The sequence below is a fragment of the Dama dama genome, chromosome 3, assembly GCF_033118175.1.
Source record: "Dama dama isolate Ldn47 chromosome 3, ASM3311817v1, whole genome shotgun sequence".
NCBI classification, from domain to species: domain Eukaryota; kingdom Metazoa; phylum Chordata; class Mammalia; order Artiodactyla; family Cervidae; genus Dama; species Dama dama.
In genome coordinates this window covers 58,511,184-58,799,541 of record NC_083683.1, presented here as the reverse complement: position 1 = coordinate 58,799,541, position 288,358 = coordinate 58,511,184, and the positions used below count along the sequence as shown (strand labels likewise).

The 288,358-nt window shown below is 37.3% G+C and overlaps 1 protein-coding gene and 1 long non-coding RNA gene across 11 annotated transcripts; both read left to right on the top strand.

The window, feature by feature from the left end:
* Positions 1 to 27,002: 27,002 nt before the first annotated feature.
* Positions 27,003 to 49,116, top strand: LOC133047111 (uncharacterized). 3 transcript variants are annotated; one of them, XR_009690661.1, is made up of 5 exons: positions 27,003 to 27,059; positions 43,215 to 43,308; positions 46,114 to 46,337; positions 46,446 to 46,702; positions 47,081 to 49,116. It is a non-coding gene; the product is annotated as an uncharacterized LOC133047111 (long non-coding RNA). The 3 variants fall into 3 exon arrangements; XR_009690658.1 differs by having other exon boundaries at positions 46,186 to 46,337; positions 46,446 to 49,116; XR_009690657.1 differs by having other exon boundaries at positions 46,446 to 49,116.
* Positions 49,117 to 165,836: 116,720 nt separating this feature from the next.
* Positions 165,837 to 286,001, top strand: CNOT2 (CCR4-NOT transcription complex subunit 2). Of its 8 annotated transcripts, none has more exons than XM_061129984.1 (16): positions 165,839 to 165,980; positions 207,531 to 207,603; positions 244,776 to 244,898; positions 255,741 to 255,807; positions 264,838 to 264,985; positions 265,731 to 265,913; positions 268,157 to 268,236; positions 270,815 to 270,940; positions 272,729 to 272,853; positions 273,812 to 273,932; positions 274,029 to 274,185; positions 275,047 to 275,108; positions 275,198 to 275,247; positions 277,041 to 277,141; positions 278,844 to 278,988; positions 284,842 to 286,001. In XM_061129984.1, the coding sequence occupies exons 2-16, from the start codon at positions 207,556 to 207,558 to the stop codon at positions 284,926 to 284,928; spliced, it is 1,623 nt and encodes a 540-aa protein (XP_060985967.1). In that variant the 5' UTR covers positions 165,839 to 165,980; positions 207,531 to 207,555; the 3' UTR covers positions 284,929 to 286,001. The 8 variants fall into 8 exon arrangements, with proteins under 8 accessions (XP_060985995.1, XP_060985967.1, XP_060985959.1 ...); XM_061129976.1 differs by having other exon boundaries at positions 165,856 to 165,980; positions 207,461 to 207,603; XM_061129973.1 differs by lacking the exon at positions 165,839 to 165,980 and adding an exon at positions 166,116 to 166,253 and having other exon boundaries at positions 207,461 to 207,603.
* The last annotated feature ends 2,357 nt before the right edge of the window (positions 286,002 to 288,358 follow it).

Here is a 288,358-nt window from a genome sequence, read left to right as displayed (position 1 = left end):
CCACCCCAGTGGCTCCCAGGAGTTGGCTTCCTGCGCTGATGGAGACCGACAAAGGCTGCTTGTACTCAGAATGTCACCCTTCAGAAAGGTGGGAGGCTGGGAACCCGGGTGGAGGAAGAGGACCGAGGGCTGGGAAAGCCTTGTTTTCTGACCTGCCTCTGCCACGCAGGCGGCTGCAGTGTTGACAGGACTGGAAATGTGTGGGAGGAAGGGAAGGGGCTGGCCCATCTCTCCTCCCTCCTCCGGAGGTTGCAAAGGTGCCTGAGGGAAGTCATGTTTCATTTCTGACAAAATTTGGTCAAGGGCCACAACAGTAATTCATTTTTGGTGGGGTCTTTCTGGAAGGGAAAAATACAAAATGTTCTAACTCATCTGCTTTAAAATTAAAAGCAGGAGCCCTGTGAGCCTTCAGTAAAAACAAGTAATTAAAGATGCACGTATAGCCGTTCCCTATCTATTAAACTCTGAACAGGAGTGATGTGTCCAAAGGAAAAAAAAAATCCACAATTTAAATGTTTCATAACATTTTTATTTTAACTTTTAGAGACATTATATGTTTTGCTGTCTGCTGAACCAGGGTATACGGAGTACAATCTAATTAGCATCATCCTTATAGACATCAATTATAGTAAATATCTCCAGACTTTTACTTTTCCTACTTTTCTCTTTCTCATCTCTGTTGGGGTATTACTTATGGCTGCTATGAATGTTCTCCTCTAGAAGCAGACTACAAAACCTCTTTTTTCTGTTCCATTTTTTGATTCTTACTGAAGGCCTGAAACTAGAATCGCTTATTAGAATTCTGTATAAAACAAGAAGCAAGTGAGCAAGGTGATCACTGGAGTCATCAGACCCTGACTTTTAGATATAGATGCAGAGACACACATAAATGCACTTGGACATGCTTTTTTAAAAAAAAACAAAAAACAGAAATTTAGATTAATTCACTAACTACTTACAGACCTTCATCTGAATGCCAGGAACTGGGTTAGACAACAGGTCAAAAGAAATAAGTCGATCTTTCCTTGGGACACACATAGTTTATAGGGGAGAGAGACGCCCATGATGGGCCCTGACAATAATCAAATGTTTTAAGTAAGTGCCAGAGAAATGCTGCTGGACTACCAACAAGCAGCCTTAGCCCAGTCTGACCTCCTGGAGAAGTCCTCCTCAGGGTGAATCTCAAAAGATTATATTTATAGGACCTGACTGAAACTTCTCTCCCTTACCACGGGCATTTAATTGGCAGTTTTGTAATGGAATTTTCTCTCTTTTACCCCAAAACTAGTCGAAGGCTGTAGGCTTTAAATTAAAAGCATACTAATGCATTTTTAGTATAATGACAGTTTGAACTCAGGCACAAGTATCATATTTGAAGTCTAAGAGTGTAATTGGCACTTAATGAGGTAGAATGTAGTCACAGCCCCGCTAGAGAACAGTTCATGATTAAAGAGCCAGGGGCCTCATACCAAAGAAACCCACCAAATCCTTAAAAATGACATTATCAAATACTAGTTCTTTTTTCCTCCAGCCTTGTTGTTCCAATTCATTCCTTGATTCTGTGATCCACTCAATATGCAGGCAGTAAATTTCATTTAAAAATTAAATAAAAACAAAACTGAAATTAATCTAGTCATATCATATCCTCATTTTTAATTTGGCCAAAGATAACAATAGGATATTCATAGAAGAACTACAAGTAATCTATAGGTATGTTAGAAGTAAGTGATCGGTCTTATGAATAATGAAAGAAATGTTTCTCCTAAGAACAGACATGTTTCCCTTCAAAGTCATAATGACTAAGACCAAATTCAGAAAATTTAATGTTGATTTAATAATTACATTGCCAACAAAGGTCCACCTAGTCAAGGCTATGGTTTTTCCAGTGGTTATGTATGGATGTGAGAGTTGGACTGTGAAGAAAGCTGAGCACCGAAGAATTGATGCTTTTGAACTGTGGTGTTGGAGAAGACTCTTGAGAGTCCCTTGGACTGCAAGGAGATCCAACCAGTCCATCCTAAAGAAGATCAGTCCTGGGTGTTCATTGGAAGGACTGATGCTGAAGCTGAAACTCCAATCCTTTGGCCACCTCATGCGAACAGTTGACTCATTGGAAAAGACCCTGATACTGGGAGGGATTGGGGGCAGGAGGAGAAGGGGACAACAGAGGATGAGATGGCTGGATGTCATCACCGACTCGATGGACATGAGTTTGAGTAAACTCTGGGAGTTGGTGATGAACAGGGAGGCCTAGCGTGCTGCGATTCATGGGGTCGCAAAGAATCAGACGCGACTGAACTGAGCTGAACTGAATAGTCAAAGCTATGGTTTTTCCAGTAGTCATGTACAGATGTGGGAGTTGGACCATAAAGAAGGTTGAGCACTGAAGAACTGATACTTTCAAATTGTGGTGATGGAGAAGATTCTTGAGAGTCCTTTGGACAGCAAAGATATCAAACCAATTAACCTTAGAGTAAATCAACCCTGAATATTCACTGTAAGGACTGATGCTCAAGCTGAAGCTCCAATACTTCGGCCACCTGACATGAAGAGCCGACTCATTGGAAAAGACCCTGATGTTGGGAAAGGTTGAGGGCCGCAAGTGAAAGGGATGACACAGAATGAGATGGTTCAATGGCATCACCATCTCAGTGGACGTGAGTTTGAGCAAACTCCAGGAGATAGTGAAGGAAAGGGAAGCCTGGCGTGCTGCAGGTCATGGGGTTGCAAAAAGTTGGACACAACTTAGTGACTGAACAACAACAATACTATCATCTGAAATGTAATCTGCTTAATTTTGCCAGTAACCCCAGTAATAATTTTGTAAAACATTCCCCCCTGCTAGTGTAACACATTGCATTAAGATGTCATGTCTCTTTAGTGTCCTTTTATCTGGAAAGTTTCCTTAGTTTTTGTCTTTCATGACATCGATATTTTTGAGGAGTGTATTTCATTTGTTTTGAAGGATGTCCCTCAATTTGGTTTGTTTTTTCTAAATGAGATTCAAGTTACCATTTTTGGCAGAAATTAGTTTTGTGTGTTTTCTTGAGGGTGCCATCTCTCTTCGTGTAACACTGTGGGCCCTGGAGGCCCCTGAGATTTGGTCTGAAGTCCTGCCTCTGCCATGTCTTGGCTCCATCATCTTGGCTAGGGTACTTACTTCAGCCCAGCATCTGTAGCCTCAGAATATAAACCTGAGTTGGCCAAAAAGTTGGGTTGGCCAAATAGTTTGCTTTGGGTAAGATGGTATAGAAAAGCCAGAACAACCTTTTGGCCAACTCAATACTATGTCTCTCGAAAGGCTGTAGTAAAGATTAAGAGATTTAATGAATTAAAGGAACCTAAAACAACTCCTGGGCTTCCCAGGTGGCTCAGTGGTAAAGATATTTTCTATATTGCTATCTTTATTATTCAAAATGTTTCATAATAAAATAGAAAACTAATGGAAAAGACCCACCATTCTATTTGAATGTAAGACTGTTCTTCTAATACCAGAGACCTGTCCATATATTTCACTCAGCTTAATTGCTGTTGTGATGTGAGAAACACTGTTACTTGTACGTGTTTGGCTTGGCAGTGGGTTTATTTATGCCTGGACCATCTCTTCTCTCCCATTGGATATAAACTCTCATGAATCAGGAAGAAGAACTGTTCTACACACAGTGGACTCCTTTAGAGCATTTCTTTCTTTTTTTCTTTTTTTTTTTTTGTCCCCAGAATTAGCAGCTTCTTGCCCACAGTTGGAGTTCAAAACTTCTTTGGATAAGTGAGCTCAAGCTGACTTTCACTGAGCTCTTCAACAGGGGGTTCACGGTGAGGGCTGCCCTCAGGGAGCTCACAGACTAGAGTAGGGATTGTCAGAGGCACCTAACTGGGCTGGACAAGAGGATGACCTAGAACAGAAGATGCACAGCCCAGGTGATTAATTCTGACCAGAATGGTGGGGCAGAGGGGGCAGGGCAATCCCATGGTTAAATTCCCCATGTATTGGTGTTCCTCTTTGGGCTTAAGAGATCGCTTGCCCTAGAGACTTGATTAAAATATGCATCTCTTACCTGGAGGGAGTTACTCATCAAGCCATCATCTTCCATCATCACACTGGAAAGCTGACTTTGCCAGACTGGCTCCAAGATTCAGCTAGACCGAGACAAGTCATACTGGGAGTGTCAAAAATTGGCTGCTGAGACAAAGGAAAAGTCTGGATGTTCAAATAGAAGCTGAAAGGTACAATTACCAAGAAGAGTTTGGGAGGTCCTGACTACTGAAAGGCATGGGGGTGGCCACTAGTAGGTGCCATGAGGGAAAGGAATAAGGAATGAGGTAGCTAAGAAAGTGGGACAAGGTCACAGGTTTAGTGTGCAGGGTGAGGAAGATAAGCATTAGCTATTTATCCATCAGAGCTTATGCAACCTCATCCTGTGATCTTTGTATAAAGACTCAATAGTTTATAACACAGTAAACACTCAGTAAATGCCCCCACACTGCCTGGAAAACACGCCGGTGATAGTTACGATAACGTTGCCCCAAGGAAGCCTCTTGGTTTCTGCATTACTCCTGGTGATGGAGACAGCTGTCTCCAAGTTGGCCCTGGAACCTGCCTGTGCCGCCTGAGGCTATTTGGGCTCAGATTGAATGCTCTGATGTGCTGCTACTTGTTAACAGTTCTCTCTGATGTGGTCTGCTTTGGCTGTCTTGTTCACCCAGTGGGGAAAAACAGCTTTGCTGAGGATGAGCTAGAGGGGAATTATAATGCTGCTTGTACTTCATAGAACGTCAAGCGTACTCTGAACCCTTCCTTCTCTTGTTTTCTCTTACTCTTCAAGACTTGGAGAGTGGTGTCACCTTTTCAAGGAAGTTTTTGCTTTACCTCTTTTGTTCTTACTGGGTGGGTGAGCAGGAGCTCCCCACAAACCTTCTTCGTATTCTTATCCTCCCACTTACAACACTGTATAGTGTTTATCTGTTTGTCTGGTTCATTGACAGTCTTCCTGGTGGCTCAGTGGTAAATAATCTGCTTGCCAGTGCAGGAGATGTGGTTCGGTCACTGGGTCGGGAAGATAGCCTGGAGAAGGAAATGGCAACCCACTCCAGTATTCTAAACACACACATCAGTATTCTTGCCTGGAGAATTCCATGGACAGAAGAGACTGACAGGCTACAGTCCATGGTGTGACAAAAGAGTTGGACACGACTCAGTGACTAAAGAACAGTACATGGCACAGTGCTCATAGAATTTGTTCAATGGAATCAAGCTGATAATGAGCTAGAGGCTCCTGTTCTCTATTTGCTATACTCAGGCCCACTGGTTTTATCTTTTTTGTTTGTTTTGCTTTGCTGTGTTGAATATATAATAATGTTTTAGGAATTCCTTGTCAATGTGTGTTAGTCACTCAGTCATGTCTGACTCTTTGCGATCCTATGGGTTTTCTAGTAGTCATGTATGGATGCAAGAGTTTGACCATAAAGAAGGCTGAGCACTGGAAAATTGATGCATTTGAACCGTGGTGTTGGAGAAGACTCTTGAGATTCCCTTGGGCTGAAAGGAGATCCAACCAGTCAATCCTAAAGGAAATCAGTCCTGAATATCCATTGTAAAGACTGATGCTGAAGCTGCAGCTCCAGTACTTTGGCCACCTGATTCGAAGAGCTGACTCATTAGACAAGACCCTGATGCTGGGAAGGATTGAAGGAAAGAGGAGAAAGGGACGACAAGGGACAAGATGGTTGGATGGCATCACCGTGTCAATGGGCGTGAGTTTGAGCAAGTTCCAGGCGATGGTGAAGGACAGAGAAGCCTGGTGTGCGGCAGTCCAGGGGGTCACAAAGACTTGGACACGACTGAGTAACTGAACAACGTGGACTGTAGCCCACCAGGCTCCTCTGTCCGTGGGATTCTCCAACAAGAATTCTGGAGTGGGTTGCCATTTCCTCCTCTAGTGGATCTTCCCAACCCATGAATCAAACCCATGTCTCTTACGTCTCCTGCATGGGCAGGCACGTTCTTTACCACTACCACCACCTGGGAAGCTATGTCAGTGTGTATAAGCTATCAAATTCTTTTTACTTGCTACAAAGCAATCCAAAGATTGTGGGTAAAGGACTCGGCTTGGCTTAAATAAGAAAGGAACATGTGAAAGGATATTGGCCAGTTCACAACATTTGTGGGAGGCCAGCAGGCTAGAGCCTGAAGCCACGCAACCAGGAATGCCCACTCACACTATATGTGAGACTTTGGAGGGGGAGATCCTATAGTGGAGACCCTACTGCCTCCATTTCCCAGGCAAATGGTGCTCAGGGCTGCACGCTCAGAGCTCCTCCAATGCTGAGCTTTAGGACCCAGATACCTCCACCCCACACTTGATGCAAAATTGCTTTCCCCACAACGTTCGCCTCCTCTATCACCATCACAGTCAATTTTCCATCCTCAAGGGACAGAGCAATAGAGTGATCTTTAAGAGACAATCAAATTTTGGGTTGCCAAAATGAGCCATGAAAGTGTAATGGTATATGTTAACATTCATCATTAAATAGAAAAATAGATCTCATACACAGTAGCAACAAAAGCTGTGAAATACATAGGAACAAACCACGAGATTTAATTAGATCTTGGCTCTGGTATCCAGGTCCCCTGTGGAGGCAGGGGGCATAGAGTCATTGACTGCAGATTTCGTCCTCCTTCGTTATTGTGCCAGGAAAGGTGAAGTGTAATTTCACTTTAGCACCTCTCATAGGCACTAAAATTTATTGACAGAATCATAATTAAAGTGACAGGTGTGCTCTTGAATTAATTAAGTGCTCACTTTTATGAAGGGTATACTGCAACATGGAGCTTATTTGACTGTCTTTCATGCTAAGCTACCCTCCACTAACCTCTACCCCATTTAAACATACATATGGAAGGTAAGGAGGAGAGAGAACTGGCCTGTGGCTCTTCCAGTGTGACAGCATGAATAAAATCTGTTTTAAGAAGCATTTTTGATGATTTCCTATCATCATGTTACATTTACATTGGTTGTATTTTCTGAACCATAACTCATATGCATACTTTGAACAGAAAAATTTGCAGAATTTTCTCTTGGTTTCATGGGTCCCCCCTCCCATGGTCCTGAGTTCAGCAATATGCTAAGGATTATTTGTAATAAATGTATTTTGCTGTGATATACATAGCTTTGAGTCATGTTCACTTAAAAAAAAAGTCTGCCCCAGATTGGGTGTGGAACTTGGGCAAGTCATTTGGAATCTTCTAGTCTCTTGGAAACCAAGAAAATTACACATACCTGGCAAAAAATGAGAGTTAAGTGAGGTAACATGTATGAGAACATTTTAGGGAAGAATGAACTAGGCTGTCAAAATGCTAATGATCTCTCCTTGGGTTGAGCTCCTAGGGGTCTGGAGAATGATCTTGTTATTACTGTATTTGGAAGTCTCCCCACTGCCTGGCCCAGTGCCCGGTATAGAGACATAGCTGAATAGTTGCCGCCACAGAAGCAGCAGCAGACATTTATCAAACACTTATTTTCGTATGTGACACGGGACTTGATATAGGCACTCTGACTTTAGACCTCAAAAATTCTGTTGTGTATTATTATAATCTGCATTTTATAGACAGAAAAATGGTGATTTAGTTATTAAATCAGAATTCTAAACACCCATAGGATCTCTCCCTGCAATCTTCTCCAAAGAGTGTTTTTCTTCCTACTGATGCCTAAAGCAATATAATTAGAAATTGCTTTGTTCGACATGAAGTTTGTGGCCTCTTAGGGGCTTCCCTGGTGGCTCAGATGGTAAAGAATCTGCCTGTAATGCAGGAGACCCTGGTTCGATTCTCAGGCTGGGAAGATTTCCTAGAAAAGGGAATGGCTACCCACTCCAATATTCTTGTCTGAAGAATCCCAGGGACAGAGGACCCTGGTGGGCCACAGTCCATGGCGTCATTGCAAAGAGTCTGACAAGGACTGAGCAACTAACATTTTCACTCGGTTGCCTCTAAAAATGCAGACACTTTGGGACTGCGCCTCCCCAAGAGAAGTCAGCTTCTCAGGTCTTCTGGGACCAGGTTTGATAAGCAGGATGGAGATAATGAGAGGAATTGGTGGGAGGTTGATGGGTAAAGACATGGATTGTCCTCAGAGCTCCTTAATCAAATATCCAGGCCCACTAACAGTAACAAGATGGGGGAGCAGGAGGATGGCTAGAAAGCAGACCGAGAGACTTCCCTGGTGGTCCAGGGGCTGAGACTCCATGCTCTCAATGAAGGGACCTGGGTTCCATCCTGGGTGAGGGAATTGGATCCCCATGCAGCAACACACAGTTCACATGACGAGACTGAAGATCCTACCTGTAGTAACTAAGACCCAGCGCAGCCGAATAAATAAATCAAAATATTTTTAAAATTGTAAATGGCTTCTTTTTTAAAAAAAGAAGAAAAAAAAAAAAAAGCAGACTGAGCTGGGCAGAGGCCAGACTTGAGATGCCATGTGGAACAGAGATAAGAAGCTAAAGGCACCAGGCTAGAGAAACACAGACAGCTGCAGCGCTAGCATATAAACGTAACGCATGCGCACAGCCGCACACCTGTCTGGGAGGCACGGGCCCGGGAGAGCAGCCCATCCATCAGTCTACAGTCCAGGACCTCATTCTTTCAATTTGTTAGGGACCTACACCCTTTTTTCCTCCTCCCAGCAAAGTACTTTCCTCTCCTCCCATTCCTACTGCCCCTCTATCACCCGTCATGTAGTCAGCCTGAAAACAGGTTTGAGGTGGTAGGCCAAGTCCTCCATATTATTATTGTTTTATTTACTCATGCACTCGACCACCTACAGGCCGCTGATCTGCCTAATGAGGGAAGCACAGTTAAAACAAGTTCCTGCATGAATAACAGTGAAGAGCAGGTTCACCTTGCTCAATACATTGCTCACCAGACCAGTTAGATAGGAGGAGGCCCTCTCTGGCACAATGTTCCCATGTAAAAGGCCTCCATTTCCTTTCAAGTTTACACATTCAAATCCAAAGACACCACTATCTGCAAGAAGGGAACACTTGTCATACACTTTAAAATGAGAAACTACATCCTGGATATGAATAAAATAAGAAAAATTGAAATTAGGAAAACAAGGAGATGGTCCATTTGTTTCCTCTTTCTTTATTTGACTGCCCCGGGCCTTCCTTGCTGCATGCAGGCTTTCTCTAGCTGTGGTGAGTGGGGGCTACTCTTCAGTTGCAGTGTGTGAGTTTCTCATTGTTGTGGCTTCTCTTGTTGTGTAGCACAGGCTCTAGGGCACTCGGGCTTCGGTAGTAGTGGCACACAGGCTTAGTTGCTCTATAGCATGTGGGATCTTCCCGGACTGGGTATCGAACCCGTGTCCCCTGCATTGCCAGGCAGGTTCTTAAGCACTGGACCACCAAGGAAGACCTGGATACTATTTCTATCACTGGATTTTTAGCATCTCTTCTGTTTTGCAAGTTCTGCAATTGTTTTACTATTTTTCTTTTCCTACCTATGCTGTCAGGTCATTTTCACACCCCACCTGGTCTAGCTAGGTCCAATTGTTGATTAGAATATACGTATTTTACTAACTTTTTAATACTCCCTGAATGGTTCTGAGATGTGGAGTTTTCCAGGGGCCTTTGGGCTCTCACTCCAGGGACAATCTGGAGTCTCTCTGAGTCTCCCTTCCCACCCTCTCTTCCTGTAGCCCTACTGGTCTTCCTCCTCCAGAGTCCAGAGCCTAAGTGTGGGTGAGAAAGTGATTTAATTTTGATTTTAGTGCTTACTTTGCCCATTGAATAATTTCACAATGCTCAAAAGCAGAAGTTCTGTCCAACATTTAGAAGCCATTACATCACTCTTCTAGGGCTTCCCTTGTGGCTCATCTGGTAAAGAATCCACCTGCAATGCAGGAGACCTGGGTTCAACCCCTGGGTTGGGAAGATCCCCTGGAGAAGGGAACGGCCACTACTCCAGTGTTCTGGCCTGGAGAATTCCATGGGCTGTAGAGTCCATGCGGTCGCAAAGAGTCGGACACGACTGAGCAACTTTCACTTTCACACCAGTCTTCCAGAAGAAATAATCTGAATAAGTTAATTAGCAACAGTTGTTGCTAAACTGAGTGTGGGTACAAATATGCTCTCTGGAAGGCAGTTCAGGTGCCCTAGAGAAGGAAGGATAGTGGGGCTACGGGAAAGAAATGACTGGGAAAGGACGTCAGGATCCCAGGCTGTCTATGAGAGTTAAGAGTGAGACAGCCTGACAACCCTGCAAAATTTCATATCTCAGAAAGATCTGAGGAGTATTAAATACTCAGCACCAAAGAATTTATCCTTTCGAACCTTGGTGCTGGAGAAGACTCCTGAGAGTCCCTTGGACAGCAAGGAGATCAAACTCAATCCTGAAGGAAATCAACCCTGAATATTCATTGGAAGGATTGAGGCTGAAGCTGAAGCTCCAATACTTTGGTCACCTGATGTGAAGCGCCGACACATTGGAAAAGGCCCTGATGCTGGGAAAGATTAAGGGCAAGAGGAAAAGGGGGCGGCAGAAGACAAAGTGGTTACATAGCATCGCCAACTCAATCGACATGAATTTGAGCAAACTCCAGGAGAAAGAGAAGCACAGGGAAGCCTGGCGTGCTGCAGTCCATGGGGTCGCAAAGAGTCAGACACAACTTAATGACTGAATAACAAAAATAGCAAGCTAAATACCTGTATTCTGATTCGCTGCTGAGAACATGGCTGGAAAAGGTGGGACAGATGGAAATGGCCTGGGGCCCTCTGTGAGAGAAGATAAATAATAAAATATTCTTTTAAAAATGAATATTTATGGACTTTAAAAGTAAGAGATGTTAAAAGTTAAATAACAGCAGTAAGAAACAAAATGTAATTATAAATTGGACAGTGAATTTAGCCAAAGTATGTGAGGTTTCTCAGAGAGGCTCTTTGTATGAAAAAGTGAAATGCCAAGACAGCATTTCAACAAGTGTAGTGTATTGTAACTGTCCACATTTAACAAATGCAAACCTACACAGGATGAATAGCTGCACAAAAGAAGGTAAAGAGGAAACAGAGTAATCTCCAGGATACAAATGAAATCACTTCTCCTACAGAAAACCAGGAGAATCTCAACTTGAATTAGAAAGAGGAGTCAACAAATGTCAACAATGGGATGACACAGACTTTGGAGTTACCTCACAGGATTTGTAAACAGCCGTCACAGAAATACTTTAACAAGCAATTGTGAATATACCTGAAATAATTTTTTAAAAATCTTTTGGCCTCGCCACATGGTATATGGGGAATCTTATATCCTAGACCAGGAATAAAACTCACTGCTTCTATTGTGAAAATTGTTCAGTCATGGCCGACTCTTTGCGACCCCATGGACTATACAGTTCATGGAATTCTCCAGTCCAGAATACTGGAGTAGGTAGCCATTCCCTTCTCCAGGGGATCTTCCCAACCCAGGGACTGAGTCCAGGTCTCCCACATTTCAGGCAGATTCTTTACCAGCTGAGCCACCAGGGAAGTCCAAGAATACTGGAGTGGGTAGCCTATCCCTTCTTCAGCGGATCTTCCCTACCCAGGAATTGAACCTGGGTCTCCTGCATTGTAGGTGGATTCTTTACCAGCTGAACTACCAGGGAAGCCCAAGCTATTAAAGAATTCCTATTAGGGCTGGAGCAACCAAAGGGTGGCCACAATCAAATTTATGTATCATTATTGTTCTGAAAGTGCCAGCCAAGGCATAAAGAACAACAACAACAAAAAAAAATAGGAGATACAAATTTTCCAGTACAAATACAGGAAAAGAAGAAAAGGAAATTGGCAAAATAGTCCATATTTTATACAAATAAACTTACAATATTTACTTGTATAACAAAAAAACCAAAATTTATTCAATTGAAATTATTACAGAAAAATTTATTATACTTTCAATATGTATACATGATAATAGAATATATATTAAAAGAAAGTAAACTGCAGTCAGTAACAATGAAAATATTGAGGAAAAAACCTAAAGTATACTTAAGAAGGGGCTTTCCTGATGGCTCAGTGGGTAAAGAATTTGTCTGCAATGCAGGAGACAGGAGACACAGGAGACATGGGTTTGATCCCTGGGCTGGGAAGATCCTCTGGAGGAGGAAATGAATACCCACTCCAGTATCCTTGCCTGGAAAATTTCATGGACAGAGGAGGCTGGCGGGCTACATTCCATGGGGTCTCAAAGAGTCAGACACGACTGAGCACAAGCCACAATGTAATAAAAGTATGCTTAAGAAGGGGATAGTTGCCCTTTGGTCAAAATTAATTGATATGAAAATTTAATTGTGAAATTGCTAAGCTCAGGAAGATATAGCAATTTGTTTTTTTTGAAACCATTTTAGGGTCCTCTGGTCAAAGAAAATCTACAGAGGCGCTGTAGAAGACATTCTCAAATCCCTGGTTCTCTCAGTTAAGGGGTGGAAAGAAATTGGTTGATGGTAAGTTTCAGTAAAACACACCCTTCCACCTTTTGGTTGCCAGGTAGTTCAGATTCTGGATTTTGTGTTTCCAATACCAACCTTCTTGGTATGTTTATAAATACTAACCAGTAAAAAAGTAAAAAGTAAAGAAAAAAGAAATGGCAGTAAACACATAATATTTAGAAGTGAAGAGGTAAAGTATCAAGTTAAGCAGCTGAAAGAGTTCATTGTGATTTCTTTGAAAATGAAGCAGCTGGGAAAAAAAATATAGTTAATAAGAACACTATAGAGGTCAAACAAAACACATTTAACAGAAGCAAAAGACCTTAAGAGAAAGGTCTATTATTTGTGACTTTGCCATCTTGAGACCTTCACACGAGGACTTCTACCGAGACCTGTAGGTGCTGTTCTACGCGAGTGAGCAGGAGATGCAGAACTCTGAGCTCCCAGACTCCGGGCCCTATCCCTACGTCAACCAGAGCAACAACCTTTTCATCTAGTTTACCTTGTGGACTGCCATGTAAGATGATATTTGAAGAGTCTTATACTACCATAACAAATTAATGTTTGAAAATTACTAGCCCAGAAATGTGGCACTGGAGAACACTTCCAAAGCAAATATACAAGCCCATAAACCACCCAGCTTTTATTGCTGCTTTCTGGAGGGCAGCTTTAGGTTGACTGGGGATATCAGTGAGGAGAAAACACGGTTAGCTTCAGCAGATGGGCAGGAATAGTCACAGAATGTGGGGCTCTGGTGAAACAATATACTGGCCCTCAGAATGATCACCTAACATGTTTGGAACTCCAGCTTCAGCAATAAAGGAGTGTGATCGTTTCGGTCCTGGAATGAACATTTGAAAAATGAAGGATGTATAGACAAAAAAAGATCAAGTATCCACTGCATCCAGGTGGAAAAACTCATAAATGTAAGGGAAATTGTGGGGAAAAAGGATGATCTTTGAAATCCCAAATCCAAGGGCACTGAGATATATCTCTGTCCAAGGTATAAAATTTTTTTAATATGGTCAAAAGTATAAAAGGTCAATATATACATGGAAATTAAACCAGGGATGAATGGAAAGAGCACATTTCAAACTTTAGTGAGGGGATTGGAAGTTTCCTGAGATAGTCCCAATTTCAGGCAGTTTACTCTTTTTTAATATGATTTGATTTTTATGAAACTTTTTAATATAAATAAACACAACTTTAGGGGGAAATACTTTTATCAGGCTAAAGGTTTGGGATTTGGGGAAAATGTGGTTCTTTGATTTGCTTCTTCTAAGGACCATAGTAGTCAGAACCCAAATTAACAGGAAAGCCATTAAAATGTTATGTTATAAATGTTGATCCTTTTACTACTAATGAGATGGGTAGGCTGACACTAGCAGTTTGAGTTGGAAAGTAAAGTGAAACAGCAAGCAAAACTGCTAAGAAGAAACGGTCAATACAAAAGAAAGGTTTATGTGAAGGTGGTCAAAATGTACAAACTTCCAGTTTTATAAGACATATATGTATATGTATATATATAATATAAGTTCTGGGGGTATAATATACAGCATGGTGACTATAGTTAACAATAGTCTGTAGTATATTTGAAAAGTTGCTCAGAGAGTAGATCTTAAAAGTTCTCATCACAAGAAAACCTTATAATCATGTGAGGTGAATTATGTTAACCAAACTCATTGTGGTAACCACTTTGTAATAAATATAAATATCAAATCATTATGTTATACACTTGAAACATACAATGTTATACATCAATTATATCTCAATAGAACTGAATTTTTTCAAAAGATAAAACACATACTCATCATTCATTAAATATACATATACGTTGCTGCTATACAATTTTTGAAAGGATTTTCAAAAATTATTTTAGTTTGAATTATTTGCAGAATAAAATATTGGGAGAAAGATATATGAAATATTTGGGATAAAGAATAAACTCTATAGTCAGTTCTGTTGTAGAAATGCAGAAAGTCCAAGTGCTTGCCTCTAAAAATCTCCTCTTTGAGATAAATGTTGTGGTAACTTCAGATTCTTTACATGAACTGTGAACCTGCACCAGAACTCTGAAATTTCAAGAAGCATCACATATTAGGCCAGTTCAAAGATCCTGTTATTGTGAGAACTGATTATTACTTTTTAAGGAAGTATATAGAATCACGTTTCTGTGATAAGTGTATTTTTTAAAAATTTTAGTCCTGAAATGCTATTTGGATTCCTAATGCGTAAAGAACATAATTTTTCAATAGTAAAAACTATAGTGCTATAAACTCTCTTAAGATTTTTAAACTCTATTAAATGGTTAAAGAAGAAATAACATGATTATTTCAATAAATAATTTAACCAAATCTTACAAATATTCTAAATCAAAACCTTAATGATAGGATTTTGTATATCTAATCTTCCTTAACATATTTAAGAAATCTCTGTGTCAAACCAACAACTGACATCATGATTAATGGTGAAACTCTATAAGCATTCCTAATTGTGCAAAAGTGATTTACCATAATTACTATTACTTTATTGTATTCTATAACTAAGAACAGTTAGACATGAGAAATAATGGGAAAGATCAAAATATACCAAGAACCTACTATGTGTCAAGTATTCCATTAAGATGTTTTTATGATTATTCATTTAATCTTCACAATTTTATAAGATGCTATTGCAACACCAAATTGCTGTTGAAAAAGGAAACTGAGGCTAAGAAAATTTAATTCAGAGATGTAGTAACATATCCAAGAATGGCAAATTGAAATTATAATGGAGTAATCACAGTTCAGACACACAAAAATGGAGTAGGGTGGATACTGAGGATCTGGTCTGAGGCGTGTCCCTGCACCGCTGAGAACTTGAACTTTCTTTGAACTGTACCAGACCCAAGGACACCACCAGGCAGATTCAGAACAACACCTGCCGGATGCAACTTTATGGTCTCAAGGTCTCCCCTTGTAACTATGCAACCACTGCAAACCCCAGCCAGTCCTTGCTGTCCAGGCACCGTCACTGCTTGCCAGCTCCAATTATAATTCTTGACAAACAACTTACGTAACTGACTGGCCTTGCAGCTTTTTGCCTTTATAAGTTTCCTCCATTTTGGAGGCTGGCAGAACACAATTCAAGTGCTTATTGAATCTGTGACTCCCAAGCTGCAGTCCTAACAAACCCCAAATAGACACTTTCCTCTTTTAATCAGGTCTCCATTTATGAAATTTCGATTAACACCAATAATAGTAGAGCCGGGATTCAAACCCAGGCACTCTGACTCCAACTAGAAATTATTGCACTCTTAATTTTTAATTGACAAAAGTGTATTGGATGTCTATCACATATCAGACTTATGGGCACTAAAGATATAGCAGCACATAAAAGACAAAAACCCTTGCCCTCGTGGAACTTACAATATAGAAATAAAACCAGTAAAGACTGATTTTGGAAAGAAAGGCAAAATTATGATTCAATGTGAATAACCGTATACACAGAAAATCACAAATTTCAAATGCAAATTATGAGAAACAAGAACTCTCAGCCATTGAATAATTTCTAATTAATATACAAATCAAATTTTTTATATTCAAGCAATAATAAACTGGAAAATTATAGAATACTAATTTTTATTTAGGATAGCAAGAATGATCAAATATTCATGTAAAAATTTCCAAGAAGATGCAGAGGGCTTGCTTACATACTTAAAACACTTTAAACCAATGAGGCTTATAAAAGAATGAAAATTTTCTCTATATTTCATGTTAATTTTTTCTAAATTTAGATTGAATTATAATTTAGTACCAATAAAAATACTAATGGTGAACTTTGTGTTACATGTCAAGAGTATATAAAACCTCACCTGAAAATGCACAAATTGCAGAGGCATTCTGAAAAATAAGAAAGATGAGAGGATGTTAGCTCCACTACATTGCACATATATCATAAAGCTATATAGTAAACCACTGCAGAACTGGTAAAGGAATAATAAAGAGAAGATCATTGCAGCATAATCAAAAGTTGAGAAAAAACCTACAAAAGAAAATTTAATGTTGATAAAGGTGACAATCACATGAATAGGAAAAAATAGATTCATCAAAAATCTTGTTGGGACAACTAAAAATTTGCTACATAATGGATTACCCTAAAACTCATGGCTAAAACAAGACTACTGGTTATATCTTGTGATTTGGGGGGGCAGGAATTTGGGTAGGATCTGGCTAGGTGATTATTTTGCTCTAACATGGTGTTGACTATGTCACTTAGTGACATTCAGCTATAGCTGAGTCAGTCTAGAATGTCTGAGAGAGCATCACTCATATGCCTGGAACTTTGGCAGAAACAGCTAGAAGACTGGGTTCTGCTTGGTTCCCCACTCTCTTCCCAGCTAGCCCAGAGCCCCTCCATACAACCTCTCCCACAGGCGTGGCGCTATCCTCTGACATGGCAACTTAGAGCTCCAAGAGACTAAGGTGGAAGCTATCACTGCTGTCCAATATTAAGCCCAGAACTGGCAAGCATTACCTCTGCTGTTCTCAACTGGCCATGCCAGTCACTAAGACAGATCAGATTCATGGACAGGGGAAGTAGAATCCACCTCTCATTGGGAATGTGGTCCACAAATTTATGAATTTATCAATGTCTTTAGTCTTCTACTCTAGATAGCTGAAAGCAACAACAACAACAAAAATCTGTATCGGGGATGACAGAATATGAGATGGTTGGATGGGCATTACCAAACTCGATGGAGTTTGAGCAAGCTCTGGGAGTTGGTGATGGACAGGGAAGACTGGCGTGCTGCAGTCCATCAGATCACAAAGAGTTGGACACAACTGAGTGACTGAACTGAACTGACTGAACCTTCACGCCTTACATCAAAATAAATTCAGAGAAATCAAAGATTTAACTGTAAAAAAGTAAACCAATTATTAAAAGAAAATTGATTAAAATTTAATAGTAATTTATTGGAAAGGGTCTTTTATAGCACTAAATGATACCAAAATGTTTGCTAAATTTGACTTTTTATGCAGTTCTTAAATTTCTGGACAACAAAGAAAGAAAACCACCAGAAAATTCAAAAGACAAAAGATGGATTTTTGCTTCTGTCTGTGAAGGAGCAGATGGTACTTCACTATCACTACTAAAATAAACAATTGTCTTCAGACACTGGACAATAGGCAGTTTAGAACTGGAATTCCTGGGAGAAGGAAAGCAAATTAAATGAGCCCTACAATTTTCCCAGCTTCCTACTTGGCACCCTTTCAGGATTGTGGAAAAGAGTGAGGTCGCTCAGATAGAGCTAGGTCTTTATTGTTGAAGAGTCAGAGACTGGAATTTAAGGAATTGGTAGGACAGAGTACTATAGATGAAAAATTATCTATAGAGCTAGATCTCCATAAATCTTCAGAGATGTCCCTTGAATCCTTGACTGAACTCTTAAGTTATGCATTTGCAGGGTAAGATTCCACAGGAAAGGCAAAACCCAAATGCTGCTACAGCTGCCAGATTTAACAAATATAAACATAGGATGCACAGTTATATTTTAATTTTAGGTGAACAACAAATAAGTGTTGAGTATCAATGTGTACTTACTATATTTTATCTGGCAACTCTAATTACTGGAGAATAAACTGCTTCCCAGATGGTGTAGTGGTAAAGAACCCACCTGCCAATGCAGGAGATGCAAGAGACTCAGGCTCGATCCCTGGATCAGGAAGATCCCCTGGAGCAGGAAGTGGCAACCTGCTCCAGTATTCTTGCCTGGAAAACTCCATGGACAGAGGATGCTGGCGGGCTCTAAGTCCATGGGGCTGCAAAGAGTAGGACACAATTGAGCAACTCAACACACACACACACACAAACTGAACAATTACCAGAGCTTGCCCTTGGCTGGGAAATGTTCAAGCTCCAATTAACTGAGATGGAGAGGGAGAGTGGACACTGGGAGAATTCAGTCAAGACTTCAAAATATCTACTTTTTAAGGACTAAACTAGATTTAGCATATAGGTCAACCCAGATCCATGCTGACAAAGCTTACAGAGACTAGATGAGATTAGTAAATGTAGATAGAAAGGGATAGTAATGTAGATAGTAGTAAATGGGTAGTAAATGTAGATAGAAAAGAGAAGCTCTTCAAAGACTGAACCCTGTCAATAGCAAATGTTGAGAAGTCTGGGAGACTTCATTGGTGGTCCAGTGGCTGAGACTCCATGCTCCCAGTGCAGGGGGTCTGGGATCCATCACTGGTCAGGGAACTAGTTCCCATATACCAGAACTAAGACCTGATGCAGCCAAATAAGTAAGCAAATAAATTTTTTTTTTTTTAAGTCTGGGGGAAGAAAAAGACGGAATCATTGGGGGAAATAAGAAGTCACCAGTGAGGTGTGAAGAAAGCAAGAGTATATAGTGCCCTGGAGGTTAAGGGAAGAAGGTATATTAGGGATGAGAGGATGGCAAATGCTCCTGGGATTGACCACTGAATTTAATCAAGTAAAAGTCATTGGTGAAGTTGATAAGAGCAGTTAGAATGGAATCACGGGGGTCAGAGCCTGAGTGCAGTGGGATATTCAGGACAGAAGGTGAGGAGAAGAATTAGAGAGAGCAGGTAGAGACAATTCTGTTGAAGAAATTTGCTGTCAAAAGTAACAGAGAAATGGGACAGTAACTGTAGGAGGAACTGGAATCAAGAGACTTGCTTGTTTTCAATGAAAGAAACAATATAATGTTTAGCAGCTTATGGCAATAACCCTGAGAGGAAGAAAAATATAATGCTGCAGAAGGAGAAGAAATTTACTGGAAAAAATTTATCAGAGTAAAATCTTTGCATGCATATGAAAGGGATTTGAGGTGCTGGCCTTAGCTAGGTGCATGAATAGCTCATCTCTGGGAAGAGGCAGAAAGGCAGTGTACACGGTACAGATGCTACTACAGGGTAAATGTGTAGCAAAGGTCTAAACTTTAAGTACCTCAATTTTCTTAAGTCAGTAGGCAGGAAGGTTATCATCTGAGGGCAAAGATGGAGGAGAGAGTTTGTGAAGAGTTTGGGGGGACTTCCCTGGCGGTCCTGTGGCTAAGCCTCCACACTCAAAATGCAGGGGGCCCAGTTTTGACCCCTGGTCAGGGAACTAGACCCCACATGCTGCCACTAAAGATTCTGCATATCACAACAAAGATCAAAGATCCCATGTGCCACAACTATGACCCAGCACAGCCAAATAAATAGATAAATATTCAACAAAACAAAGACAAGGTCCTTGTCCTCAAGTAGCTCACCATCTAACTGAAGACAGAGGACAGACAACAAACACATAAATTAAATAATGTCTTTCATATGGTTTTTAGTGCTCTGGGAGCAGGCAGCAGTGCAAAGAGACAAAGAGTGAAAGCAATTACTATTTATGCCAGCAGGCTTCTCTGATGAGGTGATATTTGAGCAGAAACCTGAAAAAAAGGAAGCAGAAAGCCATGCATTAAAAAAAAAAACAAGTTTGAAGAGAAGGTGGAAAATAGTTGTTTGGCAAAGCTGAATAGTAAATGGACCAGGTAATACAGTGATATTGCCAGGCAGCATTAGACCCATTTGATGTTTGTAGTTATGAATTTAAAATGGGGCTAATCAAAGGGTAGTATGGCTTCCTTCTGCTGCATATTATACAGAGTAGGCGGAGAGTTAGATTTAATCAGGGTTGTGTTTCTCCAAGTTAATATGAGAGAGAGGCATTTCTCTACATGCACAGAAGTGATGATGGGGTCATCGTAGACTTTAAGATAGAAATGAAGGATGTGAAAGCAGGATGAGGGACAGGAAAATGATACAGGGGTCAAGGCACTAGAAGTCCTGATGAGGTCAAAGGATGGTTAAAGTTGAACTTTAAAAGGCATGAACTGGAAAGATAAAAGGTGGGGATGTGAAATTGAGATAACAAAGGAGTGGCAGTTGCTGGTAATGACAAGATTTACAACAGGACTGTGGGAGTGTCGGGGAGGTAGGATGAAGGAAAAAAATCACTAGAGAATAAGAATTCAAAGAAACAGATGTATCAAGCTATTGGAAAAATCATATTTGCTTATAATGAAATGACCAAGAATTTGGACAACAGACATGTTGGAGGGAATGACTCTGACCCATAAAATGAAGGCTTTTGGTTTGATCGATTTCTTTTGATCGATTAGGATGGTAATAGAAATACTACAGGCGGAAACACTTGATGCATTGGTAAAGACTCAACAAAGCATGCTAACAGAATGGTCTCAATTCTACCTGGTCCTCAGAGAGCTTCAGGTTTATGCTTCAGTGAGAAGTAAGGGTTAATTTATCTGGCCTCCCCTGGCAGGCCTCCCAGAGCAAGAGTTGTCTTCCTGCAGGGCGGGACCACTTGGCAAATATCCTGAGAGAATACTGAGGTGGAGGAATTGGACAGGAGGCCAAGGTTCCACGCACAGACATCTGAAACTGCAAGGCTTGTACCTGAGCAGCTGTTCATGCCAAAGGCTGCCCCAGTCACAAATTCTGAGACCGGAGAACACAAGGCTTGGACCTAAGGCCCTCATCATATCGAAGCTGATGCAGGCACTTCCTTAAGCATGCAGCTTATCAGTCCAAAATGTAGATGGCAGTCCTGTTGATGGCTTTGCTTTGTCCCAGAGAGCAACTGGCAAGTGAGGAACTGTACATCTGCTCGCTTCCTGGTTCTGTGAATTTCTCTGAATAAATGCTGGCCCAGGTCTAGTGCGTGTGGTATCAGGTCATTCAGCCCATGTGTGCTGTATCAGCAAACATTACCAAACTCCCCTCTTTTCTTCTTCTTAGCCTCATATTTCGAGAACAAAAAGGAAAAAAAAGAAGATGCCTTTTCCCCTAACCATACAGCCAGTATCACATCTTATAATGACTTGTTTTGAAAGGGTTTGAGGAACCGGCCTGGGAAGTCCAGTAGAAGAAGGAAACCCAAAGCATTAAGGCATTTTTTGACACCAGCAATAGGTTGTTAAGGCAGAAATGGCAAGTATAAATTTCCCTATGCATCCATCGTCCCCCAGAGTACTCCAGAGATGTCAAGGCCCTCTTTTCTGCTGATTCACTCCTAGAGGTTTTTGCACAACACTCCGGAAAACCCCTGCAGTTAGTTAGAAGTACCAAACATCCTCATACATGCTTGCTGTTTTAAAGAAGGTATTGATCATCATACTCAAGGGGAGGAGTCCCGGGCATCCAAGACTGGCTGGGAGCCAGTGCAACACATCTCAAATTTTTATTTAAAACAACAACTACAGCAAAACAGTTTTTGAAGATCTATTCACTTCCTTAATAAAAGCATAGCCCAATAGGATCTAACAGCCTTGTTGCTTTTACCTCATTGCCACCATTTACATATTTGCAGTCCTGGCTCAGTTACTTGTGATATTTAAAGTTGAATACAATTCAAGCCTCATTTTTTAAATACTTAATTCTACCATGAAACGGAACTATTGTGAGATTACTGAAAAAAGGAGATACTATTGTAGTATAGCATTGTGGATTGTAAAGTCAAACAGATGCGAATTTGTGTCAGATTACCATTTCTTTGACCTTAAATAAATTTCCTAATATTCTCAACATTCAGTTTCTCCTCTATAGAAGGAGGTAATAATACTAACAATCTTAAGGGTAATTTTGATCTATCATGAAAATGTATCATTATATGTAAAGAATCTAGATGCCAGAGCAGAATTAATGTCCAGTTACTGGTGACTACTACTATAAATGTATAAGTAACACACTCAACTCACTCTGGGTCACATGCAATTTTCCTGTGCAAGGGTAGACTTTTCTACTTACTACTGTTAGCCAAAAAAGAAAAAAAAAATTCAGACAGCTGCTTCCATGTGGATTACTGATCATGTGAGTCACGGTTCTAAACCTTGGCTGCCCTGATCAAAATTCTGATAACTTTGCAAGATGTTCCAGAAACGGGTCACAGTATTTTTTTTTTCTCTCTTTTAGTGGGAAAATAGAAAGATGGGGTTTTAATGTGCGAGTGCTGCAATGTTTTAGCCTTTTCGTTTCTTATAAACTTGTTACCTTCTAAACAGAAGCAACTGGGTGATTGTAACCACAACTAGACCCTTGTGCACAAGGAGGTACCATTAAACTATAAGAATTGTGTCCCCAGCCAACTATTCTAGTCCTAAAACAAAGGAAAGGGATCATCATCATGTTTTCCCCAAAGCCAAAACCCTCTAAAGCCACAGAGAAGATATCCTCATTGCTGGAGAGGGTTTCCTTAGACAGGGAAAAGAGATAGAAGTATCCTGGTTTCTCCCTTTTGCTCACCTCAGTCTCCTACCAGCCCCTTCTGCAGGCTCTCTTCAGCAGAGTCATCCGACAAGACAGTCTAAAACAACCTGCAGAGTTAGGTCTTGGTGATGCCAGCATTCCTGGGGCAAGGGAAAGAACTGATCTGGGCACTAACAGGAAAACAACAGCCTTCTTTCAGTTCCTTGGAAAGGCCAAGCTCTTCCCAGAGTCAAGATATTTACATATTCCTTGACCTCTGCCTACAGTTATTTCCCCACAGTTCTACCTGGCTGACTGATTCTTCATGTCTCAGCTTAAACATTATCTCCTTGAAGTGGTCTCCCCTGATATCAACATAGAGTAGGTCTTCCTCTATTATTCTTTTAAAAAAAAATCTCTTTTTACTAATCTTCAGAATTATATATGTATATATGTAATGATCTGTTTACTATCTACTTATCCAGCGACAAGACATATCTCTTTTGCTTCCTACTGCATTGCCATAATTTGACACTGTGCCTAGCATATAGTTGGGGCTTCTTAGGTGGCACTAGTGGTAAATAACCTGCTTGCCAATGCAGAAGCCACAGGTTCGATCGCTGGCTATGGAAGAGCCCCCCTGGAGGAGGAAATGGCAATCCACTTCAGTATTCTTACCAGGAAAATCCCATGGACAGGGGATCCTGATGGGCTACAGTCCATGGGGTCGCAAAGAGTTGGACATGATTGAGTGACTGAACAACAACTGAGCAACTGAGCACATAAGCTACACACTCACACACACAAACGCACACTGGCATAGTCAGTTCTCAGTACAAGGTAGCCATAATTACTGCTACTGGAGAAGGCAATGGCACCCCACTCCAGTACTCCTGCCTGGAAAATCCCAGGGACGGAGGAGCCTGGTAGGCTGCAGTCCATGGGGTCGCTAAGAGTCGGACATAACTGAGTGACTTCACTTTCATTTTTCACTTTCATGCATTGGAGAAGGAAATGGCAACCCACTCCAGTATTCTTGCCTGGAGAATCCCAGGGATGGGGGAGCCTGGTGGGCTGCCGTCTATGGGGTCGCACAGAGTCGGACACGACTGCAGTGACTTAGCATTATTTTTAAGGATGGTTGAATGATCAAATGAAGATGTCAACTCTTTCTGAAGTGTAGGTCAGTTTCTCTTTGGTGCCACATTCTATTTTTTCTTCCTAATATTTAGTTAGCCCAAGTTGTAAGTTTCAGTTCCATGAATACTTTTTAAATATTGTCTAGAACACAAAATTTCTACATCTTGAGGGCTCAAAGGCAGTGAGATAAAGTGGATACATTCCTTGAACTGTCAAAACAAAAACTCTGTCTGCAAACTTGGACTAAACAAATTCTTTTCATCAAATGATCTGTAACTGAAAAGAGAAAAATGTGCGCAGGAGACCAATTTATCATCTGCAAAATCTGTTTATGTTTCACATATTCTGCTTTGGATTTTTTGATGCTTGTTCTTTAAAACTATTGAACGATATATTTTCCATGACATTTCCCAGGGGATCTTCATTATTTTTCTTCTACAATTTATTTTTTCTTCAGTAGAATCCAGTTCTCTTTTCTTTCTTCATGTAGAGGAATGCACCATCTTTTGTAGATAAATCTGGACTCCACATAAGGAAGGGCTGCTTTGTCTTTACAGACTTTAGATTTCCAAGCTTTCTTAAACCCAAGCCTCCTGACCCCTATGCAGAAAAAAAAAATCTTGAAAGCTCAGGAAGGTCAGCAATCTGGCACTGGGGAGACTAAGGTGACTGTCTTGGGGCCATTAGCACAGTTCAGTTCAGTTCAGTTGCTTAGTCATGTCTGACTCTTTGCGACCCCATGAACCACAGCACGCCAGGCCTCCCTGTCCATCATCAATGCCCAGAGTCCATCCAAACCCATGTCCATTGAGTCGGTGATGCCATCCAGCCATCTCATCCTCTGTCATCCCCTTCTCCTCCTGCCCTCAATCTTTCCCAGCATCAGGGTCTTTTCAAATGAGTCAGCTCTTCACATCAGGTGGCCAAAGTATTGGAGTTTCAGCTTCAACATCAGTCCTTCCAATGAACACCCAGGACTGATCTCCTTTAGGATGGACTGGTTGGATCTCCTTGCAGTCCAAGGGACTCTCAAGAGTCTTCTCCAACACCACAGTTCAAAAGCATCAATTCTTCGGTGCTCAGCTTTCTTCACAGTCCAACTCTCACATCCATACATGACCACTGGAAAAACCATAGCCTTGACTAGACAGACCTTTGTCGGCAAAGTAATGTCTCTGCTTTTTGATGTGCTGTCTAGGTTGGTCATAACTTTCCTTCCAAGGAGTAAGCATCTTTTAATTTCATGGCTGCAATCACCATCTGCAGTGATGGTGACCAAAAATAAAGTCAGCCACTGTTTTGCCATCTATTTGCCATGAGGTGATGGGACCAGATGCCATGATCTTAGTTTTCTGAATGTTGAGCTTTAAGCCAACTTTTTCACTCTTCTCTTTCACTTTCATTAAGAGCCTCTTTAGATCTTCTTCACTTTCTGCCATAAGGGTGGTGTCATCTGCATATCTGAGGTTATTGATATTCTCCTGGCAATCTTGATTCCAGCTTGTGCTTCCTCCAGCCCAGCATTTCTCATGATGTACTCTGCATATAAGTTAGATAAGCAGGGTGACAATATACAGCCTTGATGTACTCCTTTTCCTATTTGGAACAGTCTGTTGTTCCATGTCCAGTTCTAACTGTTACTTCCTGACCTGCATACAGGTTTCTCAAGAGGCAGGTTAGGTGGTCTGGTATTCCCATCTCTTTCAGAATTTTCCACCATTTATTGTGATCCACATAGTCAAAGGCTTTGGCATAGTCAATAAAGCAGAAATAGATGTTTTTCTGGAACTCTCATGCTTTTTCGATGATCCAGAGGATATTGGCAATTTGATCTCTGGTTCCTCTGCCTTTTCTAAAACCAGCTTGAACATTTGGAAGTTCATGGTTCATGTATTGCTGAAGCCTGGCTTGGAGAATTTTAAGCATTACTCTACTAGTGTGTGAGATGAGGGCTCAATAAAAGACAGAAATGGTAGGGACCTAACAGAAGGAGAAGATATTAAGAAGAGGTGGCAAGAATACACAGAAGAACTGTACAAAATAGATCTTCATGACCCAGGTAATCATGATGGTGTGATCACTCACCTAGAGCCAGACATCCTGGTATGTGAAGTGAAGTGGGCCTAAGGAAGCATCACTACGAACAAAGCTAATGGAGGTAATGGAATTCTAGTGACCTATTTCAAATCCTGGAAGATGATGCTGTGAAAGTGCTGCACTCAATACACCAACAAATTTGGGAAACTCATCAGTGACCACAGGACTGGAAAAGATCAGTTTTCATTCCAATCCCAAAGAAAGGCAATGTCAAAGAATGCTCAAACTACCGCACAATTGCACTCATCTCACACACTAGTCAAGTAATGCCATCAGCACAAGTGGTGCTAAAAAGTACACTTCCAGGTCCACTTTTGTCATCACTATGAGATTTAGTTTTCAAACATTTATTGAATGCCTATCGTGTATTATGTGACTCAGTGGTAAAGAGCCCTCCTGCCAATGCAGGAGATTTTAAGAGATGCAGGTTAGATCCCTGGGAAGATCCCCTGGAGAAGGAGATGGCAACACACTCCAATATTCTTGCCTGGGGAAGCCCACGGGCATAGGAGCCTGGCAGGCTACAATCCATGGGGTGGCAAGAGTTGGACATGACTTAGCAACTTAAACAACTGTGTAATATACACTGTGCTAGAGTTAGAGATTTAATTATGAATAAGCTGTGGTATCCGTTCTCAAGGCTTCCCAGGTAGCGTTAGTGGTAAAGAATCCGCCTGCCAACGCACAGGAGTTCACTGTGTAATATAGGGAGACAGGCAGGTAACAAATATGTATAATTTATGAATATTTATAAATATTTTTTAACTTGTAATATTTATCATTATGTCATATATGCTATGAAAAGTAAACATCTTGTTTACTTTTTGTTTACTTAGGTCCTAGAAACCTAGGAAGCTCAGAAAAGGTCCTAACCTAATCTTGGGGCTGCTACAAGGAAAGTTTCCTGGAGGAAGTGATGTTTGAGCTGAAAGAAGAGTAGGAGTTGCCTGGACAAAGAGTAGAAGTGTTCCAGGAAAAGAAAAATAATACGTGTCAAAGTTCATAGTAATGTGTTCAGGGAGACTCTAAGTAATTTAGGGCCAGGGCAGGGAAGAGAGTGGGAGATGAGCTGAGAAGGCAAGCACAGACAGGGCGTTGACAGCTGTTCCACCAGGTGAGAACATACGCTTTTCTTTTTTTGAGAACCCATTCTTTAGGAGCAGGTCTTTCTGAACTGACTCTAGAAAGAAGGAATTGATGATAGACAGTGGAAAGAAGGCAGACTTCTGGAGTCAGGGAGTTTAGGTTGGAAACTTGTCCTGTCACTTGGTGACTCTGGACAAAATTACTTAGCTTTTCTAAACCCTTAGGGATTTCACCAACAAAACGAAGATCTTCTCTAAAGGATTATTATTGAGGATTAAAAAGATAACGTCTGTACTATCCAGTATATTGCATGGTATCTTGTTAAGCCTCAAGTATTTTGGAATAAACTGCTATAATCAAGATTATCCATGCAAAGCCTTGAGTCACAAGGTTAAATGAGCACAGAGTAGACTCTGGTTTGTCCCTAGTTACCAAAGAGACATTATCCTTGCCTGGACCTGTTTAGATTCTTTTGTTTGGTCTCTTTAGCTCTTTTATTTTAATGGTAACATATTTCTCACAATTTGGTGTTAATTCACTGCTTAATAAATGAGTTTTTTGGAAGTGAATTATGATGTCCTTAGACATTTTCATTTCCTTCATGGCACAGAATTTTTTAGTTAGAAGACTCTGTGAGTGAAAGTAAGAGTCACTCAGTTGTGTGTGACTCCTTGTGACCCCATGGACTGTAGCCCGCCATGCTCCTCTATCCATAGGATTCTCCAGGCAAGACTGCTGGAGTGGGTAGCCATTACCTTCTCCAGAGAAATCTTGACCCAGCGACCAAACCTGAGTCTCCTGCATTGCAGGCAGATTCTTTACCATTTGAGCCATGAGGGAACTCATCTATAGAAGATGGGAATAGAAACATGGGCTAACAGCAAATAAACAAAATATCCACCAGCAGGGAAATGGATAAATAAACTAGTTATCACCATACTATGAAATACTATGCAGGAGCGAACAGGAATGAGATAGCTCTCTAGGTACCATCTCTAGGTACCTAGATCTCCAAGTGTGTGTGTGTGTGTGTGTGTGTGTGTGTGAATCATGTCCAACTCTTTGTGACCCTTTGGACTATTGTCCACCAGGCTTCCCTGTCCATAGGATTTTCTAGGCAAGAATACCGGTGCAGGTTGCCATTTCCTCCTCCAAGTCACCTTCCTGACCCAAGGATTCCACCTGCATCTCCTGCATTGCAGGCAGGTTATTTACTGCTGAGCCATTGGGAAAAAACAAAGCTCTCCAAGACCTATTGTTAAAGGAAAAAACAAGCTGCACACAGATGCCATCATTTTTTTGTAGAAAAGTATACACATGAACATATATATATATGTATATATATATATGTGCTATTATATGATTTCTAAGGTTAATGCGTAGTGTTTAAAATGCATAGAAAAACTCTGGCAGGAGGTACACTGAAATGGTAAGAGTGGTTATATATGATGATATGAGCAGGGAAGAAGGCTACTAGTCCAAGGAAACTTACTGTAAAGACTGAAAATAAAATTCCTTGTACATTATCAGTACTCCCATTTATTAGTTTTCTTTTCCCTATCCCAAGTCCAGTGGCTTTTTTTTTCTTTTAAAAAAACTTTTTAAAAAACAGATTAGGGTCGGAGAAGGAAGTGGCAACCCACTCTAGTATTCTTGCCTAGAAAGTCCCATGGACAGAGGAGCCTTGTCGGCTACAGTCCATGGGGCGGCAAAGAGTTGGACATGGTTGAATGACTGAAGAACAAGAAAAAGTACCAAACGTACAGTCCTAACTAGCAAGCTGATCATGTAGAAGTTGTGTCAAAGCCACAGAGAATCTGTGCATTAGATCTCCTTCAGTTAGTAACCTTTACTGAATCCCATGTATATTTGTTAAAAAAAAAAAAAAAAATCGAAAATCTTTGAATAAAACAAACAAAAAAAAACAGATTAGGGGGAGACCCCTGGTGGTCCACTAGTTAGGACTCGATGCTTTCATTGCCTTGGGCCCCAGATTCAATCCCTGGTTGGGAAACTAAGATCCCACAGGCCACGTGGTGAGGCCGCAGAACAACAAACAAAAGCAAAACAAAAAGCTGTAACAGATTACAAAACCAAGGTATTTGAGTCACTTCTTTAAGGTCACATAGTTGGTTAATATGAGAGCAAGGGCTGACATCCAAGTCTCTTATATCACAATCTATCAGCCTTAACTCTACTGGGGAGTTGGATTACATTGTGTAACATGGTTGTTTTCACTAGTGGTTCCAATATTCAGATTCCATATGGCAGGGTTTTCTGACAGATTTGTAACAAGAGCATTATATTCTGGGCTTGGCCAGCTGTTGGACCAGGAAAACCGAGGAAGACCAATCAGGGAGTGTTGAACAGACCTGCAGAGTTATGTCTGGCAAGATTTTGTTCTTTTGACTTTACTAGCTGTCAAGGAAGTCTAGCAGAAAATATCAGGGACCCAGCTACAAGGAGAACATTGGCATCAGGCAAAGAATCAGTTAACAGAAGAGGGAATGGGGACAAAAACAGACATCTGACCTTCTTTTTGTTACCTAGAATCTGAATCTCCTTCCTGTGTGCTGAGTCGCTCAGATGTGTCCGACTCTTTGCAGTCTCTCGGACTGTAGCCTGCCAGGCTCCTCTGTCCATGGAATTTTCCAGGCAAGAACACTGGAGTGGGTTGCCATTTCCTACTCTAGGGGATCTTCCTGACCCAGGGATGAACCCACGTCTCTTGTATCTCCTGCATTGGCAAACAGGTTCTTTACCACTAGCACCACCTGGAGAGCCCTGAACCTCCTTTCTACGTTTGGGTAATTTGTATCATTTGTGAGGCAAAGTTTGCCACCCACTATGTTAGTTGAAAATGACATGCCTTCCCTGTTGCCCTTCAAGTTCAGTACAGTCAGGTGGCCTAGGCTCCAGCAATCAGAAGTAACTTCCTCATCATGGTCCACTTTGCTTAGAACTATGAGGATTCCCTTCTGGCACATAGAGAGTTAATCACGAAGGGCTTTTACCATTAATTTTAGTTAAAGACCTAAATTTTAATTTTAGCTAAAACAAATTTTTACTGTCACAGACTCCAGGAGGGCTTATGGCTATTATCTTGTTGAGTCCAAAACAAAGGGGATTTTGTTTTCGAAAGTCATTGCATAAGAGCAAAATGCTGCATCAGACTGTAGGTCAGGGAACTGTGCAGTGGTATTCTAAGCCCTCCAATGGTCCAACCTGGATGGAATCACACCACAGTTGGTTGTTTCCTCCAGGAAAGAGGGTGCGCTTCTTGAGATCCTCCGTGTATGTAAATTTGGACCCCACTGGTTAGTTTTCTGGGAAGAATTCATGACTAGGTGGCTTTTCTTATATTCCTCTTCTCTACCCTTGACCCTTTTTGTGCTATATAACTGCTGTTTGTCCAGATGCCCCGAGACTCTGCTTTCTGGACTAGAGCATAAGAATTCGCTTCAGTGTCTACCTGAGATTACAAACTAACTTCCTATACTTCAGTCACTATTAAGCATCCCAACCACTTGTAACATTCTAGAACTGAGTTCTATCCTGCAAAAAAAGAAGGGCACACATGTCTCAGACCCCTCAGAGGTGTCGGAGCTCTCAGACTTACCCGTCTCTTGTTTAATACCAGCAGTTCTATATGGGCTCCTGCCGACAGTGCTTCGCACTAGGCTGCACCATGTTCCTCTCATCTCCAGCCCCAGGGAGGCGTTAATGCCAAGATTAAGAGCGCTACAGGATTCTGCTCATAAAGCCCTGAAGTGCAGGGAGTGGGTGCCCCACAAGGCAAACTTTTGCTGAAGGAGACAGCTAATAAACAGCCTATCTCTCTTTCTCCCTCTGGATGGTCTCTTTTGAGATGCCGTTTATGTGACTTCCTGAAGGATGACCCTGTGGCTCTGAAGAGTCAGTCTCACTTGACAGCTGCCAGTTTGGTAATGTGGTCTTCTACTGGCTCCTCCTTTTCTGCCTCTTGTCCCCCAAGCTGGAAACGCACTCCCTAATCAAGTAGAAGTATTCTAAGCGCCTTGCTTCCAGCTCTACTGTCTGGGTAACACAGGCTGAGACAACACCACTGGATCCACAGGCAAAACCATGCCAATTTCACCACCAATTTTGGCTTTTCTCACCTAGGGACACTTTTCTGGCTTTTCACTCAGTTGTATCCTAAATATGAGACTTTGAAAAAATTACTTAATTTCTCTGAGCCTTCTATTCTTCAGGGTAATATGGAGATAATAATAATGGTTATCTCATGAAGAGTGGGAGGAATTAAAATTTTTAAATGATTGTAATTAAAACTTTAAAATGTATCACTGAGTATAGTGCTTGGACTATAGTGAATGCTCAATAGATGTCAGTTGTTGTTATTGTTATAAAAATCAGTCCTATTTGCAACACGATGGAGCTCGAGGGGAGATGGAAAAAGGAAAGGAGGTTCATTTACAGATCTTTTAGCACAGTTGGAAAGACACATTGGCATACTTCTGAGTACACATAATGATATTACACAATAAAGCCTCAAGGTTCTGTTCCATTGTCCAAAAAAAAAAAAAAAAATTGTTTAGAAATGGGGCTAAAACTCCTTCCAGAGTTAGACTTTTGTGGCCATAATAAAAGTGATCATTTTGAGCATTTGTGCATTTTCAAGGGATTAGTAAATTTAGACTGAATTAAGACCCCAGTTGTTCCAGGCTTTATTTGACATTTTCATCTATGGCTTTCCGTTGAAGCGGCTGGCACAGCTGAGGGATGGCCAGGCTTCTCTCATCTGAAGCTCTCTTCATTAATTTTGTGCTGTGCCTTGGGTTTCTGATAGTATACCTCCTGCTTCTCACATCTTGCCATCCTTTGATTCCAGAGTTTTAGTTGTGTTGTTTTGGGGTTTTACTTGCTGATGAAGAAATTTATGTGAATTTAATTTTCTTTAGTCTCTGGCTGCTGACTTCGGTGTTTATAATGTTCATAGGCAGCTAGATCAATGACAACCTTTTTTTTTTTTTATGCTGGGTGTAGATTTTCACAGTAGCGGGAAGTCAGAAGTGATTTGTAGGTGACTAAATCTCGGGCTTTGTTTAACACATAACTTTTATGGCCAGTGAGAATGAGTAAGGTCCTAATATTTCAGAACTTCATATAGGAAGTAAGCCAGAATGAAAAATTACACTGTCCACCCACCAAACCTAGCAATTGCATAATGTACTTTCTCAGAAAACGTAATCCTGATCCCTCTTCCAGTGTCATTTTTGTCCTCCAAGTCTGGAATGAACTTTTGGTGCTTGTTTTCCTTTGGTAAAGCAGCAAATATAAAGTGGCCCTCACACTACAACCAAGCGGGCAGAGCAGACGTGGTTTCCTTGCACGCGTGCATGCTCAGTCACTGTTGGGTCTGACTCTTTGCAACCCAACGGAATGTAGCCCGCCAGGCTCCACTGTCCATGGGATTTTCCAGGCAAGAATACTGGAGTGGGTTGCCACTTCCTATTCCAGGGGATCTTCCTGACCCAGGGATTGAATCCGTGTCTCCTGTATTGCAGGCAGATTCTTTACCACTGAGCCACCAGTGAAGCCCTGAGCACTTCTCAGCTGATGTTGTCTCTCTGATGCTCTCTCAGCCTTGTAGATAATGGGAAATTAAAAGCCAAGTTTTAGTCTAAATATGGAACCTTAGTCTGGTCCACTCATTTGAAATCTCTTTAGGGAATTCAATTTCTGGTCAGGTAACCCCAACAAATACTAAATGCTCTGTTGCTCCTTTTGTTCCACTCCAAGGTGGTGTCTGCCTGTACAGAATAATAGAGGTGCAGTTCAGCTGGTGAGACGGGGGTCCTCAGCTCTACTGTGGTCGCTGAATCCTCCTGGTGTTAGATGTACAGGGGCTGGAAAGGGACGCCCCTTCATGTGGCACTCATCAGGGGGCTGCTGGCCTTATTTTTCTGCAAGTCTTCCTAGCAGCCTCTCCATCATAACCTCAGGGCTTTATTGGATTGTCCTCTCCGCCAGTACTCAGAGCGTGCCCCTTTGGGACTAATGGATACTTCAGAGTCCTTCAGCAAAGGGATACTGGGAACTCTGTCTCCAACCCCTGACCGTAGACCTAAGGCTCACTGCTCGGATCCCCCTTCAAGAAAAGATTTGCTGCCTTGGCAGCTGAGAGAGTGGTCAGCAGATAGCATCTGGGCTTACAACTCCTTCAGGATCTCCTTCAGCTATAAAAAGGCGTCTCAGCCAAGGTCATGCCCTTCCCAGGGCAACCCTAAATGAGGTGGGGTGTAAAGACCTGACCAATTCAGCAGATTGCGAAACAATACTAATGGGCAATTCTCACTCTAGAGTTTCCCTTTGGGTTAGCTGAGGCTTTGCTGAGTCTCATCACAACCTCATCAATTACTCTTTCTGTCCATTACTGCTTCCCCTTTCTCACAAGTACTGATCCCTTAAAACATCTTGCCCCCCAAACTCTGTCTCAACATCTATTTCCACAGAAGCCAACTTACAACACTCATCCTTTCATTTGTCATCTGTCACTACCTTCAATGCCATTTTTTTCCAACATAGAAATTAGCTTGTGTAGGCTGTTTTCAAAGGCTTTCTTTAAACGACTGACTTTCAAATTCAGTTTCATGCTACATATCCAAAAAGCCTATTTTGAACACGAGAAACTATATTCTAGGTCTTTCTTTCTCTCTGCATATCTATACAATAGTCTGAATTCCTCCCGTGTTTTTCTCATAGGTTCATGGCCTGGTCCTTAAGAAAACTTTTCATTCTAATCTTGTTGTTCAGTTACTAGGTTGTGTCTGACTCTTTGTGACCCCATGGACTGCAGTACTCCAGGTTTCCCTGCCCTTCATATCCTGGAGTTTGTTCAGACTCATGTCCATTGAGTTGATGATGCCATCCAACCATCTCATCTTCTGTCATCCCCTTGTTCTCCTGCCCTCAGCTATCTTTCCCAGCATCAGGGTCTTTTCCAATGAGTTCGCTCTTTGCATCAGGAGTCTGAAGTATTGGAGCTCCAGCTTGAGCATCAGTACCTCCAATGAATAGTCAGGGTTGATTTCCTTTAGGATTGACTGATGTGATCTCCTTGCTGTCCAAGGGACTCTCAGAGTCTTCTCCAGCACCACAATTCAAAAGCATTAATTCTTCAGTGCTCAACCTTCTTTATGGTCCAACTCTCAGATCTGTATATGACTACAGGAAAAACCATAGCATTCTCATTTTGGTAGGGGTTATAATCAATTCTTGGTGTGAAAACAGCTATACCCTGATTTTTAAGTATCCTCACAGGCTCTTACATGAGGCAAGGTGTGTAAAGGAACTGGACTTCCTGTCTTATGCCTTATCCATTCTAACCCAGGAGACCCAACCCACCAGGCAGCAGAAGAAAATATACTACATTTTAGAACAATCCAGTGATATCTGTGTGACCTATGGTTCAATTTCTATAATCTCTGCTTGGATGCTTCAGGAAATTTTCCAGTCATTCAGAGTTTTGCTTTTTTCTTCTGCTCTTTCCAAGCTGGTACTAAGAGAAGAGGGTCTACAGGCTAACATTTAGCCATGAGGAAAGCTGGTTGGAAAGCCTTGGCCAGTTGCTGCTAGGCAGTTTCTGATTCAGATTGCTCCTTGGCCTGGTGGTCACTGAGGTGTAGGTTGAACTTGCACAGTTTGTAAGCAGGCGCACCAGCACCCACCCGGGGGCTCAGTGGGAAACAATCTGCCTGCCAATGCAGGAGGCACAGGTTCGATTCCTGGGTTGGGAAGATCCCCGGGAGAAGAGAATTGGCTACCCACTCTAGTATTCTTATCTGGAGAATCCAATGGACAGAGGAGCCTGGAGGGCTACAGTCCACGGGGTCTCAGAGAGCGGGACATGACTAAAGCAACCAAGTAAGCATGTATATACCAGCACCCACTAGTGGAATCTGTATTTTCTGTTGCCAGTTCCTAGAAGGGGACTGACTGCTCTTCACCTAACCCAGGCTGCTGCAGATCTGTGCCTCTTCAGTGCTCCTGCTTACTTTCCTGCATGCATTTGCCACGTGTGAGCTCCAGGGAACCAGGAGAGCAGCAAAGCCCCATTGACCTGGCGTTCTCTTACCACCACCTCCATGAACTTGCTCCCACCCCATGTGGATGTAACACTTCGTCCTGAGCTAGGCTTCTCCCAGATGCCTGCAGCCTTCACACATTATACCCAGACCAGAAAAGCTGACCAGAAACCTTGATGTTTCCGGATGCTTCCTAAATTCTCTGGGTGTTTCTGAAAATGCTTCCTTCTACTAACTTTCTTGAGGTGCTTTCCGGTGCTCCCAGTCCTAAGCAGAAAGGGCTACTAGAAGGACTCTGCTAGCTGACCTCCTTAATCTACTTGTGCAACGCTCTGACTGTAATTTCTGCTTCCTCTATGCTCTGCTCTCATTAGAATCAAGACCGAAAGCCAGCCAAGAGAGGCTTCGGAAGTCTTTGCCCTACTCAAGGAAATACATTTACATTTTAGAAATTCAGGCTCAATTTTCAGTATGCTAATAAAGGTAAAAGAAAATTTTAAATCATTTCTTCCTTGGCAAAATGAGGCTTTTAAAACTATTGCTTTGCTTTGATCTCAACCAGATACATTAGCCATAATCTCTTTGATTTAACAGGTACCTATCCTTCTCCTGAAGCACTTGAACTCCCCTTTTTAAACAGTGATAAGTTGCCAGTTGACATGATTTATAAGACATGAAAATGTATCTGAATATAATTCAAAAGTGTTATGTATAATAATAATAAATTTGATAGTTATTACCTAAGCTCCAGTGATTGTGCTCTGCATACATTACCTCATTTAATTTTTATAATAACCTGTGGCAAAAGTGTTATTATCCTAATTTTGAAAATGATAAATGAGGCTGGAGGGCTAAGCTACTTGCCTAAGTTCAGGTACCTAATAAAAGGTGAACTAGAATTCGAATTCAGGTCTGACTGATTCCAAACCTCTTGCTCTAACCACTGTAAATCCTCCATTAGGAAAGATTTGGCTACAAAGCAGAATTTTGACCACACAGAGCTCTCATTTATGGTTTAACATTTCTATTCAGTGAGAAAGAGCTAGGCATAGTGTTTGAGAACCAGGCTTTGAATTTGGGCTGTGTTCCTCTGCTCCATCTGTAAAATGGAGATGATCTTATCCCTAACCCACAAGATCGTTGTGAAGTTGAAATGAGTTAATACGTTTGCCAAGCAAAAGTGCTTGGCATCTAGGAAACTTTAATAACTGCTAGCTATCGCTGTCATGAAACTCTCAGGATAATATTGGCTTTATGACTAGCCTGAAGATTTAAAACTCAGATGTGAAAAAGGTATTTTTAATTTCTGGCATTCATAAATATTTCAATTGTGTTCTGTTGTTCTTTGTCCCTCTTTTTTCTTAGGAATTAGCCTCTATTCAGCTGTAGGAAGGAAAATTCTGCTGTGAATGTTCAGGGAGAATTGAAGCTTTGAGTGTTATCACCCTGTCAGATGTAACACTGATTGTTTTAGCCATTTTAATTTAAGAAATGATTGCTTTAGTGAAACTTTCCCATGTGTTGAGGTTGTTATTATTATTACTATATCATTATTATTGATAGTTTGGTTTTGCAGAGAGCCAAGGAAAAGGTAGAGTCCTGGGCTTTGCAGTCAGACACATCCTAGTGTGAATCCAGTTTCTAATTTATCCTAGGAAAGTAATTTAATTACTGAAACTTGGTTTTTGTCATTTATACTTATCTCCCTAAAACAGTTGATATCAGATTAAATGATGTATGCTTCAAATGCCTAAATATTTACCGACATATTATAAGAGTTCAGTGAAAGTTATTTCACTTTCTTCCCCTGCTTTCTATTTGTCCCTTACAATTATGTTTTCCTTACGAAGGGGGCCAAGTGAATTTGTAGGGAACATTTTTATTTTTGTAGATCTTTATTATATAGTAAATGTTATGGCTTAAATTATGTTTTCATATTCCTATATATTATGAGTTAACCAAATTTCTGTGTTGATGTTCCATACCTCAGAATGTGAAAAAAAAAAAAAGTGCCAAGGTGTGTCCAACTCTTGTGATCCCATGAACTGTAGCCTGCCAGGCTCCTCTGTCCATGGGATTCTCCTGGCAAGAATACGAGAGTGGGTTGCCATTTCCTTCTCCAGGGAACTTCCCAAACTAGGAACTAAACCCAGGTCTCCCACATTGTAGGCAGATGCTTTACCGACTGAGCTGTGCTGGAAGCCCCTGAGAATGTGAACCTATTTGGAAAGAGGTATTGCAAATGTACTTACAACAGCCCCCTCCCCCATTAGCCATAGTTTCACTTGCCACAGTTTCAGTTTTCCATGGTAAACCATGGTCCAAAATTATTAAATAGAAAATTTCAGAAATCATTGACAAGTTTCAAATTGCATATTGTTCTGAATAGAATGATAAACTCACACACCATCCTACTCAGTCCTGCCCTGGACGTAAACCACCCCTTTGTCCACCGCATCGTGCCCAGTAGCCACTTAGCTGTCTGGGTTACAAGACTGACATGGTATCGTGATACTTGTGTTCAGCCCTTATTTTACTTAATGCTGGCTCCAAAGCACAGGTGAAGTGCTACTGGCAATTCTGATATGCCAAAGAGAAGCCATAAAGTGCTACCTTTAAGTGAAAAGGAGAAAGTTCTTGACTCTATAAGAAAAATTTCATATGCTGAGGTTGCTAAGGTCTATTGTAAGAACAAACCACGAAGAAGGAAAAAGAAAATCATACAGTTTCATTGTCATCCCTCAGATTGCAAAAGTTATGTCCATCGTGCCATAAGTGATTAGTTAAAATGGAAAAGACAGTACATTTCTGTAAGATATTTTGAGAGAGAGAACAAGATAGGTAGCAAGAGACAGAGCACATTCACATAGCTTTTATTACAGTATATTGTTATAATTGTTCTATTTTATTATTTGCTATGGTTGTTCATCTTTTACTGTGCCTAATTGTAAACTTTATCTTAGGTATGTATGCATAAGAAAAAACGTGGTATATGTAGCGTTCAGTGCTCTGTGCATTTTCAGTCATTCACTGGCAGTCTTGGATTCCATCTGCCAATAAGATAAGGGTGCACTATTGTAGTTAATAAAATTCATACTGGGGTGGGGTGGGCCTCTAACCCAGTATGACAAGTATCCTTATAAAAAGGAAAAATCTGGACACAGACATGCTCACAGGGAGAACACCATGTGAAAATTAATCCAGAGACTGGGGTGATGCTTCTACAAGCCAAGGAATGCCAAAGATTGCCAGCAAACCACCAGAGGCTAGGCAGAAGCTTAGAACAGATTCTCTCTAACAGCCCCTAGAAAGAATAAACCCTACTAACACCTTGATTTGGGATTTCTAGCTTCCAGGACTATGAGATGTAAGTTTCTGTTCTTTAAACCATCTAGTTTTTTTGGCACTTTGATACTGTAATCCCAGCAAACTAATTTAGAAAATAATGAGGACTAAAACATTCTCTGAAATGTTTAGTTGGGAGATTTGTTTTTCTTATTTATTAACTTTTTATTTTGTATTGGGGTGTAGCCAATTAGCACTGTTGTAATAGTTTCAAGTAAACAGAAAAGGAACTCAGCTATACATATACTTGCATGCATTCTCCCCCAAACTCCGCTCCTATCCAGGCTGCCACATAATATTGAAGAGAGTTCCCTGTGCTATACAGTAGGACCTTATTGGTTATCCATTTTAAATGCAGTAGTGTGTACATGTCCATTTCAAACTTCCTAACTATCGCTTCCCCCCATTCTTCCCCCAACCCCAGCAACCGTAAGTTCATTCTCTAAGTCTTCTAGCTTGGAGGTTTTATATTCTATACTTATTAAACTTTCACTCATTTAAAAGTTAAATTCTTCAATCAAAATCAAGGGAAATCAACAACTTATCCGTAGACATTACTTAAAATCAACAATATAAATGAAAATAAATCCTTTATGAGACTTCATAGAACAATACTATAAAAATTCACTAGTTAACATTTTTATATGGCTTCCGATGCAACATTTACCTATTCCCCATTAAAACAATTAGAAGCAATACAGAAGAAAATATGACAATAACAATAATACTACAATCTAAGACTGACAGTCAATGTTGGCCAAAGTCAAGTATAGACACAAACCACAAGTTGATGGAACTAGACTGAGAATCTATTTTCAATGGTCTATAAATACATTCCTTTCTGACACAGAGGAAACTGTTGGCCTGAACAGAAGTAAGAAGACACTTCATTTCCCCCTCCCACCCCCAGCCCATGACTGTCTCTAGGCTATTCTACTCAGGGTCTTTACCCACAGGTAAAATGTACGGCCACAGGCTATGGCTTTTAACACGTCCAGATCATTATGTACCATTCACCCGTGCAAACTGATGTCTAATTTTCCACATTCATTTAGAAACTCAATTTCTTAAATATATTAAGTGAGAGGAATCAATAGTGGTGTATTAATACACACTTGGAGGTGGGATTTTTATAAAGTGTTTGCAGAAGAGCTGTTGAAAACTATTTCAGTTCTCTTCTCTTAGACACATAGTAGGATCATATTATCTCATCCTCTTTGGAGTGCAGCTTTCTTGGTTGATGAGATGTAAGCTGAGGTGCACTGTTTATGATTCACCATGTTCTCCTCCCTCTGCCATGATGCTGAAAGAAGCTCAGGTCAAGAAGGAGCATTCATCAGCTTGGGTTCCTGAGTAAGTTTTATGATAAGCAGTGCTCACTGACCTGCACTAGATGCATAGGATGAGTTAGGGAAAAAAATTTCCTTGTATTAAACCACTGAGGTTTTATGGCTGATCTTTACTGCAATATAACCTAACCTAGACTGTGGTGCAGGTGAAAGAAGAGACAGGAAGAGCCCTGTAACAGTCATTCTGGACATTGTTATTTTTCATGAACGTCATAGAAGAAGAAAATTCTCATTCTATTTCTTATTCCAAATTATATCCAGCCACATTGCTCATCACAGCCAAGCAGAGGCTTTGCAATGAGATTAGCCAACTGAAGTACTCCAAGAATAAAATACCAGTATAGCGATGCCCAATATTGCTATATAAACTAACATTCCATTGCAAATTCCTGGGGAGAAATTTAAGTCTAAAGGTTAAAATTCTTTGCATATTAGAATCTAAAAATATAAATATCCAGAGGACTTTAAGTCTGAAATCAGATTTTCTTGTTCTTATGAGTTAAAGTTCAAAAAAAATTAAATTATGCTCTAATTTTGTATTCTGCTCAGTCTACCATTTGCAATGCCGAGAAAGAATCAATGTTTCCTGGTTTGCTGCAGCCTCAGCTGTCTTTCCTGGGATGGGAATGTTTCTTTCAGGGCCTCAGACACTAAAGAAGCCTCTTGTGGGACCCACTTTATCATGAGCCTCCTGAAGAGTTAACAGAATATACTAGATTGACACAGAATCTCCCCAAACACCCGCTGAAGAAATAAAAAAGTAATCACCTAGTACATAAAGTCATTATCCCAGAAAAAAGAAAAATCCCAAGATCTCAAAATTATGATATCGACAAAGATCATAGCAGACTTGCAGCAATATCATCTAAGATGGAATAAGCCTTAGAAGGAAACTTGATCTCAATCTCACCAGAATGCCAGTCAGCTTTGGTTATCTATTACCTGTGCAAATAAACAGCACATCTGCTGGAATTAGAGATGGAGGTGAATGGTGAAATTTACCCATGCAAACTGTCTCCTATCTCAGAGAATGGCATTTGAGATAATGCTGTGTTCTTACCTTCATGACTGATAAAATTTGCCATTTTGCCTATTTAAAGCCTCTCAGTGCTCACACATCTGGTACCCAGATACCACAAGGAGAGTATGTCCCACCTAGAGACAGGCCTTGCACGGTCTTTTGGGAGGGAGCACTTTCAGCCCAGTATGCCAGGGGCTGTTCCCACTGCCTCTTGCCATGAAGTTAATTAAGCCTGTGAACTATAGCTCCCTGGGAAGGTTTTCCCCTATCCTCATGTTTGTTTAAATGTTCTTTTTTTTCTTTCTCTATAATCTAATTCTTCCTCAGCTAGCCCCACTTACCAGGACTTTTGCAGCCAATAGCGCCTTCAGTGTTTCCTGCTAAGCCTTCCTCTGCACATCAGGGCCAGGGCTGCGTAGTTAAAAGTCAAGCAGCTAAGCCATTCATCCTCCTTTGCAATAAATACAGCCAAGTGTTATCTTCTACATAAAGAAGTTATACTTATCAATTAATAACCCACAACATCCTTAAAAATAAGCAGAAAACATAGAAAATTCCTAGAACAAATAAATGGCTAGTAAGCATATTAAAATGTTTTTTCTAATACAATGTATATAGTAATACAAATGTAATAAAATTCTTATACATTTAGAAATATTAAGAAAATTTCTTTTCAGTGTTGAGGAGGGATGTGAGCATGCAAAATACTGTAAATTGGTATGAATAAGTGAAATGGGTGAAATAAGTGGGTGAAATAAGTGAAATAAGTGAATACCTGAATAAATGTACAGAAGCTTGCCCAAAGCTTTTTGACAGTATATGCATCAAATGTTTTAAAAGTGTTATCCCACACTAAAAGTGTTTCAAAAGTGCTGCATGTGTTATCTCAGTAATTCAGCTTCTAAGAATCTATTTGTTACTGTTGTTCAGTCACTAAGAGTTGTGTCTGACTCTTTGTGACCCATGGACTGCAGCACACCAGGCTTCCCTGTCTGTCGCTGGCTCCCGGAGCTTGTTCAAATCATGTCCACTGAGTCAGTGATGCTGTCTATCTCATCCTCTGCTGACCTCTTCTCTGGCTTTCCATGTTTCCCAGCATTAGGGTCTTTTCCAGTGAGTCAGCTCTTCTCATCAGGTGGCCAAAGAATTGGAGCTTCAGCTTCAGCATCAGTTGTTCCAATGAATACTCAGGACTGATTTCCTTTAGGATAAAAAAGGGAAGATAAAAATTATGTTTAATATGACCCTCACAAATACACATAGAAAATATACTAGAAAGGAAATGCACCAAAATGTAATAAATGTTTACATCTGGTTAATAGCATTATAGGAAATTTAAAGTATTATTTTCAATATCCTTTTTATATTTTTTAATGAATATTTATGCGTGTGTGCTAAGTCGCTTCAGGCGTGCTTGCTTCCTTGTGACCCTACAGACTGTAGCCTGCCAGTCTCCTCTCTCCATGGGATTCTCCAGGCAAGAATGCTGGAGCAGGTTGCCATTCCCTTCTCCAGAGGATCTTCCCGACCCAGGGATCCAAACCGGCTCTCATGTCTCCTGCATTGGCAGGCGGGCTCTTTACTACTAGCACTACCTGGGAAGCCCAGTGAATATTTATAACCAGAAAGAAAAGCAGAACATGGTTTTTAATTTATAAAAAATAAAACTTGGCTCTGCTTTTTACTTTGTAGTCTGAAAAAGAGACTTAGAAAATATATATTTAATTACGTTCCCACCAACAGTGTAAGCTTTTATGGCTATTGTTTAGTTCCTCGGTAGTGTCCAACTCCTTTGAGACCCCATGGGCTGTAGCCCATCAGGTTCCTCTGTCCATGGGATTTCCTAGGCAAAAATACTGGAGTGGATTGCCACTTCCTATTCCAGGGAATCTTCTCGACCCAGGGATAGAACCCACATCTCCTGCAAGTTTCTTACATTGCAGGCGGATTCTTCACCGCTGAGCTACCAGGGAAGCCAACAGTATAAGAGGGTTCCCTTTTCTCCACACCGGCATTTATTTCTCCGGCATTTATTGTTTGTAGATTTTTTGGATAGCCATTCTGACCAGTGTGAAGTGATACCCCATTGTAGTTTTGATTTGCATTTCCCTAACAATTAGTGATGTTTTTATTAGCATCTTTTCATGTGTTTGTTTGTCTTCTTTGGGGAACTATCTATTTAGGTTTTCTGCCCATTTTTTGATTAGGCTGTTTGTGTTTTTTTTGACATTGAGTTGCATGAGCTGTTTGTATATTTTGGAGATTAATCCATTGTCAGTTGTTTCATTAACAAATATTTTCTCCCGTTCTGAGGGTTGTCTTTTCATCTTGTTTATGGTTTCCTTAGTTATGCAAAGTCTTTTCAGTTTAATTAGGTCCCATTTGTTTATTTCTGGTTTTAGTATGGATATACAATGGAATATTACTCAACCGTAAGAAGGAGTGAAATAATGTCATTTGCAGATGATGGATCTAGAGACTGCCAAAGAGACTGAAGTAAGTCAGAAAGAGAAAAACAAATATCATATATTGACACATATATGTGGAATCTAGGGGGAAAATGGTATAGATGATCTTATTTGCAAAGCAGAAATAGAGACACAGACATAGAGAACAAATGTATGAATACCAAGGCGGGAAGGGAGGAGGGCATGACATATATACACTATATACATTTGCATTTCCCTTGTCTGACATATATACATATATATGTATATTGACATATATACACTACTATGTATAAAATAGATAAATAATGAGAACTTACTGTATAGCACCGGCAACTCTACTTGGAGTTCTGTGGTGATCCAAATGGGAAGGAAGTCCAAAAAAAAAAGAGGAAATATATGTATATGTATGGCTGATTCGCTTGGCAGAAACTGATAGAGCAGTGTAAAGCAACTATACTCCAATTTAAAACAGAAAATACATATTTAGTCAAAGCGAAAAAGACTAGGATCAATACATACTTCTTCCTTTTCTCTTTGCTCATCTCTCTGCCTCTCCTCATGCATTTTCTCTGCATTTTCTCACTCCTTATGTTTTACATAGCAGTAAAATATAGACAGAAGATGAATAAGCCTTCTACAGAATATAATTTTATTGGTTCCAAAGATACTTGGGGTTAATTTTTTCATAAAATACCACTTCAGTTTATGACAAGAACTCAAAGAAACCACAACGCTAATGGATAATGGAAGGTCTTCTAGCATACAAAATATCCCTTTCCCCTTAGCTAACATTCTTGAAACCAGCAACAGGGTAACCTATTACAAGGCTTTCTCTGTGTTAAACTGGAGGGTGTAAAATTCCAGGTCCCTTCATTTTAGCAGTTGAGTGGTCAGAGGAAAATTATTGCTTCCTTTATTTTATGGCCCTAGTGAGATGCAGCTTGTCCCCGGGATGTGCAGCTGAAAAATCGATGCCAGATGGCTCAGTAGGAGACAGGTCTAATGGTTCTATGTTGTTCTCCATCTCCCCCAGAGGAGAGCTATGCAGAGGGGGGTACTCAGGGTTGTCACAACCAGTGATTAACAATAGCACTGAAGCCTGTTTTATGTGCATTGTCTCCTGAAATCACAACAACCTGTAAGGTAGACACTATTATCATGTTATGCATCATACATGCCACAGGTGTAGATAAATAAATTTCCTGAAATCAGACAGCCTAGAGATGCAAGACCTAGAATTTGAGTCCATGCCTGCTAGACTCTAAAGTCAGTGCTTAAAGGCCATTTTAATGCCATTGGGTGAAGTGTCAGTAACAAGAAATAATAGTTCAACATCTCTCAACACATCAGTGAAACCTCTGACGCATCCAGATGGGCCAAGGCCTCCTCTGAAAACATTTTCTAGCAGTCTCTTTCAATGCAGCTTCCACAAGAAAATTAGACTCTACCAAAAAGTGATTTGAATATTTTATTCTCATTTCTTCCAAGGATGGTGGCATAGAATAACTAGTAATATTCTAGATGCAAAGGAGGGAAGTTATTCATTACATACAATGGATGCCTTAGGGCATTAGGGCTAATTTCACGTCTCTCTTTCTCACTCTGTTTTTCTCTCTGTTTTTTCCTTTCTCTCCTGAGAAAATTGCATGGGTAACAAGCCTATACCACTATTATCAGCTGAATCCTCCATAGTTCCATAAGCAATGCCTGAGATGGAGGTCTTTTATTCAGGACTTTATGTTGACGTAAAAGGATGAATGCTATATTGTATATTGCTATTCCACTTTCAATCTAAGCAACCATTCATAACACCACAAACTACAAATAATATAGAGGATGCTTCTGGTATTTGCTCTAACCCTTTCTTATAAAGGGATAGGTAATACTGTAGCCCGTGGAACTCTGCTAGATGTTGTGTGGCAACCTGGATGGGAGGGGAGTTTGGGGGAGAATGGATACATGTGTATGTATGGCTGGGTCCCTTGGCTGTCCACCTGAAACTATCACAACACTATTTGTTATTCAGCTATACCCTAACACAAAATAAAAGTTTTAAAAGGACAAAAATAAAAGGATAGGTAAATCCTGAATGAGAGGATCATAGTGGGAGTCCTTGAGCTCTCCTGTCCAGATGTTCTTTATTTATTTTATTCTTCTTTGCTTGGTGGCCCTCTTTGGAGCTTCCCATTCTCTACTGGAGAATGGTTTACACATTATTACTTATGTTAATGTAACTACTCAGAATTCAAACTTTAATTACAGAATCCTTATCAATGCTATTTTATACCTCTAAGGAGTGCTACTTCTACTTGTTATTCATGAAATGAAGGTACTTGGGGTACTTTGTTTTGCTAGTTCCCAATAACTAGAACTTCCTTTTCTCTTTCTTTTTTCTCATTGTCCCTCTACCTTGCTTTTTTTTTCCAGAAAGATATTAACATTCTGGTTAAGTAGTAGCTGGAAAATCTTTCCCTTTGATATAGATGCCCCCATGGCTTACTGAGTCTTGTGGCTCTTGGTTAGATGCAACAATTTGGTTGCTTCATGCTGGCTTTCATTTAAGCAAAACCAGCATTGTTAGCTATCATCGAATGTTTGATGTTCCATAAAATATCCTCATGCTAAATGGTTCAATGCCAAAAACATCCTTTTTCCAAACAAAACTGTTTAAGTTATGTTGGCCTTTTCATGGCAAAGAAAATAGGCATGACATTCTTGAAGTGTTTTCAGTGAAGTTTGTGGGATGTCTTGTAGACTGCAATCAGGGTTGAGTGGTCTAAACAGCAGCAAGATTGGTGACAACATGAGAATTGTCACAGGCAGCCTAAGTCCTCTTGTTTTTCCCTCTCAGATACCTGATACTGTAGAATGATGCCAGAATTTATGAACTCTTTCTTGGATTTATCCTCTCATAAACCTCCAGTCACAGGAAGGTGGTGATTAAGAAGATGGGCATTAGAGTCAGAGGATTCAAGCGTAGCTCCACCATTCCTAAGCAATGATACTACCACCGGGGAAGCTGGGAAACTTGAGGAGACATGGGAGCACTTAACACAGTATCTGCACAAAGACATGGTAATAATCATTCTAATTGTAATCAAAACTGACAATCATTGGCAATAATAAACCACCTCACAATGATCCCATGAAGTAGATACAATTATAATTATTTTCATTTTATAGGTGAGAAAATTATGGTGAAGAGAGATTAAGTAACTTGTCCAAGGGCACACAGCCTGTGCGGGAAGATAACTTCTCCTACCTAATCAAGGGAATCTATCAAGCACTAACAATAAACATTAGTCTAAATGGTAAAACTTCAGAAGCATATCTGGTAACATGAGATGAAGATGTCTGCAAAATCAAACTGGAATTCCTAATCAAAGGAATAAAAGAAAAGAGGTATCAGAGCTAGAAAAGAAGATGCAAAATTTTAACTGGTAAGCCATATAATTACCTTCCTAAAATATTCAAAAGAACCTTGAGATAAACTTATAAAATTAAGAGAATTCAGATTATTTGACTTGAGATTGACAGGCAAAAAGCAATAGCAATTTAAACACTAGCAATAACAAATAGGAAATACAATTCAAAAATTTTAATTAAGACATTTATGGAGAATATCACAAAAACTATGTTAAAGAACATAACATTAATATGGTACAAAAATACAATTGGGATACATATACAAATGACACTGACCTTTGGAAAGAAAAGAGAATGGGGCAGGACAAAGGAAACAGAGAGATTTTAATGCTTTATTTAAAAAAGAAAAAACAACTGAAGGGAATGAAAGTTAACGCTTGTTTATTTTGAAGGTGAATATCATAGGTGTTCTTTCAGTTCAGTCGCTCAGTCGTGCCTGAATATTTGTGACCCCATGGACTGCAGCACGCCAGGCTTCTCTGTCCATCACCAACTGCTGGAGCTTGCTCAAACTCATGTACATCAAGTCAGTGATGCCATCCAACCATCGCATCCTCAGTTGTCCCCTTCTCCTCCTGCCTTCAATGTTTCCCAGCATCAGGGTCTTTTCCAATGAAAAGTTCAGTTCTTCGCATCAGGTGGCCAAAGTATTGGAGTTTCAGCTTCAGCATCAGTCCTTCCAATGAACACCCAGGACTGATCTCCTTTAGGATGGACTGGTTGGATCTCCTTGCAGCTCAAGGGACTCTCAAGAGTCTTCTCCAACACCACAATTCAAAAGCATCAATTCTTTGGTGCTCAACTTTCTTTATGGTCCAACTCTCACATCCATACATGACTGCTGGAAAAACCAAAGCTTTGACTTGACAGACCTTTGTTGGAAAAATAATGTCTCTGCTTTTTAATATGCTGCCTAGGTTGGTCATAGCTTTTCTTCCAAGGAGCGTCTTGCAATTTCACGGCAGCAGTCACTGTCCTCAGTGATCTTGGAGCCAAGAAAAGAAAGTTTGTCACGTCACTGTTTCCCCTGTCTCTCCATCTATTTCCCATGAAGTGATGGGACCGGATGCCATGATCTTAGTTTTTTGAATGTTAAGTTTTAAACCAACTTTTTCACTCTCCTCTTTCCCTTTCAGCAAGAGGCTCTTTAGTTCTTCTTTGCTTTCTGCCATAAGGGTGGTATCATCTGCACATCTGAGGTTATTGATATTTCTCCTGGCAATCTTGATTCCACCTTGTGCTTCATCCAGCCTGGCATTTCACATGTTTACTCTGCATATAAGTTAAAGAAGCAGGGTGATGATATACAGCCTTGAGGTATTCCTTATCCTATTTGGAACCAGTCTGTTGTTCCATGTCTGGTTCTAACTGTTGCTTCCTGACGTGCATACAGATTTCTCATGAGTCAGGTAAAATGTAAAAGTGAAAGTTACTCAGTCGTGTCCGACTCTTTGCCACCCCGTGGACTATACAGTCCATGGAATTCTCCAGATCAGAACTGGAGTGGGTGGCCTTTCCTTTCTCCAGGGAATCTTCCCAACTCAGGGATCAAACTCAGGTCTCTCACATTGCAGATGGATTCTTTACCAGCTGAGCCACAAGGGAAGCCCCGTGGCAGGTAAAGTGGTCTGGTATTCCCATTTCTCAGAATTTTCCACAGTTTGTTGTGATCCAGACAATCAAAGGCTTTGGCGTAGTCAATAAAGGAAAAGTAGATGCTTTTCTGGAACTCTCTTGCTTTTTTGATGATCCAGTGAATGTTGGCAATTTGCTCTCTGGTTCCTCTGACTTTTCTAAATCCAGCTTGAACATCTGGAAGTTCGCAGTTCACATACTGTTGAAGCCTGGCTTGGAGAATTTTGACCATTACTTTGCTAGTCTGTGAGACGAGTGCAATCATGCGGTAGTTTGAAAATTCTTTGGCATTGCCTTTCTTTGGGATTGGAATGAAAACTGACCTTTTCCAGTCCTGTGGCCACTGCTGAGTTTTCCAAATTTGCTGGCATATTGAGTGTATCTCTTTCACAGCATCATCTTTCAGGATTTGAAATAGCTCAACTGGAATTCCATCACCTCTACTCGCTTTGTTTGTAGTGATGCTTCCTAAGGCCCACTTGACTTTGCTTTCCAGGATGTCTGGCTCTAGGTGGGTGATCACACCATTGTGGTTATCTGGGTCATGAAGATCTTTTGCTGAGAATCTCATGAACAGTATGAAAAGGCAAAAAGGTATTCATTTCATTTTCTATATGTTGAGATTTCTTCCCAAATATAAATGAATTCGGAAAGGGATCTCACTGATCAGAAAGAAGGATCTTAGGGGACAATAATTATAAAGATGTCTTCAAATATTACTGAATCAATTACCATCATCAATTATCCATTACCATTTATAATATATGGCTGATTCATATCAATGTATGACAAAACCCACTGGAAAAAAAAATATATAATAATAATAAAAATAAAAATAAAAAAAAAATTAAAAAAAAGAAAATTTAAAAAAAAAAAAAAAAAGAAATACTATAATATTTTTAAATACCCTATCCTGGGCCTTTTAGGCATGATCCATTTCCTGGGCTTCAAAAGTATTTAAGACTAGATGGCATAAACTGCTGCAATGATTTCTGGGCTTTACTAGAGTAGATTTTAAAAGTCTATTTGGGACTCTGTATCAACCTAGAGGGGTAGGATGGGGAGAGAGGTGGGAGGGAATTTCAAAAGAGAGGGGATAAATGTATACTTATGGCTGATTCATGCTGAGGTTTGACAGAAAACAACAAAATTCTGTAAAGCAGTTATCTTTCAAAAAATTAATTAATTTTAAAAAAATGTCTATTCACAAGTGGACTTTTGGCAGAAGCTGCACCCTGAATCCTAATACCTTTTCCGAACATACAAGTAGGGTATGAATATTCAATAACTCAATGGGACATATAGGAAGAGCTTCTAATGCTTGCATTTTCTACCTTTTGTTGCCCTGTTTGGCAAGCGATCTATGCCCAAATATTAAAGAAAGCCTTTTGTTGGAAGTGATTCAAAATTCTACAGCACAGTGAGGCAGTCTCACATGTTTTCAGAATTTTGAGTTACTTTTCCATTTTGAGCTACAAGAAATTCTAGAGTGTAGAGGGAAACTTTATGAGCCTGGTTTTATTTTATCTAATTGTCCCAGAATTTATGCACTGTTCAGAATATGCTTTATAAGTTAATTTATATGTTAATAAGAACCACCCAAAGGGCAAAATTGATATATAAATTATTAAATCTGCCTGTCTGCATATTCTCCTTTTTTAAACAATTACTTTTTCCAAATATTACCAAACAACCAGACAATATAATTACTTTGTGCTCTGTTAATAGAGGTTTTGTAGAGAGCTAGTGGTCAAAAAAATCCTTTATCTGCAGCTACATGGAAGATTGTTTCTGGGAATGTCTTATAGACATAAGTTCCATTTAAATAATGAGAAAATTATTGGGTGTCTTTATCAGAGCAGTATAAATGTTTTGACCTTAGATGTGAACATTTGACTTATTTTTTATTCACTGATCTGCTTTGTAACAATTCTCAGCATGAAATTGTTTCTGTGAGTGTAGAAGTCAGGAAAACTCAGATGTGACCACAAAGGGAAAAATTTAAAACAAGCATAAAGTGGGGAGGAGAATAAACTCAAAGTTTTTATCCCCCCCAGCCCTTGGAGTTGAGCTCTGAAACAGAGCCACCATTTGGCAAAACTGAGACAGACAAACTTATCTGAATTCCGAGCCTTTCTCCTCTCTCCTGATCCCTTGTAACTCAGATTTCCATAGCATCAAGCACAGCCCTTCATAGTTCTCTATGTAGACTTGGGCAATGATCAGGGCTTCAAAATGATACTCTGACACATCAGAATCTTATTTCTCCAGTGCTGAGCTCTGAGATGATAGCTCTGGAATAAAGCAATTCCCCACCAAACAGCTAGTGATTAGGTATGACTCTATGGGCCGACACACACACCCCTATCTCTCCTGAGAAGTAAACAATTCAGGAACCTGAGACGCTGCAGGGTTATGAAGCAATTTCAGAACAAAACTCAGAGCTAAGAGTCCTCTATCAAACCTAGTGTGAAGGTTATTTTGCTTATGTACCTGGATGCCCCACAGATCCCCCCAATACTGGGAAATGGGTACATGTTACTGTGAGAGTGGCAAAGGATCCAGTTAAGCTATGTGTATCCAAAGCCATTAAACCCATTGGTGAAAAAACAATGATACTTTTCACTTCCAAAGAGGAAACTATGAATGTACCATCATCTACCTCTCACATTCAAAAATTGCCTTCCTATAACTAACCAAAAGTACTAGAGAATAAGCCATGTTGACTTTGTCTTCCTGAGTATTTTAGAGGACGCAGCAGTAAAAAGATCACAGATAAATTACAATATTGGAAAAATACTTTGTGTGGCTCAGAGCCTTGAGAGCACTCTGAATGTCATATTAATTCTATAAAGTCTATCAGACCTTCAGAGAGGATTATCCTGGGATTTGAGAGAGGGCAACACAAAAGTCACTCCTTTGCAAATAACATTAGACAAACCAGTCCAATATTTTGTAAGCAGATAACAGAAAGAGCATGGAAAATATTTTTTAAAGTGGATATTGGAAGATGAGATGGTTCTTGTTAAAATCTGATACGCACTGAGGAGGCTTCTCCCTAGAATTCAGATTAGAGCCTGGGTACCTAAAATCTATTTTTTAAAGCTTCAGTTAAAGACATTAGAGTCTAGCTTTGAGAACCAAATCCAAAGTAAATCCAGCAGAGGGATTATGTGTTAAATATACAGATGTTTGGGATGAAATTTTTTTTTGTCCTTGTAAGTAATTACATACATGAAAGAGGATTGATCAGTCAAAGGACGTAGATTTAACCTTACTATTAAAACATTCTGTGGAGTATTTTAGTTTCTTTCTGGGGTGTGTGTGTGTGTTTATCTGTCTGTCTGTTGTCTGTCTATATGTTCAAGAGATAAAAACTAATGTGTGTGCACATGCTAAGTCGCTTCAGGTGTGTCCAACTCTTTGCGACTCTATGGACTGTAATCCGCCAGACTCCGCTGTCCATGGGATTCTTCAGGCAAGAATACTGGAGTGGGGTGCCCTGGCCTCCTCCATGGGTCTTCCCAACCCAGGGATCTCTTATGTCTCCTGCATTGACAGGCGGGTTCTTTACAACTAGCACCACCTGGGAAGCCCCAAAGCTAATGTGCATGCTAAGTTGCATCCAACTCTTTGCGAACCTATGGACTATAGCTCTCCAGGCTCCTGTGTCTGTGGAATTCTCCAGGTGAGAATACTGGAGTGGGTTGCCATGCCCTGCTCCAGGGGATCTTCCTGCCCCAGGGATCAAACCCCATGTCCTGGAGCTCCTGCACTGCAGAAGTTTCTTTACCACTGAGCCACGGGGTAAGCCCAGTAATTGGGAATTTCAGAGAGCTTAAATGACTTTGTCTTCCTCTATTAGGAAGTCATAGCCACTCAATTCCTACTACAAAGTTTTATTCTGAGAGGTGAGTAAATAAACATGTAACAGAAATTACCATTAGGGAACAATATTCTGCTCCTTTTGAGAAAAGAGACTATAGACTGCAAATACAAGAGCTTTAGATCAGAGTTTCACGTTGTCTCAGAGAAATTTTCAAATGAGTAAATTATTGATCCATATTTCTGTCCTCACAAATTTCTTACCTAAATAGCTATTTTTAACTTGTGAAGAAAATGAAGACTATTAGAAAGGGCCAAGATGGAGGAGTATTAATAAAAACACTCTGAACTCATCTCCTTCCAGGTGAAAATTCTAACTACTTACAGGGTAACTATCTATGAGAATGACCTGAAGACTAGTAGAAAAGATTCCCCACAACTAAAGACATAAAGAAGGAATCACAAATAGATTGATAGGAAGGGTAGAGAAGCAGTAGTCAGGACCCACATCCCTGGGTTCAGTTCAGTTCAGTTCAGTTCAGTCTCTCAGTCGTGTCCAACTCTTTGCAACCCCATGAATCGCAGCACGCCAGGCCTCCCTGTCCATCACCAACTCCCTGGGTTAGTGACTCACAAATGAGAGGAATACCACAACTGTAGAGGTCCTCCCCAGAGAGTGAGGTGCCTGAAACCCACATTGGGCTTCTCAACCAGAGATCCTAACATGGAAAATAAACCCCCAGAACATCTGGCTTTAAAAACCAGCAGGGCTTATGTTTGGGAGAGGTAGAGAGGTGGAGAGCTACAGGAAACAGCAACTCTGCTCCTAAAGGGCACACACAAAATCTCACAAGTGTGAAAAACAAAATGAATCAACAAACAAAGCAAAATGAAAATAGTTTCATAGACACAGAGAGTAAACAGGTGGTTGCCAGAAGGGAGGAACCTGGGGGGCAAAATAGGAGGAGGGGATTGACAGCTACAAACCTCCAGTTATAAAATAAATAAGCTATGTGGATGTAACATACAGCATAAAAATATGGTCAATAACATTGTAATAACTTTATATGGGGACATATAGTTACAAGACTTTTCGTGGTTATCATTTTATAATGTATGCACATGTCAAATCACTATGTAGTATGCCTGAAACTAACATAATATTTTACATCAACCGTATTTCAATTTTTTTAAAAAATATAAAAAACTAAGACCTATTAGCTTAAAATAAAAGAGAATTCATTATCTCAGACAATGGAGATGTACAGTTGGATTTAGCCGTAACTAGATCAAAGGGCTTAGCAACTGTCACTGGGACTCACCATCTATCTGTCTTTCCAACTCACAGCTCTACTTATTCTTTTTTGTTGGTTTTTCTTTCACATAGACTCTCCCTTTATGATACCAAGAAGGCTACCAGCAGGTCCAAAGGACATCTCTACCACTACAAAAACCTTAAAGAAAAAAAAAATCTATTTTCAATTGTCCCTATAAAACCCCCAGATTGGGTTTCATTAAACCCTTCTGGAACCATGATATTCATCATTACATCCATCAATGGAATTAGCACAGTGACTAGATGTGATATACACTGAGTGGCTTTTGCTTATAATTAAAAAGTCAAGTGCTACTTTATTACGTTGTAGCACACAGCTAGTTAATTGTCTGTTGAATCTTGTGATGCAGACAGTGTACTTAATAAAAATGCAACATTCAGAGCCTTGGAAGGACAAACCTGGATGTTATAATGTGTTGACTTTTCTTTGAGGCCTCAGGCAGTTTTTTCCAAAAAGGGGACAACTTTCAGTTGAATTAGAAATGGGGAAAGAAGCACATATATCTTCTTTCAAAAGGTTTTTTCTGTCTAATAACGAAGATGGATGACAGTCTAGTAATCTGATTGAAAAATACAAATTCCTACCCTATACAAGGTTAGTGCCAGGAAAAGCATGGGGGAAAGAACTAACTGGAAATTAATTCTAGGGAAAACTTGATTTGCAGGGTACTCTTACATGTTTATTTTTTGCTAGAGTAAAATATGATTGATAAGTTGTAAAATACTGTATGTATGAATATGGTTCCCCAAGGACATCCACATCCTGGTCCCTAGAACCTGTGACTGTGTTATTTTACTTGGCAATAGAGGCTCTGCAGGTGTGATTAAATTAAGGCTCTTGAAATGAGAACATTATACTGGATTAGCCAGGTAGATCCATTGTAATTACAAAAGGCCTTAGAAGAGGGAGATAGGGGAATCAGAGTGAGAGAAGGGGGTGTTATAATAGAAACAGAAGCTGGAGTAGTGCGGAGTCAGGGGGATAGGAACATGGGTGTAGTGTCTAGAAACTGGAAAAGGCAAGCAGACAAATTCTCTCCTAGAACACCCAGAAGAAATGCAGCCCTACTAGTCCATTTTAAACTTCTTACCTAGAGAACTGTAAGATAATAAATGTGTATTATTAGAGGGCACCAAGTATGTGGTAATGTGTTATAGCAGCCATAGAAAACCAGTACATGATAATGCAAGCAGAAAAAGGACAGAAGCCCAGGAAAAACAAAATAAAACACATGAAACACATGGTCTAACTAAGAAAAAAATTAAAATGAAGCTACTGGTTAATAAAAGCTTAACAAAGAGTATACCCTCGATCTTAAAATGTCATATTTTGGGACTTCCCTGGTGGTCCAGTGGTTAAGACTCTGCCTGCCGATGCAGGGGCCATGGGTTTGATCCCTGGTCTGGGACGATCCCACATGCTGTGGAGCGACTGAGCTGGTGGGCCACAACTACTGAACGCACGTGCCTAGAGCCCAAGCTCTGCAACAAGAGAAGCCATCACGATGAGAAGCTTGCACACTGCAGCTAGAGAGGATCCCCTGCTCGCCGTGACTATAGGAAAGCCCAGGCACAGCAATGAAGATCCAGCGTAGACATAAATAAATAATTAATTTTTAAAAAACCAAGCAATATTTTTCTTCAAAAAGGCCACTTTTACTTTGAATCTATAAAGAAAGAAATACAATCTTGGCACAGTAAATTGAAGAGGCATTGAATAAATTTTACCATGATAATAAAGACCATCTAGTGCTTTTTAACTTTAAGAGTTAACTTACGGCAAAATATAGATGACCTACTTGTGTTTCTAAGACCAAATGCAAATTTCAACATCCCTGACAGCAAAAATTTAAAGTTTAGTTGACACGAGGGAGGATATGGAAACAGGATGACAAGTAAAAAATAAAATAGATGCATTCATACTATAAACTTAAAAGAAATGGGAGTTAAAAGAGATTGTTAAAACTTTATGGAACAAGAAATAGAGGGTTATGAATATACATTAGAGCTATAAAGATGTACAGTAGAAGAACTAAAAATAATACAAATATCAAACATACGGAGGAGAGGGAAAAAGACAGGAATAATGTAAGTAAGTTAAATTCTCATTTTTCTAATCTAGTTATAACTAGCTTTTAACTTATCAGTCCCAGGCAGCATCTGTTTATCAGCACTCTTTGGTTAAGTAGTTAATATTCAAAATAATTCAAGTTAGAAGTGTAACTGTGAAAATAAAACAAAAGGTGAGATCAGAGGTGAGAATCTTCTGGTGAATAATATCATGCATTTAAGGAAGGAAAAGAGGTAATCCCACACAATACAGGAATTAAAAAACAGGGGAACACTTCACAAATCTTTTTATAAGGCCACATTATTCTGACACCAAAATCAGCTAGGTAATACAGGAAGACAAAAGTTAAAAATTTAAAATAAAATATTATGAACTCAAATCTAGCAACATATAAAAAATTTAATAAATCTTGACAATGAGATTTGTCCTACAAATGCAAAGACGGTTTAATATTCAAAAATTAATCAATGTAGTTCACCAAACTAAAGTAGCAAAAGCACATAACCATTATAATAGATGCTGAATAAGCTGTTAACAAAATCCAAGATCTGTCATGATAAAAAAAAAATCATCCATGATATATATGGACAACCTAAAGAATAATACCACACTTAATAGTGAAAGACAGAACATTTCCCTTTGCAATTGAGAACAAGCAAGGATGTTTACTCACACAATGTATATTCAATATAGGCAGTGTAAAATAAGTCAAGGAAAAGAAAAAACAGCATATAGACTGGAAAAATATAAAACTCTTTTTCCCCTCATTAATATGGTTGCTAACACAGAAAATCCAAACTAATCTCCAAAAATCTATTAAAACAAATGTGAGTCTATCAAAGCCACAGAATACTAGGTAAATATAAAGAATCATATCAGTCCAGTTCAGTTCAGTCGCTCGGTCGTGTTTGACTCCATGATGCCCCGTGGACCGCAGCACGCCAGGCCTCATGTCCAATGCCAACCCCTGGAGCTCACTCAAACTCACGTCCATCAAGTCAGTGATGCCATCCACCCAGCTCATCCTCTGTCGTCCCCTTCTCCTCCTGTCTTCAATCTTTCCCAGCATCAGGGTCTTTCTCAGGGAGTCAGTTCTTCTCATCAGGTGGCCACAGTATTGGAGTTTCAGCTTCAGCATCAGTCCCTCCAATGAATATTCAGGACAACTTTCCTTTAGGATGGACTGGTTGGATCTCCTTGCAGTCCAAGGGACTCTCAAGAGTCTTCTCCAACACCACAGTTCAAAAGCATCAATTATTTGGTGTTCAGCCTTCTTTACAGTCCAACTCTCACATCCATACATGACTACTGGAAAAACCATAGCTTTGACTAGATGGACCTTGTCAGCAAAGTAATGTCTCTGCTTTTTAATATGCTGTCTAGGTTGGTCATGGCTTTTCTTCTAAGGAGCAAGCATCTTTTAATTTCATGACTGTGGTCACCATCCACAGTGATTTTGAAGCTCAAGAAAAGAAAGTTTGTCACTGTTTCCATTGTTTCTCCATCTATTTGCAATGAAATGATGGGACTAGATGTCATGATCTTAGTTTTTTTAATGTTGAATTTTAAGCCAACTTTTCACTCTCTTCTTTCACTTTCATCAAGGTGATGATGAAATCATCACTTTTTCACTTTCTGCCATAAGGGTGGTATCATCTGCACATCTGAGGTTATTGATATTTCTCCTGGAAATCTTGATTCCAGCTTGTGCTTCATCCAGCCTGGCATTTCACATGATGTACTCTGCATATAAGGTAAACAAGCAGGGTGACAATATACAACCTTGAAGTACTCCTTTCCCTATATGGAACCAGTCTATTGTTTCATGTCCAGTTCTAACTGTTGCTTCTTGACCTGCACCCAGATTTCTTTGGAGGCAGGTAAGGTGATCTGGTATTCCCATTGCTTTAAATTTTCTATTGTTTGTTGTGATCCACACAATCAAAGGCTTTGGCGTAGTCAATAAAGGAAAAGTAGATGCTTTTCTGGAGCTCTATTGCTTTTTCAATGATCCAACAGATGTTGGCAATTTGATCTCTGGTTCCTCTGCCTTTTCTAAATCTAGCTTGAACATCTGGAAGTTTATGGTTCACATACTGTTGAAGCCTGGCTTGGAGAATTTTGAGCATTACTTTGCTAGCCTGTGAGATGAGTGCAATTGTGCGGTAGTTTGAAAATTCTTTGGCATTGGAATGAAAATTGACCCTTTCCAGTCCTGTGGCTACTGTTGAGTTTTCCAAATTTGCTGGTATATTGAGTGTAGCTGTTTCACAGCAGCATCATTTAGGATTTGAAATAGCTCAACTGTAATTCCATTACCTCCACTAGCTTTGTTTGTAGTGATGCTTCCTAAGGCCCACATGACTTCACATTGCAGGATGCTGTGCTCTAGGTGAGTGATCACACCATCATGGTTATCTGGGTCATTGGGATCTTTTTTGTATAGTTCCTCTGTGTATTCTTGCCACCTCTTCTTAATATCTTCTGCTTCTGTTAGGTCCATACCATTTCTGTCCTTTATTGTGCCCATCTTTGCATGAAATGTTTCCTTGGTATCTAATTTTCTTGAAGAGATCTCTAGTCTTTCCCATTCTCTTATTTTCCTCTATTTCTTTGCATTGATCACTGAGGAAGGCTTTCTTATGTCTCCTTGCTATTCTTTGGAACTCTGCATTCAAATAGGTATATCTTTCCTTTTCTCCTTTGCTTTTTGCTTCTGTTCTTTTCACAGCTATTTGTAAGGCCTCCTCAGACAGCCATTTTGCCTTTTTGCATTTCTTTTTCTTAGGGATGGTCTTGCTCCCTGCCTCCCGTACAATGTCACAAACCTCTGGCCATAGTTCTTCAGGTACTCTATCAGGTCTAATCCCTTGAATCTATTTCTCACTTCCACTGTATAATCATAAGGGATATGATTTGGGTCATACCTGAATGGTCTAGTGGTCTTCCCTACTTTCTTCAATTTAAGTCTGAATTTTGCGATAAGGAGTTCATGATCTGAGCCACAGTCAGCTCCTGGTTTGTTTTTGCTGACTGTTCAGAACTTCTCCATCTTTGGTTGCAAAGAATACAATCAATATGATTTTGGTACTGACCATCTGATGATTTCCATGTGTAGTTGTCTCTGGTATTGTTGGAAGAGGGTGTTTGCTATGACCTATGCATTCTTTTGGCAAAACTGTTAGCCTTTGCCCTGCTTCATTTTGTACTCCAAGGCAAAACTTGCCTGTTACTCCAGGTATTTCTTGACTTCCTACTTTTGCATTCCAGTCCCCTGTGATGAAAAGGACATCTTTTTTGGGTGTTAGTACTAGAAGGTCTTGTAGGTCTTCATAGAACTATTCAACTTCAGCTTCTTTGGCATTAGTGGTTGGGGCATAGAGTTGGATTACTGTGATATTGAATGGTTTGCCTTAGAAATGAGCAGAGATCATTCTGTTATTTTTGAGATTGCACCCAAGTATTGCACTTCGGACTCTTTTGCTGACTATGATGGCTACTCTATTTCTTCTAAGGGATTCTTGCCCATAGTAGTAGATATAATGGTCATCTGAATTAAATTTACCCATTCCAGTCCATTTTAGTTCACTGATTCCCAAAATGAATTTAGTTCACCTATTCCTAAAATTCGAATTATATACAAATATTTCTAGAAGAAAATAGAATAAAGTATTTATGGACTTGGGGTACATAAATGTTTCATAAAAGTAGAAAAAATAAAACTAATCATCAAAGAAAAAAATTGATAAATTGGATTTCATAAATATTAAAATCTTACTCTTCAAAAAGACTCTTTTAAAAAATCAAAAGAGCAAAAGTTATAAAATAAAAAGAGCAAGCCAAAGATGCAATAAAAAATATTCACTATACATACATTGGACAAGAGACTTGTATCCAAAATATACAAAGCAATTTTACAGCAAAAAAATAAGAAGAAATCCATGGCTGATTCATGTCAATGTATGGCAAAACCCACTGCAATGTTGTGAAATAATTAGCCTCCAACTACAAAAAAAACAAAAAAACTATTACTCATATAAATGAAAAAAAATAAGAAAATGTTTAATTGGCAGAAAATTTAAATATCAATATAAATAACTCAAAACAAAATGTATTAATATCCAATAGGTACATGAAAATAGTTCAACAGCATTAGTCATCGCAGGTGTATACAATAAAACAGAACCGCAATGAGATGCCACTTCAAACCTACTAGGATGGCTAAAATTAGAAAGACTGATCATACAAAGTTTTAGTGAAAATACAGAGCAACTGGAGCACTTATATATTACCTGTGGAAATTTTAAATAGCACAACTACTTTGGAAAGCAATTTGGCGGTTTCCTACAAAGTTAAATACATACAACTAGTAATCCTGCTTTTAGATGTTTACTCAAGAGAAATGAAAACATATCCACACAAAGTCTGTACATGAGTATTTATAACAGCTTTATTAAAAACCCACAACTAGAAGCATCCTAAATATCCATCAACAGGTGACTAGATAAACAAATTGCTCTAAATCCATGGCAAGGAATACTACTCAGTAATAAAACGAAAAAAAATTCAGATACATGCAACAATACATGCAAGTCTTGAAGACATGTTGAATAAAAACACAAAAGACTCAAAGGATTTCATACTGTACGTTTTCATTTGTATAAAATTTAGAACAGGCAAACTAATCAACAGTGACAGAAAGCAGATCAATAGTTTCCTGGGATCAAGGGTGGAGAGGATTAAACTGGAAAGGACACAAAGAGTGACAAATGCTCTAAATCTTGTTTGTGTTACATAGTTGCATTCATTTCTCAAAATGCATTGAACTATAAGTATACAATATAGGGGAAAAGTGTTAGTCACTTAGTCATGTCTGACTCCGCAATTCCATGGACTGTAACCCACCAGGCTCCTCTGTCAGTGGAATTCTCCAGGCAAGAATACTGGAGTGGGTTGCCATTCTTTTCTCCAGGGGAACTTCCCAACCCAGGGGTCGAACCTGGGTCTTCTCCATCGTAGGGAGATTCATCTGAGCCACCAGAGAAACCCATAATGCTGAAGTGGGTAGCCGTTCCCTTCTCCAGCAGATCTTCCTGACCCAGGAATCAAACCAGGGTCTCCTGCATTGCAGGTGGGTTCTTTACCACTTGAGCTACCAGGGAAGCCCTATGCATACAATAAGTGCATTTTATTATATACAAAGTATACCTCAATAAAGGTTATTTTTAAATTTGGGGAAAAAATGTTACTTTCAAATAATGAAATGTTTACAGAATTGTGATTTTAAAGACTGGATTATAAAAAAGGATGAATAAGTACCACAGATGCTCTATACTAAATTATTAAATAGGTTAAACTTCTTTACTTTTTAGTTACACTGGGTCTTCACTGCCGTGCGTGGGCTTTCTCTAGTTACGGCAAGTGGGGGCTCCTCTTTGTTGCAGAGTGTGGGCTCTAGGTGTGCAGCTTCAGTAGTTGTGGCTCACGGGCTTAGTTGCCCTGTGGCATGTGGAATCTTCCAGGGATTGAACTCATGTCCCCTGCATAGGCAGGTGGATTCTTATCCACTGTATCACCAAGAAAGTCCTTAAACTTCTTTTTATGCTCTTTCGTATTTTCTATAATCTGCTCCTTTCTCCTTTGCAACCTCTGTAAATGCCTAGAACATTATTTTCAAAGAGAAACACAACATTAACAGTAAAAGCAAGAATACCTCACTTTGGATTAGTGATTATGGTTTACAAACCCCATATACTGTCTCAGTCTATTTTTAACAGCCCCATAAGGTAGACCATTATTATTTTTCATTTTATAGATGAGAAAGCCAAAGCTCAGAGGAGATAATATCTTTGCTTCATTTAAGCCTCACCTCAAACGACACCCTCTTAGAGAGGTCGTTCCTGATCATCCTTTCTAAAGTAGTACTTGTCTATTCCTTTATGGGCTTTATTTTTGTCAAATACATACCACTAAACTGACACAAAGACAGGAACTTTGTCTATGATGTTCACTACAATATACACCTAGTTCAGTGTTTGACCCATAGTCAGTTTCAATATGGAGAAGGAAATGGCAACCCCCTCCAGTATATTTGCCTGGGAAATCCCATGGACAGAGGAGACTGGTGGGCTATAATCTATGGGGTTGCAAAAGCGTTGAACCTGACTTAGCGATTAAACAACAACAACAACAATTTCCAATAAATAAGTGTTGAATATTGAAGTAATTTGCCTGAAGTTATAGAGCAAGGGCAAGGTTCTAAACCTAAATTTTCTGACTCAGGAAATCTGTTTCAGATTCTATTTCATTCTAGGTTGTGAAGCAAAACCCTGTCTCCTCCCCCCAAACGCTTTGAGATCCATTTGTCCCTTTCTCCTGGCCCTATGACTCTTTTTATTGTCTTCTGAATCATCCATGCAGAAATTGTAGTTTTGAATAGTAATATTAATGAGGGATGAGCTGGTTCTAGGTCAGAACATCATTATATCTTGAAATTCTGTCTTTTAAAAGCAAATTTTATTTTCTATAGAGTACAATACAGAAAACCCAAGAAATAAACTTATAATAACTCAAATGAATTAAAAAGCAAAATCAAAATCCCATGTACATGAAACCCATGTCTTATTTATCTTTGTATCCCTGTTGCAGAGTATATAGGCACAGTTCAGGAATACTGTAGATTTGGTTCCAGACCACCTCAACAAAGTGAATATTGCAATAAAGAAAGTCACTAATTTTTTGGTTTTCCGGTGCATATAAAAGTTGTGCTCACACTAAATTGTAGTCTATTAGCCCATAATAGCACTATGTTTAAAAAAGTGGACACATATAAAAAATACTTTATTGCCAAAAAATGCTAACCATCATTGGAGGCTTCAGCAAGTCTTAATCTTTTTGCTGGTGGAGGGTCTTTCCTCGATGCTGATGGCTGCTGATGGTTCAAGGTGGTCGTTGCTGAAGACTGGGAGGTTGTGGCAATTTCTTAAACAATGACATCTGCTGTGTTGGTTGATTCTTCCTTTCTGTGTCTGTAGCATGCAGTGCTGTTTGATAAAATTTTACCCACAATACAACTTCTTTCAAAGTTGATGTCAGTCTTCTCAAATCCTGCTGCTGCTTTATCAACTAAATTGAGGAAATATTCTGAATCCTTTACGGTCATTTCAACAGTCTTCACAGCATCTTCACCAGGATTAGATTCCATCTCAAGAAGTCACTTTCTTTGCTCATCCACAAGAAGCAACTCCTCATCCGTTCAAGTTTTAGAATGATAGTGCAGCAATTCAGTCACATCTTCAGGCTCCACTTCTACTTCCAGTTCACTTGCCATTTCTACCACATCTATAGCTATTTCTTTCCCAAAGTCATGAAGTTTTCAGAGCCATCCGTGAGGGTTAAAATCAACTTCTCCCAAACTCCTGCTCATGCTGATATCTTGACCTCTTTCTGTGAATTATGAATATTCTTAATTGTATCTAAAATGATGAATGCTTTGCAGAGGTTTTCAAGTTACTTTGCCTGGATTCATCAGAGGAATCACCATCTGTGGCAGCTATGACCTTACAAAATGTATTTCTTAAATCATAAGACTTGAAAGTCAAAATGTCTCCTTGATCCATGGGTGGCTGGATGGAAGTTATGTTAGCAGGCATGAAAACAACATGAATCTCATTGCACATCTCCATCAAAGCTCTTGGCTGACCAGGTGTACTGTCAATGAGCATTTGCATTTGCATCTTGGCTAACTGTTTGACCCAAGAGACTAAGCTTTTGGACTGTCTCAGCTTTCAACAGGTCTTCCTCATTAAGCTTAATCATCCCTAGCCTTTGATTTAAAGTGAGAGACATACAATACTTCCTTTCATTTGAACACTTACAGGATATTATAGGATCATTCATTGGTTTAATTTCAATACTGATGTGTCTCAGAGAATAGGGAGGCCCAAGGAGAGAAATAAACAGACAGACAGACAGACACACACACAGAGAAATTGAAGCTTGAGGGAACAGTCAGTCAATGGAGCGGTCAGAACACACATATTTATGAATTAAGTTCACTGTCTTACATGCGCATGGTTCAGAGGGCCCCAAAACAATTACGATAGTAGCATCAAAGATCACTGATCATAGATCACAATAACAAATACAATAGTAATGAAAAAGTCTGGAATGGTGTAGAATTACCAAAATGGGACACAGGGACACAAAGTGAGCAAATGCTGTTGGAAAAATGGCACTGATAGGTTTGCTTGATACAGGGTTTCCACAAATCTTTGACTTGTAAAAAAACACAGTATCTGTGAAGCACAATAAAGTGAAGTGCAATAAAATGAGGTATGCCTGTAGTGCCTGACAATTAGTGAACTCAAATATTTGTTATTTATATGACTTAGACCACATCCTCTCTCCCATACCACATACTCACAACTGTTTCCTGAAGATATCAATGTGCTTTTAATCTCAGCATTTCCTGGTTTTAAACCCTAAAGTAAGACTTTGCTGGAGTTCAGTTCTACCTAACTCATACCCTTCCTGCAACTGAGGCTTCCCCAGATTAAATTTTTAAAAAAGCAATATACCCACCAGTATGTTGCACACGGAGGTAGAGACTATATTTTATCTACTGATGACATTCTCCTATAATTAAAAAATATATACAAGCAATAAGACTCTTATATAGTTGAAAGGTTAATTCTTCTAATAGTCTCAGAGCTTCTCTTCAATTATATATCAGGAAAGGAAACTTATTACAGAAAATGACTCCTGGGGTACATAGAGTCATAACCTCATTAATAGTGTTACAAGAAGAAAATGAAGACAGAATCAAAGGGGTAAACAAGATAACTGGAAATGGACCATCCCACTTGTTTTATTACCTTTAATAATAATGTGTATTAAACTCTGCATTTTTGTGTGGATGAAGTGGGATATGGAGAGGAGAATGTTTTACTATCTGCAGCAACATTTCTACAATGTCACATTAGAAGAGGAAACAAAATTCCTAGAAGGCTCAGTAGCATCATGGGAGATACATGGGAAGAGACAACAAGGACTGTGTAGGCAAACAGCCCTGAATTTGAATCCTATGCTGTTTAGTAGCTAAGAAATCTTGAGTAAGTAGCTTAACTCCTCTGAACCTCAATTTAGCAACCTATAAAATAGGGATATTACTACTGTCTGGACAGCATGATTGGAAGAACTGAATGAGATAATACATAGAAATGCTCACAGCATAGTATCTGGCACAAAGGAGTCCTTGAAAAACAGGTGACTTAGAGTATGTGCTGAGTCGCTTCAGTTGTGCCAGACTCTTGCAGCCCCATGGACCCCACCCTGCCAGGCTCCTCTGTCCATGGGATTCTCCAGGCAAGAATACTGGAGTGGGTTGCCGTGCCCTTCTCCAGGGGGTCTTCCTGGCCCAGGGATCGAACCCAAGTCCCCTGCAGCTCTTGCATCAAAGGCAGATTCTTTACCACTGAGCCACAGGGAAGCCCAAATTAGAGTATAGGCTACAATAATTGCGGTAAAGAGACTCCCAAAATAGTGGGTTAAAAAGTCATTTTTCTATCACTTAACAGTCCCAAGTTGGTAGGGGTGCTTAATTTGATGGGGTCATCCTGGGGCCCAGATTACTATTTCTGCCACACTTCAGGTCAAGGACCCTGCTGCAGTTGTAGCCTGGAAATCCAGTTAGTGGAAAAAGGGAAAGTAGAAGTTCCAAGTGAGCAGTTTTATTCTTAAGGAAATGATGCTGAAGTTGCACGCATCATCTCCAGTCACATCACACAGGCAAAGCTTAGTCTTCTATAAGCCACATCTTGCTCCTAGGGTGCTGAGAAATAAAGTTGCACAGTCATGTGATCAGCAAAATTCAGGTGTTCTCTTACTAACAGGAAGAAGGGTTAGCAATTTTTGCTGTAGCAAAGTGGCTTTACTGCAGGACACATCATGAGGCATGCTCTAGTGAAGTTGTCAGAATAAGAGAAGTATGCCACAAAATAGATGGGTACCTCAAAATGTGGCTTACTTTCGTGTGTTCAGTCCCTCAGTCATGTCTGACTCTTTGCGACCCCAAGGACTGCAGCCTGCCATGGGATTATGGCAGCTGTCCATGGGATTATCCCAGCAAGAATACTTGAGTGAGTTGCCATTTTCCTCTCCAGGGGATCTTTTCAACCTGGGATCCAACCCACGTCTCCTGCACTGGCAGGCGGATTCTCTACCTCTGAGCTATCTTCAGCATAGAATAATTGCAGAGTTAACAATATTCACAAATTTATGCATTTAAGCAAAGCTGTTCAGTTGTAGATCCAGATATCTTCAACCCACAGAGTCAGCCACACTTGGTCCCTGAGTGACTTCTGCACAGTACAAGGAAGAGTCAGCAGCTGGTTGGATCTGAAAATGGTCGTGCTGGTGTGTTGACCACGATTTTCGAGGAGTCCAGGGATCTCAGCCTCCTCTTAAGACTTTCTGTGGTGTATTCTGCATTGGCTTCCTTAGTTGATCTTTATTAATATCTGAGCATCTATATACTTGACATGTCATACCTCCTCCCTACTTCTTCCAGCACTTTCCACTAGGAAGGCTGTGTTTCCTTATGTTCCCAGCTGCTAGCTAACTATCTTGCTACAAAATAAATCCAGGACTTAAAACCACAATGTTGCTACCCATCTGAGTTTTACAACTCCCTGATGCCTTGCACTCCCATTTCCTATCCGATAAGACTAACCTTTATATTAATGGCAGCTGGGGGCAAACTTAGTATGCCCTTTGGACTTGCCATATTAGGCTGCCGACTATCAGTCTCTTGGGACTCAGTGCGCTTGAAGTGGGGCAATAAAGGGAACTTCAGTCTGGCAAATCTACAAATCCTACTACTGGCTTCTTTTCCTTACCAGTCTCTGCCACTAAGGTCCCTACATACCTTTCAATTATACTTGTCTGAGTTATGACAAGAGCAGGCAGGAGCTTCAGGATGGAAAGGTCAGAGGTTACTTATCACCAGAATCCCAGTTCCTTGAGGAAGAACTGAAGAAGGCAGTAACTCTAGGACTGGCGTCAACTTGGCTTGACGCTAAGTTCCATGACAACAAACTAAATCTATCTTGTTCACTGAGTGTTTTCAGTACATAGCACGGGATAGTACATTAGGAGCCAATATACATGGGCTTCCCCAGTGGCTCAGCGATAAATAACCCAGCACAATGCAGGAGGTGCGGCAGGAGCCATGGGTTCAATTCCTGGGTCGAAAAGATGGGGAAGGAAATGGCAACCCACTCCAGTATTCTTGCCTGGAAAAAATCCCATGAACAGCCCATGGGGTTACAAAAAAGTCAGACATGACTTAGGGACACAACAACAATTTTCTGATGAGATGAATGAGACACTAAGCAGGGATGTGACTACAAAGAAGGAAGAAGCCTAGTTTTGAAAATCGAGACTCTAAATACACCAAATGTTGCCTATCTGCCAGTGTCTGCTTATAAGGGAGTCTATCCACACCACCAAATCTTGTCCCATGGCTGAGCCCAGCAACAGAACTGGCGAAATCATCTACAGGGCCCTCATTTGAAAACTAAGAATTTCATGATAGGGCTTCCCTGGTGGCTTAGTGGTTAAGAATCTGCCTGCCTATGCAGGAGACATGGGTTCGATCCCTGGTCCAGGAAGATCCCACATGCCTGGGAGCAACGAAGCCCGTGCACCACAACTGTTGAGCCTGTGCTCTGAAGTCTGGGATCCACAACTACTAAGCTCATGTGCTGCAACTACTAAAGCCCGTGCGCCTTGGAGTCCGTGCTCCACAAGAGGAGCCGCTGCAATGAAAAGCCTGCGTACTGCAATTAGAGAAAAGCTCAAGCAGCAACGAAGATACAGCACAGTCATAAATAAATAATAAATATATATACACATAAAGAATTTGATAGTGACAGTGGAACCTTAAAGTGAGTTTGGCGAGCTCTTGGAGCCCAGGACCCCACGTGATTGCACAGGTTGCACACCAATGAAGTTTCCTGCCCAGCAACCATGTTTACACAAGTAACCCTGCTCCCCAGACACAGGTGAGCCAAGCTGGCCCAAGGATATCCTCTCTGAAGAACTAAATCTAAGAGACAGAGATTAGCTTAGTTCAATGGTGGTGGGCACTGAGCTTAGTTAATGTAGACTTTAAGCTGGTGGCAAGTTACAACCATGTGCTTGCAGTTTCACAGGTGGAAAAGGCCAGTTATAAGAAGAACTGGAGAATGTAGAGGCTTTAGGCGAGTTAACCAAGCCACCCTGTGACCACAGAGAGCATCAGAGAGAGAGAAGCTGTCTGATGAGCCTCAGGAGGCTGCATTATGGAGACCTCTTCCCTGTTCTCTTGAGGCCCAGCTATACCTGAAATCCCTATGTCCTCTTAGATAGAATTAGGTTCTTGCATGTACCAGCTACATGGTTGTTGCTGTTTAGTTGCTAAGCCGTGTTCGACTCCTTGTGACCCAAAGACTGTGGCCCGCCAGGCTCCTCTGTCCATGGGATTTCCCAGGCATGAATACTGGATTGGGGTGACACCGCCTCCTCCAGGGATCTTCCTGACCCTGGGATCAAACCCGTGTTTCCTGCTTGGCAGGTGGATTCTTTACCACTGAGCCACCTAGAAAGATTATTTACTGAATTCAAAAGATGTCTCAGGCTCTAATCCAGTATCACAGGGTTCCTTCTAGCCTTCTCTTCTTGCTCATCTGTGATTTCCCTCTCCAACTGGGAGAAACCTGGCTCTTCTCATCCACCACCCATTACTTATTTGTTCAACTCTGGATCATTTTTAAATTCGGTTTTATATATATATATATTACATTTATATATACACACACACACACATATGTGTGTGTGATCTTATTGAATTGTGAGAGTTCTTTACTTATCTCTTATTATTATGAATATGTCTTTTATCAAGTATATGTGTTGCATACGTTTTCTCCCAGTTCAATCTTTTCTTCTCATTTTCTTTCAAAGATAAAAATGTTTTCATTTCAGTGAAGTCCGATTTATTGATTTTTTTTCTTTCATAGTCTGTATTTTCTGTGTTTCATCTAAGAAATTTTGGCTCGGCTTAAGCCAAGGTTTCAAAGACTGTCTCCCATGTTTTCTCCTTTGAGTTAATTTTTGTCAATCTAGTTTCCACAAGGTAGCACTTTTATTTTTTTTAAAAACTTTTTGTATTGGGGTATAGCTGATTAATAAACAATGTTGTGATAGTTTCAGGTGAATGGCAAAAGGACTCAGCCATATATACACATGTATCCATTCTCCCCCAAACTCCCCTCCCATCCAGTCTGCCCCATAACACTGAGAAGAGTTCCATGTGCTATACAGTAGGTCCTGGTTGGTCATCCATTTTAAACATAGCGGTGTGTACACGCCCATCCCAAACTCCCTAACTGTGCCCTCCCTGAATCCTTCCCTCCGGCAACCATAGACTCATTCTCTAAGTCTGTGAATCTCTTTCTGTTTTGTGAGTAAGTTCATTTGTATCATTTCTTTTTAGATCCCACATGTAAAGGATGTCATATGATATTTCTTCTTCTCTGTCTGACTTAAGTCACTCAGTATGACAATCTCTAGGCCCATCCATACTGCTGCAAATGGCATTATTTTGTTCTTTTTTGTGGCTGAGTAATATTCCATTGTATATATCTACTTCATCTTCTTTATCCATTCTTCTGTTGATGGTTTAGGTTGCTTCCATGTCTTCACTATTGTAAACAGAAGATAGCACTTTTATTTTTGCATTCGTATTTCTTTGGTTAGATAATATTCAAATTACATTATTGCAGTAACAAGTACAACTATATGAAGAACTTAGAAAAGCTCAACTGAGTCTTGGTAAGTGTACCACTCAACTGGGAGAGAGGACACATAGAGTATACTAGAGAATAGCCTCCCTAGCCTTGAGTCTTCAGCACTGTAGGCTTCAGTGGGTAAGCTTTACTGACAGAACAGAAATACTTGGTTAATCTGATATATAGGTAAACAGAAAATGGGTTAAAAAGACATCTACCAGATATAAGCAAGTGAGTTGAAAGATCAATTTCATGCAAGCCAAACTTCGTGCATGCCCTGAATTATGTCTTCATTTTTGGATGTCACAACTTTTTAAAAAATTGACAAGTTCGTACAGTGGTTTACAAACTGTCCTTCAGAGTTCTGTGGTTCCATGGCAGTTACCTCAGCAAGGCTTATGCAGAAAAAGTCATTAGTTTTGTTTTTCTATCTTGCATGGATTTCTTCTTTTCTTTTCTAGCAGCTCCATAGCTTAAAAGAAAGGGAGTGAAAGTTGGAAATTCTGATTGAATAGGTACTCACTTAGAGGAAGTCAATCAGATATGAGTATACTGGACAATATGCATGGAAGACAGCTGTTTCCTCCCCTTCATGCACAAAACCCTGATTTTGTAACAGCAACAATGTCCCCAATGTAGTAGGCCCTAACAAAGAGGTAAAGACTTGCCAGCTACAGAGACCCAGGGCTTAGACCCCATCCTGCTTGATCCTACCTCAAGAAAATCTTACAGTCCTCAGTCATTTCTCTGAGTTTTCACTTCCTACTTAATTGGCCTTTATAACAGCCAAATAAGGTTGACAGGCAAATGAACAAATGTTGACAAGGTATATGGTATCATAAAGAGGCTTTGTTTGATTTTAGTTATTCAAGTTGATTCATGAATTGCCTCACCAGGTTGATTCACATTTACATGTCTCGAGGGAGACTACTTTCTCTGGTTTCCGTGGAAGGCAGTTTACCAGCCTTCATTGTTCAGTTGCTAAGTCGTGTACAATTCTCTGTCTGCAGGACAGCATGGACTGCGGCACACCAGGCCTCCCTGTCCCCCACTATCTTCTGGAGTTTGCCCAAGTTCATGTCCACTGAGTCAGTGATGCCATCCATCCATCTCATCCTCTGTTGCCCTCTTTTCCTTTTGCTGCCCTCAATCTTTCCCAGCATCAGGGTTTTTTCTAGTGAGTCAGCTTTTCCCATCAGATGGTCAAAGCACTGGAGCTTCAGCTTCAGCATCAGTCCTTCCAATGAATATTCAGGGTTGATTTTCCTTTCGGATTGACTGATTACCAGCCTTATCAGTCTCAATGTCATGATGCAATGTACTTGTTTAGTTCTCTTGAGAAAAATTTCTCTTTGTAAATATGAGCTTAGAATATTGCTTTACTTACCTTCAAAATATTTTTAAGCTTGAGTGATAATGTGCTATTGAAGAAAAATCTTATTTGATCTGATTTTTAAAAAATTAGAAGCTCTATTTTATGATTTATGTATATGTAATCTTAGATTGCAATCATTTTATTAATTTGGACTGTGTTGAAAAATAATTTTTGGTATTAAAAGAGTCTGCCTAATTTATCCTCTGAATTGTGAACAGATAAATTTAATTATCAACCTCTTTAAATTTTCTTTGGAAATATCCTTTCCAAACTTCAAATCGTAAAAGCCAAGACAGATGTTTTAACTAACCTAAATGCAATGATTGTCGGTAGGCACAAAATAAAGAATAGTTTAACCTGCCATTCCAGATAGATTTGAGAAGATATAGAAATGTAGCAAAAAGAAAACACCTACCTCAATTCTATCACTGGAAGGCATGGCTGAAACAGGAATCAGCAATGATGCCAAATAGGAAACATGAAAGTCATTTACTGCCAAGCACAGTATCACAGAAGTGGAAACTAGGGCTCAGAAAGATTGAATGATTAACTTTAGATCATATTCTTTATTATTGGTGGGAGTGTAAGTCCAGGTTTCCTTACCCGCAGTCTTGTGTTATTAATGATTGTTGTTTTCCATTAAATTACAGTGTGGATGATCACATCTGTTATGGCCATTTTTATGCTGGATATAATTACTAATTTAATTGGTCAGTCATCATTATCTTGGTGATCAAATGATTAGGAAGCTTTCCCTTCTGTCTCATTCACTTCTGATGGATAAACCAACCTGTCATAGCTGCCCTGGCTTTTCAACTTGGTTTTGTGAGCATAAATTCATCAACCTTTCCAGTTTTCCATTTCAACTCTGGGGGGAAAAAAATCAAGAGGTCTTAATCTAGTATGTGGAGCGTCCCAGATCAGGGAGTGGTAAAGAATCCACCTGCAAATGAAGGAAATTCAAGAGACACAGGGTCGATCTCTAAGTGGGAAAGATCCCCTGGAGTAGGAAATGGCAACCCACTCTGATATTCTTGCCTGGAAACCTCCATGGACAGAGAAGCCTGGCAGGCTACAGTCCATGTGGTCTCAAAGAGTCTGACACAACTGAGCAAATAAGCATGCACGCAATCTACTATGTAGAGTTGTGTCAGTCAGTTCAGTTCAGTTGCTCAGTTGTGTCCGACTCTTTGCGACCCCATGAATCACAGCATGCCAGGCCTCCCTGTCCATCACCAACTCCGGGAGTTTACCCAAACTCATGTCTATCGAGTCAGTGATGCCATCCAGCCATCTCATCCTCTGTCGTCCCCTTCTCCTCCTGCCCCCAATCTCTCCCAGCATCAGGGTCTTTTGCAATGAGTCAACTGTTCACATGAGGTGGCCAAAGTATTGGAGTTTCAGCTTCAGCATCAGTCCTTCCAATGAACATTTAGGACTGATCTCCTTTAGGATGGACTGGTTGGATCTCCTTGCAGTCCAAGGGACTCTCAAGAGTCTTCTCCAACACCACAGTTCAAAAGCATCAATTCTTCGGCGCTCAGCTTTCTTCACAGTCCAACTCTCACATCCATATATGACCACTGGAAAAACCATAGCCTTGACCAGACGGACCTTTGTTGGCAAAGTAATGTCTCTGCTTTTTAATATGCTGTCTAGGTTGGTCATAACTTTTCTTCCAAGGAGTAAGCATCTTTTAATTTCATGGCTGCAATCACCATCTGCAGTGATTTTGGAGTCCAAAAAAATAAAGTCAGCCACTGTTTCCACTGTTTCCCCATCTATTTCCCATGAAGTGATGGGACCAGATGCCATGATCCTAGTTTTCTGAATGTTGAGCTTTAAACCAACTTTTTCACTCTCCTCTTTCACTTTCATCAAGAGTTGTATGCTGCTGCTGCGGCTAAGTCATATAAGTTAATCCAAAAATGAATCTACCTCAGATTTGCAAAGCACTTCACAGATGAAGTAGTATATATCTCAACTCTGTGAGATATTATTCCCACTTTACAGATAAGAGATATGAATCGTCCAACTGAGTTGCAGAACAAGACTAGAAACAAGTTCTTCTATCTACAAATCCAGTGCTCTTTCCACATTTTAACTATTGCAAATCACTGAAGAAAATATTTACCTTCTATTATAATCAGTCAGTTCAGTCACTCAATCGTGTCTGAGTCTGCAACTCCATTGACTGGAGCCCGCCAGGCTTCTCTCTCCATGGAATTTTCTAGGCAAGAATATTGGAGTGGGTTGCCATTCCCTACTCCAGGGGATTTCCCACTCCAGGGGACTATAGTCCGCCAGGCTTCCCTGTCCATGGGATTTCCCAGGTAAGAATACTGGAGTGGATTGTCATTTCCTTCACCAGATGATCTTCCCAACCCAGGGACTGAACCCAGGTCTTCTGCATTGCAAGCAGATTCTTTACTGTGTGATCCAGCAGGGAAGCCCTGTTATTATTGTAATACTTAAAAAACAAACAAACAAACAAAAAAAACACCACAAACCTTCTCTAGGAAGGTTTAAACATTTGTAGTAGAATGTATTAATTCACACAAATATATTTACTAAACACTTACTACTCCCAATAAGCTGTTAGTTTTGAGGAGACAAATCTGTTTCTTTCTGGGAGTCGTATGTCAACTGTAAACACTAATGTAGAGTGTCATTTTAAAAGAAAATTCACCAATTAGTAATAGCCTATAAATGCCTGAGTTTCATTAAATTAAGGCCCAAATTAAAGACTCAAAAACGCTTAGAAAAGAAATCTTTCCAGTCACCTGCTTCAATAACCACCTTTTCACGATAAGGAAGCCTAGAAGAGAGAGGTTAACTGCCTTGCCAAACATCACTTCACCAGTTAGTATCAAAGCAAGATGATTGTTTTAGAAAAGTTTAAAGTTTCAGGACACAATGAGACTTATTTGGAACTTTAACATCCAGGACCTAACAACAGTTTAACTTGTCTACAGCAAGTGAACATAAAACACAAAGGAAGCCTCTAGTTTCTTTTTCAATAATGTGGCAATTCCTTGGTCTACAATTGCACAAAGATGACTAATTGGTTTATATATAACAGTTATCAGTAATGGAAATCACCTGACATAATAATCAGGCAGAGTTGGATCATTTACATTTCAATTACTTTGTCATTGTTGTTTTCTACAAAACTGAAAAGTGCCGGTGGTGTGATACGGCATCCCTCTCCCTCAAAGCTCAAGTTATCACTTTCAACTGTTATGTAGGATACTTTGAGCTGGAAATTTTAAAAGGTGTTATTTCCACAGCATATCAGCATAACAGAAACAAAACACCTTAAGTCAATGAGCATGGAGTTATATAGAATTAATGGAATGTAGACAAATGAGATGTGGGCAGTAAAGTGAGTGCTTCGTTATCAGTCCATTTTATTCGTATCAGACAGTTTCCTCCAAATTCAAAGCAATCTTAACTGTCTGTCAGTAACTTCCAGTGAAAGAAATGGAGAAATCCATTAATGAGCACTGCTTATCAAATTGGAATCTATATTCTTTTAAATCGGTGGAACACTGTAGGCATAGAACCCAAGCATAAACAATGCTCTTAGCAATTGGATATCCATTCACCTTACCGAACAGAATAACAAAGGCAGGCAAACAGATATGAAATACTGGCCCACTTAATTGCTCTTTAAAAATACCTGTCTCAACATATCCTGCAAAGTATGTACAAGAGGATAAATGGAAAATGAGGCAAAGGAGGAAATCAGGTACAGAAGGATCTATGATGATGTCATCTCCATTTTAGCTGTAGCATCAGATTGGTCTCAGCTTACTTCATCTATTCTGGGCATTAGGCTCCTACTGTAAATGTTAGTTGGGTCCACTAAGTTTAGATATTTCATCTAACGGAAAATTTTTGAGGATTTGCTTGCAAAAGCACTAATTAAAAAGAATAAAACCTCTTCTATGGAGGTTATTCATGTCCAACTCTTTGCAACCCCATGGATTATAGTTTGTGTCTGTGGGATTCTTCAGGCAAGAATACTGGAGTGGGTTGCCATTCCCTTCTCCAGGGGATTTTCCTGATCCAGGGATCAAACCCAGGTCTCCCACACTGCAGGCAGATTCTTTACCATCTGAACCACCAGGGAAGCCCAGTGAATTATAAATTAAGTAACAAGAATAAATATTCACAGCAAATTAAAAATAATCCCATTTCACAAACATCAATAAAACCAAGTTATAAAGATTCTTTATCCTTCATGTTAAAGTATAATTTTCAAAAAGTAAAATCATGACTCTCAAGCAAATATAAAATTAACACACGTAAAAGGTTTTCTTTAACTAACAAGAAAGCCAGTAAGATAAGTTCAAAAAGAATTTAAGAAGCTGAGGTATTTATGGGAAATTTAACAAAGAAATATTAGAATGAGATTCCTGGGTTAAGATGTAAACTGGTAATGACCAACAGGCCATAAATCTCTGGGGTTATCTTTTCTAGCAGACTCCATCACTATCTCCACTTGACAAAGTCTCTGAGTTAGTGAGCCATGTCACTAAAGTCTGGGCCTTTAATCAGTATTAAGTATTATTATGAACTGAGTACCTTCCCTACATAATCCTTGGGTGGCTTTGGCCCCTGCTTTTTAAAAGGTGGAAGAGTGTCCACCTTTTTTTTTTTTCCTGGCCTTATTTCCAAGTTTTGGGTAAATTTTCTGGCATGTCACGTTATTACTTACTTCTATAGAACCATAATCTAGGTGAGTCCAAACTAGTTCATGGATCAGGATGAAAATTCTAATTGACCAAGAGAGTTGTTGATTCTTGTTCTATGTTTGCTTTATTTAGTATTCAGTCATCAAAAGTGCAGTAACTTTCAAACCCAACTATATAAATTCCATAAATATATTTTCTATTGCCCTAGGTTTTCTGTTTCTATTTAATTTTGTACAAATCTAAGGAATTAAGGGACTAAAGGAGATGTGCATGTTATATGTGAATATTCTGTTAAAACTTCCTGAAAAGTGTCTGAGAGTGACATTGGAAGGACTGATGCTGAAGCTGAAACTCCAATCCTTTGGCCACCTGATGCGAAGAACTGACTGACTCATTGGAAAAGACCCTCATGCTGGGAAAGATTGAAGGCAGGAGGAGAAGGGGATGACAGAGGATGAGATGGCTGGATGGCATCACTGACTCAATGGACATGAGTTTGAGTAAACCCCGGGAGTTGGTGATGGACAGGGAGGCCTGGCATGCTGCAGTCCATGGGGTTGCAAAGAGTCAGACACGACTGAGCTACTGAACTGAACTGACTGACCTTTCCACTTACTACTGGCCTTGTGACCTTGGTAACTAAGGCGTAAGTTTGCTCACCTTTAATGTGGGCATCATATCATAGAGGTGACAGATAATACATTTAAAAATTTAGCTCAGATTTACAGCTCAAAAAAGTGGTTGCGATGAAAAGAACACCTCACTGCTACCCCACTTCACCATGCATTCTATTTAAAGGTCATCTCTTCATAGAGGTCTTCCTTGCCCATCTCCTTCATCCCAGATATTCCCTACCAGAGTTCCTTGTTTGTTTCTTCTATAGTCTTTTTACAGTTTGTAGTTATTTATTTATCTTTTCTGTCTTGACCACGGGACTGAAAGTTTCAGGAAGCAGGGATAATGTGAATCTCATTCACTACTATGTATCCAGAATGTAGCCCAGTGCTTGCATAGAGTAGACATTTAGAAAATATTTGATAATATATTAATCTAAGCCCCATATAGGGTAGCATTACCCAACATGGGCTTATCATAAAAAATGTGGAAATCTGTATTTTTTCTTCAGTCTTTGCCACTGTCAGGGAATTGAGATTTCATCCAGAATCGAATGATTTCTGGATGCATAAATTTTCTTTTAGTCATGTGCCAAAGGTACAGTATATAAGGATATGGGATATTTTTAAATACTGTATAATTGTGAACTTAAAAGGTACAAATTCATACAACAACAAAAAACTCAAATAAATTAATTAAAAATAAGTAGAAGAAATAAACAGACATTTTCCCAAAGACATCCAAATGACCAACAGGTACATGAAAAGATGCTCAATATCACTAATCACCAGGGAAATGCAAATTAAACCACAGTGAAAATATAGGTGTTTGATGTTCTAATGAGATCTAAAAATAAATAAAAAGCTGTAACATTCAAAAAATTAAAATTAGAAAAACCACAATGAGATGCCACCTCATACGTATTAAATAGTTATCATCAAGAAGACAATTGATAACAACTGTCAGCAAGGATATGGAGAAAAGGGAAAGCATATATACTGTGAGTGGAAATGTAAATTGGTCCAGTCACTATGGAAAACAACATGGAAATTCCTTGAAATATTAAAAACAGGTCTACCATTTGACCCATCAATGCTACTTCTGGGTATATATCTAAAGGAAATGAAAACAGGATATTGAAGAGATATATGGACTCTCATATTTATTGCAGCATTATTCACAGTAGCCAGGATATGGAAACAACCTAAGTGCCCACCAACAGATGATTGATTAGGTTGTGGTGTATATACACAATCAACTATTGTTCAGTCATGACAAAGAAGGATATCCTGTCATTTGTGAAAACCTGGGCAAAGCTTGAGGACATTATGCTAAGTGAGGTAAATCAGACAGAGAAAGACAAGTACTATATGATTCTCTCATTATGTAGAATCTAAAAAACCAAACTCATAGAAACAGTAAAATGGTGGTTACCAGGGATGTGAGGGAAGGAATGGAATCAGACATATTTTGTTTAAAGGGACAAACTTGCAGTGCGTAGTTTAGAGATCTAATAATGCTCATTATGGTGAATATAGACAACAACATGGTATTATAATCATCAAACTTGCTAAAAGGCTAGAATTTAATTTGTCTAGCCATCCATAAGAAATGATAGTTAAAGTGATAGAGGTGCTAATTATCGATAAAATAACAATCATACTACAATATATAAATGTATTAAGATTAGCATGTTGTATCCTTTAAATTTACACAATGTTACATGCCAAATATTTTTCTATTTAAAAATGTACAAATATTCATTTTGTATTACATATCTAAATATAAATGGAACTTTAACTTATGGGAATTCTGAAATGAAAGAGATTTGTAAAGGTAGCCAGTCCTTAACCATATAAAATGCTTTTCTTCCCAAAGTAATGATAGATTAGATTTCTAGATGTATAAATTATAGGCATCCATCACCCCCACTTGTCACCCAGCATTTAGATATCCTCCTCTGCTTCTCTGTTTCATTTAACATAACTCAAGCCTTTAGCAAACTCAAAGAAAAAGCATCAATATAGAAAATCCATATGTGTTTATTTGAAACGCATACTGTAGTAAACATCCTGGGTGTGCTGCTGATGGAGCTTAGTTTTGAAAAACATTTACTTATTCAAATGACATTTCACAGAATTGCTTCATAAGTCTACAAATCTGATAACATCTGTCCTCACTATTTACTCTTATTCAGGCTTCTGGGAATTTCAGCTCAGGCTTTATCAGAATAAAACTAAGTAGACATTCTGTTTTCATCATTTCTATCTGATAAGAAATATTCTTGTTATTTCTGCAATCTAATTATTTTAAATAGTCAAACTCAGAGGCTCAAGATCAAGCTTAAGTTCAAAACCAAGGGAAAAGAAACTGTCTTTCAAACTGAAGGTAAACGGGCTTCAATAATGGCCTTGAGTTCTGGATTGGAAAGAAGCACTGAATTTCATGATGCAAAAATTCAGAGTGGACTCTTCCAAGGCTAGTAGACTTGAGACCAATCATAAGAATTCAAATAGAAATGATTCTGTATGCATTAATTTATTCTTTTATTTTCTAAGCTATTTTTGTTAAACTATAGGAAGGAACTGTGTTTTATACTTCTGTTTCATTTGGTTACTTTTTGTGTTTGACGTGTTTTTCCATTTAAAAAATTACAACAAAGAGCCAAAAAGAGAAAAAGAACACACATTGCAACATGAAACCATTTCAGACATAACTGCTGCCTTATGTGGTTCCATATAAATTAAAACAACACACAGGACAGATGGTACAGAAGAAGTTTCACATGGGCATTTTAAAACTTAGGAATATAGTTGAATCTCACATGATTCTGTTGATAAAATCAGAAAGACACAGAGTCTTGAAAGTAAATATTAGCCACTATGTGGCCTTGGCCTTAGAAATTTGAACCTAGAGAAAATGATCTAGCAGGTGGAAAAACAATACTGTTCAAAGTCCATTCAAAATCATTTTGTTTCATCAGATTCATCTACATTGTGAAAGAAAGACACCTTGGTGTGGCCAGAAAGCTTTAGATTGAGAGAATTAAGAGACATGGATTCTAGGCCATGCCCTATTATTTCCAAGAAGTTACAGTCCCACCTCTCCAGACCTCTGTTTTTTATCTGTAAATTGAAGGAATTAAATTAATTCATGGGCTTCCCAGGTAATACTAGTGGTAAAGAACCCACCTGCCAGTGCAGGAGATGGAAGAGGCATGGGTTCGATCCCTGGGTTGGGAAGATCCCCTGGAGGAGGGCATGGCAACCCATTCCTATTCTTGCCTGGAGAATCCCATGGACAGAGGAGTCTGGTGGGCTACAGTCCATGGGGTCATGAAGAGTTGGACACTGAAGCGACTTAGCATGCATGCACACATACTTAGTATAGCTAGATATACTTAGTAGAGCTCTAGATGCCAGCTCTAATAGTCTAGAGGTCAGTGTTCCCTGTGAACATCATAATGTTCAAAGTATCTCATCTGCCTTAATACAGAAAACGCTTAATGAATACTCTTCTTCCCGTCAAAGACTACTTTTTAAAAAGGGCTCCTACTGGATGGGAATTAAGGGCACTAATCACAGACTTCTGTCTTCACAGTTTTGTCTAGGTGTGGGTTTTCTTTGCCCTTACATGCTACAGCAGCATAGCGGCTTTGAGATCAGGTTGACCTGAACAGAAATGTTAACTTTGCCACTAACTAGTTTATAACCATCTTGAGCAAGTCATTTAATTTCCCTGAGATTTAGTTTTCTCATCAATAAAATAAGCATATTAATACTATCTTTATCATAGGCTTTGTGAGGATTAAATGAGATGACCCACAAAAAGTCATTGGTAAGGCACCTGACATGTGTTCAATGATTTTTGTTGACTCTCTCTTCCCATTTTGACATGTCCTATGGATTTGTGTGAATGTGGGGCAGGGGTTTTGGCTTTCACTTGAAGGTGAACAAGGATTAGTACAACAGACTGAAGGGAGTGGGATTGGGGGAGGGGCAAATGTAAAATGTCAAATTTAAGCTTCAAAAATAAAATCTGCAGAATAATCATTTTAAAAGAAATTTTTAAAGCTAAATTTAGAGCTGCTAAGGGAACTCCTGTCTCTTTTTAGCAAATTGCTAACTAAACGCAAGTTCAGAATTAGAAGATTCCCAAATTATAGACTCTTTTTAGTAAAGCTGAAATTTGGATTATTTCATTAAAAAACATTTTCTGCAAATGAAAGGAAAGACATCACTATATTATTAGTGGATATATCTGGGTGATAAAAGTATAGGTAATATTTGTTTGCTCCTTTATATATATTTTATTTATTTTCCAAGTTATTGTATTCTATAATAAAGGTTTTATTTCACAATCACAAAATTAATCACTATAATATATGCAATAATTGGAGGAAAAAGGATATGGATCTTTCATGGATATGTTTTTCACATTGCTTCAATTGTCCTGAAGCTGTTTAATGTTTGCACTTTTTTTCTTGTTAATGTTATAATTATTTAATCCTCCTCTGAGTCTGTAGCATCAAAGTCACTGCCTCAAACGCTGTGAAATTCTGAGATGATTTCATACATCAAACACTCTCACAGGAACACAGTAGAAAGAGTCAAGTCAAGAATGAGGGAGCAAAGCAGGCAGAAGAAATAATGTTTTAAAAATGTTTACACATTTACTTTCTTATACAGACATACATATATACAAACATATACATAAATACATACATAAATATTCATACACATACATATACACATTGTCCCCATCTTACTTCCTGTTGCTTTTTATCTTGGATAAGGTTGATTATTGCTAATGAAACCCAGCTGTGCCAATTCCTTGTACTCTTTACCCATGCTTTTCTTTCTCTCAGATGTAATTTCTCTTGCCATTTAAATAGCCCTTCAAAATGAGGCCATTCTGACAGGCCCTGATCTAGCATATGGTTGGCAAATATCCAACAAGTTCAGGATGCTTAGCCAGATAATTCAGATATCGCAGATGTGGCCTCTGCTTAAATGACCTTAAATGGACTCCAGGGCCTAGAGGCTGAAGGCATGCTAGGAGACCAAATGAGAAGTCACAGTTAATGGGAAAGTGCATTATCCCTCAATCTATTCACCTAGGAATAGGCATATGCTCAGAATTATTAAAGACTTCTAAGGAGGGCTGGCCTTATATGTTTATTTCTTTTTAGAGTTAGAGAAGAAATTAGAAATCATGTAGTTCAACTACTTCCTTTTCACACAGGAGAAAAATAAAACCAGAGATGCTTGGTATTTCACACAGAGCCATCATGTCTCCTAATACCTTAAGCTGGATGTCTGTCTCTGGTTGTAAGAAACAGAAGCCTCCCTCGCTATCCTAAGAATGAAGGACTAGCTGGGAGATAATGGAGATCTCACAGATAAGGCAAAGTCTCAAGTGCCAAGATCAGAAAGTACAAAACCAGGTAGCTACAGTGGTCACAGAAAGTATTCAATGTTTTGACAGAGAGCAATCATAGAACATAAGGAACCAATATGTTGTCCCTATTCCGGATCAATCCATTAATGAGCCCAAGGACTAGTAAGAAAAAGTCAGATTGGCTCTTGGGTCACCTATCCATTCCTTAGTCAGTGAGACATGCACCTTGATTTATGGTATCAGGAAGTTTTTATTTAATAGGGGAGAGGTAATTCCACAAAAGGAAATTATAATACTATTATGCTATTGCCCAAAAAGGGAGAACGGAAGAAAAAAGAAAACCTCCTATGCCCAGTATGCTTGCCCAGTGCTCATTTTACCACATTCAACTATCTCATTGAGGTGAAGAAATCCTTGAGTTCATTAAACATATTCCTTATACTGCTTACAGATTCATATATTTCTCATATATTCCTCTGACTTTGTCCTACCTCCTTGTTGACTGAAAAATACCCCTGAAGGAGGTAATACATTTACAAATTAGAGTTAATTTAACAGAACCTCCAATAAAAGGAGAAAGGGGAAAGCACTGGAGCGCCCTGTGTACTCAAGATGGAGGAGTGAAAAGAGAGATCAGGAACACCAAAGACCGTCCTCTTCACATTTTTGTCTAGTCTTGACCCAACTATAGGGCTTATAAAACTTTTCATTTTTGTCCTATTGTCTTTCACCTAAATCTTCTAACTTGTAAGAATGTAATAAGCAATGGAAAATTAGTTCTTTTCTACAGGTCCCTTAGTCAGTTGAGCCAATTTTTCTCTCTTCATGATGACTGCAGAAAGATCATAGAAAGTTACAGAAAAAGAAAATCTGTATCAGTGACTTTCTTTTCCCTCAGATGTGCTCAGTTGCTCAGTCGTGTCTGACTCTTTGTGACCCCATGGACTGTAGCCCACCAGGCTTCTCCGTCCATGGGATTTCCCAAGCAAGAATACTGGAGTGGATTGCGATTCCGTCCTCTAGGGGATCTTCCTGATCCAGGAACTGAACCTGTGTCTCTGGCTTGGTAGGTGGATTCTTTACCACTGAGCCACCTGGGAAGCCCTTTTCCTTCAGATAGCTCTTGAATAGAAAAGGTAAAAGTTGATTGATACTTCTCAATTTACCAAAAATAAGGCTTGCTTTCCAAAACTTTTGCACATGCCAAAAATCTGTAGCAGTACTAAAATTCAGGATAGAAATTGTACAGAGTTTTCCATTGTTAGGTAATCTATAGTAATTGGGAGCAATCTCTCTATTTCATTTTCCTCTATTTTGAAATTTATATTCAACATACAGTTTCTGGAAGGAGGAAAGAACTGACAGTATGAAAGGCCACACATTAACCCTGGACAATGAGTATTTTATTGCCATTTTCTTGAGAGAGAAAGAGAAAAAGATTCAAAGTTATTCTGTAACTTGCAAAAGTTTAAATTGAAGAATGAGTCCTGCTCTGGAATTTAAATACATATCTGTTTAATCACAACATGTGTGTTTTTTCCATTATGTCATTGTCCTATCCATTAAACCTAAACACACAAAAAGACTTCAGTGCAAGAGTTGAAAATTGGAAGTGAATTTTATCATAGAATGCTGAAAGCATATAGCAAGGGAGTCTGTTTTAATCTGACAAAATATCAAATTATCATGCAAGATCTGTGTGTTTTAGATGTGCAATATTTAATCAGTTCACTATATTTTATGTTTCTTGTTGGAAGGAGGGTGGCACAGTTGTTTGATTCAACCTTATATCACCAGTGCCATGAACTGACACAGAGTAAGATTTAAATAAATACTGGTTGAATGGAAGTTGTTGGCTGCTAAACTTAGTTCATTATTTCACAGATTACTAAGCCTTTATAGTAATTCCTAATCTGCAGGTTTCTTTAATCAGTTTGTTAATTCAATTCAGCTTCTGATACACAGAAATGAATAAAATCCAGTAATTCCTGATGCTGTTGTAGAAGTTATGTTGTTTTGCTACCACGTTATTGTTTGCTGATCCTGTTAGAACATACTTGAGCAATCACTTTTATAGTGGATACAGTTGGTGCCTCAACCAGATCCACCTAATAAGGTGCCAACACCGCCATCCTATTCTCCAGAGAATTGTCCTAGGCCGGCAGAAACTGCCCGGCCTGCAAGGGTTTGCTCCACACCCCTCACAAACTGTCTTCAACCATCCCTTCCAGGGTTTCCCACAGGTAATGACAGCTTGACATGTAGGTGTCAGAACCAGTCTGCTCAGCTCAGTGTAAGAATTTATTCTATTCTATTTATTCTATGTGCATTCCACAGAATGCCCTGTGGAATCAGACTGAATACAAACAAAACAGTAGTAAGAGCAGAGATGGGGGAGAGGAAGAGTCAATGGAAGCTTGCTAAGCATAGAGGGAGGAAAGTTTGAAGGCAAAGGTCCTGAGGCAAGAGTTCATTGTATCTTCAGAAAATGGGAAGAAAAACATAATACTTGAGCAGAGATTTCGTGGGGGAGAAGAGTGGAGAGGAAGCTTAAGTTAATATAAAGATACCATGCTGTAGAGGTTTAGATGTTTATGGGAAAGCTTTGAAAATTTCTGTCTGCAAAGTAATTCTCTAATGATAGTGTGGAAAATTTATTTTATTTTCTCAGGGATAGGTTCACAATGACATTTTCCTTTAAAATGGTTACTTTAAAGGATTTGCTGTTTTCCTAAGAGTGATTTTATTACTCCTTGGGGCCAACATATTCTCTGTGGACATATCTGTTTGTTAATGGAAGCAATGGAAAATTTGGGCTTAAAATCTTTACATGAAACCCTTAAAAACCACATTTACTGCTTATATAGAGTAGCATAGGGTACTATCCATTCTCACGTGCAGCTGGGGTCATGTGGTGTGAATTCAGTGGTAATTCTGAGCACTTCAACTTATAGCTCAAGCGACAGTGAAACAAGGACAAAAGTAAGAAGTGATAGTTGAGTGAATAAACTATAAAATAATATTTTAGAAAAAGCTTTATCTTGGTGATATTTTTCCCATATAGATTAAATCCAAATATACAAAATAATTATTGTATAACATATTGGAGTGAGTGATTACATAGTCAATCTAACTACATGCTTTGCAATAAGTTATAAAATATCTAGTATGAATACATAGGCATGCTTCTGCTCACATTCCACTAATATAGTCACGGCATATGGGCAATTGTAGTACTCAAGCTTATATAACTTCATTTTCTTGATTATGTACAATAGTAGACAGAAATAATGTAATGATAAATAATCATCAGTCCTGAATATTCATTGGAAGGACTGATGTTGAAGCTGAAACTCTAATCCTCTGGCCACCTGATGCGAAGAACTGACTCATTTGAAAAGACCCTGGTGCTTGGAAAGATTGAAAGCAGGAGGAGAAGGGGATGACAGAGGATGAAATGGTTGGATGGCATCATCGACTCGATGGACATGAATTTGAGCAAGCTCAGGGAGTAGGTGATGGACAGGGAAGCCTGGTATGCTGCAGTCCATGGGGTCACAAAGAGTCGGACACGACTGAGCAACTGAACTAACTGAACTGAGCCAGGTTGAGGCACGTTACCAAAAACCACGTTAATACTGTACTCAGTGTTCCCTTTGGAAAATTATAAGATCCCCAAAATTATAGTATTCACTATTATCAAACTGCTATTTTGTAATTGTTGTAACATTAAAAAAAGAGATAAAATCAAAGAATAAGAAATAAAGCTATCTTAGCCAGTATATTCAAGCCTGTCTCAGTTCTTACTAAGCTTCCATCTCTCTTATACATCATATTAAAGTTAACTACAGTGATAAACATTTCAGGCATCCATATATGGATTTAACCTGGGTTAAACCTAAGGTTTCTTGTGGACTTAGGTACAAGCTGGATTTAGAAAAGGGAGGAACCAGAGATCAAATTGCCAACATTTGTTGGACCATAGAGAAAGCAAGGGAATTCCAGAAAAACATCTACATCTGCTTCATTGACTATACTAAAGCCTTTGACTGTGTGGATCACAACAAACTGTGGAAAATTCTTAAGGAGATGGATATACCAGACCACCTTATCTGTCTCCTGAGAAACCTGTATGTAGGTCAAGAAGCAACAGTTAGAATCAGACAGGGAACAACTGACTGGGCCAAAATTGGGAAAGAAGTACAAAAAGGCTGTATATCATCACCCTGCTTATTTAACATATGCAGAATACACCATGTGAAATACGAGGCTGGATGAATCACAGGCTGGAATCAAGACTGCCGGGAGAAATATCAACAACCTCAGATATGCAGATAATACCATTTTAATGGCAGAAAATAAAGAGGAACTAAAGAGCCCCTTGACGAGTGTGAAAGAGGAGAGTGAAAAGCTGGCTTGAAACTCACCATTTAGAAAACCAATATCTTGCCATCTGGTCCCATCACCTCATGTCAAATAGACGTGAGAAAGTGGAAACAGTTAGAGATTTCATTTTCTTGGGCTCCAAAATCATTGCATATGGTGACTGCAGCCATAAAATTAAAAGGCGCTTGCTCCCTGGAAGAAAAGCTATGGCCAACCTAGACAGCATATTAAAAAACAGAGACATCATTTTGCCAACAAAGATCCATATAGTCAAACCCATGGTTTTTCCAGTAGTCAAACACAGATGTAAGAGTTGCACCATAGAGAAAGCTGAGCACCGAAGAATTTACGTTTTCAGATTATGGTGTTGGAGAAGACTGAGAGCCCTTGGACTGCAAGGAGATCAAACCAGTCAATCCTAAAGGAAATCAACCCTGAAAATTTATTGGAGGTACTGATGTTGATCCCGATTCCTGATTTGCTGATCAGAAATCAAGAATCAGCAAACTAATATGGACTGGAATGGGTGAATTTAACTCAGATGACCATTATATCTACTACTGTGGGCAGGAATCCCTTAGAAGAAATGGAGTAGTCCTCATAGTCAACAAAAGAGTCTGAAATGCAGTACTTGGATGCAATCTCAAAAATACAGAATGATCTCTGTTCATTTCGAAGGCAAACCATTCAATATCACAGTAATCCAAGTCTATGCCCTGACCAATAATACTGAAGAAGCTGAAGTTGAACAGTTCTAGGAAGACCTACAAGACCTTCTAGAACTAACACACAAAAAAGATGTCCTTTTCATTACAGGGGACTGGAATGCAAAAGTAGGAAGTCAAGAAACACCTGGAGTATCAGGCAAATTTGGCCTTGGAGTACAGAATGAAGCAGGGCAAAGGCTAATAGAGTTTTGTCAAGAGAATGCACTGGTCATAGCAAACACCCTCTTCCAACAACACAAGAGAAGACTCTACACATGGACATCACCAGATGGTCAATGCCAAAATCATGTTGATTATATTCTCTGCAGCCAAAGATGGAGAAGTTCTATACAGTCAGCAAAAACAAGACCAGGAGCTGACTGTGGCTCAGATCATGAACTCCTCATTACCAAATTCAGACTTAAAGAAAGTAGGGAAAACCACTAGATCATTCAGGTATGACCTAAATCAAATCCCTTATGATTATACAGTGGAAGTGACAAACAGATTCAAGGGATTAGATCTGACAGACAGAGTACCTGAAGAACTATGGACAGAGGTTCATGACATTGTACAGGAGGCAGGGATCAAGACCATCCCCAAGAAAAAGAAATGCAAAAAAGCAAAATGGCTGTCTGAGAAGGGCTTACAAGCTGTGAAAAGAAGAGACGCGAAAAGCAAAGGAGAAAAGGAAAGATATACCCTTTGGAATGCAGAGTTCCAAAGAATAGCAAGGAGATATAAGAAAGCCTTCCTCAGCAATCAATGCAAAGAAATAGAAGAAAACAATAGAATGAGAAAGACTAGAGATCGCGTCAAGAAAATTAGAAATACCAAGAGACCATTTCATGCAAAGATGGGCTCAACAAAGGACAGAAATGGTATGGACCTAGCAGAAGCAGAAGATATTAAGAAGAGGCGGCAAGAACAGACAGAAGAACTAAACAAAAAAGATATTCACAACCCAGATAATCATGATGGTATGATCACTCACCTAGAGCCAGACATCCTGAAATGTGAAGTCAAGTGGGCCTTAGGAAGCATCACTATGAACAAAGCTAGTGGAGGTCATGGAATTCCAGTTGAGCTATTTCAAATCCTAAAAGATGATGCTGTGAAAGTGCTGCACTCAATATGCTGGCAAATTTGGAAAACTCAGCAGTGGTCACAGGACTGGAAAAGGTCAGTTTTCATTCCAATCCCAAAGAAAGGCAATGCCAAAGAATGCTCAAACTACCACACAATTGTACTCATCTCACATGCTAGTAAAGTAACGCTCAAAATTCTCCAAGCCAGGCTTCAACAGTACATGAACTGTGAACTTCCAGATGTTCAAGCTGGTTTTAGAAAAGGCAGAGGAACCAGAGATCAAATTGCCAACATCCGTTGGATTATTGAAAAAGCAAGAGAGTTCTAGAAAAGCATTTATTTCTGCTTTATTGACTATGCCAAAGCCTTTGACTGTGTGGATCACAACAAACTGTGGAAAATTCTTCAAGAGATGGGAATACCAGATCACCTGACATGCCTCTTGAGAAACCTGTATGCAGGACGGGAAGCAACAGTTAGAACTGGACATGGAACAACAGACTGGTTCCAAATAGGAAAAGGAGTACATCAAGGCTGTATATTGTCACCCTGCTTATTTAACTTATATGCAGAGTACAGCATGAGAAAACACTGGGCTGGAGGAAGCACAAGCTGGAATCAAGATTGCCAGGAGAAATATCAATAACCTCAGATATGCAGATGACACCACCCTTATGGCAGAAAGAGAAGAAGAACTAAAGAGCCTCTTAATGAAAGTGAAAGAGGAGAGTGAAAAAGTTGGCTTAATTCTCAACCTTCAGAAAAACTAAGATCATGGCATCCAGTCCCATCACTTCATGGCAAATAGATGGGGAAACAATGGAAACAGTGAGAGACTTTATTTTGGGGGGCTCCAAAATCACTGCAGATGGTGACTGCAGCCATGAAATTAGAAGACGCTTGTTCCTTGGTAGGAAAGTTATGACCAACCTAGACAGCATATTAAAAAGCAGAGACATTAACTGCCAAGAAAGGTCCATCTAGTCAAAGCTTTGGTTTTTCCAATAGTTTTGTATGGATGTGAGAGTTGGACTATCAAGAAAGCTGAGCACCAAAGAATTGATGGTTTTGAACTGTGGTGTTCAAGAAGACTCATGAGAGTCCCTTGGACTGCAAGGAGATCCAACCAGTCTATCCTAAAGGAAATCAGTACTGAATATTCATTGGGAGGACTGATGTTGGAGATGAAACTCCAGTACTTTGGCCATCTGATACAAAGAACTGACTTATATGAAAAGACCCTGATGCTGGGCAATATTGAAGGCAGGAGGAGAAGGGGATGACAGAGGATGAGATGGTTGGATGGCATCACTGATTCAATGGACATGAGCATGAGTAAACACTGGCATTGGTGATAGACAGGGAGGCCTGGCATGCTGCAGTCCATTAAGCTGCAAAGAGTCAGACAGTACTGAGGTCTGAACTGAACTGAACTGATGCTGAATCTCCAATACTTTGGCCATCTGATACAAAAAGCCAACTCATTGGAAGAGACCCTGATGCTGGGAAAGATTGAAGACAAAAGAAAAGAGGGCGGCAGAGGATTGCATGATTAGCTGTATTATTGACTCAAAGGACATGAATTTGAGCAAACTCTGGGGGATAGTGAAGGATAGAGGAGGCTGGTGTGCTGTAATCTGTGGGGCTGCAAAGAGTCAGACACTACCCAGTGACTGAACAACAATCACAATCCTCAAAGAAGTAACGTCTAGTTAAAACATAAAAATAAAGTCTTGCCTTTAATCTCCAGGAATAAGAGATGAGGGAAAGAGCAGCCAACTTCTGTCTCCAATTGCTAACAAAAAACTTTGAAAGCAAGAGACTGTCAGTAACCAGAAAAATGGCTATATACATATCAACTTGCAAAAATGGGTATCTTTCTTATACACTGCCGATAACATGTTTTTGAAGATTCCATTCACAGCAGCATCAAGAACTATAAAGTTTAGAGAAATAAATGAAATAAGAAACACACAAAATCTGTGTGAAAAAAAGGAAACTTTACAAACATACAAACTGCTACTGCTACTGCTAAGTCACTTCAGTCATGTCCGACTCTGTGAGACCCCATAGACAGCAGCCCACCAGGCTCCCCTGTCCCTGGGATTCTCCAGGCAAGAACACTGGAGTGGGTTACAAACATACAAAACAACCAGTTAAATAGAGACACACCATGTTCCTGAATAGGAAGACTCAATATTCGAAAGCAAAGTAATTATGGTCCAAATCTCCTCAGGATTTTTTTAAAAGTGGACTGTGATTAGCTTATTCTAAAAATTACATAGAAGGAAAAAAATTATAAACACTATTAGGCTTCAAAAAGAATTACAATAGTGCTTTTATACAGCAAAGGAAACCATAAACAAAATGAAAAGACAACCTACTGAATGGGAGAAAATGTTTGCAAAGGATGCAACCAACAAGGGACTGATTTCCAAAACACAGAAACAGGTCACACAGCTCAATATACAAAAAGAAAACCACAATCAAAACAAACTGACCAGAAGATCTAAGTAGACATTTTTCCAAGGAAGACATATAGGTGGCCAATAGGCACTTGAAAAAAAGTGCTCAACATCACTAATTACTAGAGAAATATAAATCAAAGCTATAATTACCTCATAGCAGTCAGAATGGCCATCATCAGAAAATCTGTAAATAAATGCAGGAGAGCGTGTGGGGAAATGGATCCTTCCTACACTGTTGCTCGAAACGTAAACTGGTGCAACCACTATGGAGAACAGTATGGAGGTTCCTTCAGTTCAGTTCAGTCACTCAGTCGTGTCCAACTGTTTGTGACCCCATGAATCACAGCACTGCAGACCTCCCTGTCCATCACCAACTCCCAGAGTTTACTCAGATTCATGTCCTTTGAGTTGGTGATGCCATCCAGCCATCTCATCCTCCGTTGTCCCCTTCTCCTCCTGCCCCCAATCCCTCCCAGCATCAGGGTCTTTTCCAATGAGTCAACTCTTTGCCTCAGGTGGCCAAAGTACTGGAGTTTCAGCTTCAGCATCAGTCCTTCCAATGAACATTTAGGACTGATCTCCTTTAGGATGGACTGGTTGGATCTCCTTGCAGTCCAAGGGACTCTCAAGAGTCTTCTCCAACACCACAGTTCAAAAGCATCAATTCTTCGGTGCTCAGCTTTCTTCACAGTCCAACTCTCACATCCATACATGACCACCAGAAAAACCATAGCCTTGATTAGACGGACCTTTGTTGGCAAAGTAATGTCTTTGCTTTTTAATATGCTATCTAGGTTGGTCATAATTTTCCTTCCTTAAGAAACTAAAAATAGAGTTACCATATGGTCCAGCAATTTCACTCCTGGGCATATATTCAGAGAAGTCTATAATTCAAAATGAAACATGCACCTCAATAGAGCCAAGATATGGAAGCAACCTAAATGTCCATTGATAGATGAATAGATAAAGAAGATGTGGTGTGTATATATATACATGCACATATATATGTATATAGATGTATAAACATATATAATGGTTGAGTAATGAGTTACTCAATCATTTAAAAAAGCAGAAATAACCTGGGGAAGGAAGAGGGGCAGAAGTTGAAAACTCGAAAGGACAGGATGCAAAGAGCTTCTGTGTTGTTGAACACGTGGAGGTGCTGACAGAGTGACAAGCCTTGAAAGGGCAAGAAAGCTCCACACTCCTTCCTGCATGTCTTACCCTAGGCTTCCCTTCCATCTGGCCCTTCGTGAGTTGTATCCTTTTTAATAAACTAGTAATCTAGTACATAAACTCCTTTTTGCCCTGAGTTCTGTGAGCCGTTCTAGCAAATTATCAAACCTGAGGAGTGGGTTGTTGGAACCTCTGCTTTACAGCCAGTCAGAAGCCAGGTAGCAACCTGGACTTGGCAACTGGCAAGTGCAGTGGGATAGCAGTCTTGTGAGACTGAGTCCTTAATTTGTGGGATTTGATGCTACTCACCACCAGGTAGATAATATCAGAATTGAGTTGAATTGTAAAACATCTGGTATCTGCAGAGAATTGGAGAATTGCTTAGTTTGGAAAAACCCACACACATTGGAGTACAGAAGTATTCAATGAGTGGTGAGGCGGACAAAAACAAGGAGCTTCCCACAATACTTATCAGTCCAGTTCAGTCGCTCAGTCCTGTCTGACTCTTCGTGACCCCACGGACTGCAGCATGCCAGGCTTCCTTGTCTGTCACCAACTCCTGAAGCTTACTCAAACTCATGTCCATTGATTTGGTGATGCCATCCAACCAACTCATCCTCTGTCATCCCCTTCTCCTCCTGCCTTCAATCTTTCCCAGCATCAATCTTTTCCAATGAGTCAGTTCTTTGCATCACGTGGCCAAAGGATTGGAGTTTCAGCTTCAACATCAGTCCTTCCAATGAATATTCAGGACTGATTTCCTTTAGGACAGACTGGTTGGATCGCCTTGCAGTCCAAAGGACTCTCAAGAGTCTTCTCCAATACCACAGTTCAAAAGCATCAATTCTTCGGTGCTCAGCTTTCTTTATAGTCCAACTCTTATATCCATACATGACTACTAGAAAAACCATAGCTTTGACTAGACAGACCTTTATTGGCAAAGTAACATCTCTGCTTTTTAATATGCTGTCTAGGTTGGTCAGAGCTTTTCTTCCAAGGAGCAAGTGCCTTTTAAATTCATGGCTGCAGTCACCATCTGCAGTGATTTTGGAGCCTCCAAAAATGAAATCTCTCAGTGTTTCCATTGTTTCTCCATATATTTGCCATGAAGTGATGGGACCAGATGCCATGATCATAGTTTTCTGAATGTTGAGTTTTAAGCCAACTTTTTCACTCTCCTCTTTCACTTTCAAGAGGCCATCTAGTTCTTCTTCAATTTCTGCCATAAAGGTGGTGTCATCTGCATATCTGAGTTTATTGATACTTCTGGAAATTTTGATTCCAGCTTGTGCTTAATCCAGCCTGACATTTCACATGATGTACTCTGCATATAAGTTAAACAAGGAGGGTGATAATATGCAGCCTTGATGTACCTGTACTCAAGTCATTTTCTCAGAACCTGTTTTTGGAACACCAAACTAAGATAAGAATTTCTTAAGTTTTTACTCCATAAGCTTCTGTATAATATTAATTTTTCACAATAATGATACATTCATGTAGGTCTTACATTATTCAAAAATATAATTAAAAATGTTCACCCTGGCCAAATCACACCTGTGAATCTGGAATATTGTTTTATGATTTTAGGTTTTGTTTTTATAAGAGTGTGTGAATGCATGCTCAGTCACTCAGTCATGTTCAGCCCTTTGCAAGCCCATGGAATGGAACCCACCAGGCTCATCTGTCCATGGGATTTCCCGGGAAAAAATATTGGAGTGGGTTGCCACTTCCTTCTCCAGGGGATCTTCCCAACCCAGGGATCAAACCTGCATCTCCTGCATCAGCAGGTGGATTCTTTACCACTAAGCCACCTGGGAAGCTTTTTCTATAAGAACCTTGTATTTAAAAAATACTTCATGCTTCATACTCTTTTAAATCTCTCAAAGCTTAGATCCAGATTTCAACAAATATTTCCAACTCATTCTGTTCTTGGCCTTTCACGTTTAGAAATTGATTAAGTAGAATCATAGGAAAAGATTCCTGATGTGGATTTTTGTCAGTTTCTAAGTCTACAAAAAGCTGAAATTTATAAACCTGCTATTCCCTCAAAAAAAGAGCATTAATGGGATTTATCTATCTCTCATCTTAAAGTGTTTGAAATCTTAAGCACTATAATGCTACAACTAAGGGACATTTAGAAACATTATCTCTTAAAAACATGTGTTAAACTCCGGAAAGAACATGGGCGTGTGCAATGTGCAGAGCTGGATACGTAATCCAGGAACTGACAGGAGTGTAGTCCCAATAACTGATTGAGCTCAGGAAACCCCATTTATTTCTACTGTAAATGGAAAACTATTCTTCCAACAGGAAGGAGGAAGGGAACATAAACCTGGAAACAGAAAAAGCATGGACTAAGAGGAATATGACACTATGAAGAAAAGTTAAGAGTTAAAAATGAAACTGGTCAAGGTATTTCACAAGCAACAGAGAAAATCATTTGAGAGACAAGGATAATCCACATGTAAGTGCCACTGCATGGATAAACCACATAAACCCCAGTGGTCAATAAATGGATAGCTTTCACCACAGCTGATGCTAATGGAAAAATAGAAAAGAGGTATTGATTAAATTATACACAAAATAACCATAAAGTAGTGGGATTACAAGTAACAGGAAGAGTTTTCAGTGGACACTCATGTCAGAACCTGACTATTCATCAAACACCATGGATCCTTACAAATCTACCATAATAAAATAAATAAATAAATAGAAGTTAGTTGAAGCTGTAGCAGGCATCCTACTATGATTAAAGAATTATTCAGCCTGGATCTGTTCAGCAGCAAAAAAGAATAAACACAGCCAGAATAATGGAAAAACCATAAAGACATGGTAACCAATCTTCATCCCCATCTTAGTGGGGATCATGATACATAAAATGTTCTTAAACTAGGAATTTAGAGCATGTGCTAAAAGAAAGCAGAAGTTTGGAGCGGTGAGAAAGGGACTCAATCCATCTGTTCAGGTTTAGGAGTGTCATATGTCTGTCATATGTTCAGAATAATAAGCAAAGAATCCTTGCTCTAACTCAAAGTAAAAATAATCTTTCAAATCTGCTGACATATATAATTTGAAAAATGGAGAAAGCTTAACATAATACATTCTGATACCTTTCAAGAGACCTCTTTGAGAAGCTTTCAGTCAGCTACTTCAAGGTCAAAGCAAGATGAAATAAACCTGTAAAGAGAGCTCTGGAGTCTAACTAGGTGGGGTTTTTTTCCTCCCCTTTGGCCCAATTTTAGTTTTCTTCCTCGTTACCTCCTCATTAAGGAAAGGCTCCAACATATTTAAAGAAATCTACATTTGCTCAAGTTTCGAATGAGAAACTAAAGGTGGGAAGTGAATAAAGGCGAATCCTTAAGACTAATAATTCACTGCTTTTCATATTCCAAAATGTGGATGGGATACAGAATCTTGGTGATTTATTCTCAGTAGCAAAGGCCCACACTACAAGGCTCATCTGTAAACTAGAAGACCTGTAAAACCTAAGGGTGATGTTTTTTAAAATTGAGGCATAGCTGATGTACAATATTATACAAGTTTCAGGTATACAACATGGTGATTCAAAATTTTTATAGATTATGCTCCATTTAAAGTTATTATAAAATATTGGCTATGTTTCCTGTGTAGTACAGTATATCTTTGTGTTTATTTATTTTATGCATAGTAGGTTGAATCTCTTAATTGCCTACCCCTGTTGTGTTCCTCACCCCTTCTGTCTCCCACAGGTAACCACTAGATACACATATGTGTGTGTCTCTTTCTATTTTGTTATATTCATTTGTTTACTTTTTAGATTCCATATATAGATGATAACATACGATATTTGTCTTTCTCTGTCTGACTTATTTCACTAAGTATAATACCTTATTTCACTAAGTATAAAACCTTCTAGGTCCATATATGTTGTTGCAAATTGCAAAGTTTTCATCCTTTTCATGGCTTAATAGTATTCCACTGTGTGTGTGTGTGTGTGTGTGTGTGTGTGTGAGATACATGCATATACAAACATATGCTGCTGTGCTGTGCTTAGTCACTCAGTCATGTCCAACTCTTTGCAACCCCATGAACTATATAGCCCACCAGGCTCCTCTGTCCATAGGGATTCTCCAGGCAAGAATACCGAAGTGGGTTGCCATACCTTCCTCTTGGGGATTTTCCCAACCCAGGGATCAAACCCAGGTCTCCCGCATTGCAGGTGGTTTCTTTACTGACTGAGCTACCAGGGAAGCCCAAGAATACTGGAGTAGGTAGCCTATCCCATCTCCAGGGGAAATTCCCGACCGCAGACATGAACCGGGGTCTCCTGCATTGCAGGCATATTCTTTACCAGTTGAGCTACCCAGCTCTGTTGTCCCCTTCTCCTCCTGCCTTCAACTTTTCCCAGCATCAGGGTCTTTTCCAATGAGTTGGCTCTTCACATCAGGTGGCCAAAGTATTAGAACTTCAGCATCAGTCCTTCCAATGAATATTCAGGGTTGACTTCCTTTAGGATTGACTGGTTTGATCTTCTTGCAGTCCAAGGGACTCTCAAGAATCTTTTCCAACACCACAATCTGAAATCACCAATTCTTTGGTGCTCAGCTTTCTTTATGGTCCAACTCTCACATCTGTATATGACTTCTGGAAAAACCATAGCTTTGACTACATAGACCTTTGTTGGCAAAGTGATTGTCTCTGCTTTTTAATATGCTGTCTAGGTTTGTCATAGCTTTTCTCTGTTGGCTCAGTGGTAAAGAAGCCACCTGCCAATGCAAGAGACATGGGTTCTATCCCTGGATTGGGAAGATCTCTGGAGTAGGAAATGGCAATCCACTTCAGGAGTCTTGCCTGGGAAATCCCATGAACAGAGGAGCCTGGCAGGCTATGGGGTTGCAAAAGAGTCAGACACAACTTAGCAACTAAACAACAACAACAACAATATGAATATATCACTTCTTCTTTATCCACTCATCTCTTGATGGACACTTTGCTTGCTTCCTTATCTTGGCTATTGTAAGTAATGCTGCTATAAACACGGGGGTACATATATCTACTCAAATTAATGTTTTCGTTTTTTTTTCAGATATATTCCCAGGAGTGGAATTGCTGGATCATATGGTAGTTCTATTTTTATTTTTTTAAGGAATCTTCATACTGCTCTTCATAGTGGCTGCACCAATTTGCATCCCCACCAACAGTGCATGAAGGTCTTTTGCCACATCCTCACTAACACTTGTTATTTTTTGTCTTTTTGTTAATAGCCATTCTGACAGGTGTGAGGTGATATCTTACTGTGGTTTTAATTTGCATTTCTCTGATGATTAGTGATGTTGAGCATCTTTTCATGTGCCTGTTGGCTATCTTCATATCTTCTTTTTTTATGTTCTTTTTAAAAATTATTTATTTTAACTGGAGGCTAATTACTTTACAAAATTGTAGTGGTTTTTGCCATACATTGACATGAATCAGCCATGGGTGTACATGTGCTCTTTTTAAAAAAGTATCTATTCAAGTCTTCTGTCCATTTCCAAATCAGGTTGTTCGTTTTCTTGACATTGAGTTGTTTGAGCTGTTTTTATGTTTGGGATATTAGCCCCCTTATTGGTCATATCATTTGAAAATATTTTCTCCCATTCAGTAGATTATCTATTCATTTTGTCAATAGTTCACTGTGAAAAAGCTTTTATGTTTAATTAGGTCTTATTTGTTTATTTTTGCTTTTATTTCCTTTGCTTTAGGAGACAGATAAAAAAAAAATACTGCTTTGATTTATGTCAAAGAGTGTTCTGCCTTTTTTTCCTCTAGGAGTTTTATGGTTTCCAATCTTACATTTAGGTCTTCAATTCATTCTGAGTTTATTTTTGTATATGGTGTTACAGAATTTCTAATTTCATTATTTTACAAGTAGCTTTTACATTTCTCAGAATCATCTATTGAAGAGTATGCATTTTCCCCATTTGATAATTGCTTCCTTTGACATAGATTAATTGACCATAAGTACATGGGTTTATTTCTGGATCTCTATTCTGTTCACAGACCTATGCATCTGTTTTTGTACCAGTACCATACTATTTCAATGACTGTAGCTTTGTAGTATAATCTGCAGTCAGGGAGCGTGACACCTCCATTTCTGTTCTTTACTCTTGAGATTGTTTTGGCTGGGGCTGGGGCCCAGCATGTCCCAGGGCTGGTGCTGGCCTACTAGTGCTTGGATTGGGTCCTGCCATGGCAGGCCATGGGGCTATGGTTGTCCTGTAGCTGGTAACCATCTGCTCTTGGGCAGGGCCATATCCAGGAGTGGCTGTGTGCTCAGGGGGTCTTGAGGCAACCTGCCTTCTGGTGGTAGGAACTGTGTAAACACCTGGCTAGTTGCTTAACCTGAGGTATCCCAGTACTGGTACCTACAGGCTGGTGGGCAAGGTCAGGGTTAAGTCCCAAAGCTAATAAACTAGAGGGAGAATTCCAAACTGATGCTTGCTAGCACCAGCATCCATGCAGGAGAATGAGCTTCCAAAAATAGCTGCCACCACTGTCTACATCCCTAGTGTGAGATCCAGTTGCCTTCTGCCTCTCTGGGAGATTCTCAGTAGGTAGGTATGACCCAGGCTCCTTTCATATTACTGCTTCTACCCTGGGTCCTGGAGTATGTGAGAGTTTGTGTGCACTCTTAAGAGTGGACTCTATTTCCCACAGCCCTTTGGATCTCCTCAAAGTAAGCCCCAAAGTCAAATATTTTGGGGGTCTATCATCCTGATGCAGGACACCTGAGCTAGAGAACCTGATGTGAACTTCAGCTGCCTTATTCTTTGGGGAGAACATCTGTGATTGTAATTATTCTCCTGTTTGTGAGCTACCTACCTGGCGGGTGTAGATCTTAACTATACTGTGACTACTACCCATGTCATTGTGTTTCCTTCTTTATATCTTTAGTTGTAGAAGATCTCTTCTGGTAGATCCCTGTCTTTCTCATCCACAGTTGCTCTGTAAATAGTTGTAATTTTGGTGTGCCCATGAGAGGAAGTGAGCTCAAGGTCTTAGTCTTTCCACTCCGCCCTTGCAGCAAAGCCTGAGTCTAGCTAGTTTCTTAATGATTTATTGCTGCATTACAAACAATGATAATCATTTCAATTTCCTTATAATTCATTGGGTCAGAAATTTGAGCAGGGTGGTTCCTCTGCTAATCTCATTCATTCTGCTGATGGTCACTTGTAGAAATTATTGTCTAGAGGCCATTAGGTATGCATGGTCCAAATTATTTTTAATTGAGAAGTCTGGTAGTCAGTGATGGCTTTGATTAGGTCTCTCTGTCTCCACGTGATCTTTCATTCTCAAGGAGACTGAGACTTTTTTATACGATAGTGTCAGTGTTCCAAGAAGACAAGAATAGAAGCTTCAAGGCCCTCTTGAAGCCTACACTCAGAAGTACCACAGTGTTAAGTTCCACTGTAAGTAAAGAAGGCAAGGTCAGCCCAGATTCAAGGATCTGGAGAAATAATTTCACCTCTTGATAAGAGAAGTATCAAGGTCACAGTTGCAAAGAAACATTTGTACACAGATGGAAGGAATCATTGCAGTTGTCTTTATAAACAATTACCTCAGCTATGTATTATTTAAAAGCCTTTCTTTTCTAGGAGCTGAGACATAAGCTAAGAAGGTCACAAGAGGCCTCCATTAGGAGGCCACCAAGTATATTTATAGTGGGATCTTAGATGCAGACTAGACCACTGAGTGCTTGAATACTAAAAGATTTAGAGGAAACACCAAGACCAACTAAAGCTCTTTTTATTCACCAAAATATTGAAACAGTTTAGGATTTCCCAAATACTTACTTCATCTGAAATGTTTTCCTGCCAGATCTTCAGATAGCCAACTTCTTCAATTATTTGGGGATAAACTCAAATTTTGCCTCCTCAGGTACCACCCTAATTAAAGTTAACCACCCCCATTTCACCATCACATTTTCTTTATACAATACCATAATCTGAAATTACTTTAATATTTGTTTACTTGTTTATGATCTGCTTCCTTCACTAGAATGTAATTCCATGGGATTTGAGATTCTATTAATTTGTTTAGCATAGTAATATCAGTGAGTGATGAGTGCTTGATAAGGTAGCAAGGCAAGGAAGGGATTTTACTAATGACTTCCCCACTAATATCCCAAATTTGGTTCAAGTCAATCTCTGCTACAAAGTACAAAGTAGATAACGCCATCTAATCCATCCCTGGGCTTAGAACTTATTAAACTTTTCCTAGACAAACATGTCTTCTTGGAACTTTCCATTTATGTTACAGATTCTAGTCTTCGAAACACATCTATTTAACCTCAATTTTTTTCATTTGTAAACATGAGAAAATACTCACCTCATTTATTATGTAAATTAAATGAGTTTCCGTTTGTAAAATGTATAGTGCAGTACCTGGTATAAGGTAGATACAAAACTGTAGTTACTGTCATTACAGTAACTACTACAGTTACTGTAGTTACTGTCATTATTATCCAGAATTCAGTTGTGACTAACTGGACTTCTACATATCTCAAGCTCAATCAATATTCCATTTGTTTTTTGTTTTCAATGATCAATTCCAGTCTTCTGTTTCTGAAGTGTTCTCTTACTCCTCAGAAGGTTCTAGAAAAAGTCTGATCATTGATGTTTACAATTTATAGTGTCCACAACAGAAATACAATGCTACTGGCATTCACAGAGTCAAAATAACACATGGAGTATCAGTTAAGGTGTTCTTGCATATGTGGCCATTGGTATTATCGCCTGCTGAGCAGTCTCCCCAGGTTTCTTAATCTTCTGATGTTCTAGCTGGCCCTTTCCCCTTCTTCACAAAACCCGAGGACTCTTTCACTTAAGCTTAAGCTGCTCATCCAGGTGGTGATCTCTCCACTTTCTCTACTCCTTACAATTCCATATTACAGCAGTGGATAACTGTTCTTAGTAATGGCTTTTTAAAGACTATTCATGCCTCAGACATTTTATTGTCTTACTTTCATTAATGTTATTGTAACAATTTCTAGTTACATTCTGTAGTCACAGGTGAAATATTTTTTATTAAGCTAAAACTGCATTAATGTAACAGCTGAACCACCCTGAATCTGAAAAGCCCCTGAATCTGAAAAGTCTTAAGAGGGTGTTTTCCTCTGAAATAAGAACATGGGCTTGCTCAAATTATGGGTTTCTTCTCATCCCCTGTTAACTACTTCCTGTTTATTCTTGTTGGTATGTGAGATACCAATCCACTGGGGAGGACAGCATGTAATTATGTACTTGTCACCTTCCTTCCTTCTGGATCCCGAGAGTACCACCTTGGACTCATTGAGCCACTTCATTGCTTTCATACATCATAAGAAAGATTTTACTTTACATTTCTCAATTGTTCCCAAATAGTACCCTTTTCTTCTTTATTCATCCCTGTGAGGGGGCAATAAACAAGCAATTAGATTCAGTTATGTCACTTAGCTGACATGAACAGGTAGTGGTTGGTTTAATGACAAAAGCCCAGCATTCTCGATTCCCCACACAGCTCAAAACTACCCTCCCTCAGGAAAAGAGATAGGACGTTGTTGGCCGTATCAGAGGAAAGCTGCATTAATCTAAGAAAACTGATGTATAGCTGTTACCAAAGCAAATTCTGTTTTTTTATCTCTCTCTTGGGAAAGAGGATTTGTAAATCTGGCATAGGGATTTTAAAGAATATGTAATGATGGTGTGCCATGATAGTCAGTTAGACACTCCTGTTTCCTTGGTAGCTCAGGCTATAAAGAACCCACCTGCAATACAGGAGATTCAGGTTTGATCCCTGGGTAGGGAAGGTCCCCTGGAATAGCAAATGGCAGCCCACCCCAGTATTCTTGCCTGGAAAATCCCACAGACTGGTGGGCTACAATCCACAGGGGTCACAAAATAGACACGACTGAGCAACTAAACAAAACTCAATGATATAGCAGCTTAAATTAAAACACTGAAGAAGCTATGTGTGACTTTGGTGCCTTCATGAAAACTGTGGTCTGCTTTGAAACCCTGAGATGTTTTATAGACAATGACAGTTATACAAAAGGGAATCCAATGAAATTGGTTAAATACTAATGTGAGGGATGCAAAAAAAGACTTCTAAAGAAGGCCCATTTATTCTGTGAGCATTTTACAGCCTTGGATAGGCCAAGATGTATAAAACTGAGTTTGGGAGTAGGAGACATGGAGACCTAAGTTATTCTATCACTATAGAGTTGGAGAAATTGAAGTTGTGTTCCTTAAAGGAGAGGACAAGAAAAGTCACAAGAGTAAGAAAAATACAGGAGGCTGACATCAACTTGGGCTTTCTGTTACTATGAAATGATGAGCATCCCTGCACATTACCACCTTCATTACAGTCATCTCTACATATAAAAGTCTTTGAATGCTTTAAATAGCTATTGGGGAAAAGACCAAAATCTACAGCTGGGTTAACATGTTACAAAACAGGTAACATGAACAGGATGATGCATAATTTGTAAACTAGATTAAGTAGATGGAAGCAGGAACTCAGAGCCAGAAATTATTATGACGTCTCAAGACCTCAAGGGACACATATAAAACTTTAGGAAAACAGACATCTACAATCCATAGACTAGTGATGGATTGAATCAACCTCATCCATGTCTTTGGTGGCCCCAGAGAACCAAGATGACCTCTGAGTTATACATGTTATGTTTGATCATTTTATCAAGAAAAAAATATTAAGTATTGTTTATGATCTGAAATACTGAAATCTTACATTGAGTTCTGAAAATAATAATATCTATAAGCACAGCACTAACCTGCCTTCTTTACCTTTTTATCTCTGAAGTTAAATAACTGCTGAAAAACATTTAAATAAAATATGCCCAAGAAAACTTCAAACTATCAAGCATTTGGGCACATTTATGAATAATTTTATTAGTTACATGTGAGATATCAACATGCCTTGGCAATCTTTTCTCCTGTCCTTGACAAATTTATATTCCACTTTTTGTAGTTCTCTCCACATCTTTACTGCTATCTTCAAGGCCCCTTCTTTGTCCTCTACTACCTAACCTCACTTTTTGAAGATGACAGCATTCTGCTTAATAAAGAAACTTGAAGTCATCAAATAATATTTTCCTAAACTTCTTTCCCATCTCTGAAAATATTCTTGCATCTACAGGAATAATTTAATCTCAGAGGGACCCTCCCACCTCTTCCAGACCTTGCTACCTTCTCTCTTTTCATTACATTCGAATTTTTCTTCCCTACTAGCAACACATTCTCAGACTACAATCAATTTCTCTCATACCAAAAAATAAACTCGTTTAACTCATATTCTCCCAAACACCACCCACTACCTATTTTCCCTTCTCATACAAACTTGTCATAAGCATTGTCTTTATTTTGTTTACCTAACTCACAACATACTTATTCTCAATCCAACAAATATTTCTTTAGCAACTACTATATATCCAGCACTGTGCTATGTACAACCATTACAAAATTGCTCTGCCTCTATCACTCCACTGAAACTGTACTAAGAGATTATCGTGTGAAATCCTAATCAAATCCAAAGTCTATTTTTTGATCCTTCTATTTCTTGACCTTTCTGCAGCATTAGTTAATTTCTTTCACTCTCACCTTCTTGAAATTCTTGTAATCTGTGGTGGTTTATTCTTCTTTTTTACTTCTTTGACAATTTCTTCTTTATATATGCTTAGTGGAAAAAACTTCAGAAAAGGGTAGAGTGAAGATTACATTGAGGTCAACTACCCTGACAAACTTTTCCCTTGGCAAAAAGTGATAGGACCCTAATCTATGTGCAGTCTATCAGGGACTCAAGTTTGGACTCAGCAGATCCATCTCTTTATTCAAAGCTTTTTGAGAGCAGGGTCTTTGCTATCTTCACTGCATTATTTCCAGAACTTAGAAGAGTTTTCCAGCACAGAATAAGCAGTCAATAAATATTTTTTGTAACAGTTTTATTGAGAAAGAATTGATGTACCATAAAATCCACTGTTTAAAGTGCACAATTCACTTTTAGTACAGTCATGCCAGTTCATAATTTTTATAACATTTTTATCACCTCAAAAAGAAATCCTTCACTCATTAACACTTTTCATGCTCTTTACTCCCCCTAAACCTTGGAAGCCACTAATTTACTTTTCTCTGGATTTGCCTATTCTGGACATCTTATATAAATAGAATCATATGATGTGTGGTCTTTTCTTGTCTGGTTCTTTTACTGTGGCTGAACAACATTCTATTGTATCAATATATCACATTCTATTTATCCATTCATCAGGTGATGCACAAAAGTTCTTTCCACTTTTTGAGCTATTATGAAAGTGCTGTTATGAACAGTCACATATAATATTTAGTGTGGACACATATGATACATTCTTTTGGGGATATGTCAAGGAGTGGAACTTCTGGGTCACATGACAATTCTATGTTGAACGTTCTGAGGGACTGCCATACTGTTTTTGTGAAATGGCTGAACCATTTTACAGTTTGACCAACCATTAATGAGAGTTCCAATTTCTTCACATACTCACTGACGCTTGTTATTATCTTTTTTTAATCATCCTTGTAGGTGTGAAATGGTATCTAATTGTGGTTCTCATTTGCATTTATCTAACAATTAATGATGTTGAGCACCTTCTCATGTCCTGGTTGGCCATTTATAGTCCATAAATATTTTATGAATGAATGTGTTCAGTCAGAGACTCTGAGGCAGGATCTCAGGGACACCATCCATAGTTATTCATATAGTCACTGTCTAATAGCAATGAAAGATCAGCAGAAGTTGGGAGTACCTTATGGACAAATGATTGCATATCTAGCTGCCTTACTTAGTCAACGTAGCTGATGTCTAAGCCTGATTTGTTTTGTTCAGTATTGACTTCTGATTTTGATATTATCGAAGGCAATTAGTGCTCCTCATTCCGAGTTCAAATTCTTTCAAGCAAATACAAAAAAAGGGAAAGCTTCTTCCACGGCAGCCACTGAAGAGCTTCGGCCATGGCTCTGTGCTGTCCTGTGGCCATCGGCCTCACCAAGGGCCACAGGTGACCAAGAACAAGAACGTGAGCGACTGAGACATCGCTGCCACCGCTTCACCAAACGCACCAACTGTGTGCGGGACGTGTGTGGCTTTGCCCCTGTTGAGGGGCAGCCTGTGGAGCTGCTCAAGATTTCCAAGAACAAGTCAGCCCTCAGCTTCATCAAGAAAAGAGTGGGGACACACATTCCTGCCAAGAGGAAGAATGAGGAGCTGAGCAATGTCCTGGCCACCATGGGGAAAGTGGTGGCGAAGAAGGACTGAGCCTTTTCCCTCTGTGCATAATAAAACCTTCCCGGGGGGAGAAAAGAAAAAAAGAGAGAAGAAAAAGTCAAGGAGCTATAAGAAAATCAATTGTCAGAGGGGATGACTGGCTTACACCACTTGGGGAACCAGGAGCCAGGAGTTATCTTGACTCTAATCTATCTTGATTTCCTTGTTCAAATGCTAATAAGCAATACGGAATTATTTTTGAGGTGACTGTACTGTAATAAAAGGTGGTGGGCTTAGGCTGTCTAGCTGCTTTTGCCCAATCCTTACAGCAACTCCATTATCTTGGGGAATAATTTTTAATCCTATAAATACAATATGGTGGGACTGTAATTTCCCTAACCAACAGATATCCTGGTTCACCATACTAGGTCAGTTAGAAACTTCTTTTCTAGATTTTTTTTTTAAATTTAACCTTTTTTATTATTAAATAAAACACAAAATAAATGTATAAAAATGAATTATTAAAAGCCAACACCCCTGTAACCACCACCCACATTATGAAAAAGAAACTTTGCAACTACTCCAGAAGTCCCTTCACATTGCCCATCCAAAAGGCTATTCCTTTTCTACAAAATAATCACCATCATGACTCTTACAATGATTGCTTTTTACATTTCCTTGTGATTTAATCATGTAAGTGTCTCTAGGCATTGCAGTTTAGTCTTGCCCCATTTTTCCCCTGGTAGTCTAGTGGTTAAGACTTCACCTTCCAATGCAGAGGGTGTGGTTCGATCCCTGGTCGGGGACCCAAGATCCCACGTGCCTCATGGTCAAAAACCAAAATAGAACACAGAAGCAATATCGCAGCAAATGCAATGAAGAATTTTTAAAAAACAAACCTAATATGTCTTTTAAGAATCTTTTAATCTGCAGACTCTCCATTATTTCTCTTTCTTAAAATACATTTTTTGAAGAATCTAAAACCATTTGACCTATAGAGTATTCCAAAGTCTGGATTTTGCTGATTACACACTCATGGTGCAGGTAAAATTCTCCTCTTTCCTATTTCTTATGAAGTAGCAGATGAAATCCAGCCACCTAATCAAATGTGTTAGGAAGCACATAATGTCCAGTTTTCTCACTTTTTTGATACTAGCAGTCACTGATGCTCAATGCTTAGCTCCATTAATTCACTGAAGATTGCAAAAATGCTTACATTTCATCATTTTATTTTCATTTATTTGCCAATATAATTTTTTATGTTACTTGGCTACCCCATGGTACAGTTTATATAGGAAAGGCAGGATAAATATATGATTCTTTTCTTTCTCTACTTTTCAAGAAAATGAATTTGTTCCCTGTTACCCTCAAAAATCACTCCAAAATCACTGAAGATGGTGACTGCAGCCATGAAACTAAAAGACGCTTGCTCCTTGGAAGAAAACCTCTGACCAACCTAGACAGCATATTAAAAAGCAGAGACATTACTTTGCCAACAAAGGTCCATCTGGTCAAAGTTATGGTTTTTCCAGTACTCATGTATGGATGTGAGAGTTGGACTATAAAGAAAGCTGAGTGCCAAAGAAGTGATACTTTTGAACTGTGGTGTTGGAGAAGACTCGTGAGAGTCCCTTGGACTGCAAGGACATCCATCCAGTCCATCCTAAAGGAAATCAGTTCTGAATATTCATTGGAAGGATGGATGCTGAAGCTGAAACTCCAATATTTTGGCTGTCTGATGCAAAGAACTGACTCATTTGAAAAGACCCTGATGCTGGGAAAGATTGAAGGCGGGAGGAGAAGGGGATGACAGAGGATGAGACGGTTGGATGGCATAACTGACTCGATGGACATGAGTTTGAGTAAACTCCGGGAGTTGGTGACAGACAAGGAAGCCTGGCATGCTGCAGTCCACGGGGTCACAAAGAGTCAGACACAACTGAGCAACTGAACTGACTACCCTCAAAAAGTGACCAATTGTTTTTTTCCCCAATGTCATTATGATAATTCATTATCACACATTTAAACTTATCTAATGGACTTTGATCCCCTGTAATTCTTATCCTTGGGCTAAGTCATTGCAGTAGTGTCCAACTCTTTGCGACCTTATGGACTCTAGCCTGCCAGGCTCCTCTGTCTGTGGGATTCTCCAGGTAAGAATATTGGTGTGAGTTGCTGTGCCCTCCTACCGAGGATCTTCCTGACCCAGGGATCAAACTTGAGTCTCTTAGGTCTCCTGCACTGGCAGACAAGTTTTTACCATTAGCACCTTCTGGGAAGCCCTCTTATCCTCGTTGAAGCTCAAATTATGTCATGCTTGAACAATAGAAGCTTACTCCAGTTGATTCCTGTATTCTATTGGCACAAACTTTTTTTTCTAGAAAGAAGATATTTTATTTTCAGCAAGTACATTGTATATTTTATGGTCTAGCATATGTTTTTGTTTTGAGCTACTCCTCGAGGGGGAAACATCATATTTTCTGTGATTGGATGTTAATGGTCATAATTCAGTGAGAACCACAGCATAACAAAGAGACAGAGTTGGGAAAATCTGAAGTATTCACACAGTTCATAATATTTCACTCAACTGCACTCCTGGAATTATGTCGATTGATTAATCCAGGTCAACCTAGAGCCTTTCATCAATTTATGTGTCTGATCTTTTCTTATGATTAGATTCAGGTTATGCATTTTTGGCAGAAATACCATGGAAGCGGTACAAATGTAAAGAATGGTATTTACAATTAAACCTAGGCTCAGACACACTCACTGCTACTAGCATTCTTGGCTTTTAGACCCATCCAGGAGAAATCAAAGATTACTACAATGAGTTCTGCTTCCAGGAATAATAGAGTAGCATGTATCAGGCTAACTCTCCTGCACATGATACATTTAAAATCTGGACAACATTTGTTTAAAAAAAAAAATTTGTTTTAAGTCAACCAGTTGAAGGCTCTGGAGAATGAAAAAGACAGGCAAGAACTAAAGGAATGTTGACTCTTGAAATAAAGGATGTACTGTGTGATATTTGTGTTCCGAAGGCTTTTTGCTTGAGGGAAATTCCTTGTCTGTGAGACACATGGTAGCTAGAACTCAAGTAGAAAACTGAGATCTTAGTGGCATGAGGAATCATAAGACTGAGTGTAGAGCTGCTGGAACATCTGGAATGGGGAGCCCTGAGAATAAAGAAGTCTGAAAATCTGCATAAAAATTCCATCCAAGTCTTTGGCTGATCACAGAACTATACCCTTGTAGGGAAACTCTATGGAACCCCGTAGAAAACAACAGTGAAAAGAGGGAAGAAATTTGGCACATTTCAATTACTGTCTATCACAGGGGAGACTGAATTGAGTTTGTATCCAGTCAAGTTAACTATTGCTGAAAAAACAACTAATGTTCTTCTGAGGAAACTAGCAAAATCCAATGTTCCTATAATGTCCAGTATACAACAGAAATGTGGTGCAGTGATAAAGAATTCACCTGCCGATGCAGGAGATGCAGGAGATATGAGTATCATCCCTGGGTCGGGAAGATCCCCTGGAATAGGAAATGACAACCCACTCCAGTATTCTTGCTTGAAAAATCCCATGGACAAAGAAGCCTGGTGGGCTATAGTCCATGGGGTCACAAGGAATCAGACATAACTGAGCACACATGCATACAATAAAAATAATTAATTTGCAAAGAAACAGAAAAATATGACCCATGGACAAAAGAAAAAACAATTAAGAGAAAGCAATCTTGAATGGCCTAAATGTTGGAATTAGCAGACAAGGATTTTAAAACAGCTATAGAAATTTTGTCTTAATGGGTTAACTAAAGGATAGATACCAGTAGAGAAATATCAGTAGAAAAATGAAAACTATTTTTTTAATCCCAGTGGAAATTTCTGGGTATTATTTTGTTCTTAGGTCTGTCAGATGCCTTAGTGCTTCTTCCAGGTTTCTTCCACCAAGACAGTGATAACATACAAGTCTGAGGATACCAGTGTTTTGGGGCTGGGAGGGACATCTTATTCATTTAATTCTATTATAAATGCTCTCCAGATGGTTTTGTTATCTAGTTTCTCACTTTACTTTCATGTAAAGATTCAAGAAAATTCTGCTGCCACCCTGCCACCTTCTTCCCAGAACTCCTGAAATTTGAATCTTGAGCAGACTTAGTAAAGGCACTGAAAATAGCCGAAATACATTCATCTCAGTGGAGGTATCCTAACTAAAATAGTGCTAATATAACTTCTCCTATCATTCTTGTTAATTGATGCCCAGAGCTGCTTTGATTCTCAATATCCTTCTGAAAAACACCTTTTTACTTAAGTAAACCAGAAATCATACTTTATGAAAGTGAAATGCTTTAAGACCTATAGTCTCAGAAAAAGAGCAAAATATAAAAAAAGAAACTTGACCATGTTAATAGTAAAGTAGATGCACAGTCTCAGAATTGGTTCTGGGCAGAAGTTAAAAAAAAAGTCTCTCCACAAAATGTTGGCCATTATGCTTGGAGTCTAAATCTTCTGTAATTGAGTGTTGAGATTTAAGTGGTATTGGTATGTTGTGTTTCCCGGAAGGTGTCTGGAAGAAGAAAACAAACCCTCCTTGGAAGAGTATACTCTTATGTTAGCCTTAACGTCTACATATAGAGTTCCAATTATTTAATAATACACAATTAAATAATCCAATTATTTAATAGTAATTTTAAAATTACAAACACAAAAGGAAAAAAATCAGAAATAGAATAAATATTAAAGAAACAGATCTTAACAGACTACAGATACTGAAATTATCAGATAAACATACAAAATTACTCTGATATATTTCCAGGAATATAACCGAGATTGAAATATCTGAGAATGAGAAAAAGGTAATAGGAACTGATCAGGAAGATTTGAAAGCTAATACAGTGAACTCATAAAAAGGAAAATGCAATAAATGTAAAACTCAACGAAAGAATTAGAAAGCAGATTAGATACAGCTGACTAGAATGAATGAGTTATAGAACCAAAAAAATTTTCAGACTGCAGATGGAGGGGACAAATTGATGTAAAACACCAAAGTGGTTTTGTAGACATAAAGTACAGAGTGAGAAGGGCTAATTAGAATTCCTCAAAAGGCTATTGAGATAAGGAAAGACAATGTGAGGAGAAATAATGACTAAGGGAATTCCCTGGTGGTCCATTGGTTAGGACTCTGTGCTTCCACTGCCAGGGTCCTGGGTTCAATCCCTGGTTGTGGAACTAAGATCCCACAAGCTGTGTGGCACAGCCAAAAAGAAAGAAAAAAAAAATAATGGCTAAGAATTTTCTAAAATCAATTGAAGACATAACCACATTCAGGAAGTCCAATAAATGCCAAACTGTATAAATAAAAAGAAATCCATACCTACATACAGAATAAAGCTGCAGAACAACAAAGACAGGAAGAAGGTCTTAAAAGCAACTAGAAAGAAAAGATAGATTACCCACAAGGGAGACATAGTTAAACTCGCAGCTAATGCCTTAATAATAATAATGGGAGCCAGAAGATAGTGGAATAATATATAATCAGAATGACCTTCTGAAAATGAAATACACTATTCAAAAAAATAAATAAATAAAACCAAGAGGATTTACCACTAAATAATTCTCACTGAGGGAACAACTCAAGAATGTACTTCAATAAGAAGGTAAGTGATTCTAGTAAGATGTCCTGAGATGCACTTATCAAGCAGGAAAGTGGAAACTTTACTGAAACAGGACACCAGTGATCTTCAGAGCCACGTATAAAGAAAACACTGTTTATTTCTTCCAACCATGGTTTTAGATCTACCTATATTTGATTTTGCCAACAGATTCAAAAGCCTCTGTCATTAAGACCTTGAATGTTTTCTAAGTAATATGTTTTTTTAAAAGGAAAAAGAAAAACTCAATGGTTTTCTTAAACATTACTAGCTGGGGTGAATTTTATATTTCTATAGTCAAAAGGACTTGCTTTTGGCTAACAAACACATTTCTGGAAGAGCTTGCTCTATCTGAATCAGGAAGCAGAGAAAAGAAGCAGTCAGATCAGCAGGAAGAACAAATGTTGCAAATGGAACAAAACATGGACAGATGGTTGAATCTATGTTAGATCACTCTGAACCATTGTGAAGGCAAGTAGGGACATTAATTGTTCAGAGCATGCACATAGTGAAATGGGGTGAAACTATTCAATATATTGCATGTGAATTTCCCAATACTCTACAGAGAAGAATCACTGATACACATGTATGATGTTTTCCTGGAAGAAATGAAAAGTTTTGGCATTTCCCCCCAAAGCACATCTTAGTTTCACATTTCCAGAGAAAGGGTCTTCACTAGATTATTTATCATTATGGTCATCTTGTTTGATGGCTTTTGCATTGGTTGAAAGCTGGGAGATAATAGAACACTTTGGAGATAACTTGCTTACTAAAAAAGTCAGGTTATAAGTCCTCATTACTTCAGTTGTTGCCAGGTGTCTTTAAATTATTGTCATCAAAAAATGTGAGAATTTTGCCTATTAAAAGCAAAACTGTGAAGGCAATAGTTTCTTTCACCATAGCCTAAATTAAAATTAAAATTTTTTCTTTCATCATCTTTCTTCTTCATGAAGATGTGACCTCCAGAGCCAAAATTACTGTTCTTTGCTACATTTATCTCAACTATGTATTAAGAACTCAATATTATCTAACTCGCACTGTAGTATTTCTAATTAGTAACCCTTCCAAGGTTGAATTTTTACAAGAATTCTTTTTAACCAGAATGAAACACTAATTGATAGAACATCCAGTAATTTAGCAAATTTCTGAACATCTACTGTATCAAGGTGGGATATCAACTCATTAGAGAAAAGATTTATTTTGGAGAAAAATGGATAGCCATCTGGGGGAAAAGTGAAATTAGACCCCTATCTCAGAAGATAGACACACATAGTAAGAGATTCAAGATTAATTATCATGAAGTTGAAAGTAAAAGTCATAAAACTTCAGACTAAAATACAGTAAAATTTTAATTATTCTTCACATTAAGCCTTAGTATAAGACAAAACTGAGTATATTTTTTAAAATATTAAAAATTTGAATATATAAAATTTTAAATGTCTAAACAGTGAAAGACATCATACAGAAAGTTAAAATGATAAATGAAAATGGAGAAAATATTTGCAACACATATGATAGATGCAGAAAACCAGCATAGGTGATGTCTAAGAGCACAGGCTCAGGAATGAGACTGCCATATACAGACCCTAGCTACACCATATTCTAGTCTTCTGATCTTAGGCTGGTAACTTAACTCCTTTGAGCCTCAAATTTATTCATCTATAAGATGGAGATAATAATAGGGTTAGCTGAGAGCTATTATGATTGTTCATAGTGTACAAAGAGTCGATTGAATCCATAAGGAAAAGCAACCGATCCAACAGAAGTTCAACATCAGTTAAAATCCAGCTACCTTTTCATATTACTTTCTGCTACTCTGTGACACAATTTTGGTACATCAAATTGTCCTAGTCCGTATTCTCTTTAAATGGGCATTATACTTCTTTGCTTCCATACTTTGCTGTTCTCTTACCTCAGTCTAAAAAGTCTCCATCTAGTCTTCACACAAGAAAACATCACCCATATTCTAAATCCTAACTCAGATCCTGACTTCTCTATAGAGTGTTTCTGATTAGAGAATGGCGCATTCTCTCCCTTTCTCTCTGAATTTCTAAGGTGCTTCTAATACTAGTTTCCACATATAATCGAACTTGGTTTCTCCTTTCAGAGTAATGTGTGTACATGTTTTATCTCCTATAGAAATTTGTGAATTTTCACAGGACAGGAAATTCACATATTCTATTTCTATATCCTCACAGTGCATAGTAAGTATTCACTGTATAAATGTTTAATCTTTTATTTCCCATAATTTGATCTAATACAAAGCATTGAGAAGATATATGAAATTCTCACACCCATAATTTGTCCACCCCACCCATTCCACCCACACACATAGAAAAAAAAAACAACAAACATTTCCCGAACAGCACATAGCTTCTTTCTTTATTTACACTTAGCTGTAAACACATAGGATGGGCACAACTGAGTGACTGAGTGCACACACACATATAAATACATGTTGTAATGGAATTGATCTGGGATGTAGTCTGGCATTGGTAGTTTAAACATCAGTCCAGGCGATTTTATCGTGTCTAAGATGAGGACCACTTTTTAAAATAAAGTTATTAACTATAAGCATAAATTTAATTTTTAACATAGAAGTAAATATCTGTGTGCAAAGAAGTGGGAAGAAGGCAGAACTAAAAGTCAAAAGATGTAGGATCACATCTGGTACAATCTTCTGCCATGAGCCAGCTTTGTGTCTTTGGGAAAGTCACCTAATCTATATGGGGTTTAGTTTCCTATGTAAAATTAGGATGCTGGACTAGTCATTCTCAAATGTTCTAACTTCATGGTTTTTTGGGGGTAATAGCTATAACATCCTATGCTATAAAATCTAAAATTTTAAAAAGTATGCAACAACAGAAAGTTCTCTATATGATGTTGAGAGTGATTATTATCATTGTTTATTTAGTGACTATAAATATTTTATTGTGTTTTTTTTGATACCACAATGATGGATATATGTCACTATGTATTTGTCCAAACATAGACAAAGAATGTATAATACTGAGAGTGAACCATAATGTAAACTATGGACTTTGGGTGGTAATGATATCAATGTAGGTTCATCAGTTGTAACAAATGTACTACTCTGAAGGGGGATGGTGATAATAAGAAGGTTATGCATGTGTCAGTGTTGAGGATATACAGGAATTCTCTGTACCTTCCCCTCAAATTTACTGTGAATATTCAACTATTCTTAAAAATTATTTTAATTTTATTGTGTCTTTTAAATGAATGTTATTTTTCATATACACATATGACTTTTTCCCATAACCTATTTATTGTATCTGGGCTTCCCTGGTGGCTCAGATGGTAAAGAATCTGCCTGCAATTCAAGAGACCTGGGTTCAATCCCTGGGTTGGGAAGATCCCCTGGAGGAGCACATAGCAACCCACCCCAGTATTCTTGCCTGAAGAATCCCCATGGACAGAGGAGCCTGGTGGGCTACTGTCCATGGGGTCACAAAGAGTCGGACATGACTGAACAACTAAGCACACAGTACATTTATTGTACCCAGTACAATAATCAGCTCACCCTGGGAAATAAAGATCAAAACAGATGAAATGAATTTATACTTGATGGCAGAGCAGGACATTATTTCATTTCTCCAAAACAACATTTGCTAAATTGCATGCAAGAGAATGATAAACTAGCCCACCCTTGAGTTACTGTGAATTATTTTCCCAGTAGTGATGATGAGCAGATCTAATCCTTCTACTGGCTCCATACCTCTTTCTACCAGCAGTTCCTATTTCTCTGCTCTCAGCTAAATTTAAGAGAGCAATATGTGGTCATAAATTCAGGCAAAACAAAGCAATTGATTAGAGTAGTAGCTAAGCTCTAGTGACACCTCATCACTGGAAAGTCTTACCCTCATTATCCCAGAGGCTGAGTAAAACTGCTGTCAATTCTCAATCATAAATACTAACAAAAGGAGATTTGGGGAATGAGGATTGATATAGATAATTCAAGGAATTTTATATTGAGTTTAGAAGGCACTATATATGGAAAACTTTCAATATCCTTTGTAATTACATTTTCTCTAGGATAATTTAAAATCAGCTTTCATTTCTCGAGTCAACAGAGGTAACTGCTATTATGTAGGTAGAGAAGATAACATGGTCTGAAACAAGAAATCAGTTGTCCATAATTACAGATGGAGAACGAAGACTCTATTTATAAAACTAAATATATTTGTGTGCATGTGCGTTTGCCTGTGACTTTGACCTCTTGCCTTTTAAGGAACTTTTTTTCCCAGATGGAAATCAGAAGCTATAGTAATCTAGTGCTGAAAGGTGAATTGTAAAATGAAAAGAAGTCAGAGCCATGTGTTATGATTTTACAGGTAGTTAAAAAAATGAACTGAGAAGTCACCATCTGGTGGGAGGCATCTTAGGGAAGCAGCCACCTTCTGTTGGGTATAAATAGAATGAAAGCTTGTTGAGCTATTTATTCTTAGATGTTTTGATCATGTGTTGCTCCTCCACTGAAATGTGCCCGTCTTACTATCTGGATACTTTTAGCGAACTATGGGTTAATCTAATCAATTGATTTGTGCTAACTGAAGTTCAGAGGACAATCTCCTCTCTCAACCCCGAAGTTAGCCTTACCTGTCCAGGTAAAATATGAACATGTTTTCAGAAGTTAGAACCCTCTTGTCTATCCTACTAGAAACCCATATTGAGAAACTTCAGTTAAAGTAGGAGAGCAGCTCAGCCCAGAGAAGAAGAAAGATCAGTGGGCTAGTAGGCCCTTACACCATGACTGCAATTACAGAATCTATGAATAATGTCTAGAAAATGCACACCTACTTTTAGAAAGTAGTTTATATGTGAGTGGAAGTTTCATCTCTGTTTTCTTGCAGAAAAACATTGAGTGTTATTCTAAGTCATTTGAGACAGAATTATAAATAAGAAAGTAACCTGCAAAATAAACAATAATGCTAACTAATATTTGTAGTGTTTTACAAGTGCTTCAACAAAAATGATCTTAACATAAAAATCTTGTGAGGCAGGTGAAATAAGTAAAATCTCAATTTAACACATGAAGAAATTGAATCTCAAAGAGATTACATGGAATACTGGCAATGGTATATAATTAGCTCATGGTGGGAAGAGAGGGAAGTGAAAGGGTTTGCATTCAAGTAACTATAATAACAACTCCATTTTTAATGGCACTAAGTGAAAAGGAACAAAAGAGCCCCTTGATAATGGTGAAAGAGGAGTGAGAAAGCTGGTTTGAAACACAACATTAAAAAAACTAAGATCAAGGCATCCTGTCCCATCATTTCATGGCAAGTAGATGGGGAAAAAGTGGAAACAGTGGCAGATTTTATTTTCTTGGTTTCCAAAATCACTTTGGATGGTGACTGCAGCCACGAAATTAAAAGACACTTGCTCCTTGGAAGAAAAGCTGTGACAAACCTAGACAGCATATTAAAAAGCAGAGATGTCACTTTGCTGACAAAAGAACATATAATCAAAGCTATGGTTTTCTCGGTAGTCCTGTACAGATGTGAGAGTTGGACCATAAAGAAGGCTGAGTCCCAAAGAATTGATGCTTTTGAACTGTGGTGCTGGAGAAGACTCTCAAGAGTCCCTTGGACTGCAAGGAGATCAAATGAGTCAACCCTAAAGGAAATCAACCCTGAATATTCATTGGAAGGACTGATGCTGAAGCTGAAGCTCCAATACTTTGGCCATCTGATGCAAAGAGCCAACTCATTGGAAAAGACCCTGGGAACAATTGAGGGCAGGAAGAGAAGGGGGTGACAGAGGATGAGATGGTTGGATGACATCACTGACTCAATGGACATGAGTTTGAGCAAACTCTGGGAGATGGTGAAGGACAGGGGAGCCTGGCATGCTGTAGCCCATGGGGTCCCAAAGAGTCAGACATGACTTAGCAAACTGAAAAACAATACTCAGCTACACCAGAGCTGTAAAATGTGTGCTAAGTATGAATTCAAATGTGAGATTCCCTCCCCCACTCCATGATATCCATGTATATAATCTCCTTACAAAATACATATATATATATATATTTATAATTTCTTCATCTCATAAATAAAGAGATGTGACTCAAAGAAAAAGAGACTGGTTTTACCAACCAGGGACCAGGAAGGAAACTCAGTTTAATAGAAGATTATAATAGACTACCTACAGAGATATACGCAAAGTTGGGAAAACCAAAAAGAATGCTGAGGCATCCAGATTTTAGCAACAAAGGGAAGCTGTTGCTACTTCCAAACCTGAAAGATCCATGGGAGGAAAAAAGCGTGACCAGTGTGGCAGGAAAGCTACAGGCATGTAGGCGGAGCTGTCATGCAAGAGTTGTTGCTACAACAGGAATACTGACACCACCGGAGAAGCGCCACTGAGGCATGGAAGAGGCAAGGAAGAAGACCTGACTTCTCCCTGCTCCTGCTGTCTACTCTGCTCCCCACCCCTCCCACTGGCTGAAATCAACAAGAAGCCAACTGGCAAGGAAACGCAGGAAACAGAGATCTCAGGAGTCGGTCTGCAGGAGGGATACAGAGGAGGGCAGAAGAGGGTGGATGAGCCTGGCAGACTATAAATAACCAACAAGCTTGCCTCAAATAGGGTTGCCAAACTTAGGAAGTAATAACACAGGATGCCCTCTTCAATTTGAATCTCATAGTTTTTTAAAAAGTAAAATTTTAGTTTAAGTATATTCCATGTAATGGGGTATATTTAAAATGAATAATTATTCCTTATTTACTTAAAATTCAAATTTAGCTAGGTGTCAGTTTAGTCTAAACCAGTAAGTAAGAGAAAATACAATTCTTCACACCTGAGATACAATTCTACTAGTCTTTCTACCATCTCACAGCTTTTTTCATATTTTACATGCTTACTTTGTATATCTCTCTTACCAGACTGGAATTTCTCTGGGGAGAAAGATCGTATCTTATTCATCTATATATCCTATTATTTTTCATCTCCTTCTACTTTATTCGCAGAATTTTGTGATGTCTTGTACACAGAAGGTACTTAATATATTTTTGTTAAGCATGTTAGGCCCTTTACGAATATTTCATTGAATCTGATTTTCATTATCTGTTTATCTAAAATACATTTATGCTAAAGTCACATATTGACTGAAATAAAAGTCTGATGTCACATCAATTGTCATAAGTGTTCAGAGTCCATTTTTGTCCCTTTTCATCTCTTCCTCTTAGAACTCTATAATGACCATATAAAAAACTATTATCCAGGCATCTTTCTACTTAGGTTCTATGAGGGTTCTCTGAATCAAGTGACTGAACATTGGGTCAGCACAGACCAAACTGAAAAACAAAAGGAAAAAAAAAACATTAAAATGCAATTTCAATCATCATCAAAGTTTTGGGGGGGAGGGATGGGGGGATTCTGCTCTATACACATGTTCTACTAGCCTAAGATATTATGAAAATATATACATTGTAAAACATGTGAAGACTGACATTTTAAGAGGAGAAGAAGACATAAACTGAGGAACTTCCCTGGTGTTCCAGTGGTTTAAGAATCTACGCTTTCCCTGCAGGTGGCATAGGTTCCATCCTGGTTGGGAACAAAGATCACGCATGCTGTGCAGTGCAGCCAAAAAGAAACCAAACCAAACAAAAAAACATAAATAGAAACAGAAGCATCCAAAGTTTTATCACATGCTCTATGGATCATCTTACACAAACCCTATGTGCTAAATGTCCATTCTAGAGAATGCGGCCCTAAATTAGATTCTCTAGAAAGTGTTTGATTTCTTAAATGAAAATATTATTCAAAGCTTTTGTCAAATCTAGATATATATATATGTTTGAACTCATGCTTTCTCAGGCAAAGTCATTCTGACAGGATTCAGTAGGACCAGGGAAACATAGAATGGGAATAGCAGTTGGAAGAGATGGCTACAGAGAGAGTTGGAGCAGATAAGATAGAGATGTAAAAATATTTGCTGGCAGTAAGAAATATCAGCCTAATTAAGATTTAAAAATTAACAGCTTAGAGTCCTTTTTATAATAAGAGCAAATAGTAATTATGAATATAAGCATTGTATTTTTGTTGTTTTGTTTAAACAAAAATGAAGCTTTACTATTGCTTTGTTGTTGTTCAGTCACTAAGTTGTGTCCGAATCATTGCAACCCCACGGACCACAACATGCCAGGCTTCTCTGTCCTTCACTGTCTTCTGTAGTTTGCTGAAACTCATGTCCATTGAGTCAATGAGGCTATCTAGCCATTTCGTTCGCTGACGCCCCCTTCTCCTTTTGCCTTCAATCTTTCCCAATGTCAGGGTCTTTTCCAGCATCAGGGTCTTTTCCAATGAGTCAGCTCATCACATCAGGTGGCCAAGGTATTGGAGCTTCAGCTTCAGCATCAGTCCTTCCAATGAATATTCAGCGTTGATTTCTGACTGGTTCAATCTCCTTGCAGTCCAAGGGACTCTCAGCATTGCTTACATAATATTATAGGTTCAGTTGCACAGTCATGTCCAACTCTTTGTGACCTTATGGACTGTAGCCTCCAGGCTCCTCTGTCCATGAGATTCTCCAGGCAAGGATACTGGAATGAGTTTCCATTTCCTCCTCCAACGAATCTTCCTTATCCAGGGGTCAAACCCACATCTCTTGTGTCTCCTGCATTGGTAGGCAGATTCTTTACCACTAAGCCACCTGGGAAGCCTTAAATTGAAGAAAGTAGGGAAAACCACTAGACCATTCAGGTATGACCTAAGTCAAATCCCTTATGATTATACAGTGAAATGACAGATTCCAGGGATTCAATCTGATAGACAGAGTGTCTGAAGAACTATGGAGGAGGTTCGTGACATTGTACAGGAGACAGGGATCAAGGCCATCCTGAAGAAAAAGAAATGCAAAAAGGCAAAAATGGTTGTCAGAGGAGGCCTTACAAATAGCTGTGAAAAGGAGAAGCAAAAGAAAAAGGAGAAAAAGAAAGATATACCCATTTGAATGCAGAGTTCCAAAGATCAGCAAGGATAGATAAGAAAGCCTTCCTCAGCAATCAATGCAAAGAAATAGAGGAAAACAATAGAATGGGAAAGACTAGAGATCTCTTCAAGAAAATTAGAGATACCAAGGGAACATTTCATGCAAAGATGGGCACAATAAAGAACAAATGGTATGGACCTAACAGAAGCAGAAGATATTAAGAAGAGGTGGCAAGAATACACAGAAGAACTATACAAAAAAAAAAAAAAAAAAAACCTTAATGACCCAGATAACCATGATGGTATGATCACCCACCTAGAGCCAGATATCCTGGAATGTGAAGTCAAGTGGGCCTTAGGAAGCATCACTATGAACAAAGCTACGGTAGGTGATGGAATTCCAGTTGAGCTATTTCAGATCCTAAATGATGATGCTGTGAAAGTGCCACACTCAATATGCCGGCAAATTTGGAAAACTCAGCAGTGGCCACAGGACTGGAAAAGGTCAGTTTTCATTCCAAACCCATGAAAGGCAATGCCAAAGAATGTTCAAACTACTGCACAACTGCACTTATCTCACATGCCAGCAAAGTAATGCTCAAAATTCCAACCAGGCTTCAACAGTATGTGAACCATGAATTTCCAGATGTTCAAGTTGGATTTAGAAAAAGCAGAGGAACCAGAGATCAAATTGCCAACATCTGCTGGATCATCAAAAAAGCAAGAGTTACAGAAATACATCTACTTCTGTTTTATTGACTATGCCAAAGCCTTTGACTGTGTGGATCACAACAAACTGTGGAAAATTCTGAAAGAGATGGGAGTACCAGACCACCTGACCTGCCTCCTGAGAAATCTATATGCAGGTCAAGAAGTAACAGTTAAAATTCGACATGGAACAACAGAATGGTTCCAAATCGGGAAAGGAGTATGTCAAGGCTGTATATTGTCAACCTGCTTATTTAACTTATATGCAGAGTACATCATGCAAAATGCCAGGCTGGATGAAGCACAAGCTGGAATCAAGATTGCAGGGAGAAATATCAATAACCTCAGATATGCAGATGACACCACCTTATGGCAGAAAGCAAAGAAGAACTAAAGAGCCTCTTGATGAAAATGAAAGTAGAGAGTGAAAAAGCTGGCTTAAAACTCAACATTCAGAAAACTAAGATCATGGCATCTAGTCCCTTCACTTCATGGCAAATACATGGGGAAACAATGGAAACAGTAACAGACTTTATTTTGGGGGGCTCCAAAATCACTGCAGATGGTGACTGCAGCCATGAAATTAAAAGCTGCTTGCTCCTTGGAAGAAAAGCTATGGCCAACCTAGACAGCATATTAAAAAGCAGAGACATTACTTTGCCAACAAAGGTCCATCTAGTCAAGGCTATGGTTTTTCCAGTAGTCATGTATGGATTTGAGAGTTGGACTATGAAGAAAGTTGAGCGCTGAAGAATTGATGTTTTTGAACTGTGGTGTTGGAGAAGACTCTTGAGAGTCCCTTGGACTGCAAGGAGATCCAACCAGTCCATCCTGAAGGAAATCAGTCCTGGGTGTTCACTGGAAGGACTCATGTTAAAGCTGAAACTCTAATACTTTGGCCACCTGGTGCGAAGGGCTGCCTCATTTGAAAAGACCCTGATGCTGGGAAAGATTGAGGGCAGGAGGAGAAGGGGACGAAAGAGGATGAGATGGTGGGATGGCATCACCGACTCAGTGGACATGAGTTTGGGTAGACTTCGGGAGTTCGTGATGGACAGTGATGGACTGCAGTTCACGGGGTCGTGGAGAGTCGGACATGACTGAGCGACTAAACTGAACTGAGAATGTGGGAAACAGAAAGTAAACCACATTATGACCCCAAACTGCCATTATTTGAAATTGAAAATATGGCTAGAAATAACACAGATATATAAAGTTACTCCTAAAATCTACCAATACCAAATCTATAATTTACTATAGATTTCTTCTATATTACTAAAATGTGGATTAAGTGAAAACACATATTTAAACTCAGAAACTCTATCAAGGTTGTTTCACAAACATCTGCCTGGGGAAATTTCCTGGTGGTCCAGTGGGTAGGACTTGGAGCTTTCTCTGTTGTAGACTGGGTTCAATCCCTGTTGGGAGAACTAAGAAATCACAAGCAGAGTTGTGGGGTCAAAAGAAAAACCCCAAAATCAAAAATCTGCCTGAATTTCTTCATCATTTATGTGGTCTGGTTTTCATAAAGCGACAAAAATAAAACCTGTATATATGATAAATAAAGGCTCAAGAAAATCATTACATATATCTGATTGAAAAATATTTAGTTATTTCCCCTACTGACATTATTTTGCTATTCTTTGACTCTCAATTATATTTTCCTTGGTCTTTTGGGGATTGTTTATATTCTGGAAATGAGGCAGGGAAATATCTCAAGATCATGCAATTCTTTTCAGCCTTTCTATCCAGAATTTTCCCTTTTAGTCATCCTTAAACTCCAGATTCACAGCTTGTGAGGTTCCTTTGCAATTTGAAGCCAGAAAACTCAGACCAAAGAGGGGCTTGACATCACTCTGGAAGGGAGGTAGGTTCTCATAAACATTTTATTATTTATCAGTAACAGCAGGTTTTATAAGAATTTCCCAAGAAATACTAGCTAAGTTTCCTAAGAAATATCAGTTAATATAATCATCTATCTTATTAACTAAAATTTCAACTTTAATGCGTAGACTCTAATCTTTTTTAAAAATTTTATTTATTTTTGACTGTGCAGGGTCCATGTTGCTGCACAGGTTTTTCTCTAGTTGCTGACAGCAGGGGCTAATCTCTAGTTGCTTCCCATTATGGTGGTTTCTCTTGTTGCAGAGCACAGGCTCTAAGGCACACAGGCTTCAGCACATGGGTTTAGTTGCTTTATGTCATGTGGGAATCTTCCCGGACCAGGGATCGAACCGTGCCTCCTGCATTGTCAGGCAGATTCTTTACCACTGAGCCAACAGGAAATCCCCTAAACGCTAATCTCTTATGACAAAGAATAAAATATGAAATATCTTTTCTCCAAAACTGAGTCTTATTACATGTCTTTCCTCTTCCTAAATAACTTTTTTTTTTTAAAAAGAACTGGCTTTGACCTCGTATGAGATTCAATTTACTCTCTCTGCTCTAAATTTGCAAAGATTCTATTGATATAAAATGTACTTGCTTTGGCATTCTTTTGAAAGAAACCAGTCTTTGGAAATAGTAATTGCTGGTATTGCTTTGTTCCTTTAACTAGACATCATCTCTTGGGCTAATGTATGGGCCATACATTAATCTTTCTGAGAATCTCACAATGAACATTGTTTTGAGCATGAACCTGGGCATTGAAAACCACCTTGACTTGATTAAGCTTCAACTTAATTGTACCCAGTGCAAGGATTTCAGGCAAAACTGCCTTTTGCAAAGGCACCTGGGAAGCCCTATAATCTGCTGAACTACTGTTTATTGATATACATACAGAATATGTCATTGTTTTGCTTGTTCCATTTTCCTTAATATTCCTCCACATTCATATAACATAAACTTGCAACTCAAATACCAAAGTATGTAATTTTCCACATGAATGAATGAGATACATAATTTATTTTATTATTCCAAATCAGTATACTTATTTACTTTTATTTATATTCTGACTTTTTCTACAAAAGATTTACATGATTATGTAAAAAGTTTAGTATCTACATTATAAAAATTGAGAATCAACAATAGAATAAAACAAAACTGTGTTTTGCCATGGATGACTGTATTTTTAAAGAAATTTTATTTGGCTGCACCAGTCTTCTTATGGTTGTGTGCCTGTTGGCCATCTATATGTCTTCTTTGGACAGCTTCAGTTTAAATCTGTACTTGCTACTGAACTTATTTTCAAAGAGTGACTAAAAGAGACAAAGCACTTCTGAGTTAAAAAATAAAATTCTGGTAATTTAATTGGAGTGGGAATGGAGAATGCTGTGAAAATATTTGATATAAATAAAGTCTAAGTAAGAAAAGAGACAAACTTAATGTGGATCCAAAATCAACATTGGGACAATGGCCTTGTTCAAACCGGGAAAGGAATATGTCAAGGTTGTATACTGTCACCCTGCTTATTTAACTTATACGCAGAAAACATCATGCGAAATGTTGGGCTGGTTAAAGCATAAGCTGGAATCAAGATTTCAAGCATGCTGTCACTTCAGTCATGTCCGACTCTTTATGACCTTTGGACCGTAGCCCATCAGGCACCTCTGTCCATGGAATTCTCCAGGCAAGAATACTGGAGTGGGTTGCCATGTCTGCCGCCAGGGCATCTTCCCGACCCAGTGATCGAACCCACATCTCTTGTGGCTTCTGCATTGTAGGCAGACTCTTTACCGTGGAGCCAACCAGGGAAGCCCGGAATCAAGACTACCAGGAGAAATATCAATAATCTCAGATATGCAGATGTCACCACCCTCATTGCAGAAAGTGAAGAAGAACTAAAGAGCCTCTTGATGAAAGTGAAAGAGGAGAGTGAAAAAGTTGGCTTAAAACTCAACATTCAGAAAACTAAGATCATGGCATCTGGTCCCATCACTTCATGGCAAATAGATAGGGAAACAATGGGAACAGTGACAGACTTTATTTTTGGGGGCTCCAAAATCACTGCAGATGGTGACTACAGCCATAGAATTAAAAGGCGCTTGCTCCTTGGAAGAAAAGCTCTGATCAACCTAGACAGCATATTAAAAAGCAGAGACATTACTTTGCCAACAAAGGTCCATCAAGTCAAAGCTATGGTTTTCCCAGTAGTCATGTATGGATGTGAGAGTTGGACTATAAAGAAAGCTGAGCGCCAAAGAATTGATGCTTTTCAACTGTGGTGCTGGAGGAGACTCTTGAGAGTCCCCTGGACTACAAGGAGATCCAACCAGTCCATCCTGAAGGAGATCAGTCCTGGGTGTTCATTGGAAGGACTGATGCTGAAGCTGAAATTCCAATCCTTTGGCCGTCTGATGCGAAGAGCCGACTCATTGGAAACTACCCTGATGCTGGCAAAGATTGAAGCCAGAAGGAGAAGGGGATGACAGAGGATGAGATGACTGGATGGCATCACCGACTAAACATGAGTTTGGTTAGACTTAGGGAGTTGGTGATGGATAGGGAAGCCTGGCATGCTGCAGTCCATGGCATCATAGTCAGACATATCTGAGTAACTGAACAACAACAACAAAGTCATCATTGAAATAGACCTAACATGTGGTGTTGGTGTTTTTTATAGAAATGTGAGTTTATGGTTTGAGTTGACTTAAAGTTTTGAAATTGTTATGTATGTGAACACTGTTCGATTTCTCCCTGGCTCCCAATCTTAGTCCATATTTCCCCTAATTCTACTTGATTTTTAATATTGTCATAATTTTAACTACACCTATATACTGTTGACTACCAAATCTGTTTATTTAACAGAAGCTTCACATTCATATCTGTTTATCTCCTAAAAATGCCATTAGATATGACATAGACTTCCTCAATGTCAATTTGCCCAAAACTAAACTCATGGTATCTTTTATAGCCCAATTCCCCCTCTTATAAATACTTAATTCTTGGCATCCCATTCACTCAATCACCCATATTAAAAATTTTGAGTATTTCCTATCCCTCTCTTTGATTCAATCCATGATCAAGTTCGTCACACCAACCTCCTAAACATTTAAAAAATCCTTATCTTCCTTCAACAATCTAACTGCCGACCACTGTTTTTGCTCTCCTGGAATGATGGTCTCCTAAATTCTCTGCCATCAATTTTGTTCCCTTACAATTGTTGACTACACTACAGCTAGAGAGGTCTGAAGTGCTGCTGCCAGTGAGTTCCACAATGCAAACCTATCCGTAACATCTATTTAAAATTCTTAATGGTTCCCCCAAAGATTTGTACGTTTCTTCCCAAAGTGCTTTTCAGAACTCTAGCCCCCCAAAATGATCTTTTATAAGTGTTTCATTTTAAAAAGCTGTATAGTATACCCTTGTTTCAGAGAGTCACAATACACATTAACATATTTGAGACTCTGCTTTAAAGAAGTCTTTGTGATCCAATGTTTTTCAAAGTTTCTTTTTTCCCCCCCATAGAATTCTCCTTCTAGGAATAAAATATTCCATCCAGTATCTGCTAGGAAAGCTCCTTAACATATCACATGAGGCCTTGAATGATCTGGACTCTGCCTGACTCTTTGGCCATCATTTGCCCCTCAACTCCTCACATCTACTCTATTCTCTAGTACCACTCAAGCGTTGGTTCTCAGCCCTTGGCCCTAGTTCAAGCTGCTGCTTCTTTCTAGTCTTCTTCAAGACTTTTCAAAAGTCACTTCTGCAGAAAACCTTGCTTAAGGCCTCCTACTTCCTTCTGCTGCCCTCCATGATTGCCTCTTTCCTTACGTTTACTGTATCGTTACTGAATGTGACTATTTAATTTAATATTTATTTGGAATCTCTCTCCCTACCAGACTGTGAGCCTCTTGAAAACAACGATTATATTTCATTAATCTCTGCGTTCCTAGCATAAACACAAGAGTTGGCATTCAGTGAGATTTTTTTTTTCTTTTTCATTTAGTAAGATTGAAATGAAGTAAACAGTGCCTGACCCATGTAGCAGGTACTCATAAATACATCTCGTAAATATTAGTTGTATCAGAAACAGGTTTCCCTCAGCCATGAAGCACTTATTTTAAGGTCCTTGAATGTAAATCAGTTCTGTCAATGATGACTTTTATCTGATGCATTCAATAAATTCTTTACAATCATCACTGTGCCGTCACAGACACGGGTGATGAGAACAAAAAGAGGTCAGAGCAGCCTCTCTTACTGCTCTGACAGCGCATATGATACTGTTCCAGAAAATTGAAGAGTTGCGGCCTTTCTTTTAGTTTGTTTTTTTTAAAGCTAAACCTTTCAGATACACAGAACTGAGCAGGCAAAAGAAAGAGGATGTCATTTAGGAGTCCCTGGATTGATTCATGAAAGGATACAGTGAGGTAAAGTAATGCTGACACAGGGCCCTCTGTCAAAATAGTGTGTTGGTCTAAGAAAACGACGCCCTGCAGCTTATGTGCTGGCTGGGGAAGAGTACACATTCTCTGATGGCTGCGCTACATTTGAAATTTTTTAACAGGTAGACTTTAAGAATAGAGAAGGGGAAAATCTGGTATCCAGATCATTCCTAAAGCTCTTCTGGGAGATGATCTGAAGTTGTTTTTAGGCTCCCAGCAGTCCAGACTGGTAAATAATGACTACTTCATTGTCGAGCAGACTGTCCTCTTAGAACTGAAGGCTAGATGGATGCTTACTAAAATTCATGCTAAAGTATCTTTTCTTTCTTATAAGTCTGTCTCTTTTTTACTTATCATGTGTCATCTCTCATTTCTCTTATACTTTTGCAGAACAATTAAACCCCTGCATACCTGTAGATTGGTGAGAATTAATGTATTTGGATCATTTAATATTTCTGGGTAAGTCAGCCCTCAGTTTAAATCTCTCACAATCTTTCATGGATTCCTTCTAACATGAAATAGAGGCATCTGCCAAAAGGGCACCCCAGTTCTTCATCCAGCTGAGTAGGGAGAATCCATTTCTGGTCCAATGGCATACAGTTTTTGAAAGAATCTCACTACATAGTAATCACATGTGCTGAATTTCACTGTAACATTGCTTATACACTGTGTCGGGAAGATCCCCTGGAGAAAGAACGGCTACCCACTCCAGCATTCTTGCCTGGGAAATCCCATGGACAGAGGAGCCTGGAAGGCTACAGTCCAAGGGATTGCAGAGTTGGACACGTCTAACACTTTCATATAGTGGGGAACAGACTGTTGTATGCTCTGATAAAGAGCTTTGAGAGGATTCTAACCCTATAAATGTGGGAGAATGATGAATATTGAGCAATACTGGCTCTAGTCTGCTGAGATATCAAGAGTGCTCCTAGGATTATAGTAGGAGCCTCAGCTTCACCAACTTGACATGTGCTGTAACAGCCACCTGGCTACTCTTTTCTAGACCTAGAATTGACAAGGACAAGAGAAAAATTTTGTTTAATTTTTTCTCCATGAAGCAACAGAGAAAAAAAAGCATAATACACAAGATAAGGTAGACACAGCAACTTCCTTTATGCTCTCTACTCTTGTCTTTAACTTAAATGGGATCGTGAGGATGTTACCAGCACCTTCACATTGTACTCACAGTCCCTTTTCTGTGCAACTCATCCCTTTACTTGGTTATTTTGATACCATGTCCATTTCCACACCAAGAATGTTTTTATCTCCAATATAACAGAAATATTTTTAATCATAGGTTTTGAGATGAAAAATTTATGTAAATGTGTATAAATTCATAGTTGCACTTCTTTGTTTAGGGTATATTTTTCTCTCTTCTGTATTACAATGTTCTATCATCTTGCAAACTGTTAAAATTCCCTGTTTCTTTTTTAGTCATTATCATCTTCTATGTCTTTCCTATCCTTAGAGTTTCTGGAACACAATTCCATTCCAAGCTGTTGTCACGTTTCCTTTGAAATGAAGTCCTACTTGTATCTTTCCTGGCATATATGTCTAAACTTGTATATATGTATTTTACTTTTCTTTCACGTTGACAATGCCTCTCAAATTAGGTCACCAATATGCCTTCTTATCAGGCTTTTTGCCTTCCTAGTGTCTAGATAAGGAGTAAAATATCCAGTAGAATAAAGATGACCTTATTCTGACTCCTTCTGCACTCAGTTAGGCATCTTCACACAATAGCCTCATTCTTACTCTTTGTCCATGGCTAATAACTATTGCACAAATTATTGAAGCCAAATTTCAAATGACACACATCATATTATATCAAAAAAATGTTTCAAGTCCCAAATAAGTAGCAAGCCATATTCTGCTCTTTTGTTTAGCAGTTTTAGTAGGAAAAAAAATCACTTAGTACAGTTGATGCAATCTACTTTCTACAAAAGGCAAAATGGCTTGAGATTCTATTCCACCTAATACTTATACCTTTTTCCCCAGTGTTTGATGTTGGACTTGCAGGATCTTGTTTTTGGCATTTTGCCTTGCTCTGTCTGGTGTTTTTGTGGGCTCTGAAAGTGTGTATTTAACACCTAGACATGAGGCAACTAGATATTGTGGGAAGTCCGTTAGTTTTACAGCTAAGAGACCTGGGTTCTAATCCTGGCTCTGCTATTAATTAGTAATAATACAGGGTAAGACAATCAAGTTGTCAAGACTTGAGTTTTTTAATCTGTACAATGAGAGAGTTAAAATGATCACATCTCTACATATTCTGAATCTCTGACTTTGTGTGTTGGTGTGTGTGTGTGTGTGTGTTTAAGAGTTCCTTCCTTTGGACTGGTCCTATGGAAGACTGAACAGAGGCTTCCAATACAACTTGACTTAAAGGTCCCTGAAAGGTCCATCTAGCACAAACATCCACAACGATCTGGCTTTAGATTCCATCATAAATAGTTGTCAGCATGCGTGACAGTCAAGGAAGAAGAGGTACAATTTCCAAAAGGCCCTGGTTAACTAGTATATATAAATTTTGTGGGTTTGGTTCATTCACTGTGTCCTTTTATTGGGTGGGTATTAATTTCTTTAATTATTGAGGCAACGCTTGGGAATTTGAAGGTAAAATAACACACATATGTTGCCTAGGTAAAGGACTGTACATTTTACAAAGGACTTTGATGTCTCAATGAAGGAGCAAGCAGGACAGGACCATGGGAGTAAATGGTCACTGATAAATGCCACTTAAAAGAAAATTCAAGCTTAATAACCAAACACAAGCCCATTTAATTAATACATATTGAACAATTCTTTTATCAACATTTTACGTTCTCTCTCCTTTATCTCTCCCTGATTATTCAGTCGCTAAGTCATGTATGACTCTTTGTGACACAATGGACTGCAGTGAGACAGGATCCTCTGTCCTCCACTTACTTCTGGAGTTTGCTCAAATTCACATCCATTGAGTTGGTGATGGTATCGAACCATCTCATTCTCTGCCACTCCCTTCTCTTTTTACCTTCAATCTTTCCCAGCATAAGTTCAATTCAGTCTCTCAGTCCTGTCTGACTCTTTGCAACCCCACACAGTGCAGCATGCCGGCTTCCCTCTCCATCACCAACTTTCGGAGCTTACTCAAACTCATGTCCATCGAGTCAGTGATGCCATCCAACCATCTCATCCTCTGTCATTCCCTTCTCCTCCCACCTTCACTCTTGCCCAGCATCAGGGTCTTTTTGAGTCAGTTCTTCACATCAGGTGGCCAAAGGATTGGAGTTTCAGTTTCAGCATCAGTCCTTCCAATGAATATTCAGGACTGATTTCCTTTAGGATGGACTGGATGGAGCTCCTTGCAGTCCAAGGGACTTGTGAGAGTCTTCTCCAACACCACAGTTCAAAAGCACCAATTCTTCGGTGCTCAGCTTTCTTTATAGTCCAACTCACATCTATACTTGACTACTGGAAAAACCATAGCTTTGACTAGATGGACCTTTCCTGGAAAAGTAATGTCTCTGATTTTTAATATGCAGTCTAGGTTGATCACAGCTTTTCTTCCAAGGAGCAAGTGCCTTTTAATTTCATGGCTACAGTCACCATCTGCAGTGATTTTGAAGCCCCCTAAAAATAAAGCCTGTCACTATTTCCATTGTTTTCCCATCTATTTGCCATGAAGTAATGGGCTGGATGCCATGATCTTAGTTTTCTGAATGTTGAGTTTTAAGCCAACTTTTTCACTTTCCTCTTTCACTTTCACCAAGAGGCTCTTTAATTCTTCTTCGCTTTTTGCCATAAGGGTGGTGACATCTGCATATCTGAGGTTATTGATATTTCTCCTGGCAATCTTCTGTTTTTGAGATAAAAATTCCAGTTTTATTAGGAAATATTCCCAGAAGGAGACTTGTAGGAGAGTAGGGGATTGGGACATGAAGAGGAGGGTGTGCCAGGGTGTGATGTTGGCAGTCATAGAGAGAGTGACTTGGGCTCAGTTCCACAGAAGAGTTTAGGAAGAGTGTAGGTCATGCCTTTGAGTTGTCCTGGCCAAGGGAAGAGGGAGCAGAGGTATTTATCCTCCCACATCTGTCCACTATTGTTGTTGTTCAGTCACTCAGTTGTGTCTGACTCTTTGTGACCCCAAGAACAGTAGCATGTCAGGCTTCCCTGTCCTTCAATATCTCCTGGAGTTTGCTCAGACTCATGTCCATTGAGACAGTGATGCCATCCAACCATCCTCTGTTGCCCCCTTCTCCTCCTGCCTTCAATCTTTCCCAGCGTGAGGGTCTTTTCCAATGAGTCAGCTCTTTGCATCAGATGGCCAAAGTATTGGAGCTTCAGTATCAGTCCTTCCAATGAATATTCAGGGTTGATTTCCTTTAGGATGGACTGGTTTGAGCTCCTTGCAGTCCAAGGGACTCTTAAGAGTCTTCTTCAATACCACAGTTCAAAAGCATCCATTATTAGTTATGAGCTGACATGCTGTAGGATGGTGGAGGTGGGGGTGTGTGGAATATTCTTTTTTTTTAATGTTTTTAAAATTTTAATTGGAGGCTAATTACTTTACAACATTGTGGTGGGTTTTGCCATACATTCACATGAATCAGTCATGGGTGTACATGTGTTCCCCATCCTGACTTTCCCTCCCACCTCCCTCCGCATCCCATCCCTCAGGGTCATCCCAGTGCACCGGCCCTGAGCACCCTGTCCCATGCATCGAACCTGGACTGGCAATCTATTTCACATATGATAGTATACATGTTTCAATGCTATTTTCTCAGACCATCCCACCCTCTCCTTCTCCCACAGAGTCCAACAGTCTATTCTTTACATTTGTGTCTCTTTTGCTGTCTCACATATAGGGTCATCGTTACCATCTTTCTAAATTTCATATATATGTGTTAATATACTGTATTAGTGAATGGAATTGTTCCTTAATTTCTGTTTTCTCATTGTTAGTGTATAGGAAGGCAAGGGATTTCTCTGTGTTAATTTTATATCCTGGAACTTTATTGTATTCGTTGATTAGCTCTAGTAATTTTCTGGTGGAGTCTTTAGGGTTTTCTATGTAGACGAGCATGTCATCTGCAAACAGTGAGAGTTTTACTTCTTCTTTTCCCATCTGGATTCCTTTTATTTCTTTTTCTGCTGATTGATGTGACCAAAACTTCCAAAACTATGTTGAATAGCAGCGGTGAGAGTGGGCATCCTTGTCTTTTTCCTGACTTCAGGGGAAATGCTTTCAATTTTTTACCATTGAGGATAATGTTTGCTGTGGTTTAACATATATGGCTTTTATTATGTTGAGGTATGTTCCTTCTATGCCTGCTTTTTGGAGGGTTTTTATCATAAATGGATGTTGAATTTTGTCAAAGGCTTTCTCTGCATCTATTGAGATAATCATATGGTTTTTATCTTTTAATTTGTTAATGTGGTGTATCACATTGATTGATTTGTGAATACTGAAGAATCCTCACATCCCTGGGATAAAGCCCACTTGGTCATGATGTATGATCTTTTTAATATGTTGTTGGATTCTGTTTGCTAGAATTTTGTTAAGGATTTTTGCATCTATGTTCATCAGTGATACTGGCCTGTAGTTTTCTTTTTTTGTGGCATCTTTGTCTGTCTCCTGGCAATCTTGATTCCAGCTTGTGCTTCATCCAGCCCAGCATTTTGCATAATCCAGCATCAGGGTCTTTTCCAAAGAGTTAGCTCTTTGCATCAGGTGGCCAAGGTATTTGAGCTTCAGCATAAGTCGTTCCAATGAATATTCAGTATTGATTCCCTTTAGGATTGACTGGTTTGATCTCCTTGCAGTCCAAGAGACTCTCAGGCTTCTCGAGCACCACAATTTGAGAGCATCAATTCTTTGGCATTCAGCTTTCTTTATGGTCCCTCTCTCACATTTGTACATGACTACTGGAAAAACCATAGCTTTGACTATGTGGACCTTTGTCAGCAAAGTGATATCTCTGCTTTTTAATAGCTGTCTAGGTTTGTCATTAGAAGAACTAAAGAGCCCCTTGATGAAAGTGAAAGAGGAAAGTGAAAAAGGTTATCATCCAGAGTCATCTACCCTTTCATTCAACAAAGGTTCATGGAACATTGACTACATACCAGGCATTGTGTTCAGTGCTGGGAATATAACAAAGAACAAGTGTTTAAAGGTCTTATTAGAAACACCTTTCCTCAAAGTCCCATCCAAAGTTGTTTCCCTCAGCCACTCACTATTCTCTCTCTCTCTTTCTCTCTCACTCTGCTCCTTATTTGTTTTATTCATATCCTCTTTTAGCAATCTGTCATTTTACTTCTCTTTACTCTGAACTCTAAGTCCCAAGAAGGCAGGGAGATTCTATCTGCTCCTTTCACAACCTCACCTCATGTCTAGCAAAATACGACACATAAACACTTAAATATTTGATGAATTAGCTAACATAATGGACCTTCAAAATATATTTTCAGTTTTCTGATTAGAATTCAGAATTTAAAATAAAGAAATTACCCCAAAAAAAGCTTTGAGAAAAATCTCTTTAATAACAGAATTATCCAGTTACTAAATCAAATCAGCATTTTCCACAGTGATTCAAATAATTAGATATACTTTATATAAAACAATTTGCTTGTTCTAATCTTCAAATATAGTTTTTATTTTTGTTTGTCAGACTCTACTGGACTTCATTTACCAGCAGGTGGCACTCCAAAATAAAGCTGAACAGGCTATTACTACCCACCCTCTCCTATTCAACTCCCTCCCCACAACTTGCTCTCATTGGTTATAGAATACTTGGTAAGTGGTTTTCAGTGAGAAAAGTCTTCCACATTTTTCTAATAAATCCTTCACACTTTAACATGGCATTTAGATAATTCTTGTTCAAGGAGAATCCCTAGACAAATCTATGTAACGTGCAAGAAATTCTAAGGAAAGGGTTCAAAGTAAAAAATAGTGTTGCTATTCAATGAAATTTAGAACCAAGGAGAGGTAAAATATAAAAACAAGATCTAAGCAGATAAAAAAGCAAATAGTTGTTGTTGTTGTTCACTTACCAAGTCAATTCCGATTCTGTGCAGCTGCGTGAACTACAGTATGCCAGGCTTCCATGTCTTTCATCATCTCCCGGAAATTCATGTCCATTGAGTTAGTGTTGCTATCCAACCATCTCATTCTCTGCTGCCCCCTTCTTTCGCCTTCAACCTTTCCCAGCATCAGGGTCTTTTCCAAAGAGTTGGCTCTTCGCATCAGGTAGTCAAAGTACTTCAGCATCCGTCCTTCCAATGAATAATCAGGACTGATTTCCTTTAGGATTGACTGGTTGAATCTCCTTGCAGTCCAAGGGATTCTCAAGAGTCTTCTCTAGCACTACAATCTGAAAGCATCAATTCTTTGGTGCTCAGCCTTCTTTATGGTGCAACACTCACATCCATGCGTGACTGCATGATAAGTCGCTTCAGTCATGTCTGACTCTTTGTGACCTTATGGAATGTAGCCTGCCAGGCACCCCTGTCCATGGGATTCTCCAGGCAAGAATACTGAAGTGGATGGCCATGCCCTCCTCCAGGGGATCTTCCCAATCCAGGGATCGAACCCACATCTCTTACGTCTCCTGCATTAGCAGGTGGGTTCTTTACCACCAGTGCCATCTGGGAAGCCCCCATACATCACTGTGTTTTCCAAAATCAACTCATTTAGAGATCTGACAAACTTGAACCAAGCAATTGGCAGTTTGGGTTATTAAATTAAAAGTTCTTCAAAAACAATTTCCCTATCACCTCTTACATACCAGATGGTCCAAATACTCAATTTTATGTATACCCATTATGCTTTATGGAAATGTGATTGTAAAGTTTTCTTATATATATGGCAAGTATCATATATGATCTTCACACCAATCCTGTCAGGCATGCAAATGTTTTTATGATGAGTCAGAAAAATTCAGTGATTTAAGTGAGGCAATAAATTGCAGAGCAGGGAACAGAATCTCAAATTTTTGATGAAACTTCAATGCTTATTTTTCTATATCATATTAACTTTTCTTTTTATGCATCTAAGATTTCTTCTGTAGTATTTCAACTCCAATCATAGATACAGCATTTACATTTTAGGAGAAAGACTGACAGGTATACAATTAGTGTACTCATTAAAAAATTATGTGTTCTGATTTAAGAAAAAAACAAAATCTTCTCTCTATTCTCCTTCCAAAAATTCTCTCTGACTCTGCTTAGAATGTCCATAATAGTTCTAGGGTTAAGGCCAGTTACAATACTAATAAGTTATCTGGAAAAAACTAACAAACTGCATTCACTCACTAATATTTCAGAAAGAATAGTTTATTAAATCATCAATATTAACTACTTAATAAAAGCCTAGGGAAGTAAGACAGAGAATCTGGCAATTTTGTTGGACCTGGTCACTAAAATTGAGGACTCCAGAAAGAAACAAGACACCAGAAAATTCATGGAACTCTCTATTTAAGCACTATGCATTTTGTTTATACCGTGGTTTACAAATATTAAAAAAAAATTGGGACAATAGTATCTACCTCAAGGGGTTGTTGCTTGGATTAAGTGAGCTGGCATACTTAGTGTTCAATGAAGTTAGCAATCATGATTGTCATCACTATTACTGTTATTTTAAAGAGGAAGATGAAAAGTATGAGACGAAAGAGAGAAGCTATATTCCACATAAAAGACTTGATTAAAGTGGAGTTATCACGGGAGGGCAACTCTGAAGCCTGTGGACAGAGTGTAAGCAGGGTGCTTGACACTTGAAAGTTAGTGTCAATATGATCTGGTGAGTTTAGGCTCTTGAAGTTGGATCACCTGAGTTTGAATCTAGATGCTACCTACCACTCACTAGGTGTGTGACCCTGCCAGGTTCCTTAGGCTGTATATGAAAAGTAGGGATATTTCATACCAATTATAATTATTATTATTTTTTTGCAAAGGAAACACATTTGGAGTGAAGGAGAAAATAAAGAATGTTTTACAACTACTAACAGAAGACTTCCTGCCTGCTCTATCTAAAATAGTATTTTCGTTTCCTAGGGCTGCCATAACTAACATATACTGGGCTCCTTAAAACAACAGATATTTATTTTCTCATAGTTCTGGAATCTAGGAATCCAAAGTCAAGGCATTGGCAGGGGCTTGCTCTCTCCCAAGACTCTAAGGAAGAATCCTTCCTTGCTTCTAGCTTCTGGTGATTGCTGGCAACTGTTGGTTTTGGCTTGTAGATAAAACACTTCAATTTTGCCTCCTTCATATGAATTTCCTGTGTATCTGTGTCTCCTCCACATTCTCTCTTCATAGAAAGACACTAGTTAGGCTCACTCTAAACCATTATGATTTCATCTTAACTAATTATATCTTCAAAGACTCTATTTCCACGAAAGTCACAATCTGAGGTTCTGGGTGCACATGAATTTTTGGGGAACACATTCAAGGCAATACAAATAACTCTTACCAATAAGACAAAAATAAAGTAGTTTAATAGATCATAACAATTCTTTATTAAAAATATATATTTCCTTTACAGGACAAAATAATTTTTTTAACTTCTTTGTTATCTGTCTCTCTCAACTAGAATCTAAGCTTCCTGAAGGTAAAAACCAGCTTTAGTGTCTAGCACTCAGTTGATGTTCAAAACACATTTGAAAGATGAATTCGTTGATAAGGACTGAAAGAAAGAAAATTCTGTTTAAAATAAAATGTTTTTAGCCATTGCTGTAGGAAATTTCCCATCACTTTTGAGTTACATTTTTATTGTAATCAGTGGATAACCAAAATAAATCAGTTAAACATTGGGAAAGTAAGCCAATTAACCAAGTGTTCCAGCCAAACATGGGCTTTAAGTGACATCCTCGGATTTACAAGTATTCCATTAGAGGTTACAAGAGGAAATGGGGAGAGGAAACTGGGCAAGAAGCAAGCAGCTACCACCTCCACTTGCACCCTTGTTTCAACCCTTTTCATTTGTTTTATATAGTTTAGTTTGGGGAAAAGAAATAGTTTTTAAAACTTTTTTGTTAAGTTTGAAAACCACTGACCTACAGTTGAGCAAACAGATCGTTAGATTTTTTTTCTTAAATACTGTATCTAAGTACATATTCTCTTACAGTAAAAAAATAATTGCTCTTTGGTTTTGCCCTCCTGATAATGAGAGCTAATTTATACTACTTACTTTAGAATATTTAGTTGAGTTTTAAGAGTAAAGCAATAATTTGTTTGGTGGGTTTTTTTTTAATGTCTAAAAACCATCTTCAATCAACATCACAGATTTGTAAATTTGCCCTACTATTTGGATTCCAACCATTTACACAGTGTGGTAGAGCTAAGAAAACACGAGTTTAGGAGTGAGACAGAATTGACTTGAAATGATCTTGGTATTTCCTATGTGTGATCTTAGGTAAGTCATTTCTTTCAGTTTCTTATCTGCAAAACAGGGATAATGATCCCTATTTCACAGGATTATTTTGAGTTATACAAACAAATTACGCAAAAGTACCCTGTACACAGCATGACCAAATAAATGTAGTTTCTTTGCCTCAAATATTAATATATTCAAAAAACTCTTTTCACAGATTTGTTATAACTTTTCTAATTTCAACTTTTTCATGCTAAAGAAGTCTAGTATTCTATTTATTACTCAATAAAGTTAAAATTTTACTTATATTTTGCTTTCTATACATGCCTAATTGAAAGTTATTTCAAATCAGTAAGTAGCTAAAGTTCTTTCTAAAAACATAATTCAAAGAGATTAAATAGTAGATTATTTATATCTTAAAAATACACATTGCCTATCCTGATTCACACCTGACTTTTGGAAACTGGCATAAATCTCATGAATGGGCAGAGTGCCCTAAAAACAGACGGATGTGAATGTTCAGGTGCCAGAAATCCTTGTGGCCACAGTTCAGGTAGAATGAAAAAACGGCGACAGTTCTTACAATTGGTCATCTCTTCCTAGTTATAATTAAGGTTATCAGAAATAGAAAACAAATTCTAAAATACAATACTGTTAATTCAATCTTGAGTAAGAATTTATAAATATTTCATATTCAAATATTTTTTGTGTCCTTTAAACTCTTTCAATGTTAAGATCAATTGCATCTGATAGAGACAATCTTTCTATGGTTACGTCTGGAAAAATACCAATCTAGGTTGCTGGTTTATAGTAATATGTCTGTTTTTCCAGTTTCTGTCTTTCTAGCACAATTTAAGCAGTCATTCCTAAAATCAGTAGAGATTCCTAAATTATGTAGTAATTATATTAGCAAAGATATAATGACGTAGATGTTCATTTTAGTGGTATTTATAATAGAGAAATATTGGAAAGTGCCTAGGCAGAGGAGAGTTAAATACATTATTCTACCCATACAATGGCTAAATTATGCTATATCCAAACTATACCTTGCAGCCACTGGTATTATGTGGTAGGAGAATATTTAAAGAAATGGGAAATGATCACAGTATTTTACCATGGAAATGTATAACACAAATGATTATAAAAAATACTTCAATCAATGACAAACTAAATATATTCGGGACCTCTTTATTCCGTATTCAGAATCTTGTCTAACCCATCATCTTCTTTCATCTGGACTATTGCTATTGCATTCTGACTGGTCTTTCTTCTGCTTCCTGTCCCACTTCTGTCAGATCTTAATAAAAGAGACCATGTCACACCTCTGCTCCAGTGGATTGTTAGCTCACTTAGAGTAAAAGTTACCGAAAGAGTTTACAATGACCTAAGTGACTGAAATCTGTACCCTTCTCCATAGGACGCTCTCCGCCCTCACCTCACTCTCCTACCTTGTCTCCTATTGTTCCCCCATCTGCTCACTCCTTTCTACTTTTTCTTGCTGATCCTTGAACACATCAGGACTTTGCATTTGCAGTTCCCTTCTGGGGATTCCCAGGTGGTGCACTGGTAACGAATTTGCCTATCAATGCAGGAGCTACAGGAGACGCAAGAGATAGGGGTTCGATTCTTGGGTCAGGAAGATCCTCTGCAGTAGGAAATGCCAACTCCAGTATTCTTGCCTGGAAAATTCCATGAACAGAAGGGCCTGGAAAGCTACAGTCCATGGGGTCACAAACAGCTGGATGTGACTGAGTACCATGCACTTGCCTGCAATGCTCTTGCCACAATATTCAAAATTCAAAGGCTCATACTCACTCTTTCTCTAGGTTTCTCTGTAGTCACCTTTTCCGAGAGGACTTCCTTTCATCCTGTTTAGTATTACAATCCTTTCCTACCCCTAACTCTACTGTTTACTTCTTATATTCCTTCTTGGCTTTTTCTTTCTCCCTAGTACTTAACCACATTTAACATATCAAAATTTTACTGATGCTATTTTCATCTATTGCCTGCTTCAACCTCTCCACTGTTTCAGTTCCATGAGGCAGGGATTTTGGTTTGCTTTATCTCCATCTGGCACAAAGACTGCTAGAGAGGGTAGTGTAAGAAGAGGTTTCATTCAGTGATCCAATCTCTAAAAGACAAGAATAAGTTGTAAAATTCAGCACAGCAAGTTAGAAGGGTTGAAACATAAGTTCTGTATTTATATAGCCACTACTTTCTTTTACAAAGAACTGTCATAGTGAGAATTAATCATCCACTAATCAGGTAGCCATCCTAAAACTTCAAGCCAAAATTTAAAAAAAAAAATCAAGTCAGTTTGACTTTCTTAACTGTTGTAGTTTTTAAGGAAAGAAAGGGTACTACATCTGTTGTAATAGAACAGGTTGACAGGTTCTTGGTCACATTCCACTTTCCACATTATAGGAATATGTAAACTAAGCAAGTTTGATTAAGTACATTGCAATTTAATTGCTGAACTTTTTAAGTTCTAAAGTCATAAGCTTGTCTGACAAATGTGTTTTTCCACCCCCTAGCTATTTTTCTAGTGATTATTGATGATCAAGCTAATGAAGCAGTTATTTGGCATAATACTAGAGTTCCTTCACTAAAGTATAACTTTTGATTAATGAGGCCAAAAACTATTCTACTGAAAGTATGGTAATTTAAGCTGATGTTATCAACTTACAGAAAATAAGACCTAAGACTGCTTATTAAAATTTTTTCAGTTTTATCAGAACTGAAAAATAACTTTTTTTCTCCTTAGAAAATCTGAATTTATAACCATTGAGAAAAATAACAAAAACTATGGTTTAACCAATACCGATTTCTGAATTTTTAATGTAACTAAACATTTTAATTTGGACTATGAGAAAATATGCTAACAACAACTCTTTACAATTATGATATCAAATAATTTTCCAAATAAAATCATAAAAAGCACAAGTACTTTTTTTTTTTTTCTTGCCATGCCACCAGGCACGTGAGATCTCGGTTCCCTGACCAGGGATTGAAACTCCTGCAGTGGAAGTGTGGAGATCTAACCACTGAACTGCCAGGGAAGTCCCAAGCACAGGTACTCTTAAGGACTCTCGCAGAAGACAGGACCAGCAGTTGTGCTAGTCACAGCAGACATCAAGGATTTTCACTCTATGACTCCCACTGATGTTGGGGGCCAGCTTCATGGGCACGCGTTCTGTGCAGGGCCACAGGGTTCTGTGCTTGGCTCTTTTATCAGATTAACTACTTGAGAGCCCTTAAAAGTAGAGATCCCTTGACTCTTCTTTTTGTGTATGAGATCACATACAGAACACATAAATTTCCATGCAGAATCTGTACAGGTAGAGGGAAGGCAGGGTGAGGAGAAATGAGGAATCAAAAAATTCTGGGGAACTGGAAGTCGGTGTGGATTGTTGAGTCTCTTCACTAAACCTGCAGATGTGAACTTAGAAGTTCGTGTGAAGCTTCAGCTTTGCCCAGAGCTAACAGGTCAACGTTGTCCTTTGTCAAGAAAATCTTAGGAAGCACGATGTCCGTACCTCACTTTTCTCTTCATTAGGTTAACTGGCTAATCTTTCTCCAACTTTCTAGTAAAGTGGTTGGGTTCCTAGGCCTTGATAACTTGTGCAGTACCCAATTTTCCTAAGATTGGAGTCTATCTTCCCCTTTCCTCAATCTACTCTGGAATTGGAGCACTCCTTTCGGGAAAAAGGCACTCATCAGGGATGAGGATCTAAAGTGAGTCAAGGGAAGGCATCAAAGATGAACTTGTTTTCCTAAGGACATCTTCATGCTGCAGTGTGTGCGCTCAGTCATGTCTGACTCTGCGACTGCATAGACGAAAGCCTGCCAGACTCCTCTGTCCATGAAATCTCCTAGGCAAGAATACTGGGGCGGGTTGGCATTTCCTTCTCCTCTCTTAGGGGATCTTCCTAACTCAGGGATTGAACCAGGGTCTCCTGCATTGTAGGCAGTCTTCTGCATTCCCGGCAGATTCTTTACCAACTGAACCACCAGGGAAGTGACAAGGACATCTTAGACAAAACTGATTCTTATCCATGATCCAGTTTAGCATCAGTAGTTGCGGACATGTATATCTGGGTAGAACCAGGGACCATGTCACCTTAGTTATTCAAAGATTAAGTCTATCAGATGGCATGACTCTCATGATTGGTTTTAAAATATACTGCTCATATTTTAATGGCAAGAATGTTTCCACTGCTATATTTAACATCTGTGAAGGTTAGAGGTGGAAAACATGGAACTCTGCCCTCCCATTTCCTTAACTTTTATATCTTCAGGCTGTGTTGCTATAAAAGAAAAACATTTTGGTGTCAATATAAAACAAAAACATTTGGGGGCTAAACTATTTCTCCTTAACACTGCTCATGACCAACTTTTTACATCTAAAAGCTGGCAAGTACAAATCTGGGTACAGAATTATTTTCGATAATAGAATTCCAACTGCCACAGAGAAATGAGGGAATACTGGAAAACTGGACTCCTTCCTTAGCTTAGGGAAGCATACTACAAAAACACTTTGAAACTCACAGAGACTCCAATTTGAGTATAGCTTTGTATACTACAGTATGTCATATATTTCTCACTCGCATGTCATTTCTGACAATTCTACTCACCAAATGTGTGGAATTTTTTCCCATACCAAGCAATTCTCCAATTCTCTGCAAACACAATTGGGTATGCTGCAATTCAATTCAATTCTGCCACTATCTACCTGGATACAACATCAGATCCCACAGGGTAAGGGCTCAGACCCAGAAGACTGTCCTTACTTCAGAGGCCAATCAGAAGTCCAGTTTGTTACCTACTGGCTATAAATTAGGGGTTCTGACAAGCCTTCCTCATGATCAATTTGCTAAAATTATTTACAGTACTCAGAAAAACAGTTTATTTAATAGATTACTGGTTTGTCATAAAATAATACATGACTCAGGGAAGGTACAGGGGAAGAAGCGTGGGGCTTTCATGTCCCCCTGGTGTACCACCCTCCTAGCACTTCCATGTTTACCAGCCAGAAAGCTCTTCAAATCCTGTCTTTTAAGTTTTATGGAAGTTTCATTCTAGTAGGCACTATTGATTGATTGAATCATTGGTCACTGGTGATTGGTTCAATATCCAGCCCCTCTCCTCTCCCTAGAGGTTGGGTGGTGAGCTGAAAACTTCAGTCCTTTAGTAATGTCTGTGATACCCTTGGCAACAAGCCTCCATTCTTTGAGGCTGTCTTAAAGTCACAGTGTTAACATCAACTCAGGTGTGGTTGATTAGAGCTTGTTATGAATTGTACCTTTTTATCTCTCATCACTTAAGAAAGTTCATGGGTTTCACAAAATCTATGCCAAAATGAGGATGAAAACCAAATTACATTTCTGATTAAAAATCACCATATCACAATAGTAACTCTGAGTTACATAAGTTATACTTGTATTGAACAAAAAATTTTAGTGGAACAGTTACTTTTTGAAATATTATTATGCTAACTGATAAGAACTGAATCTTTGTCCTTGGAAAATGTATAGTCTATTTCTAGAAGCTAAAACAGACACAAGACAGCTTGTATAAAGTGTAAAATAAGCGGTATAGAAAAATCTGTTCTGAAGAGTGAGAGGAACACCATAGACAGGACTGGAAAGGAAGGATTTTATGAAAAAAGTTTAAAAAATTTTAGCAAATCAAACATATTATTTCATATTAGTAAAAGAAGTATACAAAATGTTTAAGTTCATAAAACATTTGCGCCCTTTTCAATAAGACACTGTACCAAAGGTTGACTGTACCAAAAAATTGACTGCTGGGAATTCCTTGACGGTCCAGTGGTTAGGGCGCTGCACTTGCACTGACGAGGGTGTGCGTCCCATCCCTGGGCAGGGAACTAAGACCCCACAACCTGCATAGTTTGGCCAAAAAATAAATAAATAAATAATAAAAACAAAAAGTCATCTGATATCCAATACTGATTCAAAAGCACAAACCAGGGAGGTAAAACGTAATTTTGTTCTTACAGAATTAAAACAGAAAGCAACTTTAAAATAAAAAAGAAATTTAGCTACTATTTCTCTATGGTTAGTTGTAATTGTCTAGCTACTTTTTTAAAAAGTTATGCATTAAAAACACAAAGATTAGAAGATTTTATTTAATTCTGCAGAACAACAGATATTACAGGCAAACTGATGAGGGTTGACTTTAAATAGATTTATAATAAAGTGATAACTGGAAAACAGATGGAATGAAGCAAAAATAAAAGACTATAAATTGTTCTAATTTTATTGAAAGAACTCATAAAGGTACATTTTTCTAACTACTCGTATTGACAAATCATTTTGCTTGCTAATTTACAAGCACTCAATTTACAGCATGAAGTAATTAATCTACCATGTTTTCCAATTTATTTTAAATTATCTTGAATTTCTAATACATCTTTGAGAATATCATTACCATTGAACAAAAGAGAAAGGATACAGTAGTGTAACAACTAGTAAAAACAGCATGGAAGTTCTTCAAAAAATTAAAAACAAAACTACCATGCCATCCAGAAATTCTACTTCTAGGTATTTACCCAAAGAAAACAGAAATAGTAATTTGAAAAGATATTTGCACCCCTATGTTCATTACAGCATTATTTATTATAGTTAAGATACAGAAGCAATCTTAGTGTCCATTGATAGATAAATGGCTAAAGATGATGTGGCATGCATATTCACATGTGTGTGCATGCTCAGTTGCTCCTGTCGTGTCCGATTCTTTGTTACTCCATGGACTGCATGGACTCCTCTGTCCATGGGATTCTCTAGGCAAGGATACTGGAGTGGGTTGCCATGCCTGCCTTCAGGGGATCTTTCTGACCCAGGGATTGAACCACTGTCTCTTGCATTTCAGGTGGATTATTTACCACTGAGCCACTGGGAAAGCCATATATATGTATGTATAAGTATATATGTACACATATATGTACATACATATACATACACAGGTGAATATATTCGGTATGTACACACAATGGCATATTAGCCACAAAAAAGAGTGAAATCTTGCCATTAGTGACAACATAGATGGATCTACAGAGTATTAAGCTAAGTCCGACAGATACTGTATCATCTCAGTTATATGTGAAATCTAGAAAAGAAAACAGATGAATAGACAAACTAAAACATGAAAACAGATTGACAGATACAGAGAACAGAGGTAGTTGCCAGAGCAGAGGAAGATGGGAGGTTGGACAAAATATGCAAAGGGCATTAAGAAGTACAAACTTCCAGTCATAACGTAAGTAGTCACAGGGATACACTACATAACATAGGAAATATGGTCAAGAGTATTGTAATAATTTTATATGAAGACAGTTGATTACTAACCTTATTGACCATTTTGTAATGTGTTTAAAAATTGAATCATTATGTTGTACACCCAAAACAAACATAATGTTGTACATCAACTAGACTTCCCTGGTGGCTCAGATGGTAAAGAATCTGCCTGCAATGCAGGAGACCTGGGTTTGATCCCTGGGTCAGGAAAATCCCCTGGAGAAGGGAATGGCAACCCACTCCACTATTCTTGCCTGGAGAATTCCATGGAAAGAGGAGACTCTGGCAAGCCATACTCCATGGGGTCGCAGAGTCAGACATGACTGAGCAACTAACACTTACACTTGATACTTCAATTAAAAAAAAATGAAAGATACAGTATAATTGCTGTGTGGCTTACACATGCCAGTAAACAAAAGTATGTACATATTTTTTTTTGCCATGCCACTCAGCATGTGGGATCTCAGTTCCCCAACCAGGGATTGAACCTGCATCACCTGCCTTGGAAACAAGAAGTCTTAACTACTGGACTGCCAGAGAAGTTCAAAATTAAGTACATTTTTAATCATGTTATTTTTCAGTGCTTCTTAAAATGGTAGTGACTCATAATCTGATCACACAAAAAATCAACGTATCTATAAAAGTGGCTATATTTTAAGTAAATAAAAGATAACATGCACACTTTTAAGTAGTTGTATATAGCTATTTTTATAAGCTAAAAATTACATGTTAAAGATAGTAACTTCCTTGAAGGCAAAAGCATATGTATGTGTGTCTTGTGTGTGTTATGTATGTATGTGTCAATGAGAGCTGCTCCCCCTGATAGGCACTACGCTAACTCCCTCAACTCTTCAGATGTTTGCTCTGGTCTCATCTCAAGACCCACCCTGACTAGCCTATTTACTAATGAAACCTATCTTCCTCTCAGTATTTACATATCTCTCTGTCTCTGGTCTACTTTTCTCCTATATTACAAATCACCTTCTATCAAAGTATGTAATTTATTATACTTATATTATTAATATTACATATTTATTGTCTGCCTTTCCCTGCTAGAATGTAATATCCATATAGTCAGGAATCTTTTCATGTTTTATTCACTGGCATACTGCAAGAGCCTAGAATAAAGCCTGGAATATAGCAACCGGGCAAAAGAGATCTACTGAGTTAAAGTGCAATGAAATGGACTTCCCTGGTGGTCCAGTGCTTAAGAATCTGCCTGCCAATGCAGGGCACACTGGTTTGATTCCTGATCCAGGAAGATTCTACATGCTGCAGGGCAACTCAGCCCGTGTGTCACAACTACTGAAGCCCGCGAGCTTTAGAGCCCATGCTCTGCAATGAGAAGCCTGCTTGCCACAACTAGAGAAAGTCTATGTGCAGCAATGAAGATCCAGTGCAGTCAAAAATAAATTTCAAAAAATTAATAATGAAATGGGACCAGAAGCAATAGCATCAAAACCATAAATTAGTTTCTATGAATATATAACTGTAGAAAGCAATATGCTACCTTTTGTATTTTTTGTTTTGGCCCCACTGTGTAATGGCATGTAGATGGGGAAACAGTGGAAATAGAGACTTTATTTTTGGGGGCTCCAAAATCACTGCAGATGGTGACTGCAGCCATGAAATTAAAAGATGCTTACTCCTTGGAAGGAAAGTTATGACCAACCTAGACAGCATATTAAAAAGCAGAGACATTACTTTGCTGACAAAGGCCCGTCTAGTCAAGGCTATGGTTTTTCCAGTGGTCACGTATGGATGTGAGAGTTGGTCTATAAAGAAAGCCGAGCGCCGAAGAATTGATGCTTTTGAACTGTGATGTTGGAGAAGACTCTTGAGCGTCCCTTGGACTGCAAGGAGATCCAACCAGTCCATCCTAAAGGAGATCAGTCCTGGGTGTTCATTGGAAGGTCTGATGTTGAAGCTGAAACTCCAATACTTTAGCCACCTGATGCGAAAAGCTGACTCATTAGAAAAGACCCTGAGGCTGGGTAAGGTTGAGGGTAGGAGGAGAAGGAGACGACAGAGGATGAGCTGGCTGGATGTCATCACCAACTCAATGGACATGAATTTCGGTGGGCTCTGGGAGTTGGTGTTGGACAGCAAGGCCCGGCATGCTGCAGCTCACGGGGTCACAAAAGGTTGGACACGACTGAGCGACTGAACTGAACTGTGTGGCACTGTGGGATCTTACTTCCCTGAGGAAGGATCAAACCCATGCCCCCTGCAGTGGAAACTGGGAGTCTTAACCACTGGACTGCCAGGGAAATCCCTAATGCTGCTTATTGTAAAAAGCTGTGTTTCTTGGATAGGGTTGTTGGTTCAAAAATATGTATGAATATATATATATATATATATATATGTCTCTAAGGAATACTACATGCTTCCCAGGTGGCACAGTGGTAAAGAATCCATCTGATAATGCAGGAGATGTGAGACTTGGGTTTGATCCCTGGGTTGGAAAGATCCCCTGGAGTAGGACACGGCAACCCACTCCAATATTCCTGCCTGGGAAATCCCATGGACAGAGGAGCCTGGTGGGCTACAGTCCATGGGGTCACAAAGAGCCGGATCTGACTGAACACCCATGCATAAGGGAAACTAAACTCATAGCCTGACATCTAAATATGTCTACTGAGTAAACTTGATGCAACTTCATTTCCTGTAGATATCCTGCTGTTACCTTAGTCAACTGACCACCTTATCTAAAAGAGCATCCCATCCCCTTGTCATTCCCTATTCCTTATCTTGCCTCATTTCCTTCATAATGCTTATAATTGCATAATATTATGTTGAATATTCATTTATTATCTACATTCTCCAGGAAAACAGGGAATTACACACTTTCCTTACTGCTCTATTTCCCCGTGTTTGGATCAGCGCCTGGCACACAGTAAATACTTGTCAGCGTTGAATGCACCGGGAATTTGCAGGCATTCATATTGTTCTTCATATGAGAATGATCCAATTGTTTGCCTCCAGATTCAAAGTTTGGAGAAGGAAATGGCAACCCACTCCAGTGTTCTTGCCGGGAGAATCCCAGGGACGGGGGAGCCTGGTGGGCCGCCGTCTGTCTATGGGGCTGCACAGAGGCAGACATGACTGGAGCGACTCAGCAGCAGCAGATTCAAATTGCACAGCAATCATCTGTATTGTATTAGTTCCTCACTAATAACCAACCAACCAAACAGCAATTGTTCTTCATGCTTTAAACCACAAGTAAGATGGTTAAAAGGTTTAAGTAGATATACTCTAGGTATTTTTCCACCAAATATCAATGAAATTTAATATTGATCTGGAAGATTAAATCTTAAATCATATTAAAGTTTTAGACTTACTCTGCCCTTTTCTGGGTGGAACTATAATTTGATAAAATTAGAAGTAAAGACACATCTAAAATTCTGTGTAGTTCATTTAAGATCGGGAGCAAGGCCAACGTGAAAGTGGAAGTACTTCATACTGCTTTGCTTTTAAATTCTGCTTTTCTGTGTAAAATCTGGACTGAGTGGCTATCAGGATTGGATGGCACAGCTGCTCATTATTGTGATGGGTTGTCGTCGTCGTTTAGTCACTAAGTCATGTCCAATTCTTCTGATTTAGCAAATGCAAAAAGGAGTTGTAAAAATATTATCCTGTAAAGGGTGTTGTTTACTTTGCCTGGGCACCAGAATCTTCAGCGAAACTTAGACACTTGCAAAGATGTTTCACATTTCAAAACTTTATAAAGTTCACAAAAGAAATGGATGAATTATGGAAACCATACTTTGAAAGGAACTAGATAGGGAGTTCCCTGGTAGTCTAGTGGTTAGGATTCAGCACGTTCACTGCCGTGGCTGCGGTCAATCTCTGGTCAAGGAACTAAGATCCTTCAAGTCATGCTGCTCAATCAAAAAAAAGAACTAGATAATTTAAGCTGAAAATGTTTTAAAGTATTTATTAAGATGTCTCAGACTGATGAGAGACAAGAAACATCCTTATTTTCTTTCAATAACTATCCTCAATAATACAAGGTAGAACTTTCCATTTCTCAGATTGGTGACTCCTTTAATGGTTTCTTACTTATGCTCTATGATTTCTAGTCATTTTATTAGAACAGTTACAATCTAAAATTACAGTCTTAAAAAAAACAAAAAGGAACCACCAACTTGAAAGCTTTGATCTCTACTCAGTTCAAAACTCTTTCCATCTGCTCCTCCCATCTAGCCATCCCCAGTACAGGTAAAGTTCTATTACTTGGAGATGGGGGAAAACCTGGCTCTCGGACAACTCCTTTTCCTCCAGCTTCGCTTCCAGGCTTAGTGCTCGTGGTCTGTGGCAGAGGGAACGGAGTGAAAAAAGGGTAAATGCTTCCTTACATGAAAAAGGACAAATGCTTCCTTGACTGGATGAGGACAGTCTTCATTGACTGATTTTTGAGACCTCTCTCTGACCGTATCCAAAAGCTAGATCTTCACTAAGTCTTCAGGGAGTCTACAGGGGTTTACCACTATCTCCTTTCCTGATGGTGGTTATCGGGGCTCCAGCTTACCAGACGTTTCATTCTTCTACCTTCAGTGCTTCCTTCTTTTTGTTGTCAGTTCTCATACTGACAAAATGGCTCAAGCCCGCTTACCTTCTCCAGTAGTCACACCATGCCTGGGGACTAGTATTCTCACCACACTAGATGGTGGCCATGAAGGCTATTCCCCTGGTCCTGCCCTCTCTCAAGTCTATCATCCTTCAAATTCCTCTTTCCTCAGCTTCAGGATATCAGCCAAGTTCTATGGCCAAGCAAACATCCAACAGAGAAAACGTCTCCACTTCTTTTATAAATCCAATCTTCAGAAATGAATCTCTTTGAGTATCCTCCACCCCAATTATATATTTGAAATAGCTTATCTAAAAACACTGCTTTCTCTTAACAGGTCTCCTCTGTATCTCTTATATTTTTTTGACCAAGAGTGGACAGGAGTGGTTGTGGCAGCAGTGACAGGACTGCTTGTGACTCTAGTTATTTAATACTGTGAGGTTAAAGTTATTTTAACTTACAATGTGATGAATTCGTGCATTTCATCTTCAGTTTTGAGGCATAGTTATAGGACAATTATAGGAAAACTCCCCTTCAATATGCTATGTGTCTACAAAAATATTCAGCTCTAACTATAGTATCAGTTTTAAATGTTGCCAGTCCTTGCTTCAAGTACTGGTTAAACTTAGTCTAAGTGGATATAAGAAAATATTTCTTATTTGGTTCGCTTCAAACATCTATAACAGCCCATTCAAATCCCAACAAAGTTGATAGTAGAGAATCCTCAAGTCTGTTTACAGGAACTCAAAATTCAACCTTCCAAGCACAGTATGTCCTTAAATGTAGGTAGTTCATGGTTTCGTGAGGTATTAACTGAAGTCGTTAATAAAAAAGGACTATGGCATTTAGGAACATATATTTGCATATTAAAAATCTCAACAAACACTTCAGTCATTAAACTTTTACTTGGTTTAACTAATCCTACGTCTACTTTACAATGCAATCTTTTCCTACAGAATATTTACCAATATCTCACAGAACTGGTATGAAGAACCTGGTTTGGATCCCTTCTCCCTCCTCTTTCCCCTTTTTGTAATTTTTGTTTCCATAAGGAACAACAGAGATACGAGCACATTCTTCAGCTTAAAGAAGTATAATAATATATTTGATATCACTTCATTCAAAATAGAGGTTTTTTCTTCCTTCTGCAGCTATAGTTAAGAGGCTTTTGTTTTTACAAATAAGGTTTGTTGGCTTTTAGCAGGAAAAGCTAGCTTTAGAGATGAGGCTAACAGAAAAGGTCTTTCTTATTATTAGAAGTGTTATATCTCATGATTTATTTTTGCACTACATTATAAAATATCTCCTTGGGGTTGTTTCTGAATTTTAAGTGATCAATTGACTGTTTTTCTCGGTTCTGCCATTTAACTGTCCTCTGCGCACTTACATGTTATGTTTATGAAAAGTTCGTTCCTAATTATATAGGCTGCGTCATTAAAAGGATAAGAGAAAGTCTGAGGATAATATACCTTCAGGACCACCTTCACCAGTCAAAGCTAGAGCAGATGCAGCAACTTTTAAAATCTAGAAGCCAAAATGAACTAATTTCACTCATATAAAAATACAAGTGTTTTATGAAATACTGTACTTACCTATATTTTAGGTAGTGTTTTTAAAATATCTGAATTATGACTAAAAGTTCTACTTCATTTAGAATTGAAAACCACATTAAAAAGGTAAAATTATTTGAGAATTTTAATTATCTTGTAAACAATGTCTTTTAAAAAAATTTATTTATGTATGGCTGTGTTGGGTCTTTGTTGCTGTGCAGACTTTTATCCAGTGACAAAGAGCAGGGACTAGTCTTCACTGCAGTGGAAGGGTTTTTCATTGCTGTGGCTTCTCTTGTTGTAGCATGGGCTCCAGAGCACAGGCTCAGAGGTTATGGCCCGTGGGCATAGTTACTCCACGGCATGTAGGGTTTTTCTGGACCAGGAATTGAACCCATGTCTCCTGAACTGGCAGAATTCTTTACCATTGAGCCACCAGCAAGCTTGTAAACAATGCCTTTTAAAAGTGATGGTTCTTTTAAAATTCTGTTAGTAACTGTGGAAGGAATATAAATCCAATATCACAAAAAATGAAAAAGATTAGCTAACGGCTTATTTTTAAAAACCCACTATTAAAAAATACTCCTACAAAAACAAAACATAGTAACTAAGTTGCTACTATGAATAACAATCATTTAAGAATATGTTTCACTTTCTTACTTTACCTGAGTTTTATTTCTTGACAGAAAATATTTGTCAGCACATTTATGTTTCTGTTGTTTTTTCAAGTGGCCTTAAAAAAAATTTAATTGAAGTACAGTATTTGATTGACAATGTTGTGCCAACCTCTGCAGTACAGCAAAGTGACTCAGGTATACACATACCAGACAGGCCAAAAAGTTTCTTCAATTTTTTAAGTAAACATAAAAGACAAATTTTTCATTTTCACAAACTTTATTGAACAATGTATTAACTGTTTTGTTCCACTACCTCCTGCCATTTTTCAAGGAACTTCATAATTTCATCACCCCAAAACTTATCTTTTTAAGCAAAGAATGGTGCTTCTTATCCAGGGAACTGGAAATTTTTTTTCCACTAGGAGAATTTGGTAAAGATTGAAATAAATGGAAATCCAAAGGTGTAATGTCTGGTGAACACAGCAGATAAATCAAAACTTTCCAGTCAAGCTGTAATAGTTTTTGCCTGGTCATCAAAGAAACATGTGGTCTTGTGCTATCCTGATGGAAGATTATGTTTTTTCTCTTGACTAATTTTGGAATTTTCAAGTGCCACTTTCAGTTGGTCGAATTGGGAACAGTACTTGTTGGAACTATTTGGTTGTCCAGAGGGAGCTCATAATAGAGGACTTCCTTCCAATCCCACCATATACACATCACCTTCTTTGTGTGAAGACCAGCCCTTGGTGTGGTTGGCAGTGGCTCACTACACTTGCCTCACGATCTCTCTTCCATGCTACATTACTGTGCAATATCCACTTTTCATCATCTCCTTCAATTTGTTTTAAAAACAGAATGTTGTCATTATGTTTCAGTAGAGAATCACACGTGGAAATAGTCTTTTTTTTTTTTCACTTAATTTATGTGGAACCTAAACATCAAAGCAATGAACATAAGCAGGCTAGTGTAAATGATTTTTAGCACTTGATTTGGATATTTTGAGGATGTCAGCTATCTACCTTATGGTATGTTGATTGTTCTCAATTAATGTCTTGATTTGATTGCGCTATCAACTTCAATTGGTCTACCTGACTACAGAGCATCCTCCAACAAGATATCTCCAGCACAAAACTTTGCAAACTACTTCTGAGACATCTGATCAGTCACAGCATCTTCTCCAAACACTGCACAAAACTTTTTCTGCTTCAGCTGTGTTTTTACCTTTCTTGAAATAACAAAGCATAATAAGAAGAAAGTTTTTCTTCCATCTTTCATATTAAAATGGCTACACAAACATCAAAATTTTGATTTAAGCTTTTTAAAAAAATGCACGCTGCTATGACAGCTGCCACACTAAGAATAGTTTCAAATGAAGTTAAAGACACCTAAGTGCTACTAAAGCTCTCTTATGGAAAAAACTGAATGAACCTTTTGGCCAACCCAATATATGTTTAAAAAAATATTTTTTTCCTTTATGGTTTATCTCAGGAGATTGGATATAGTTTCCTGTGCCATACAGTAGGACCCTGCTATTTGTCCATTCTGAATCTAAGAGTTTGCATTTACCAACTACAAACTCCCAGTCCATCCCTCTCTCTTCCCCTTCTTCCCCTCAGCAATGATGAGTCTGATCTCTATATCTGTGAGTCTACTGCTGTTTAGTAGGTAGGTTCATTTCTGACATATTTTATTTGGCCGCACTGTGAGGCATGTGAGATTTTACTTCCCTGGCCAGCGATTGACTGCAGCAGAAGTGTGGATTCTTAATCACTGCTAGGGAAGTCTTGTGACATATTTTAGATTCCACAGAGAAGTGATATCATAAGGTATTTGTCTTTCTCTTTCTGACTTACTTTACTTAGTATGAGAATCTAGAGTTGCATCCATGTTGCTGCAAATGTGTCTGTTTTTACAATCTTTTCTTTCATTTTTCCTTTCACATGTTATATTAATAATTATGCTCCTCTCTTTGACATTCTTAGGTTATATGGTATTTCACATTATAGCAACTACTATTTTTTGAATGTTTGGTTCATTCCATATATTATGCTAAGCATTTACATAGATCATCTCTTAAAATTAAATTTTAATTCTGAAAAGGCAAGATATTCTACATGCAATTTTTAGGTAACAAAACTGAGGCTTAGTGAGGTTAGCACCTTGCCCAAGGCCACTTAGCTTGCCTGTGTCTTAGCTGGATATAATTCCAGTTCTGAGCTATTCTAAAACCCTAACCTCTTAACATTTTCAAGTCATTGGCAATTCACTAACATGTTCTTAAATTTTGATTTCTCATCAAAAAAGCTTGGTTTTGAAATTTCATTTCAAAAATTATTTAAAAATTAATAACTATACTTTGGATCATAGGGAAGGTTAATTTATAAAATACTTTGCCTGATTTGAATGCCATACTTTCATTTGTGTTTATAAGTTGGAGCCAAGTTACAAAACTTAAATTGCCCTGAGCCATACAGTAAGAAATAGAAACGAACAAATGAATGGTGCATACATGCTAGGAAAAGGTCAAAAGCTGTGACTGCTTGCTTCTGGAACAAAGCCTTAAAAACTGGCTGGGAAAATTGAGTTACCATGCAGCAATACCAGTATCCCCCCAAATCAAATGTGTGCTGTATGAATTTCCAATGATTTTAGGCTCAGCAAAACAATACTGTTACATTAAAATCAATGTAATTAAAAATATTTTAGCTTAATTTCCAATTTTTTTTCCAAATTAATACTTAAAAAGAGCTATCAGCACAGTTGAGCTATTTCAAATCCTGAAAGATGATGCTGTGAAAGTGCTGCACTCAATATGCCAGCAAATTTGGAAAACTCAGCAGTGGCCACAGGACTGGAAAAGGTCAGTTTTCATTCCAATCCCAAAGAAAGACAATGCCAAAGAATGCTCAAACTACCGCTCAATTGCACTCATCTCACACGCTAGTAACGTAATGCTTAAAATTCTCCAAGCCATGCTTCAGCAATATGTGAATCGTGGAACTTCCAGATGTTCAAGCTGGTTTTAGAAAAGGCAGAGGAACCAGAGATCAAATTGCCAACATCTGCTGGATCATCGAAAAAGCAAGACAGTTCCAGAAAAACATCTATTTCTGCTTTACTGACTATGCCAAAACCTTTGACTGTGTGGATCACAATAAACTGTGGAAAATTCTGAGAGATGGGAATACCAGACCACCTGACCTGCCTCCTGAGAAACCTGTATGCAGGTCAGGAAGCAACAGTTAGAACTGGACATGGAACAACAGATTGGTTCCAAATAGGAAAAGGAGTACGTCTAGGCTGTATATTGTTACCCTGCTCATTTAACTTATATGCAGAGTACATCATGAGAAACGCTGGGCTGGAGGAAGCACAAGCTGGAATCAGGATTGCCGGGAGAAATATCAATAACCTCAGATATGCAGATGACACCACCCTTATGGCAGCAAGTGAAGAACTAAAGAGCCTCTTGATGAAAGTGAAAGAGGAGAGTGAAAAAGTTGGCTTAAAGCTCAACATTCAGAAAACTAAGACTATGGCATTCGGTCCCATCACTTCATGGCAAACAGATGGGGAAACAGTGGATGACTTTATTTTTCTGGGCTCCAAAATCACTGCAGATGGTGACTGCAGCCATGAAATTAAAAGACGCTTGCTTCTTGGAAGGAAAGTTATGACCAACCCAGACAGCATATTGAAAAGCAGAGACATTACCTTGTCAACCAAGGTCCGTCTCGTCAAGCCTATGATTTTTCCAGTGGTCATGTATGGATGTGAGAGTTTGCCTATAAAGAAAGCTGAGTACTGAAGAATTGATGCTTTTGAACTGTGGTGTTGGAGAAGACTCTTGAGAGTCCACTGGACTGCAAGGAGATCCAACCAGTCCATCCTAAAGGAGATCAGTCCTGGGTGTTCATTGGTAGGACTAGTTTGAAGCTGAAACTCCAATTCTTTGCCCACCTGATGCGAAGAGCTGACTCATTTGAAAAGACCCTGATGCTGGGAAAGGGAGGATTGAGGGCTGGATTGGGGGCAGGATGAGAAGGAAATGACAGAGGATGAGATGGTTGGATGGCATCACCGACTCAATGGACATGAGTTTGAGTAAACTCCGGGAGTTGGTGATGGACAGGGAGGCCTGGCGTGTGTGGTTCATGGTGTCTCAAAAAGTCGGACACGACTGAGCGGCTGAGCTGAACTGATCAGCACAGGCCTACCTCAAGTTTTCTGCTGTATAATAAAAACAATTTCTCACATTGTGCTTAGTCACTCAGTCATGTCTGACTTTTGTGACCCCATAGACTATAGCCTGCCAGGCTCCTCTGTCCATGGGACTCTTTAGGCAAGAATACTGGAGTGGGTTGCCATTTCCTTCTCCAAATTTCTCTCATTGGGTATACACAACTCTTACAAGGTGTTTCTATATATTCAAGATTGAGAGAGTATTATACAATCTGTATAGCTGATGCAAAATGGAAATTCAATAAATGTTAGCTGAATCAGAATTTTCACAATCTACTTAGCTTCTCCACCTTTATTTGTTAGAATGACTAAGCCAAAACTTTCTTAGCATTACTCTCTTCCTCACAGTAACAGCACTGAACTCATAGGGAGTTTTAGTGGTTCTTAGACTTCTTTCATTAGGACCCCTCAGAAAATCTTATATCTATGAGCCCCCACTCTAGAAAAAGATACATAAAAATATTACATACAATATTCAAATTACATTTATTAACAACAAAAAGAAGACAGGCTCTGAAGTTAGAAACAATCTATATAATCTAAGACCTCCCTTTTAAAGCCTCTTAAAGCCCCCATTTCCCTTCTGTAAAGTGCAAGTACTAGCTATCTCAGGTTATGCAGATTGAGTCAAATTATGTAATTATGGTGTTTGCAATTTAGTAGATGCCAAGTTGTAGCTGTAATTATTTTCAGGCCAATACTGACCTTCTATTTTCTAATTACTGTTTTTTTTTTTTTTTTTTTTTTTAGGCTTTCTTGAGCTGATTAGTTTGTCACAGCCACTATATGGTTTCCAAGGATCTCATATTCTTCTCATTGGTTGCTTGGTTTTTATTTTCAGGCCACCTATTTTTTAGATGATAATGACCCATGAGGGCTTTCCCAGTGGCTCAGTGGTAAAGCATCTCCAGCAATGCAGGAAATGCAAGGGATGTGGGTTCACTCACTGGGTCGGGAAGCTCCCCTGGAGGAGGGCACAGCAACCCACTCTAGTGTTCTTGCCTGGAGAATCCCATGGACAGAGGAGCCTGGCAGGCTACAGTCCAGTGGGTCACAAAGAGTCAGAAATAACTGAAGCAAGTGAGCATGCATGCACGACCCATAAAAACACTTGAGAGTAATAACATCTTTAATGTTCAGGTGAGAATAATAAGTGGCTTTAATATTGCTGCTATCAATTCCAAAGGTGATGAATAATAAAAAAGAGAGAAATTCAATATAAGAACAGGATACCTGAAAGATAAGATTGGCTTCGAAGTTTACACTGGGTGTCTCTCACATACATGTGGCACTCAAGAATATGGGAGAAATTACACTATTATACCTACATCATGTACTTTCTCGAGAACTAAATGACAATAAAACACAATGTGGGTACAAAACTGAGATTCAGTCACATTTGAATAATGAATGGTAAATGAATACCAAGTCAGAACAGAACATCCTATTAAGATGAAGCATTTGTTCTATTATTTTCAAAACTGGTTATATTAAAAACATACTTTTATGCTCATATCTGGCAAACAACTCATAAAGGATATAGAAAATTACAGAAGTCAGAAAAAATGCCATGAAAATAATGCAAAACTTTGGAAAATCACAATTATAGAAATCATTTATATGACAAACTCTAAGCAACTGTCCAAACTTTCTTATTTTACTGTATTTGCATTGTCATTGTATTTTTCCAGCATTGAATATTTCATGAAATGTATAGGTGACAGGATGAAGATGAAGATATTTTGGTTATGTGTTTGATAAGAGTTACTGTTTTCATGATTATGAGATTAAACAAAATGTAGTTTAATAAAGATTCTCAAGCATTAAAAAATGCTTCTCTAAGTAAACAGTCACCCTAATCTATGTGGAAGTTCATAAAAAGTGATCTTAAGAAGAATATGTACAATAAACATGTCCCCCGTCCCCAGAAAGATAGCAGTCTTATGATAAATTTATCATAATGACTCTCATTTTAGAATGGTGAATGCTTCATTTAAAGTATAGCATGCTTTTTTTCAAATTTTGTTTCAGATCTTATGCATGTATGATTCTATGCAGTTTCTAAAAATATGTAAAGAAGCTGAACCTGTGATCCAGTAACACTTTTTATTCTACTAAATTTGTCAGACTGGGAAGGAAAGTGAACGGCTTTATTCCTTTCGTATTTTAAAGGTTTCAGAGTTGAACACTAGTAATGTAATGGGTTTCTTTTTATTAAATCTTGGTAACTTAATGGCATTTTGGTATATGTATTACTGAAATATTTGTCACTCTTACTGCACAGACTTGTGATAACTATTTTGTTTAAATGAAACTGGTATTATGTGTTCTCAGACATTATTACCAACGCAGTCTTTGTGAACTAAATTAACTATTCATGTTTAGCCAGATAATTGACAGAGGGTTCCTTTTTGAAACCAATGCTTACTCTTCAAAAGCTACTGTTTCTAATATGCATTGAACAAAAGTTTAATTTTTTATGCCAGACTTACATGTCATCAAGCACTGTAAAGTAATGAGAGGTAATATTAGAAACATTAAAATTTATATTTAGCCTTCTCAGGGTTGAACTATATTTCAAGGGTCAATTGTATTTTGTTGACTCTTTTGCAAGTGTGGGGAAACATCATGCAAAAGAATCAGCTTTTATTTTAGGACTGATTTGAATAGGTAAAAACTTACATCTCATTAGTTTTGGGATGATTCACAGATAAGATCTTATCTTGGTAAGATTAGAGCAGTGATAAAAGTAGATAAAATGAAAACAAATACTATAAAGGATTCTATTTAGTGCTAAAACCTGGGAATGGATTGATTATTGGTGACTTATTGAAAGCCATCTGTATCAACTCTTCCGCCTGGCATTTAAAATACTCCCAAATTTACATAAATTCCATTACCCCTCTGCTTATCTTAGGCCAGTTCTTGCCTCTGGTCCATGCTCATTTCAGCATCTGAGTTGGCCTGAATTGTGTCCCCACCCCCAAATTTATGAGGTACTTATCCCTGCTAGTTCAGAATGTGACTCTATTTGGAGACAGGCCATTTAAAAAAGTAATTAAGGTTAAATGAGGTCATATAGGTATGTACTAATCCAATATGACTGGTGTTCTTATAAAAAAGGGGAATTTGGAGACAGATTCACAGGGAAAATAAATCTGTTAAAAGTCATCTAGCCACTGGTACTCTGTTGTGGCAATCTGCTTTTTGTCATGTTCTTTCTCACTGAAAATGTCTCTTCCTTTCATCCACATCTATCCAAACTGTCGCTGAACATGAAACTTAAGCAGCCACATGGTGAAGCTATCCCTCACTTCCCTTTACTGATCTAGCAGAGTTTACATAGACTCTACCACAGATTTTAGCAATTTCTAGCACATAAAGTAGAAATCATAAAGGATTTCATGAGTTAATACAGGTAAAATGCTTAAAACACTGCCTGTGGGTATATGTGTTTGCTTTACCTGTTGCTATTACTATTTCCTAGTTATATTTTTCTCTAATCAAATCATGTTACTCATGAGACTCTTTTTAGTACAACGCTGGGCATATTAATACTAAAAACACTTGATGCATAAAATTCTTAGGTCTAACCTTATTTATCACATACATCTTTCTGGGGCACCTGCTTAACTGCTTTCCTATACTGTGTAAAGGAAGATAAAATGCTAAAAATACAGGGTTTTTACCCTCAAGTTGCTTACAATTGGTCAAAGAATTTTATACTTCCTTCTGACAAAATATTTTTGAGGACTTAACATTTGTCAATACTGTGCTAGAAAAAGGGGAAAAAGGATAAAGCAAATATAGTTCTTGCCTGTAAGCAGCTCATCGTCTAGTTGGGCAAAACCCAATTTTATAGAAAGTGAAGAAAAAAGTGGGTTCAGAAAATTTTCACAGAAGATGAGTCCCAAAGGAAGCTTTATGGGTTCTACTACTGAATAACAAATTAATCCAAACAGTAGCAGCTTCAAGCAACAAATATTATCTCAGATTCAGGAGGGGCTTAGCTAGGTGGTTCTTGTTCAGGTATCTTACGAAGTAATAGTTAAGCTGCTGGCTAGGGCTGGAGTCATCTCAAAGGGGCCCAAAGATTAGCTTTTGAGTTCACTCACAGTTGTCCACAGGCTTTGGTTCCTTGTCGGCTGGGATAATTTATTTCTAGGCACACAGGCTTCTCCATAGGCTGTCTGAATGTCCCATGACAAGGCAGCGGGCTTCCCTGGGAGTGACTCAAGAGAATATGCAGGAGGAAGAAGTCTCAATGCCTTTTATGACATAGTCTCAGAGTCACAGTCTCTTCTATCTTATTCTATTTACAAGAAGAAATTCACAACGTTCAACTCACACTTAGAAGGAGGTGAATTAAGTAGTTCCACATCCTGAAGAATGAAGTATCAAATATTTTTCAGACATATTTTTTTTTTGGCCATGCTACACAGCTTTTGGGATCTTAGTACCCTGCCTGACCAGGGATGGAACTCATGTTCTCAGCAGTTAAAGTGCAGAGTTCTAACCACTGGATTGCCAGGGAATTCCCTTATGGACATATTTTTAAAACCAGCATAGAAGACTATACTGGTTTAACATATTTTGAGGAGAGGAAGTGGTCCCTCAAGGCAGAAGGAAAACTGCAAGGTTCGAAGCATAAAGCATCATGTATTAGGATAGACCCACAAGTAGTACCTAAGGCTATAAGGTATTATAACATGAAGAGCTTTATGCCTCATGGAAAGGAATTTGCATTTTTAACTTGTGGTGGATGAGGTATATCACTATAAAGATTTTAGGCAGGGGGGTCTCTTAAGATGCGTACTGTAAAATCTGATGGCAGTCTGGAAGACTGAGGAGGGGTAAAACTTACTGAAGACCAATTTAAACAAAACCTCTTTCAAAGTTCAGATGAGAGATGATGAGGAAATGATTAAGAGAATGACTGAAGGAATGGAGAGCTAAAGGGGGATCCTAGAAGTATTTAGAAGGTAAACCATACAAGAAATGGAAATTAGTTCTGTGGCATGGGAAGAAGAAAGGATATAAGATATCAGGCTTGTGTATCAGGTATGTGTATAGTATTATTTCCCCAAATCATCCACTTTTTTCTTTAAAGATAAAGGTAGAATTTTAATTAGTATTCTATGAAAGTTAATAAAAACTATGAAATAGAAATAATGAAACAAAAATAATTAAGTTACTTCTAAAGAACTGAATTAATAATTTGTACATATCCTGTTGGGTCTTTGCAAGACTTACAAACTTTTTTTTATAAAATTGGGTATTTTTAAAACTTTCCCTTCATACTTTATATATCAGGTCAATAAAATTTCTTCCACATCATTTTTAATGACTGAATACTGTTCTGTTGTATGCATGGAGCTTAATTTAACTAATATCCTAATAAACAGTGCAATAATGAATATTCTTGCAATCCAATTATTACACATATCCTTATTTTCTATGATACATTTCTAGAAGAGGAACTGCAGGATCAAAGGCATATTTTGTTCAAGGCTTTTGATACATACTGCCAAACTGCATACTAGAGATATGCCAATTTACACTCTCAGCAGTGTAACAAGTCCTGTTTCTCTGATCCCTTGCCAGTATTATCAAGACATAATCACCTGTTAAAATAATACCTGAAGACCAAATTAATGTTTAACATGTCAGGTCACTCCTAAGTTGGACTTATAATTAAACTTTTATAATATTACCATTCAAAGCTTAAGATTCTTCCATATATTTTAGATGAAGAATCTGAGGTCCAGTAAGTTACAGAGTAAATCAGTGGGAGTAAATGTAGTGGGAGCTTCTTCCCCAGATTAGTTTGCAGTGCTTTTTGACTTGCTAGTTTGGTTCACCAACTAAGCTTCTTCTGTAATAACCTTATTAGTGTTAGTCACTCAGTCGTGTCCAACTCTTTGCGACCCCATGGACTACATAGCCTGCCAGGTTCCTCTGTCCATAGGATTTTCCAGGCAAGAACACTGGATTGGGTTGCCATATCCTTCTCCAGGGGATCTTCCCGGCCCAGGGATTGAACTCAGGTCTCCCGCATTGCAGGCAGACTCTTTACCACCTCAGCCACCAGGGAAGCCCAACCTTATCATGTATACCAGAAAAAAGGCATTTATCTTTATTGGGCCTATACCATTAATTTGGATTATCTCTCCTAGCTGCTTCCTACCTTGGATTTTATACATTACCTTCTTTTCTTGTATGGTTTACCTATTTTTAAAAAGTATACCTAATCTTGGATAAGGATCTATTTCATTCATTCAATGATTCCTTTATTCACTGTCTCATTCATTCAACAGTACTTATGTAATGCAATGCTGTTTAGAGAATAAAGCAGTGAACAATACAGAAATAGTCTCTGCTCCCACAGAACTTACATTTTTAACAGGGTGAAAGGAAACAGATAAGCAGTAATAAAGAAGATAATGATACAATTACAAATGCTGTTATGAAAACAGAGGGCCATGTGTGAGAAAAATGGGAAAAGGAGCTACTTTAGGTACAGAGGCCAGGGAATGCTGGTCAGAAATGATACCTGAATTAAAAGCTCATGGATGAGAATGAGTTAGCCATACAGACACAGAGAAAACACACCTCAGGCAGAAAAAAATTGGAAGTACACAGGTTTGGAGATGGAGTATCAGTTCAACTTGAGAATAAGATGCCCTAAATAGTGGCTTCTGAACTGTGGTGTTGGAGAAGACTCTTGAGAGTCCCTTGGACTACAAGGAGAACCAACCAGTCCATCCTAAAGGAAATCAGTCCTGAATATTCATTCGAAGGACTGATGCTAAAGCTGAAGCTCCAATACTTTGGCCACCTGATGTGAAGAACTAACTCTTTAGAAAAGACCCTGATGCTGGGAAACACTGAAGACAGAAGGGGACAAAAGAAGATGAGATGGTTGGATGGCCTCACTGACTTGACAATATGAGTTTGAGCAAGCTCGGGGAGTTGGTGATGGACAGGGAAGCCTGGCATGCCACAGTCCATGGGGTCGCAAAGAGTTGGACACGACTGAGCGACTGAACTGAAATAGTGGCTTTAGCAAGATAAAAGTTTACATTTTCCTCACATCAGTACCTGTACATAAGGAGTGAGGGCTGATACACTACTCTACAAAGATCTCAAGGACCCACATTTTCACCCGGCTGAGGTCCTGCCATCCCTCCAGGAACAGGGAGCTTGCATATGCCAAAGGGCTGTCACATCTATATTCCAGGATGCAGGATATAAAAAGGAAGAAAAGCACTGAAGGTGTGCGGCAGCTATTTTTAAGAAGGGTTCTGGAAGGGAGTCACATATACCTGCTTATACTCTATTGGCCAGGACTACCACACAGCTAGCTACACGAGGCTAGAATATAGTCTTTTTTTCTGGATGCCCATATGTCCATGTCTATTACCATAAAAAAAAAAAAAAAAAAAAAAGAGAGAGAAATTTCAGGGGACAACAGTCTTTGTCTGCTACAGACCGGAAAAAGCTTGGTACCTGACAGAAACAGAAAGGAGGCAATGGGAAGGGTGAGGATAAGGTGAGTGTGGAGAATTAGTCAGATTATGCAGTTTTAAAGGCCATGGTAAGGAAATTGGACTTAGTATTCTATTTCAGGGAAATCACTGGAAGCTTTTAAACAAGTGAGTAACATAATTGAATCAAGTTTTTAAAAATGGTCACTCTGGCTGGTTTCTAGAGAATGGTTTAAAAGTACAAGGAAAAATGGAATCAGATACAGTTGGATATTGCTGTGTAAGTGATGATGGTGGCTTGGATAGGGAGGTAGCATCAGATGTGATGTGGTTGAAGGCACAATAAATACAAGGAAGAGCTGATGATACTGACTGATAAGTAGAGTGAGAGGAATCACAGAAGATTCCTACTATTTTGCCCGAGCAAGTGAGTAAACTTTTGGGAGTACTGCTTGTGGAAACCAGGAAGACTACAGGAAAAGTTTGGATTCAAATGTTTTGTTTCAGCCCATGTTAATTTTAAGATACCCGTCTTTCTTATTTTTTTGCCATGGTAAGATTTTTCAGTAAAGTCTATACCTTTTAAACAATGGGAGGTCTCCCTTTTCTACAACTATTAATGTGAAAGTGAAAGTTGCTCAGTCGTGTCCAACTCTGCAACCCCATGGACTATACAACCCATGGAATTCTCCAGGCCAGAAGACTGAAGTGGGTAGCCTTTCCCTTCTCCAGGGGATCTTCCCAACCCAGGGATTGAACCCAGGTCTCCCACATTGCAGGCATATTCTTTATCAGCTGAGCCACAAAGTAAGCCCAAGAATACTGGAGTGGGTAGTCTATTCCTTCTCCAGCAGATCTTCCCAATCCAGGAATCAAACCAGGGTCTCCTGCACTGCAGGCAGATTCTTCACCAACTGAGCTATGAAGGACAACTATTAATGGTCATGTATAAAGTCATTCTTCCCTTGGGTTTCCCAGATGGCACACGGGGTAAAAAATCTACCTGCCAATGCAGGAGGCAAGACAGGAGACATGGATTAAGTTCCTGGGTGACATAGATTCAGTTCCTGGGTTGGGAAGATCTCCTAGAGCAGGGCATGGCAACCCACTCCAGTATTCTTGCCTGGAGAATTCGATGAACAAAGGAGACTGGCAGGCTACAGTCTATGGGATCAAAGAGTTGGACAAGACTGAAGCAACTTAGCATGCATACATGCATTCTTCCCTTAAGGAATTTTTTTCTCAACCCGAATTGGCAATTTTTCTATAAGATGCATCTTACATTTCAAAAACACACAAATCACACACTCAGCATGGGCTATTTTTCAAGTAAGACAATCTATCAAAGTGAATAGTTAAAAAAAAACAAAAACACACCTCACAACCTACCAAATGGGCAGAATTATCAACTTTAGCAACAAAAACTTTGGGAAGCAACAGGACAATGTTAAAAATGTACCACTTAAGAGTGCTTATTAGAAAGCCATAAATACAAGCCCTTGACAAATGTTGGCTTATTTAATATCTAGAACTGACCCCTAAGGTAGGTATTACATAAATTTTACAAATTTATCAATATAAAAGATTGGACAGCACTAATAGAACAATTTTAAACTTGTTCTTCAGCAAGGCTTAAAGCAGATTTATCATAAACAAATATGTTCTCAAGAAAACAATAGTATCAAGGTGTTTTCCCCTAACACTGCTACCATACACATTTAGGATGAAAATGTCTATTGTTCTATCTTTCCCAGTAAAATATCCAAGGTAATAAAACCCTCAAATTAGACCTGTCTCCTTTTGTAAGTGATTTCTTCAATCTCACCCAACATTTATACAATTTAAAACTTGTGCTTTGAGTAAATATGAGATGATACAAATAAGGGTCATTTTTTGGCTTTAACAAAGTCCTATGCACACTTGTATGTGCACACACTGCTCTTTACTGGGCTTCCCTGGTGGCTCAATGGTAAAGAATCAGCCTGCCCATTCAGGAGATGTGGATTCGATCCCTGAGTCAGGAAGATCCCCTGGAGAAGGAAATGGGAACCCACTCCAGTATTCCTGCCTGGGAAATCCCATGGACAGAGGAGCCTGACAGGCTACAGTCCCTGGGATCACAAAAGAGTCAGATAGGACAGCAACTAAACAACATTTGCTATATAAATCAAACTGATACTTGATGTTACCATACATGTATCCATCCAACTTGTCTCATTTCATCTTACAATTCCAAATATCAGTTAGACTTTCAATTTATTAATAGCGAAATTAAAAAGCTCAGTAATACACAGATATACATATTAATGTGTATCACATATACTTAAAGGTATTTAATCTTTTAACACACCATCTTACATAGTTGAAAAGAAAGCTGAAGAGGCAGGAAGGAACTGTGGAGGGAAAAGGGAGGGAAAAGGGAGGGAAGGACCTAAGATTTGCTCCTTCTTGAATTTTCCTGAAGTAAAAAAAAAAACACAATGAAGCAGAATGTTTAATAAAATGAACAACCAGGCAAAACATTTTCTACTGGCTTCATCAGCATCACCTAATAGTTTAAATAAATTCACACAGTATCTACTAATTCATAGAAATACTTGGTACCTTATAAACATAGAAGTCATCTATATTCCACAGTACCCTTATTTTTCCTGCTATTTTGACTGACAGATGTCCCTTTCCCTTCAGTTATAAATTTTAAATTACATTACAGTCAGGTTTTGGAAGGATGATTTTATAAAAGAAACAAAACAAGGGAAGTAGAAACTTTATTTACCCCAAAGGAAGTGTATTTTACATTAGTAAATTCTATTACTCAACTAGAAAGGAAGTAACAATTTTCACTTTATGAAACGATACGATTCCTAATACACATGCAAATGCTCTTTTTCAGGTCCAAAAATACCAAGCAAAAGGGAAGAGTTGAGCAATATATAAACGAATAGAGAGAGAGAGTTATTATTTCAAAGAAAATAAAACTAATTTTAGTTTGAGTTACAATTATTTTTCTGGGAAGCAGAGACTCTGCCAAGTTTCCAAAAAAGCCACCGTAATTTCAGATGGTCTTGCTGATAGCCCAGGCTGTCACTCCAGCTTACGTGGGCATTTGGGAGTGAGAGGGAGAAAATGCTATAAATCTGATTCAGGAAAGCTCACCCAACAGTTTTAAAAACCTGCCCCCTCCCTCAATGTGCTCCCTCCCAACAAGTTAAAAAAAATAATAATATAGGAAGCGTGATGAGTTCAAATACCCACGGTTTCGGCTGACGATCACTCACTTCTCAAAAAGTGATGGTGACGTGCTGCTTGTCCCTGGAAGCGCGCGCGCAAGCACCGGAGGTTTCGGGGTCTGAAGGAAGAAAACTGAACAGCGATCAGATGAGATTCAGGAAGCAGAGGGAGGGCCGCTACGAGGCGGACTACGGGGGTTGGGGGGGGGGGGGGGCGGGGAACGCAGGGCGGAACACAAACACAAACACGTTTCGAGTCCCGGGGAGGGCGGACCGACGCCACCTCACCATTCCCCGCCCCTGGACCCCGCGGTCCTCCCCGGACCTAGGGCCCGTGGCCCGCGCGAAGCAACCTGGACCCAGGGGAGCCTAGCAGCAGCAGAGTTCCTACTCACTGTAACGGCTGCGGAGTAGCTACGAGCCTCCCGGTGAGTTGGTGAGAGAGAAGGTGGGGGCCGCGAGGAGGAAAGCGAAGGGGGGAAGCGCCCCTCCGAGTCCCCTCTCCAACGCGCGAGAAGCAGTCTACCCACCCCCAACTCTGTCCGGTCCGCAATCGCCGCTCCCACCTTCCGCCGCCGCCTGGAGGGAAGTCGGAACGGCGGGGGTCACGGCGGGGGTCAGAGGGTAAAGGTCTTGCTCCCAGCAGCCTCCGCGGTGGATACGTCGCCATCTTGGATCCGCGGGACAAGAAAATTCATGCGGTGAGTTTTTGGCAAATTTTCGGAAGTCTGGCAGCGGGGCGCGCGGCGGGAGCGGCGGATTCGGGGCCCTCGCAAGGCGGGGGAATGCCTCGGGGCCGGGCCGGTCGCGCCCGGGGTCCGCGGGCAGCGTCCCGGCCCACCGCTTCCCGTTGCTTTTGTCTCGGCTCCAATCGAGAGAGGGAGAGCGGAGCGGGCGGGGAAGGGGGGGTGGTGGCGGTGGAGGGAGGGAGGGGGTGTGTATGGGGAGGGTGGTGGACGGGACGTAAAGCGTCGCTGTAGTCGGGTAGCTGCAGCGGCAGTTCTGGATCCTAGGCCCGGTCCCTTCGGCTGGCGCTGGGGCTTCCCCCAGACTCCTCTCCCCCGGGCTCCCGCCAGCACGGAGAAACCTCCGCCGCGCTGCTTCTTGGGGAAGAAGAGAAGGCGACAGCGGCGGTGGCCAAGGACCCCGGGCCCGCTTTAGACGGCGCTGCCGCCTTCCCAGCAGTTGCCCCGGTCTTTGGCAGTTTACATTCTCTCAATACACGTACATCGTCTACAACTTGTGTGTGTTTCTGTCTATGTATATGTGAAAGATGGGGGACCCTGGACTGGCTAACGGGTCTCAGGAGCTGCCAGGCCCTGGGGTACCGAAGGCTGTGGATGGTGGAAGGAGGAGTGCAACTGTGATGCTTCCTCTGCTTCCGCACCCGGAGGGTGAAGCTTCCGTAGTCTGGTAGTGACTGAGTCCGGAGAGTCCTGGGGCGGCGGAGGAACCCGAAACGCCTCGGTCTGTGAAGTTGCTAGCCCTAGGTTTCTACTTCCGCCGGGGCCTCTCCACTTTTTGCTGTCTTCAGTCTAACTGAAAAGTTTCACGGAAGAAGTGAGTAGGGTTAAAACTTAGTTCTTAGTTCAGGCTCTGGTCCTTTTAGGAGAGAAAGCCTCTAACTCTTGGTAACTGTGGTTCTTAGCGAATATGAGTTTTTTGTTGTTGTTGTTTTTAATGAGAACATTTCCAAGGTCTTAGAATTTGCATTTATTCCAGGCCCTGTGGGTACGATATTGCAATCATAAAAGTCTTACACACGGGTGCCACCCTCTTGAAAGGAACCTAAGCATCAACTCCCGTAGAATCCGAGCAGATGCCTTCAGTTTTTAACATCCAGAAGACCGAATGCAATACCTTTTGTTTCATAAAACTCTTTGTCAGAGAATCCTACTCCTTTCTTAACCTTCTGGTCGTTTTCTAATCATTAAATACATTGATAGCAACCCTTAGATTCTTGGTGAAATGGTAGGAAGTACTTAGTTAGAATCTGTCACGAGGGAGGCCTTGCTTGAATTTGGAGTTCAAAGCTGAACAGATTTTCTGTCATGCTTGATACTAGGAATTTCTAGACCTCTGGAATCGTAAGTGCAACTTTATTTGCCCCTTAAAACTACTTAAGTGGAAGTAATAAATATGGAGGCAGGAGGTAGAAATTTGTAAATATTTGTTTACATACTGGGTTTATGTTGTTTGGAAATACTTAGTATATTTGACAAGATATTTCTCAAACGTGTTACTGGTGAACACGTCTCTCTTGCAACTGTGGAAGATAACTTTATCCTCAGTGTAAGGAGTTGGTTAAGAATCGCAGTGGTCTGAAATGACTAAATTCAGACAGTTTGATGTGTACATTCAGATCTCTCTTCCTGAAATACTTCTTATTGGATCAAGATCTTTAGTTAACTTTGTATGTTGAGCATCTCTTCAGTTTGTAGTTCTTGTGTAATATTAACCCTAAAGGGAAAATACAAGATACATGTGAAAAGATGACAACTTGTGCCCCACTTGTTTCCTGACTTTGTAAGATCCTCATTTAATTTTAAAAAGGTTCTTTGCTCTCATTTTTCCCCCGCTTGAGGGCTTGAAGTGCAGTGACTTCTGTGATTACTTTGTATTTTTGATAGAAATTGAGAAACTCACATTTTGGCTTCTTGATTAATGCTGCATCAGTAAAAATAATGTGAGCATAGTTTTTTGGCAGAACCCTTTTATTATAAGTATACTGTATAAAGATATCTGTAACCTAATCTGATACTTTTGGGGAATTAGAATTGCTTATATATTTAACCAACCAACAGATACAACCTTGTAAAGATTTTTAGTTTCTGTAATACTTTAGTTTTAAAGTAAATTTATGTGGCAGGAAGATGAGGGCATAATGCATGAGTGATTTATGTTCCCTTCCATTTCCAACTACCTGATCTTGAACATAAACTTCAGAATGATATTCCTCCCCAAGAGAGCTAGTTACTTATGCTTTTACTTAGTAACTTTAGATAGTTAATTTACTCTTTGATTTCTCAGAGATACTTCAAAGTTAGTTATAATCTGAAAATTCTTTGTTCAAAAGTAATTAAATACTTAGATTTATGAGTAGATTTTATTAGAAGTGCTTCTAACCCAGTTGTTTTGGTTTTTAATCTCTTCAGTAGATACTGGTATTAAAAGTGTCTGTATTTTGAAAAACCTTTGCAGAATCTTTTGCAGCTTCTGGAAAATTATAGGTTTACCTTTTCACTCACAAATATGCTTCATCAGATTTTCTAATAATGTGGGAAAATGTATGCTTCATGTTTACGTATGAAATAAGACGTTAGTAGATTGGTAAAAATAAGTAAACTTTTTTTTTTTTTGCTCTTTAAAAGCTGTGTTGAACAGTATTTTTTAATTGTCTTAACATTTTTAACTGTAGAAAGTTCATTCTGTCATAATTACATATTTAAAAGCAAACTTTCCATGTACTTGCTTATTAGGCATTTGAGAACAACTTATGCAAATAGTGATACAATCTTAGGAAAAGATACTACTAAGATTTATTTGTTACTTAGACTTCTAATAGATGTTGTGACACAAAGAAGCAAAAGAAACCAAGGTACCAGGTAGGGCAGTTTTAGAGGCAGAGGTAAACCGAGTTGCACTGTAATGTTGGAATAGAATCACACACACTACTGATATCGTAGTATTGATAACAAAGGAATCATTCTGGATGATGATAGGTCTGATTGTTGTTCCTTAACTATGGATGATTTCTACCCCTAATGCTTAAAGGAGTAGATTTCCTTGTGACTTTTCTAGATTTTTTTGAATTATCTATATCAAAATTGGTGTCTGTTTAGGAAGTCTACTTTTGAAAACATAGAACAGACTAATGAGTTGTAAAAATTATTATATAATTTTTACCTTGGTTTTTTTCATTGAACTTTTCTTTCTTTAATTTATATATATATATATATATATTTTCTTCTTTGCCTTAGTTTTTCTGTTTGACATCCTTTTTTAAACTCTTAAAACTCCTCTTGTGACAAGTCTGATAGGGCTCATGCTGATATGGCTTATTTATTTATTTACTTTGTCTGTACTATTTTTTGAATTATCTATATCAAAATTGGTGTCTGTTTAGGAAGTCTACTTTTGAAAACATAGAACAGACTAATGAGTTGTAAAAATTATTATATAATTTTTACCTTGGTTTTTTTCATTGAACTTTTCTTTCTTTAATTTATATATATATATATATATATATATATATATATATATTTTCTTCTTTGCCTTAGTTTTTCTGTTTGACATCCTTTTTTAAACTCTTAAAACTCCTCTTGTGACAAGTCTGATAGGGCTCATGCTGATATGGCTTATTTATTTATTTACTTTGTCTGTACTATTAGAAATGACCTGGAAAAAAGAATTCCTAGTGGTTTATTTTTTCTGATAGTTCTCTGAAATACAGATGATAATCTCTTGGTATTATTCCTTGGGGGTATGCTATACTGTGAATTAATAAAATGTCTTATAGTGTTTTGGTTTTTGGTAAGACCATATAGCTTATATAATCATGAGAGGCAAAATAAGTTATCTATGGAAAAAAAAAAAAAAAATTGTTTTCTGGATACACTTTAATGGTTTGTATGTATTTAGACTGGGGATCTAAGTCTGTTTAGATATAGCTTGATATTTTGGACATATTTGCCACTTACCCTGAAGGTATCCCCCCTACCCTCACCACCCGGCTAACTCCCCCATGCTTTTTTTTTTTTTTTTTTTTTTTTGCTTTCATGCTTATGTTTTTATGTGGGGCTTGAATGGGATAGTGGTGGTGATATTTCTATCACTTCTCTGTTGTTTGACAAACTTTATTTTTCAGAACTACATAGTGCCACTTCCTTAATGAACCTATAGTGTCAGTTTCTTAGTGAAATCTTCCCTGATTTCCCAAATCCTCCTGCTGTCCTGCTTTTATTCCTCAGATTTCTACTACTGAGTGTGTCACACTGTATTGTAATTTACTGTCCATCCCCACCATTCATAATAACCTCCCCTGGACTGTAAGCACCTGTGAGGCAGGTCTTGTCTTACTTATATTTACATTTCTAGTGCCTTCTAAGTGTGTAATACTTGGTTATCAATAAATATGCAATAAACTGAACTGGTGCCAGATTGTCACTTGACACTTGGTGCTGTCATTGTGCCGTTTCCCAGTCCACACGTTGGAAGAAGATTGGAGAAGGGGATGGGGAAGAAGGGCATCCTGTATTCCTTTACTTCCTTGAATTGTTTCTTACAGTTTTGCTTTGTAATAACCTATGGGAAACTAGACAACAAGCTTCTAGGAGAAATGTGTGTGGAGTAAGAACAGGACTTAAAAAAGTAGCAGAATGTTTCTGGCGGTATCTAGGTCCACATTTCTTGCTGTATTGTATGATTAAGGTCAGTGCTTGAAGGAGATATTTTGTATTTACCCCATAATATATATTTACAGTTGCTTAACCATGAGATACTGTTAGATTTGGGCTTTTTGAAGTTAGATTCTATGTCCTCCCCTTTCTCCACCTTTTTACTCCTAATGCCTGGCCCAGAGCCTAGTACAAAGTAAGAGTTCTCTAGTTTTTGAATACCTTTCTCCTTATGAAAATTGGGTGAGAAGATTTAATGTATTTTTATTGGCTGTCTAAATTTCAAAAAGCTCTAAAAACAGACTTTTTTAAAAAAGCAAACATGATGGCAAATTCCAACTGAAATTAGTAGCCTAATCATAGTCTATCTGTCTTAACCTGATTTTCCATTTTTATGTAGAATATTAATGTATTTGATTGCAAGTGCTGCCTAGGCCACCCTGTGAGGTTTTAGGTCATACATGATATATATGCTGTCTTAACTTTCTAAAATCTGGCAAATTCCAATTTTGAGAAATATCTGGCCTTTAAGTGTTTGAATAAGAGATTGTGCACCAATTTTGTGTCCATTTTTTGAGCTATAGAAATCAAAACAGTAAATGACTTCCAGAATTGCATTTATTGGAGATGTTAACATTTGACTTAAGATCTTGAAATGTCTCATTTGCCTATGTATTTTTCATTGACTTTTTAATGACAAAAAGCTATGAAAGATACAGAGAGAGAATTTGTTCTAGTACTTGGGACACTAATTTTTTCTGTGCTCTTACTGAATTGAAATGTCTTTCCTTATGTGAAAGTAGATGAGCATGCACACACAGTACGTATTTACTTTGCCAAGAAATGATAAAATAAGAGAAAAATTTGTGTTCTGACAGTTCAGGTAACAGTGAATAGATTTGCCTGTTTTCAAACATATTGATATATCATTTTTCATTTATATTTTTGGATGTTGAAACATAACCATTTTGTATCAACATCTGGACAAAATGTAATGACTGATCAAGTATTAATAATGTGTGTTTGGGAGAGGAACATTTGGTTTTGTGTCATATCTGGCAAGAATGTGTTTTTATATTAACTTTTTACATTATAGATTATGATACTATTCATACAAATTTTGTACTTAATTTTCTATTTGTAAGAGTCCTTCATAGGTTGGTAAAATAATAATAATCACTAAGTTTGCCATGCTGTTCAAAGGACCTCATTCCTTTTGAGTTTGTTTTACTACTTAGTATGTATGTAAAAAAAAAAATACTTGGTAATCGCAAAGCATTTTCATAATAACACCACTATAATTTTATAGTGTCATTTTAATGTTGTGTTAAAATAAGTTTAAACTTTTTAATAAGGTTAAATTTTAACATTAACTTAAAGATAGAACAGTCAATTTGTTTTGATTAGCATGAAAATTAGTAATTGGGAATTTTGAAGGCCGTTTTATCCTTTGATTGAACCTAGCATCTAATGTCTCTCTCACTAATTTAATGCTGCTCTATAGGGAAAATACTGATTTATCAAATCAAGTAGGTGTAAGTAGAAGGTTTGTTTTTGTTTTTAACTGATCATCCTGAAGATTCGGGATCATTTAATATGGAAATTTGAAAGAGAAGTATAAGGAAATTTGTGTTTCAAGTGACTTTTTGGCAGAACACAGTAGCTGCTCACATTTTTTAAAAAATGATAAACATATTCAAGAAGCACCAAAACTTTTAGTAATAATCCTGTGTTATAATGAGAGTAAGTAATAATATTGTATCACAGACACCACGTTTTACAAGTTTACTTATTATTGCACAGTTATTTTTTGAGGAGATCATGTGTTGAACTTTGTCTTGATTTAGTACCGAAATAGTGCTCTAAGGGTATTGTTTTTATAATTTTATGAGTGAGCATGTCTGGCCTTACGTTAGAAAAATTTCAGAGCCATAGAACCTTTCTAATCTATGCACATTTAAGAGAAATTGTACATATATTTATGGATGTGCCCGGCCAAACTTTGAGGTCTATAGCAAAACTGTTTAACCTGACAGAACAGATTACAGTCACCAAATTTTAAATTTGATACTTGATGCACTTTTGTGTTCTGTATGTTTTGTATGTTTATGAGTCACACATCCTAAAATAGATACATATGTGTAGAATAGTTATACACAGTCCAGTGCTTCAGGAAATTTGACCTCTGATTGTATTAAGATGTTTCAAGCATAGTTTGAAAACCTCTGAACTTGATGTAGAGTCACTTCCAACCTACAATTATATATTTTAAAAAAATCAAGACTTTGTCTTCTCTCATAGAATTTGCTTGTTTTTGAGTAGACATTTTCAACTAAACCCTTTAATAATTTGAGTGTTTATTATCTTCTACATGTTACAGTAAGTGCTGGGTATATATGATGGTGAACAGGACAAGTCTCTGCCTTCATCGAACTAACATCTTAGATGGGAAGACATAGTACACAAACACAATTTCAGAGGATGGCAATTATGATGAAGAAGATAAAGGGGGGTACAGTTACAGCAATTGGTTACAGATGGAAGGAGGAGACTATTTTAAGTAAGTAGGGTAATGAGGGGAAGACCTCTCTGGTGGTAGCTTTTGAACAGAAAGTGAGAAAGGAGACAGCAATGCAAAAGTCTGGGTAATGTTTTCCATGCAGAGAGAAGAGAAGACTCTGAGATGGAGTCAAGTTTTTCATGTTTGTTGAAAACAAGGAATTTCATCAGTAGTTACTTAGTGCTTTATGCATAAAGAGGGGCAAACTCAAAAGGGAAAAAGAGATAATTCAGACATAAATCTTTGTCTTCCAACTGCTGAAAATGTTTTGACAGACCCAGTTGCTTATATTTTATGAAGAACTGTAGAGAGGAGGAATTACTCTTCATTTAAGAGGTCATGATAATGTTTTCTGGATCTGGTGGAATGAGGGGTATATCTCTGTATTAGTGGAAAATTATAAAGGAGAACAAACTTAAAACTTTGTGTTTGCATAGAATAATCAAAACATTTAAGAGATTCTGACTTTGCAGTATTTTGATAGACTTTTCTTAGAAACTAATCAGTAATGATTTTCACGTTTACTTAGATTTCCTTGTTCAGTTCAATAAATATTACCATGTGCCATGAACTGTTAGAGGTGCAATAAATTAATTCTTGAAGTTCAGTTTTTATGGTGAATGCTGTGGATACATGCTAGAGTAGAACAACCTTGTCTGAGGAAAGGATAGAGTTGGTTTCAGTTCAGTGATGTTTGAACTGGGTTCTGAAGGGTGATTTGGAGTTCATTTAGGTGGGGGAGGGGGATACAGAATCAGCACTGCAGATATGAAAAGTCTGGAAGGATAGACTGGATTTAGAGAATGATAAAGTAATCTGTAGTACTTGATTGAATCTTGGGACCTCATGAGAAGTTGACTGAAGGAATGAATTTGCCATAGTGTGAGAGACTTTTTTTTTACACGAGGAATAATTAACCAGTTTTTTTAAACAATGTGAGTGAAAATCAGATTTATACTTCAGGGAGAAATTTTAGATTCCACAGTTGATTTATAATTAAATTACAAACTTGATGTTTCAGTGTATTTCTGACATTTTTGAAGGATTTTTTTTCTTTGTTCCATACAATGTATTCTGTATTTATATTGGCAGAATTTTTAAATTATTAACAACTTGGAAATTCTGTAGTTTGTTATTTTCCAGAGAACTTGTTTTATATATATAAACCAATGTCCATAATGTAAAGTTTTATGTGAATGAATGGGGTTTGTTATGTAAGTTTTAGGGCAGGCAGAGTTTGAATATTGTTATTTGATTCTGTTTGCAGGCATGAAATTTAACATTGCTTTAGTAAATTAGGATACCAAACAAGTCTAAATTAGTGGAATGATCATTCTTAGAAACTTATACCTATATTGTATTTCTAGCAGTACCTATTTTGCAATGCTAATGTGTGTGTTTTTCAAAATACTGTACATAAGTTATGAATTTAGGTTGCTAACATTATTAATTCTGACATTTTAAAAAACAGCCCAAATGAACTGTTTCTAAATAAAAAAGATTCCATAAGAATGCAATTTGAGCAAATTACTACTTTGATAGGATGCATTATGTACCTTTTTATTTTTGTTTCCATAGCAGAAGTATGTTCTTCTACATGATGACCTGGAGCTGCCTAAGTTGCCTAATTGTTGTTGAGTTTTTGACTGAATAAAATGGAACTGATTTTAACTATTTCCTATTAAAGAGAGTTATATTGTGCTGGAATTTTACATGATTGTTACAGTCTCTGGTACTCACCAGCCTGAATTGGAGTCACCAGTTATGTTTTTAATTAGCTGTATGACTTATCCTTTCTAAACTTCAGGTTTCTCTTTGGGAAAATGTGGATAGGTAAACTGTATTTACCTCATAAGGTTGATATAATGAATAAAGGATCTTGTGGGGTTTTTTGTTTGTTTTTTGGAGTGAGGTTGCAAGTTAAATATAAGCTTCTGAAGCAAATGAGAATTAGCCACAATTTATTTCAGAGTGCACTATGCTCTTTTTGTGTTGAATTCGTAAATGTAAACTAGAAGAGTGCGGTTTTATTCTTAGATGTTTTTCCTACCAAGAATTTTGTTTAGATAATATTGTGTTAGTAACATAGATCCATCTTAGCATTTCTCTGTCTGAAGCATTTGGCACGGTGCCTGGCACATAATAGGTATTTAGTAATTTCTTTTGCTAAATGGGATAAGTCTAACAGGGAGAGCACTGACTTAGGACTCATACTGTGTCTGTCACTTAGGACTTGAATTATGGCAGGTTATCTATAACAAGTTTCTTCTCTGTGCTTCAGTTTTCATCTACTTAAAATGAATAAAATATCTTCTTTTAGACTTATTTAGAAGGTTAAATGGAGAGGGAAATGTCACACCACTCTAGTATTCTTGCCTAGAGAATCCCAGGGACAGAGGAACCCGTGGGCTTCTGTCCATGGGGTCGCACAGAGTCGAATGTGACCGAAGTGACTTAGCATGCATGCATGCATTGGAGAAGGAAATGGCAACCCACTCCAGTGTTCTTGCCTGGAGAATCCCAGGGACGGGGGAGCCTGGTGGGCTGCCGTCTATGGGGTCGCACAGAGTCGGACACGACTGAAGCGACTTAGCAGCAGCAGCAGCGGCAGCAGCAGCGGCAGCAGCAGGTTAAATACAGTGCGAAACACCTGACAGTAGGTTCTTGGCAGTGTGGTTCCCACGTCAGAACTCTGGAGGAAGTTCAGAAGAAATACTTAGCGTGGCACCTACCGTTTACTGTTTAGAAGTTGAGAAAGGTTTGAGTATGTGCCCATCTTTAATGGAGGGATAATATGTTATTTTCATCAGACTACAACACTTGGATTCTGAAGATGGATTCTTTCTGGGTTCCTTGAATTTGTTAGCTATGTGCCTGCGCAGATTAGTATTGGATAACCAACTTTTTAGTCACTTACCTCCTCATGTTGCTGATGAGAACTGAGATGTTAAAAGCAAAAATGTCTGGCTAACTATAAAGCATGTGAAAGTATAAAGTCCAGATTAATAGTGGTGGTGATGAAACTAGTTTCTTAAGTCGTGTGGTTCAGTCACTCATTCATTCACTTCTTTTACCTTGTGGTACTTTGGTATTCATGTGGTTTGTCCTTTATTTAATTAAATACTAGGCTATTGGACTGGGGAGTTGGGAGAGTGGGGGAAAAAAATGATTCTGCTGTGTTTCAGAGTAGGTCAGTTAATACTTGGATATTTTTTGCATGCTGAATTCCTAATACTTTCTGTGTGTACATATGTATGACAGGAAGTGTACCTTTCTCATCATTCCCTCTTCATTAAGGAGGAAAGATTTTGAATTAGAATATTTTTCCCCTAGGTTTGGTAACTTGTGTGTTTTCTCCTTATCATTGTTAGCCAAACATATTTTTGTGAACATAATGCTTTTTTTTCCTATAAATGAAATTCATTTGTAATTTATAATTAAGAGCATTAAGAAGTCAGTGCAGTAGTTTGAAACTGTTGTATAGTCTCTGCGTTATGTAATGTGTATGAGTAATTTTAAAGATCTGTTGGGTACTTAGCGTTTGGAAGCATTAAAATAAATACCATATAAGGAAAGTGAATAGTACTAAGTAGCTGCAGTAGCGAAGTAAGGAAAGTGAATCACAGAGTGATGAAGCTGGAAGATGATTGTGTATTGCAGGGGAATATTGTTTGTTGTTTCCACTCACCGTGTTTGTATGTTTGTGTTAAAAAGCGCTCCAATGTGTTTTTGCGTTTACTCCCTATTAGTAAAGTAACACAAGTGAGTGTGAAAATTTTAGAAAATCTGGAGAAGTATATAAAAAAAGAAAAACCATCCAGAGACAATAACTCTTCCCATTTTTGTTAAAGGGAAATTGGGCTATTCTTACTGATTTGTAATTTCTTTTTAAAAATTTTATGTAATAAATATTTTCCACTGTCTAATATTTATTCAAGATGTGATTAAGAGATAGTTTCAGTAAATAATTATTACACAAATATGAAACAAAGTTGTGTGTTCAATCACTATGTTTTGTCTGACTCTTTGCAGCCCCATAGACTGCAGCATGCCAGGCTTCCCTGTCCATTACTATCTCCTGGAGCTTGCTCAAATTCATGTCCGTTGAGTTGATGATCCCATCCAACCATCTCATCCTCTGTCACCCTTTTCTCTTCCTGCCTTCAGTCTTTCTCAGCATTAGGGTCTTTTTCAGTGAGTCAGCTGTTCTCATCAGATGGCCAAAATATTTGAGCTTCATCAGTCCTTCCAATGAATACTTGGGGTTTTGTTCCTTTAGGATTGACTGGTTTGATCTCTTTGCTGTCCAAGGGACTCTCAAGAGTCTTCTCCAGCACCAGAGTTCAAAAACATCAATTCTTGGCCTCTCAGCCTTCTTTATGGTCCAGCTCTCACATCTATACATGACTACTGGAAAAACCGTATCTTTGACTAGACAGACTTGTTGGCAAAGTGATGCCTTTGCTTTTCAATATGTTGTCTAGGTTTCTCATAGCTTTCCTTCCAAGGAGCAAGTGTCTTTTAATTGTGTGGCTGCAGTCACCACCCACAGTGATTTTGGAACCTAAGAAAGTGAAATCTTCCACTATGTCCACTTTTTCCTCAACTATTTGCTGTGAAGTGATGGGATCAGATGCCATGATCTTAATTTTTTGAATGTTGAGTTTTAAGCCAGCTTTTTCACTTTCCTCTTTCACCTTCATCAAGAGGCTCTTTAGTTGCCCTTCATTTTCTGTCATTAAAGTGGTATGATCTACATATCTGAGGTTGTTGATATTTCTTCTGGCAAATAAAAGTTGTTGATATTTCTCACAGAAATAAAGTTAGCAAACATATAATGGTACTTTTCATACCCTCCACTAGCAAACCACCTGTTATTTTCAAATTTATCCATGGATATCAAATCAAAGCCTATAACATATGTTGTTCAGTCGCTCAGTCATGTCTGACTCTTTGTGACCCCATGGACTGCAGCAGGCTTCCCCGTCCTTCACCATCTCCCAGAGTTTGCTCAGAATCATGTCCATCGAGTCGGTGATGCCATCCAACTATCTCCTCTTCTGTTGTTCCCTTCGCCTCCTGCCCTCAATCTTTCCCAGCATCAGAGTCTTTTCTGATGGGTCAGCTCTTCTTATCAGGTGGCCAAGGTATTGGAGCTTTGGACTATCTGTATGGGATGCAGATTTAAATTGCCTGGTCATGGAAGTCCTCCCTTAGAAGGTGATGTGAGTGGAAGAGCAATCTTGTGCATGTTCAAGAGAAAGGGGTTCCAGTTAGGGACAAAAACAGGAGCAGATGCCCTGGGAGAGGGTGTTTTATGATTTGATGTCTTACGATTGAAAAATTGCAAGAGGTGTATGTGACTGGGGTGTGGTGGGAAAGGAGAAAGGTAGACAGATGGAGAAAAGGTAGATGGATGACTTATTTAAAGGTAAGTCAGGGAAGATTTTGTAAAGCCATCAAAAGTTCTTTGGCTTTTACTTTCCGTACAATGATCTTATCTGTACTCTTCACAATTATTACATATACAAAATTAGTTGAATACTTCTCATTTTATAGTTGGTTAAATAAAGGTTCTATAAGACAACCTACAATCCACTTCTCCAAGTTCATATAGCTAATGAGTAGCAGAACTAAGATTAAAAACTTTGGGGTTTTTTTTGTTGGGTTTTTTTTATTTCAAAGCTTACTACTTTTTCATTACACTGTTATTCTTGCTCTACTGTATTTGTAGAAGACATTCACTTTTTTGCTGCCTCAAACCAGTATCCATAGTGTGGATTGAGTGTTGAGTGTTTATGCATCTGTATGTGACTGAAAGAAAAAAAGAACAACAAATCTCAGAAAACATTTTCCTTACTGCAAGGTGCATTCAGATGTCTTCTATTATATATCATGTCTTTAAGCATGCTAGTTTTGATTCACTGAATTTATTTCATGGCCCACTGTTGGAGTACATAGTTTAAAATCACAGCACCATGTCTTTTTGGAATGCCAGAAGTTCATATTTCTCTGACTCGGAATTATGCTAAGAGTAGCTGCTATGTTTACTTAGGAAGCATTTGTTATATCTATAGAAAGTGAATAAGTGAAAGTATTAGTTGCTCAGTTGTGTCCAACTCTTTGAGACCCCATGGACTGTAGCCCATCAGGCTCATTTGTCTTTGGGATTCTCCAGGCAGGAATACTGGATTCTCCAGGAGATCTTCCTGACCCAGGAATCAAACCCCAGTCCCCTGCATTGCAGGTAGATTCTTTAAAGTGTGAGCCACCGGGGAAGCAAGCCCTTTTATCTATAGAACTAGCTCTTAAATTGGGAAGCAAGATGTAATGCAGTTAGTAGAGTATAAAAATATATATGTAACATTTGAAGGCCCATGTGTGATTTATATTCCTTGTAGAAAAACTATAACTTAGGGAACTTTAGTTGGCTGAAAATAAATCTTGTAGTAAGAGGACAGAACAGTTGACGACCAGGCAGCTAATGATGCTAGTTCTACTACAACTAATTTCTGTCAAATGTTTATTGTACTAAGATTTTTTTAAAGCATGTTAATTCGCTGCCTAAACATTTTAGGAAGATTTAAAATGTGTATACATGTATCTCCTATTGCCCATCATACCCAGAGTTTATTATTCCAGGCAGTCCTCATTTGTAGCCACAGACAAACCACTAATCTGCTTTTTGTCCCTGTAGATTAGAATTGTTTTTAGAGATTTGAGCAAATGGAATTGTATAATATGCATTCTTTTTGTGTCTGACATCTTTTGCTCAGCATAACATTTTGATTTTTTCAGTGTTGCTTCATGTATCAGTCACTCATTTCTTTTGGATAGTTTTCTGTTGTGCTAATAGGGCCTAAAAACATTGATTGAATTCATTGATTGAATGAATGGGTATTTAGTATAGTGAGTATCCCTTCCTCCACAATTTTGCTACATGTCTTCTATCATGCTGCTGCTGCTGCTAAGTGGCGTCAGTCGTGTCCGACTCTATGCGACCCCATAGACAGCAGCCGACCAGGCTCCTCCGTCCCTGGGATTCTCCAGGCAAGAATACTGGAGTGGGTTGCTATTTCCTTCTCCATCTTCTATCATGAGGATGCTAAAATCTCTTCCAGATTGTGTGTATTGCTAGACTTAAATTTATGTATAGATTATGTGAAGGTGTGATTTAATAGTGAAAAATGTACAGGGTTTAGAACTAAATGACTTTGACATGGAACCTTGTCCTTGTTCTCCCATCCTGTAAGTATAGGCAAGTTACATAACCTTTCTGAAGTTCAGTTTCCTTTTTTTCTAAAGGGGATGTAATTATATTTGAATATTGCTGTAGTATTTAGGGTGTTATATATAAACACTGTATGTAGACTCTTGTAAAAATGGTAGTGTGATTCAAGTGATGATTCTTGGGTGGTGATGTCTAACATCTGCTTTTTATCTACTAACAATTGTGCCTACCCATAGAGTTGCAGTTTTGTATTTTTTATTAGTCTTCATTAGTGGCTTCAAGAAGCACATATTTATGCTTGCAAAAAGTTTCATATAGTGAAAGTGATTAAAGTCTTGATTAGTTTACTTTAGGTTACAAAATTGTAGATTTCTCCTAATTAAAGTTGTAATAAAAATGACAATTCGTAAAACTTTTTTTAACAGCTTGGAAAGCTTAGTAAAATATAAGGAAGGGGGAAAAGCCAATAAGATCAACTCTTCCTTATTGTGGATAATTTTTTCAAAGAGTAATATGTTCTTGGGGAGTAAGCAGTCAGGAAACTAGTATTTTTTTAGTCATGTTCTGTAGTAAGTGCTTTTCACACACAGTTTATTCATGCAGCAAAGTTTAATTAATGCCTACTAGGTACCAGATACTTTTCTAAGACATAATTCACTTTGTGGATTATTAATTTTTAATTCCCCTGTATGTTTGTTGAATGCAATAATATTTTTATTTGGCCTTGAAACTGAGGAGTTAATGTGGCTTTTAGCAAATTAAATCAGTAGTGTGTATTTGTGGCCAAAGATAATTTTAAATTTACCTAAATAATTAAAAGGCTAATAAAACTTATATTTTGACCATAAACAATGATTATGCTTGTATCAAATTAGGCTTGATCTTTGGAAAGAAAAAAGTAAAATGGTAGAGGAATAATAGTAAATTTTGCTGATTGTATATAGTATATAGAAACTTTGGAATAAGGATGCCAAATTTTGAAGGATATCTTGGTGGTTTTTTTTTTTTTTACTACAAAATTTTGGTTTGCCAATATGTCACATTTTTTAAAAACAATTTTTACGGAGTAAGTCTAGTTGATTTATTGTCTTGATATTGTTTAAACCAAATATTGATAACTTTTTAACTGTACAATCAATAGGAGAAAAGATGTTCGATGAAAACAAAGCAGGATGTTCATTCTGAAAACATGTAATGTAGAAGAAAGAAGTTAATAGAACAGGTACAGAGTGGAAATTAAGTGGGCATACACATGATGATGAAAGTGGGACAGATACTAAATTGTGCCTTTGAAGACAGGAAAAAAATGAGTTAAGATCCTTAAAAACTAGTATTAGTTTTTAGGCATTAAGGTACACTAGAAACATTTTCATTTAGGCTTGTGGTTCTTAATGCAGAGTGCTTTATACCCCATGGGGTCAATGAAGATAGGAGTGTGTTATTTTAACTTCATTGTTTAAAAAATCAAACCTAATTAAAATCAGTCTTATTGAGTTCTCGTAAACAGCATACCAGTTTATGATAGTAGTGATCATTTCTGTAGATTAAAATACTTTGGTTAGTTACATGTATTTATTAAAGAGAGAAAAGCTATTTTATTTAATCAGATGAGAAATAGAAAATATTTTTGAGTCCTTATTGAATTGGTGAGTTTTTTTATACACATACACCCTCATCCTTTGAATGACTTATCAGTTGTAATCTCAAAAAGTAATTCCTGATTACTTTTATCCAGTTTACCTTTTGCAATATTATAATACTCTATATTTGGCTTAACATTTGTCAGTATCAAAAATCATTTCTGGGGACTTCCCTGATGGTCCAGTGGCTAAGACTCTGCCCTCCCAATGCCGGGGGCCCAGGTTCCATCCCTGATCTGGTAACTAGATCTCATATGCTGCAAGTAAGAGTTCACATGTTGCAACTGAAAAACCTGAATGCTGCAACAAAGATTGAAGATCCTGCAATGCCTCAACTATAAGACCAGATGCAGCCAAATAATTTAATATTAAAAAAGTAATTTCTGTTCATTATTTGTTAGCTAGAAGAAAATTCTATGAGAGCAGATATCTCCCTGCTTCATTTCTACTTAGTATCTTGACTGTATTTCTAGCACCTGGAGCAGTGTTACATTTTGCCAGCAATGTGTAAGGGATCCAGTTTGTCCATTTCTTCGCCAGTACTTGTCTATTTGTGTGAATATAGCTATTCTTGTGTGTTTGAGCTCATTGTGGTTCTTACTTGGATTTTCCTAATGACTGATGGAAATCTATTTCTCTTTATTAAAAAAATCCTTTGGGGATTTTGATTGGCATTGTATTTAATTGATCTGTTGATCAATTAGGAGAGAGTTGACATCTTAATTATACTGCCTTCCCATCCTTAGACATAGTATCTTTGATTTATCTCATAAAAGTTTTGTTGCTTTCAGTATATAGAATTTGCTCTTTTTGTTAAATTTATAACTATTTTATATTTATACCTGAATGTCTAATTTGGGGGAAACTATTTGGAGCTATAATATACTATCTACTGGGAAGACCCCCTGGAGAAGGAAATGGCTACCCATTCCAGTATTCTTGCCTGGAGAATCCCATGGACAAAGGAGCCTGGTGGGCTACAGTCCCAAAGAGTTGGATACAACTTGGCAACTAACACTTTCACTTCCATATAGAAATAGGATTTTGTTCATACTTTGATCATGCTTTTGACCTTGCAAAACTTACATAGTAGTTCTAGGAGCTTTTTTATAGATGGTTTAGCATATTTTGCTTAGGCAGTCCATGTCATCTATAGACAGGAAGATTTGTTTTTTCTATTTTTCCCATCTGTCTTGTTTGTTCTTTTCTTTTCTTTTTTTGCATTATTGCACTGGCTGGAACATCCTTGCCTGATTTTCAGTCTTAAAATGTAAACAGTTTCATAGAGTTACAATTCACTTATCATATTTTAACTCACCCATTTAAGATTGTGCAGTTCAGTGGTTTTTAGTATTTTCTTATATCTTTGTAACCACTGCCACAATTAATTTTAGAACATTTTTCTCACCTCAGAAGAACTCATACCCTTTAGCTGGCCCTCCCCGTTTCTTTCCAACCCCCACCTCCATCAACTTAGGCAGCCACAGATCTACTTCCTGTCTCTCTACATTCTCCTGTCCTGTATGTTGCACGTAAATGGAATACATGATCGTTTGTGACTGGCTTCTTTCACTTGGCATGGTGTTTTCAAAGATCATACATGATGAAGTATTCACATCTTAATCCTTTTATTTCTGTGGGATATGTCACAGAATGGGTATATCCCGTTTCATCTATGTGTTATCAGTTGATGGACATTTTGATTGTTTCTGCTTTTTGACTATTATGAACTTGTGTAAGTTTTTATGTATGTATATATATTTCTCTTGGCTACATACATAGTAGAATTGTTTGGTCAAATGATGACTGTGTTTAACTTCTTGAATTGTCAGGCTATTATCCAAAGCTGCTGTACCATTATATATTTCCACCAGCAATATGTGAGGGTTTCATTTTCTACAAATTCTGACAAATGTTTGTTATTGTTTGTGTTTTTATTGTTCTCATCCTCCTGTGTATGATCTAGATACTTCACTTAAAAATTATCCTGGTGGTTAATGACATCAAATTTTGTGTGTGTGTGTACATATATGTGTATGTTCTTTGGAAAAAATGTCTATTCAGATCCAGATCCTTTGTCTATTTTTAAATTAGTTTTAAACCAGTTTGTCTTGTTATTAACCAGTTGTAGCAGTTCTTTATTTTAGGTACAAATTCCTGACTAGGTATGTAATTTTTCTCCCATTCTCTGGGTTTTATTTTTACTTGTTAAGTGGTATAATTTTCATCAGAAAAGTTTTAAATTTTGATGAAATACAGCATGTTATCTTGTTCATTCTTTCATGTTGAGAACTTAAGGTCTTGAAGATTTATTCCTATGTTTTCTCAGAGTTTCAGCTCATATATTTATGTTTATGGGCCATATGAGTACATTTTGTGTGTAATATAAGAAAATGGGTCCAGCTTGATTCTTCTACATGTGGGTATTAAGTTGTCCCAGCACTATGTGTTGAAAAGACTATACTTTTCCCCATTGAATTATCTTGGTATCCCATCTAAAACAAAATGACTATAAAATGTGAGGGTTTTTCTAGACTAAATTCTTCTTTGTTGCTATATCTATCATTATGCCAGTATGTCTATTGCATTGTGAACTTTTCAAGTATGGAAGAATGAATCCTTCAACTTTGTTCTTCTTTCAAGATAATTGTTATTAGTCTGAGTCCATTGAATTTCCATGTGAATTTTTGAAGTAGTTTGTCATTTTCTTCAAAGAAGCCAGATTGTTTTGAGTTAGTAGATCAGTTTGGGGAGTATTGCCATCTTACTTGTTCTGTTACTGTAGTTTCCATTTACATAGTTGATCTTTAGGTTTTTTTGACAATGTTTTGTAGTTTTCAGAAGATAAGTCTTGTAATTCTTTTGTTAAACTCATTACCAAGTAATTCATTCTCTTTGATGCTTCATAAATGGAATTGTTTTCTTATTTTCAGATTAGAAATGCAGTTGATTTTTGCATATTTATTTTGTACTCTGCAAACTTGCTGAGCTCATTTACTAAACTGTTATAAAATCTATTACAGAAAGTCTCCAACTTATGATTGTTTTGAGTTTTCAACTTTGCAATGGTACAAAAGCAATCAAGTAGAAACTGTATTTACAGTTTTGAACTTTGATCTTTTCCCAGGCTAGCAATATTTAGTAGGAAACTAGTGATGCTCAGCAGCAGCAACAGCAAACCAACAGCTCCCTGTCAGCCACTTGATCTTGAGGGGAAACAAGCAATACAGACATACCTTTTTTATTGTGCTTTGAAGATATTTTGTGTATTATAAATTGAAAGTTTGTTGCAACTCTGTGTTAAGTAAATATGTTGGTGCCAATTTTTCCAACATTTGTTCACTTGGTGTCTCTGTGTCAGACTTCAATAATTCTTAGAATATTTTAAACTTTTTTTATTGTTATCATGTTTGTTATGTGATCTGTTATCTGTGATTTTTTATGATACTATTGCCAAAAGATTATGATTTACTGAAGCCTCTGATGGTTAGCATTTTTTAGCAATAAAATGTTAATTGAAATCAAAGTGATTTACAATGTTGTATTAATTTCAGGTGTACAGTGAAGTGACTCAGGTGTGTGGGTGTGGGTGTGTGTGTGGACATAAATTTGAGCACTCAGTGGACATGAATTTGAGCAAACTCCGGGAGATAGTGAAGGACATGGAAGCCTGGTGTGTTGCAGTCCCTGGGGTCGCAAAGAGTTGGATACGACTGAGTGACTGAACGACAACTACATTTTCATTGAGTTGGTGATGCCATCCAACCATCTCATCCTTTATCACTCCCTTCTCTCGCCCTCAATCTTTTGCAGCATCACGGTCTTTTGGTCGTTTACACTGAGTCGGCTCTTCGCATCAGGTGGTGAAGGTATTGGAGCTTCAGCTTCAGTGTTAGTCCTTCCGATAACTATTCAGGGTTGATTTCCTTTAGGATTGACTAGTTTGATCTTGCAGTTCAAGGGACTCTCAACAGTTCTCCAGTACCACAACTCAAAGGCATCAATTCTTGGGTGCTTAGCCTTCTTTATGGTCCATCTCTCACATCCGTACATGACTACTGGAAAAACCAGTAGTCTAGCTTTGACTAGATGTACCTTTGTTGGCAAAGTGACATCTCTGCCTTTTAATATGCTGTCTATGTTTGTCATGGCTTTTCTTGCAAGGAGCAAGAAAAGGAGCATCTTTTTATTTTGTGGCTGCAGTCACCATCCACAGTAGTTTTGGAGCCCAAGAAAATAAAACCTGCCACCGTTTCCACTTTTTCCCCATCTGTTTGCCATGAAGTGATGGAGTGGGATGCCATGATCTTAGTTTTTTAGTGTTGAGTTTTAAGCCAGCTTTTTCACTCTCCTCCTTCACCTTCATCAGGAAGCTCAATAGTTACTCTTCCCTTTCTGCCGTTAGAGTAGTGTCATCTGCATATCTGAGGCTGTTGCTGTTTCTCCCAGCAATCTTGATTCCAACTTGTGCTTCATTCAGCCTGGCATTTCACATGATACACTCTGCGTATAAGTTAAGTAAGAGGGTGACAGTGTACAGCCTTGACGTACTCCTTTCCCAATTTTGAACCAGTCCATTGTTTCATGTTCAGCTCTTCTAACTGTTGCTTCTTGACCTGCATACAGGTTTCTCAGAAGGCAGAAAAGGTGGTCTGGTATTCCCATCTCTTTAAGAATTTTCCACAGTTTGTTGTGATCCACATAGTCTAAAGCTTTAGCGTAATCAATAAAGCAGAAGTAGATGTTTTTCTGGAATTCCTTGCTTTCTCTCTGACCCAGTGAATGTTGGCAGTTTGATCTCTGGTTCTTCTGCCTTTTCTAAATCCAACTTGTGCATCTTGAAGGTTGTATGTGTGTGTGTGTATGTGTATATATATATGTATGTATGTGTATATATCCACACACACACAAACCCCATATATATGTAAGTATATATACCACATCTTTATCCATTCTTCTGTTGATGGACATTTAGATTGTGTTATTTATATTTTTGCAGTCTGACACTGCCTTTTGACTGGATTCTTTGTTTACATTTTATATTGTTACTGATGTAAGATATAAAACCTGCCGTTTTGCTGTGTTTTCTGTATGTTTTTGTGTCTTGTCTGATGTTTTATTCCTCCTCTGCTGCTTTCTAATTTTACATCAGATGATGTTTTTCTAATATACCATTTTAGATCCTCTAATGTTATTTTCACCATATCCTTTTGTATTACTTTCTTAGGAGTTGCACTCAGGCTTACTGTATTCTTACTAGAATTTACTTCAGACACACTAGTTTAATTCTAGTGAGATATAGAAATTTTACTCCTATACAGCTCTCTCTTCTCCCTTTTTGTGCTGTTATACATATCACAGTTAAATATTTTACAAACTCAACAGTATGTTGCTATTATTTCATATGTTTTTTTCTTATTCAAGAAACTGAGAGAAAGGTGAGCAAATATAGTCCCAGAATAAGGCTTATTTGTCATTTATCTTTATTTTCTTGAATTTGATTGGCTAATATTTTGTTGAGGATTTTTACTCTCTTTTTTTGAGGGATATCAGTCTTACAGGTTTTTTTTTTCCTTACATTGTCTTTGGTTTTGGTATCCATGTAATGATAGTGTCATAAAAATGATAGGAAGTATTATTTCCTATCAGTTTTGTTCTATTTTTCTGGAAGACATTGTGTCAGAGTGGCATTCTTTCTTTAGAAATCTTTGGAAGGTTTACTGGTGAAACTATCTGAACCTGGAGGAATTTAAGTGTGAATTCAATTTTTTCAATAGATTTAAGACTTTTCATGTTGTGTCTTAGTTTTAGAGATTAGAAGTCTGAAGTCAGGGTAGCAGCAGGTCCATGCTTCTTCTCAAGGCTCTAGGAGAGAATCTTTTATTGCCTCTTCTACCTTTTGGTTGTTGTCAGAAATCCTTGATGTTCCTTAAATTACAGTTATGTCACTCATATTTTTGCCTTCATTTTTATTTGATTATCTTTCTTTTCTGTATATCTCTATGTCTCTCCTTTTTCTTAAAAAGATACTAGTCATCGGATTTGGGGCCCCCACAAACTGAGAATTATCTTCTTTTAGTTTGACTGCCTCGCTGAAGACTTTATTTCCAAATATAATTAGATTCAGAGATACCAGGGGTTAGAACCTGAATATATCTTTATTGGTACACAACTCAACCCACTACACTTATTACAGTTTATAATCTTGTCACCACGTAGCTCCCTTTCGTTACACTCATCTATGCTGTAGTTGTCTATCTGCATGGTTCACATACCCCTTCAGACAGTGATGCAAATTTTGCTTTAAATTATCACACATGTTTTAAAGAATTTGAAAAGAAAAGAATAGGGATTGTTAGACTGTGCTTGCTAAGTCGCTTCAGCTGTGTCCGACTTTTTATGACCCTGTGGATTGTAGCCCTCAGGGCTCCTCTGTCCATGGGATTCTCTAGCCAAGAATACTGGAATGGGTTGCCATTTCCTCCTCCAGGGTATTGAACCCTGTCTCTTATGTCTCCTGCACTGGCAGGCAGGTTCCTTACCACTTATGCCAGCTGGGAAGCCTGTTAGACTATGACTACAGGCCAAATACACCTGCCAGACGCTTTTATAAAGAAAATTTTACTGAGATACAGCCACACCTGTTAGTTTATGTATTGTCTGTTGGTTCTCTTATGTTGCAAGTGCGGAATTGGTTATTTACAACAGATTTTTTTGGCCTGCAAAGCCTAAAACATTTATCATCAGGGTGGCCCTTTATAGAAAAGTTTGCTGTCTCTTGGTCTGTTGTTGTTCAGTCGCTCAGTTTTGTCCAACTCTTTGCGACCCCATGGACTGCAGCACGCCAGGCTTCCCTGCCCTCCTGCACGCTCGGAGTTTGCTCAAACTCATGTGCATTGAGTTGGTAATGCCATCCAACCATCTAATCCTTGTCATCCCCTTCTCCTCCTGCCTTCAATCTTTCTCAGCATCACGGTCTTTTCTAATAAGTCAGTTCTTTGCATGAGGTGGCCAAAGTATTGGAATTTCAGCTTCAGCATCAGTCCTTCCAATGAACACCCAGGACTGATCTCCGTTAGGATGGACTGGTTGGATCTCCTTGCAGTCCAAAAGGACTCTCAAGAGTCTTCTCGAATGCCACAGTTCAAAAGCATCAATTCTTCAGCCATCAGCCATGTTTATGGTCCAACTCTCACATCTGTACATGACTACTGGAAAAACCACAGCTTTGACTGGATGGACCTTTGTTGGCAAAGTAATGTCTCTGTTTTTAAATATGCTGTCTAGGTTTGTCATAGCTTTTCCTCCAAGGAACAAGTGCCTTTTAATTTCATGGCTGCAGTCACCATCTGCAGTGATTTTGGAGCCCAAGAAAATAAAGTCTGTCTCTGTTTCCATTGTTTCCCCATCTATTTGCTGTGAAGTGATGGGACTGGATGCCATGATCTTTGTTTTCTGAATGTTGAGTTTTAGAATAGCTTTTTCACTCCTCTTTCACCTTCATCAAGAGGCCCTTTAGTTCCTCTTTGCTTTCTGCCATAAGTGAAAGAAAGAAAGTGAAGTCTGTCAGTCCTGTCCGACTCTTTGTGACCCCCTGGACTGTAGCCTACCATGCTCCTCCATCCATGGGATTTTCCAGGCAAGAGTACTGGAGTGGGTTGCCAATTCCTTCTCCAGGGGAATCTTCCCGACCCAGAGATCGAACCTGGGTCTCCCACATTGTAGGCAAATGCTTTACCGTCTGCGCCACCAGGGAAGTCCTTCTGCCATCAGGGTGGTGTCATCTGCATATCTGACCTTACTGATATTTCTCCCGGCAATCTTGATTCCAGCTTGTGCGTCATCCAGCTTGGCATTCTGCATGGTGTGCTCTGCATAGAAGTTAATAAGCAGGGGGACTGTATGCGGCCTTGACATCCTCCTTTCCCGATTTGGAGCCAGTCTGTTGTTCCGTGTCAGGTTCTGTCGCTTCCTAACCTGCTGTTATCATCAGGCTGGCCCTTTACAGAAAAGTTTGTCATCTCCTGGGCAGTTATATGTTACCACATGTTTGCTATTTTTGTTGTTTTTCATTCAAGAAATTCTAAGCTTTATTATTTACCTTTGCACAAAGAAACTTCCTGTTTTTAGAACAAGTCTCATGATCTTGTCTTTTTTTTTCCTCTGAAAATGTATTTCACCTTCATTTTTTGAGGGACACTTTTGTTCTATCTAGAATTCTAAGGTGACAGTTCTTTTCTTGGTAGCATTTAGCTAGAATTGAGTAGTAGCAACTACCTCTTTCTGTTGTTTCCTTGTTATGGATACTAACTTATTTGATTTTTGCTGTTGCGCTTATGCTGTTGTACTTACTATCATAGATAAGGAGGAAAGTAAAAATTTCTCTTTGCCTGTGTCACTGTATAAAGTGGGAAAAATGACCAAGAAGTATATGTTTCAGGAAAAGTGGGAGAGACAATATATTTTAATAAAGTTTGGAATATTCAGCTCTTTGAACTATGCCTATGCATTCTGTGCAAAGAGGGTGTCACCTTTTTGCTTTGTTATTCGTCTTTTTCAACGTCTGTGTTGGCATGCCCTGTAGTAGAATTTATCTTCAGTATGCTTTCACACCTCGACCCATCCTTTTCTTTTGCAGACTAGCTCATCTTTCTGTATAATTTCTCTCTGTAATAACTTTTTGGCATGTATTTGCAGAGTCGTCTTTGCCCTGTCTTGCTTTGTTATAGCCAAGTCTCATCAAGGTTAATTTAGCCTTGAATCCTGAGCCAGAAAACAGTAGATTCTGTTTTCTCTGGTTCTGTCAGTAATTAGTTGTGTGTGTGACCTTGAACAGGGATGCTGACACCAGACCACGATTTCTTTATCTCTAAAACAAGGAGTTTCAACTACAAATGCTCTGAGGCTTTTTCTTGTTCTTAAATTGCTGTGCTTTGTTATCCTCTGCAAAGTCTTATTCTTGCTCTGAAATTCTCTCCCGGGTGTTCTCATCCTTTTTTGGGCCGTGAGTGCCTTTGGTTCTCTGTTGACACATGTGGACCCTTTCCTAAAATAATATTTTAATTGTGCAACATTAAATATACATGCTGATGAGGACACCAGTTAGAATATGATTTTTAAGTAAAACTTTAAAACAAAATTTTAAAACATTTACTTTTAAAAAGTAAATTCAGTGATGTGCATATCAGCAGTGTCCAGTGGTGTAGAGTAGTTTTGAGGCCAGTGATGCATGTGAAGGAGAACTTGAGACCTGAAGCAGCTGCAAGTGCTTTGAAAATACCTGCGTTTTCCAAGGTCACAAAGTCACAGCTGGCGATCATCCCACTGTGGCTTGCTACTTACCTTTTTTTTTTTTTTTTTTTTGACACTTTTTAAAAATTGGGGTGTAATTGATTTATAATATTAGTTTCAGTTATATAGCACAGTGATTCTAAATTTTTATAGATTACACTTCATTTAAATTTAAAATAATGGTTATATTTCCCGTGCTATACAGTATATCCTTGTAGTTTTTTATATGTAGTAGTTTGTACCTCCTAATTCCCTGTCCTTTTCTTGTTCCTCCCTTCTCTCTTGCCGTAGAGTTGCATGGTAATCACTAGTTTCTTCTCTGTGTCTTTTTCTGTATTGCTGTATTCATTCCTTTATTTTTAGGTTTCACAGTAAGTGATAAGATACAGCATTTGTCTTCCTCTGACTTACTTCAGTTAGCACAATACCCTCCAGGTTCATCATTCATGTTATTGCCAGTGGCAAAATTTCATCCTTTTTTTTATGGCTGAATAGTATAGGCAGTGGCACCGCACTCCAGTCCTCTTGCCTGGAAAATCCCATGGACGGAGGAGCCTGGTAGGCTGCAGTCTATGGGGTTGGTAAGAGTCGGGCACGACTGAGCGACTTCACTCTCACTTTTCACTTTCATGCACTGGAGAAGGAAATGGCAACCCACTGGAGTGTTCTTGCCTGGAGAACCCCAGGGATGGGAGCCTGGTGGGCTGCCGTCTATGGGGTCGCACAGAGTCGGACACGACTGACGCGCCTTGGCAGCACTCTGTGTATACACACGCCGCTGCATCTTTGTCCAGTCGTCTGTGCACGGATGCTTTTGTTGCCTCCTTACTCTGGCTCTTGTGAGTAACGCTGCTGTAAACATGCGAGTGCATGTATCAATGCAGATGAGTGTTTTCATTTTCTCCCGATAAATACCCAGGAATGGAATTGGTAGATCATTGGTGGTTCTCTTTTTAGTTTTTCTGAGGAAATTCCATACTGTTTTTTACAGTGGCTGTCAAATTTATATTCCCACCAACAGAGTACAAGGATTCTCTTTTCTCCACGTCCTTGCCGACACTTGTTATTTGTGGTCTTTTTGATGATTATTGCTTATGCTCTTAATTAAAGATATGCTAAATATCAGTTAGAGATTAGTAGAATAAAGATGTAGCTTTTTCTCATCCAGTTTCATACCCACTGTGTTTGATCAACAAACTCTGCATTAAATTTTTTTTTAATCAGTTATTATTATTTTTGCTGTAGTGCACGGCTTGTAGGCTCTTAGTTACAGGAGTTGAACCTGGGCCACAGCAGTGAAAGCACTGAGCCCTAACCACTGGACTGCCAGGGAATTTCCAACAAACTAAATATTTTTAGAATCCAGATTAAGAACTCCTGCTCTTATTAGTCTGCCAAGACATTTAATTTAGTGTGTTAGGTGAACATAAATTGTGTTTAATAAATATTAAGTGCTTTTCTTAATGAATAAATATTACTGTTAAAGATGTGGATATTATTGCCATTTGTAACTTTGTGGTGTTCATTGCTTTATAATTCTATGGAGAATAATTTGGAAACATAGTTTCTGAGCCCAAGATCTGTACAAATTGGAGTTTTTATTCCAGAAATAAATTCTCTAGTTCTGTGCTTCTTATGGGTCCTTCTTGTCTTTCTTTTTTTGTTTTAAAGATTTATTTATTTAGAGGTGCAGACTCTAGAGCATGTGGTCCTAGTTGCCCTGCAGTGTGTGGGATCTTCCCGAACCAAGAATCAGACTTGTGTCACCTGTTTTGGCAGGCAGATTCTTAACTACTAGACCACAGTGAAGTCCTTCATATTGGGATTTCTAATTGAAACCTCCATTTACTACCTGGGATACAGTGAGTGAAAGTCACTTAGTCATGTCTGACTCTTTGAGACCCCATGAACTGTAGCCTGCCAGGCTCCTCTGTCCCTGGAGTTCTCTAGGCCAGAATACCGGAGTGGGTACCTATTCCCTTCTCCAGGAGATCGTCCCAACCCAGGGATTGAACCCACGTCTCCTGCATTGCAGGTGGATTCTTTACCAGCTGAGCTACCAGGGAAGTCTTGGGGTATAGTAAAGCTTGTTAAATATTTTTGCTAGAAAGTAGAAAATAACATGATTATTAATATCAAGAGTATTTGGCTGTTTTAATACTGAATAATTGTTCCAGAATCTCTGATCAATTTCTACTTGAAATAATTTGTCCAGCTAATATTTCTTAAAAGAGAAAACAAATTTTTTTTGTCAATGGAACACCGCTGTAGTTAGCCTTGATATGACATATGATGAAATGAATTTGGCTGTTATACAGATTAAGCAAATAATACATTTTGTCTGTATTGCCTGAACTTTTTGAATTGTGGGATTTTGTCATTTTTAATTCATTAGCAGTGGAACAGCTAAAGGTTCTAAAGGTTCTGTATAGTTTCTCTTCTCTTACTGCAGTGCCACTTGGCTGGGGTTGAGACTAAAATAGGTCATACTCATACTACTTTGACTCTGGGTTTACTTCAGTTTTCTCTCCTGGAAACATTTGTCCAAGGTTTGTTTTTTTTTTCCTTCTTTTTTTGTAGGATTTCTTAGTTGCCTCCCCACCCCATCCCCCACTTCACATAGAAAAAGGATATATTTTTTGTTAAATACATAATCAGTCATGTACAGAAATGTGTTTGTGACAGGTGTCCTTAACGAAATTTCACTTAACTGACATGCTCTTAAACCACTGCTTTCAATTCCTATAGTCTAGAGTGTTCTGAACACTTACAGCTAAAGAACCATTCTAGCTTACTTATGTACTGTTTGCCCTACAGGGCTAGGTATATGCTAAGAATCAGCTGTTTTTATGCCAGTGTTAATGCAACTTTTAGCCTAAGTATATATAAGCTAATGAAATAATGAGGTAGAAAGAACTATTGTTTAAGCTGTTTGTGTATATGCTCTGGAAAAATAGGGTGGATGCATTGGAAAGATTTTACATAAAATTTAAAAATTACTAAAGGATTAAGTGTGGATAAGCCTCAGGGTTTAGGAAGATTTTGGTTCAACTGCATAAAGTGCAGTTTCTCTCATATCTGGAATAATGGACATTTGCAAGTTGGGATTAATGCCTGAGCAAAATTCTTTTCATCTTTCAGTTCTGCCTTTATTAAAATGTGAGATTCTCTTTAAGCTAGCTCTGTATAGGGTTGGTTGGTTGGTTCTGAGCACACTACCCACAATTTGTGGGATCTTAGTTCCCTGATCAGGGATTGAACCCAGTCCCTTGGCAGTGAGGGCGGAGTCCTAACCACTGGATTGCCAGAGAATTCCCCAAACTAGCTCTCATTATGGTTGAAAGATGGTTACGGTAAGTAGTTCTAACTGTGATAGCTTGATAGAACTTTTAGGGGAACAAAGGGGGCTGTCCCCCTCTCCTTTCCTAAAACCCTACTTTCCTAAAAATTCTACCCTATTTCACTGGCCAGAGTTGGTTCTAATGCCCTTACATAAATCATTTACTGAATAGGGCTGGGAGGGGGCATTGTATTATCATATTAACTTAGACCAATCAGAATTTCCCCTTAAGTCATGTGGGTAGGGTTGAACCACTGAACAACCATGGCAATCACAGGGAGGACTGTTAAGGAGTCACCCAGGAGTGTCTTGCTATAGAGAGAGAATTTAAAAGGTAGAAAGCATTTGCAGAAATTCAGAAAGGCACAGGAAATGGGCTTCTTAAGGAATTTTGATGCTTCCTTAGAGAATTGTACATTGAATTTACCAATTTCTGTGTAAACAGGTTGACACAAAAGCATAGATTGACAATAGTAATCTAGCTTTAAAACTTAACAAAACAATTTAGCAGTTTGCCTTGTGACATAGTGCCTGTTTTTTTTCTTAGTTGTCTGAAGCTGTGTCTGAAAGGATATTGTGGGTACTTTATTTCCTGATTCTAGAACTTTGAAATTCCAACTGATTAATGTCTGTCACTTGTCACCCTGTTGCTGATTTCCTTCTTCTAGAATCATAGTGAGACTTGAGTAGAACTTTTGACAGCTGGAATTTCCCAAAATGATTTCATTTTTCTTGAAACCATATTTGGTATGATAGATATATGTTATATCTATGATATTTATATGATATCCATCATACCAATTACATTTCATGAAGAAACATCACCTTTCTTCATGAAATTGTAATTGGTATGAGATATATACGTGTACATTTATGTCTTTGGGGCTTCCCTTGTGGCTCAGCTGTTAAGAATCCCTCTGAAATGCAGGAAACCTAGGTTGGGAAGATCCCCTGGAGAAGGGAAAGGCTACAATTCCAGTATTGTGGTCTGGAGAGTTCCATGCACTGTGTAGTCCATGGGATGGCAAAGAGTTAGGCACAGCTGAGCAGCTTTCACTTCCACTTGTATCTTTGTGTGTGTATATACATATATAGATATGTAAAGACTGGATTCACGTCAAGTGAGCATGAGCTCAAATTATGGCAGTTATAGCTTACTTAACTACCTCTTGACCTTGTGTAATTTTCTTATTGTCAGAGGTTTTTTTCTCATCTGTAAAAAAGGTAGACAGTAATATCTACCATATAGAACTGTTTTGAGGGTTGAAGTGCACAGTACGTCATGCCTTGCAAATGATACTTAATATTGCATTTCTAGGAAGAAATGTTAAGATAGTGGACGTATTTTTAAACCTAAAGTATTGAAACTCCAACACTTGGGCCAGCTAATGCGAAGAGATGACTCATTTGAAAAGACCCTGATGCTGGGAAAGATTGAGGGCAGGAGGAGGAGGGGACAACAGAGTATGAGATGGTTGGATGGCATCACCGACTCAATGGACATGAGTTTGGGTAAACTCCTGGAGGCCTGGCATGCTGTGGTTCATGTGGTTGCAAAGAGTCAGACATGACTGAGTGGCTGAACTGAACTGAACTGATTGAATATATTAGAAGAACTTTTTTATTAGAAATTTCTTGTAATGAAGTTTTACTGGAATTTTTCATCTACTTCTGATTATTTGCTTCTGCACTTGCAGTGTATGTATTTTAACAAAAGAAATCTTGTGTTTTTAAAAAGCAGTTTAAAAATTAATCTTTTAGGCCCACCATTATTTCTCAGAGGTAGAGTTAGAGGCAAGGAAATGGTGCATTGGCATGCATAGGAGATGTAAAGTGCTCTTACACATTACTCTCAATATATATAATGTTTCTTTTTGTCTAGTACTTACATTGAGGTGAAAACATTTTTGAATTTCACTCGGCTATAAAGTCTTAACCCTGGCTATACATTAGAATCATCTGGAGCACTTAAAAAAAAAACAAAAAACTGATGACCAGGTTCCAAAGATATGGGCAAGGGTGTATCAATATTTCTTAAAAAACAACAATAACGGGAAAAAACCCCCAAAACCCTCGGTGATTCTGATGTGCATTCTGTGATTAAAAATAGTGTAAATCCTTCGGCCTGTTTCTGTTCTGTATAAACAGGCCTGTTGTCTCTTCTTGTCTGTGTTATTGTCCTAGACAGTCACGTACCAGTGCCTTGAAGAGCATCTGTGGCTATTCCCTTGTATTTCATGCAAAAAGCAGTATACCAGTAGCTGCCGCTTTGTGTTTTACAAAAAATAAACTTTGAGGAGTTGGCAGAATATCTATAAGTTAGTGTTCACTGACTATGTTATCTTTAAATGGAGAGCTGTGATTATTCTTCTCTGCTTTCTACTTAAGCTTTGTTTTAATATTCTTAGGAAACCTGAAAAAAATTAGTTTTGAGGTTTCAAATACATGCTTTAACATATAACTGGCTTTCTAGATTTATGTTACGAGCAGCATCTTAATGAGGTAATTTGGTGAGCTTAATTGTTACAAATTTGGTAATTAAGTCTAAATAGTTGATATGAACTAGTTAGTTTCTAATACCACCCTATCAGAATGAACAGCTTATATAAATTATGAGAAAAATATATATGTATTACCTATAGAAATTGTTAGCATTAAAGTTGCAGTTTTCAGATTTCTGGTCCCATGTGCTATATTCAGTTGCTGGTATAAAATAAAATTATTTGTTGAATGCTCAGCCATTTTGCAAGGGAGAGTATTAAGAAAGGAGCTAGTATATATTCTAAAGAATTTGACTTGCAGATGATAACTTACACAAATTTCCTTGTTGAATCAATAGAACCAGTAAGTCCCTTCGAGTAAATTGTGAAACCAAGTTGTTTGTTTGTGTTTTTTTTTTTCCCCCTAATTTTTTGTCTGTACCGTGTGGCATGTGGGATTCCCCCCACCAGGGATTGAGCCTGTGCCCCCTGCGTTAGAACTGTGGAATCTTAACTCCTGGACCACCAGAGAGGTCCCAAGACTAATATCACCTGGTCTTATTTTAGAGGGACTGCTTTGGTGGTTGCTGCTTCCTCCTTGGAAACCTTTGTGGATTTGTAACTAACTGCAATGAGTGGTATAAAAACATTTCTTTAATTCTGATAACTTTCTTTAGCTATAAACTTGCAGAAAATTGTTGTTGTTCCGTTGCTGAGTTGTGTCCAACTCTGCGACCCCACGGACTGCAGCAGGCCTGGCTTCCCTGTCCTTCACTATTTCTCGGAGTTTGCTCAAACTCATGTCTATTGAGTCAGTGATGCCATCCAACCAACCACCTTATCCTCTGTCGTCCCCTTCTTCTCCTGCCTTCAATCTTTCCCAGCATCAGTGTCTTTTCCAAGCTTCAGTTCTTCACAGAAAATTAGTAAGTACTAATAGTTTGGCCATTTACACATTCAGATTGTTAAACGCATCTGGTAGTCTGATCTAATTAAACAGCTATTTACTGAAATGAGGTTTTTGTATTGTAAATTTATTTTGAACTTTTTGATCTTACTTGTGACCTAGACTTTGTAGATATTACTACATTAATATGAAGTAATTGAATCACACAGAGGTTAAGCAACTCATCTAAACATATATGTAAGTTTCAGGCAGAGGAAGACCCCCTGATTGTTTTAATTTCGGGCCCCAGTGTAATTTAAGACTAAAACAAATGAGGAGCGTTTAATTGGAAAGCCTGTGGTTCAGAAATATTGAACTTTTGTCATTACATTTCAGTAGGACTGTATTGTATTTCATTTTATTTGGAACTTTTAAGACTTGGTAGTAGATGTTTTCTGTCTTGAGATGCTGGGCCTTTAGACTGTTGATTTTTTATTATCCATCCCTTTCTTGCGAAGATCCCCTGGAGGAGGGCATGGCAACCCACTCCAGTATTCCTGCCTGGAGAATCCCATGGACAGAGGAGGCTGGCGGGCTACAGGCCAGGGGGTCGCACAGAGTCGGACACGACTGAGTGACTCAGCAGCGCACAGCACGTGTCAGGCGCCTGGAAAGCTCCTTGAAATCTATGTGACAGAACTGCACAGACACGCCGGAAGTGGTGTGTCAGGACTGGGACCAGTGGGAAAAATAGAGACGCACAAAGTTAAGTTATAAAGCATTAAATTACGACAACCAGGAGGAAGCGGATTTTAAAAGAATGGTTATTATTTATTAAAAGTGATTTATTTTGGTTTTCTTTGTTGGTGACTTTTCACTTTGCATGTTAATCATAGACCCATGAAACCTGTATTACTGAAACATTCAGAAGAACTATTTTTAGTTAATGTGACATTTTCCCAGACTAAGTTTGGTATGAAACAGAAATTCCTGAGTTTTATTTATTTTTATTTTGTCTGCCCACATTTCTTGTATATAACATAAGTCATCAATTCAGAATTTTGAAAACATTTATCTATGTGATCGAACCAAAAATTAGGTCAGAAAATAGTTTATAATACCTTTGTAACTACAGCCTACCTACTAACAAGAAAACGTTTCTTTGAAACAGTTCTGGAATTTGAGAAGCCTAAGATTTATGCTGTGTGCATTTACTTCAGCTTTTGTTGAGCTTCAGTGAAATTGGTTACATCTGGTAATGTGTTCTAATTAATAACTTATCTGGAATATAATATATCAGAAAATAAAACCTGCCTAACAAGTTCAACTCTTTTAACCTGACCAAATTCACATTGTAGCTTAGTTGAGTGTAGTAATAACTACCAAATTAAACTCTTTTAGATATCATTCTCAACCCTCAAAATGTTTGGGCAGTGTTGTAACGTACTACTGAGAAATAAAGTGGGAGGAAAAAATATGGGAAAAAATCAACTGTAATTGTCCACTTTCCTAAATGGATTGCTTTGACACAGAACATTGGAGCTGCACACATTAAAAAAATTCATGTAAATTGATCACTTTATCTTACAGACTAGGAAACTGAAGACAGGAGATTGGTCAGGCTAGTACTAACTAGAATTCAGATTGTCTGATTCTTGTTTTTCAAGGTATAATATTTTTGTATGATAATGATATATAGAACTTAATAGAATATGGAGAATAAAGTTAATGATTATTTCTCCTCTCTAATAAAGTAAATTTTCTAGAAATTTTACTCATGATTAACTGATTTCTTGTTTTGAGAAATCTCTTTTTGAAATAAAAATCAGGATTCAGTTTGTGTTTATTTAGAGAATATTATGTGCTTAATTTTTGTTAGCCTCATATTAGGGAAATGCGTAGGATGAATAAGCCTGCTTTTTTTTTTCTTATGTAAGATTTGGTTTATAGTTTCCCTTTTACTGGCTTCTTGTCAAATTTAGGCAGATAGCATGACTAAATCTATTTTAAGGGTTTTTTTTTTTTTCCCATTTGTTTACATTCTTACACATCCTTTAAATACTACTTTATCAAGCTTGATATATGTAGCATTTTACAAACTTACTTTCAAGCAACACACAACATACCAATAAAGTGATCCATCTCTAATAACCTGAATGGTTACCTTATTTAAGTGTTTTATAGTTGAGAACAAACTGGTTCCAGTAGAGGTGTCTCTGACTCTATTCCAGCTCTACATAGTTTGTTCTTGCTGTTGCTCCTTGCTTACTTTACCTGTAACTTCACTGAAGTGGAAAATCTGGCTCCCACCCGCCACCATCTATTTTACTGATCGCTTGTCTTCAGTAGACATGTATAGTTGTTTCAGCATTACTACTAATCTGTAGCCTTGTAAGGAATCGCTTCACCAACCAGAACACAGTGTTCATATGCAGTTCTTTTTTTTCTGCTACAGTTACCAGTCAGAATACTGTCTACCAACGTTATTAAGATCAGCGCCATTTTCCATGCCCTCTTCAGTGTGGATATGCCAAACATTTGTAATACAGTTACTGTTTTGCCAGTTTTGTATTTCTAGACTCCTGGTTGATTTTTATATTTGCATACATTCAGCTTTACTCTTCCTGTTGTTGAGTTCTATGGATTTCAGCACATGCAAGTTCCCTCTTGTCTCCTGTGTAGTCAGTCACTCCTCCACCCTCTCCAGTTCCCTGGCAACCTTTGATCTATTGTCTGTCTCTATAGTTTTGCCTTTCCAGAATGTCATATGGATGGAAACACTATATGCCCTTTTTGGTCTGAATTCTTTCCCTTAGGAAGTGCTTTTAATATTCATCCATGTTGCATGAATTAATAGCTTTTTAAAAATTGTTAAATAGAATTCTGTTGTATAGATATACCATTTTATTTATCCCTTCCCTTGTGGTTCAGATGGCAAAGAATCTGCCTACAATGCAGGAGACCTGGGTTCTATCCCTGGGTTGGGAAGATCCCCTGGAGGAGGGCATGGCAACCCACTCCAGTATCCTTGCCTGGAGAATCCCCATGGACAGAGGAGCCTGGTGGGCTACAGTCCATGGGGTTGCAGAGTCGGACATGACTGAACGACTAAGCGCACACACACTGAAGGACCCCTTTCTTGGTATAAACGTTCACACGTAGGTTGGTATGAGCGTTAATTTTTAGTACACTTTGATAAATACCCAGGGGCACAATTGCTGGGCTATATATATGTTAAGTGTATGTTTAACTTTATAAAAAATAAACAAAAACTGCCAAACGCTTCCATAGTGACTGTATTTGTTTTCATTTTTGAAAGATATTTTAGATAGAGTTCTTGGTTGAATGTTTTATTTTCCTCTTTCTTTCTATAGCTTAAAAATATTGAGAGGAATTCCCTGATGACCTAGAGGTTAGGATTCTGGGCTTTTACTGTCATGGCTTGGGTTCAGTTCCTCCTGATCTGGGAACTGAGATCTCACAAGCCTCACCCCACCCCATCCAAAAAAAAGTTAATTTTTCTCCTCTTGTTTCTGATGACAAGTTGGCCGTCATTTATGTCTCTGTTTCTCTATGTATATTCTTTTTTCTCCTTCTGACTGCTTTATGATTTCCTTATTACTATTTTTCAGTAGTTTGACTCTCAAATGATAATCTTGTTTTTTGGTTTTCCTTAGAGGTTGTTGAAGTTACTGGATTTATGAGTTTATAGTTCTCATGAAATTAGGAAGAATTTGGCGTTTTGTTTTTTTTGTGTGTGTCCTTCTTGCTCTTGCACTCTTTCTGGGATACTGTTACATTAATTTTAGACTCTGTGATATTGCTCAGCAGTTCACTGCCGCCGTTGATATTAACTCACAGTTCATTGTCCCATGGCTCCTCCCCCCCCACAGCCTCTTTTCTCACTGTGTTTAACTTTGCATTTTTTTCTATTTGCTGTATCTTCAAGTTCATTAAGCCTTCTTTTCAAGTTCATTAAGATGTTTTTTATTCCAGAAGAATTCCAGTGCATGTTTAGTTACAGATATTAGATTTTTATCTCTAAAATGATCAGTTTGAGCCTTTAAAGAATCTTTGGACTTTCAAATAATTATAAATTCATAAGATGCAAAAATAGTACAGATGCCCATTACCTGTCTTCTTCCAGTGATGTCTTCTTACATAACTAGAGTGCATTAATTATCAAAACCAGAAGTCAATATAACTGACTAGATATGCAGATTAACTCACTTCACCATTTTCTTCATGCGTTCACCTTTTCATGTTTTTATCATTCTGTGGTATTTTCACATGTGTAGAGTCATCTAACCGCCACCACCAAGAGCATGATACAGTTTGATACTTTGCATTTCTGTCATTATGTTCATAGTTTTCTTTATTTGCTTAAATGTATAGAATACATCTACAATACCTTTTAACCTCCTTGTCCACTAATTCTATCATCTGTATCACTGTTGGGTTTTTTTTCTTTCCATTTTTATATTTCACCTTGTGGATTGTATTTCCTGCTTCTTTGCATAGCTAGTGTTTTTGACTGGATGCTAGACATTTAATTTTACATTATTTAATACTGATGTTATATTATTTTAAATATTTTGGGCTTTATTTTGGGGTATAATGTTATTTAGGATTGTTTTGATCTTTTTGAGGCTTGGTTTTAAGCTGTGTTAGTGCGCGTCAAGAAAATTCTTTGGTTTAAAGCTCTTTTGGTTTCATTATTTTTTTAACTCTATTCAGTACCCCCTGTTAAAAGGTCTACTCTGGTTGATGGGAGGGGCTTCCCTGGTAGCTCAGAAGGTAAAGAATCCGCCTGCAATGCGGGAGACCTGGGTTTGATCCCTGGGTTTGATCCCTGTTGTGTGAAGATCCCCTGGAGAAGGGATAAACTACCCACTCCAGTCTTCTGGCCTGGAGAATTCCATGGACAGAGGAGGCTGGCAGGCTTCAGTCCATTGGGCTGCAAAAAGTCGGACACGACTGAGTGCCTTTAACTGGTTGATGGGAACATGAGTTTGAGGGGATTATTCTGACTACTCCTTTTCAGAGACTTTTTCTTCAGACTCAACAACTTTTTTCACATGCATGCACAGATTTAGCAAAAACATTGAGACGCTCTCTCTAGACTTTTGGAGCCCTTTGTCTGCAGCTTCCTTCTCTCCATTTGGCCTGGAAATTCTAGCTGTTTTGGTGGTTCCCCTAATTCAACTCTTTTTTTCTTAACTCGTAGAGACTCTTGAGGCTCAGATTGGGCTCCAGCCCCTAACCCCCTCCCTGTGTTTCATCCTCATAACTCTATAGGCAATAAAGCTTACTTCATTTCGTCTTTTCTCTTGATGATCTCTGGCCTGAGATGATGTTCAGTTTCTGAAAATCATTGTTTGATATATTTTTTCCTAGTTTTTTAGTTATTTAAGGTAGAAAGGTAAATACAATCTGTTTTTCTGTCTTGGCATCACTGCCTTATAGAAAACTTCATTTTAGTTTTATATTTGTCTTTTATGACTTTTTAAAATTTACGAGGAAAACAGTGCATGAACTTTAGTAAATTTAGGCACTTAGGGTGCATGTTCTTTCTCATGTTTACTTTCTTTCACATATTCTCTGTCTCACATGTCTATTCACACTTTTTTATCTATTCACTGTCCTTCCATTCCTAATATGAGCATCAACACAGTCTATTATTGAGCATTTTTATTTAATATAGGATAGTGGTGACAAATGTTAGTTTAATATAAGATCATTTTGACAGATGTTATCTGTTTACCTAGAAGAAAATGGAGTACCTTCATTTCTTTTTTCCTTTGTTTACTAAAAGAAGATAATGATTCTTAGTTATTGTTCAGTATAGAATATTGATCCCTATATTGGTTAGGACATATTCAGGCACACTATTGTCTCATTGTGTTGCAGGAGGGGGGACCCCTTCCAGGGCCCACGAGTGGGCTCTTGTCTAACACTCAAAAGTGAATTGTCCCAGGAGACACATGTGCTGACAAAGCTAGAGACTTTACTAGGAAGGGGTGTCCAGGTAAGAGCGGCATAGTTAGGGGACCCAGGAGGGCTGCTCTGCCACGTGGCTTGTAGTCTTGGCTTTTATCGAACGGGGGTTAGTTTCAGGGTTGTCTCTGGCCAGTCATTCTGACTCGGGGTCCTTCCTGGTGGCACATGTGTCACTCAGCCAGGGAGGACTCTGAGAGGTTGATGGACATGTGGACTGGGGTCTTCTCTCTCCCAAGTTATTCCAGTTGGTGGTAGCTTGTTAGGTCTGAGTTCCTCACCAAAGCCTCCTGTTGTTAAGTGGACTCACATGTCTGGCCAGGGTGGGTAGTTTCAGTCAGTGGTTCCCCTAACAGCTGCACTTCATTTTATTGTGCTTAATTCTATAGTGTTTTTACAAATTGAAGGTTTGTGGCATCAAACAGGTGTTGGTGTTTTTCCAACATTTGCTCACTTTATGTCTTTATCCCATTTTGGAATTCTCAGATTATTTCAGACTTTCTCATTCTTGTATTTGTTTCTGTGATCTGTGATCAGTGATCTTTGATGTTACTATTTAAAAAAGATGATGACTCACTGGAGGCTCCAGAGATGGTTAATATTTTTTAGCAATAAATTTTTTTTTAAAGTTGAGGGATGTACATTGTTTTTCTTTTAAGACATAATGCTGTTGTATACTTAACAGGCTGCAGTATAGTGTAAACAAATACTTAGGTGCGCTGGGGAACCGAAAAATTTGCATGACTTGCTTCACTGTAATATTTGCTTTGTTGCTGTGACCTGGAACCGAACCTGCAGTTCTTGGAGGTGTGCCTATAGTGGCTGTTGTTTGAAACCCTAAGCCATGAAATACTTAACGTTACCCACGCTGGGGAAACAAAAGAAAAAAGTTTTACTTTTGTACTAATCCATAGTACTCCAAAGTTAGTATTTTTCTCTTATCTGGTGAATGTACAGATTAAATATTAACTTTTATTTTTAATGATAATATTATTTAGTAGAAAAAGTCCTAATCATCTCTTTAATATGTATAATGTTATGCTGTTGAAAATGGGATAGCCTTGCCTGACTTTAGATTTCTGACATATCTTTTATTAAACTAGTACAAATGGAAGATAAGTGCATCAACTTATTTTTAAACTTATTTAAGAAGGGAAACATGCTTATTTCCTAAGAAAAAACTGAAATTTTATACTTACTGTTCACTGAATTCAGAGTTGTCATGAACATGGTAATGAGGCAAGTGCTGTTTTAACCTATTAATATTATAAAATACATTGAAACAGAGTTAATGTTGTTTTGGGGATGTGGGATGCATAATAAATACTTTTCTTCTCATTTTGTGACTGTCATGAACGTTTAAATTGGAGTTGAATGTATGTCACTTAAACTGTTCTTGACATCCCCCCCACCCCAATTCACTAGATCATTTTTCTTTATGAGTAATCCAGTTCCTTGCTAGGATTATATTTAAAGTGATAAATATACTTATTCTTTAAAAAACTTTTCTTCTTTGTTACTTTTAAAAGAGATGTTTAATTCCAGTAGTACATATAAATTTGGTAATGCACAGTTACATTTTTGCCATAGAGCCAGGCATCTTTGAAGTATTTTAATGAAACATTTACAATGTAAGATGGTCAAAATTAAGTACCCACTAACTTGTTACCAAACATAAAATGGGAGGTGGAGTATAGGTTTTTATCACACGACTTCTTTTTAAAATGTAAACCTAATAATACTAATCTTAATGTTTTCCTTGAAAAATATTCAGCTCTTCTTACTAGATTGCTTTTTAGGGATAATCCATATGTTTGTGTATATGCATGTTTATTGGTTTTAATAAAATTGGTTCATATTTCTGATGAATTTAAATTAGATGTTTTTATCATCCTCTTCCAAAGTGAATTTTGTCTGATGTTAAATAATTGCTTTCAATTTGAATATAATTTTTAGTGGTTAGCACCTGTTGTTACTTAGTAAGTATGGTACTTACTACTTTCCTAGGGGAAAGTGAAAGTGAAAGAAGTCGCTCAGTCATGTCCTACTCTTTGTGACCCCATGGATGGTAGCCTATGAGGCTCCTCCATCCATGGACTTTTCCAGGCAAGAGTAGTGGAATGGGTTGCCATTTCCTTCTCCAGGGGATCTTCCCAATCCAGGGCTCGAACCTGGGTGCCCCACATTGCAAGCAGTAAACATTTTACTAAAAGTTAGGTAAAAGTAAAGCTTGTGTTTTGAAAATGGCTGTTTGCAAATTCTTTGTAGATACCACTTTTGAATTTTTGGTCTTTCATATTCAATTTACATTTTTGAGTTAGCATCTCTAGCAATCAGTACCTCTGCCTCAGTGATTTTTTTTTTTTTTTTTTAATGTACTTGAGGTTTACAGTGCTTAGTCATTTTTGGACTTGTTTATCTCTAGCCAGGTTAAGAAATAAGCTCTGTTAATTTTTTGCCCTAATGTAAAAACGCAGATTGTTAGAGCATGTGTGAAATTGGAGGGCTGAAGGACTAAGGCATCCAGAAAGATAACATTTGTTGCTACTTTTCATTGGGGTAAATTTTAACGGACTATTGAGTTAGGTTTGCCTCTGTTTACAATTCTAAGATTATATGATGTATTCACATCCTATGGCATAGGAATAAACCTCATAAACTGAATAAATAGCAGCTATATAAATAAGCATTTGGAGGAGAGGAATTTGAAATTAAATAACTAGATCTGAATTAACTGAACATTTCTGAGACTAACAGGAGAATGTTTATTTAAAAGAAAAAATATGTCAATTCAGGGCTGCATTTATTTGTCCACTTCATTTTTATTCATTGTAACTTTCTTCCTATGTGTGTGGTCTGGCGGACAGTTTTAATTGCAAGGGAAAAGGTTTTCATATTTAATAACTTCTGTTTCAAATAAAGTATGTCTGCCAGTCCAGCCCTTCCTAGATGGTTAAGAGGAAGATCAATGAGAATATTAAAAGTACTTTTGGTTTTGTTTTCTATGTATCATATTGGATATTTTTGCTGCTGTTCATATGTTTACATGTTAGTAATTATGACGGCTTTTGGATAATTCCACTCTAGAGGGAGAACTGGTGGGCGGTCCTTCCTGTGACACGACCCTTGAGTGACAGTTCTATTTGATTGCCTCCAGTACTGTGAGGAAAGGACACGACTCTATGGTGAGGACTGATGGACATACATTATCTGAGAAAAGAAACTACCAGGTAAGATCAATTTTTTTCTCTTTTCTTCTATTGGTCATATAGTTACATGAACTGCTTAATATGTTGTATTTAATTGGAATCAGCAGGTTGGATACACCTGAGTTTGAAAAATTGTGGTTATAATTTTAAAAATATGCATGTTGGTTTAGACAGTTGAAATAGTTGAGAACATTTTTCAGACTAAACCATGCTTATAATAAATCTATATTATTACAAATGATGTACATATATTTATATAATAAACATGTATATGTTCTTTTAGTGTCAGAGCATAAATTTCCTGGTGTGTATATATATGTCAAAACTTAGTTTATCTAATACACAATTTATGACTTCATGGCTGGATTCAGAGTTAGTATTCCATGAAACAAAATGTTGATTGTCTTTACACATATTATTCCTATAAAACTAAATCTGAAGTCTTGGACTATATTCAGGGTACTATAGCATCACAGAAATGTAGACACAACTGGTTAGAGTATAAAAGAAATAGAGATCAGGGTACTCAGACACTCAAATTGTATTGAATTAGCTTATCTATTAGCATTAGCTTGCTTTCCTCACAATACTGGATTCTTGCTCTCTCATTTATTTAGGTAGTTAATAATATCCATCCTCTACTAAATGTGTAAGGATGCTGAAAGGATAGTTGAAGTGTAATATTCCTGTTTCTTTCTGAGCTTTTAAAAGAAGGTGAATTTTAACAATAGTACTATTAAATAGTGATTTTTTTTTAAACCCATAACATTTGAATTTAATTTTCTCAAAGAAAATATGTTTTATTAATTTGCCTATAATTTAATGTCAAATGATATAGTGACTCAGAATAAGCAATAGTTCATAACTCAAGTAGGAATAAACTTTAGGCTTCTTTCACAAATACATATCCAACCTCCCTCTGCCCCTTAGCACCAGGTGTTATTCTCTGCAGGCTGTGAAGGCAACTGGTGTGATAGTAGCAGCTTTGTTAACTAACCATTTATCTTCTAATCATTAATTTTAGTCTGGTTAGTCTTTTCTTCCCTTAGGTTGGAAAAGTGAACAGTGGAGAAAATTCATGGTGAAATAACAAAGAGCCTTTGAAAACAAGACTTAGGTCCTATACATAATGAAAAATAGAGTCATATTTAACCTTTCTAGAATTTGACCCAATTTTATATCTGAAGTTTCTTGCTAGATTTTTAGAATTTAATAAGCCAGAGTAAGCTGTGGCTATGCAGAAGCGGTTCTTCTGCACCCTTTTCTGCTCTGCACTGCTCTTGCAGACTTGGTCAGCCTGGCCTTTGTGCATCACTCATACTAGCTGTGACTGCTGCCTCACAGCCGCTTCCAACCACCTTGACTCATACAAGTTTCCATTGGTTACACTACTTGGGTGGTTCTGTATTTTGGTAGATTATGCTAAGTTTTTTTTTTTTTAAGAATATCATAATTCTAGATTGTGTGGCTTTTCAGTATTCGTAATCCAGTTTGTAAAATGAAAGTATAGAAGTTTTGTATCATCACACAGTGTGATTAATTTACTTGATGAAATCATATTAATAGAGAATTCCAAACTTTACACTTAAGAATAAAAATCAGATTATATTTTATACATGAAGAGATTTCCTGGTTTCTGTTCATTCTGCTAAAAAAAAAAATTGTTTAGAGTCACACTGTTTCAGTCACATTATTATAAATAATCCAGGCTTTTTAGCTTATCAGAAAATTCATTTTTAGTTAGGGTTTTTCTGCCTGAAAATATTTTCCCTTTTCTTTTTACTTACTGACAGTCAATGCATGTTGGAATATTCTTGGAAACAATTGTTTAAATTTCTATTGTAAAATTATTTTATTTTTAAAAGCCTCTTCTGGAAAGTACATGTATAGAAGTTTAATTTCTGGTCTGATAATTATGATGATATACTAATTACATATGGGAAATTCAAAGGAATAGTAGATAAATTACTACTGTATTGGTAGCACTTAGAATCTGTATATGTATGCTGAGATGAAATGATTTGGATTTCTTAAAATTCCATGTTTGTGAAATTTTATTTGTTGTTTTTCATGGATAAAGTAGGATTTCTTTGTATTCATGTTTATACCTATTTTAATTTATCTTACTTGTTTTAATTTCTCTTTGATGCCTTTTATTTATGGAGTGCCATTGATGTCTTATAGTGATATTTAAGCATTCTGATAATAATAAGCTAATGTTCCAGAATTTAATAAAAAGGGTAATACTTTACCAATTCTTATTTCATTGAGGACTTGATTAAAGACTTAGGAACTTACTTGGGAAGATGCATTTCCTCAACTTTGTGCTAAAACTTAGTGACTTTCAAATGGGCATTGGTTGAAGTATTGATTTTTCTGCTGCTATCTACTTTTTGTGTTTTATTTCTTTAGTACTAAAGTTTGAATAGAGTATTTGAAATTTATTTAGATGGACAGACTGCTATATTAGTTCAGACAGGACAGTTTAATCATATAAATGGTTTACAGTTTATTCTTAGAAGAATTGTCAAGCTTCTTCTAAGGAAATGTAACTCCAATTTTTGGCTAGAATTTCTTATATTCCTCTAATTTACACTAATTTATTCCAACTATGAGCACAGATCTAATCATATTAATTACCAGGTTAACTTACCAGTACCTATTCCCCTTTCTAATGCAATAAAGATGAGCTCCTAAACCTTACATATAATCTTTGTGCATTGTGATCCCACATGCCTTTATTTCCATTGTCTTCTCTGTTTATAGTGAGTTTTTGCGTGAGTAATATAAAACTACTTTTGAATCTCCCTGCAGTGCACTTTTACATGTATGCCTTTACTTGTTTGGGTTCCTCTTCATGTGATGCCTTTTCTTCTATCAGTACTTTCAGAAGCCATTCAAAGTGATGGCCTTTCCCTTGCTTTCATAACCTTTGTACCTATTTCTAGTTTAGTGTGTACCATGACAAACCAAAGTTATGTTTATTTTTTCCTTGTCTTGCTATAGCCCCATGCTGCCCAATACCATAGGGACTAGCCCCATAAGTGGTATTTAAATTCATGTAAATAAAATAAAATAATTTAAATTCTTAGTTATGTCAGCCATGTTGCAAATCCTCAATAGTTGCATGCTATTAATGGCCGCCATATTGAACAGTGCAGATACAGAACTTTTCCATTATTGTAGAAAGTTGTATTAGACAGTGTTTCTGTATGTTAAGCTTCTTGAAAACTGGAGCCATATTTATTGATATTTTGGTATTGCCAGTACCAAATGGTTTCAGTTACATAATAGGTGTTCAAAGGCATATCGATGTAATAAAAATAAACAAAGAAAGAAGTTACAGAAATTGCACACGGTGCTGAGGGAAATGCTACATATATACATCCAGTATTTTTAGGATATTACTTTTTTTAATTTGAGCTTACTAATCATGTTATATGTTGGCTAGTTCAATGTATATTATCTATAAACTGGATCTAATGCATCCCAGTCTCTGTGTCCCTTAAGAATACCTCATAATCTAAAATACCACATTAACTTTGTGAAATATATCATGTCAGAGAACAAACGATGGCAGTGATTGTATTGCTGTTTCCTCCTCTCTCCTCCTCCCACTAAATATTTTATTTCCATTTTATTATTTTTTAATTACAGAGCTATAGAATGTATAAGTTTGTAATTTTATTGTTAACAATTTAGTGTGTCTTTTTTTTCTAGTAATTATATAAGTGCAAATGTGATGTGTTATTGTTTTTAACAAATACACACATTTCAGCAGCTTGTGTATTGTACCTAATGTAGATGTTTCCATGCCCCACCCTTCAAATTGCTTCCTTCCCCGTAAGTACTTACTAGTTTGAATTTTGTTTCATTGTTTGTGTTTTTATATTTTTGTTACATACATAGTTCAGTATACAGGTGCATCTTTATTGTGTGTCAGTTTTTTAGGAAGTGGTACCCTATATTCTGTACTGTAAAATTCAAAATTTTAGAATTTTGAATAGAAAAAAAATAATAAATTTCCAGCCCACCTCAAACCATAAACAATTTCCCAGATGTTGTGAAAACACTCAACACCTATCTGACAGTTCAGATCAGCATTTCAGATACCTGACAATTCTGCGAGAAGGGCCGAGAGGAGCTACTCCACGTTCAAGGTCAGCAGGGGTGGCCGTGAGGAGATACCCCTCGTCCAAGGTAAGGAGCAGTGGCTGGACAGAAAGAATGAACGGATGGAGGCAAAGCAAAAACAGTACCCAGTTGTGGATGGTACTGGTGATAGAAGCAAGGTCCAATGCTGTAAAGAGCAATAGTGCATAGGAACCTGGAATGTTAGGTCCATGAATCACGGCAAATTGGAAGTGGTCAAACAGCAGATGACAAGAGTGAATGTTGACATTCCAGGAATCAGCGAACTAAAATGGACTGGAATGGGTGAATTTAAGTCAGATGACCATTATATCTGCTACTGTGGGCAGGAATCCCTTAGAAGAAATGGAGTAGCCATCATGGTCAACAAAAGAGTCCTAAATGCAGTACTTGGATGCAATCCCAAAAACGACAGAATCATCTCTGTTCGTTTCCAAGGCAAACCATTCAATATCACAGTAGTCCAAGCCTATGCCCCAACCAGTAATGCTGAAGAAGCTGAAGTTGAACGGTTCTATGAAGACCTACAAGACCTTTTAGAACTAACACCCAAAATAGATGTCCTTTTCATTATAGGAGACTGGAATGCAGAAGTAGGAAGTCAAGAAACACCTGGAGTATCAGGCAAATTTGGCCTTGGAGTACGGAATGAAGCAGGGCAAAGGCTAATAGAGTTTTGCCAGAGAACGTACGGGTCATAGCAAACACCCTCTTCCAACAACACAAGAGAAGACTCTACACATGGACATCACCAGATGGTCAATGCCAAAATCATGTTGATTATATTCTTTGCAGACAAAGATGGAGAAGCTCTATACAGTCAGCAAAAACAAGACCAGGAGCTGACTGTGGCTCAGACCATGAACTCCTTATTGCCAAATTCAGACTTAAACTGAAGAAAGTAGGGATAACCACTAGACCATTCAGGTATCTCCTAAATCAAATCCCTTATGACTATACAGTGGAAGTGAAAAATAGATTTAAGGGACTAGATCTGATAGAAAGCCTGATAAACTATGGACAGAGGTTCGTAACATTGTACAGGAGACAGGGATCAAGACCATCCCCATGAAAAGAAATGCAAAAAGGCAAAATGGTTGTCTGAGGAGGGCTTACAAATAGCTGTGAAATGAAGAGACGCGAAAAGCAAAGGAGAAAAGGAAAGATATTCCCATTTGAATGCAAAGTTCCAAAGAATAGCCAGGAGAGATAAGAAAGCCTTCCTCAGTGATCAACGCAAAGAAATAGAGGAAGACAACAGAATAGGAAAGACTAGAGATCTCTTCAAGAAAATTAGAGATACCAAGGGAACATTTCATGTAAAAATGGGCTCAATAAAGGACAAAAATACTATGGACCTAACAGAAGCAGAAGATATTAAGAAGAGGTGGCAAGAACAGATGGAAGAACTATACAAAAAAGATCTTCACAACCCAGATAATCATGATGGTATGATCACTCACCTAGAGCCAGACATCCTGAAATGTGAAGTCAATTGGGCCTTACGAAGTATCACTATGAACAAAGCTAGTGGAGGTCATGGAATTCCAGTTGAGCTATTTCAAATCCTAAAAGATGATGCTGTGAAAGTGCTGCACTCAAAATGCCAGCACATTTGGAAAACTCATCAGTGGCCACAGGACTGGAAAAGGTCAGTTTTCATTTCAGTCCCAAAGAAAGGTAATGCCAAAGAATGCTCAAACTACTGCACAATTGCACTCATCTCACAGGCTAGCAAAGTAATGCTCAGAATTCTCCAAGCCAGGCTTTAGCAATACGTGAACTGAGAACTTCCAGATGTTCAAGCTGGTTTTAGAAAAGGCAGACGAACCAGAGATCAAATTGCCAATATCCTCTGGATCAGCAAAAAAGCAAGAGAGTTCCAGAAAAACATCTATTTCTGCTTTATTGACTATTCCAAAGCCTTTTGACTGTGTGGATCACAATAAACTGTGGAAAATTTTGAAAGAGATGGGAATACCACACCACCTGACCTGCCTCTTGAGAAACCTGTATGCAGGTCAGGAAGCAACAGTTAAAACTGGACATGGAACAACAGACTTGTTTCCAAATAGGAAAAGGAGTATGTCAAGGCTGTATATTGTCAGCCTGCTTATTTAACTTATATGCAGAGTACATCATGAGAAATGCTGGGCTGGAAGAAGCACAAGCTGGAATCAAGATTGCCGGGAGAAATATCAATAACCTCAGATATGGAGATGACACCACCCTTATGGCAGAAAGTGAAGAGGAACTAAAAAGCCTCTTGATGAAAGTGAAAGAGGAGAGTGAAAAAGTTGGCTTAAAGCTCAACATTCAGAAAACTAAGATCATGGCATCTGGTCCCATCACCTCATGGGAAATAGAGGGGGAGACAGTGGAAACAGTGTCAGACTTTATTTTTGGGGGCTCCAAAATCACTGCAGATGGTGATTGCAGCCATGAAATTAAAAGACTCCTTGGAAGGAAGGTTATGACCAACCTAGACAGCATATTAAAAAGCAGAGACATTACTTTGCCAACAAAGGTCCATCTGGTCAAGGCTATGGTTTTTCCAGTGGTCACATATGGATGTGAGAGTTGGACTGTGAAGAAAGCTGAGCGCCGAAGAATTGATGCTTTTGAACTGTGGTGTTGGAGAAGACTCTTGAGAGTCCCTTGGACTGCAAGGAGATCCAACCAGTTCATCCTAAAGGAGATCAGTCCTGGGTGTTCATTGGAAGGACTGGTGCTGAAGCTGAAACGCCAGTACTTTGGCCACCTCATGCAAAGAGTTGACTTGTTGGAAAAGACCTTGATCCGGGGAGGGATTGGGAGCAGGAGGAGAAGGGGATGACAGAGGATGAGATGTCTGGGTGGCATCACCAACTCGATGGGCATGAGTTTGAATAAACTCCGGGAATTTGTGATGGACAGGGAGGCCTGGCGTGCTGCGATTCATGGGGTCGCAAAGAGTCGGACAAGACTGAGCGACTGAACTGACAATTCTGCATAAGGAAAGCATTGCAAACACAAGTTACCTAATTATTTAACAATTGATGGTGCATATACAGATGCATCTAATAGGTGATCTTTCCATTCAGTATTTGAGAGTATTGTACAATACTGAATACAAATTAATTTTTTTCTTTTTATTTACTGCAATGAAAATGTAAGTAAGCAGTGGTGTACTCCATTTCTTCTATTGTAAGTTATAACACAGTATTGGAAATTTTTGTCTTTCTGCTATCAGGATGCATCTTACAATGGGTAGTGTCTTAGAGCCATCCAGTGGCTTATAACCTTTTCTTGATAAGTTCTTATATGATTGAAAACAGCACTAACACCAAAGCATTTTAGAATCTGATATGTTAATGTTACAGATGCATAATATAAAGAACACTTAAAATGAAAAAGAATTTTTGGAAAATCAATATACTTAGCAAAGAATTGTCAGAATAGATATAGTGCATAGAGCAGAACAATGAAGGTTTCGGTCATTGTTGCTCTTTGGCATCGGGTTGAGGTGAGCAAGAGTGAGCTGAGGAAGGAATTCATTCAAAAATAAATAAAATACCTGAAGCCAGTGAACTGGTTCACAATTCATTGCTCTTGAAAATCTTGGAAATGAATGGCTGTAGCCACAGATGAAGGTATGGGAGTAAAAAAGCCTCAAATTGCATGATTGTTTAAGTTCTCTTCATTTGCAGTTACATAATTCCTGCTAAAATGAGATGGATTTCAAAGTTGCATTTAAAATGCAATGCTTCTGTTCATTTCATTATCATATTAACAGCCATAAAAGTTATTTTGACTCCATGACCTAAATATTTGTTTAAAATAAATGTTTGACATTTATTTGTCATTTATGGCTCCCCTTCTTCCTCTGGCCAACCAAAAACATCAAATTAAATGAATTCCCATGTTCCTCACTGGTTGGTTTATTACATGATGCTAACAGTGTTGTTCTTTCTTTGAATGTGTATATTCTTATACTCTTTTACTCATCTTATGAAATCATCAAATGAGGTGAAATTTGCTTCCCAAAAGGCAAGTTTCTTTAAGATACGTGGTTTTATGGCACCTGTGGTATCTTAGTAATTTTTTCACAGTGCCCCTCGGCCAACAGAAATGTTAAAAGTTTCATTAAATTAAATAAGTAGGTTTAACCACTTACATAGTTCATATGGTATCTGACAGATACTGACTTGTTTCCCAAAATTTAAAATACCTGGCAGCATCCCCATGTGTTCACTGTGGTGCTCCTTTGGGAACTTAGTTCTAGGCTTTTGCATATGAAATAATTGTGTTCTGTTTCAGAAATATATTTTACATTTAAGTGATTTGCCCCAATCATGGATATGGAATGTGTTCATGATTAAATAGCAAGTTAAAACATTAATGTAGATATTTCTGTCAATCAGAGAAAATATAGAAGCAGTTGCCTTTTTTAAACTGAAGTATAAACATAGCTGATTTACAGCATTGTGTTAATTATTGCTGAGCAGCAGAGTGATTCAGTTATACATATATTTGTTCTTTTTTAAAATACTCTTTTTAATTGTGGTTTATCATAGGAGATCGAATATAGTTCTCTGCTATACAGTAGGATCTTCTTTATCCATTCTTTATGCAAAAGCTTACATCTCCCAATTCCAGCCTCCCCTTCCATCCCTCCCCTAGCCCCCTCCATCCCTCCGCTAACCCCCTTCCACTGGCAGCCACCAGTCTGTTCTCTGTATCTGTGACTCTGTTTCATAGGTAGGTTCATTTGTGTCATATTTTAGATTACACATATAAGTAATACCTTGTAGTGTGTGTCTTGCTCTTTCTGATTTATTTAGTTTGATAATCTGTAGTTACATCCTTGTTGCTGCAAATGGTATTATTTCATTTTTTATGGCTTATTAGTATTCCTTTATGTATATGTACCCCATCTTTATCCATTTATCTGTTGATGGACAGATGTTTCCATGTCTTGGCTATTGTAAATAGTGCTTCTATGAACATGGGGGTGCGTGTATCTTTTTGAATTGCAGTTTTGTCTGGATATATGCCCAGGAGTAGGATTCCTGGGTGTCCATTGGAAGGACTGATGCTGAAGCTGAAACTCCAATACTTTGGCCACCTCATGCAAAGAGTTGACTCATTGGAAGAGACCCTGATGCTGGGAGGGATTGGGGGCAGGAGGAGAAGGGGACGACAGAGGATGAGATGGCTGGATGGCATCACCAATTCGATGGGCATGAGTTTGAGTAAACTCCGTGAGTTTGTGATGTACAGGGAGGCCTGGCATGCTGCGATTCATGGGGTCGCAAAGAGTCGGACACAACTGAGTGACTGAACTGATCTGAGGATTCCTGGATCACATGGCAACTGTAGTTTTAGTTTTTTGAGGAACGTCTATAGTGTTTTCCATTGTGAGTACACCAATTTATATTTTCACCAACAGTGTGAGAGGGTTGGTTCCCTTTTCTCTGCACCCTCTTCAGCATTTATTACTTTTGTTTTTAGAGTTTGCAGACTCTGTCATATATATATATGTGCACACACTCACATATATATATATAATTTTATTCATTTATGGGTGTGCTAGGTCTTTGTTGCTACATGGTTTTTCTTAGGTCTCAGGCTAGACTGCGGCGAACAGGGGCTACTCTCTAGTCGCAGTGGTGGCTTCTCATTGTGGTGGCTCCTCTTGTTGTGGAGCTCAGGTTCTAGGGCCCGTAGGCTTCAGTAGTTGCACATGTCTGCTCAGTGGTTGTGGCTCATGGGCTTAGTTGTTCCACCACATGTGGGATCTTTCCAAATCAAGGATTGAACCTATGTCTCCTGCATTGGCAGGCAGATTCTTTACCACTGAACCACCAGGGAATCCCTATCATTTATTTGTAGGCTTTTAACGTTTGCCATTCTGACTGGAGTGACACAGTACCTTATTGTGATAATTAGTGATGTTGACCATCTTTTCATGTGCCTATTGCCCATCTCTATGTCTTCTTTGGAGAAGTGTCTGTCTAGTTCTTTTGCCCATTTTTTGATTGGATTGTTTTGTTGAATTGTATGAGCTTTTTGTATATTTTGGAAATTAAGCCCTTGTTGGTTGTGTCATTTGCAAATATTTTCTCCCAGCCCCTAGCTTGTCTTTTTGTTTTGTTTATGGTTTCCTTTGCTGTGTAAAAGATTATAAGCTTGACTGGGTCTCATTTTGCTTTGGGAAACTGACCTAAGAAAACATTGGTGCAGAGTTACTTTTTAAAATATAGTCTCAGCAAGGATTGAGTAGATGCAAGAAAAGTTTAACAAGGACCTAGAAGAAATAAAAAAGAGTGAATCAGTAATGAATAATGCAATAACTGGGATCAAAGGCACTCTGGAGGGAACCAACAGTAGAATAACTGAGGAAGAATATAGGATAAGTGAGGTGCAAGATAGAATGGTGGAAATAATGAAGCAGAGAGGAAAAAAGAAAAAAGAATTAAAAGAAATGAGGACAACCTCAGAGACCTCTGGGACAGTGTTAAACGCCCCAACATTCAAATCATAGGCGTCCCAGAAGAAGAAGACAAAAAGAAAGGCCATGAGAAAATACTTGAGGAGATAATAGTTGAAAACTTCCTAAAATGGGGAAGGAAATAGCCACCCAAGTCCAAGAAACCCAGAGAGTCCCAAACAGGATAAACCCAAGGCAAAACACCCCAAGATACATATTAATCAAATTAATGAAGATCAAGCACAAAGAACAAATATTAAAAGTCAGAAGGGAAAAACAACAAATAACCCACAAGGGGATCCCCATAAGGATAACAGCTGATCTTTCAATAGAAACTCTTCAGGCCAGAAGGGAATGGCAGGACATGCTTAGAGTAATGAAAGAGAAAAACCTACAACCCAGATTACGGTACCCAGCAAGGATCTCATTCAGATATGAAGGAGAAATCAAAAGCTTTACAGACAAGTAAAAGCTGAGAAAATTCGGTACCACCAAACCAGCTCTTCAACAAATGCTAAAGGATCTTCTCTAGGCAGGAAACACAGAAAAGATTTATAAACTCGAACCCAAAACAACAAAGTAAATGGCAATGGGAGCATACTTATCAATAATTACCTTAAATGTATATGGGTTGAATGCCCCAACCAAAAGACAAAGACTGGCTGAATGGATACAAAAACAAGACCCCTGTATATGCTCTCTACAAGAGACCCACCTCAAACCTAGGGACACATACAGACTGAAAGTGAAGGGTTGCAAAAAGATATTTCACACAAATGGAGACCAAAAGAAAGCAGGAGTAGCAATACTCAATATCAGATAGAATAGACTTTGAAATAAAAGCTGTGAAAAGAGACAAAGAAGGGCACTACATAATGATCAAAGGATCAATCTAAGAAGAAGATATAATAATTATAAATATTTATGTACCCAACATAGGAGCACCACAATATGTAAGGCAAATGCTAACAAGTATGAAAGGGGAAATTAACAGTAGCACAGTAATAGTGGGAGACTTTAATACCCCACTCACCCCTATGGATAGATCAACTAAACAGAAAATTAGCAAGGAAACACAAACTTTAAATGGTACAATGGACCAGTTAGACCTAATTAATATCTTTGGGACATTTCACCCTAAAACATTGAATTTCACCTTTTTCTCACGTGCGCACGGAACCGTCTACCAGGATAGATCACATCCTGGGCCATAAATCAAGCCTTGGTAAATTTTAAAAAAATGGAATCATCTCAAGCATCTTTTTTGATCTTGCAGTAAGATTATATGTCAACTACAGGAAAAAAAATTATTAAAAATACAAACCTATGGAGGCTAAACAACACACTTCTGAGTAACCAACAAATCACAGAAGAAATCAAAAAAGAAATCAAAATATGCATAGAAATGAATGAAAATGAAAACACAACAACCCAAAACCTATGGGATTCAGAAAAAGCAGTGCTAAGGGGAAGGTTCATAGCAATGCAATCCTATCTCAAGAAACAGGAGAGAAATCAAATAAATAACCTAACTCTACACTTAAAGCAACTAGAAAAGGAAGAAATGAAGAACCCCAGGGTGAGTAGAAGGAAAGAAATCACAAAAATTCAGGCAGAAATAAATGCAAAAGAAACAAGAGAGACCATAGCAAAAATCAACAAAGCTAGAAGTTGGTTCTTCAAGATGATAAACAAAATAGACAAACCATTAGCCAGACTCATCAAGAAAAAGCGGGAGAAGAATCAAATCAACAAAATTAGAAATGAAAATGGAGAAATCACAACAGATAACACAGAAATGCAAAGGATTATAAGAGACTACCATCAGCAACTATATGCCAATAAAATGGACAACTTGGAAGAAATGGATGAATTCTTAGAAAAGTATTAACTTTCCAAAACTGAACCATGAAGAAATAGAAAATCTTAACAGACCCATCACAAGTATAGAAATCGAAACCGTAATCAGAAATCTTCCAACAAACAAAAGCCCAGGACCAGATGGCTTCACAGCTGAATTCTACCAAAAATTTAGAGAAGAGCTAACACCTATCCTCCTCAAACTCTTCCAGAAAATTGCAGAGGAAGGTAAACTTCCAAACTCATTCTGTGAGGCCACCGTCATCCTAATACCAAAACCAAGACAAAGATGCCACAAGAAAAGAAAACTACAGGCCAATATCACTGATGAACATAGATGCAAAAATCCTTAACAAAATTCTAGCAAACAGAATCCAACAACATATTAAAAAGATCATACATCATGACCAAGTTGGCTTTATCCCAGGGATGCAAGGATTCTTCAATATTCGCAAATCAATCAATGTGATATACCACATTAACAAATTAAAAGATAATAACCACATGATTATCTCAATAGATGCAGAGAAAGCCTTTGACAAAATTCAACATCCATTTATGATAAAAACCCTCCAGAAAGCAGGCATAGAAAGAACATACCTCAACATAATAAAAGCCATATATGATAAACCCCCAGCAAACATTATCCTCAATGTTGAAAAACTGAAATCATTTCCCCTGAAGTCAGGAACAAGACAAGGATGCCCACTCTCACTACTGCTATTCAACATAGTTTTGGAAGTTTTGGCCACAGCAATCAGAGCAAAAAAAGAAATAAAAGGAATCCAGATTGGAAAAGAAGTAAAACTCTCACTGTTGCAGATGACATGATCGTCTACATAGAAAACCCTAAAGACTCCACCAGAAAATTACTAGAGCTAATCAGTGAATACAGTAAAGTTGCAGGATATAAAATTAACACACAGAAATCCCTTGCATTCCTATACACTAGCGATGAGAAAACAGAGAAATTAAGGAAACAATTCCATTCACCATTGCAACAAAAAGAACAAAATATTTAGGAATAAATCTACCTAAAGAAATAAAAGATAGAAAACTATAAAACACTGATGAAGGAAATCAAAGATGACACAAATAGATGGAGAAATATACCATGTTCATGGATCAGAAGAATCAATATAGTGAAAATGCATATACTACCCAAAGCAATCTATAGAGTCAATGCAATCCCTATCAAGCTACCAACGGTATTTTTCAGAGAATTAGAACAAATAATTTAACAATTTGTATGGAATTACAAAAAACCATAGCCATCGAATAGCCAAAGCAGTCTTGAGAAAGAAGAATGGAACTGGAGGAATCAACCTGCCTGATTCAGGCTATACTACAAAGCCACAGTCATCAAGACAGTATGGTACTAGCACAAAGACAGAAACATAGATCAATGGAACACAATAGAAATCCCAGAGATAAATCCACACACCTATGGACACCTTATCTTTGACAAAGGAGGCAAGAATATACAATGGAGAAAACACAATCTCTTTAACAAGTGGTGCTGGGAAAACTGGTCAACCACTTGTAAAAGAATGAAACTAGAACACTTTCTAACACCATACACAAAAATAAACTCAAAATGGATTAGAGATCTAAATGTAAGACCAGAAACTATAAAACTCCTAGAGGAAAACATAGTCAGAATACTCTCTGACATAAATCATAGCAGGATTCTCTATGATCCACCTCCCAGAGTAATGGAAATAAAAGCAAAAATAAACAAATGGGACCTAATTAAACTTAAAGGCTTTTGCACAATGAGGGAAACAATAAGCAAGGTAAAAAGACAGCCTTCAGAATGGGAGAAAATAATAGCAAGTGAAGCAACTGACAAAGATTTAATCTCAAAAAAAAAAAAAAAATACAAGCTCAATTCCAGAAAAATAAACAACCCAATCAAAAAATGACCAAAGAACTAAACAGACATTTCTCCAAAGATGACATACAGATGGCTAACAAACACATGAAAAGATGCTCAACATCAGTCATTATGAGAGAAATGCAAATCAAAACCACAATGAGGTACCATTTCACACCAGTCATAATGGCTGCTATCCAAAAGTCTACAAACAGTAAATGCTGGAGAGGGTGCGAAGCAAAAGGAACCCTCTTACAATGTTGGTGGGAGTGCAAACTAGTACAGCCCCTATGGAGAACAGTGTGGAGATTCCTTAAAAAACTGCAAATAGAACTGCCATACGACCTAGCAATCCTACTGCGGGGCATACACACCAAGGAAATCAGAATTGAAAGAGACACATGTACCCCAATGTTCATTGCAGCACTGTTTACAATATCCAGGACATGGAAACAACCTAGATGCCTGTCAGCAGACGAATGGATAAGAAAGCTGTGGTACATATACACAATGGAATCTTACTCAGCTATTAAAAAGAATGCATTTGAATCAGTTCTAATGAGGTGGATGAAACTGGAGCCTATTATACAGAATGAAGTAAGTCAGAAAGAAAAACACCAATACAATATATTAATGCATATGTATGGAATTTAGAGAGATGGTAACGATGACCCTGTATGCGAGGCAGTAGAAGAGACACAGATGTAAAGAACAGACTGTTGGACTCTCTGGGAGAAGGTGTGGATGGGATGATCTGAGAGAATAGCATTGAAACATGTATATTATTATATGTGAAATAGATGACCAGTCCAGGTTCGATGCATGAAGCAGGGTGCTCAGGGCTGGTGCACTGGGATGACCCTGAGGGATGGAATGGGGAGGGAGGTAGGAGGAAGGGTCAGGATGGGGAATACATGTACACCCATGACTGATTCATGTGAATGTATGGCAAAAACCACCACAATATTGTAAAGTAATTAGCCTCCAATTAAAATAAAAAATAAATTAAATATAGTCTCAGACCTTACTTAGGTTCTGAAGTGATTGCACTGAGGGTGAAACTTAGTTTTTTGCTTTTTATCTTTCTGAATTCCCACATAAAAATAGAACAACTAGATAGAAAATCAAAACCCATGAAAACATTTGTAACAAAAGCTAGAGATGAAGTATCTCCATGAACCTCAAAATACAAGCAGATGAAAGATTAACAAAAGACTTAAATTTATCAGTTTTTATGCATAAGAAAGTAGAAGCATTGGGGTGTCTGAACCTGAGCATAGAAGCACCTCAAAGTGGTGAACAACCCGTTTGAAAATGTAATTAGACCTTTTGAAATTGGGGAGTTTTTGCCTGCTTGATTGGATCAGTGTAAAGGACCTGTGCTGAGGCCTGCAGTGACTTGAGTTGCCCACCTCTGAACTCTCAAGACTTACCCACTAATGCTCGCTTCTAGGACCCATTGAAAAGTTTCTGGGAGCAGAACCAAAATTGAGGAGCATAGGGGCAACAGAGACAGAGGAAAGAGAAGGAGGAGATAAAAGTGGGAGAGGGGAACAGAGTGGGAGAGGGAGATAAAAGAAAACCTTACAAGACATGCCATTGTACTTTTAGAGACTGCATAAAAATAGAAGGAGCTTTATGAAGTTAGAGAAGTTTTCTGAACCATGTCATAGTCTTTAATTTTATGAAAATTAGATTCACAAAAGATCTTCTAGGAATATGTTTAGATGTGCTTATACCAACTTTGAATCCCATCAACAGTGTTTATATTGATCTGACATTTAATAATGTCAAATTTTAAATTTTTCAAATTTATTGAGATTGTGTTGGAGGCATATTTCCTTATTGAAATTAAGTAAATGAAGATATTGTCGTATCTTTTAAAGATTTTTAGTTTTGTCTTCCATATTCTTCTGAGATTGATTTTTTTTTTAATATGGTATGAGGAGACCAAATTCCTTTTGTTAGCATAAAGATAATCAGTTATATTAACATCATGTATTGATCTTGTTCTGCCTTCCTCCTAATCAGCAGTGCTTTGCCATAAATCAGTTTGATTATATTCATGGATCTTATGTCTTTATTTGGTTGCTTTGGTGTGTTTGTCTCTGCCTGTACCCGTATCCCATTTTCTTTTACTATAGCTTTACATCAGATTTTCATGTCTGTCTCTCCACTTTGGTTTTTATTATTGTCTTAACTTTCTTGGCCTTTGTTCAATGACAGATTTAGAATTGAAAAGAAAACTATTGTGTTTCCAAGTGAAATTTTATTACCTTCATTTTTATTTGGGGAAAAATTGATGTATTTGTGATATTCTTCCTCTCTGAATTCATACACTGAAGTCTTCTATATTTTCTCTCAGTAAATTTTTATTTCTCTCAAAAGAATTTCTTTAAGCAATGGACTTATAAATCTTTAGTTAGGGTTATATGTAAGTACTTTTTGTTTTTTTTGTAAATTGTATTTTTAAAATTATGTTTTACAGATGTTACTGTTATATATTGTATCCATTAGTTAATGTTACTGAAATTTTCTTCTTATAATTTATCTGTAGGTTCTTTGGGGGGCTTTTATGTAAATAAATATATTATCTATAGGTTCCAGTTTTGATACTTTATACTTTTTATGACTTGGATATCTTTTCAGAACTCACTTGTATTTCTGATATAGTATTGAATAGAAGTGTTAACAGTAGAACTCTTTTCTCTTGTTACTTGTCCTACAAGCTTTAAGTTATTAGTAAATCAGATATTTGGTGCAGGATTTTTTTTTTTTTTTTGTAGATACGCTTTATTAGGATTAAGAAATTATAATGCTACCTTCTTATTTATATTTTTTCTCTTTAGAACCTTTTTTATCCTTAAAATTTTTTATTGTGTGCCTTTTCCTCTTAATTTGTCACCCTTGCTAAGGATTTGTAACTTTGAAATCAACTTCTAGCTTCATTTACCTATTTTTTAAATTTATTTTTTGTTTTATATTCATCAGTTTATGCTCTTTACTGAGTTATTTCTTTTTATTCTTTTTGGGCTTGTTTTACTGTTCTTTAGTCTTAAGTGTTTTTAATTTTCCAAACTTACAAGGTTTTTCTTATTGTCTTCCTATTGCTGATTTCTCATGTATTCCACTGTAGCTAGAGAATGTGGTCAGTATGATATCAATCATTTTTATATACTTGAACAAAATGCATATTGACCAGTTGGCAGGTATATTGCTCAGTTTCCATGAAACCAACTTTGTTAATCTTGTCCGTATCTTTTGTACCTGCATATTTATCATCATTATTCACATTTTTACTGTTATGTATATTTTTGGTTATCACTCTAATGTTTCTTGTTTCTGCTGGTTCTCACTTATGGTACCTTGATTCTTTGTATTTGTGTGTAAGTTATCATTTTATGTTTCTTAAAAATCTGTGGGATTTCTTTGAGGAATGGGTGAAAAGACATTTTTCCCAAGGGGGTTTGCATTTGCTTCTGCCAGTACCTAAGGCACTACCAAATCCAGGCCCAATTCAAAGTAAAATGTTGGTTTGAAGTTGTAGTCCATACAGCTAATGTGAATTTGGGTAGCTTTGGCTATAGATTCTCAGAAGAGATTGCTTTACCTGCTTCTGCCAGCATCAAATTTAGGGCCATCAAGAATTTTTGATGCATTCTTCAGTAATGGGTTTTAAGTTACCTGCTTTATGAGAAGTCTTTTAATAGCTTTCTACCTTGAGCAAATTCCTGCTTGGAAATGTAAGCATTTTGTTTTTGGGGTGCTGAATTTCCCTCTTCCCCATCTTCTACATTGAACGTTCAGTTAAAAATCAGAATGTAATGTCTGTTTTAGATTTCACTAATATTTTCTTCACACTGTATCCCTACCTGAAAATAATGCTTGATATATGCTTAATAAATATTTGTTGTTGGCTGAGTATTTTGTGGAGCATTTTTAGTTGGTTTTGAATGGAGCATTTTTTTTTTAATAGTCTGCTAGACTGCCAGAGCATATTTCTTTACCATTCTCAAATGGTGGAAGTTTCACTTCTTAAGAGAAACAATTCTTGTTTCAATTTCTGTGACATATTCTCACATTGTTTACTGTAATTTGGTGGGGAGGGGTTAGCGTTACTTCTGCTTTTTATTATTACCAGTAATTGAAAATGTTTGGTGATCCATTTTCATGGTATTATTTCTCTTTCCATTCCTTCTTATTTTTTTTTAAACTTCCCTCTGCTTTTCCTTCCAGTTACTTCCCTTGTTTGCCTCTGTCCTTCACTCCTCTTCTTTTCTTTTTCCTTCCTTCACTTCTTTATAGTATCATTTTCCTTCTAATTGAAGGACTTTAAGATTTTTTTAAGCTTTTTAAGTTATGTGTGACACAGACAAAATTAAAGTCGTTAAACTTTTGTTTTTAAGGATTTTGCATGTCGTGATTCCTTCTACTGCTTTTCACCTTACCTTAGTTCCTTGAGAGTTTCCATTTTTTTTTTTCTCTTTTCTTTTTTTTTTTTTTTTTATTAGTTGGAGGCCAATTACTTCACAACATTTCAGTGGGTTTTGTCATACATTGATATGAATCAGCCATAGATTTACACGTATTCCCCATCCCGATCCCCCCTCCCACCTCCCTCTCCACCCGATTCCTCTGGGTCTTCCATTTTAAAAGAACCTAACCTTACCTTACCTTACCTTACCTTACCTTACCTTACCTTACCTTACCTTACCTTAGTTCCTTGAGAGTTTGCATTTTAAAAGAACCTAACCCACAGTTGTCCTGTCAGCTCACAGTTCTTTCAGTTGAGCTTCTTTGATCTCCACTTGAATATTAACATACTGATGACTTCAAAAATTCCCTACCTATAATCTTTATGATCTGATTTCTTCAAACAGTTTGTTATTGTTCAGTTGCTAAGTTATGTCCTGCTGTTTGTGACCCCATGAACATGCCAGGCTTTCCTGTCCTTCACTATCTCCTACAGTTTGCTCAAACTCATGTCTATTGAGTCAATGACGACCATCCAACCATCTCATCCTCTGTTGCCCCCATCTCCTCCTGCCATCAGTCTTTCTCAGAAGCAGGGTCTTTTCCAGTGAGCCAGCTCCTTGCATCAGGTGGCCACAGTATTGGAGCTTCAGCATCAGTCCTTCCAGTGAATATTCGGGGTTGATTTCCTTTAGGATTGACTGATTTGATCTCCTTGCTGTGCAAGGGACTCTTAAGCAGTTTACTTTAGGGCAACTTTTAGGGTCAGAATCGATGGATCTACCTGGTTCTTAATTTCACATGCCCTCTAAGTATAAATTCAAGTCATATTCACCCTCATCACATCCTATCATAGGATAGAGCTTTGGAATATTCCAATATCTAAGATAAAAAAATTTACTAGATCTTTCATACTTTTAGTAGCATCTCATCTTATAATTCTTTCCTACAAACAGTAAAACAAACCACATAATTTTACAATGAGGATGTTCCAGCAATGTGAATCTATAGAAAAAGCTCCATTGGGATAGACTTTGACCTAAAAACGTCAGAGTCTATCCCAATGGATAGACTTTGTAATACATTTCTGATGGTGATGAATTCTTTTAGGTTTCATTTATCTGAAAAAGTTTTTATTTCACTTTTATTTTTGATAAAGTTTTTGCTGAATGTGGAATTCAAAGTTGACAGATTTTTGTTTTAATGCTTTGAAGATTTTGCTCCACTGTTTTCTAATTTAGACCATTTCTGCAAAAAACCCGCTGCTGTTTTGTCTTTGGCCCTCTTTGCATACTGTAACTTTTTCTCTGGCTACTATTAACATTTTTTGGTCATTGGTTTTGCACATTTAACTATGATGTATCTTGGTGTAGTTTCATGTCTCATGCTTGAGATTCATTGAACCTTTTAAATTTGTAAATTTATAAGTCTTTGAATCAAATTTGGAATTTTGGTTAAGAATTTTTACTGGAGTATAATTGACTTTCAGTGTTGTGTTAGTTTCAAGTGTATGGCAAAGCGAATCAGTTGAGATTTTTATTCTACTATTTTTGTAAATATTTACTCTGTTCCTATTCAACCTTGGGGAATCCAATTATACATATATTAAATCACGCGAAGTCCCACAGCTTACTGTTGCTCTCTTCAGTTTTTGAAATATTTTTTTTCTCCTTGTATTTAGGATGGTTTTTTATATCTGTGTTTTTAAAAGTTCACCAGTTTTTTTTTCATCATGCCAGTTAGTCTTCCCTTTACATACAAAACATAACAGCTCTATAATGTCATTGTTAATTCTGTCACCTGTACCATTTCTGGGTCTGTTCTCTTGTTGGTTCCCCATTATGTATTTTATTATTTTTTTGCATGGCCAGGAAACTTCTGCTTGGATGCCAGTTCTTAGAATTTTTAATCTGTTCAGTGATACTTTTTTTTTTTTTTTGTATTTCTGTTAGTGTTCTTGAGCTTTCTTAGTTACTTAGAAGTTTTTTGAGCCCTTTGAGACATTCTTCCTCTCTCCCCTCCGCCCCCCTCCCCCTTTTAATTGTAAGTTTTGTTACAAAGGACCACAGTAGCTTTTAGTCTAGGCTAATTGTTCCCACATACTGAGACTGTATTCTTCTGAGTACTCTATCTGATGCCCTGTGAATTATGTTTTTCTGTTTTGACTTAGGGAGTAGTTGTGTGAGCCTAGAGATTATTTGTGCTGTCTCTTTTCCCAGCCTCTGCATACATGCATATGCACAGATGACCAAAGAGGAACCCTCTCCAGATTTTTCTAATGCTTTCTCTTTGCAGCGCTCTCTTACTTGGTGCTCTAGCTGCCTTCTCAGCTACACTTCCTCAGTTCACAGAAATTTCTGGCCTTCACCACGCCTCCCTCTCCTTGTATTGCAACTTGGTATTATAACTTGGAAACTCCCCCATTCAATAAGCAGGGACAGTTGTAGGGCTCATATCAGTTCTTTCTCTTCTCTTAGGGGTTCTCATTTTATACCGCTTTATGTCCTGTGTCTGAAAACCATTGGCAAATATATTTTACCCATTTTTTAAAATCCATTTTAAAAGTTATTTCAGGTGACATGGGAGGAAGGGGAGCCCTACTCCTCCATCTTGGTTGGAAGTAGAAGTAAGTCCTACTAAATCTTAAAAGGTTTCATCTTTAAAAAATTTTTATTTTGGTTGAAAAGATGGATTAAAAATCATTCTTGAGACTGAGAAAATAAGCTTTTAAGTTAGTGTTCAGTCAAGGCTTGAATACTTTTTATTGTGTAAGACACTATGTGAAATGCAATCCAAAGAAATATCAGACTTGTTCTCAGCACTTTGCGTCATTTGTGAAAAAACATCAAATAGTTCAAGTCAGTATATAACTTCCTATTCATATATGGAGTCATCAGAGCTGCGATTCTCTTTTACTTAAATCTAAAAATTGAACAATTTCCCCATCAGTTCCCTCCCTTAAGATTCCCTGGAATCTAGTAGACTTGTAAATATTGTTGTTGTGTTTAGTCTCACAGTCTTGTCTGACTGTTTGCAATCCCATGGACCATAGCCCGTCAGGCTCTTCTGTCCATGGAATTTTCCAGGCAAGAATACTGGAGTGGTTGCCATTTTCTACTTCAGGAGATCTTCCTGACCCAGGGGTCAAACTCAAGTCTCTTGCATCTCCTGCATTGGCAGGTGAATTCTTTACCACTGAGCCACCAGGGAAGCCCAGTAGACTTGTAAATACAATGACCATTTATCTTCTCAACTGAGATAATAATTTTACTAATTAGTATTCCTTATTCTGTCACATAGAATATTACATTATCTCTTCATTGTTTAACCTGCCTCAGTAGATTAAATACTATAATAAATATGTATAATGATGTATAGTAATGAAAATAGGATGATTTTTTTTTTTTTTTCTTAGGAAAAAGAAAAGATCTTATTTAGGTCTAGAATTACTGAGAGATACTGCTTGGGGCATATGAAATTTTAAAAGTGCTCTTTTCTACTGGGATAAGAGTAGTGTAATGAAACTGAAAGAATGTATTGTTATAGATTAAAAGACTCTTGGTTTTAAGACATTATTTTTGACTTTCTGTCTGTATCACTTTGGGTCAGTTAGGTTACATCTTTGACACTTTCATTCATGTTTGAGAATGATATCTTTAAAAGATGATTTGTCTACTTACAGAAACATTTTGATGAACAAATACAGTGTAAAAGAAATGAAGAAAATAGAAAATCATCATTAAACCATCACAGTAATAAGTGCTCTAGGCAGTATCCATGGATGAATGCTCAAATTAGTGAGCCAGAAATTTAAGGACAGGTATTTGCATGCTCTAAAAGTACTTTTTTCAGAATATTTACTGTTTTAAAAAGGAAAATAATGAGTTCCAATGGAGAAAACTGGCAGATACACCATTTTAACCAGATCAAGTTTAGTATCACTTGTAATAAGACATTTTATCATCACATGCATGCATATATTGGACTATATCCATCATATAAGGTGCACTTGAGGACATGTTACATTTGTGGTAATGTGACTTTAAAAATGTATGACGTCAATCTAGTCATGACAAAACATCAGACCTACCCAAGTTGCAGGACATTCTGTAGTGTAGCTACACTGGTATGACTGAAGACATCAGTGTTGTGAAAGACTGACGTAAAGTCTGAGGTTGCAGAAGACTAAGGAAGCATAAAGCTAAATATAATGTCTACCGTGGTACAGAAAAAGGAAGTTAGTGGGAAACTGGTGAAATCTGTGTGAAGTTAGTTAATAGCTAATTTCTTAGTTTTGATACTTGTCCTAACAAGATGCTACCACTGGAAGAAAATGGGGCATATGGGAACTCTGTCCAATTTTTACAGCTCTTTTGTGAGTCTGAAATTATTTCTAAAAAAGTAAAGTGATTACGGTGTTTGTGGACAGTGTGTTAACATGTAGTTGAAAAAAAACCACATGTAGTTGAGTTAGCCTTTTCATTGAGAAGGACCTCACTTTGTTAGTGTGTGACATTTGTTTCTCTGCAGCAGTTCAGTTTCTCCACAGGTAGTATCAAGGTACAGTGGACGGGATGATTCTTATATCTGACAGTGTTCTGTAAGCAAGTCAAGGAAGGAAAGCTGAAGATCCCACAGTTCAGAATGTGGGTCTTCATCTCTCAGTTTTCAAGCCAGTGCCTCACCCTTACCTGTACTTTGGCTAACTTCTAAAATTTGGAGTCTCTCCACTTGGGTTTTTCTGGTAAATAAGCTTTTCATATCTTATTGGGGTTGCAAGAACTGGGTATTCATAATAACTGTGATAGAGAAATATTTTCAGTCTGATGAGAGTATGTAGACCCTACCCTTCTGTGCCTCAATATGAGGTAAAAGTACATCTTATAGAGGTTTTGTTATGATTAAGTGAGGTAATATGTATAAAGTGCTTTGAGCAGTACTTACCATTTAGTAAACACTCAGTACGTGTTAGTGCATGTTTGTACCAAGCCCACTGTGTTAGACTGTTCTAGCAGTAAATGGTTCAGCTGACTTTAAGGAGTATACATTCCCATGGACTACAGTGCAACCCAGTGGCTCTGAGTAGTATAATTCTTCTAGGGGAATTTTTTTTTTTTTTTTTGCTAGAAAAGAGATGTGTATTGTCTCATCGTATTAAACTGATAAATCTGAAATACTCATGAAGCAACTTTTTTTAAGACAGTCTAACTTGAGAAAAAGTTTAAGAAATAGAAAAATAATTTTAAATCCTGAAATTTTTATTTACTTCTCATGGTATGGCATTCTAACCACTGAAGGTGTCTATTAGGTATTTTGGAAGTGGTTGTCAATTTCAGTGGAAAAATGCATAAAACAGTTTTATTCATATGTTTCAGAAATATAAAAATTAATTTTTTACATAATTCCATTACTTTTTAAAATAATTGTTGTCCTCATAAAATTTTCACATGTGCTGTAAGCACTGCATTGATGGGTTCCTGTCAAATAACACAGGTAACAGCATGTGTGGAGTAAGAGGAGGACACGTGCATGTTAAAGGCCTATTCAGTGCCAGGAACTGTTCCAGATTCTGTGGAGACAGAGGTGAACAAAGAGACAAAAATAAATTCTGTTCTCAGGGAGCTGATGTTTTAGAGCATAGGAAGACATTAAATAAAATAGGTAAAATGCATTGTATGTTGTATGTTGACACATATAGGAAAAGGGGTAAAGGGCGCTAAGGGATTAGGGCAAGGGATAGTACAATCTAAAATAGAGTAGACAGTGAAGTCCTCACTAGGGTGGCTCAGTATCCGAAGTAAAATGAGCCGAAGCCATGTAGCTACCTAAAAAGAAAGCTTTCCTGGAGTATACAGATACAAAAGCCTAAAGTCAGGAGTATGCCCTTTGAGTCTGAGAAATATCAAGGGGAGCAGGGCAGTGTGGCAGGAATGGTGGGAGGTTAGAGGTGATGAAGGGCAAGTTCACTTAAGGCTTGGAGGCCAGAGTAGTAGAGGAGCACTATAAATGTGTTTTCTTCTTTACTCACTTTGATTTATGATGTTCTCTGTTCTGAGCATCTAATGGATAAAGTATATAAGGGTATAAACATAAATATTTAGCACATAGTAGATGTTTACTGAATAATGTTTATTGAATTAATTTATATGGCAAGCTGTTTAGAAGTATTTTAAAGGCCCTGTGTTCCCTTGCTAAAGGGATACTTTTCATTTTTAATTGTTTCATATAAAATAATTTGGGATTCTGATACTTCAGTGAATTTAGTCTACAGTTTTGGTTTGTTTGTTTGTTTGTTTGTTTTACCCCCCAGGCTCTTTTGTCCATGGTGTTCCCTAGGCAAAAATACTGGAGTGTGTTGCCATTTCCTAGTTTACAGTTTTATAGTATTTGCCACCTTCAGTAATATTTATGTTACTAAATAGGTGTTATCTTTAAATAACTGAAATAAACATCTTTTATTAGCTTTATTAGTCATAATAATCAGAATCTAGTTTCCTTTGAATTGATAGTTTACTTTCAATATTATAAAATGAGGATTCATATTCTCATAAAGTCACATTTAAGTCCTATATTTAGATTTATTTCTCTAAAAGTCTAATTTTTTATCATCTAGTTTGATTAGAGTTGTATTAGTTAAGGGGGTCCATATTTGCTTTTATCAGAGTGGAACACTTTTAAGAACTTAGTGCCCTCCCAGGAATTTTTTCTTCTTTGCCACTCTGCACAACTTGTAAAATCTTAGTTCTACAACTAGAGATAGAACTGGGGCCCCAGCAGTCGAAGTCAGACTCCTTAAACACTGGACTGCCGGGAAATTCCTCCAAGGAGTATCCCTATACCAAAAGTTATCCTTGGGTTTTAAAAAGGTCACTAGGCTACTTTTAGGAATTTAAATACATCTAAGTAGCCCGGCTGTCATTTTGCTAGTTGATGGTGTTAATATTAATGTGTTTGAGAGCCTTAAATGTTGAACGCTTAGGAGAGCAAGAAAGTATTCAAGGGGCAGGTAGGCAGAGTATTTTAACATATTGTCTTGGACGTTTTTATGCTGGCCAGGTAAGCCCCATCCTCATTTTCTGTGTACAGCTTTGTAGGACTTTGCCTCCCACCCTGTTTTGATGAGCACTTTGAATCAGTCTGAGAGGTGAATCTGGGGTTGGGGAATAATCAAGATGTGAACAGGGAGTCATAATGTTGAAACTGGACATTCAGATCTTTATAGCATGATTTCCTTATTTTTCAAAGAGCAGAAGAACCCCATCGTTTATCATGTTCTGGTTGGACTCCTTTCTTATCGTTTGCTGGAGTTTGAGCTTCAGAGCTATGGTGTCAACCCTGCTGTAGTGTCTCAGGGGAGCTCCTAGTGTGGGGCTGGCGCCGTGGCTCACCCTCCAACCTTTCCTTCTTCACTTCAGCCTCCGGCTCTGAGCTTTCAATCCCCAGAGTAGCAAATGTTGAAAGAAGTTGCACAGGTAAGTATGTGGTGGGAAAGGCTGGGGGAAAAAAATGGTACTGTCAGCAGTATTTTAGGGGTGGGTGTTGGGCCATCTTACCAGTGAGTCATTTTGTTAGTTTAAAAATACGATGCTTCTTATAAATTATTTTTCATAAAATTACCTCATAAATTATTAAATAAAATCCTAATGTGTTCTGAGAAATAACTTTTTCTTATTGGATTGGAAAGAGGGAAAACCTTAAACTGAATAAATCATAAATATTATAATGCAAAGGAAGGGTGTTAGATTGTTTTAAACTTCACATTCTCCACAAAGTATTGCAGGACTAAAAAAACTGGTTTTCAGAAAAGAAGCTAAGAGAAGTCAGGGAAAGCATAAATCCACAGAGTTAAAATTTTGCCATGTTTAGCTTGGTATCAGAAGGAGGCAAATTTTAGTTTCCTTCTGGTAGCTGTAGGCATGCTGTCCTTCCTTTTCCCAAAGTTTTAGTCAGGTAGCGATATATTTTTAAAATTTGAAGGAATAGAAACTTGAAACATCTTTTTCCTTGAAATCTAGACAGGAAAACTGAAACTTTTCTACCTATCTCTAGGTTTGAGGTTAATAAAAACAAGTATAGAAGCAGCACAATACTTATTACAAACTTTAGCCAACACTTGAGTGAGCAAGTTCACCAAATTTTGTGTGTGTGTGTGTGTGTGTATAAAATGCCAACACTCTTGACATTCTCTACTTGTCTGTCTTGTATCTAAAATCATGATCTAACAATGCAGGTTTTTTCTTAATGCATACATTTTAGAAATAGTTCTGTGGCAGTATAGCCCTGGATCTGCACTTTATTATCATTTTAGGCTTTTGCTTCTCAGAAAGCCTTCAAAAATTGTTCTTTAATTCTCCCATGTCTATACCACATGATTTTTATTCACGTGATTTCTCAATTCTTTTGCACATACTAAGACGTGCAAAATTATACCCAGGAAAAATAGAATTAATTTGTCCTGTGATTGCTAACATTTCTTCAGAGAAAGTGTGTCAGGTTTAAAAAGGGTGGAGCACCAAGTATTTGGCATTTCGCATCTCAGAGCAGGGTCTTGAAATACAGAATCCTCAACAGTTTATCTCAAGTTTCAGGGTTTCTTAAATCTGCTAGGAGGCTTATAGACATCCATATCTCCCAGCAAAGCAGGCCATATGTCCAGTATCTTTTGAATTCTCTTCTTCTCCCCTTTATTAGAGCTCCCTACCTCCAACCCCATGTTTAACATTGGTTTAAGATATCTACCTTCATTTTGAAATTTTCCTACATATTTGTTTTATATTCTGAACTTAACAGGGTTACTGTTATATGTTCTTCCAGTTGTATTCAAGGATAAAATAATGCTTATTTTAATTTTAGTCCATATTGTGTGAGTTCTCAAATCTTATTGCTGGTAAGGCATCCCAATTATAGTTGGTTCTTTAGTTAATATATGATTGTGTGGTTTTTTTTTAATTGGTTAGCACTTTTTGAGTAATTGAAGAGTTTTGATTTTAGGATGATACAATTATCTTTTAAAGCTTATATGTTGATGGTTTGAATCTGTATGAGGCATACTGATACAAGCGACTAAGATTTTGGAAAACCACAAAATCTGTTTTTCTTCAAGTTGAAACATGCACAACATATCCACCCTAGATCAAAGTCAGACTGATAGAAGCGTTTATAGACTTTTTGGTAATACTTACAGACTTTGTAGATTTGGGGGAGGGGCACATCTTAAGGTATGGTGTACATACCAGACATGGGAATGTCATCTCAGGAAGGCAGCTTCAGATACCAGCTTTCAGTAACAGGTGTTGGATTAGGAAGAGTGATGTGTCTCCATCTCCCCTTGACGCCCTCTCTGTCTTTCTATGAAATGTGAGCTGCCCTGTTTTGTGGGGGATGGCACCTCTTACAAAGTATTCCTGTAACCCCTGTAAAAAATCTTGTGCCAGAATATTTAACACTCTCCAAGATAATGATTGTGGATATGTTCATATAAGTCTCTGGTTTTCTGCTGAATCACGTTTCCAGCCAGTTTCCTGTGCTACCTTTTCAGAATTCATTAAGGCTTTTATTGCTCATTTATCAGGCCTTTTGCATTTACTAAAACTGTGAAGTGAATTGCTTTTATTTATTTCCATATCAATTCAAGTTGATGATTTTAGAAATTATCAATTTATAATTTATCTAAATCTTCACTTTTCTTAGATCCATCCTGAGCAGATTATTAAACTATTCATTATACATTATTTATATTATAGTATCAAGTCACAGTGTTCTAGAGCTAGTAGGACTTTGAGAGTAGTTTAGTTTTTTTTAATAGAAGGAAAGATCATTTGTTTTTTTCCTAAAGACTTCCAGATTTTAAATTCTTTGTTCTTTGAGAAGCTAGATTTTTTTTCCCCCAATGTTAGTGCCTCACTCTCCTTTTATCTAATCCCATTTCAATTTTTTTTAGTGTTTTCTAGGAATGAAAATTAGTATTATTTACTACAGTTGTGAAGTAGGATTGGTAGCTCAGAATCCTATTACCAAAAAATACCACTAGAACAGAAGTTTCTTGGGTTATAAATATTTCTAGGTGGTAGTATATATTTGATGTAGGTGCACAGTATTCTGGTTTCATAGAATTTGGGCAGTGTCTTAATGGATTTGACCTGTCAACTTTTCCTGAAGGCCAGTATTGAAGATAAGTAGATTTCAGATATCTTAGCTTCTTGTGATTGGTTCAGTTTGGTTTACTACACGTTGGTAAAGGCAGATAAATGTTAATTGCAATTGACTGTGTTTTTTTAAATTAATTTTCTGCCTACTTTATAGATAACAAAGAACTTCAGTCTATATGCATGTGTGTGAAATGTTTTCTGATAGTGAATATGAAATTGGGAGGGCAAAATAGGCTAGAAGTCAAATTGTGTTCAGCAATCAGAGTGAATTAGTAAAGTCTCCATTAGGGAAGCAGGGGTGAAAAACAGTCTTGTTACTCACACCCACTACCTATACTTGGCTCTGTTTATCCTTTATAATATAAGATGAGTACAGACTCTGTTGCTAAAGGTGAAAATTTGTTGTCTATAGAAAAGTCTTCATACTTTAATATTGTTAAATAGTTAATTTTGTGGTGGGTCACAGGTATCAGCATGTTAACAGTAAAACTCCTAGCTACTTTAGAAATGCAATCCCCAAGAAAATGTTGCCATTAGGTATTTGTTCTTATTTTAATCTAGTCGGTAAATGTATTCTACTTGTTTAATGCTACAGTGTCTATTTCAGTAGCTTATAGTAAAAATAAAAGTTTTATAATGATCATTTTAATTCCTTGAATGATTCAATTATGTTCATTATATTTTGAAAGTAAGTAAAAATATTAATTTAGAATATGAAACAGTAATTACTTTTTAATTGGTGTAGTAATGTTCTCAAGCGTAATTTTATTTTAAACTTGTCTCTTTCTCTAAAAGAGGTGAGAGCAGTCTGATAGAGACTAGCTTTTGTCCCGCACGCCTCCGGTCAGTTCGTTCTCGCTCTTCTGATAAAGGGGCCTTTTGACTTACACGCACATTTGATGTGGCGCCCTCTGCTTACCGTTGTTTACTGCAGAGGAAGTCCCTCGCCCTCTTTTGCCCTTTCCTGCTTCTCCCATAATGAAGCTTATGGTTTTGGGAGAATACACACATTAAATTATTAGTTGTATGTCTGAGGGTCAGTGTACTATCATGGTTAAAATGGGGGACTCTAGCAAATTGTATGGGTTCATGGCCCTTCTTTGGCACTTATCAGATATAAAACCTTGGACGCATCAGATATATGACCTTGGGCAAATTACCCAACTTCTGCAGTTCTCAGTTTCCTCATCTAAAAATGAAGACTAAATAAGTGAATACATGAGGATTACATGCATGTTACATAGTTACTACTAAATAAACTATGAGGATTATATAAATACATTTTAAAGCATTTAGAATATATTTCCTGGCATATAGTAAATGGTCAATAAAAGTAATAAAATGTAATTATAGTTATGATAAAGTATTTTCAGTGACTGTGTAAACCAAGGGTCCTGATTTGGTGTGAGAGTTTCAAAGAATGAGAGAAAGAGCATTCTAAGCAGAGGTCCAGAGGTGGAACTATCCCAAAGAAAAAGAAAAGCAAGAAGGCAAAGTGGTTATCTGAGGAGGCTTTACAAATAGCGGAAGAACAAAAAGAAGTGAAAAGCAAGGGAGAGAGGGAAAGGTACATCCAATTAAAGGCAGAGTTCCAAAAATAGCCAGAAGAGACAAGAAAGCCTTCCTCAATGAACAGTGCTTAATAATAGAAGAAAACAACACAAGGGGAAAGACTAGAGAGCTCTTAAGGAAAATTGGAAACATCAGGGAGCATTCCACCCAAAGATGGGCACAGTAAAGGATAAAAATGGCAGAGAACTAATAGATGCTGAAGTGATCAAGAAGAGATGGAAAGAATACACAGAAGATCTGTATAAAAAAGATCTTAATGGTTAGTCACCCAGAGTCAGACATTCTGGAGGGCCTTAAGAAGCATTCCTACTAGTAAAACTAGTGGGTGTGACGATATCCCAGCAGAACTATTCAGATCCCTCAAGGATGATGCCATCAAGGTTTTTTCTTTCATTATGTCAGCAAATCTGGAAGACCCAGCAGTGGCGACAGGATTGGAAAAGGGCAATCCTCATCCCAATCCCCGAGAAAAGTAGTACCAAAGAATGTACTAACCATTGGACAGTTGCACTTGTCTCCCATGCTAGTAAAGCCATACTTAAAATCTTGCATGCTAGGCTTCAGCATTATGCGAACCAAGAACTTCCAGATGTCCAAGCTGGGTTTAGAAAAGGAAGAGGAACCAGAGATCAATTTGCCAACATTCACTGGATTATAGAGAAAGCGAGGGAATTTCAGAAAAACATCTATCTCTGTTTCATCAATTATGCTAGAGCCTTTGTGTGGATCCTGACAAACTGTGGGAAGTTCTTAGAGAGATGGGAATACCAGACCATCTTACCTATCTCCTGAGAAACCTGTGGGGACAACTGATTGGTTCAAGATTGAGAGAGGAGCACGGCGGGGCTGTCCGCTGTCGCCCTGTCTGTTTAACCAGATGCTGAGCACATCATGAGAAATGCTCGACTGGATGAGTTACAGCTGAAACCAAGATAGGTGGGAGAGACATCAACAACCTCAGATACGCGGATGTTACCACTCTAATGGCAGAAAGCAAAGAGGAACCAAATTAAGCTGAGGCATAAGGTTTGTGTTGAATTTTGAGATAATTACTACAGCAGAATTATGTGTTAAGGTCATGATCTCTGGAATCTTGGTCTGTATCCTTTAGGAAAAATTAAAAAGAAATATGAGAGTAAGAAAGTAATAAATTCAGTGTAGTGATTATGAATGTGACATCATAGTAAAATATTGGTTAAGGGAAGTCTTCACCGAGATTTTTATACCTGATTTTCCTGTCTGTATGCTTGCCCTATTAACCTGACAATGGAATTTAACTTACTTTTCTTTACCACCTGTCATTGTCCTTCCAGGCATTCTCCTTGTTGACTGTATTAAAAGTTTTTTGTTTCTTGGGCTTTCTCTCATTTCCGAGCACTTATCCATGATGTCTCTGATGCCAGAGTTTGCTGCATCACCCATCCCACACAGTGTTTTTTGTAATAAAAAAAAATTAACAAATTTAAATACATGTTCACATATTACTTTATAATAAGATCTTTCAATCTGTTTCCCTCAGTTAAAGTTAGATAGTTCCTTATTTGTGTTCCCAAAGCACCTATACAGGTTTTCATAGAAAAATTTTTTGTTTACAGGTATTTTTCCTAACTAGACTGTAAGCTTGTTCAAGACTTGGAGCTGTTACTCAGTTTTTGTGTTCATTATCACAGTTTTTGACATAATTCATATAGTAAACCCTTAGCATGTTCATTGAAATGTAAAGAGAGATCAGTCAGGGGCCTAAAAAAAACTAGTCCAGAGCTTAAACTAACAAGATGATAGGAAGAACAGCAAAAAACATGAAAACCATGTGAAGAATGGGTAGAAAGTGATGATATGCAGAACAAAGGAGAGAACAACTTGGAAAGTCATTTTTATTTATTTTTTTTTTCTTTTCATTTTTAAATATTACTGATTAAGTTGATTAAAATGTGCTTCTCCTCAGGTAGAAATGTCCTAGCAGCACTTTAAAATATGCTGCTGGAACCTTGGGAGATAGATTTCAAAATCAAACTACATTTGTTTGCTATCAGGAAAAGGACCACTCTGCCATGGATTGTGTTTCTATTCCCTGGGAATAGGATTCCATGCCTGAGCCAACATTTCCAGCATTATAGACAGTAAATGATTTTAGAGTAGGTTCCTTCCAGAGGTCTTGGTGAAAGAAAACTGCAAGATTAAATATCATCTGTCCTGCCTTGGATATGGTCTGTTTTTTACTGCTTCTTATCTATCTAAATTTTATTTTTAAAAATATGTTTCACTTGTAAGTTGTCCTAGTGTTGTTTCTGTGACCGTTTAAAAAGCTCCGAGCCTTTTCTCTTATTCCTTCCCTTTTGTAATTACCATTCATCCCACCTGGATCAGGGGCCACTTTACCAGTCTTTGAAGTTGTTTGTTGGTTAAGATTATCTCGAGTTTGAGGTTCTGTGAATTCTTCTGTGATTATTTTGACTTACTGTGTTTGGCTTTGAAATATTATAGTTAGATGTTAGGAATGTTAGACCTTAGGAATTCTTGGCTAGTCCTAATTAAGTAATGACGATGTTTACTGGGAAGATCCAGCCAACTTGGTGCTTCTATTCTGCTTCTCAGTTTAATTCCTGTCACTACATTCTGAGGCCAACTCGCTCTCTCTTTTTCTTTTGCAGTGGAGGGGGTGTCAGGCTGATAGAATTAGTGTATGCTAACCTATGTAATATATATATGTATGTATGTGTGTATATTTATATATATTCTGATTTGTGCTTATGGAGTCAAATCAAATAAAAAATGTCTTAGTTACCTGTTTTAGATCTGTGTTCAAAAAGGCTTAAGACACATTGCTTTTATTAAATACATATTTCATGTATTTTTCTTGGTGAAATCTCGACTTTTGCTTCTCCTTTGTTAAAATATCTGGTATGAGAGTTGAGGAATAAGGTGGTCAATTAAAATGGATGTAAACCCTTTGTATGTTTGCTTGAAAAAAGCTGAAAATTATATGTACCAAATCTTTGAACAAATTTTATATGTAATGTAGAGTGAAGCATGATTTTGTTTTTAAATTAGTTTTTAAAATTTTTGTTTACTGAGTTGACTTCAATATATATGGTATAACCAGTAATTTTAATACATTTTGGCCAAGTGTTGACATATCCCTTTTGATAAAAAGTAGATTTCTAGGTTCCTTTGATTCTTACTTATTCTCTTCCGGGGGTAATGTGAATATCTTACCCTTTCATATCCATCCATTCTTATATTCATTAGTGTCAGCATTCTCTCAGAATACACCCTTTAACTACTTCTCCATCACTTCTACCATATCACTGTATTCTGAGCCACCATCATCTCTCACCAACCTGTTTCCCTGCTTCCACTCTTGTCCCCTCTTGTCCATTCCTTACAGCTTAGCTGCAGTCATATTAAATGTATACTTACAGGAAATATGCCAAATTATGTCACTCTTAAACTGCCCCCCAAATCCTCCTCTTCTTTTTTTTTTTTTAAAGCCATACTGTGTGGCTTGCAGGATTTTAGTTCCCCAACCAGGGACTGAACCTGGGTTTCAAATCCAATTCAGATGAGTAGTCAGTGGGAGCTAATTATAACAATGATAGTTCCTAGTATTATAGTTGATAAAATAATGATAAAGGTGATTGGGTTTTATTAGTTGGGGAAGGACATGAACCAACATTTTCGGGGTACAGGCCTAATAGCTTAATTAGCTGACCTTACTACTTCCTGTTAAAGTCTGAGCAACAGCTGCTCAGCTAAATATGAACTGTAGTCTGAAGACAACTTCTGCTTTGTTGTATGTTTTTAGGCTATAAATCTCTTTAGGTGTGAAATATAGAAAGATATTTTTAAAGGAACTATTAATTTGTTAGAACATACTTAATCTTCTTTGGGCAGCAGACTCCCTGATGAAGCTATTCTGTAACTCTGAAAGTAATTTTAGGGGCTAGAATCCCACACACCTATCCACCAACCGCCTAAGTAGCCCCTAACAGGGAAAAGAACTTTTTTTTTTTTTTTTAATGAGTTTTGTTTCAGCAAAGTGACAGTGGAAAAAAACACTTTATAATCTGCAAATTAAGACTCTTTACACATGAGATTAAAAAGGTTTGGTTTGAAAAACTTAAGGATACATTTAATTCCCTTTACTACTACATTTAATTCACAGTTACTACTGAGTTCTAATTCTAAAAAAGGAAAAACACAAGAAAATGGCATGAAACTTATAGAATTCAAAAAAATTTCAGGAGAGTACCAGGATATCTCTCATCAATTTTACATACATAAGTTAACTCAAATGGAGCAAAGTGAACTCTTCTTTTGACAGTTCTGATATAACATTTATCATAAAAGCCAACTGACAGATTCTTAGAATTCTGAAATTAATTGTACAGAATAAAAGACTTCATTCTACAATAGACTGATTCCAGATTGTAAACGGAGTACATCAAGGCTGTATATTGTCACCCTGCTTATTTAACATATATGTAGAATAATCATGTGAAATGCCAGGCTGGATGAAGCAGAAGCTGGAATCAAGATTGCTGAGAGAAATACCAATAACCTCAGATATGCAGAGGACACCACCGTTATGGCAGAAAGTGAAGAGGAGCTAAAGAGCCTCTTGATGAAAGTGAAATAAGAGAGTGAAAAAGCTGGCTTAAAACTCAGCATTCAAAAAACAAAGATCATGGCATCAAGTCCCACCACTTCATGGCAACTAGATGGGGAAACAATGGAAATTTAGTGACAGACTTTATTTTCTTGGGCTCTCAAATCACTGCAGACGGTGACTGCAGCCAAGAAATTAAAAGACACTTGCTTCTTGGAAGAAAAGCTCTGACCAACCTAGACAGCATATTAAAAAGCAGAGACATTACTTTGCCAACAAAGATCTGTCTAATCAAAGCTATGGTTTTTCCAGTAGTCATGTATGGATGTGAGAGTTGGACCATAAACATGTCTGAGTGCTGAAGAATTGATGCTTTTGAACTGTGGTGTTGGAGAAGACTTTTGAGAGTCCCTTGGGCTGCAAGGAGATCAAACCAGTCAATCCTAAAGGAAATCAATTCTGAATATTCGTTGGAAGGACTGAAGCTGAAGCTCCAGTACTTTGGCCACCTGATACAAAGAACTGACTCATTGGAAAAGACCCTGATGCTGAGAAAGATTGAAGGCAGGAGGAGAAGGGGATGACAGAGGATGAGATGGTTGGATGGCATCACCGAGTCGACGGACATGAGTTTGAGCAAGATCCAGGAGTTGGTGATGGCATGCTGCAGTCCATGGGGTTGCAGAGTCGGACAAGACTGAGCTCCTGAACTGAACCTAACTGAATATTATGCAAAGAGGTTTTACTTTTAAACATGTAAAATGCCTAGACAGAGGAAGACAAAAATGTTCCTCTTCCATCAATACCAAATTTGCCCAGACTCCCTGGGTGTTTGCCAGAGGGAGAGAAAACACAAATATGTAGCATCTCAGTTTCCTACAAATTTAGCAAGGAACTTCTGGTATTGAGTGATTATTAAATAGCTTGGGTGATTTCAACAGACTTGCACATCACATTTGGGCTTTAAAGCCTGCAGTCTATCAGTTTACCATATCTACTGGTAAATGGTAGTAACTACAGTCTTTATTTTGAAATGAGAGGAAATTGTTTATTCTTACAGTGGCAAAAAAATACACTTATTCATAGTGTACCAGATGGATGTCAAATTTGATTAATTTTTCCCCCAATTTTTTTGTGAAAGCATGTAGTTACTGTGTGTTCAAGTCTTTACAAATCTCTCCTGTCATGACATTTCAGTTGACTTTGAATTACAAAGTGTATTACTAGGGATAGACACATTGACCTTAAGTAAATAACCTGTCAGTTTTGGAATTTTTATAGAGGTCATGTTGGGGGAAAGCACAGATTTAGCAGTTACCTTGATGAATGCTCAGAATTGCTAGTGTTGGATGTGATAAAGACTTAAAACACAAGAGTAAGCAGGTTATTTAGTGAAGATCATAAATTTACACCAGGATGATGAATGAAAAATTTATCCTACTGTTAACATGAGCGAGAGCTTGTGACTTGAGATAAAATTTCCAGTATGCTATTCATGGGCTCAAAAAGTGCTTTATCTCAATAAACTTAGCTTATCAGTGAAGATGATATACTCTGCAAAACAGCTAGTTTAGAAAGTAGATATAGTGATGTCAGAGACACTCCTGGATATGAATAAGAATCCTCAGATACTTGAGGATTATTTGTACTGAATAATAATTATTCATATTGAATAATATTGAAGATGCATGTGAAGATTTTGAATAGTTAAACCCAAACATGTTTTAAAAAATCTTTGTATGGGAAAATATTTTGGGTTGCCATTTTTCAAGAATAGTGATCCTTTTTTCTTTTAAAGGAACTGGAATCTTTGCATACAATAGAGCTTTAAGTTTCTCCTCCTACTTTCAGGACCTGCAAGTAAACATTTACTACTACACTGTCGCGAGTTTCTCACCTGTCCCGTTAATCTTTAGTTGACCTGTTTCTTTATCTTAGCAATACTTCATTTTATGTTTTTTACATAGGAGTAAGGTAAAGCTTGACATTTTCCAAAATATTATTCTTGATGAAAGTAATATTTTTGTTTAGGTGACAAACAGCATGTTTGGTGCTTCAAGAAAGAAGTTTGTAGAGGGGGTCGACAGTGACTACCATGACGAAAACATGTACTACAGCCAGTCTTCTATGTTTCCACATCGGTCAGAAAAAGATGTAAGTTAACCGGTTAAGCTGTATTTACATAGTGTATGTCTGTTTCTTTCTGATTCCTGGAACGCAGTATATGAACTGCAGAGTACCATCTTTGGTTGAGTGACTCTGTTTTAGGCACAGTGGTAGGCCCTTGGGATATCAAAATGATGAACTTTCTAACATTCTAACTGGAGACAAAGTGTCGTATGATTCTCAAGTTGGGATATGGTAATACTGTGCTAGGAAGTATTCAAGACATGAGGTAAACATGATATTACTTCTAGATCATTGATTTTTAAAATTTGTGAAATAAGTTTTCTTATTAAAACAGCACTTTTATAAAGAGCAGAAAGCTGATTTGTACAGATTTAAAACTTTAATGGCAGGCTTCAGTGAAACTTGCTTTGCTGTGTAATATTCTGGTTATAATCCTAGACCTCAGATAGGAAGACATCTCTTCTCTCTTGGCTGTAGGGATGCTGCAGTAGAAAAATATTGAAGAACTATAGTCACACCATGGAAGAGTGTATATTAAAGAAGTATGGATTAAATGCTTTGGCAGGTTATTAGTTCAGTAATCTCATTTGAAATAAAAGGATTTAGAACACAGCCAAGCCATAATTAGCAAGTTGATAAAATATTTTAAAATAAATTCCATTGTTATTCTCAATTTCTGGTAAGCTACTTTAACCTATACACTATATACTGTAGTCAAACCAGTTGCATTCTTGTATCTTGTACTTGGCAAACTTTTTCCTCCCCTTTCAAACTTTTATAAACTTGTTATTCCTAATTTCCCTATCTGTATAGCAATTTAGTCTAGGGATTAACCTAATGAGATTCTTACTGATGTTTTAAAACACTTACAAAATTTTAAGATATATAACAAATGCCCTCATTTTTCATTAAAGTTAATCATTAGTAAATTACTTCCTATATCTTTTAGAATTTTACAAATAGGCTTACTCAAGTTTTAAGCTAGAATTTTGATGGGTTTTTTTTTTTTTTTTTCTATCTTGATGTTACTCCTTTTTGTTTATTTGACAGTTGTGTCATTTTGGCAACTAACTATTAAACACATTGTTAGAACTCTTCAAATTCAGTGTTTGGTAGTTTTCTTTGTGCAATTGAGTAGCTCACAGAATAGTGTCATCTGATTAATTTTCTGTTGTTTTCCTGCCTTTCTAGCTGTTTGCTATTTGATGTAAATTATAATTGAAATTTTTTTACATAAAATTCTAAGGTTAAGTTTTGATATTACTGTTAATAGTTTGGGATGTCTTTCCGGTAGCATCATTGCAGAAACTGATTTGTGTGGTGTGTTACTGTGATTGTATAGTACAAGTTAAGATTGATGCAAAAATATGGTGCACTATTGCTTATTGATGAAAAGCATTCATTCTGATGAGGAAGATAAGAAGCTGTCTAACTGAAATTCTTTTTTTTTTTTCCATTTATTTTTATTAGTTGGAGGCTAATTATTTTACAATATAGTAGTGGTTTTTAGAAGGATGGTAACAATAACTGAAATTCTTAAAGCATTTGCAGAGAATGAATGACAGAGATGTCTGTCTTCTGAGGAACAGAAATATTGTATGTCAAAACTTTTTAGTCAGAATTATTATACACATGCATATGCATATGTTGGTTACTACAGATTAGTTGTTTGTCACAGAAATAACAGAATGATTTGCTTCAGAAAAACTTCTTTTAAAAACTAATTAAGAAGGTAGTAAGACATAGGGATTAAGGATTTGGGCTCTGACACAGTACAGAGAGGGATTTGGATCTTGGCTTTGCCTATTAGTTTTCTCATCTGAAAATGGAAATAATAATACTGTAGGCTACTTACGAATTTCTGCTATTGCTGAATCTTTTTTCATTACAAAACAGTACAGAGATACTGCACAAATTTTAGAAAATAAGCATGGAGCAAGGAGAGGAAAAATTACCTGTAATGATGCCAGCTGGGAGTAATTTACTGCTAAACTTTGTGATTTTATACTTCAAATATTTTTATTTAAAAATATATTTAGTTGAATCTCTGAGCCTTATTGACATATTTTTCACTAGAAAGTTTGTACCAATTTTTACTATCAGCACTCTCTGTGCCCTTAAGAATACCACCTATTACTTTTAAATTTTGCCAGTAGATGAAAGAAACTTATTGTTTTAACATAATGTGCATTAAAATATTGTTGAATTTACACACACACACCAGTGATATTTTTTTCTGTGTAATTGGCCATTTTCATTTCTTCCTTTGTGGATTACTGCTTTTATGCCATTTTCTATTTCTCTGTTGAAATGATACGTCTTATTTATTTGTTAGTGTTTCCCATATATTAAGATTATAACCTTCTGTTATTTGTCACAATTTTTTCTTTTTCAGTTTTTTGCTTTCAGACTGTTTTTTATTTTTTAATATAAGAATATTTATTGCATTTGACTCATACGTTTTGTGTGACTTTATGGTTTTAACGATTTCTGTATTTGAGGTCATACCTCTGGAAGACTTTTCCCAATGACTTTCTTCTACCACTTTTGTACTTAATTCTTCACATATAACTTCATTAGAAATGTATTTTGAATAGAGGTGTGAATTTGTGGTGCCTTTCTTGCTGCCCATATCCACTAAGGCTATCTGGTATTCAGTTGTCCCAAAACATTTTTTTATAGTTTAGGTCACAGGTTAGAAGACTTTTCCATAAAGAGCCAGACAGTAAACATTTCAGGCTTTGTGGGCCTGCTGCTCCTGCTGCTAAGTCGCGTCAGTCTTGTCCGACTCTGTGCGACCCCATAGACAGCACCTCACCAGGCTCCTCTGTCCCTGGGACTCTCCAGGCAAGAATACTGGAGTGGGTTGCCATTTCCTTCTCCTAGAGGGTAAATAAAGGATAATATGTAGGTATTTATATAACCATTTAAAACATGGAAAACCATTCTTAATTTATGCATCCTACAAATATAAGCACTGTACTGGATTTGGCCTGCATTCAGTAAATTGCCCACCCCTGAGTTAGACTATTCATTTAAGCTAATTGGAATTCTCCCTTAATATATACTAAGATCTGATGCGTTTGGCCTATTCCTAAACTCTTGTTCTGTTTATCACACTAATTCTGTGGAAGAACTGCAACATAGTTGAACTGCTGTAGCTTTATAGGCAATTTTCATGTCTTTAGGTAAGATCTTTCACATCCTTCACAACAATGTTTTTGACTATTACACATTTATACTGGTATTTACCTTATTTCAAAAGTGTGTGTTTCTTTTATTTCTGCTCTTTATGCCCTTTAGTAAGTAGGGTTTTATGGTAGCCATTTTCATTTTTCTAATTGCTTTTTACTGATGTATGGAATAGTTGGTATGTATATATATTTATTTTATAACCAGCTACCTGCCAAAACTCTTTTATTATTTTTTGATTGAGACTATGGACTCTGGAAACTCTACTTTATCATGAATTTATATCTCAGTCACATGGTTTACTAGCTGTGTCCTTAGGCAGGTTGCTCAGTCTCTGTGTCTGAGTTTTCTCAGTAATACATGACTCATGGGTGTTTTTAAGGACTGAATGAATAGCTATATGCAAAACTTAAAGACCAAATAGTAAATATTAAGTGTGGCTGCTGATATGAATAATTATGACATTCCATTTAATTCTTTTTGGTTTTTTTCAGTAGTTGTGTATATCATCTGCAGATAATGATTATTTTGTGCTTTATAAGGCTTTTGAAAAGAAAAAAATTTTAACATAATAACTGGGACATTTTTGTAATTTTTTTTTCTCCCTGGTGAGAAAATAATTTTAAATTGTAATTTATGATAAAGAAAACTGGCCAGTAGTTGAGTGAATCTTTGATCCAACTATCCAAAAAAAAAAAATCTCAGACGCAAAAAGACCCCCAAAACCTAACTGATTCCTATCTGCCCAAACTGTAGAGCATGAAACTTGTGTTTTCATCATATGCATGATTGTAGAAGTATTTGGGAAACTGTTCTTTGTAAGATTGTGTGCTGATTAAATTGCTAAATGTTTCTTTAGGACTACTTCATATTTTCCAAGATCACTTATTTCAAGAGATGCTTGTACATGTCCTTTTATAAAATGCTGAGTTTCCTGGTTTTAAGATATAAAAGTAATTTTATAAATACTGCAGACACATTACTTAAATGTTTTCACAAGATTAAGTAAATCACAGGCAGATGTGAGCTTGATTTTTCCCTTTCCGTTTTTTGAATCTTAGTGCTACCATTTATTAGCTCTGAGGCTTTGGGCAGTTCTGGCAGGGGAATCTTATAGAAAATGAAAAAATATTCATATAAGACATAATAGACAACTCTTTGTGGACAATATAATCTAAGCAATTTAGGGTTTTCTTTAAAAATATATCTGTAATAAATGTAATAAATTGCTCACATTTTCTAATCTAAGTCTTTGTTGTACTCATTTGATAACTTACTTAAGCTTAAATAAGCATTTTGGAAGCACAAACTTGTGGGAATCCCTTTTTCCTTGTTTTAATATGTGCTGTAAAGACATACAAAATGTTGCACCTATCCATCCTTACTTTTATTTAAAAAAGTAACTCTTAAAACCTATTAGAGTAAGCTACGTCCCATTTTGACAAATAACAACCATTTTGAACTCCTACCTTTCATACATGTGTTCAGTTCAGTTCAGTTCAGTCGCTCAGTCATGTCCGACTCTTTGCGACCCCATGAATCGCAGCACGCCAGGCCTCCCTGTCCATCACCAACTCCCGGAGTTTACTCAAACTCATGCCCATCGAGTCGGTGATGCCATCCAGCCATCTCATCCTCTGTCGTCCCCTTCTCCTGCCCCCAATCCCTCCCAGCATCAGGGTCTCTTCTAATGAGTCAACTCTTCGAATGAGGTGGCCAAAGTATTGGAGTTTCAGCTTCAGCATCAGTCCTTTCAGTGAACACCCAGGACTGATCTCCTTTAGGATGGACTGGTTGGATCTCCTTGCAGTCCAAGGGACTCTCAAGAGTCTTCTCCAACATACTTGTGTTAGCCTATAGAAATTATGGCAACTAGGATTTCTCCCAGGCCAATTAATAATCGATAGTTTATTAAAATCTAGTCTAAAATAAGGATACGATCTATCACCATTATTGTTGTCATCTTCATGATTAGTATTTCATTACATATGGAGGCATGCTGGCTGACTCTCCAGCTCTTTGAATTTGTTTCTGTCGCAGGAGCTTGCACTTTTCACATAGTTTGTTCTCACTCCATCCATGTACCTGCTGAAATATTTCACGTGAGAAGCCTCTCTGATCACTCTTTTCCTAAGTAGTCTTGTATATAATTTCAGTACTACTTTTGCTGTACCTTCTAACTTCTTTCTTGCATTTTAACAGTTAAAACACCGAGCTCTACCTGATATATATATTTGTTAATTATTTGTTATCCTGTCTACTGCAGTAGAATTCGTTTAACAAAGGCAAGGACTTTGCCTCTCTAGTTTACTGCTTTGTTCTTAGAACTTACAATAGGTGTAGGAGATAACAGACTCTTACTGAGTCTTTGTTAGAGAAAGGGAAGGAAATGAGTTGATATTGAAAATAACAAAGTTAACGTTATTTGCAGATGATATGATTGTTTACCTAAAAATCTTTCAAAATAACCTTTAAATTTTTTAATAGAAAATTTGAATGTGTATAAATATTTCAAAATTTTATGACAGCAGTAACCTAATGAGTTAAATGTAAATAAATCAGACTCTAAAGAAATTAGAATTAAATATCAAATCACTTGAAGGGAATGTTCTAAAATCTCCATTTCATTGACAAATAATCTTCAGACTGTATTTTAAAGATAAAGTTCTATTTATAAAAGGGAGTTAAAATGATACACTTAAAAGGTATAACAAATTTTGATATATCTACAAAAATAATTGCAATATGTTTATTCACTAATAACAATCATAAAAATCCATAGTCAGAAAATACCATTTCATTCTATCAGTGGTAGAGAGGGTCTTTTGTTGTTTTTTGATTTTTTGTTTGCTTTTAAGTGGAGAGTAGTCATTGTCTGTAAGGGAACATTGAAGTATCTTGCTGTGGAAGCATAATTAATACAGACTTTGTAGGAAATGGTTTAGTGGTACATATTAAGAGCCTTTATCATGCCTTTCTATAAATTTGTGCTTTGACTCTGACCAGAAATTTAGATAATATAAAGATGTTCATTGCCATACTCTTTTTAGTAAAGATTTTGAGTGTTAAATGTTCAAATGGAATGTATTACATTGACTATTTCAGCATATATTATATTTTTTAAAAATGTTATTTTTGAAAACTTAATGTTTTAATCAAAATTGCTTAAAACACCTGGTAAACTCATAATTTGTTATTGGTTTGTGATTTATAAACTACCGAGGCCCAATGACTTAATGACTGTTTTGTTTTTCTGCCTGCATCCACCTTTGTCCCATTTTTCTTTTTGTCTTTTTAATATATTATTTTATCATAGTCTTTCCTTTTGTTTGCTAGATTTCATTATGACTTCACTGGTTTCTTATTTTTTTAACCATACTATTTTTAATTTTTAAATATTTTTCAGATTCTATCTAGATTTAAAACTTTCTTTCCCTTTGTTTCTTTTTCTGTTTGTAGATATTATATAGTCAGAGTCATATATCTTTGCTGTTTTTGTCCTAGAAAAAAATGACAATGCTAGGAATTACATTGTCACCATGCCTTTTAAGTTTATTGTACAATGGATTTTTAAGGAACACTTAAAAATTTATTTCACTTTTAAACTTTGTTGTATTTTGAACTCATTTGTTATGGAGAAAATTATTTCTTGACCAAATTGATTTCAATGTTTCTTAAAATAGGTTTTGTGACTGAAGGCACATTTGTTGGAGGGAATGTTTGTGAGAGGGGGCCACTGTTGGGAAGCACAGGGGACAGAATAATTAACGCCTCTCTGCTGTTATGGATGCTGGGGCAGTTTGCCTGTTATTAGGCAAAGGAGCCAGATTTGCCTGTTATAAAGTTTTCAAATACACATTATGTAAAACAAAATAATCTTAGACTTTTTTGGTCATGATTTTCAGAATTATATCTAGTAACAGTGGAAATGACTTAAAAACACAGTTTCTGACTTGTTGATTTCCTTGGCTTTCTGTATATTGAGCAAAAGGATAAAGGAGCTTTTTGTTGAGTGAGGAATATGACTTGAATTACATTACTATTTCCTTTAGTTGTTCCTGGTTTTTAGTGTTGTTTTTTGACTGAAATGTGTGTTGTAGACTGAGAAATGAAGAAGAATATAATTGTTATGATGGTTTTAGACTGGAAACACAGTAACCTACTTACTGGTTGATTATGTGACATTTTACCTAGAATTAGTTTGATAAACTTTTCTTCTTAGGCAAAAATGAATATAAAAGTAGGGTACTAGTGATTGCTCAGTGGCAAAAAATCTGCCTGCTAATGCAGGAGGCACAGGTTCAATTCCTGGGTCAGAAAGATCCCCTGGAGAAGGAAATGGCAACCCACTCCAGTATTCTTGCCTGGGAAATCCCCCGGACAGAGGAGCCTGGCGGGCTTCAGTATGTGAGGTCGCAAGAGTCGGACTCAACTTAGCAACTAAACAACAACAAAGTATGTCTCTTGATCTAAAGTTCTATATTTTTCTAAGACATTTATCTGTATATAGTTAACTTTCAACATTTAAAAAAATTGTATAAATGTTCTGTTGTCTGCTAGTTATAGTTATTTCTGTGCCAGTGTACATTTCTTGAACATTTTTTTGTTCTTACAAATACCATTTCTACCCCGTATTCCTTCATTGTGTGTTAAATCTATTTTAAAATCTGTTTTTACCACTAATATATTTAATGAAGCATGCTTTCAGAGTTTAAAAACACATACCACTTGGGCTTCCCTGGTGTCTCAGATGGTACGGAACCTCCCTACAATGAAGGAGATCTGGGTTTGATCCCTGGATTGGGAAGATCCCCTGGAGAAGGGAATGGCTGCCCACTCCAGTATTCTTGCCTGGAGAATTCCATGGACAGAGGCGCCTGGTGGGCCATAGCCCATGGGATCACAAAGAGTCGGACACAACCAAGCGACTAACACAGACCAATAGGATTGATTTCATAAGAAGTTATATATTTGCATTTCTGACACATTTTGAAGTCATTTTAATATATGTTTAGCTGATCAATGCTTATTTTACTTGGATGATTGTAAGGTTATGAACTATTAAAGTGCTTTCATATTTCTGTAAAGCAGCATTTACTAACCTTCCTCATGTACTCATACATAGAGGGAATTATAATATTTAACGTGGCACACTGGTGGTTGGGTCACCCCACTGCTCTTTGACTCCAGTGTTTTTGGCCCAGGGATCCATTTCTTCCTTTACCTCCATGGTGTGTCTCCTCCTCTGCGTTCTCTTCAGTACTGAGAGGGGTGATACCTGTAACTAACTTGTGAATGTATAACCTTTGTGAGAAAGTAGATAAAATGTCTGTTCTTTGGAGTTATGTACACAGTAAGCATATACATTTCTGGGAAAAGTAAAATTTCAGTGGTCCATTCTAGAATATTTACATTATGTATCATTCCAAGACATGGGTTCATGTTGGCCAGCATCTTATATGTGAAGCCTGCAGAAACTATTCCCTTTTACTTTTGTTTATAGATTATAATGATAACAGAAAATCATGATTATTAAGGCCTTCTGTCACCAACTGAAGCTTCAGTATACATTTTCTTTGATCTTTTTCTTGCAAGTTGGAAATGAACTTTTAATGTGCTTAAAATATTTGCGGTTATGTAATAGTAATGATAATTGTATGTAACAGAAGAACTTGGTCAGGCATAAAATGCATATTCTTTTAGTTTAATTGTTTATATTGTTTACCCTTCATATTTCAGAAGGAATATTTATAAGGTTTGATGCTTCTTCAGAAAATGTGTTGCTGTATTTAAATATAGTGTTTAGTGTGAACTTAGCTATACCCCAGAAGAGTCTGCTGTGTGTCATTAGTTTAAAACTACTATTGTATAAAAACTTTCCTCAATTTCATAATAATTAAAATAATTCAGAATTTCAGCATCAAGATGGCAGGAAATATATATTGTATAAGACTCTACTGTTAAAATATTTCTCCTCCTGGCTTCTTAATGTGGTCAATGTCAACCCAGTTCTTACACTGGAAACCAGAGTGGATGGGTCTCCATCCACCTCCTTTCCTCTTTACCTCAGCCATTTCAGTAAGGCTCCTTTTTAGTCCCGCTTCTGTTCTAGCTTAATATCTTACCATTTCCATCCAGTTATGCTATTGGAATTATCTTCCCAAAGCACACAGTTTGATCATGTCACTTCCCAGCTTAAAATTATTTTTTCTGGGATATCTCTGGTAGGCTGGTGGTTAAGACTCCGGGCTTCCAAAGCAGGGAGCCTGGGTTTGATCCTTGCTCTAGGAAGTGGGATCCTACATGCCACGCAATGTGGCTCCCGAAGAAAGGGTTAAAAATTATTTTTTCTCTTTATTGCCATAGTTAGTAGCCATCTTTGCATAGCATTTAAGAAGACCATTTACATCTGGCCCCATCATACTCTTTATTTCCCATTCTTCTGTGCCCCGGTGTGCATAGGGTGGGCCTTATCTCTTTTCCCTAATTACTCTATTGTTCGGTCACTGTTGTTTTCTGTATTTTATTTTCTAATCATGTCACTAGCTTTTATCACACTCGCTGCATATTCTTTCCCTGGAAGACCCACATCAGATGTTAAACTCTGGGAAGTATTCGACCCTTTTTTAGAAATACTTTCCTCCAGTGTTGCTTTATACTTCCTTTAGAGCATTTACCACACTATGCCTTGGAACATAATTAGTTGTATTTAATATAATTCATTCTGTTCTTTCACTAGATTATAACCCTTTTGATGACATGACTCATATGTTATTTAATTAAGGTGTTTTGATGGTTGCTTAATATAAGACAGGGAATACACAAACATACACTTACACATACACATTTTCATTTACTCAGTTTAAACATCTAGCTTTTTTATAGCACTGCTACATGCAGTGCTAGTCTCTATGAGGAAATAAAAAATGAATATGACATGTTCCATGAATATAACATCCTTCAAAGAATTTTATTCTGGGGGGCGGGAAATGATGCAGTAGATTGAAGGGCATTGTGTACCAATGCTATGCGTGTACATACAATGTACATTATATACCACGTATAAATATTTTTGTAAGTATTTTGGGTTTGTCCTTTGGTGTTGTACCATGTCCCCATGTATATGGTTGTGTGTGTATGTCTGTTAGATTTTTCTACCCACTTAATACACATCAATTATTTCTATATAAAAATCAGTGGCTATTATAAAATAGAAAGCTTTTCTATTTAGATAATTTCATTTTCAATAAATAAAATAATAAACTTTAATAAACTGAATTTAGAACTTAGCTTAATATATTATTTAAGAATCCAGTAATTTTAGTTAAATTAATAGAGACTGACTTGAGGTACTGTCTTCATGTTTTTATTAGCCTAGTTTGCTTTTGTTTTTTTTTTAAGTAAAGTAATGATGCTGTCATAGTTTTATTTAGAGTAATTTGGAGAAAAAACACTTTGTAGTGATCAAAAATTGATTTTATTTGCATAGTTGGATGTCATCCAGTGTGTTATGCTCTTAATTAATGTGGAATTCACTATGCAATGTTTATGTTTTTCTGAAGATTGAGAAGAAATGTGGATTTGACTCACATACTATGATATGTTGTATGTAAAGTGTCAATGCAATGTTCTGTGTACTTTCTTTATGCTCTAATATAATTAATTTGTTTCTAGATGCTGGCATCACCATCTACATCAGGTCAGCTGTCTCAGTTTGGGGCAAGTTTATACGGGCAACAAAGTAAGAATTTTGTATTTATTCTGGGATACTTTATTTAAAGAAAAAATAACTATCAAATAAAGAATAATGCTGCCCTTGTGGGTTTATTCTAGGATTTAAAAGGAAGGATATTTAATTTTCAGTTTTCCTTATTTTACTTAGCAAAACCTCATTATTTCAGACCTTTCTAATTCAAAATTATTTGGATATAGGGTAGATCAAAATTTATTTCTGCATCTTTCGTATCTGTATGTTCCTTTGCAGTAGGTTTGGAGAAGATTTGCTAAACAAATTAAAAATAGACATCCTCTGTGTTTTCAATTAGAGGAGGTTAAAGGATTTTTGATTGGCCAGTTAGGTGGGTTGTTTTGCTTATGTTTTTTGGCCTTATTAATGTAAGCCCATAACCTAGCAGTTTGTGAAATGCTCTCTTTGTTTAGCAAATACTTCTTTACTGTAGCTCAGTCTGGGTATGTAATCTCTGTTTTTGACTCATAGTTCAATGCTTTTTCCATATACAAGATTTTATTTCTTATTTTGTGCTGTATTAACTTTTATAGCGCTTAGCACAGTGCCTAGCGCATAGTAAGCGCTCAATAAATGTTAACTATTATTATGACAAAATTTTTATAAAACTAAATTTAAAATTTTCGCCAATTTTTCAAATTGATTTTCCAAACTGTTATATATTAATAAGGTATATCATCTCTCTTAATGTCAGAGACTACTGATTTCTCATCTCTTTAGTGGGAGGGAGTGTTAAAAGGAATATAAATTCCCATGAGAAATTACAGAATAATAGAGTAACTAAAGCAGATAATATGATGACCAAGTGATTTAACCAACTTCAAATAAAACTCAGATATTTCATTTTGAACTCTTTCCCAATAAAAGGCAAATTTTGATAGATGTTAGAGTAGTTTGTCATACTACTTTACCCTTCAATTTTATGTTGAAATTCAGTAGGGGGAAATAGCGTATTTTGTTACAAAAATACAATTTCCATCTTGTTTTTTTCTCTCCATCTTTTGTTTCATAGCCCTATTTTTGTTAATACAGAATTAGTAAGGAAAATTATTAATCACTTACTGGTATTAACAGTTTTCCTCTAGTTAAGTAGAAAATATTTTTAAAGCCTTTTATTACACAAAAAAGATGTTGCTTATTTATCAGCAAATATTCATTCTCATTATTAAGGGAATATTATTAGCTAGCTGTTTTGTTTTGTTTGGACTGTTTTTGTTTGAAATCTACTACTTTCACTCTTCTGATAACCCTTACATTGGAAATATCTAGTTATTTTAAAGCTCCCCTTTATTTCTATAGAATCACTACTAAGAACTTAAGCCCACAGTTTATCACAGCAGAAAGTAGATAATGGAAAGGAAAAAGTTAAATTTGAGAAGCCAAGATTATTTAATGAAGGAGACTGTCAGTTATTTTACAGCATTATCAGCTGTATGAACTTTGAAAATCTGACCTAATTTTTTTAACTTGCAAATGTGAAATTGTAATTGAGCTAAGTTAGAGCCTGGACTAGGTTTGGAATATAGTTATTTCATTGGTATGATAAACATTTATTGACTTCTTAATTTGTGTACATGATTGTGCTGATTGTTAAAGTTTTACAAAGATTAATAAATGTGGAAAGTTATTTTCATTAGGAAAGTATTTTAAGGTACTTATTAATTTAAAAAGAAGTCATATATGACAAATATTTCCTGTTGGAGTTTAAAATAATAAATGGCTCTATTACTGTAGCAATGAAGAACTAGCATTTTCAATGCATGACTTATTCTTTTAACTGACATTGTAGGTATTAGCTTATAAAAAAGTGAACCACAGGTCACCTGGAACTGAAATGTCTCAAGTCAGGGTACAGTTATTTCTTTCTATTGCACAGGCCTGGAAACTACAACTAGTAAAGTAAAATAAAACAGAGCCTGAATTCCTGGGCTCTGTCTGTCAAGATAGACCTAGCAGGGCCAAAGTAGTTTGAACATACACCTTGTCAGAGAGAACATCAGCTACCATTTAGGACTTGAGGATCACAGCTTCAGTAGTACAAGTAAGTCAGAAAGAGAAAACTTGAGGGCCTGACCTTAATAAAGGATGGGGAGATAGAATAAGTAGGTGGGAATAGATTGATGATGCTGTTCTTATGGCAACTAATTTTAATTGTGCATTGGACTTGATACAACAAAGTTCTTTTGCCTCCCAAGTGGATTGAGTACCACTATTAACTCTTTATTCAGATGGGCAAAGTTCAGTAGGAATTTGAGCCATTAAAATGAAGGTCTATTGTCTGTTTTTGTTCTTGGTGATTAGAGAGATGAGAGGTAGAAAAGGTGGAGAAGGTAGAGTGCCCTCTCCAAACCTCAGACTCACTGAGTTTAAACAAGGGAAGGAGTGTCTCTTGGAATGGATACAGAGCTGCTTAAAGGTGCATTTTGCCAGATTTGGGTGGAAGTGATTGTGTAGTACATAACGGTACCCAGAAAACGCTGGACTTGGAGCTAGTGAGATCATGGGTTCTAGTATAGTACAATTGTATACAAATCTGTAATTAACTTTTCATCCAAGGGTTTGTGTGACTGCTGTGCATCAAGTGGTAACTGTAGAAGCTGGTGAATGGAGTCTTGTGTTAAAGTTACATGATTTTCTCTACTAGGGTGGGATATTTTAGGTACATTGTCTAGGTTTAAAGACCCCTGGACTCCCTGAAGCTGTTTGCTGGATTGGAATGAACAGGGAACCAGAAATTAACATTCAATAACCCTGTTAAAGGTTAAGGGACTTGCCTAAGATAGTAAGTAATAGAGCCAAGATTGCCTTACTTTATAAGTTTAACTTTTCGAACATGAGTTTCTTTGAAACGTGGGTGCCACATATTACTTACTGAATGTCATGACCTTGGAAGGCAATTTACACATAGTAGAAACTATAAATGTTAAATCCACAGACTCCAAGAGTCCACTGACTAAGGAATTATGATAGCAGTTATTTATTGTGTTATACCATGAGTGAAGAATTATCCCAGGATTGAAGAGTGTGGCAAATAACAAAGTTGCTGCTTTCATGGAGCTTTTATTTTAATGAAGGAAGACATAGAATAAGCATGCAGACATTTAGTAAACAAATAATATTCTGGTAATAAGTACTATAAAAATTACCATATTAGTGGATGAGTAGATGGGATTAACAGTTTTCAAGTAGGTGAAGAGTATCTCTGACAAAGTAATACTTGAATACAAACCAGACTGTTGAGAAGTGGAAGTCTTTGGAAAGATCTGGGTAAGAGATTTTTCAGGTACAGATAACTGAATGCAAATGTTCTTAATTCATGACAGTGTAAGAATGAACCTCATGTGTTAAAGGATGAATGAGAGGGCCAGTATAATAAAAAAAGAAAGTGGAAGGTTAATGGGTAGCAAATGTCAGATCATGGAGTCTTGTGAAGGTTTGATAAAGAATTTGGATTTTATTCTAAGTTTAGTGGGAGGGAATTTACAGCTTCCTTTTTAAAAGATCACCTTGCTATGTAGAAAATGGACCGACTGGAAGTGGGCCAAGTGATAAGAAAAAAGAAAGGGCAATTACTGCAGCAGTCCAGGCAAGAAAATAGGGTGGCTTGGATTAGTGATGGGGATGTTGAGAGGTGGTTAGATTTGGGATATTTTGGACATACAGCTAATATGATTTGGGTATGTGGAGTATGAACAGAAGAGAAGGATAAGGGTGGCCTCTAAGGTTTAAGACCTGCAAAACTTTGTGAAAACGTGCCACTAATCTGTTGTGCAAACTAGGAGGAGTGTAAGTTATCTGTAGGAGGTTGACACAGTTTATTCCACAGATAGAGTGCCACCTGCTGTGAAGATGCAGACAAATATTGTTCGGGAATCGTGGCTGGGTTCTAACATAGCAGCTTCTCATAGTTGAGGATGTTGAAGCCAGGTTAACTTCATCCATGCTTCTCTCATATATCCTTAGTGCTCAGAAGCAAGCCCACTCTTCCACCAGGCACATATCTCTTGTCCTCACTTTCACACATCTTGCAGTTTTCTCAGATTGAACTGCAGTGACATGTTTACATCACCCCCCACCCCACCCCAACTCCTAGCACCACTGCCAAATGCCTGACTAGGGCTCTTCCTTTATTCAGCTAATGTACAGTATTCTCTAGCAAACATTTGCTGATCCCAGATTCATTCTGCTTTCCTGTCTTGACTTAGAGGTGCCTTCCGTATACACCCAAGTACGCTATACATACACTGCACATAAACACCTTGATCATAGCAGTTTGGGTTTTGGTTTTTTGATTTAAATAGTCTTTTATCTCCGTAAAACAATAGGAGGGAAAGAATTCTAGGTGGGGAGAAGGATATGAGTAAAAATATGGGGGTATATTTTGGGAAGAAGACTAGGGAAATAACGAAGAACAGTGTAAGTCAAGTATGTGGTGTCTAGAAACCAGAGTTTGTATTGGGTGAGTAAAATATTAAGTTGATTGGAAAACTATTATGTCAGTTGTATCTCAGGGAAAAATAAAGACTAGAAGAATTTTTTTTGGTCTTAACAGAGCACTTTAAAGAGTAAACAAATTGAGATTGGATTTAACTATACAGCAGTGTTTCTCAACCCTTACTGCTCCCCGCCCGCCCCCCCCCCCCCCCCCCGAAACAAACACCCACAGAGTTAAAAAAAAAAATCCCACTGCCTATGAATTGCTGGACCCAGACTAAGTCACAGTTTCTGGGCAGGGACCCAGATGTTAAAGTTTCCCATATGATGCAAAGGTTAGCAACTACTATAGGAAGCAGAAAGTGTGATTGGTTGAAATTAGAGACAAGAAATTGAATCAGTGTATTTATTCTTCATTGTTTGTGATCTTGGGCAAGTCACTTAATGCCTAATGTTAGTTCATCTATAAATTAAGTTGAATGACCTTCATCTGTAATTTGATTGGAGACTCTGGAGTCTTTTGGAAAAGTCTCTGGAGACTTTTCTTTCTCTAAAATTCTTTGATTTTAATGAAGGAAATGGCATAATGAAATAGTATACAGAGAAGATTAACCAGCTAAGTGCAGGACAAGTTGGAGGTAAGAGGATATGGGGACAGGTAGGAGGTAAGAAGATAGTTGCCCTTTATGTGTGGGCAGGACAGTGAGTTAAGGAAGCCAGTTGCTTTGGGAATGGAAAGGGGATACTTGAAGACCTCTTGCATCAATTAAGTTTTCTCCCGTCTCTTTAAAGATTTCAGGAGACTCTATTTAAGTATGAGTATTCAAGAATTTGGTTGCTATTACCTTTTTTCTTATTACTTATGTCATTAATATTATTAATTTTTAGCAAAAGATTGACTAAAGTGTGACATATCATGTGATAACTGTTTAAGGAATATGCTATTAACCAGTTTGTGCAATGGTAGTTCATGGAAACATTTCTTAGGTGATATTTTGGATTTCTGAAAAATGATCAATAAAGAATTCAATTCGTTTTTTGTTTAGCACTCTGCCAAATAGTAGGAGTCTACTTAGAATATGTTCATGTATTTCTTCTAATACAGTATTATACTTTATTATCTCTTTGTCAGATTAAAGAAAAATTTGCTTCAGATCTATAAACTTTTAAACTGCTTTTTAACCTGGTATTCTTTTTTGGGGAGCGGGGAGTTTGTTCTTTTATTTCTTGTCTGTATAAAAGGGATAAATACCTTCTCTATAATACTTTATAAGGAGATGAAGCAGCATAGTGCTTCACGTAGTTCTTAGGTGCTTGATATATTTTACTTAATTCTGCTGTCCTTCCAATACACAAGCTTATGTGTACATACTTAACATTTTCTACTTGTAGTTATTTCATGTCAGATTTTTTTTTTTTAATGAGCTAGATATTTTATTCCCCTTTCAGCTTATATGTCTTCCGGTATAATATTTTGGTCTTCCCTGGTGGCTCAGTTCATAAAGAATCTGCCTGCAATGCGGGAGACCTCGATCCCTGGTGGGCAAGATCCCCTGGAGAAGGGAGTGGCTACCCACTCCAATGTTCTGGCCTGGAGATTCATGGACAGAGATGATTTTTTGTGATGTTTCTAATTTTACTAGTAAAACTAAAATTTTCCCTCCCTTGACCCTGCCCCGTTGTAATATTAATAGTTTGACTCAAGCAACTCAAATTTAACGACTGTGTGTTTCATTCCTAAAAATAAATCTGTTTCTAGTCAGTGGTATTAATTCTGTGTGTTTTAAAGGAATTCAGTTGAATTTAAAGTAACTCAGTTATTAAGTATTCAGAGGTTATTGATCCAGTTTGAAATTGATGCATTCCTGTCTTTTCTTTTGATTTCTTCCCCTACCCACCTGGCTCAATAAAATGCAGCTCAGACCATTTGAATTTATTAGCTGTTTTCATGAAATCAAAATGTTAAAGGAAAAAATAAAATTAAATGCTAATCTTTGAGTTCTTTATTTCATACTCGCTTCCTCTGCTCTCCTCACTGTAGGTTAATTCAAATGTGCCTATCTATAATTAGTTAAATAAATTACCTGACCCATTATTGTTTCCTTCTCAAGTTATTTTGATAGTGGTCAGATAATCTGCAGTCTCTACAGTATCTCTCAAGTTACAGATTTTCATGGTACAGCGTAGTATAGGAAAGGCTGAAGTAAACAGAGCTCATGGGTCTTCAGAAGATCTTACTGAGGAGCCAGAAGGGTGCAGTCCTTTTGAACATGAATGTTTGTTTATAATGATGAAGGTATAGAGAGAATGAGATGGGAAGAGAAAGTAAGTCTAGAGGAAACGGAAACTTGACAGAGACAGAGAAGATGAGAAAGCAAATGGAGGGGAAAGACAAGATACGTTGGTTTAGAAAAAGTTTGGAGAAGTAAACATGTTCAGGAAAAGAAAGCAAGAGAAAAAGAATAGATAGATAACAGCTGTTGCAAGTCAGTGAGTACTCACAAGGGTGCTCAGTTACTGTTTAATTGGGTTCCCATAGGGTTCCAGTTAAGAACACCAGGAGCTAAGAAATCTAAATTCTAATCTTGGTTCTTTGAGTCACCTTGGAGAAGTCAGTTAACTTATCAGAGGCTCAGGTTCCTCATCTGTAAAATGTGAACATTGGATTAGGTGATCTCTAAGGTCCCTTCATGTTCTAAAATTGTATGTTTCTTTGTGGTCAGTAACTGTGAGAAACATTCCTGTGGGAAATTTGCAACTATAGCTGACTTTAGGACAGCATATTTAGGGAAAAGGATGTGAGCTTTTTTTGTCTTGTTCACTGCCATATCCCCAGCAGCTCACACAGTGCTTGACACATTAGGCACTCAATAGATGGTTGTTTAGTAAGTGATGTGAAAAGTGTCATGTTGGTGGTTCATTATGGGAGAAGCATCTAGAGGGCCTAGAGGAATGCTAGTGTGCTTGAGAAAAGGCAAAGACTTATGACTTGTGTATGCTGGTTTTTAATCTCTTGTTCCTCCTTATTGTATCCTAAATTCAGAGGAAGTGGCTATAGCTAGTGGTATACTCAAGATCACAAAACTTGTAGTGAAAGACATACATATAATGACTAAACCAACATACAGTCTAGTTCAATTCACTTTATGTATGTGACTTAAAGAATAATAGAGTCAAGCTCAGATCTTCATGGAATATAAATATATATACAATGTAGTAGTTACATTAAATTGGATTTGTTGGCTTCATTCAGATGAGAAGCAGTTAGGCTACAAGCTGAGTACTGAAGCTGACAGATTCCAGCTAAATCTTCAGGATTCACTGGTATCCCAAATTACAAAGTGGTACACTGTTATGCCAGAAAATAAATTTGCAGTATTTGAAGGAAAATATTCAGAACATATACAATATATTCCAATTTTTTGGAAGTCATAGGTTCGAAATATTCAGGTCTTTGAAATTCTTGAACCCAAAGTTAGACCAGAAAGAGGGGGAAGGAGTCTAATGCTTTGTGCTAAAATCCTCTTATTCATTAACTTTCATCCTATCTTGCCATTTTTATTTAATCTCCAGTTCGGAATAAGTGTGGTTGACTGATACGTCATTCCACAATAGACTAGAAACAGGAGGCATCAAAAAGTATGAGGATAGAGGAAAGGAAGCATATTGGCATTCATAGGCAGGTGTGATGACAACATAAATGATAGCTGAACATCCTTACTTTTGAGGGATAAAAGGGGAGGAAAGCATCTAGGACATTAAATATCTATGATGATTATTCTGAATTTTTCAGAAAATAATAATTGATATTTTATATTAACACGAGGCAGGAAATGATTTATCCCAATTGGTTTATTTTTATTTTAATATTTTGTTTCTGAGTGGTAAACTCACTAGTTTTTTTAAAGTACACATATTTGAACACGTCTAACCTCACATCTGGCCTCATAAATGATAGATAAATAGAAGGTCACTGTACTTTGAAATCTTTTGAAATATTATGCATTCTTGTCTCATAGCTATATCAGGTTGAGTTTTTAACAGTTGCTGACATATTGTGTTTATAAAAATTGTTATGTTGAGAAATATGTATGTGTAAATAGTAGTAAATAAACTATTTCTTAAATGCATTTAGAAAGGATCAATTAAAAATTTAAACTACTTCAGCAAAGTGGGGATTAAATGTCTGTGTAACTCAGTTATGATTTAAAATATAAAAACACAAGATTGCAAATTTCTTAAAGGCATATTTATGCAAAATGTTTTTATTGAAACAAGTCATCTAATTTGTTATTGGCAGACACAGTTTATTGTAAAATAGAAATATGAAAAGAAGATAGATAAAAGCAAAGAAGAAAAAATAGAAAAATGGAAGCAATATGAAAATTCATAATATTAAATTTCAGACAAACATTTTTGTTAAAATCAGATTAGAGTCCATTTGGAGTGAATTGAATATTTCCATTTAAAATTTGCATATTATTTTATGTTAGGTCATTTTTAAATGTTCTAAATTACCAACTCCAGAAGATGGATAGCAATTTCATTCCTGATGGCAATGAATTTCCTTCTTCTGAATTCTTTTAATAGGTGCACTAGGCCTTCCAATGAGGGGGATGAGCAACAACACCCCTCAGTTAAATCGCAGCTTATCACAAGGCACTCAGTTACCGAGCCACGTCACGCCAACAACAGGGGTACCAACAATGTCACTTCACACGCCTCCATCTCCAAGCAGGTATTTATATCGATGGACCAGAATATTTCTCAAAATGTATCTTTGTAGAGTAAGCGAGCTTTTTAATTTTTTAATAAAGTAACTATTTATTTGATTTTCTGGTTCAGTGCCTGAGGAAAAGAAAGTTGATACCCTATGCTCATTTAATTTCATTGCAAATTGATAAGTATAGTGTAAGATGCTTTTATCTTGCAGCTAGCATATTGGTTATCAGCTGGGTTGGGTATCAAGGATTAATCACCACCTGGGGATCTTTTTTCAAAAAAGCAAACTCTCTTCTTCAAAGGAGAATGTGCAATTTCAAATCACTCCTCAGATGATTCTATTTATTGCTCCCTCACCACACATCCATTGTTCCAGTGAGAATAAAATAAAGCAGATCACAAAAAATGATGCATCTTAGTGTTAAGAAGATAGAATGACATACATTTGGAATGAAATTATTCAAAATATATATGTGAAATATGTTTGTATGTTATGTGATAGTCACACCAATAGTTCTCTCATCTTTGCTATCACCAATATTCTTCTAAAATTTGCCCTTTCTTGTTGGTTTGTTTACTTTGACTTTCAGAAAGCTTTCTCTCTTTTCAAATGACCAGACAAGAGAATTAAATGAATAAAAATTTACAATGCAATTTGAAAGTGTATCTGAAATTCTAGGGTTAGGTCGATTGATTGATTACAGAGAATTTTAATGAGTGCTTATAGAGAGCTTATTTAGTGTACTGGACTTCTTTTTCAGGGGCATTTTGCCTATGAACCCTAGGAATATGATGAACCACTCCCAGGTTGGTCAGGGCATTGGAATTCCTAGCAGGACAAATAGCATGAGCAGTTCAGGGTTAGGTAGCCCCAGCAGAAGCTCGCCAAGCATAATATGTATGCCAAAGCAGCAGCCTTCTCGACAACCTTTTACTGTGAACAGGTAAGATATTTATTGATACTGTGTATAATTGTTCTTTCTGGGTATTTTCAAATTTGCCTTTTCATATTCAACGTTCTGTTCTTGAGTCTTGGCTTCTGTTTCATAAGTGTGTTTCATCATATATTTTGTCCAAAGCTTCTCTTTTTGTTACACATAGCAATTGACTCCCAAACTTAAAGACATACTCTTTTGAGAATCAGTTTGCTTTTTCTTGCTGTTGTTAGAAAAGGATTGTTGTTAGTTTGCCAACCAGAAAAATTTTTGTTGAAAAGTCCTTCTTCTATTAAATGAGGCTGGTCGCCTGTGTGGTAAGAGCTCCATATTTATGAATAGCACTGGAAATATGATTATTATTGCCTTGCTTCATTTATCCTTTGGTTAAGTTCCTTTTCAACCGAATTTCTGTTTTGTTCTTTGGAGACATACTGACCAAAGACCTTTTGAAGACTACATCTGTAGTATTTGAAATAGTGTCATGTCCTGGGATTTAAAACAAAAAGAAGAGTTTGTGCCTTTCACTCCTTTTTTTGCACTGTTATACTGCTATGCAAATAATAGTTAACAATATGAAAACGTTACATATTTTGTTAGGACTTTAAAGCTGTTCAGATAATTTATATGAGAGTTATGTCTGTAATACAGGGCTTTCTTTATTGTGAAAGTGGTATTTTAGTTTGATCTTTTTTTTAATGGGCAGCATAGTGGGTAAAGGGTGTAGGTGCTATCATGGTACCCGTTTAATTTACTTTCTCTTATTTAGTACTTGTAAATTCTGAACAAAAATAGGTTATTAGCACGTTTCCAACTTAATGTTCATCCCGTAACCTCCAGTTCTTACTTTAAGACTTATATGAGCATTTCTTTTATAATTTTGACTGCTCTTTTAATTTTTACCAAAGTTATTTCTGTAAAGGGGTTCTCAAGACTCATCTCCTTGACAGTTTCCTAATCATGTAATACTACTTGGACTTTAACACATCTTTCTGCATTCTTGTAGTATGTCATTGAATGTATATTTAAATTTTTGCTTTCCCATGTTTTTTCACATTCTAGTTGTAAATACTTTGCTTGTAAATATTCTTATAAATTGTCAATGAAGTGTGGGTCTCTAAAGCCCTGCTTAGTACTGTTGATAAGATGTATGTACTATGGAATGTTTTCATCTCTTACTGCTTATTCAATGTTTGAGGGTACCTCTATCGTCAGCAGTTCTAATGCACTATTAAACAAAACTTTCTGTTGACTTTTCTGATCTTCTCTAGAGTATTGTTTCACCAGCTGCATTATTTTATGAAAATACTGTTTGGCTTTGGCTATAGTTAGTTTTCCAAATCTAGGCAAAAAAAAAAAAAACCCTGTCATCTTCAATTTAACCTTACTCATAACACTAATACAACTGTCTTTTTTCAGACTATTTGATGTTAAAAATGCATTCTTTCATTGTAGAACTTGCGTTAACAGTTCTTTTTGACGTGTTTAATTACTCTGACCTCACTTTAAATTCAGCCTTATTTTTTGTTTGTTTGTTTTCCCATCTTTAGGCTTGTGCAGAAAAGGGAGGCTTTGGTAACTATTTACCAAGTACCTTAATTTAGAATTAAGGGAACTATGGAGAGATTTTTAAAAAAATAACTAAAAGATACACTTGATAAGAATGATGTGTTTTAGAACACTGAATTCAGTTAAAGAAAAACACCATTTAATTCAGGTCAACTAAACATTTATTGAGTCCCTTTTGTATCCTCCTGAATGCTAAGAGCAGAGAGATGCAAAGGTATGTCTGACATGAACTCTGTCCATTCTAGTTGGGAAAAGACAGACTATATGAATGAAGATCTTTTATGAAAAGTAATAATAGCACATTTTACCAGTAGTAAAAGAAAAACAAATATTCAAGAATAGTCTTAAACTAAATCACCTATTTTTGAATTTAGTTACGTCTTTCAGTATATTCAGTAGGTTGACTCGCCAAGTACACAGAATGATACCCTTAATCTGTTTTCCTCAAGCCTTATATAAATTCTTTGCTTTTTGTTTTTTAACTGATCGTTTTGGTTCTCAGTTGTTCATGGAAGGATTTTAGGGAACCTTTAAATAAAAATATTCAACTCAAAAATAAAATTAGTGTTTGTTTTTAGACATGTTGTTTTATATGAGGAGATCAAAAGTAAACACTTTTGTTTTTCTTCATCTGAAAGTTAGTATTCTTACTGTATATCTAAAATTATTTTCTATGTACCCAGTATGTCTGGATTTGGAATGAACAGGAATCAGGCATTTGGAATGAATAACTCCTTATCAAGTAACATTTTTAATGGAACAGGTAAGCTTATTCTGGAGCTAGTACCCTATAAAAATATGATAGATCTTGAAATATAAAGCAGTTCAACATACTGGTCTTAAAATAATTAAAGGAATTTTTGTGTTTAAATGATAGAACTTAATTTAGGGGAGAATTTGACAGGAAATAGGATTTAATTCAGTCAGTAGTTAAAAGATAGTTAAATATATTTTTTCACTTGGCATGGTAATAGCAGTGTTATAACCTCAGATTTGTTTTCTTAACACCTGGAGAAAGCATGAACGTTAACTTAGTCTATATTTGTGCCTCAGAATCTTTTTGCTTCCAGAGCTTTTCTTATCCTCAGTCCTTTCATTATAGTCTAAACTAGCTTGAGCATTGTGGCATTCTGGCTATAGAGACCCAGATTGAAGAAACCTTTAAAACTATATGGAGCACTTACAGTTTTTTCTTAATAGTTTTAATAATACTAATTTTTGCATTTAACTCATAAATTTTTAATCCAGTTTTAAGTGTAAAATTCAAAATTTAAGTACATAGAAAGCCAATTCTGATTTTGACAGTAACAAATTTTTGCAGTCTATTGGTTTCTTTTATCAGCTGGCTTCACATAGAACAGAACAGGAGGCTTTGTTACTGTTCTGCTTCAGGTTTTACTTTCTTCCACCCTTGCCTCCAGACCCTTTCCTGAGAAAGCAAATGAAGGATGTTGTTATAGTCATAGGAGCAAAAATGAGTATGATTGTTGAGAGAAATATAGTAAAGGAAGTGGAAGGTGGAAGAATGATCAGCGAAACGGGGTGTATGTGGAAGCATGAGAAGATTAGCAATTGAAATGATAGTTCTGGCTATCGGCTTTTAATTTTTCAACATTATTGTATGTTTAGTAGCAGCCTGGATTGACCAAGTGACACTTCAGAATTTTAGTTTTTTGCATTTAAAGTTTTGTGTTCTGATATGAAGTACCATATTCCATTGTTTCTCAGATGCACATTTTTTTCATATTTAAATATCTCTGAAATTAGGATGCATATCATAATTTAGTTAGTGAGGTTTTTTCCCCTCCTAAATGAACCGTGAAGTGACAGTGTGCCTCAGTGCCATCTTGTATTCTGAAATCTGGTTTATACACTTCCGTAAATTTTACAATTATTTTTTTAAGTCATTTTTAAGTAAGTATATTTTACACTAGGAAAGTTGTTTCCAAGTCTTACCCTAAAAATAAAAATTTGTGAGTTAATACTATTTTTAGGTATTCTTAAATAATACATGCCAATTTTAAACTCCATCTTAGAGGACCTGAAGAAGTGTATTCAAGGTTAACACTTACTCTAAGTTTATAGTTAGAATTCATAATCAAGTAATTCAAGAGAGATTACTTTTTAAGGTACTATATAAGCTATTGATATGTATTGTTGTCTTTTTATATAATGCCTGTTTAGAATTCAGCGTTCATAAGCTGCAGTTTCTTTAAAAGCAATGGGTTTGAATTATTTTATCTTTTACCCTTCATAATTTTAAATTGTCACCTGACTTGGAATGTAACTGTTTTCTATGAACAGAGTTCTTGAGTTGTTTCTTTCTGAGATCCTTCTGGTTATGAATATTAAGAGGAAAATTAAACTGAAAGAGGGGGCAAATAAATTGAAAATGGTTATAATACACTAGATGAGACAAATCAAAGAAAAACTATAGTGCATACTAACAGTAAGGTAGAAAATAAATTCTTCAAAAATTAAGAATATAAGATTGTTAGAGTATTAGAATAATTAACACATTGAGAAGAGATCAAAGTAATGATTAAAATAGGCAAAGTAGAAATGTTGGATTAAATTTTAGTTTTTAAAAGGAAAGGAACTGATATTTTAAAATTCAAAATGAACAGATATTTTATTTATTCAATTTATTGAGCGCCTACTGTGTAATAGGTAATATAAACTTCTGGGCTTTGTGTCATATTCTCATACATTTCACTCACCAGACATGGGATCTCTACATGTATCCTCCGTTCTCCACCCTACTTACACTCTAAACTGCAAAACACACACACTCACATACTCACATGTATACACATTTCTGTATGGAATAGGCCAGATAGGCCAAAAGTATCCTTAGGGATTCTGTTTCCATTGCTCGTGCCTCCAGTGTGATTCAGACCATTTGCAGGAGGCACTATCATTATCACACCAGTGTTATAAATGAAGTTCCAAGCATTCCAGATACAACCTCTGTTTTTGAATATAGTGAAAAGAGCAATTTTATCACAACAGTCTCCCCTCTTACTAGTCAGCAACGTATAACTTGAGGACCATCTTTCACAGGAGAAATAACGTACAACCTTACTCCTTATTATCTATCTTAAGCCTCTAGGATTTGGGATTTTTATTATATAGTAGGTACATACTGCTTTGCTGAGTTGTTCATAAATTCTTTCACACGAAGTCAATCCACAAATATTTATTGTACATTTACATATACCAAGTACAGTGCTGTACATTGTTGAGGAAGAAGACACTGTCATTTCAAATTTTATTATAGTTAGTAATAATCTCTTTAAAATGTCTGTAGAGCAGTAACTAGTTTGTCTCTTCTTATTTAGATGGAAGTGAAAATGTGACAGGATTGGACCTTTCAGATTTTCCAGCATTAGCAGACCGAAACAGAAGGGAAGGAAGTGGTAACCCAACTCCATTAATAAACCCCTTGGCTGGAAGAGCTCCTTATGGTAATTAATTAAGCTTTTTATTGATGGCTAGTGAAAATTTTCTGTTATACACACACACATATATGTGTATATTTGCTTGCATGTGTGTGTACACACATGTATTTTCTAATCAGAGTAATGTAGTTTTGTCAGAGTTGATAAATGCAAAGTGCTTTTTCTTCCCAGAATACCATGATAGCAGAGTTAAATGGGAAAGCTTAATTTGTATAGAAACCCCAAAAGGAAGTCTTCATTGGTATTCAGATGTTATTTTCTTCTGGCATTTCTGCCTTAGTATACCTTAATAATCTATGGTTTGCCTTTGTTCAGTTCGTCACACTTTTTTTTTTAAAGAATACATGCTCTTATTCCTAGTAATTAATAATGACTAACCATACACTGATGATTTTTGCTAAGCCAAGTTTCTCAACCTCCACACTACTGACATATGAATAGATAGTTTCTTGTAAATGAGAGACTGTCCTGTGCATTACAGAATGTTTATCAGCATTCTTGCCCTTTGCCTACTCAATGCCCAGTAGCACCCCCACCCTTATTCCCACCCTTTCTGCACCGCCCCCCCCACCCACCGTGCCCCCGGCCATTGTGACAACCACAGATGTTGACACATGTCTCATGGGAACAAAAAATCGCCTCCTGTTGAGAACTACTTATGGGTCATGTATATATAGTTTATGTAGACTCTTGGTCACCACTGTACCCTTTTTCACTATCTTTAATAAATGAGAGATTTGGCTAACAGAGGCTAAATGAACTAGACATGGAAATTATGTAACAACAATGTAACCATATTTTTTTGTATCCTTTGCACATAATTGGTAGAATGTGATAAAGACTAATAGCAAAAACACTGAACTTAAAGGGATAGTTTCATCAGTTCTAAGATACTGTTTTTCTCATTTTCAACCAACATGGGTTTATGTTACTTTCAGAATATGAATACAAATAATAATATGTGAAGAAGGGAAAACTTTATTATTCACTTTCAAATGTTTCCTAATTAGCTTTCCTCCCCACCAAAAAAAGCAAAAATGATCTGCCCTGGAAGTTGAGTACCTAGCTACTTGATTCTCAGTTCAGACTCTAATGTTTTTAACCTTTCCTCATAGGTCCATTTTTTCATCCCTTTAATCATTCCCGTTGCTCTCCTTGGACCATCTCTAGTTTCTCCATATCGTTCTTGAATTGTGGAGCCCCAAACTGGATATTGTTCTCCAATAAGGGCCTGACTAATGCCAAGTATAGTGGGAGGATTACTTCCCAGTTCTTGCATGTTTTACATCTATTACATGGAGTCCAAGAAAATCTGAAATAATATGGAGTTGTTTTATAATTGATTGCAATTTGCTCACTCTGTAAGTCACTTTCAAGTAGAATACTGACATTTTCTTTAAACTTTATTCTGTTCATTTGCTATTTGACAATTAACTGATTTTTATAGTAACTAGTCAAATATTTAAAAGCAAGCTTTTAAACAAAAAATTTTAATAATTGTTACCAGTATCAGACTGTGTTTTTTCAGCATCTATGTGTGACATTAGATTAGAATTATGGGATTACCACTTATTTCCCTTGTATTATTTTGTGTATTTTAGTTATTAATCAATTATATAAGAATTTAGTTATTCATTGTTATCCAGAATACTAATTTTTTGAAGTGTGTTTTCATAGCATAATAAAAAACAATTCCTTTTGGTATATTATCATGAGGAAAGTTAACTTTTTATAATTTGTAGCAAAATTTCATAAATACCAATTGCAGTTCTCTGGATTATTTTCATTATATAGTTGGAATGGTAACAAAACCAGCAAATGAGCAATCCCAGGACTTCTCAATACACAATGAAGATTTTCCGGCATTACCTGGTTCCAGTTATAAAGATCCAACATCAAGTAATGATGACAGTAAATCTGTAAGTAACTGAGAATTATCTGTGTGAGTTACATAGTTTTTTCCCTTCAGATTTCTCTTATATTAATAGTTTTATAGTCTATATTAAGGACATATTAAATGCTATTAGAAAATTATTTATTTTGAATATCTGTAGTAATCTAACTTCTGAAAACTGTGGAAAACCTTTGTAACTTAGAAGATAGCCTATTTTTCTCCTATTTCATATAGGTTTGCAAATTTCTGTTGAACTTCTCAGAGTTAATGTAGACTTTTATTGTAGTCCCTGTCAGCTGGATCCCATGAAGTTTGATATTATAGCCTTCTAAGGAGCTGTGTTTTTCTTGAGTAAGTTTTCTCCTTGAAGAATCTTTATACACATTTTTATTCCTGTGTTGATTCAACCAACTCAGCTTCCTGTTTCTGACTTAACAATTGTGTTTATTTCTTCCACATTTCAATGAAAATAGTGCTTTTTGTGTGTGTGTGTGATGGAAGGTGTATATTGTTAAAATAATTGATACAGAAGATTATTGGGTAAGAATTAAAATAGATATGAATTGTAAAGATTCATATATTCTGATTTACCTTGGAGGTTTTTTTGGTGCTATTTTAGGTAATATACTGTGTTTAGTTTGTCTTCTAAATGAAGGTATTGAGAAATATGACTTCAAGTGTATCCTGTAACAAACAGTTCTAAGATACAGAGATGGATTTTTTGGTCTGTGACTGAAGATCTGAGATAAATAAAAATATTTTCCATATATTTCTTGTCCTTTAAATACTCAAAGGTGTATAATACAGGGTTTATTTGTATACCATGGGACAGTTGTGGAGACAAAAAATTTCATGTAGAACTTGAAAAACTGCCAACTTAAATATAATAAAAAAAATGAGTAAAAAAGTATTACTTTATGAACTTGAAATTTTTACACTTAACAGATTTTAATGTCACATTTAATTTTTTTTTTTCATGTTAGAATTTGAACACATCTGGCAAGACAACTTCAAGTACAGACGGACCCAAATTCCCTGGAGATAAAAGTTCAACGACACAAAATAATAACCAGCAGAAAAAAGGGATCCAGGTGTTACCTGATGGTGAGGCTCTGTAGAATATATCAAAGATATTATAGAATTTATTTATTTATTTCCTTTTTCCTAAAAGATAGAAACGACTATGTTTTTCTTATCCAGGTCGGGTTACTAACATTCCCCAAGGGATGGTGACGGACCAATTTGGAATGATCGGCCTGTTAACATTTATCAGGGCAGCAGAGACAGACCCAGGAATGGTACATCTTGCATTAGGAAGTGACTTAACAACATTAGGCCTCAATCTGAACTCCCCCGAGTAAGTTGTTTTCTTTTCTTCTTTATTTGTGTATAATACCTCCCTACAGTTTTTAATGTATGTGTTCAAATTGTATCATCTTCTGCCAGTCATAGTTGCTGGTATCTGCTGACTCTGGGTCATCCCCTCTTAGGTTAGTTGCTGGATCACTCTTTATAGTAATATTCCTCTTGAAATTTGGCAGTTTCTATATACACATATATAGTCTTCCCTAAACCCTGAAATCCCAGCTTCTTGAATTTCTCTCCTCCAGAAATTTTACCCTTCATGATCCCTCAGCTGCTCACCTCTAGTCACCCCTTTGACTTGGTCATTTTTGGTAACCTCAGTTTGTCTGTAAGATGGTCTGTGACGCCATGCCACTTCGTGTTTTCCATTTTCTGAGTTGTTTTTGTCTGTCTCCCTCCCAATCCACCATCCTCAATCAGAAAGTAAGTTTCATGTGGTTGATGATCTTTGTTATGCTTGCTAATGTATAAGCACCTAGTGCCAGGTATATAATAATAGATACTTTGTAAATGTTTGCTGAATTTGAACTTTTGTTTATAATAATTACTTTTTTATTGGCTATAAAAATGGGCAAGTAATTTTACTTGAAGACATAGTATTAATGAGCTTAAAGCATTCTGAGTTTGAAGTAGTAATTTATATATACAAATGTGCATATATGGATGTATATTTTTTAACCTTGTTTCAGTTTCCTGCTGTGTAAGTCATAGTAAAACCAAGAAAAGAAATTGGAAGTTTGAGGATGCGCATCTTAATATATTAAATCATTGTTTTTCTTGATTTCCTAAAATAAAATTAGAAATCTCTTTTTCTACTTTGGACTTCAGAATGGTTTTTTTTCCCCTTATTCAGAAATCTCTACCCCAAATTTGCATCACCCTGGGCATCTTCACCTTGTCGACCTCAAGACATAGGTAGGATAACCTGTTTTTGTTTAGACCTTTAAAAAATGTATTTGTAACTGAGAATCAGTTAATAAGGCTTTTTTCATTTTATTATCCAGACTTCCATGTTCCATCTGAGTACTTAACGAACATTCACATTAGGGATAAGGTGAGTGTAGTTTATTATTCTACTCAGTCAGCATGAATTTATCTGTTTTTAGGTGCTATATGACAGCATAGTTTTTGAAATAATTAGCAGTAGTCTCAGGGGTATGTTTTTGTATGTCCATTTTGTTGTATGTAACAATTTAATTTCTATTTTTGTTTATAATCTTATGTTTTGATGAGGTCTGGGTTATATTTTTTTAAATATTTTAAAAACAATGTTAGGACCAGTAAAATCTTTTTTATAATTGTTAATAACAGGGTGTAACCATAACCACAGTTGATGGGAACAAAGTAACATGGAAATTTTGATAAATTTCCTCCTGATATTTTCATTTTATGTATGTATCAATGAGAAAGATTTTTCCTTATGAATACTACAGATACAATGTTTTTAATGAAAAAAATATATTTTAAAGCTATTATCTTTGACTTTTTTTGGTTCATTTTCTATTTTTAATTACCTAAATTTCTAGTTATAGATAACTGTTAAGAGTTTACAGCTTTAATCTTTTTATTATTATTCTAAGAAAGAAAACACTTCTGCCTTAGGGGACTAGATTTTGGTCATGTGAAAGGATACGTATAGTTTGTTAAAAATTATATATTTGTGTTATGTGTATAAATATGTATAATATAAATATAAATAGTGTCCTGCATCTGTACCATGCAGTTGTGTAGTCAAATGGATGTTGACGATGCAGATAGGCAAGTAAAGAGAAACATGTATTTGTCAATGTCTTTTAATACTTGAGTAGATGGAAGACAAGAAGTATGAGGTAGAGCTAGTTTTTTTCTGTTTATGGATTATGTGATTTGCTGCCACTTCCACGATAACACTCATTTATGGCTCCAGTGACTTGAGGGTTGCAGAACCTTTTCTCATAACAATTTAAGAAATAATGCTTTAGGATAATTTGTCACATTGAAGACTGTTGCTTGAATGGGGATAATATGAAAGGAGAGAAAAATGACATTCAAAGAATGTGTAACAATAACTAAACAAACATTTAAATACAAGTGTAGATAAAGAGATAAAAAAATATTTCTTTTAATGTGAAAATTTGAGACTGTTGAGCTTGTGTTTGATAGTTTGTTAGGCAGTTGTTTCTCCTCTGTGGAGTGACATGTAGAGTAGCCATCTTTTGGTCATCCATTTAAACAAAATAAAGAATGTATCCCGTTGTGATTTTTATACTTATCTATCTATGTTGTGCTGAAAGTACATAACCATTTTGTGAATCACTGTCAGATGTAAATTCAGTTAATATTTAAGGCTTGTATGTATCAGGCACTCTACAAAGTGCATTCACATTATCACTTAATTTCAGTTACATTTTTAGTAATCCTTGTTGGTATTTTTATACGTTTTATAATTGAAAGGTCAGAGACATTAAAGAACTTGGATATGGTCATATTAGTAAGTAATGATACTAAGACTTGAATGTAAGTCCTTTTTTTCTGAACACAGTGTTCCACTATTATTGCCACATTGATTATTAACAGACTCTTGCGTAAGACAGCATTAGAGCTTGCTCAGAAAGTTTTATATAGCTTTTTCCTCCTGTTAATACATAAAATAGATACATCAGAAAGAATTGTTCAATGAGTTTAGTCATTCAAATGATGAAACTCCCCTTTAAAATTGTATAACTTACCTCTGTAATCATGTAATGGCAGTTATCTGCTGCAAAGAGGAGTTTCTGTTTTATCTTTACATTTTTACTTTAGTGGAATTAGTTATATGTTAGGATTTTCAAACTCATTTTACATTTCAGAATAATTTATCTTTTCCAGCTGGCTGCAATAAAACTTGGCCGATATGGAGAAGACCTTCTTTTCTATCTCTACTACATGAATGGAGGAGACGTATTACAACTTTTAGCTGCAGTAGAGCTGTATGTTCAAAGTATTTTTAAAAACTTTTGTATTATGATAGACCTTGTTTATTCTAAGATTTTTTTTAAATGACAATGGCTGTAGTTTTTGTCTTTGTTTTTAGAACAGAAATATTCATCAAGAAATTTAAGTTGTTTTGCTTTTAACTGTATACATAAAAAGCATTTTCAAACTTAAATAACCCTAAATTTGTAAGAAGTCAGGATCAGCTTGATTCGTGCATTTGGTAAATCTGATTTTTATAAATAAATGAAGTATAAGATATGGTTCATAACTGTGGGTCATCTTTCTCCTTGTGGAACCACTTAATGCTATTGACAGTGAATTTCATCATTTATTATATATATTGAGCATTATAGGGGCAAGGCACTGTGCATATTTCTTGTGTATTTTGAAGTGTTGATAAAATGAACTCCATAGTTATTACCAGAAGCCTATTGGCCAACTTAAATAAACTAGTATTAAGAAATTGGTCCATTGAATAGATTGTTTTTCTGAGCATTTCTGTTTTTACCTGATGCTCTAAGAATAAAAATTTTGTGTCATTTTTTTATGTCCAGTTGGTAACATTTTGTTAGCAATAGACTATTAATCGTGTTTACTATAAAGTGAATTGTTACCAAAAACTTTATGATGTAATGATTGGGAGACCTTTTTATAGAGTTAAGTATTTTATATTATTAACATTTCTACAAATGGCATTGGATCAGATACTTTTAAAATGTAAAATTCACTGTGTTGGTAATAAATTCTTTTTAATTTCTCAATTGAGAATTTGGTTTTTTCCATGTTTTCCCTCATTTTTTGTAAGATAGCATTTGTTACTTCTTCCTTTTGATTTACTCCATACGTAAATAAATTCATCAGTCATTCATTCATCCATCACTGGCAGTTCTGTCTCATATCTTATTTATGTCTAAAAATATATAAACATATATAAAATATATGTCTAAAATAACTCCTCATTGTATTGATAGGAAGGAATTTGTTTGCATGGAGGTTTGTTCTACCAGAGACATTTTTTGTGGTACATTTACCTCCTTTGGATGTTACTTCCCTGGTTTACAGGTGGTGTAAACTGTCATTGATTCTCATGTGAATATTAATGGATATCCTTTGGGCTATTGAGAATTTAGGATCAATGAGATCTGAATAAAAAATAAAAATAATAGACTTATTAAGAATTTTCTAAATATTTTTAAATTTGAAATTAGTTACAAATTTTATGTGAATTTAAGTAATTAATTCAAATAGGCTTTGCATTTAGTTTCTTACAAAATAACACAAATAGTTGAGATTTTTGTTTTAATAGATATCTCAATTTTTATTGAATATTAAGAACAAAAAAGGAGTGAAGTTTCTGGAACACTGGATCTTTTTTTGGTCTGCCAAAGTTTTTATCACATTGCTCATAGAGCTTTTAAGATCTCATTTTGTTTGCATAAAAAATTTCTTCAGTTAAATAAAGATATGTGTATTAATTAAAGAGTATGGTTTTGGGATAAATTTTAAAAGTCTTTTCCTATATTTATTTTACTAGATTTGTATTTAATATAACAATAAAAATCAGGGTGAAGAAGCATCAATATTCATATAGTTATTGTACTGATTATTTTCTGAAAACTGTTTTACAAGATGTAGAAAATGTTTGATATGAGCCAAAGGGAAAAATTAATTGTCTTTTTCTCTTAAAAATTGAAGTTTTAACCGTGATTGGAGATACCACAAAGAAGAACGAGTATGGATTACCAGGGCACCAGGCATGGAGCCAACAATGAAAACCAATACATATGAGAGGGGAACATATTACTTCTTTGACTGTCTTAACTGGAGGAAAGTAGCTAAGGTATATTTTTTTCCGTGTGCAAATGTGTAAATGTATAAATCTAAATTTTAATAAGAAGTGTCCTCTTTTATCTGTTTATATGTACATCCATTCTAATAATGTGCCAGATATTTGCTGAGTCCATTGTCTCCACCTCCTTGGCTTGTTTTAAATTCTCTGAGAGTATCTGGAAGTAGTTTAGGAAAATGATTGAACTTGGTAAGAAATTTTGTAATTTTTCACAAGCCTTGGTGACATTTGAAATATTTTTGTGTCTGCTCAGTTGTAAAATAAAGATACCCTCTTGCAATCCCGGTCATGTATTCTTATATTATTATTATTTTAAGCAAATGTGAGATTTTTTTCCTAAAACCAGTATATAAATAGACGTAGACTTTTTAAACACTTGCACTCATTGCAGGAAATATGGTTGAGTTTTTATTTGCAAGTAAATATAAAGAAAGAAAATTGCAAGCATTAATCATGATTGGTCCTTTGACTAGGATGTGAAATAACTGAGGGGAAGAGGCCAATGGAAAAGTTGTTTTGGTTTGCAACTTTTCCTCACAAAAACACCTTTCTAACTGTCCCACATGCAGTTTTCATCAGTGCTGTAGCATATTACACATTTGTGTTTAGTTCCTTATGTATATACTTACTCTACCTAGTAGAAAATATCGTTCACAGTGTCTGATTTCATAACTTCAGGATTTCTCTGAATGCTCTTTCCACCGACAAATCTAAGGATTAAAAATTAAAGAGTTAGTTTTGTTGGTTTTGTTAAATTTAAACAGAAAAAACTATTTCTTGACTGTTCATTGGATACTTTTTTAGTGTTTTTTTAAATCAGCTTTACTAAACTGAAGAGTAAAACATTTTTAAAAGATAGTATAAGATGCTTACCAGATAATTATTACAAAATTTTACATCACTAAAAGACTTCGTATAAAACGTGAAAAAAAAAAACAGAAAAAGTGAGCTCCCCCGCCCCCCCAAAAAAAAGATGACGACAACACATATGAAAGGTTAAACCTTTTCTCATTATTATTATTTTTGGGTATTTCTCTAATGATAAATGTCATTGCTTCTCAGTCCAAGTCTAGATACCACTCTACACTGTACTTGAGTTATTTTAACAATTCTAATATGCACCTCTTGACTTTAAAAGGTAGATTCATGACCTATCCTTTTAGTTAAATACAAATAGTTAATTACAAATAGTATACAGGACATTGTGTATATTACCTGTTCTTTAATAAATATAGTGAAGTAGAAAACCATAACTCTTGTATCAGGATTTGAATTTAACTCCTGTTTCTGCTGTTTATACTTTGACCTTGTACCAGTTTCCTTTCCAAACCTGCTTCCTTTCCCTGGTGGCTCAGACGGTAAAGCGTCTGCCTGCAATGTGGGAGACCTGGGTTTGATGCCTGGGTCGGGAAGATCCCCTGGAGAAGGAAATGGCAACCCGCTTCAGTAATCTTGCCTGAAAAATCCCATGGACGGAGGAGCCTGGTAGGCTACAGTCCATGGGGTCGCAGTCAGACATGACTGAGCGACTTCTCTCTCTCTCTCCTTATCTTTTAAATCAAAATGATTTTTGCCTCTTATCATCATGTAGATTAATTGAGATTACACAGGCACACATGTACACTGAGTGCACTGCTTGGCATACATTAGGTATTTGATATAGGAGAGTAGTTTTGGTAGTTTGTTGTTGTTTTTATCAGTGTTATTATTACAAATTATCACCATAAATCCAAGATGGAGAAATTCTGATTGTTGTTAGGTCAGCAGTTCTAGCTTGCTTCAGAATTATCTGGAGGCCTTGTTTTATCATCTGGCAGGTTGCTGGGCCAACCTGCTTTGTTTCTGGTTCCAGTAGGCCTGTGGGTGGGACATGAGAAGTTGCTTTGCTGGCAAATTCCCAAGTGATGCCCATGATAGTGCTGGTCCTTGGCGCCATAGTTAGAGAACCTGCTTCTGTGGGAGGAGTATCTGTGGGAGGGGAAAATTCTGATGGTAAATAACTGAAGTTTGTTCTGTTCATTGAAGCTTTTTGCTCAAGATCATAAACTATTCCAAACATATGCAAAAAGAAATAGATATTTGCATCAGTAGATGTGTAATTTTAGTTGAATTTTAGTTTGAAATCAACTTACATGAAAAAAAAAAATCAGTTTTCCAGAAAGGGAAATAGTCAGAAACAACTTAAAGATTAATAAGTCCCCTAATTTCCTCAGGTAAATGTCATTTTAAAGAAAATTATATGTGTGTGTATATGTAAAGTAACAATTTTACCCAGCTTTGTCTGATCTCTCCTGTGCAAGTTGAGCATTTGCCTTAACTTTTACCTTTAAAATTTTTAGCCGTGAAGTTGAAAAATAAAACTTGAGAAATATCATTATTAAGCTATTTTGAGAAATCTTTCTTAAAGTAATTTGTTGGCCACTTGCACTGATATTCTTCAACAAAATTATTTTCATAGTGATGAAAATAAGCAGAAATACTGATTTCTATCAAGTATTAATATGCAGCTCTCTTCTTTTGATTCTATTTAAAAAATTCATGGACTTAAAACTTTTATGTTATATTCACAGAATAAACTTTTCACAGAGGCTTCTGGGTGTTTTTTTTTTTTAAGGATGTTTTCACTGTTTTTCTAGAAATTGGATTAGGAATTAAGAATCCCATAGTATATTTATTAACAGACTTCATCAAACTACAGAAAATCCATTGATGTGCCATGTCCCAAGTCAAAGTCCCCATCTGTAAAGTGGTTGTGGTTTATTATTCACAGGTAAAGAACATGAATTTAATAGCATCAACTGATAAGAAGCCTTCTGTATGAATTAGTATTATAAGTTAATAGCTTGATGTTATCATGGTATTATTGAAAAGTATTGACCTGATCGAGACCGTAATCAGGTTTTCAGTCATACTTAATTTCTCTCTTTCACTTCTGCAAATCACTTAATATTTTCAGAGAACTGAAGAACTATAATTTCAGGTAAGGGATTAGATTATTTAAATCAGCAGTATACTTTCTCCACTAAAATTTTCTGTGAGTTCTAGGATACAGCCCCATTATTTATATAAAGAATTTCCTATATGTCAATAATTATTTTCATAAAAATTTTGACACTGTAACCAAAAAAAAGAACACACACAAAAAAGATTTGACATCATATTTGCTTATTCTTTTCTAGATAATCTGTTTGTTGACACACTGTGTGATCTCTCCCATGTAATTAAGTTGGAATTATTAAATATCCTATTTATTTAAAAATTTGTTACAGTATATATAGTCTTAATGAGCAAGATTTTTTAAATAATTTTATCCACATAAAATTTTTAGGTGAAAATCGCTTTCTCAAACTATAAAGACTCAAAGTGTCAGAATTCTTTCAGGCTGACTTTACCTTATGGATCCAACACTGAGTAGGATTTTAAATGTTTAGGATCCTTTAGCATATCATAACCTACTATAAATGTGATTTTTAGTACCTAGAAGTCTTTCTAGTCTTTAAACCATTTAACTGTCATCTACAATTCTTTTTTTCCATTAAAGCAATTATATGCATAGACCTTCAAATACCTAATCTTAGAATATTTATTTTAAGTGTTCTGTTCCTAAAACGAATGAAAATTTATGTTCATTTATTCACTAGCCATTAATTATACCCCTGCTGGGAGCCTGGCAACTCAGTAGTATTCTCAGTATTCTGGGCAGTAGATAGTGATACACAAAACAGACACACTTCTTGCCCCTACAGATGATACAAAAGTGTGTGTGTGGTGTGTGGGACGTGTGTACATGTAAGATAAACATGTAAAAAAGATATGATCAGTAAAGTTAGGGAACAAAGAAAAAGTGTGAGCTTTATGTCTTTTAAGAAAAATAAAAAGACATAGAAGATGAAAAGATTTTAAAAATGAGACCAGATTTGATCTCTTTAATTTCTGAATCTCTGATATATAAAGTCTTTGAGATTTTAATTATCATATTTACTCCCTAGGTTTAGACTGATCTTCTAATATGATGAAGTTACTCTAGTTTAAATTCTGATAATACAGTGTAATTCACTAGTGTACAATGATGAGGACAGGACAATGGAACAAAATTTTAATTTCTATATCTTAGATAGTGGAGTATATGATTTGTCAGCTACAAATACACTTTTTACCCAATAACTACACATATTTTGGAACTAGTTAGCCAATTTTAATTTCTAAAGAATGATACAACAGGAAGATACTTTCTCTACTAATTTAGATACTTATCTTTCGCCAGGTAATAAATTCTTTTAAAACCTAGACAGGACATCCAGAGAGGGAGAGGTGCCTACACAAAGCATTAGGGAGGCTGTGTTGAGTGTGATGCTACTGCTGGTGTTTGCTAAAGTTTTACTGATAAGCAAATAAGCTCTGTGCCTTAGTTAACTCTAAAGTGAACTTTTTAAAAGTCATCACAGTGTGCCATCCTTTCAGACATTTGTCACTGGAATGATTTTTTTCAACATTATTTCTGGATAGGAGTGTAATTAAGTAGTTTTGGATCTTGGGCTAAAAATAATGTGTTATACTGGAAAAATTATGGACTTTGGTGTCCTACAGGTGTGGATCCTAATCCTTGATCTGCCAGTTATTGTATGACTTGGGCAGGTTACTTATGAGCTTCATTTTCCTCCAGTGCAAAAATGAAAATAGTGATGTCTACTTTACAGTTACGAAGATGAGAACAAAATTAGTTCTGTCTCTAATTTTGACACATACTAGGCTTCTGATACCTGCTATTTCTATAATTCTTATTGTAATATCCTAAAATTTTAAATCTTTGGTTTTATAACTCATGACCTAGGTTTTCATTGTAATAATGAAATTTTCAGTTAATAATGGAAATATCTATTGTGGAATTAATTTGAAATAAAACAGGTAAAATATATTAAGCCATGGTACTGACATTACTTGGCTTTCTTTAGTGTGTAGTACATATAATGGTTCATAATGTTTTAAATGGAATTAACCGAGATGGCTTGTGCTACCTGAATTCAGGTTGTAGAATTAATAATTTTAGAACCTCTGGCCTTTTGGTCTTAAAAAGGTGTTTTTTTGTTTTGTTTTGTTTTTTAATATACAAAGTTATATTCTTCATCTCTCTTCTTGATCTTGGGGAAGTATGAAGAATTTGCTTTATCATTCTTAAATTTTAAAGCTCATGTAGTGTTTTGAAAGTTTAATTAAAATGAGCTATATATAGTTCATCTTCAAATGTGCCTGTAGCAAAAGCACTGTCAGTTTTGGGGTGGCATTTGCATCTTTTCAGGATTTGAGGATTGTGAAATGAAAAGTCTGGAGAGGTGTGAGTTTTCCCCAGTTAATGAGCTTAAAATAACTTTAATGTTTGTTTTTTTAAAAACATGCGATAAGACAAATTGAGAAATCCTTTATTTCTAAACTTTTTTCATGAAAAAAAAAAAGGTTTTTAAGTTTTATACTTCACTGAAGGTAGCTTTACTTTAAATTATAATTTTTAATAGTTTTTATTAGCAATACAGTAATTGCTCCCTTCAAACTTTTATTTTTGAGCAAAAAAAAAGCATAAAATTTCTGTGTCATAAAATAGATGCTCATGACTAGTCTCTGACTTTTATGTGGAAAGTCTACATTTTTGTATATATCAGATAGAAACTACAACACATTATTTTTCTTCAAGCTAAATTTTACTTACTGGGGAAAAAAGAGTTGGTATGTCTTCATTCACATACCTTGTAGGTATTTTATTTGTTCATATAGTAAATAAAATATATTTTGACAAAAATCTGAGATCAGAGGGAGAGGAAATCATCTAAATCTTTAAATTTGGTTTTATAGGAGTTCCATCTGGAATATGACAAATTAGAAGAACGGCCTCACCTGCCATCCACCTTCAACTACAACCCTGCTCAGCAAGCCTTCTAAAAAAAGACTTCCCTTTTCTTGGGGTATGGCTGTCTCAGCACAATACTCAGCAGAACTGCAGAACTGATGTGGCTCAGGCACCCTGGTTTTAAGTCCTTGAGGATCTGGCAATTGGCTTACGCAAAGGGTCACCATTTGAGGTCCTGCCTTACTAATTATGTGCTGCCCAACAACTAAATTTGTAATTTGTTTTTCTCTAGTTTGAGCAGGGTCTGAATTTTTTTTCATTTATTTTCTTTTTTTTTTTTTTTTTGCCAGCAGACAGACTTGGGTCTGTAAAGACAAGCAAGTACACTGACAGAAGTTTACCATTTAGTTTCTAAAATGTAAAAAAAGAAAACCCACAAGAGACTCAACAGAATTAGACCACAAAATTTGCATTGTTCATTGTAGCACTATTGGTAATAAAATAACAAATGTTTGTGCATTTTTATGTGAAGATCCTTCTCGTATTTCATTTGGAAAGATGAGCAAGGTCTGCTTCCTTCATTTTACTTCCCCTTCTGTTTTTGAAAGGCAGTTTCGCCAAGCTTAACGCAAGAATATCTGACTGTTTAGAAGAAAGATATTGCCACAATCTCTGGATGGTTTCCAGGGTTGTGTTATTACTGAGCTTCATCTTTCCAGAATGAGCAAAACACTGTCCAGTCTTTGTTACGATTTTGTAATAAATGTGTACATTTTTTTTAAATTTTTGGACATCACATGAATAAAGGTATGTATGTACGAATGTGTATATATTATATATATGACATCTATTTTGGAAAATGTTTGCCCTGCTGTGCCTCATTTTTAGGAGGTGTGCATGGATGCAATATATGAAAATGGGACATTCTGGAACTGCTGGCCAGGGGACTTGGTCGCCCTGTGCACTCAAGGGCCAGATTTTCAGCAGCCAAGGACATCCATACCCAAGTGAATGTGATGGGACTTAAAGAAGTGAACTGAGACAATTCACTCTGGCTGTTTGAACAGCAGCGTTTCATAGGAAGAGAAAAAAAAAGATCAATCTTGTATTTTCTGACCACATAAAGGCTTCTTCTCTTTGTAATAAAGTAGAAAAGCTCTCCTCACTGCAGTGTTGACTTTGATTTGAAATTGTGAACTTATTTCTTCAACATGAAAAAATAGAGAAGAAAAAGTTTTAGACAACTGAATGGTATGACTGAACAATTTAAAATGCAGTCTTTTTTTTTTTTTTTTGCTTTTGACAGCTCATTTAATGGAACCATATACCATTTCATTTGCAGGTTGAAAATTTAGACATTCTTAGTGTTAACCAAGTCTAAACAAAACTATTTTTTAACTGAATAATAACAGCATTAGAAATAAAACTTCTGAACACTCCGTACACCCAATCAAAACACTCTGCTTTTGTGAGTAGTATATAAGAAATTTAATAGACCTTTGAGATATATTTTAAATAATATACAAATTAAGCCAAAGAGGAGTGGAATCATCTTTCCCTTCAGTTTGCTTGCCTGGTTATTTCACATACACATTGGTGGATTCTTTTCCATTTAAAGATAAATATTGAAGTTATGAAAGCAGAACTAGAGATGGAAATTTTTTTTTAAGCAATGAGTTTTTATTCTTTAAAATTTTCATTTTTAAGCTATTTTTTTCTATGAAGAATAAACATTTATTGACATTGACTAAATCATGTTTGAAAATGAAACACATAAACTTATTTGTATATCAGGAATATAAAATGACTCAAGATTTACCTTTTCCTATATATTTTGAGATATAAGAAACTGACATAAAAATATCAAGACTTTATAATCTTTAGATTTAAACCAAAGCATCTCTTCTGTAGGAAAATGGTACTTATGTAATTTAACTTCTGCGCAAAAAAAAAAAACTTCACAGAACACATACCTAATTTGACATAAATAAGAATTAAATCCAGAAATCAATTTCTTAAAAGCAGATTACATTTTTTTTTATAATAATATACTATGTAAAATGTAAGTTTTCCTACATAATCAAAAGAAACAGGTAGAAAGAAAAAAATGGAAGGGGATCTTTTATTCTTGCAAGTTATAAACATAACAAGTGTTACCACTATCACGATTGGGACTCTGAATAACTCACAAAAACAAGATAGCTCATCAAGTGGCTCTCTACTTGTTTGTTTTAACTGCCATATGCAAAGTTTTAAGTGCATATTTTTCCAGTTTTCTGAGTTCCTTTTTACTCTGAATCATCAACATGAGAAAATTCTTACATGTAAACAAACTTTTTATAACTTGTTGATAGCAGAAATTACCATGTTCTTGACTTCAAATCCAAGTTTTAAAATTCTATCTGAAATCTTTAAAATACTATATTAAATTCTTTAATATAATACACTGTTATATTCCTTGGTTTTTTAATTTATGGTTACATATGGACGGAAGTTGACCTAAATTAATATTTCCAGTTGCCTTAGATTTAATTCTATTAACTTTTCCCTCTATAACTAGTGACACATTTGTTAAGTTTTGTGATTATACTATAATTGGCTTTCTGAAAGAAAAGCTACTTAATAGTTGCAAAGAAAGTCCTTTCAGCTGTTTACTCTCAGATATATTCCATGCTGCTTGTGGTGATACTGCTTGTGGTGTGTAATATGATAAATTTCACCTTTAGGGATTTTTCACTGCACAGATAGTTTTCACTGGATACAACATTTTAATTAAGAAATGAAATTTTAAATTCTCACAGTATGTAAATTTTTCCAGTTTCCATTTATCTGGTCTTTTTTGCCACTGAACTTGGGACACAGTAGGTGCTTGATAAATACATGTCGATTGGTATAAATCGATAGTTCCAATTTGAAAATAAAACAAAGCAGTGGGCTTTGAAAAAACTTTTCGGCCGTAGTTCCATTTTTAAAAGAATCTTTTTAGGCATTTTCAATTAATTCTCAAAACTTTCAAATTTTTCCCACTCTAGCTAATCCTGAATCTTTCTTCATTCTGAAACCATAGATCTTCCATTCTCTTGCATCTGAGCATGACTGCGAAGGACTCACTTATTTTAACTTAAATTTGCTCAATAGCATCAATCTTGCAAAAAAAAATTGCTGAAAAACTAAATGTGTATATGTGTAAAGAAAGAGGATGTCCGTCTTTAATGTTCTCTTAACCATGGTTTGTCTGTGAGTTAACAGAGAAGATAGAGGAATACCTGGTCACTGGTTCTAAAACAGTCTCTGGAAAATAATATAAGCCAGACATATCTCAGTGTCTTTAAAACGTAGATCATAATGGCATGTCAAGTTTCTCTCTTTGCTGCTAGTGTTACAGCATCACTGATGAATTAGATCATACCATGAATAAATGACAAATCTAGGAGATGAAGCAAATAAACACATTAAAAGTCAAAATTGGAATCTCAATCCAACCCAGTAATCTTTTAAAATTACATCAAATAGGATACATTG

Bases quoted from the DNA above. Each gene is read 5' to 3' on its own strand.
- CNOT2 (XM_061129972.1), top strand. The intron at 244,899-255,740 runs GTAAGTTAACCG...ATTTGTTTCTAG, and splicing joins CACATCGGTCAGAAAAAGAT to ATGCTGGCATCACCATCTAC. The intron at 277,142-278,843 runs GTATGTTCAAAG...TAAAAATTGAAG, and splicing joins CTTTTAGCTGCAGTAGAGCT to TTTTAACCGTGATTGGAGAT.